This window comes from Lissotriton helveticus, chromosome 8, assembly GCF_964261635.1.
Source record: "Lissotriton helveticus chromosome 8, aLisHel1.1, whole genome shotgun sequence".
Lineage (NCBI taxonomy): Eukaryota > Metazoa > Chordata > Amphibia > Caudata > Salamandridae > Lissotriton > Lissotriton helveticus.
In genome coordinates, this window is record NC_136069.1 from 1,120,320,679 (window position 1) to 1,120,609,036 (window position 288,358).

General features: G+C 46.2%; 1 protein-coding gene across 1 annotated transcript; it reads left to right on the forward strand.

The window, feature by feature from the left end:
* Positions 1-31,709: 31,709 nt before the first annotated feature.
* TGFBRAP1 (transforming growth factor beta receptor associated protein 1) lies at positions 31,710-231,854 on the forward strand. Its single transcript, XM_078657996.1, has 11 exons — positions 31,710-32,745; positions 71,818-72,012; positions 74,991-75,145; positions 80,086-80,168; positions 85,389-85,730; positions 95,173-95,230; positions 111,226-111,369; positions 140,421-140,567; positions 162,526-162,685; positions 202,827-203,260; positions 229,579-231,854. The coding sequence occupies exons 1-11, from the start codon at positions 32,022-32,024 to the stop codon at positions 229,750-229,752; spliced, it is 2,616 nt and encodes an 871-aa protein (XP_078514122.1). The 5' UTR covers positions 31,710-32,021; the 3' UTR covers positions 229,753-231,854.
* Positions 231,855-288,358: the final 56,504 nt, after the last annotated feature.

Genomic DNA, 288,358 nt, shown 5'->3' on the forward strand with positions numbered 1-288,358 from the left:
GGTCCGAGAGACTGCAGAGCCCAGCAGCGCCCACTCACCTGACTGCGGTGACTTCGCCCGGTGCCATCCTGGTGCCCACTTAATCACTGGCTAGTGATTCAAGAACTTGGTCCCCTCTGCTTTCAGGTTTTCTTCTTCCTTGATCCAGGCTTGGATCCATCGAACTTTTCTTCACTGGTCGCCTGCCAGCAACTTCTTCCTTCCAGGCTCCTGGTCCGGCAACGAGATCCCCGACGTCTTTTCAGACCTATGCAGCTGCAGCCCCTGGGCTAGGTAACTTCGGCACTTCGGTGTCCCAGCATAGCCTCACTATCCTAGGGTCAGGATCCACTGTCGTTTTCTTCCTACCAGGTCGGGTTCGCCCGTGAACACTAACTTTGCCTTTACTAGCCTCCATAGACTTTGTCCCGCATCCCGCGTGAGAGTGCACACTCTGCACCCGAGTCCCCTGGGTCTCCTAGTAGTAATCTAACGATTCCCTAGTCCAGTCCTAGCGATTCCAAAGCCTATTAGAACTCTTACTTACCTGCTAGTAATTCGCATTCCACTTTTAAAGTATATGGTTTTTCGTGCCCCTCGGGCATTTGTGTATAACGTGCTAACTTAAGTATTTTCGTAAGAGTTTTGTTGTGTGCCTAGCACCCTGTCCTCATAAAGAGTACAGGGTTGTTGTGATTCTAATAAATACACTGTTTATTTTCATAACACTTGTGTGGTGTCCTTTCACTGGGTGTTCAAGGGGTAATGTGATGGTAAAACAGCTGGCTTAACACGCCCTCTAGAGTCTTAGCCTTAGACTGCTCGTATCCATGCTACTAGGATAGCTGGTCTATAAGGTTGACTTACAACCAATCATCAATAAGGGTTGTTTGGACTGATATATAGTGATCACTAGAATAGTGAGCACTGCACATCAGGCCAACTTCTCACACCGGTCCTAGGATGCTAGTTTCCAGTCCAGGGAGGACCTGGCCTGGCAGTTCGGGCTGGACTGTTCCCATTAGGCGCAGGGTCAAGACTGATTTGCATATGGCTGGGTCCAAACTGGAATGGCATGGTGAGCAAAACGATGGATTTAGGCCCAGATCTCTGTACTGGGGTAAATGTATGACATCGTTCTGCATTCTGGCCATCAATTGTTCTTTTTGCATTTGAATACCCGTTTAGTGACTAAACGTATGTGGTTCGACCAAAGTTACACCACAGCCCAAAACAACAGATAGCTAAACCACAGTCCCCAAAGGAAGAAGAGTTAAAGCATTGATCACCCCAAGGCAACAGATAACAAAGGCAGCTCTTTCCACCGCAAACCACACAACTCTAGACTACAGCACAACTCTATTAATGGCAGACCTTTAGTGGTTTAGATAGCCCTGCAGCAAGATACTTCAGAATGTAGGAAATCCTTCTTCCACAGAATTAAAAAAACACATCTTAAAACAGCCCCTGTAAACCATGCATTGCATTCTTTCTCTTTTCCTTCAGGGATGGAGATAGACAAGATCACCTCTTCAGATGCAACCAAACATGGCTGACAATGATGAGAGGGGAGGGGATTTAGAGTTGTACAGTTTTCGGCTAAGTCTTGAGTCCTCATTGACAGCAAACAGGCGATAATTCAGGAGGGGCTCTAAATTATTTGTTCTGTCAGTGGAGTCCATACTGAATTTGCTCAGAATCTACACTGAGGATATCAATGCCAACCTTGGGATTAATTATGGATGTGGGGCAACAGGTTTAAACATAGGAGGATGTCAGAGTAAAGATTACAAAATGAAACTCCACACTTAACCAGCCAAAATGCAGATACCTCAACTAGCCACATTAGCAACGTCACTCATGTGGCAAGCCAGATTGAGGCCACTCATAACAAATTAGTAGGCCATGGACAATTGCTGGAGGAAGTCTATCTATGAATCTTTTGCATCAAAAAGGGTGCTAGAGATGTCAGCAGTGCCATGACATTTGTAGTGCTCTCAAGTCAGGCTTTTCAAGACTGGGAAGGATAATGGTTTTGAAAGATTCAGGAATTTTTAAACATAAGTTCGGAGCTCACATGCCTCTCTCTCCTTTCGGATGCACCCAAAGCTCATAAAATGGACAATATCATTACATCTTCACACTTTTACACTCAGAATTGTTGGACCCTGCCGCCCATCTGAATTGACCAGTTAATAACGGCATCCATACTGATGTAAAAACTCCACTGTTTTAGGGGTAATAGCTGGTAGATTTACTTACTCCTCAATGGCAGCAACTGCTTATGTGGAATTGCTCATTGCTTCGTCCAAACTATATTTACATGATTTTGGAGGAGGTGGCGTGAGAGGGTTAGAATCGGGCAGACCTGACAGAAAAGCTTGAACCCCAATCTAAACCATCGAAGTCAGGACACACACAAAATCTGATATTATATAGCAATTGTTTTTGTTGTGATGACCAAATATAAATCATATGAAATAGTGTTCAGACAATACTGGATAACTCAGCAAATATGAATATGCTCAAGTGCTGAACAATATTTATCACAAATCCCCAGTCCCTATTTGCCTGTCGCCATCATGTTATTATGCAGTTTATTGTCAAGCAATGAAATAGCTCTGCAGCATCTGTTGCAGATCAGAGGGTCTTTAGTTAAGTGTCCTAACGGACAGCATGCTCGGTAGAATCTGGTTTCTCAATCTACCCCTCCCTAACCAGGGAGGGGTACATTTGGCCTGAATTTGTCACTGTTCCCAGCGGGGCAGGCAACGTGTGGGACACTCTTCTATTTCGGTCTCTGTGGTCCCTACCTATTCTGAGGCTCGCTCCAGTTCTCGGCTCTCCTTGTTGCACGGGTCGTCAGCCTGATGCCCTTGTGGGGCTGTGCCTGTGCACGCAAACAGTAGACATTCTACTGCCCTCCCTTGGTGCCGTGACTACGTCCCCCCTCCGACCCCACCTAATGGAACTCTGCTCTCATGGTTTTTGGGTCCTGACCCGGGTGCATCTTGCCATTTTGAGATGGTTTCCATCGATGCCCACGACCCGGGTCCGCCATTTTGTGGATTTTTGTCTTTTCCTTTGGTCCATTGGATTCCATCCAGCCGACCTTCAGTCATTTCTCTTTTGCTGGACTGCCTTATCTCTTTCTCCCCCTCAGGTCCACCTCTCTCCTCTCACCAATCTCAGCCTCTGACTCTTCTCCCCCACCTACCGCACTCTACCCCTTTTGATTTTTTTTTATTTCCCGTTAACTCTGTAAATATGTGATATATACTTGTCCAGCCTAATCGCTTAGTAAAATGTAATCCTGCGCTCTAACACCTTCGGGTAATGTTCGCGCTACATAAAATCGCATTAAATAAAAAATAAATTTAAAAAACTTTTCTCCACAACAGCCAATGGAGATGATAGGGGCACTCACAGTTACCCTTGTTGCAACACTTAGCTGAAAACAATGATTTCATTTGAAGCACTAGTATATGTTACAATCAGAACCTTTTTAGTGCAAAAAAAATAGAACTTTAGTAGGCCATCTTAAAGGAAACATTTTCTGTGTAGCTCCAGTCCCTATTAACGCAGCAACAAGATAGAAAAGTTTCCTTCCGCGGGAGCAGCAATGAACAGAAGGCAGATGGGAGTACAGCACACAGAAAACAAATTAGTCCAACATGCTTTCCACAAATGAAGCAAGAGAGGCACGTGCCTTTTAAGCTGCATGTTCTAGCCTAATGCAAACATATGCTAAGTGAACACACTCAATGTACAATTAAGAATACGACTAATATAAAATAACATTCTCAAACATGTACAGGAGACAGCTAAATGCCACAATACCTCATTTTCCTGCTCCAGTTTTACGAAAATCACTACTGAGAAAAGGTAACACATGAGTAATTTTATTGACACCTGGCAGGCATGTGGTGATACAGTGTGCTTGCAGAACCCACATGAACGAGGTCTTTCATGGTGCTCGTAACTGGTAATGCGCTGAAATTCATTGTGTTCAAGCTACGCAGGCTCCACTATCTGCAGTGCAAAAACAAGTCAAACGAAGGCAGGTTAAGAGCTACCTAACCTAACATTAGCTCCTTTGGCAGCAATGGAAAATGAATATACCATGTGTTCAGTTTTCACTTATTTATATTTTTATATAGATTGTTGCAAGCTCTGTATATGATATTGCTATAAACACTGCTTCTAGCACAGTAAGCTGCAGTTCAGCAACTGGGTTGGTGGGTGATTTCCCACAAGGGAGGTTGGGGAGTAAGTCTATACATTAAGTGAAAGACCACACCGTGATCAACTCCAAAATGTACTTTATTTCTCTTCAGCTTCACCCACGACATGGAGCGACTCCATGGTCTGAAGGTCGAACCACGACTGCCTTTGCCTTTCGAACCTTTCCACCAGCGTTCGCCCCATGCGCAAGTACACAGTCAAGTCACAACACAATATGACAACCTAGAACGAAAGAACCTTAACATTCCCATACTACATCACCTCCCTCCTTTTATAAAATGAACGAAACACTCTGAACAAGGGAACAAAGACCATAACACCTCATGTGAAAACCTTAGCATAGCATGCGAAAACATTAGCATAGTAGGCATCCCCCCCCCCAAACCTGGAGGGGGACACTTAATATCTAACAAAGTCATTGAACCTAATGGGAGCTTTTCTGACTCGGTGACTAGACCCCTCCCTCATGGCGTTAGCCCCTAATTCAGACCCACTGGTCTCTGGATCAGTCACATGAGGTAACCCTTCCAAACCACTGTCCATCACCCTTCGGCTCCTCACCTCAGATTGCAGCCATGTGTCCAGTCCTGATCTTCCATCCTGTCCTTCCTCTGTGAAATAATTTTAGCCTGATCTGGTGTCACCTTTACCAGCTGCCTCTTGTTCCACCAACCTTTACCTATCACAAACGCTGCCCCTTTGCTGGCCTTATTAATCTGGGAGGGAGCCGAAAACACAGAGTCCCCTTTTCTTACCCTGAGGGGTTTCTTAATTAACATCCAATCTCCTGAAGCAACTTCCCTGGTTACCTAATAACATTTTTTGTCAAATTTATTTTTCAGTTACAACTGTTTCGCCACCACTCTAGCTGCCACCCATCCGTCCTTTACTTACATATCTGTTTTCTCTGTCTTCACTTGCCCCAGCCAAGATGATCCCATCCTCGTCACCAAATGCAGTAAGTGAAAGACCACACCGCGATCAAATCCAAAATGTACTTTATTTCTCTTCAGCTTCACCCCCGACATGGAGCGACTCCCTGGTCTGAAGGTTGAACCACAACTGCCTTTGCCATTCAAACCTTCCGCTCAGCGTTCGCCCCATGCACAAGTACACAGCTCAAGTCACAACACAATGTGACAAAACCTAGAACTAACGTAAGAACCTTAGCATTCCTATACTACAGTCTTTAAGGCAGGGATAGGGGTGGTCAGATGTATGATGGAAGTACAGACAAAAACAAACAAAAATAAGCATTTGCAATGCAATAGGGCTTGTGTTAGTTAAATGCAGAGCTATTGGTTTTGCAAATGGAAATGTAATACTGCTGGCAAACTTTTTAAAACTTTTTTTATTAACTTTTGTAGTAATGTTACAAAAGTAAAGAAATAGGAAAAAACGTTTGTCCGCTGTATTACTTTTACATTTGCAAAGCCAGTAGCTCTGCATTTAGCTAATGTGAGACCTATTGCATTGCAAATGTTTGCATAGTGAGTCAGGCACCAGTACTGAATGTCTAGGTGCAGTACCACAAGCTACTCCTAGAGGTCCACAGTGAGCCAGGCACCAGCACTGCATGTTTCGGTGCACTACCACAAGGTGCTCCTAGAGGTCCCTAGTGAGCCAGGCACTAGCGCTGTATGTTTCGGTAGATAGCCAAGAGAAAGTAAAGCAAGACGGGAAAATATAAGGGATAATAGACATGCACCTTTTTAGTAGCTGTACCTGACTAAAACTGGCCTTTTCTATCAGCTGCAGGAGTGGTGTGTCAGTCATTTACTAAATGTTAAAGGTTATATTGTAGCCGAGCGTGGCCCAGCGACATGGCCGACATGAGGTGAGTCTCGGAGGCAGCCAAGGACGCAGGCTCAAGTTGGGTGGCCGCCCGGAACCTTGGAACCAGCGGACCAGCCCACCAGCCCAAAGAGTGAGCTGCGCCTGAGACAGCTGAAGAAGAATGTCAGGTTTCAGGAAGGAAGGAGGCATGGAGGTGACTGACACTGAGTGGGACCCTACCCACCCGTATTCCTGCCCAGGCCTGTACCTGAGGACTTGTTCAGTGGATGGCGGCAAATCTATTGTGTGGCACCCTGAGGCACATGAGTGGAGACACTCAGCAGCGGTCCTCCTAGTCGCTGGCAGCCTCCACAGGTGGAGTGGGGCCTGCTCCGCATCGTTTGAACACCATGGGGACCTGAGAGAGCCAAACAGCAAACGGGCATTGACGAGGGACCCGGTGGGCCCCGGGGCCTGAGAAACAACACCGGAGGCAGCCGCCACCCCCGCCTCCCCGGTGTACAGCCAAGGGATATCATAGCCAAAGTATTAAATAATTGAGACAGTATCCTGCGAGTAGCAAGGAAAAGGCAGGACCTTAGCTACAAAAGTAACAATATCACCATATACCCGGACCACATCAAATAGGTACAGGAACAACGTAAAACCTTTCAGGGAGTCAAGCGAAAGCTGCGAGACTTACAACTGCAGTACATGCTACTGTATCTGGCCAAACTAAAGGTAGTGGAACAAGGCAAAGCCCATTTCTTTGAGACACTGGAGGAGGTTTGGGGATGGCTGGAGATCCGGGGAGATGCACTCCCTCCCAGCGGACAGCATGGCCAGAGACGGAATTGGGGCACCTGCCCCAGAAAAGGGAAACAGCTAATCAAACAATCGACAGTGAACCTGGGCGTGGCCCCGCAGGATGAAAAGAGAGTCACCTTGGGTGAGGATGGCACTATGCACTTAGGAACAGTGGAAGCGGGGGGTCCGGTGTCACCTGATGCATCAGTGATGCTGGAACTACCAGATATGCTTAGCCTGTTGGCAGATATTGTCCTGGAGAGCCTGATGAATGCAGCCCCCTCAGTGGACGTTATCCTAGGGGCGTCCTGTATGGAGACTCAAGACTGCTGGTTATCTTTCATAATCCTACTGAGTGAATGTACAAGACTTTGACCTAGGATGCAGCGAGTGTGTGTAAGTGAACAGGTTATATGTGAGCCGAAGGGTCATGTTGTGGTGTTGGATGGGGTGGCGACTGTGGAGGATGACCACTGTTTGTGATACATGCACACCTGTGATTGCACTGCATTTGCTCCTTGGTGGGCTTTTGCTGGTTATGTTGATGGGCGGGCTTGGTCTAGAGGTTTATTGCACTGAGGAGTTCATTAGCCCCTGGTGGGCTGCTAGGGAAGCTGTGCACATCCTGGCACGAGCATGAGGTGGGCATTGACTATTGCACAGGTGCACGTTATTTGTCTGTGGTAGTGGTAAGGGTTATTTCATTACAGAATTATTTGCTGGTTAGTTATGAAGGAATGCAGAAATTGTTGACAGCAGGTGGTGAGCAGAGGTATGAGCGACATTTGAACTCCACAACACATTGGCATGGCGACAGAGGTTAGGTTTCTAAGCTGGAATGTAAGGGGCTTAGGCACATGCACTAAACACTACAGAGTGCTCTCATTTCTTAAACAGCATCTGTAGCCTGCCTACAGGAAACACACCTAAAAGACACGGGTGCCGCCAGGCTGGCGAAGAAGTAGCGGAGTCAGATATTCCACTCCTCCTATTCAATATACACTGTAGGCACGCTGATGTGGGTGGCTCCTGGAATGCCGGTCACCCTGACATATGGAGGCAGACGTGAACGGACGCTATTTGTTGTTAGAGGGACCCTAGACATTTGTGGCATCACTATATTAAACGTGTACTCCCCAAATGCAGATGAGCCTGCATTCTACTAGTCCATACAGGATCTGATAGCCCTAGAACTTGACACGCCTCTCCTGTGGATGGGGGACTTTAACTGCATTTGGACCCTGACCTGGACAGACACCCACCTAGACAGGGCACTAAACCACAGATGACAAAAAGGCTTCGGGAGGTGATGTGGGACATGGGAATACTGGACGCATGGTGAAAGGCGCACCCGACCCGAAGCTTTACACATGCAATTCGCCCATGCACAACACACATAGCACACTGGACAGGGTATTGGTGGCGGGGATGTCCACCTTCCCAGAGGCTGAAGTGACGCAGTTGGCCCGATTCTTGTCTGATTTTGCCACGCTTAGCTACGTGGTGAAATTGAATCCCCTTGTACAGGGGCCTAGAATGTGGAGAATGCCTTCAGACATTCTAGAGGACCCAGTAGGGAGGAAGACCCTGTCCCAGACATTGACTGAGTATATGACTTAATTGGGAGAGGACGTCCAGTAGAGCCAGGGAATGGGAGGCGATGAAGACTGTGCTGCGGGGTGTCTGTATGAGACTGATGTGTGGGGTCCACCGGCAATTGCAATGAGACCCCAGGGAGGAGGAAAAAGTCCTAACCGTGGTTCAGGAGGAAGACCAGGCAAACCAGTCGGCTGACGACCGTGAGCAGGCGGTGCGCAAACGTATCAGCGACATATAGGACAGGCTGGATAAGTACACACTCCACCAGTACCGACAACGACTACATAGGGAGGGGGGAAAACCTGGGTGCCTCCTGGGCTGAATTCTACAGAGGGAACAGGCCCGCCCCGACGACCAGCTTGCTCACTGCGGTAGGTGAAGTGGCACACAACAGGGCAGACATATTGGGAGTGTTCCAGCAGCACTTACAGAAAGTGTATACCGCAGACCCAGCAGTCCAAGTGCACGGCTACATACCGTTCCTCAGGGTTTGGCTCTTCGCGCCTCCCACCGTTGGGGCTGAAGGAACTGGATGCCCAATTGTCATTGGAGGAAATCCTAGTGGAGCTGCTGGGCTCCCTGAAGTCAAAGCCCTGCTGGAGACGGATTCCCGTCTGAATTCTTCCAAGCGTACTCGGCTGCGATGGCACAGGTCCTCTTACAGGTCTACAAGGAGGCATTTGAATGGGGAGTATTACCCTCCACTTTGAGGGAGGTCAAGATATGCAATCTGTTAAAAACTGGGGGAGACAGGCTGGCCCCGGCTTCCTATCAATTCAGAAGTTAAAATACTATGTATTTTGTTAGCAACATGTTTGGTCACGCACATGTCCCACCTGATTCATGAGGGCCAATGCGGGTTTATACCCAGTTGCAATACTGGCATGAACCTACGGCAGTTGACACATGTCATGCGCCAAGACGCCCATGGGCATTCGCTGCGCTTTACAAATCCATAAATCAAATCAAATCAAATAAGGTGGCTCTGGTGTCGATAGACCTCAAAAAAGCCTTCAACACCATCGATTGAGGATACCTACAGGAAGTGTGAGGGTGGTGGGATTTGGGCCACAGTTTCGTCACTGGGTCAAACCATCATTTCCCAGGTTACTTTAAAGGAAAGGTGCGCAATCGCGACACTCGCGCTTTAGTTGTAAACATTGTAAGCTTAAAGCGCAGGTGCCGCGATTGCTTCAAAAGTAAAGAAATAGAAGAAAACCCTTTTTTTCCTCTATTTCTTTACTTTTAAAGCAATTGCGGCAGGTGTGCTTTAGCTTAAGCTGTTTAAAGCTAAAGCGTGGGTGCCGAGATAGTAGCAAAAGTAAAGAAATAGAAAAAAAAATGAAATGTTATTCCTATTTCTTTACTTGTGAAGCAATCGTGGCACCCACGGTTTAGCTAAAGATGTTTGAAGTAAAACGCGGGCGCCGCCATTGTAAAAAAAAAGTTAATACATTTTCTAAAAAGCCATGCAGCAATAGCAAGGAAACAAGAGAAAAGCGCGGCCGCCATTGTTTCAGTTCGGGCATGCAGCATTTTTTTTAAAAATGCATTGTGGGGAGCGTGCCCTGCCTGAAAGCCCTTTAAGAAAAGAGTGCTCCGAGGCTGTAATTAAAACATACCAAATAACAACACATGTAACAGGGGGTGTCCGGAGGTCACAAGAAGAGAAAAGGCAGTACTAAGGAGGGACTACTAAGCCTATTGACCAATAAAAAGCCACCATTTACAAATGCCAGTGACAGGAACCAATTAAAAGTAGGCAGACTTTCATGCTCATAACCTTAACACCTTGAATGCTACAGCAATTCACTCTTGGTGCAGAACTCCCTTAAATCCCATTGTTCATGACGAGCTCAGCTCGTCATGAGCACACAAGCAGTGTACTGCATGACGAGAGCTCGTCATGAGCATGGAAGGGGTTAATACAGCATGTCTCGAAGAGACAGCGCAAGCGCTTCCTCAGCAAGACATAAAAAGTTAGAGCATTTGAAAAAAATGAGAGAGCAAATTAGTTTAACCTGGTCAGTCAACAGGATCAGTTTTAAGGTTAGCATTATGGAAAGTAAGAGGCTAAACGCTCACTTTAAACAGAAAGTTGTTGTTTTAATCTGATATGATATGTTTATAGGAACAAGCTTCCAGAAATGGTGCTCACGTGTGAAAGGTGATCCAGGACACATGTGGGTAATTAATCTTGTGACAGATCACCAAAAGGATACCATCTGGTAGAAATGTCAAACTGTATATGAGGTGAGGGTTTTTCAGTACCAACAGAATGAATTGTAGAAATCGATCCTTTTGTAGGCATTGGAAACGTTAATGTAATACTGAATGCTGGGAGGGCTATTCATGTATTTGTAATTTCATAAACTGCTCATCATCTCCTTAATTACTTCAAAGTGCTGTCACCAGCAGAAAGACCTCACTGTCCAGGCTTACGAGGACATATGAGCAGAGTTCATAATGCATAACACAAAGTAATGTTGGAAATTTTAGGTCTGTGTCATGTTGTCCCTTTAAATATTCTTTTAGAATTGTTTTTCTTTAACGTTCTGTAATGTTGTAGGATTCCTTTCCTAGCTTATGTGAGGACAGTTGCTGGGGAAGAAGTCCTGTGTAGGCTGTGTCCTACCTTGCTCCTGTGCTTTCTACCAATAAACTTATTTTATACCTAATCTGCTTGGATTCAACTTTACAATCTTGGCGACGATCTTTTAGAAGCCCCAGGAAACCCTCGAACCCTGATTCATTTTTATTCTTTTTACTGGTAATATTATTCAAAAGAAGAAGAATTCTGCAATAATTTTTTTTTTTGATTCCTAGTAGGAAGAATTCTCGTTTTCAATTTGGATCTGAGATCGTTCTTCTTTTGAACCTTTATGTGAGTAAAGCTTTTGAATCTATTGATTGCCGGATTTCTTCTCACCTCTCTCCTTTGCGCATTTAATTTTTTTAGCCTTCTGTGCTATCTATGCTTGCTTGCCTTTCAGCACAAAGTCGGATTGGAAAATATGACTATTTGAATTGGAAATCCTTATGGTAGCGCTTTCATTTGCAGATGCATCTTTTAAAATACTGGGAGCGGTTACCTTAAGCGCGAGTGCATTCCTCTTGTGCATTCTTCACGGGTGTACTGACTCCTGGTTTCCTTGATGATGCTAGCACGTTTCGTACGCAACGCGCGGCGTAACGCGATGACGTAAGACGCTTGGCCTCCATTTTGTGATTTCCATGGCAACACTATCGAGTGAGGATTGCAGAAGATTTGGCTTATTTCTCTTCGTGTAAATCATCCGGTAAACTTGTTTTTCCACAGTGTTTTGACATATTCTTTTCATTTATGGTCTTCAATATTTTCAGGAACAAGTAAGCCTTCGATATTTTGATGATCAAGTAAGGCTTCCTTTTTGTTATTGTGGTATTTTCAACAGTAATCCCCTGTTTTACAAGTCATCTACATCTTCAATTCTGAATTTTAACAGTTTGGATTTGACGTTGTGCTTCTTATTTCAACATGGCTACTCAAAATGTCACTATTCAATCACCACAAGCCTTTTGGCCTTCTGGAGTTGAGCCATGCATGAAGTGGCTTCAATGGAAAGCTTATTTCTTAAAATTTATTGATACCATTGACGAAGAAGGAAAATTGAAACCTGAGAGAAAGAAAAAAGTATTTTTGCATTCTCTAGGTGCTGGTGGCTTAAAAGTTTATGATGAAATGACGAAAAGTGTTGGAGGTGGAGATTCAAATGTATTTAATGATATTTAAAAAGATTTTGACAATCACTTTTCTCCTAAGGTTTGTATAGGTATTACCAGGTAAAAAAAAATTCGCAGGAAACAGCACTCTGGTGAAACTATTGATGTGTATGTTGCTGAACTTAAAAAAATTCATAACAGGGGGTGGTGATGGACAGAGTATCTGAATTAAGCAGAACACTCCTACCCAGTCAAAAGATCAGGGCTTGATCCATCACCGTTTTTTAGCTCACTGCACCATCCCAGCTCAGAACCTGGCTATATGCAAATTAGTCTAACCCTGGCCCAGTGCATCATGGGAACAGGGCAGATCAAACTACCAAGCCAATTATTTACCGGAAAGGAAACAAGCTTCCGGGGACCGGTTTCTGGCATTGCAGCCGTCTTCGGCCCGGCTTGCTTGAATCCTGATGGTGCAGTGAGCAAGGGACTCATGTCTGAGCATACCCTTCCACACTTGTGGTGGCCAAAACGATTCATAACAGGGGGTGGTGATTGACAGAGTATCTGAATTAAGCAGAACACTCCTACCCAGTCAAAAGATCAGGGCTTGATCCATCACCGTTTTTTTAGCTCACTGCACCATCCCAGCTCAGAACCTGGCTATATGCAAATTAGTCTGACCCTGGCCCAGTGCATCATGGGAACAGGGCAGATCAAACTACCAAGCCAATTCTTTACCGGAAAGGAAACAAGCTTCCGGGAACCGGTTTCTGGCATGGCAGCCGTCTTCGGTCCGGCTTGCTTGAATCCTGATGGTGCAGTGAGCAAGGGACTCATGTCTGAGCATACCCTTCCACACTTGTGGTGGCCAAAACGATTCATAACAGGGGGTGGTGATGGACAGAGTATCTGAATTAAGCAGAACACTCATACCCAGTCAAAAGATCAGGGTTTGATCCATCACCGTTTTTTAGCTCACTGCACCATCCCAGCTCAGAATGTGGCTATATGCAAATTAGTCTGACCCTGGCCCAGTGCATCATGGGAACAGGGCAGATCAAACTACCAAGCCAATTCTTTACCGGAAAGGAAACAAGCTTCCGGGGACCGGTTTCTGGCATTGCAGCTGTCTTCGGCCCGGCTTGCTTGAATCCTGATGGTGCAGTGAGCAAGGGACTCATGTCTGAGCATACCCTTCCACACTTGTGGTGGCCAAAACGATTCATAACAGGGGGTGGTGATGGACAGAGTATCTGAATTAAGCAGAACACTCCTACCCAGTCAAAAGATCGGGGCTTGATCCATCACCGTTGTTTTAGCTCACTGCACCATCCCAGCTCAGAACCTGGCTATATGCAAATTAGTCTGACCCTGGCCCAGTGCATCATGGGAACAGGGCAGATCAAACTACCAAGCCAATTATTTACCGGAAAGGAAACAAGCTTCCGGGGACCGGTTTCTGGCATTGCAGCCGTCTTCGGCCCGGCTTGCTTGAATCCTGATGGTGCAGTGAGCAAGGGACTCATGTCTGAGTATACCCTTCCACACTTGTGGTGGCCAAAACGATTCATAACAGGGGGTGGTGATGGACAGAGTATCTGAATTAAGCAGAACACTCCTACCCAGTCAAAAGATCAGGGCTTGATCCATCACCGTTTTTTAGCTCACTGCACCATCCCAGCTCAAAACCTGGCTATATGCAAATTAGTCTGACCCTGGCCCAGTGCATCATGGGAACAGGGCAGATCAAACTACCAAGCCAATTCTTTACCGGAAAGGAAACAAGCTTCCGGGGACCGGTTTCTGGCATTGCAGCCGTCTTCGGTCCGGCTTGCTTGAATCCTGATGGTGCAGTGAGCAAGGGACTCATCTCTGAGCATACCCTTCCACACTTGTGGTGGCCAAAACGATTCATAACAGGGGGTGGTGATGGACAGAGTATCTGAATTAAGCAGAACACTCCTACCCAGTCAAAAGATCAGGGCTTGATCCATCACCGTTTTTTAGCTCACTGCACCATCCCAGCTTAGAACCTGGCTATATGCAAATTAGTCTGACCCTGGCCCAGTGCATCATGGGAACAGGGCAGATCAAACTACCAAGCCAATTCTTTACCGGAAAGGAAACAAGCTTCCGGGGAACGGTTTCTGGCATTGCAGCCGTCTTCGGCCCGGCTTGCTTGAATCCTGATGGTGCAGTGAGCAAGGGACTCATGTCTGAGCATACCCTTCCACACTTGTGGTGGCCAAAACGATTCATAACAGGGGGTGGTGATGGACAGAGTATCTGAATTAAGCAGAACACTCCTACCCAGTCAAAAGATCAGGGCTTGATCCATCACCGTTTTTTAGCTCACTGCACCATCCCAGCTCAGAACCTGGCTATATGCAAATTAGTCTGACCCTGGCCCAGTGCATCATGGGAACAGGGCAGATCAAACTACCAAGCCAATTCTTTACCGGAAAGGAAACAAGCTAACGGGGAGAATTGGCTTGGTAGTTTGGTCTGCCCTGTTCCCATGATGCACTGGGCCAGGGTCAGACTAATTTGCATGTAGCTGGGTTCTGAGCTGGGATGGTGCAGTGAGCTAAAAAACGGTGATGGATCAAGCCCTGATCTTTTGACTGGGTAGGAGTGTTCTGCTTAATTCAGATACTCTGTCCATCACCACCCCCTTTATGAATCGAACTTAAAAAAATGGCAGAGGACTGTAAGTTTGACCATCTTCAGGAACAGTTTATAAGAGACCAGGTGGTTATGCATGCTTCTGACCCATCGATCCAAGACAGACTTTGGATCAATGGTGATTCCGATCTTAAGGATGTCTTAGCCATCGTCAGGAAAGCTGAACTCTCTGGTCGCAGTGCCATAGTGTCTTCTGCCATAGACATCATGGAACACGACTTGGTCATGTTGCAACATGGTCAGTCACAACTACGTTCTATCATGCTATTAGGCTGGATGTTACAAAACCTTCGTTCAGGCTATGTGCCTTGGCGTTTAATCAATACTACGTCACTGTTTTCAGAATTCAATCGCACTGATAAACAGATCAAATTGCCACAAAGGGGAGCAGACTACACGGTGCTGAGCATTGAAAAACTGGAAAGATTACCATTCACAGAGGCAGAAAAACCAGCTACTGAATGGATAATACATGGAACAATCACTCTGCCTGTTACAATTTTCCATTTTCAGTATTGCCTAAAACACATACCAGCAGGCAGATTTGAAAGGTTGGGTAAAGAATTCATCAAGACATCCTGGGATTTACCATACACGCACAGATGTTGGAGTGGGGGACATGAAGTGTTTCTTAGAGGTTCAAACTGTGAAAACGCACTAAGCAGTTCTCTCCTTTGTCAGGGTATTAACTTACAAAGGCCTGTGATTTGTTTGAATATCTTTTATTGATTTTCACTGTTGATTCACAATACATATCATGATGTTAAACAGGGGAATTCAACCTAACATCCTGTAATCGTGCAAAGTTGTTTAGGAAAAAGCAATAAATTGCCACAGGACATCGTTCATGTATCACTTCACATAAAGCAAGAACATTCTCAAGGGCGCTGCCTTTGCAAAGAGTAATCACATATCCCAAGATTGATAGGTGCATTTTGACTAAGTAGAGTGTTTTGAGGGCTGGGAAAATGCAGTAAAGCTCAGGGCGTAACCTGAACAATTAGAGAAGGTTCATGTGGTAGAAATGATTTTAGAGAGTGTGCAGCTGCATGGTCATATTAGTTGCACTTCTTGGGTTTCGTGGATATATGACAAAGGGGTATGATTTCCTAGCCGTGTATCTCCTACTGCCAATATTGGAAAACGGATACCGGACGTAACTTCCCAGGCAGTGTCGTTGATGGATGCTTATATGTGTAAAGCAGGGTTCGGATAGTACGATATTCAAAGCATCTTAACAACTAGAACAACGTTAAAAGAAATGTTAAAATACTAAAATATAATATCAAAAGAAGGGAGAAGGAAAAACAAAATAGGTGTGCAAGGATTTCGTCTATTTGGTGTTATAAATGTGTGTCTTCGGTTCTGGGGAAAGGCCAGTACGGGAGCCGGAAGGTCAGAAAGCCTGTTACAATCGGGATCCCCAGAAAGGGAAAAGTTAAGTCTTTGTGTTAAAAGTGCGTCAGGTTCGTGGTCTCGTGGGGGTAGAGTTCTCAATGAGTGGGTCATCAGCGCAGTTACATGGCGCTGCTGAGATGTGCTGTATACAGGTACCAGGTATAAAGCAATCGTGTAGGAGTACAGCCCCCCTATCTCGCCTGCTGTCTTGGTAGGGCTAGAGAAGGCTATACCCAATCAGCTCCTCTACTGAGACACGCCCGATGGAAAGACTTCAGGGTGTCATCCCAGCTTTGTGCAATGGGGTACTTTCGCAGTCCCTCAGTTTCTTCTCTATGAAGGTTATGCTCTACGCCCTTGCCCAATTATCGAAAGAGCTGTGCCAATGTATTGCCTGCGGGGGTTCACTGCGTTTCCAATGTTTGGAGATTAGTCTCTTCGCTGTGATAAGCCCATGGTCCCAGAATCTAGAAGGGACTTTATTGAGTTTCGTTCTCTTGTACAGGCCCAGTATGCATGTCTCCCATGTGTGTCGCAGTTCTTCTCCTGCACCCTCCGTCAGTATATCCGTCACAGAGTGCCAGTACGTCTGTAGTGTGGGACATGACCACAACATATGGAGGAAATCTGCACCTATAAGTGAGCATCTCGGGCACGCTGACGTTGTGACTTCGAAATACCTATTGATTTTGTCAGGTGACAGGTATGCACGATGTATTATGTAGAATTGGATAAGTTTGAATCGGGAGTTGCGCGGGATGTTGGTGGCGCCGGCCAGCACCGCGGCCCATTCCTTATCCGTCCATGCCCTTCCCCTGTCTTCTGCCCATTTGTCTCGCAGGGTTTGGGTGGAGCACTGCGTGTGGGTCAGGAGAGCTTGCACCAGCCAGTGAACCACGTGAGAGCCAGGTCCCATGACATGTAGGTATTGTACTAGTGAGTGTGTTGGCAGTTCCGCCGAAAGGTCCCACCAGCGCCGCGAAAACATGCGCAAAAGTGTTGCGTGTAGGAGAAACTGCCCGGCTGGAAGGCCCGTGTCTGCTGCTAGTGTCTCGAATGGAACCAAAGCACCTTCAGTATATAGGTTTCCCACTGTGTCTACTCCGGCCTGTGTCCAGCGTTCTAGTGCTGCTTCTGTTACTACGCCTCCGTCCCTGGGTGTGCCCAGCAGCGGAAGCACTGTGGCATACGGTGTCACAGCACAAGTGAGCTTTAGGCTTCAAATATAGCATTTGCGAGCTACTGCCAGATGTAATTGTTTCGGGTAAGAAACTTAGGTCAGAGGGTGAAACAGTGTGTGAATTTGTGTGTGGGTCCAGACCGTGGCGTCCGTGGCGGTATCACACAAGTTCTTCCCGCTTAGCCATCCGGCTACCCATTGCAGCTGCGCCGCTAGGTAGTACAGCTCCTGATTGGGGATTGCTAGGCCTCCAGCGTCAGGGGGTGCGTAGAGCTTCTTCAGCGCCACGCGCGGTCTCCCTGTGTTCCATATTAGGCCTCTGATTGAGGTTTCCAGCTCTCGAAATATACGAGTAGGGACATACACCGGGATGTTAGCGTAATAGTATAATAGTCTAGGTAAAGCGATCATCTTCGTCAGCGTGACTCGAGCAGGCACATCTAGGGGGAGGGTCTTCCAGAAGGACATCTGTGCTCGCAAGGAGGATATAGCACGTACTAGGTTGCCTTCTAACACATCTGGTAGGGTTCTATAGATATAGATTCCGAGATAGCGGAATGTGGTGGGGTACCAAGTGTGTCTCTCGTTATTAATGCGGATCTCATATTCCTGTGTATCCGCGCTGAAGGAGTACACTCCAGATTTGGCCCAGTTGACCTTCAGTCCCGACATAGCTTCAAAGGCACGAAAGGTATCAGACAGGGCCAACGGCAAGTGGGTCAGGTCCCTGACATATAAAAGTAAGTTGTCAGCGTATAAAGATACCGTATGTAGTACATCCGCTAGGGGAATCCCCCACTCTATGCCTTGTGCTCTCAGTAGTGCCGCTAGGGGTTCCATCACCAGCGAGAAGAGTAGCGGGTACAAAGGGCATCCCTGCCTGGTGCCCCTCTTAACACGAATGGCATCTGATAGCAATTTACCGGAGCGTACTCGCACTGTGGGTTTCTGATATAGCAAGCCCACCATTTGAATATAATCATCTCCGAGGTCATATTTTCGCAGCACTTCTACAAGGTAGGGCCACTCCACAGAGTCGAAAGCCTTTTCTAGATCGAGCACCAAGCACCCGGACCGGGACCACCGCTGCGTGGCATAGCTTTGCACTTTGAACAAGCGCCGTATATTGTGGGAGGTGTTCCGAGTGGGTACAAAACCATTTTGGTCGCAGTGTACAAGAGTGGGGACCAAGGGGGCCAGTCGCTGAGCCAGTGTAGAAGCTAGTATCTTGTAATCAGTATTGAGAAGGGCCAGTTACACAGGCCTGTGATGGTTCCTCCAACAATTTATCCTACCACCTGCCAGGTTCACCAGCTGCAGTGATTGATAACATTTTTGGACAACTTTCGAATGGGAGTTACCTCATGTTGAACGATCACAGCTGCTGTGGCATGTTGCCAGGTATACCATATCTAGTAACTGTGTCATCCAGGGTCACTTGCTGTATGCAAGTATTGTTTCCAAAAACCAAGATAGTCAGGGAGTCGCCTCTACGGCCTTCACTGAACATCTCTTCTATACAAATTGATACTCTACGCAGAATGAAAGCCATTCTTTTGCAAAAAACTGTGCCACTGACCCTGGCCAAAGAAACCTATGATCTACAAATTGCAAGGACTTCTGCCGAGATACATGCCCTTTTGAATACAAACTGCCCTATACATTTCTCAGAAATGTTAAGTCGTATCTTAAACATGTCTGATACGAGCGGTCTTGTAAATGTATTTAAGACCGTATTTTCCGGACTGTTATCACCTTTTCAAGCAGTCCTCGGAATCCTTCCAAAGATTGTGCACTCTGTGTTTGGCGGACTGCCCCTTCTTTTGGGACTCGTTGCAGGGATACTATTTTTGCTCCTACTGCTACGATATGGCAAGCCAAATCACCAGCGACACCTAGTTCTCCATGGAGACAACCCTACTGGCGATGAAGTGTTGTAAGCGCATTGTCTAAATTTTGGGACTACCTCGTCTACGAGAATTAAATACCACATGTTTTCTGTCATTCAGACCAATTTGGCCAGATTGCAACTTACCTGTTGTACGCTGCCTGCTATGCGGAGAAGAATGCATGCCAGACACCTGTCTGACTCTCCCATCAGTCATGCCAACGGATGTTGATACTTTGCTGGACCCCGTAACGGCCCATGCTCTGTGTTGTCCCCAGCGGCTACCAATTCTTATGACGGCATTCATTGAGATCTCACAAACGCAAATTGCAACAGCTGAGGTATGAGAGGAAACATTAGGCATGCAGGTACCATCCGATTCAAACGTTGCTGATGCGACCAATGCTGAAGGCGATAGTTCACATCTATGTGCGGTTAGTCTTCTAAATTAGGTAATCCAACTTTCACCTACAATGGTAGATTTGATGTTTTCTCCAAGCCCTAACACTGACTTTTGAGTTTGGCACACAGTGTTCTGAGAGACTTTGAATTTGACCTTCATTTTTCAAAACAAGTAACTAACTTTGGAACTTTTTCCTATGATTAATTTTTTTTCCAAATTTGTATTTTTTCATTTTTTGGCACTAGTAATCTGCTTATAGTAGAACTATTCATAGAGAACAAGAATTCTTTGAATACTTGGAGAGACAATATATGACCTTGTCCACATACAAACAGTTTTATGTAATCTAACATGAAATGGTTTCGGCACCTTTTTCTTCTGTATTAACAAGCCATTTCATAAATGTATATTTTCATGATTCATTCAGTTAGCATTTAAAAATGTCAACATGTGCTTAGAATGAATACTTACTTTAATGTGTACAACACCAATGCATTCTTATGCTCACAACTAGTTTGATACATTATTTACAATCTGTTTGAAATATGCTTTTAGCACTTCGTGTATAGATACATTTTAGATATTTTATCATGTTTAGAATATAGTAATGTCGGACATACGAAAGTGGAGTGGGTGTTGTGTATCGATTTAGATTCCGTATGAATTTCCCGATTCATGCCCTTATATAGGTATATTTCACATTGCCCTCATATAGGCAGAGAAATCCAGTCTTTATTAATGCATAGTCCATGCTACCCAAATACAGGCATGGCTACTTCCATCCATTCATCTACGTCACAACGAGTTCTTGAAAAACCAGACTCTTAAGCCATTAAGGACTTCCCCTTGCCTGGATATTGATTTCTCCAAGAATGCATTTATTATGCATGAACATCTATTCCTTAGGGGTTCATTTATGACGTTCATATGCCCGACTTTTACGTCAATACTGGCATTCCTAAACACCTTCAAGGTATAACTATACCTTCACTTGCGATGGCAAAGCACAACTTTGCCTACTTGCACGACGCAGCTCGCAACAGCAAGTATCAAAAGAAGCCAACTCCCCAGCTGACGCACTGACAAGACGCTGTCATCCTCCTGCCGAGAATCCAGCTCCAGTGTTTCTGACTCCCCTTGCGGGGTGTTGGGAAATCGAGTCCCGGGAAGGAGATACCAAGGTCTCTCATTCTATAGGTATGGAGCTGATTAGAACATAGAGGAACCTTTGGAAATTCTTGGCAAAACTAAACCTTTGCTAAAGCAGCACCTACTTCTTCCCTAGTACTAGACTTAGGTTAGGAACACTGGGGTAGGCTTATTTTAGAAGCACCAGTTGAGTATTTTAGCCTGTGTTATTTATGTATGTATTTTTATATATGCCATAGCAACAGACAATGCTATTACTTATTATTTTACATTACTAATTACGCTGTACGCATTATACTTCTAATTCTGTCCAACGATTGTAGGAGTTCATATCTCTTGCATGAGAAAGAACACTGTTCAATAAACCTCTTTTTATTGAAACGCCCGTCTCTCTATTTCTATGCAACTCTGTAGAAACGAAGCATGCACGATTGACTGAGTGAAACAGTTATCTATTGTTTCCACGACTCTGAAGATATTGTTCCGACTCTAAGGGAAACAAAGTTGTCATGTTTATGCGGTTATCAGAGACTAATCCCTTCTTGTTTATTCGAGAAACTTTCTAGTGACCTCTGAGTTAGCTGGCACACACAATTAAGTTTAATACACTTGATAGAGACCTACTGACCTCAGTCCTATGTCAAATATATAGTGTATGTTATTCCAATGCACAGAGCATATTAGGGATATAGGAACTACACTACAAGTTGGCAGAGGTAGGTACCTTTGACCAAATAAGGACCCTTGTGTCTAGTCAGGGTAAGGGGCTACACTTCTAAAATAACCCCTGCTCACCCCCTTGGTAGCTTCGCATGAGCAGGCTTGCTTATCTCAGAGGCAGTGTGTAAAGAATTTGTGAACACATACAGTAACCCAGTGACAACACTACAGATGGACACCACACAAGTTGTTGTATAAAAATAAGTATTTTTATATAGACTTAACACAAGACCACAAATGACAAAAATCCACAATACTGTACCTAAAAAATGGTAGAAATAGCTTAGTTCTCTTTAGATAGTAAATGCGACACTTTGAGTTAAATGTACCTTTGGATGTGTAACGCTATATAGCGAAAGTGTTGCAGGGAAGGTGATGCATCGGTTCCTTACATGCAAGAACAGTGATGCGTTGGTTCCCTACTGCTGCGCAGGGGACGGTGATGCGCCGGTTTCTTACTGCGCTTCTGTGGCGATGCGATGAAGATCCGGTGCAATGAAACAAAAATGGTGTCTTCTTGATGTGACACGATGAGTGCACGCCTGACGGCGACTCACCAATTTTTTTGAGCCGCGACAGGCCCTGCGACGCACTTCTCCGGTGATGCGACAGCGAAACTCTTTTCTGGTGATGCGAGGCGCTTCGACGAGGCAACAGCTGCAGCGGCGACGCCCGCCTTCAGTGATGCGACGACAACGGCTGCGACGCGCTTCTCCGATGATGTGACAGCGTATGCTGCGACGGCGACACTCTTCTCTGGCGATGCGAGGCGCTTCTGCGAGGTGAAGCGACAGCGGTGACACCCTTTTTCGGTGATGCGACGACAGCGGCGGCGACAAGCTTCTTCTTCGTGGGTCACGCTTCCAGCTCCTTACGACACGCAGTCCCTCAAAAGGCTCAACACAACAGCAGGCACTTCAAAAGAACTCTTGGGGAGCTGGTGGGTGAAGTCTGTTGTCCCTGAGACTTCAGCAGGAGGCAAGCTCTATCTCAAGCCCTTGGAGATCCTTTACAAGTTGAATTGAAAGTAGCACAAAGTCCTTTCTCCTTTCTAAGGCAGTCAGGCAACCACTGCAGGCCAATCCCCCAAACAGCACTCAGCTTAGGGATAGTCTCCTCTTCAGTTTCTCTGGTTCCTCACCTTAGCAAAGGTTCTTCTTGTTTCCAAAAATGTATCCAAAGTTCTGGGGTTTGGGTCCCCTCTTTTATACTAATTTTCCCTGTGTCCTCTGAAGGCAGAGAGGCCTTTGCCTAGTCCAAACCAGTTCTGGTCAGTCCTTGAGCACTTTGTTGACAAGACTCCTTCTTTCCTTTCACAGTGTAGGCCAGGGACATCAGACACACCACAGGAGGTGGAGCCAACATTGTGGAGGGAAGGCACAGCCCTATTCTGGTCCCAGGTGCAACTCCTCCCACCCATCTTTTTTTTTTTTAGAGAGTTTCATATAGCGCGAACTTGAACCGAATCAGTTATCAGAGCGCTTTACATAGCACCAGTTACGTTACATGAGGACACACTTTTTTATTTTTATTTTTTATTTTTTTAGGCACGGGGAGATTAAGTGATTGCCCAGAATCACAGAGGGTTTTTTGGCGTTGTTACAGAGACTCGAACCAAGTTCCCCAGGTCCGAGGTCGAGCGCCTTAGCCGTTAGGCCAACCCCTCTCCCCATCTACATGCAGATCTCTTTATTAAGCCCTGTGCTGACTCACCCTGTCTCCGGGAATCCCCCAGCTCCAGTCACTCAAACTCCAGACAATAAATACACAACCTAGCAGAGGCAGGCTTGGATAGTTAGGCAAGAAAATACCTTCTTTCTAAAAGTGGTATTTTCAAACACACAATGTTAAAACCAACTTCACTAAAAGATGTATTTTATCATTCTGAGTTCAGGCATACTAAACTCGAATGTCTACCTAGTTCTCTGAGTCAGTTAGGATTATAAGATGTAATAATCAAACTGCCCCTTCTGGCCCATGGGGAACAGGTAGCCTTGCAATAGTGAAAAAACAAAAATGGCTTTAATTCACTTTTAGGACATGCCACACACACCAGGGCATGGCCTACCTTTTACCTACAATGCACCCTGTCCTTGGGCCTACCATAGGGGTGACTAATATGCAGAAAAGGGAAGGTTTAGGGACTGGCAAGGGGTGCACTTGCCCAGTCAGCATGGCAGTACCTAACTGCACACAGGCTCTGCAACGGCAGACCTGAGACACACTTTTACAGGCTGCTTCTGTGGGTGGCACAACCAGTGCTGCAAGCCCACCAGCAGCATTTGGTTTACAAGCCCTAGGCACACTCAGTGCACTGTACTAGGGTCTGACAAGTAAACCAAACCAGCCAATCATGGAATCACTAATCCATACATCAATTTACCATAGGGAGCACTTGCACTGTGGCACTGAATAGCAGTGGCACAGTGCCCACAGCATCTATAACCAGCAAAAACACGAGGCAACAGCAAAAAAATGAAAGGGAGACCCACACCAACAGTGCCAGGTCTAACATTACCCCTATCCATGTTTTATTAAATCATAGAGTTTTATTGGTTAGGAGGTAATTTTAGATCATACTTTTTGTTGACACAGATCCCATACAGTCTTTTCAATCAGGGAGACTGCCTCCTGGTGGGGGAGGAAAAAAAAAAGACCCGAAGACGATACTATTGGTTATTAGTAGATCAATGGCGATCTAAAATATACCGTTGACCGAACATAGGTGGTGAGGGTCCCAAAGAATTTTTAATGAGATCCTCTGATTAATTCTGGTCTCAATTGTTTTTGATATTTTTGGCAAAATTCTTGGTAGCCGAGCGGGAAATTAACATTCCTCGTCTCTCTCGTCCTTCTTTTGATATGTATAGTTAGTCAAACCTCCTCCATCTGATTACATTGCACCTTCTTCATCTGAAATAAGTGTTCCCGTAACAGAATCCTCGAGTGCACAAGCCTCTGATGTACCAGTCTTCAGCAACAATGTGTCTGGCAAAGGTGGTACTCAAGCACAAAACCAATTTAAACCTGTGGAAGTCATTCTAGGAGATATGCTTTAACGCTCTTGAAATCCAAAGCCTATGTTTCGGACTGACTAGTTTCTTCTATAGGGTTGGAAGATGTTCCTAGAACTATGCAATTCTGATAATTCATTATCTCCTTATTATAACACTCCAATACGACCCACTTCCCTTTTCACCCTGTTTGGGAGTGCATGTCCCCAGCACACATGGGGATGACCACTTTTTTATGACAGTTGGTTTGACAGATGATTCATTCTTTGTGAAGTATTACTGAATTAACAAGGGTTTCCACTCACCTGGGCCTCATTTACGAAATACTACATATACCTTTGGAAACTATTGAGTCAAACCCCGTGTGCAAAGTGCATTGAAAAAATGTATGGGAACTGTGGTACTGAGCACAAAGGGGGAGTGGTGAGTGAGCTTGGGGGTGTGCTGAAAAGTGTGGCTATAAAAAACCAAAATATTCTGTAACTTTTTTGGGTCTTTCACCTTCAGTTAACTACATATAAAATAAGGCAATAAAGAAATGCAAGTTAAGTTAATCAGTGGGAAATGCACTATTGTATATTATGAAACCTCGATTAGCTAATGTACTACAGAGTTCTGCGCCTGTAACCGGAGAGCCACAGACTGAACCCTGGTTGGTGCCGTGGAGAATAGTGACTTGCTACGGTCATTCTTTTAAACTTGCATTACACACAGTATAAGATAGGCTGCTAGAAAATGTGCAATGAGGTTTAAGATTAAAAAAAGTGCTTCCAAAATATAGATGTTAGTAATACCCACACTGTACATAGTACAATTTAATATATCCTTTAAAAGCACACACTTCACAATTCAGCTGGTAATGAACTCCCTTGCAATACCACTCAAAGAGAATAAATGCCTCATCAGGAAGCTACAAGTGATGTCATCAATTAAAGTCAAAACTGGCTTCCAATCACACTTAACGTTTACAGATTAACCTGTTGTGCATGTTTACATTTCGTCCGGGCAGCACAGCACCCTGGCAATAAGGTTTTGTAGAAAAGAAAGTTGTATTAATATAACACTCTTGAGAACAAGTGAAGGTTTCTTTGTATTTTCTTTATTCCAAGTAAAGCCTTCAGATATCATCCCAGCCACCACCTTACGGCAGCTCCACCTCTGTCTCTCTAGTCAAATCATCACATTCTATCTACAACACGAAGGCGGCAGGAGCATTAGGTTCCCTGACAAAATGCAATTCCAAATCAGCAAATACCACCGTTTTTTTCAGATGTCTGCCCCTCCCTTGGTTGCACAGCACTGGAAACTCCCTAATTTACATTTCATCTGAGACATTTCAACTCTCGGAATTAACCGTCCAGTCCCCCACTTTAACTCCCCATCGGATCCCATCCAGAATCGAATGTAGTATGTTACATCACCATGGTCTACACGGGCCGTCACAAACAGTCAGCGCCAGATCCATCAAAAAATCACTCTTGACTTCACTTAATCTACGAACCACACACACTGCCAACTGCATAGCAACATTTGCGCCGAAGCCTGTTTCTTGTCTTCTCCTGTCAGATACCTTCTGACAGTGGTGAGTTTTTGGATACCGAGGCAATAGCCTCATTACTCCATATTCGTTTGGAATTTTGTAGTCGCTGTTTAGGTTGTCTTATTGGTGTGTGACGCTTTGTCACAGTTGAGGTTGCATCACATGGTCAGCTCAGTGATGGGCCGCGGGTAGCGGTCAGTAGTGTTTGCAGAATTGTCAGCATGTTTCCTTCGAGAGTCTCGTCTTTGTCCGTGTAGATCCTTCTGTTAGTGTTGAGGTTTGGGTGCCTGCCGCGGCTAATGCCAGCCGGCAGTGAGCGGGTTTTAGGTGCTTGCCGAGGCTGTTATGCCATCAGGGCAGCGGTGAGTTTTGCGTATCTGCCGGCGTTTGCCTTCAGGCAGTAATGAGTTTTTGGATGCTGCGTTGCTGTTTCAGCTTCGCAAGGTTAGCGCTTCAATGGGACGCGGATAGCGGTCAAATGGGTTTGTAGCGATATCTGCAAGTTTCCGGATCAGTGGGTTTTCTTTTTGATCCAGTCCTTTGTAGAATGTCCTGTTGAGTTTGAGGAGATGGTCGTCCAGCATCTCGATGCCTAGGTCTCTGTGGAGGTCTGCTGTTCGTGTGAACATGGGAGCACCTGCTGCAATCCGTAAGGCCTTGCTCTGAAGTATTTGTAGGTCCTTCCGCAGCTGTGGGCGGCAGCCACTCCAAACTGGTGAAGCGTATGTCATAGTTGGTCGAATTATTGCGGTGATTACTCGCACCTTGCTCTGCATGGGCATCGACTTAGACTTCAGGAGTGGGTATAATGCAGCCAGTTTGGATGCTGCTTTCTGGCAGGTCTTCTCTATGTGGTTTCTCCAGCTGAGTTTAGAGTCCAGAGTCACCCCCAGGTAGGAGCTGCTGTTTTCCCATTTGACCTCATCCCCATTGAGGAGGATCTGTGGGTGTTTCCTGTTCAGCTTCCTGGTAAATAAGGTTGCTGTGGTTTTGCTTGTGTTCAGGGTGATCTGCCAGTCGCTGTACCATTCGGAGAGTCTGCAAAGCGATGCCTCCAGGTTCTTCGCCACTTCTTTGTCACTGAAGGATTGGGAGATGACTGCAACATCATCCGCGTAAAGGGCAAGATCAGTCTTCTTTAGGTCAGTGGGTATGTCGTTTGTGAATATGTTGAAGAGGAATGGTCCTAGGATTGACCCCTGAGGCACTCCAGCTAGAATTGGGCGCGGTGATGAACATTCTTCTCGCACCGCCACGTGAAAGGTCCGTTCTGTCAGGTAGCTGGTCAGCAACTTGACCAGGTAGCTGGGAAACTTGAGCTTGATAAGTTTGTAGAGCAGGCCCTCATGCCATACTCGGTCAAATGCTTTGGCTACATCCAGAAAGACTACTCCAGTAGACTTGTTGATGTTGAATCCGTGGCTGATGATGTCCACCACTCTGAGGAGTTGGTGATTTGTTGAGTGGTCTTTCCGGAACCCAAACTGTTCTTTGGCAAGTAGGTTGTTGCTTGTCGCGAAGTCAACGAGACGGGCAAGGATAACTTTTTCGAAGAGTTTTGATAGGCCAGATAGCAGACTTATGGGGCGGTAGTTTGCAGGGTCTCGCAGTGGTTTCCCAGCCTTGGGGAATACGACGACTCTTGCTTCTTTCCAGGCGTTTGGGAAATACTGGTGCTGCATGCACGCGTTAAATATCTCAGCAAGGTGATCCACTGCGTTATCTGGGAGCATCTTGATGGCTTGGTTGACTATTCCGTCCTTCCCTGGTGCCTTGCCGTTTTTCAGTGTTTTTGCCAGGGCCAGTAATTCGCCCATTGAGCATTCCTCAATGTGTGCAGTTTCTGTTTCCGGTGGGTGCTCCTGGTGATGCATGGCGACCTCTTGCTCAACTTCTGTTGCCAGTTTGCTTGCCTGGTTGGGCCTGAAGGATTCCTCCAGCGTGTCAGCGAAGACCTCAGCCTTATCCCTGTTGCTGCATGCCAGGTGAGTCTTCCCTTGGATCGGTGGGTTTGGTTCCTTCTTCCCAGTCAGGCGTCGGGTCATTCTCCAGAGAGAGTTGTCTGAGTCCTTTAGGTTAGCTGTAGCTGCTTCCCATTTTTCACCTCTGTGCTGGCTTATTTGTATCTTCAGCTGCCTTGTCAGCTCATTATACTTCTTCAGCAGGTCGGGGGTGCGGTTCCTCTGCCACTCTCTGCGGGCTCTGTTCTTTTCAGCTATTGACTGCTTGATGCCCTTTGGGAGATCGTAGATAGAGCATCGTTGGAGTTTCTGCTCTGGAGTGCTGCGCGCAATAGCTGTGTGGATTGAGGCTGTGAGGTGGTGGACTGCCTGGTCAATGTCTTCAATGCTGCGTAGGGGACCAGGGACCAGTGTCTCCTCCAGGCATCTCTTGTATAGGCACCAGTCCGCCTTCTTGAAGTTGTGCCTGGTGCCCTGTTGCTGGTCTTCAAGTACGTCTCCAACTGTGATCAACACTGGGTTGTGGTCGGATGTCAGCGCTGTTAGGGTTTCAAGCTCCATAGACTGGGAGAGATTCTTCATGACCACAATGTCCAGAACATCCGGTTTGTGCAGTGCAGATCCTGGATAGTGTGTTGGTTGAGTTGGGCCGGCCACTACGAAGTCCTCCTTCTTTGAGTGGGCAAGTAGGGCGTGTCCTTTGCTGTTTCCCGTCCGAGAGTTCCAGCATTTGTGCTTAGCATTGAGGTCACCTCCAATTAGTGTTGGGATGCTGGGGTCCAATAAAGCATCCAGGTCCTTTGGGGCTAGCTTGCCTGGGGGTGAGTAGGCAGCAATCAGCCGCAGCGGGCCTGCAGATGTCTGGATCTGTATGCCAGTTGCTTCAATGCTCCCGACTGGTGGTAGGGAGATCTCGTGGTGCTTCACTTTTGTGCTGACTATCACCGCTGTTCCTCCGCCCTTGGCTCCGGTGGTGCGATCTGTGCGGTATACCCTGTGGTTTGCTATGTTGAGCTTCTGGCTTCCTTGGAGGTGGGTCTCGGAAATAAGCGCTATATCCATGTCCATGGTTTCCATCAGGTGCAGGAGTTCTGCAGTTTTCTTCTGAATGCCATTAGCATTCCACATCACGAAGAGAGAGTTTCTTTTAGATTTTGCTGCCATTGCTGGTGTTTTCTTCGCCCTGGAAAAGTCCGGCGATAAGGTTCGCCACCATTGTCACCATTGGGTGGATGTTCAGGTCTGCGACTGTTTTTGCAATCTTCGCGATGAGTTCTTGCCAGTTGATGGCTGAGCCTAACTCACAGGATGGTGCTGGGGTGGTCGCTGATGCTGGGGCGGTAGGTGATGCTGGGGCGGTAGGTGGCGCTGGGCTGTCCTGCTTGGGTTTAGTTGTGTCTGCGTATGATCTTCCATCCACACGCGCGCTGCTATGGCTGTTGGTTGGATTTCCATTTGGGATCCTGTGTGCCATTGCGGGTCTGTGAGTATTCCTTGGCCCCTGACCCGTCGTTGTCGAGTGTGGGGAAGTCGTTTGTGGTTGTGGGGGTTGGCGCTGGCCTTCCTTCTTTGCCTTCTGGAGGTAGGGGCAGCCGCGGTAGCTTGCTGGATGTGGTCCTGCGCAGTTGGCGCATTTTGCTGGTTCGGTTTCCCGGTTCCTAGTGCATTGGTTGGAGGTGTGCTCTCCTCCACAGCGTACGCACTTTGGCTTCTGCTTGCAGAAGGCAGAGGTGTGCCCCAAGCGCTGGCAGTTGTAACACATGATTGGTCCTCGTTTCCCTCTAGGTGCTTCTGTGGTGATGACGCAGCCGCAGAGACGTGTGACTCCCGAGAGGTCAGCTGGCTTCCCATCGTGGCTCGCTGACAGGGTCACAACGAAGAGGGGAAATTTCTTGTTCTTATCCGCTGGAGAGGTAATCTGCGCAATATTTTTGACTGGAAGGCCTAGGTCAGATAAATCCCCAGAGATGTGTTCAAGCGATGCGTTTGTTGGGAGCCCCCGTATTACAAAGCGCTGGGCTTTTGCAGTGGTCATTGGGAAGGTGTAATACTCCATTTTCTGGGCGGTAAATATGTCGGTCAAGCACCTGTAGTCCTCTGGGGTGGTGAGCATGATCTTGGCATGGTCCTGCCTGGGCTTGATTGTGTAGGGGGAGGCGCAGTATTCATCCAGTATCCCCACCAGGGCCTTGTGGGTGGTTAGGTTCTTCAGGATGATGGGTGGGATCCTTAGTCGCTTGGTGGGGGCTGGAGAGGTCTCAGGTTCAGTAGCATTGGGGTCTTGCAGGGGGGCGTCCCTGTCCTGGATGTTTCCGAGAGCCATATAACGGTTTGAGGTTGGAACTGCGCTTTCTGCAGGGGGAGGGCGGGCAAGCTTTGATGCTTTCTCTGGTGATGTTGGGCACGAGTCACGTCCCCTCTTCGCTTTAATCTGCCATTGCCCGTCATCTTCGGTGGCAGAGCTGGGTTGAGCCATGTCGGCCTCCATGATCAATTGGTGCAGTTGGATGGGGGAGGTAAGGCGTGGCCCTTCTCCTTCCCCTCTTTGGCGCGCAGCCTGGCCCCGGTCAAGCCAGGGAGACGCAGGCCCAGCGCCTTAGAGGAGCGGGAGGGAGGGCAGAGCGGGCTGGGCCGAGTATCGATGAGCGAGATAAATCAAGTAAAGCGCGGCTAACTAGGCTGTATTCGGAGTGTTAAAATCAGTCAAGCAGTGAAAATTTTAAGCAGGCAAGCAGAGCGCAGGCGAGCAAATTGGAATCTGAAAAGTAAAATCAAATCAATCTGGCAGTGGAATGATTCTACAAGCAGAGCGCAGCAATTACAATTACAAGGCGCAAACTGTAATTATTATCACGTTTTGGAAATGGATTGAACACAGTGCAGCAATGCAAAATTGCAATCAGAGCGCAGCAATTACAAAGTAAGGAAATTAGTCAGTCAGGCAGGGCTCAGCAAGTCAAATTGCAATCAGTAGCAGCAGAAGTAACAAGCAACAAGCAGAGCGAGGAAAAACGAAATTCAGTGTAAAGCTGTTAAAGTAATGAAAAAGGCCAGATCTACCACAAAGGATAGAAAATGGCGCCTACTGCGTTTCTGGAATCAGCTGATGCAGTCGTCCGTGGTCGGCTCGGCAAATCCACTGGTCAGATCAAGTCCTCTGGGGGCCGTCTCGATCCAGGAAGCAAATGGCGGCAAATGGCGGCCGGGGCGCAGCTCCGACGTCCGAGCACCCACGAGAGGCTAGCTGGGTAGGGGCAACCACTTCTCCGTCCCCTCCTTAGTGCGCAGCCTGGCCCCGGACAAGCCAGGGAGCGCAGGCCCAGCCCCTTGGAGGAGTGGGGAGAGAGCGTGGAGCGAGGAGCGAGGGGAGGGGGAGAGCCCTAATCAGGGGCTGCCATCAGCGTTGACGATCGTCACAGAACTCGGGTCATCAGGTCAAAGAGCGATCGTGATCTCAAATGTCTTTGCGCCGAAGCAGGGGACCTCGCACTTTTATTTACACACAGCAGAGGCATATGCCAAATCCACAGCCTATCGGCATTTAGGAATCTGTGAAACGCAGCAGGATTGGTTGAGTTGACGACAATGCTCCATTCCTAGGTCTTCTTACATATTACAAGTCCCGCCTACTTCCAAAGTGCCCGTCGAATATGTTCAATCGTGGGACTGGCTGTCACGCGACCCGGAAGTACTGGAATCACGGGCAAATGTGTTCCGTAAAAGATCAATAACGGGCTTGGGGCGGATTTTACGGACGGTTGGTGTAAGTGGAGGAGCAGTAGTGACTCTAGTTAAGATGGCTTTGGATTCTTCATTATTATTTTATGTTTCAGTGGCATGACATTTTAATGAAGACTGTACGCTTTCAGTTTTCGAGGCGTATGTTTGTGTGCCTGCAGGACAGGCACGCCCGTGCCTCCTTGATTACATTTTCTCCCTTTTTCACTTCAGTGCATCAGAGGAGAGGCCACGATGAGTGTCAAAGCCTTTCAGCTGGCGTGTCTCGTAGAGCGGGAGCTCCTGGCGGCGCCAGTTGTCTCGGGTGATAAGTCCCGGCAGCAGCAGCAGCTACGCATCGAAAGCCTCGAGTGCTGCGGACATGACTTGTATCTGGGTTCAAGTGATGGCTGCATCCGTCGCTTCCTGCTGGAGGAGAAGAGCCATCCAGCCACGGGGCTGACAACTTTTACTGGCTCCCGGCAATTGCAGCAGACCCTACTGGGCCCAAGAAAGCCAGTTACAGAACTCCGTGCCGCTTCAGCTTTGCACCGGCTTCTAGTTTTGTGTGATAATGTCATCAGTCTTGCTGACATGAGTAGTCTGGAGCTAGTGGCTGCTGCCGGGGCCCGAATCAAGGGTGCCGCTGCATTCACCCTCAATGAAAACCCTGCAAGCGGCGGAGATCCTTTCTGTGTAGAGCTGTGCCTCATCTCTGCCAAGCGCCGTGCCATTCAGATATTCCTGGTTTATGAGGATCACGTTCAGATGGTCAAGGAAGTCACGACTCCCGAGCAGCCCTGCTCCCTTGCGGTGGATGGACACTTTTTGTGCTTGGCCCTCACCACTCAATACATCATTATGAATTACAACACTGGTTCATCACAGGATCTCTTCCCTTACAACAGCGAGGAGAAGCGGCCTATAGTGAAGCGTATAAGTAGGCAGGAGTTCCTGCTGGCCGGTCCTGGTGGATTAGGTGAGGCTCTCTAAGATTGTTGAATTACAGTTCATTAATTGCTTTAAGCACTAGGCGAAACCATACAAATGGTTCTTAAAATCTAATATGGTAATAACATTTTACTGGTAGAGTGCAGTAGGAAAGACTGTTTTTACATTTGTACATGATGGCTGACAACCCATTTAAAATGAAATAAAAAATATATTAAAACAGACCCCATAAACAATCTCTCTTCATCTGTTGCCTCATGGTAGAATAATGTATAAGAAATGTGAATCGTGAGTATTTTAATAACTTGATTTCAAAGTTTTAGTCATGTCTAAAGGCGACTTAATATGCTCAGCTAGTGATTAATCTTTAGCAAAGCTTAGTGTCTCATTTCTGTCGTTTTAACTTGCCTCTGCTATTACTGAAGACACTATACTTGTACCTATCAGTCCATCACCACGCCAAATGAACCAGTCTGGTCGGGTAGACCATTTCCCATCGAAAGAACATAGCAGACAATCCTTGCTTTGTTGAAACCATGTTAGAACTCACTAGTGAGGTGTACTTTGAGTGTCAGCAATTCGAGAAAGGAGCGCTCATATGTACTGCGCTTGCCCTCTCTACTTGGGGGTCTCAAGAAGACTTAGAAATTGTAGCTCAAGATTACATTTTTCATGCATTGTATTTTAAACTTGCTTTCATCGTTTTTTTTAGGGCGAGGGTGATGTATTTGTCTTTACAAAGATTTAAAAAGCACTTTGTAGTTTTATTTTTAAAAGTATATGTTAATTGAGGTCAGGAATCCAGTCTTCAGACGGGTTCCCCACAATGCCTTGGTGTGATTTCGGATGGTTGGAAATTTAATTGAAGCAAAAAAAAAATATTTATTCATTGCTTCATAATGTTTGTTCAATCTCAGTTAAGATGATGCGGAATCTGTGTACACGTGATTTGTCTAGAGGACGTTCAATGAAAAATAAAGTATTATTGTCCATAAGCTGCATCTTAATTCACACAAAGCGGAACTCAGTGGTTTAATTAGTGACTTAGTATGTCAAGTGCCAGAGAGGAGTTGATTATAAACCCGTTGTCTATGTCCAAATTACTGAGTCATCTCAAATGGTTAAGCATATTAACAGGAGTATGTCTTCCTTATAAATTAGGCATTTAATGCAGGTAGCCTCGTGTCCTGAATTCCAAAGCACAGGGCCGGTCCTAGTATTTTTGGGGAATGTGCTAGACCCCTCTAATTTACGTAAGTGACACCTTCAGGGCTCCGGAAGCTGCTTTGTGCAGACTCCTCCTGGGCCGCAGCTCCCCTCTCTGCCGCCTACAAGCACCTCTTTCACAGCTCATATCGGGCTGAAGGTGAGAGAATAGTTTGGGGGCTGAGAGTTAAAACAGTGCAGACTGTAAAGTGCTGACAAGGGGTGTCCCGCAGTGTCTCTCAATGGGCAGCCAGGCAGGAGCCCTAATTGCAGGACACACCTGCAATTAGGTCTCGTTGCAACTGGCACAAGATGACGTGTCCCCTTCCCCTAGGCCTCCCTACACCATCCCTGAGAGGCCCAGGGAGGAGCCCCCTCCTGTAAGCCCAATTGCAGACACCTTTCTTCAATGGGATCGGCAGGGGCACAATAGGTTTGGTGATGTGTTGCACTGTGCAGGGGGCCCATGCTGGTGGGCTGAGAGCGAGGCCCTGGGCAGCTGCCCATGCCTATCGCCGGCCCTGCCAAAGCATGCGATGTACCGCTCTCAAACTGAGCTGTTCAGGCCTCAGAATTTTTTTACAAGACCTGAAGACTTAGAAAGTTGAATACTCTACTCAACCTAACTCTAATATCCATAACCCATAAGCCTATCTTAAATTATGTGATCCTAGGCAGATATTTTTTCACTGAGTCGTCTTTTTCTTCATTATCACATACAAGAGCACCTTCCCATATGTTAGGCATGTTTGCTGTACAAAAAACTCTTGTTTGAGTAGGTCAAACATTTGCTCCATGTATTGTAACATATTTTGCCCACACCTGACTTGCCTCTTAGTTCCCTTATAGCATTGTCTTCAGGGCAGGGCCAGGAATGTTCCTCCGTTCTTAATTCGAAACGCTCACTTTTAATACATTAATTACTAAAGCATGATGTGGTCAGAGAAAGAAAAGTAAACACAGTTCATTAGAATGAAATAAGCAGCAATTTGTTAGATTTCTAAGCTGACATTTGACCTCTGTCTTTAAACAGAGCAAATGTGAAAAGATACAAACAAGATTTAATGCCATCTTTATTGCTCATTCGCTTTCTGTATGAGCAGAACACCTGTTCTTTTGCCAGCTCGACCTCTCCCGCCATACTGGGCCAGTAGGCCCCATGAATAGCTCACCCTGAAGAAAATCTAACTCGCCATAGTGAGTGGGCGAGTAGATTTCACGAGGCCTAACTATTCCTTTGATGCTTTTAGTATTATCATTATCTATAGAAATTATACATTTCTAGGCAAGTCCACATGGAAACCTTGTGCCTGTTAATTGTTTGAGTTCCCATTCTTTTAGCATTTCCTCCATTCATGTGTTTCTCATTTGCCCCTTTAAAAATGGTGTGGAGTCTCACTTGTAAACCACACCTGATTTGCGCTGTCATTTCTCCAGTTAAAATCTAATTTTCTCCATGTACAAACAATGAACATTTTTACGGTTTGCTGTTTCATACTATAAGCTTCTTTTTAGGTCGAGCCTAGCGCAGCGCACATGTGCTGCTCTATGCTAGGCTTCTTGTGAGGGCTCAAAACTTCTCTGTGTGGGTCGTACTCCTCCCACACATCTGATAGGCCTTTGCATGTGTCTTTCAATAATGAAAGCACGCAAATGGCCAAAGGAGTGTGCATGTCCCACCTCTATTTCAAATGTTCACTCCCACAGCGTTTAGCTCTCGGGAGCGAGCAGCGGCGCTCAGGCTGGCAGCTGCATTCCTCTCTTGTCTGGATCAGGTTACTAATTAGCAGCCTGCCTCCATATTTGCACCCCTCCCACTCTTCTTTATTTGTTCTTGACTGACTGACTCACTCTGTCAATCAATCAATGACTGACTGACTCTCACTCTCTCTCTGACTGACTCTCACTCTCTCTCTGACTGATTGACTCTCACTGACTGACTCTCTCACTGACTGACTCTCTCACTGACTGACTCTCTCACTGACTGACTCTCTCACTGACTGACTCTCTCACTGACTGACTCTCTCACTGACTGACTCTCTCACTGACTGACTCTCTCACTGACTGACCCTCTCACTGACTCTCTCACTGACTGACTCTCTCACTGACTGACTCTCTCACTGACTGACTCTCTCACTGACTGACTCTCTCACTGACTGACTCTCTCACTGACTGACTCTCTCACTGACTGACTCTCTCACTGTCTGACCCTCTCACTGACTGACCCTCTCACTGACTGACCCTCTCACTGACTGACCCTCTCACTGACTGACCCTCTCACTGACTGACCCTCTCACTGACTGACCCTCTCACTGACTGACCCTCTCACTGACTGACCCTCTCACTGACTGACCCTCTCACTGACTGACCCTCTCACTGACTGACCCTCTCACTGACTGACCCTCTCACTGACTGACCCTCTCACTGTCTGACTCTCTCACTGACTGACTCTCACTGACTGACTCTTCCACTCTCACTGACTGACTGACTGCCTCGCTCACTGACGGACTGACTCGCTCACTGACGGACTGACTCGCTCACTGACGGACTGATTCGCTCACTGACGGACTGATTCGCTCACTGACTGACTGATTCGCTCACTGACTGACTGACTCGCTCACTGACTGACTGACTCGCTCACTGACTTGCTCACTGACTGACTCGCTCACTGACTGACTCGCTCACTGACTCGCTCACTGACTCGCTCACTGACTCGCTCACTGACTGACTCGCTCACTGACTGACTCGCTCACTGACTGACTCGCTCACTGACTGACTCGCTCACTGACTGACTGACTCGCTCACTGACTCTCTCTCACTGACTGACTCTTTCGCTCTCTCTCACTGACTTTCTCATTGACTGACTGACTCACTGACTCTCACTGACGGACCGACTGACTCTTACTCTCACTGTCTAACCAACTAACTGACTCTCTCAATCTGTCTCTCACTGACTGACTGAGTCTTTCACTCATTGTCTGACGGACTGACTCTCTGACTGACGGACTGACTCTCTGACTGACGGACTGACTCTCTGACTGACGGACTGACTCTCTGACTGACGGACTGACTCTCTGACTGACGGACTGACTCTCTGACTGACGGACTGACTCTCTGACTGACGGACTGACTCTCTGACTGACGGACTGACTCTCTGACTGACGGACTGACTCTCTGACTGACGGACTGACTCTCTGACTGACGGACTGACTCTCTGACTGACTGACTGACTCTCTGACTGACTGACTCTCTGACTGACTGACTCTCTGACTGACTGACTGACTCTCTGACTGACTGACTGACTCTCTGACTGACTGACTGACTCTCTGACTCTCTGACTGACTGACTGACTCTCTGACTGACTGACTGACTCTCTGACTGACTGACTGACTCTCTGACTGACTGACTGACTCTCTGACTGACTGACTCTCTGACTGACTGACTGACTGACTCTCTGACTGACTGACTGACTCTCTGACTGACTGACTGACTCTCTGACTCTCTGACTGACTGACTGACTCTCTGACTGACTGACTGACTCTGACTGACTGACTGACTCTCTGACTGACTGACTGACTCTCTGACTGACTCAATCTCTGACTGACTCTCATTCTATGACTGACTGACTCTCTCACTCCCTGACTCTCTCACTCTGACTGACACTCACTCACTCTCTGACTGACTCTCTCTCACTCTGACTGACTCTCTCTCACTCTGACTGACTCTCTCACTCTGACTGACACTCACTCACTCTCTGACTGACTCTCTCTCTCACTCTCTGACTGACTCTCTCACTCTCTGACTGACTCTCTCACTCCCTGACTGACTCTCTCACGCTGACTGACTCTCTCACGCTGACTGACTCTCTCACGCTGACTGACTCTCTCACGCTGACTGACTCTCTCACGCTGACTGACTCTCTCACGCTGACTGACTCTCTCACGCTGACTGACTCTCTCACGCTGACTGACTCTCTCACGCTGACTGGCTCTCTCACGCTGACTGGCTCTCTCACGCTGACTGGCTCTCTCACTCTCTGACTGGCTCTCTCACTCTCTGACTGGCTCTCTCACTCTCTGACTGGCTCTCTCACTCTCTGACTGGCTCTCTCACTCTCTGACTGGCTCTCTCACTCTCTGACTGGCTCTCTCACTCTCTGACTGGCTCTCTCACTCTCTGACTGGCTCTCTCACTCTCTGACTGGCTCTCTCACTCTCTGACTGTCTCTCTCACTCTCTGACTGACTCTCTCACTCTCTGACTGACTCTCTCACTCTCTGACTGACTCTCTCACTCTCTGACTGACTCTCTCACTCTCTGACTGACTCTCTCACTCTCTGACTGACTCTCTCACTCTCTGACTGACTCTCTCTCACTCTCTGACTGACTCTCTCTCACTCTCTGACTGACTCTCTCTCACTCTCTGACTGACTCTCTCTCACTCTCTGACTGACTCTCTCACTCTCTGACTGACTCTCTCTCACTCTCTGACTGACTCTCTCTCACTCTCTGACTGACTCTCTCTCACTCTCTGACTGACTCTCTCTCACTCTCTGACTGACTCTCTCTCACTCTCTGACTGACTCTCTCTCACTCTCTGACTGACTCTCTCTCACTCTCTGACTGACTCTCTCTCACTCTCTGACTGACTCTCTCTCACTCTCTGACTCTCTCTCACTCTCTGACTGACTCTCTCTCACTCTCTGACTGACTCTCTCTCACTCTCTGACTGACTCTCTCTCTCTCTGACTGACTCTCTCACTCTCTGACTGACTCTCTCTCACTCTCTGACTGACTCTCTCTCACTCTCTGACTGACTCTCTCTCACTCTCTGACCGACTCTCTCTCACTCTGACCGACTCTCTCACTCTGACCGACTCTCTCACTCTGACCGACTCTCTCACTCTGACCGACTCTCTCACTCTGACCGACTCTCTCACTCTGACCGACTCTCTCACTCTGACCGACTCTCTCACTCTGACCGACTCTCTCACTCTGACCGACTCTCTCACTCTGACCGACTCTCTCACTCTGACCGACTCTCTCACTCTGACCGACTCTCTCACTCTGACCGACTCTCTCACTCTCTGACTGACTCTCTCTCACTCTCTGACTGACTCTCTCTCACTCTCTGACTGACTCTCTCTCACTCTCTGACTGACTCTCTCTCACTCTCTGACTGACTCTCTCTCACTCTCTGACTGACTCTCTCTCTCTCTGACTGACTCTCTCTCTGACTGACTCTCTCACTCTCTGACTGACTCTCTCTCACTCTCTGACTGACTCTCTCTCACTCTCTGACTGACTCTCTCTCACTCTCTGACTGACTCTCTCTCACTCTCTGACTGACTCTCTCTCACTCTCTGACTGACTCTCTCTCACTCTCTGACTGACTCTCTCTCACTCTCTGACTGACTCTCTCACTCTCTGACTGACTCTCTCTCACTCTCTGACTGACTCTCTCTCACTCTCTGACTGACTCTCTCTCACTCTCTGACTGTCTCTCTCTCACTCTCTGACTGACTCTCTCTCACTCTCTGACTGACTCTCTCTCACTCTCTGACTGACTCTCTCTCACTCTCTGACTCTCTCTCTCTCTGACTGACTCTCTCTCACTCTCTGACTGACTCTCTCTCACTCTCTGACTGACTCTCTCTCACTCTCTCCGACTCTCTCATTGACCGACTGACTCTCTCTCTCTCTCTCTCTCTCACTCTCTGACTGACTCTCTCACTCTGACTGACTCTCTCACTCTCTGACCCACTCTCTCACTCTCTGACCCACTCTCTCACTCTCTGACCCACTCTCTCACTCTCTGACCCACTCTCTCACTCTCTGACCCACTCTCTCACTCTCTGACCCACTCTCTGACCCACTCTCTCACTCTCTGACCCACTCTCTCACTCTTCGACCCACTCTCTCACTCTCTCCGACTCTCTCATTGACCGACTGACTCTCTCTCTCACTAACTGACTCTCTCACACTCACTGACTGACTCTCACTGACTGACACTCTCTCACTGACTGACACTCTCTCACTGACTGACACTCTCTCACTGACTGACTCTCTCACTGACTCACTCTCTCACTGACTGACTCTCTCACTGACTGACTCTCTCACTGACTGACTCTCTCACTGACTGACTCTCTCACTGACTGACTCTCTCACTGACTGACTCTCTCACTGACTGACTCTCTCACTGACTGACTCTCTCACTGACTGACTCTCTCACTGACTGACTCTCTCACTGACTGACTCTCTCACTGACTGACTCTCTCACTGACTGACTCTCTCACTGACTGACTCTCACTGACTGACTCTCTCTCTCACTGACTGACTCTCTCTCTCACTGACTGACTCTCTCTCTCACTGACTGACTCTCTCACTGACTGACTCTCTCACTGACTGACTCTCTCTCACTCTCTGACTGACTCTCTCTCACTCACTGACTGACTCTCTCTCACTCTCTGACTGTCTCTCTCTCACTCTCTGACTGACTCTCTCTCACTCTCTGACTGACTCTCTCTCACTCTCTGACTGACTCTCTCTCACTCTCTGACTCTCTCTCACTCTCTGACTCTCTCTCACTCTCTGACTGACTCTCTCTCACTCTCTGACTGACTCTCTCTCACTCTCTCCGACTCTCTCATTGACCGACTGACTCTCTCTCTCTCTCTCTCTCTCACTCTCTGACTGACTCTCTCACTCTGACTGAGTGACCCACTCTCTCACTCTCTGACCCACTCTCTCACTCTCTGACCCACTCTCTCACTCTCTGACCCACTCTCTCACTCTCTGACCCACTCTCTCACTCTCTGACCCACTCTCTCACTCTCTGACCCACTCTCTCACTCTCTGACCCACTCTCTCACTCTCTGACCCACTCTCTCACTCTTCGACCCACTCTCTCACTCTCTCCGACTCTCTCATTGACCGACTGACTCTCTCTCTCTCACTAACTGACTCTCTCACACTCACTGACTGACTCTCACTGACTGACACTCTCTCACTGACTGACACTCTCTCACTGACTGACACTCTCTCACTGACTGACACTCTCTCACTGACTCACTCTCTCACTGACTCACTCTCTCACTGACTCACTCTCTCACTGACTGACTCTCTCACTGACTGACTCTCTCACTGACTGACTCTCTCACTGACTGACTCTCTCACTGACTGACTCTCTCACTGACTGACTCTCTCACTGACTCTCTCACTGACTCTCTCACTGACTCTCTCACTGACTGACTCTCTCACTGACTGACTCTCTCACTGACTGACTCTCTCACTGACTGACTCTCTCACTGACTGACTCTCTCACTGACTGACTCTCTCACTGACTGACTCTCTCACTGACTGACTGACTCTCTCACTGACTGACTCTCTCTCTCACTGACTGACTCTCTCACTGACTGACTCTCTCTCTCACTGACTGACTCTCTCTCTCACTGACTGACTCTCTCTCTCACTGACTGACTCTCTCTCTCACTGACTGACTCTCTCTCTCACTGACTGACTCTCTCTCTCACTGACTGACTCTCTCACTGACTGACTCTCTCACTGACTGACTCTCTCACTGACTGACTCTCTCACTGACTGACTCTCTCACTGACTGACTCTCTCACTGACTGACTCTCTCACTGACTGACTCTCTCACTGACTGACTCTCTCACTGACTGACTCTCTCACTGACTGACTCTCTCACTGACTGACTCTCTCACTGACTGACTCTCTCACTGACTGACTCTCTCACTGACTGACTCTCTGTAGGAAGGTTGATCCCTGACTATGGTTGCTCCCAACTTTTTGCCTGGTGTTTTGCTGGTTTTCTGACTTAGTTGACCTGAGGCCCTGCTATTCAGGACCTCAGGCCCACTGCTCTCTCTGTAAAATGGATTCCATGTACCTTAGGTACATATCTAAATTGGATACTGAGTCACCTTATCAGTCCCTGTACAGTGTACCTTAGGTACCCAGGGCATAGGTGTACCCAGGGCCTACCAGGGGCTGCAGCATGTATTATGCCACCCCTGGCTGGCCATCCAAATCTGACACAACTGGCTGCTTGACAGCTGGGGCAAGGTGGTGTAATCACCCTTTGCTTTAGATATAGTATACCTATATCTAACCCTAAAAATGGACACACAGATCTCCTATCAGTCACTCCTATGGCAGGCCTTAACAATCCTGAAGGCAGAGTGCTTGGAATCGTGTGAGATGGTGCTCTGGCATGAGCTGAGCCTGTCTGCGGCTTTCGGGACCCATCCCTTAGCCGTTTCCATGATATCGCATACCATATACTCTTAAGTGCATTATAATCCTCGCGGTTATGTGCCAACTCTGGTATCGCTTTATCAAAACATGTCGAGTAAGGTGTCATACGAATTGGAATACTAACCCCTCGCCAATTCTGGCGACGGGGTTAGCATTCCACCCTTCTAGAGGGACACGACATGTATGTAACCCCTAACCCCGGTTAAAGTCAGACAGAGCCTTAGCATCCACAAAATGGATGCTGCCACCGAGACACAAGTCTGCCCTCCTGCTGCTGGGAGTCCTCCCAGAGCAGGAGATAAGGACAAAGGGTTTCCTGCCGGGGGCGGTGCCAGCACCGTCCCAGACAGGGTTTTGTGTATTGTAGGTAGGCAGGGCTTTTGAGGAAGGTGACTGCAAGTGGCACCCCGGTGCTCACTGTGCATAGGCCGGCTGAAACCAGTTCCAGGGGCACTCCAGCCCCTGGCCTGGGAAAAGCCCGCCAAGGAAGTGGGTGTAACCACCCCCCTCCTAGTCCCACCCATAGGGCAGGACTTAGTCGCGTGCCAGCCCCTTTTTACAGGATAAAGGTAGAGACTGGCCCCCTTCCAAATCAGATCATCTTTGAATCCTGAAACTACTTTCTGCGAAAGGAACTCAAGACTTCTTCCTAAGATTTCTCCCTTGTGACTAAGGAGTAGTCACCCTGCATCCGCAGGCACCATCTAAGAACACTGCGGTCTGCTGCAAGTCCTTCCTCCGGAATCTGACTGCCCAGCTCGACGAGAACCGGCTTCCCTGGCACCTCTGACCTCTACCCACCTCTACAGCCCAGCTGAGAACCGTGGGTGCGACGAGACCTTAAGGGACCGGCCATCTGCAAGACTGCACGACTTCTTTCCAGCAAGCCCGCCGAGTGAATTCCTGGTGAGTGCTTTGGGGTCCGAGAAACCCCCACCCTGAGCAGCTCCAGCACCGAAGAGCAGCCCCCCAGCATTTCCACGATCTGCGTGGGGCCCTTCTGCTTTTTGCTGCTCACCGCGTTGTTTGGCTACTAGCCCGCTGGCTTGTGGCCTTCCTGACGACGCCCGACGACATTTCCGCTGCTGGTCTGGTTGCTCCAGACTGGCCCTTGCTTCCCTCCATCGGAGAAGTACCCTGGACCCTCCTGGTCCCCTCAAGACGCCATTTTAGGTCCACCGCGTGGGCCTTGCATTTGCCAAGACTTGTTGCCCAATCCTGGGTCCAGCGACGTCGACAGCAAGAACCTTCGTGGGACAGCTCGCACCTCCATCCTGGTCGCCGACAACGCCTCCTGGTCCGAGAGACTGCAGAGCCCAGCAGCGCCCACTCACCTGACTGCGGTGACTTCGCCCGGTGCCATCCTGGTGCCCACTTAATCACTGGCTAGTGATTCAAGAACTTGGTCCCCTCTGCTTTCAGGTTTTCTTCTTCCTTGATCCAGGCTTGGATCCATCGAACTTTTCTTCACTGGTCGCCTGCCAGCAACTTCTTCCTTCCAGGCTCCTGGTCCGGCAACGAGATCCCCGACGTCTTTTCAGACCTATGCAGCTGCAGCCCCTGGGCTAGGTAACTTCGGCACTTCGGTGTCCCAGCATAGCCTCACTATCCTAGGGTCAGGATCCACTGTCGTTTTCTTCCTACCAGGTCGGGTTCGCCCGTGAACACTAACTTTGCCTTTACTAGCCTCCATAGACTTTGTCCCGCATCCCGCGTGAGAGTGCACACTCTGCACCCGAGTCCCCTGGGTCTCCTAGTAGTAATCTAACGATTCCCTAGTCCAGTCCTAGCGATTCCAAAGCCTATTAGAACTGTTACTTACCTGCTAGTAATTCGCATTCCACTTTTAAAGTATATGGTTTTTCGTGCCCCTCGGGCATTTGTGTATAACGTGCTAACTTAAGTATTTTCGTAAGAGTTTTGTTGTGTGCCTAGCACCCTGTCCTCATAAAGAGTACAGGGTTGTTGTGATTCTAATAAATACACTGTTTATTTTCATAACACTTGTGTGGTGTCCTTTCACTGGGTGTTCAAGGGGTAATGTGATGGTAAAACAGCTGGCTTAACACGCCCTCTAGAGTCTTAGCCTTAGACTGCTCGTATCCATGCTACTAGGATAGCTGGTCTATAAGGTTGACTTACAACCAATCATCAATAAGGGTTGTTTGGACTGATATATAGTGATCACTAGAATAGTGAGCACTGCACATCAGGCCAACTTCTCACATTGGTGAGCAGCGGTTGGGATTTGAGCTTGCTGTTGTTTTACCACACATGCCCTAAGAATATCTTGTGAAAGATCACATAAGTACTAAAGGTACATATAACTTAGCTTAGAATACTCTGAGTTCTACTGAACCAGCTGTTGTAGCTCCTAGGGCCTAGCACACCCTAAACTACAACTCTAGCAAGGGATCAGTAGGCAAACATATAGTGTAGGTAAGTGCACCACTTACACCTCACTAGAAAAGCATGTCTACCCAGGGAGAATCTACTGAGACTCCCCTGGTCAGTGTTGACCCTCCACAGGTCACTTCAAGATATGCAGCTCTCAGCTTTCAGGAGATGAGACAAATCTGTGTCTCCAGGAAACTGAAGCAGGGGTCTAACCCCACCACTCCCTTTCTGATAGGTCTCTTAGAGACATATGATGCCAGAAAGCTTTCTCAGTTACATGAGAATATGCCAGCCTTAGAGGGAACCTCTGGGGATCCAGATCTCCCCAACACTGATTCAGCAGTTGAGGAGGAGGATCAGGAGGTACTCTCTGGGGATGAGGTAGACAAAGGTCTTGAGGTAGTCAGAAGGCTAACTAGGACCAACTTAGACTTACTTGGGCTAGGATCTGGGGGCCCCCCAGTACTAACCCGAAGTGGGCCTAACCTTGGAGTTAGGAGAGATAGATCTCTTTCTAGGGACTCCAATAGATCTCTGCACTCTAATGCCTCTTCTCAGGGGAGAAGGAATCCTCCACAGAGGAGATTTACTTCCCCTCAGAGAAAGGAGCATGAAGCTAGGATGAGACAAGCTGAACTGAGGATTGAAAGGGAAGAAATTGCCCTGGCCAAAGAGAAGCTTGCCCTGGCAAGAGAGCAGCAGATGAGTGGGCTAGCTCCCACTGGTGGCAGCAATCTCCCAAGAGATAAAGAGAAGGGTTTAGATACTAAACACCTGACTAAAATAGTGCCCCCCTTTAAGCAAGGGGATGATATCCAGAAATGGATGGCTGCTCTGGAGAGGGCCTGCACTGTGCAGGGCATTCCCCAGAGTCAGTGGGCAGCTATACTGTGGCTCTCCTTTGATGGTAAAGGTAGAGATAAGCTCCTCACTACAAGAGTGGAGGATGCTAATGATTACCAGGTCCTGAAAAATGCACTGGTTGATGGGTTTGGTTTAACCACTGAGCAGTACAGGTTGCTGTTCAGAGACACCCAGAAAACTCAGTCTCAGGACTGGTCTGACTTTGTTGATTGTGCCACTAAGGCTTTGGAAGGCTGGCTACTGGGTAGTAAGGTTACTGATTTCAAAGGATTGTATAATCTAATTATGAGAGAGCAAGTCTTAAATAATTGTCAGAACCAGTTATTACACCAGCACCTGGTAGACTCTGATCTGACCTCTCCACAAGAATTGGGTAAGAGGGCAGACAAATGGGTCAGAACCAGGATTAGGCCCAAGAACCAAGGTGGTGACCAGAAGAAGGAATCAACCAAGCCTCAAGAGAAGGGTGGGAATAAATCTACAGATCAAACCACATCAGGGCCCCAAAAATCCTCTGAGGGGGGTGGGTCCCAGAATCCTTCCAACAACCAGAAGAAACCTTATTGTTATCCCTGTAAACAGGTGGGTCATTTAAAAACTGACAGCAGTCGCCCCAAGAATAACAATAAGGAAAACATACCCCCAAGTAACATTCCCAAACCTCCTGTTACTACTAGTAGTAATCCCCCAGGTGGTGGGAGTGCCCCCAAGAATTTGGGTGCATTTACTTTGGGAGTTCCTGGGGACTCTGGCCTAACCAGGTCCCCAAACTTAGATACTCTTGTCTGTGAGACTGGCATGGGGTTTGCCAACTTCACAACTTGTCCCAACACTTTGGGCAAGTACAGACAGGAGCCCCTCATCAATGGTATAAAAGTTGAGGCCTATAGAGATACAGGGGCTAGCATCACTATGGTGACTGAGAGTCTAGTCCCCTCCAGGCAACTTTTACCTGGTGCCACATACCAGGTGACCAATATTGATGGAGTACAGAGAGATCATCCCATGGCAGTGGTCAATCTCAGCTGGGGAGGTGTCACTGGCCACAAGAGAGTGGCAGTGTCACCAAACTTGCCTGTAGATTGCCTACTGGGGAATGATTTAGAGCTCTCAGCCTGGGCTGGAGTAGAGCAAGAAACCCATTCTAGAATGGTAAACATCCATGGTAAGGTTAGTGGGGCAGTGGTAGCCACAGCCCCAGTCCAAGATATCCTCCCTGAACAGGTCAGGAGGGTTGTGCCAGTCACAACCCAATCTCAGACAACTTCCTTCCCAGAACAGGTTGTCAAGGCTGTAATGGTAACAGCCCACACCCAAACTGAGCCCCCTCCTGAAAAGGTTGGGAGAGTTGTGATGGCCACAGCTCAAACTCAGACAGATGACAGTGTTGTGAAGCCTGAAACTATGGATCACTCCACTCAGACAGAGAGTATTGAGGAGGAAGGGAAATCTCCCTCCCACCAGACTTTAGGAAAGGATCAGCCTCCTCAGGGAACTGATCTGACCCCTTGTGAAGAAACTGCCACAGAGGTAGTCAGGCCTAGCCTGGCAGAACCCCTGATGTCAGTGGACCCTTCCAAGGTGTTACCCAGTCTGGAGCAGGTAACCTGCCCCTCTCTACCCTGCCTCAGTCAGCCCAGGGCTGTAGAGGTCAGGGAGGCCAGTGTTGGACCCCAAGGGGCCCCCTGTCCAAAAGAATTTCCCAATCAGCAGATTAAGGGCACTGAAGCTAGTAGACCTAGCCAAGTGAAAATAAGACACACTCCTGAGGGATCCCCCTTAAAATTAGTTAGGGACCTCCCACAGATGGACACTGTTGGGCACAGCCAAACTTGGGACCTGAGGGCCCCAGACCTGAACTGTCCCTCCAGTAAGCCAAACAGAGGGACCCAACCTCCAGCTGTAGGTAGCCAGAGGTTGACCCTGAGAGCCCAAAACAACTCAGTCTTGGAAAGGAAGGCCTCTATGGTGGATGATGATTGGAGGAAGCTGAGCCCAAAGTTAGTGGAGCCTCACTTCAGTACTCCATTTCAGCACCAGCCTTTTTCTGTGACAAAACACACCACAGGTAGAGATTCCCTATGGTGGAGACCCTCAGACACCCTTAGGGTGAGGGGTTGCTTAGTGGACCATGACATAGGGGGTAACCATGCCAGTGCTGGCACTTCCTTAAATGGCCACTTAGGCAATATAGGCTTACCTGGACAAGGATAGCCTTATCTCCTTTCGTTTGGGGGGGGGGTTATGTAGGAAGGTTGATCCCTGACTATGGTTGCCCCCAACTTTTTGCCTGGTGTTTTGCTGGTTTTCTGACTTAGTTGACCTGAGGCCCTGCTATTCAGGACCTCAGGCCCACTGCTCTCTCTGTAAAATGGATTCCATGTACCTTAGGTACATATCTAAATTGGATACTGAGTCACCTTATCAGTCCCTGTACAGTGTACCTTAGGTACCCAGGGCATAGGTGTACCCAGGGCCTACCAGGGGCTGCAGCATGTATTATGCCACCCCTGGCTGGCCATCCAAATCTGACACAACTGGCTGCTTGACAGCTGGGGCAAGGTGGTGTAATCACCCTTTGCTTTAGATATAGTATACCTATATCTAACCCTAAAAATGGACACACAGATCTCCTATCAGTCACTCCTATGGCAGGCCTTAACAATCCTGAAGGCAGAGTGCTTGGAATCGTGTGAGATGGTGCTCTGGCATGAGCTGAGCCTGTCTGCGGCTTTCGGGACCCATCCCTTAGCCGTTTCCATGATATCGCATACCATATACTCTTAAGTGCATTATAATCCTCGCGGTTATGTGCCAACTCTGGTATCGCTTTATCAAAACATGTCGAGTAAGGTGTCATACGAATTGGAATACTAACCCCTCGCCAATTCTGGCGACGGGGTTAGCATTCCACCCTTCTAGAGGGACACGACATGTATGTAACCCCTAACCCCGGTTAAAGTCAGACAGAGCCTTAGCATCCACAAAATGGATGCTGCCACCGAGACACAAGTCTGCCCTCCTGCTGCTGGGAGTCCTCCCAGAGCAGGAGATAAGGACAAAGGGTTTCCTGCCGGGGGCGGTGCCAGCACCGTCCCAGACAGGGTTTTGTGTATTGTAGGTAGGCAGGGCTTTTGAGGAAGGTGACTGCAAGTGGCACCCCGGTGCTCACTGTGCATAGGCCGGCTGAAACCAGTTCCAGGGGCACTCCAGCCCCTGGCCTGGGAAAAGCCCGCCAAGGAAGTGGGTGTAACCACCCCCCTCCTAGTCCCACCCATAGGGCAGGACTTAGTCGCGTGCCAGCCCCTTTTTACAGGATAAAGGTAGAGACTGGCCCCCTTCCAAATCAGATCATCTTTGAATCCTGAAACTACTTTCTGCGAAAGGAACTCAAGACTTCTTCCTAAGATTTCTCCCTTGTGACTAAGGAGTAGTCACCCTGCATCCGCAGGCACCATCTAAGAACACTGCGGTCTGCTGCAAGTCCTTCCTCCGGAATCTGACTGCCCAGCTCGACGAGAACCGGCTTCCCTGGCACCTCTGACCTCTACCCACCTCTACAGCCCAGCTGAGAACCGTGGGTGCGACGAGACCTTAAGGGACCGGCCATCTGCAAGACTGCACGACTTCTTTCCAGCAAGCCCGCCGAGTGAATTCCTGGTGAGTGCTTTGGGGTCCGAGAAACCCCCACCCTGAGCAGCTCCAGCACCGAAGAGCAGCCCCCCAGCATTTCCACGATCTGCGTGGGGCCCTTCTGCTTTTTGCTGCTCACCGCGTTGTTTGGCTACTAGCCCGCTGGCTTGTGGCCTTCCTGACGACGCCCGACGACATTTCCGCTGCTGGTCTGGTTGCTCCAGACTGGCCCTTGCTTCCCTCCATCGGAGAAGTACCCTGGACCCTCCTGGTCCCCTCAAGACGCCATTTTAGGTCCACCGCGTGGGCCTTGCATTTGCCAAGACTTGTTGCCCAATCCTGGGTCCAGCGACGTCGACAGCAAGAACCTTCGTGGGACAGCTCGCACCTCCATCCTGGTCGCCGACAACGCCTCCTGGTCCGAGAGACTGCAGAGCCCAGCAGCGCCCACTCACCTGACTGCGGTGACTTCGCCCGGTGCCATCCTGGTGCCCACTTAATCACTGGCTAGTGATTCAAGAACTTGGTCCCCTCTGCTTTCAGGTTTTCTTCTTCCTTGATCCAGGCTTGGATCCATCGAACTTTTCTTCACTGGTCGCCTGCCAGCAACTTCTTCCTTCCAGGCTCCTGGTCCGGCAACGAGATCCCCGACGTCTTTTCAGACCTATGCAGCTGCAGCCCCTGGGCTAGGTAACTTCGGCACTTCGGTGTCCCAGCATAGCCTCACTATCCTAGGGTCAGGATCCACTGTCGTTTTCTTCCTACCAGGTCGGGTTCGCCCGTGAACACTAACTTTGCCTTTACTAGCCTCCATAGACTTTGTCCCGCATCCCGCGTGAGAGTGCACACTCTGCACCCGAGTCCCCTGGGTCTCCTAGTAGTAATCTAACGATTCCCTAGTCCAGTCCTAGCGATTCCAAAGCCTATTAGAACTGTTACTTACCTGCTAGTAATTCGCATTCCACTTTTAAAGTATATGGTTTTTCGTGCCCCTCGGGCATTTGTGTATAACGTGCTAACTTAAGTATTTTCGTAAGAGTTTTGTTGTGTGCCTAGCACCCTGTCCTCATAAAGAGTACAGGGTTGTTGTGATTCTAATAAATACACTGTTTATTTTCATAACACTTGTGTGGTGTCCTTTCACTGGGTGTTCAAGGGGTAATGTGATGGTAAAACAGCTGGCTTAACACGCCCTCTAGAGTCTTAGCCTTAGACTGCTCGTATCCATGCTACTAGGATAGCTGGTCTATAAGGTTGACTTACAACCAATCATCAATAAGGGTTGTTTGGACTGATATATAGTGATCACTAGAATAGTGAGCACTGCACATCAGGCCAACTTCTCACACTCTCTCACTGACTGACTCTCTCACTGACTGACTCTCTCACTGACTGACTCTCTCACTGACTGACTCTCTCACTGACTGACTCTCTCACTGACTGACTCTCTCACTGACTGACTCTCTCACTGACTGACTCTCTCACTGACTGACTCTCTCACTGACTGACTCTCTCACTGACTGACTCTCTCACTGACTCTCTCACTGACTCTCTCACTGACTCTCTCACTGACTCTCTCACTGACTCTCTCACTGACTCACTGACTGACTCTCTCTCTCTCTCACTGACTGACTGACTCTCTCACTGATTGACTCTCTCACTGACTGACTTTCTCACTGACTGACTCTCTCAATTACTGACTGACTCTCAATTACTGACTGACTCTCTCTCACTGACTGACTCTCTCTCACTGACTGACTCTCTCTCACTGACTGACTCTCTCTCACTGACTGACTCTCTCTCACTGACTGACTCTCTCACTGACTGACTCTCTCTCACTGACTGACTCTCTCTCACTGACTGACTCTCTCTCACTGACTCTCTCTTACTGACTGACTCTCTCTCACTGACTGACTCTCTCTCACTGACTGACTCTGACTCTCTCTCACTGACTGACTCTCTCTCACTGACTGACTCTCTCTCACTGACTGACTCTCTCTCACTGACTGACTCTCTCTCACTGACTGACTCTCTCTCACTGACTGACTCTCACTCTCTCTCACTGACTGACTCTCACTCTCTCTCACTGACTGACTCACTCTCTCTCACTGACTGACTCACTCTCTCTCACTGACTGACTCACTCTCTCTCACTGACTGACTCACTCTCTCTCACTGACTGACTCACTCTCTCTCACTGACTGACTCTCTCACGCTGACTGACTCTCTCACGCTGACTGACTCTCTCACGCTGACTGACTCTCTCACGCTGACTGGCTCTCTCACGCTGACTGGCTCTCTCACGCTGACTGGCTCTCTCACGCTGACTGGCTCTCTCACTCTCTGACTGGCTCTCTCACTCTCTGACTGGCTCTCTCACTCTCTGACTGGCTCTCTCACTCTCTGACTGGCTCTCTCACTCTCTGACTGACTCTCTCACTCTCTGACTGACTCTCTCACTCTCTGACTGACTCTCTCACTCTCTGACTGACTCTCTCACTCTCTGACTGACTCTCTCACTCTCTGACTGACTCTCTCACTCTCTGACTCTCTCTCACTCTCTGACTCTCTCTCACTCTCTGACTGACTCTCTCTCACTCTCTGACTGACTCTCTCTCACTCTCTGACTGACTCTCTCACTCTCTGACTGACTCTCTCTCACTCTCTGACTGACTCTCTCTCACTCTCTGACTGACTCTCTCTCACTCTCTGACTGACTCTCTCTCACTCTCTCTCACTCTCTCTCACTCTCTCTCACTCTCTGACTGACTCTCTCTCACTCTCTGACTGACTCTCTCTCACTCTCTGACTGACTCTCTCTCACTCTCTGACTGACTCTCTCTCACTCTCTGACTGACTCTCTCTCACTCTCTGACTGACTCTCTCTCACTCTCTGACTGACTCTCTCTCTCTCTGACTGACTCTCTCTCTCTCTGACTGACTCTCTCTCACTCTCTGACTGACTCTCTCTCACTCTGACTGACTCTCTCTCACTCTCTGACCGACTCTCTCTCACTCTGACCGACTCTCTCTCACTCTGACCGACTCTCTCACTCTGACCGACTCTCTCACTCTGACCGACTCTCTCACTCTGACCGACTCTCTCACTCTGACCGACTCTCTCACTCTGACCGACTCTCTCACTCTGACCGACTCTCTCACTCTGACCGACTCTCTCACTCTGACCGACTCTCTCTCACTCTCTGACTGACTCTCTCTCACTCTCTGACTGACTCTCTCTCACTCTCTGACTGACTCTCTCTCACTCTCTGACTGACTCTCTCTCACTCTCTGACTGACTCTCTCTCACTCTCTGACTGACTCTCTCTCACTCTCTGACTGACTCTCTCTCACTCTCTGACTGACTCTCTCACTCTCTGACTGACTCTCTCACTCTCTGACTGACTCTCTCTCACTCTCTGACTGACTCTCTCTCACTCTGACTGACTCTCTCTCACTCTCTGACTGACTCTCTCTCACTCTCTGACTGACTCTCTCCCACTCTCTGACTGACTCTCTCTCTCTCTGACTGACTCTCTCACTCTCTGACTGACTCTCTCTCACTCTCTGACTGACTCTCACTCTCTGACTGACTCTCTCTCACTCTCTGACTGACTCTCTCTCACTCTCTGACTGACTCTCTCTCACTCTCTGACTGACTCTCTCTCACTCTCTGACTCTCTCTCACTCTCTGACTCTCTCTCACTCTCTGACCGACTCTCTCTCACTCTCTGACTGACTCTCTCTCTCTCTGACTGACTCTCTCTCTCTCTGACTGACTCTCTCTCACTCTCTGACTGACTCTCTCTCACTCTCTGACTGACTCTCTCTCACTCTCTCCGACTCTCTCATTGACCGACTGACACTCTCTCTCTCTCTCTCTCTCTCACTCTCTGACTGACTCTCTCACTCTGACTGACTCTCTCACTCTCTGACCCACTCTCTCACTCTCTGACCCACTCTCTCACTCTCTGACCCACTCTCTCACTCTCTGACCCACTCTCTCACTCTCTGACCCACTCTCTCACTCTCTGACCCACTCTCTCACTCTTCGACCCACTCTCTCACTCTCTCCGACTCTCTCATTGACCGACTGACTCTCTCTCTCACTAACTGACTCTCTCACACTCACTGACTGACTCTCACTGACTGACACTCTCTCACTGACTGACACTCTCTCACTGACTGACACTCTCTCACTGACTGACACTCTCTCACTGACTCACTCTCTCACTGACTCACTCTCTCACTGACTCACTCTCTCACTGACTCACTCTCTCACTGACTGACTCTCTCACTGACTGACTCTCACTGACTGACTCTCTCACTGACTGACTCTCTCACTGACTGACTCTCTCACTGACTGACTCTCTCACTGACTGACTCTCTCACTGACTGACTCTCTCTCTCACTGACTGACTCTCTCTCTCACTGACTGACTCTCTCTCTCACTGACTGACTCTCTCTCTCACTGACTGACTCTCTCTCACTGACTGACTCTCTCTCTCACTGACTGACTCTCTCTCTGACTGACTCTCTCTCTGACTGACTCTCTCACTGACTGACTCTCTCACTGACTGACTCTCTCACTGACTGACTCTCTCACTGACTCTCTCACTGACTCTCTCACTGATTGACTCTCTCACTGACTGACTTTCTCACTGACTGACTCTCTCAATTACTGACTGACTCTCTCAATTACTGACTGACTCTCTCTCACTGACTGACTCTCTCTCACTGACTGACTCTCTCTCACTGACTGACTCTCTCTCACTGACTGACTCTCTCTCACTGACTGACTCTCTCTCACTGACTGACTCTCTCTCACTGACTGACTCTCTCTCACTGACTGACTCTCTCTCACTGACTGACTCTCTCACTGACTGACTCTCTCACTGACTGACTCTCTCTCACTGACTGACTCTCTCTCACTGACTGACTGACTCACTCTCTCTCACTGACTGACTCACTCTCTCTCACTGACTGACTCACTCTCTCTCACTGACTGACTCACTCTCTCTCACTGACTGACTCACTCTCACTGACTGACTGACTCACTCTCTCTCACTGACTGACTCACTCTCTCTCACTGACTGACTCACTCTCTCTCACTGACTGACTCACTCTCTCTCACTGACTGACTCACTCTCTCTCACTGACTGACTCTCACTCTCTCTCTCACTGACTGACTCTCACTCTCTCTCTCACTGACTGACTCTCACTCTCTCTCACTGACTTACTCTCACTCTCTCTCACTGACTGACTCACTCTCTCTCACTGACTGACTCACTCTCTCTCACTGACTGACTCACTCTCTCTCACTGACTGACTCTCACTCTCTCTCACTGACTGACTCTCACTCTCTCTCTCACTGACTGACTCTCACTCTCTCTCTCACTGACTGACTCTCACTCTCTCTCTCTCACTGACTGACTCTCACTCTCTCTCTCACTGACTGACTCTCACTCTCTCTCTCTCACTGACTAATTGACTGACTGACTCTCTCACTGACTGACTGACTCTCTCACTGACTGACTCTCTCACTCACTGACTCTTTCTCTGACTGACTCATTCACTCTCTCTCACTTACTGACTCTCTCTCTCTGACTGACTCTCTCTCTCTCTCTCTGACTGACTGACTGACTCTCTCAATCTCTCTCACTGACTTTCACTCTCTCACTGACTGACTCTCACTGACTGATTCACTGACTGACTCTCACTCTATCTCACTGACAGACTAACTGACTGACTCTCTCGCTCTCTCTCTCACTAATTGACTGACTTACTCTCTCACTGACTGACTCTCTCACTGACTGTTATACAGGTACTATTTCCCAACCTTCACCCTCCTGTTATTTATGCCCCCCATAACAAAAAAAAACCATAACAAGCAACCATTCGTACAGGCAGATAGAGTTTACCAGCATTGAAACAACAAAAAACCCTCTAGATATTATTTATTGTTAATATTTTTTTAATATGGTATTTCAGTTGTACATAATGCTTTTTTGGTCATATATAAGGTAACAAATGCTTCTGACACTTCTTTATTATAACTTTTCAGCATGCTGCAGACTTCTGTACAGCACAGCTTAAAGGCAAAGTCAATATCTCTGGCTAAACACTTATAAGGTCCCAAAGGCGAGACTTATTGGCTATGCCAATGCTTGTTATATATGTGGAAGAAGTATAAATAATGGATATTGCCTGGGCAACTGTACAAACGTGATTGTGTCCCTGCAGCTTTTTCTGTGTAACTAATGAATTTGCCTTGCTCATCACTTTAATGCATATGGCTGCGTAATTTTTTACAAAAATAGTTTGTATCTTAAACAGATCAAAGATATTCAAGTTACTATTCACAGGGTGCAATGCAAGATACTTTTCAGAAATTAACTGGTCATCTTAAGCTGTCTATTGCAGTAATGAATATTTTAAAGAGATGACAGAGTTGCCTAGAGTATGTACATCTCTTTAATGTTATTGATTGGGGAAGTGAATTTGTCTGCAGCACGAAATATACACTTTTAATAGTAAAATGTAGTTCAAAGAGAGTGGCTGGAATGGTTCCTTCTTTTTCCAGATTTTTTTGTTACACTATTAACACATTCATACCAACATTATAGACATTGTTCTAAAAGCTCTAGTTATTTCAAGAGGGCATTAAGGCTTCACAACTGCAAATATATTGCATCTCTTTTACATGGCCTGTATTATGAATTATAAATACATCCTAGTAAGACACATCCCTAATAAGTGTAAAATGGACCACTGTTCTATAGAGCTGTTTTTAATGGAGATAGTAGTCCAGTATTCTGCTCTTCATTGAGGCATTATATAGCAAGTGCAGCTACATAAATTGCTCGTAAACTGATTCATAATTCCGGTGGCCCTAGGTATAGCTATTCATATTTAACTTAATGATACATATTAGACCAAACTTTTGAATGATTAGTGTCTACAGTGTAACCTGAGTTGCAGATAAATGGATATCTGCAACTGGTTTATTTATCCCAACAAATAAACCACAACCACAGGGAGAACTTTCTGAGACCTCAAAGGCTGCCTTTCATCCAAAATTTCCAATTCAGCTATTTTTGCTTGAAATGTTTTTCTTCCCTAATTTGTCTTTTTATTTGTACTGTTACCCACTTCCCTGTCTAGAGGTACCAATGAAGGCACACCAACCCACTACAGTGACTGTGAACACTTCTCCAACCTCCTCACAGTGCATTAATATTTCAAGAGACGGTGTACCGGGGTGTGGGCGGTATTTAATCTTCGTTTTCCAAATGCAACTAGAGCTTTAACCGCATGCGCGCTAGCGGGTTTCCCGCTGTGCGCTGCGATTTTGAAAATCGCGCGTTACGTGACTAAGCCAGCTCGTCATGCGCGTAGCGCAGGTAACGTCCATGATGAGCTGGCTTTGTCATGCGCGCTGAAGGGGTTAAAGAGAAGCAAGGCTTACAGCGGGTGGGTTCTCCCTGTGTAATGGAGGTGCTCCTACATTTCAAAACCACTGAACATCTCTCATAAGGGATCCCAGACAGTACTGTGTTCTCCAGCCTACTGAGTTAAGTTAGCACAGCCGTATACAAAATAACTTCAAAGTATCAAAACGTACCAAGATTGTTATTTCGACTACCTGCACAGTCATCTAAACAAGCATTTGCTGTGCAATAGGTCACGCATTTACGCAAGACCTATTGCATTGCAAATGGTAGTCATCACGGACAACGGGGGCGGAAGGCATGGACAGCGGGAGGGTTGCCCCCTTTAAGACATGGACAACGTGAGTGAGGGAGGGGGGAGAAGGCACGGACAACGGGAGGGAGGGGGAGTGTAAAGAAGGCAGTAGGAGAACCTCATTAAAGAAAATAGTGCTCACAGTCTAAATAACATGTACCATGTAACACTCGAAGTAAAGGGGCCAGTCGCCATGGGAGGTGAACAATTAAGAGGAGGCGGTACTAGGGAAGGACTAACAAGCCTATTGATGAATCGGAAGCCAGCATTTAGGACCGACAATGACACAAGCCAGTGGCAAACCTGGGCGGAGAGTGGGCTGGGCTTCTATTCGCTACTTGTCTACAATAGGTCTCGCAGAGCAGTGCATGCGCGCTGACTCCGGCTTGACCTAAAAAACAAAAGTTCATAATCTTCACCAGAAAGACACACATCTGTTTTAAATTTCACTGGGTACTCAAAAACACTTGTACATGCCACTATACTTTTGACACCTAACTGACGCTTGGCAATTGCACAGCAATCGGTCTGTCATTAGATGAAGCACCCAAGGAGACATGCAATTCTTCTTTCATCTTCCTGTTGTGTCTCTGAAAAAAGTTTGGGGGAAACTTGACTGTTCGAAGTTTGAATAGCAGCACTGCTCAATTTCTAAGTAAATACTGTTAGCAGACATCAGCTGGTAGCCACATTTGTGACTGCAATTATGTGGCTTTCGCAAGCCTGTGAAAACGTGATAGCTCTGGTAAATCTAATGCCACTAAACGTGTTTGTGAAGGAAGCTTGGACTAGTAATAGAAACATGTAAAAGTATCAGAGGTAGTCTGAGGTAGATGTTCAGTGCAGTTGGGCTCTGGGCAGCAGTGGAACTGCTCTATCATTCACATCAAAATATTTTAGAAAAGGTTGTAGGTGCACAAATAACTTTTTAGTATTTCCTTCCTGCCACAGTCTAGTCCCAGAGTCCCAATATGAAGGCCACATAGTTAAGAATACAAATCAATTTTGAAAGTTACAGCCAGTCGTAATAGGATCCCGTTGACCGAAATAGTACCAGAAATACATCAGTCTGGTTGATATATAATTATAAAGTACATTTATTAATGAATTTAAGCAGAACACATACTCCTGTGAAGACGATATATAGCAGCATGTTGAGCACCCTTCTGGAGTCTGCGCCAACAGCTTTCTTATCCTCCATTGAAGAGATGGTGTATCCGGTAGTTGTGAACTGTTGTTCAAATCATTGTGACCAGGCAGGTACTTCACACGTGGCGGAAGCCCAGGCACCTGGGACTGCATTTTAATATCCCTGCGGCCTAGGTGTTGCTCTGTACATTTGTGTGAAGCTGGGAATTATAGTCAATATTCTGTGTGCCCAGATGTTTGTCATATGGATGTGTGCGAGCGTGGCAAGGCAGCATCCACATCAGCTGTTGCCCATGCCCCATTGCCATATTATTATATTATTTATGCTTCTAGCGCGATTGATTTGCAGCGCTATCCAAACAGAAAAGAGGAGTAAGTGAACGCTTAATATAGCTACTCCTTGATAAACAAAACTTTTAATGAGCATTAAAATGTTAGCGACACTTACTCGGGGACCGATTGATTTAAAGCTATATTTAGTTAAACGGCATTATTGCTGAGCTGCCCTCGCCGTGCTTCTGAAAGAGAAACAGAACGCGATTAATGCCCTTGTTTATTTCCTACTTTCCCATGGTCTATTACGGAACAGTTCGATAAAAAGCGAGCAGTTTACTTACTGAAAGTTGTTTCTTGTAATCCAACAAGGAATCGGCCCGCAGTAAAATGGCATGAAAATGGTTACCAGTGTTTAATTAATCTATATCCTGTCAAAGCAGGAAATATGTTAATATGTTAACCCTCCTTACCGGTGAATTATGGGAATTGTAGTTTTTGTACTTGAACTGACAATGTGGCATCAGTTTGGTCAAGTATGTTTCAGCAACCATTTTGTTTTTAACAATATATTTCTTAACAGCGGACCCAGCGCAGAGATAAATGCAGTTATGTCATCTCATTTAGACCATCTACAACGCGAATATATTTCATAATGAGATGTCTCTTTTTGTCGCAGAAATCGCTCTTGTAAGTTGCCCTAAACAATAGGCTGATTCTGTAAGAGCAAAAGTAGCATGGAAATGTAAGTTACATCGCAGGAAAATGTATTATTGTGATCGCGGAAGCAAAAGCGTTACTAATATAAAAAAGGCACACTTCTAAATTAAAACAATCGAATCCGTCACGGGCCATTGCTACGAAACGAGGCGGGGAGCACGTGTGGTGGCAGCTTACCAAGGACTGCACATACGTTCTTCGCTCTATTTACAGTCGACTTTAAATATTTATCACGTGTGGTGGCAGCTTACCAAGGACTGCACATACGCTCTTCGCTCTATATATAGACGACTTCAAATATTAATATTCAACTATACACTACTCTTCATGCAACCTATGTTATCGACCTAACGGCTCGTGACGTTTGTTTACATCTCTATTTCCGAATTCGGAATCTTGATATTAGCATCTCTACTATTTCATTGGCCAGCTTTTTTGTCCACGTTATGGTGTTACATCAAGACTTACCAATATTTTTGCCCTGACGAAGCTCTCATGGTTGGGAGCGAAACGCGTTGGCTGTCCTAAATATGAAAAAATAAATAGAAAATACATTTTTTGATACTACGTGGTCCTGTTTTACTTCATACTTGGTGCTGCCTCCACTCTTCTCTAAACACTTCTAAATTAAAACAATGCGCCAAGATGCGATGAAGTGGAAGCGCTATGAAAATGGAAGCAGACATATAACACCTAGTAAATGCAAAATAACCTCAAAAAAAGTGGTAGATACAAGCAAGGCGTCTTTTAGTCCGCTTTCATTCTATTCTACATTAAAAAAAGCAATCACACAGATGGGAAAACGCACAGCATGAGGTTTACTAACCAAAACACTTTGCTTGTAGAAGATAATGGAGTGCGCACAGTGGATGGCGTTATAGATAACATTAACAGATGGACCTCCCATACAGCAAACAAATTGATGGGGGGATGTCTGTAGCCTGTGGTTGAATGTACACTGGCATATGTAAACGAGCTGTCACATCTAATATTGTAAAATAACAAAAAATGCCTAAACAGGCTTTATAGCGGCTGTGCTTTATTATTTTTAGGTGTCACCATGCGTAAAGCGAAGCATAAATGCAGATAACAAACGCCAAAAATGCTTCCTGGAAAAGCGCGAGCAAGGTGGACAGGCCCTAATGAACAGGGCGGACATCAAGAAACGCTGAGAATGCTTAATGAAAAGCCCGAGCAACGCTTGCAAAATATGCAGGCAGGGTGGGCAGGGCCTAATGCCGACAGGGCGGACACCAAGCCCTCTTCCAGGGAAGTCGGACAGAGAAGACACAACAATAGTTCTCGCCGAGGCGAAGCAGCGCATGCACTGCAACGCAGGCGAGACCTAAAAAGTGGTCCTGCTTGTGGGGCAACTTCATATTGTTGGTGTTTAACTGAGGTTACACTGGTTCTTTATGAGTTTTTTTGTGGCTTGCTTTGGATGCTACCATCAACTGAACATGCCCATGCTGCAGGTTACCACTGCTGTTCCATGTTAGGTACATTACCTAAGCAGAGCAGATCCGGTGTGTTGTTGTGCAGTAGGTCCCATATCTCCATGGTATGTTTACTGAGCAGTGTTGAGGAACATGCATGCAGGTGTGGAGTGCTGTTTGGGTGATGTTTGGTCTATGTGAGCGGTGGCTGGTTTGTGGGAGTGTGAGCGAGTGGGTTGCTGGGAGCTGTTTGTTCCGAAGTGGTGGGGCTGCTGTGCGGGAGAGTTTGAGAACGTGAAGGAAGTGCATGTGAACACTACTTTCATGTTGCGTGGTAGCAAAGAGGCAAGCAGTGGCTGGGATTAAGAGCATGGAGCAGCTCGGCAGGGTATCTGTAGGTTGGGGGTGAAGTAGGGTTCCTGGCACTGGACGTGGTTCATGCGCGGTCGCCATTTAGTAGGTACTGGGAGGAAGGAGGCACGCAGGGTACTGTGATGTCACTGCCTCTGCAAATTGAGTGTGGGAAATTCAGTGATGTCACTTTCCGTGCAGATGGGCAATGGGAAAAGAAGTCACTTGCCTGGCTTCCTGGCTTTTAAAGAAGGTTTTTGTCGGAAACCCAGTAATGTCACTTCATTTGTAGATAGATAATGGGGAACCCAGTGATGCCACTTCGTGTGCAGATGGGTATTTGGAAATGTGATTTAAGCACAATCATTTTTATGTACAGTAAAGTTGGATACCTTTTAATGGATTGGAATGTTATCCGACAATGGGATACTACTGATCTTTAGTCATAATCTGGCTCTGTGAATGCATTTTTCAAGTCTCTAGTGCCAATATTACCGCATTCATTTAATTTACCACGATTTGGATATTGAATAAAATAGAATTTGTGACCCACACTTTTAATTTCTTTAAGCTTGTATTACTTTCATAAACTCGCAGTAATCCGCAAAACGAAACTATTGGAGACCTCTCAGAATTCGTTTCTGAAGAATCTGCTAGAAGTGACGGTTTTTGTAAATAGTAGAAGAAACTAATGTATTGCTTTGATATAAAACCACGTATTCTAACGCATACAACATAAACATATAGTAAAATGTAACTATCTAATTATGTGGTGCTGCAGCGTTTTCTGCAAAATTGGAGATTAAGCACACATAACACATGATTCTGAAGCTGCTACATGATCACAGATTTAATCAAAAATAATAATTCTAGCGCAAACAAATAAAAAGCTACTAAAAGTGTCAGGAGTGGTGTCATACAGTGGCAGTCCCGTTGCAAAGTTTAACGTGTCACCTTTCAGTCCTAATTGCCTTATTCAAGTCAAAAACTGGTACTAAAGAAGCGAAGTGTCTTCCCACGGAGTGCTAATATGTGATTTAATTCCAAAACAGCAAAATAATACCGGCTGTGGTGCTTTAGTGGCATATTTTAGTCCACCCTGCTTCATAATTTGGTCCTTCATTGCTGCATAATTCCAGTGGCCCTCTTGATGACAGACATTTACCTTCTGCTTTAACAGTTGAGATTCGACAAGTGAAAACATGGTTGGTGACATCAAGACTGGTAAAAGACTAGGTCAGTCCCGGAAAGACCTCAACATTTGCATTGTTCAGTGCAGTTAATTTACTCCTTGAGATACTGTTTGGAAGATGTTTTAATGCTTTTAGCCATCCCACAATTTAAAGAAATGTATATTAATGGAACATACAGATTATATTAAAACACAAATTATGTGTACATTTAATCCAGCAAATAAAGCAATGTCGTACAGTAGTCAGATGGTGATGGAGCGATAAGAGTAACAAATTTATCCTCATTGCCCTCCAAATTATTGTAGGCAAAAGCCAAGGTATTGCCAGTAGTTTTAGATCCCTTCTGAAAATCATGTGTGTTGACAGGTATAAAACACTTTCCAAATGATCGTTCCTTTAATTTCTCGTTCAGGCTGTGAGCAAATTGTTTAGGTTGGTCATTTAAAAGAGGTATCAAGAATATCTCTCATGCTTTTGTCAGTCTCTGTTAGAACTGGGGTAAAACTTCAAAAATCCAACATACAAAAAACTCAGTAGAATGTCTTTAAAAAGGTTGCTGCAAAAATAAACTTGTAGATGATGAAACTTTTCTCACAAAGTACCTGGGATGCGTAACGCAAAACAAACAAAAGGGTCGCAGAGAAGGCGATGCGTCGATTCTTCCTGTGCTCCGGTTCCGATGCGACAAGATGGCACCTTGATGCGATGCAAGAAAATGGCTTCTTTACTGCGATGCGACAACGTAGAGGCAATGCGTGCACGCCAGACGGCCGTGCGGCGAACTCAGTGATTTTCTGAGCCGCGACTGGCCCAGCGACACGCTTCTCCGGTTATGCGACGGCAACTTCTGTGCGGCAGCGCGCTTCTCAGGTGATGCAATGGCGAACAGCGGCAGCAGCGACACGCTTCCTCGATGATGAGACCACGGCTGCTGTGGCGGCGTCACGCTTCGCCCTCCCAGCTCGCTTCAGCAAGAAGGCCATACACAGTTACAGGCCCTCCTGGCAGTCTGGAACTCCCAGCAAGGAAGTTCACGGAAGCTGGGGGTGAAGTCCTTTTGTGCCTGGGACTTCAGAAACCGGAGGCCAGCTCTTCTCAGGCCCTTGGAGACTTTTCTTCAGAGGGACACAGTATACAGCAAAGTCCTTCTTCAAGCAGGGGACACAGCACACAGCCAAGCCCTTTAGTTCTCTCCTCAGTAAAAACACAAACTGCAGGCCAACCCCAGGCACACAGCAAGGGCAGTACTTCTCAGTTTCTTCAGCTGATCTTCTTTGGCAGGGATTCCTCTTGATCACAAAGTAGTCTTGGAAACGTTTATATCTCTGTTTCCGCAACAGAAAGCCAGCTCTTCTCAGGCCCTTGGAGACTTTCCTTTCAGGACAAAGCACACAGCACAGTCCTTTCTTCAAGCAGGGGACACAGCAAAGTCATTTTCCCTTTGGCAGAAATAGCAACTGCAGGCCAACCCCAGACACACAGCAAGGGCAGTACTTCTCCTTCAGCTCTTCAGCTTTTCTCCTCAGCAAAGGTTCCTCCTTGATTCTAAAAGTAGTCTAACTTTCAGGGATTTCAGCTCTCATATTTATACCCAAAAAGTCTTTGCACTCTAAGTGTGAGGGGTCCTGGACCCAGTCCAAACCAGTTCTGGGTGCACTCTGCCAGTGCACAACTTCTTCCTGTGTCAGTGTGGGCCATGGTCATCAGACTCGCCACAGGAGGTGGGCCAGCATTGTGGCAGGCAGGCACAGCCCTATTCAGGCCTAGGTGCTACTCCTCCCACCACTCTACATACAGATAGGTTTATTCAGCCTAGTGCTGACTCACCCAGACTCCCGTAGCCACCCCAGCCCCTGTCACTTTCGTACCAGACCGTCAATCCACAAACAGGCAGAAGCACACAGAAAGGTTGAACAAGAAAATAGCCACTTTCTAAAAGTGCTATTTTCAAACACTGAATGTAAAAACCATCCTTCCTAAAAGATGTGTTTTTAAATTCTGAGTTCAGGGGTACCACATTTCAATAGATTTCAATGTTTTATCTTGCTTCTATGGGAAGATATGCTGGTAAACATGTTACACAGCATTCCCCATTCTGTCCTATGGGCAAGATAGCCTTTCAATAGTAAAAAAAGAAATTGGCAGTGTTTCACTATCAGGCCATGTTACCCACACTAGACATTGTCCTACCTTTTACATACAATGCACCCTGCCCAGGGTTGTACCTTGGGCCTACCATAGGGATGTCCTAGATGTAAGAAAAGGGAAGGGTAAGGCCTGGCAAGTGGGTACACTGGCCAAGCCGACATGGCAGTTGACAAACTGCGCACAGGCACTACGGTGGCAGACCGGACACATATTTTCAGCGCTACTCATGTGGGTGGCACAATCAGTGCTGCAAGCCCACTAGTAGCATTTGAATTACCAGCCCTGGCACACTCAGTGCACTTTACTAGGGACCTACTGGTAAAACAAATAAGCCAATCATTGATAGCCAATCACAATATCAATTTACAGGGAGAGCATATGCACTTTAGCACTGATCAGTTGTGGTAAAAGTGCCCAGGGTCCTATAGCCAACAACCACAGGTCAGGAAAAACAAAGGAGGAATAAGCACAACGTTTGGGGATAATCCTGCAAAAATGGCCATTTCCAACAGTCTCTTTTTAAAAAGTAAGCAGCATTAGTTACCCTTACAGTGGAGCAGAATTTCACACAATCCTTTTTATTTAATCAAGTAAATGATTTAAAAGAGAACCCTGAAAATTGGGGTCGGAGTTTGATAGATCATTCAGGATATCATTCCCACCGCAGGCAATCTCTGCCATATACTCCAGTATTCATATTTCGTAGAAAAACATCACAGACACAGGACTGTTATGCAACATAAATAATGATAGTAAACCTAAATCTGTGCTATACGAAAAATGTGGTCACATAAAAAGTAATACAACATAACAAACAAATGGTAATATACAGGTAGCAAAAAATCACTTAATACAGTGTCCATTTAGAACTCTTTTAGTTTGTTCAAACATATCCTAATTTCTTAGATATCTAAGGTATTGGTAGAGAACACCTATTCGTAGCGTCCATGTTTCGACTCTCAACTACGCGTGTTCGTAAATGACATCACAACAAGTCTTTGTCGGGACTAGTAAAAATGAATACAGTCTCGTCATAGAAAGAACATCATGTTGCTTGATGCTAAGCATGAAGATTAAGCTGAAAAGTTTCCCTCCACGTAGTGAAGAGGTGGACAAAGGATCAAGCATATGCAGAGTCAAGGAGGGACCTAAAAAGGAACCTTTCAAACAGAAATCGAACAAGTTAAGATTGATTGACTATATATGTCAAATATGCAAGGTGCTCTAACTGTAGGCCCCAATTAAGGTTTGCTGTTTAGCTGAAACCTAGGAGATCCTGGAAGGATTCTCTGATCTGTTTCTGCAAGAACACATCTGTCGTTGGCACGTCCTAGTTAATCCAGACCAAAATAACCTAGTTCAAAAGAAATTGTACGTTCCCCTACAGAACCAGTCTCTGCACAGTTGGTGGCGTAGTGATCCCAAGGGCAGTGTTTAGGTGTGAATAGTAGGAACATTAGCTGAAATGTTTTGTTAATATTGTCAGATGCTGCTGGTGTCAATTCTTGAATTAAGAAAAATTAGATTACTCCTGTGCACCAGATTTATGGTTGCAATGTTGTCCCAGGTTTGGGTTTGTAACAGAGACAACTTATGTAAGGTGATGGACTAAGGTGGGGGTATCCAAGGTGAGTGTGTTGTTTGCAGATACACCTCTCTCCATATTCAGTAATCCTAGGCAACAACATTCATTTTTGCTTGGTAATTTGTAACAATTGGTTCTCATTTCTAGGCAGTTTGCCACTATTGTTTTGCAGTGAGATAACAGAATCCCTAACCCATGATGTGCCAAGAAAATAGTTGCATCATTTTTAGGTCTCGCACCTGGCGACGCAGCGCGAAGCGCTGTCGCCAGCGAGATCTATTGTTGCTGACTTGCCTCGAAAGCGGGACAGGAGATGGGCACGACCAGGCGATTGGAGCTTGTGCACACGCACATACAGACATGCGCTGTGTACATCTCCTGTCCCCCTTCCGTCCACGCAAGCCAGCTGCATGCAGTCACTGCACCAACAAACACATGCACCAGCCGCCCCAGTCAGTGCACCCATACTCGTCTCCCTCAACAACAAAAACACACGCACGCACCAGCCGCCCCAGCCAGTGCACTCGTACTCCTCTCCCTCAACAACAAACACACACACACACACGCACCAGACGCCCCCATCCAATGCACGCGTACTCTTCTCACTCAACGCGCGCATGGCGTGCTTTCGCTTTCCCTCCCTCCCTCGCTCCCTTCGGCGTTTCAGCCCACGCTCCGCCCTCTCTGTCTTCTCTCCTACCGGCCCTGCAGCGCTGGTACTGGTAGAATGATGCCCAAGATGCCTGTGCTGTGGACTAAAGCATCTCCTACAAAGGATCTATGTTACACGCATGATCAACACTTCACATCCTGGTAGGTCTACTTAACCTTTCATCTTCCCTAGGCCGATAAAATTAGTATTAGTTTGGATATTGTGCAAACAAACATCTGCTTCAGTCCCAGGATGCTCTAAGGGGAAAACATTTCACGAATACACGTTATGCTACACGTCGTAAACTTCACCCAAAGGCTTCAACTCTCCAAAGTCAAAAAAGTGGTCACTGTAACATAACAAAGCTAATACCATTTACCGGACAGTATCCGTTAGGAATTATTGAGGACTTCGGCATATATAGAGGTTGGTCAACGAGTACTAAGTTGTTACAGTGCAATGTGTAACGGTCGAGTAGCCACTAAGACAGAACCCCAGACCTTTATCCCGGATGGGTTACTACACAATGTATCACTTCTCGGGCCAGAGAGTATAAAATAAAGGGGCAGAAGTCGCTCGAGGCTTTTCCGCCCATGCCAGCTAATAGTGTGTCTCCTCCCTGTCATTTCTTGCCTGGCCTATACTGTGTTCCCTTATCACCCTAGCACACTGGCAACGAGCATGGGGTCAATCAGCGCCCACACGCAGCGGCAGCCACCCCGTCGGACAACCAGTACCGGAGGTGTGAATGCCTAAACCCAGCGTCATCGCATTGGCGGCGAGCGTGAGCGGCGGAGGCCGTAATCAAGACAACAAGGTGAGAGCCCCAGCGCCGCCACTATCACCAGACAGCGGCGCCTCACGAGTGTATCCTGCAGTCTCAGCGCCTCACCTGGTCAGGTGTCACCGCAAGCCCCACACGCTGCGACGGCAGCTCGGTCCCTGAAGGCCTGGTCAAGGGCAGGCAGCTCAAGAGGGAGGGAGGGAGTGCGTGCATGCCCTGCAACTAGAATTATCTCTGTGCACATGGACTACAAGCCGGTTATTACCTAAACGATTGTGAGGCCCAATCAACACTCCAGCTGCCCAGGGCACAGCGCAGGGTGCACCCAGAGACGCGCAGAAGAGGGAAAAACCAAGCATTTGCAATGCAATAGGTCTCGCAGTTACACAAGTTTAAGTTATTGGCATTGTAAATAACAATGCCTTTTATATAGGTTTTTAAAAAGAAAATAAAAGGCATTGTTATTTGCAATGTCAGTAGCTTAAACTCGTTTGTAGTATCCACCATATGTAAAAAGCTGCACTAAAACCACACAGTAGACTTAAATAGGGAACCGACAGACTAAAAATAGTTCATCTTGGGCACCCCCACCAAACTCTCTAGGATTCTAAGATTCAAACTGATACAATTCAGTATGATGTATCAAACTTTTTCAACACCTCAACGCAGACCCCATATTTACCAATGATTCCAGACACTTGCCAGAGATGCCGTACTACTGACACAGACTTTTATCCTACACTATGAACATTTCTCTCCAGGAAATTGTACTGGCTACCAGTCACAAACTAGTTCTATAACTTAATGACAGACCCTCAATTTACAAACTCAAAACTTCTTTGCTTAGTCTCATACCTGGACCCAAAAAATGAAAATACGAATGTAACTATATTTGACATTATTGCTAAAAAAAATTTTGTACTCGCCTCTCTCCTTATGGAGGCGAGAGCCACTGAAATTGGTGGAAGCAGAGAATATGGATACTTTCAAACAGCTGACACGCGGAGGTGAGAGTGCATTGTTGATAATTGTGATCCTTGTAGCCTTAGCTATGTGGTGCAGTAGCCTGAACTGCCAACTCAGGAGCTGGGGACCAGTGTTTGAGTCTACGCGACCGCAACATCCTGTGATTCTGGCCAAATCAAGTAGTCTCCCCATGCCCATGGACTGCTCCTGGATAACCTCACGGGTGATAAGCTGCGTTATACAAATCTACAAACGTTAACTTGGCTGTGAAAATGATATGCCCCAGTAGAGCTAAGAATGACCCCACCCCCCGTTAGTGCCCACAACCAGTCACTGAACAGATATGCTTTGAATTAACATTTTGACACATTTGTAGCTCTATAATGTAGGTACGTTATGGCCTCAGAGCTCCAAATTACTATTTATAGTTTTTTGATCCATGTATGTTGGAAATTGCTGTTAAAGGAGAAGAGGGAGAAGTTTTTATATTATTGTATATTCGTTATATATATATGCCACTCACCGTGCGAAAAATGCATGCGTGCACTCCTCTTTATTTCAGTGCATCGAGCCAAATACAGAGCACCCAACGCGTTTCGGCGAAGCCGCCTTGCTCCCGTGAGCAAGGCGGCTTCGCCGGAACACGTTGGGTGCTCTTTGTTTGGCTCGATGCACTGAAATAAACTTCTTTGGATCAAATCGTTGGAGTCCAGTGTTATTTCAAGAGAGGAGTGCACGCATGCATTTTTCGCACGGTGATTGGCATAGTAAACCGGGCTGCCTCTGACCGGAAGGTGCGCCGTGGCGTGAAGTGTCCCGGCTTTCTCGGAGGATGAGGAACGATTTTAGATATATATTCTATATTTCTGCAAAGCCTTGAAATATATTTAGCTGTAAAATTCATTGAAAGATAAAACCAATAAAAAACTGTTAAAACCATATACAAGCTTGATGGACCTTTACGGTGGCAGACCCTAGTGTTCTAGCTTCTAAGCACGTTCTTTCGTAGTCCTCGTTCAGGCCTATGGCACAGGCGCAGATCCGTATTTTTTTACAATGAGTGTTTTGTCCTTGTTAATGCTGGGTATGTTGCTATATTGTGAAAATAGAGTCTTAAGATTTACACTTATTACAGTTAAAGTAATTGAAATTGAGCCCTTGCAGAGTAGGGGGGAGACATATTGCATTTGTCCTTTTGAACAACGATTTCCACTGTAAACAGTATACGTGAGTATGTCATAGAATGATGAGCTACTTGAATAATGCATATCTGCAAGCGAAACTGTTGACAACCTATAAGACTGAACAATATGATTGTTTTTTGTCGAAGTGTGAAATATGCACAACATGTAATTAACCTGTTTAAAACCTGTAAAAACATTTTTTTAAACAGTAAGAAATCATGGTTGAAGCAGCTTACAAGTTCGTGAAGATGGGCAAAAAGGTTTTAAAAATGCACACCACCCAAATAAAAACAAACTTTCCTGGCAGAGTGTCCTGCACCTCACCACCGATAGAACTGGGCTTCCTTCTTCCAAGCACTACTCAAATTTCACTCCTGGGACAGCTTGTTTCTTATCGCTTCCTCGTTGGCCCCAGTGTTTATTGGAATGTTTGTACCGCCAAAGCTTCAGTTCTATTTAGTAATAAATCAGGGGTATGTAGAAACTCTGACAGTGAATGAATTCGGATGGGAACGACGATGCGCCTGTGACATTGTTTACTGAAACGAAGCCTGCCTTTTCAGTGGAGGTTCTTGCACAATGAGAGCACTCCTGGAGCCCAGACAGTGAAAATATTCCTCTTGCTCCCAATGCCCAGAACTTAACTTCTGCTCTTTTAGTCCATTCCCCTTACCAGTTATCACTTGATAAGGCATTTCCTATTTTGTTCGCTTTTCCTCTTCCACCCACTGAATATTATCAACATGGCCTTTGCATGGTTTACTTCCTGTGTTAGAAACAGGATACTAGTCATGATTTACGCTTGTCCATAAATAACATTAGGATGTGTTCCCACTGTTTTCTCACTTTGAAGAAATATACAGAGTTTAAGAATGCAAAGGTGGATTATTTATGACTGACCAAAACACAATTTATTTTTCTGTTGCATCCAAGGAATGTCCTATGGCTTATACTTTTTCCTGCTGAAAAAAGCGAAGAATATTTTACCTTAGTTGGTTAGGTCACACCATTGCAAGCATATATTATCTGATATTTGTTTTGTTTTCATGTAGGAGCGGTTATACAATTTGTCTCAGGACAGATATACAAATTACTTTCTATGCACATAGATGGGAACCTTGAGTATCCCACAAATAGGCAGGGTTATCATGCCCTAAAAGTCACCATTATTTCATGTATGATATATTTTTGATTGGCTCTTTTTAACTCCCTTCACTAGAATTAACTCCAGGCTCTGTTTTATTTTATAACAGGCAATCAGTACACTAAGTGTATCCACATCCAAGTGTTTGTCTGGAATAATACGCTCATGTTGTGATACTTTGCTCCCCTGTTGAGATGGAAAAGTCCTACTCATGGTAATGAACGTGCACCCCTGCCCTGAGTGCTCACTGTACTGATGTCTGGATCCCTAATTTTGATTTTTGTTGTCATAGGCAAACACAGATCATGCATGTGCAATTTTGTAGGCCTGTCTCATGTATTGCAGTCTTGTTTGACCAGGAGGCGCGCCTAAAGTGCTACCCTCATAGTGCTGTAAGGTTACTGCCTTTGCCAGGAGTTAAATAGCACAATAGCGATAGAGGCAGCATGGCGTGTAGTGAACAGCTCCTTTATAACCTGTGGAGAAACAAGGAGAGAGCAAGGGAAGGAAAGGGGGTATGTCCTGATCCCTAATGTAATGCTGGACTTAAACAATATGGACGAACCCACTATGCATATGCATTACAATTACTAGGTGTGGTAAGTACATGGACCCATTAGGTGTACTTAAGACCCCTCACACACCAACCTAGTTGTTGTCATGCTTCATCATTGGGGTCCCAACCGGGTGGCTGAGTGGCCCCCGGTTGTGCTACGACGCCTGGTTACAGCGGAGCTGGTGTGGTGCAAATATGTGATGTGATGTGAATTAATTATATTAAAAATATGTCTGAGAATCCTTGCCTATAGACTTTATTATTGGTAAGCAAACAGATGCCTAAATAAAAGACTTTTATTAACCAAGTTTTATTAGGTTTCATCAATAGTAAACAACTAGCAGACTTAATGTATTCATTAATCCCGTCTGTATATGTTATGCATTACCCATAACTGTTGCAAGAAAGATAAAAAAAAAAGCTATGCAATCCCACCGTAGTGCCGCTCCCCCCCCCCCACACTATTCGTGCCCCTGTGCCATTCTAGCTGTAGAGAAGCGTTTGGTGAAAGGCTCCATTTGTGGATAGGCCTATGTAACCTCCTGGGCCAGTGGGGCCTCAATCCGCCGTCTGCCTCATTGACCCTCGTATGTGGGGAGCTAGTCCTCAACCGGTCAAGCTGCCCATAGGGAGTGTCGACGCTTCTGTAAGTGGGGGGTCTGGACTCTTCATACATTCTACCATTGTTTTCCAGGCCCTGGCTAAATCTGGAGATCCACGACCACTACAAAAGCCTAAATACATGATATTAATTGCAGTGATGTGTTGAAGGCTAGAGGGTACAGATAAATACTTGTTTTCCATCTGAAAGTTCTCATCTTTTTTTGCTTCTCTGCAGGTATGTTTGCAACAGTAGCAGGGATTTCCCAGCGTGCTCCCGTTCGTTGGTCAGAGAATGTTATTGGTGCTGCAGTCTGCTTTCCATATGTGGTAGCGCTAGATGAAGAATTTATTACTGTGCATAGTATGCTGGACCAGCAGAAGAAACAGACCATCCCATTCAAAGAAGGCCGCATCCTACAGGAATTTGAAGGTACCAACCTTATATTTTCTACATTTCTGGTAATTGTGGTTGAAAAGACTACTGCAGTCACAGGTGGCTGAGCCCTGTGCTCATTGCAAAAAGGTTCCAGGGTGAACGAAAAGTGTTGTAATTCATGTCCAAAAGAATCGATGCCTCGGAGCAAGACAGTAACCATTTGCAAAGCATTCATAATGAAAGAATTGTGGAAGTAATTCTTATGACCAGAAACATGATATTTAAGGATGTGTGGTGATGGAGAATTCATTGCCAAGTTGTGAAGAATTTTAAGTCTATTTTGTAAATGGTAAAATGAAACCTACGCCTCAGAATACAATGTCCTGTTGGCTACAAAGCCCCAGCTGCTAGAACATGGGTGTCTTTCGTGACATTGGCTACAATGCGCCAGTGCGCATCAATGAATAAATGGAAAAAAAATAAAAAATAAATACTTTTTTAGTTATTAAACAGCAACATTGCTTTGTGAGCAGAATGAGATGAGACTCCTTTTCCCAACCCCCTCTACAGTTCTTCAGTATAAGTTGCTTTCTCTGAGAACGTGGCCCCCCAAAGCCCTGCAGTTACTTCTCATTGTGGCATCTAATCTTTTATGGCTTCCTCTTTTGTTTTCCTCAGAAGCCTGTTTGAAGGTCAGGGACACATGTAAGTAAATCTACGTTGTTTTAGTGTGGGATTAAAATATCCATTAATAATAAGTGGAGTGATACTGAGGAGATTTCTTTGTGTGTACATTTTATTAGCATTTAAAATATAAAAAGCATATTACATCAGAATACCATTTTGCAAAAAAGAAACTTCCCCTAACCTCTCATCCCAACACTCTGTTCAAATTAATCAGTTCACATTGGTACACATAGTAATAGCTCGAAGCCATCACAGACCTCTAGACAAGTAACTTATCCCCCCCTCCCACCCGTCACAAAGCTCACGGGGGGCAGGACAGCAGGGGGCTCCAGAAGCTCAACACGCTTTAAATGGAGTGATACTGGCAGAGTTGATTTGTTGTGCTTGTTGCAAATTAGTAACGAACGGAGGTCATCTTGGTGTAGATAAACACTTGTTCTTGACGAGCGTGATACTGGTATTTGATGAGGGACGAGTTCTACTCGTCTCTTAATTGTTGCTATGCAGTTGAAAGGAAATCACATTTGAGTAGCGGCATTTCACACTATGGCAACACAATATTTCCTAAAAAGACTCTCCGACCATAATGAATGGCTCCTAAAGCTTTATTTGTGCAAGGGATTTAAGCATTGGGTAGAGATGAAACAGGAGATCGAGGTAATCCGGCTAATTGCACCCGTCTGTTTTTTTTTTATTTAAGGAAGCCATTGGTAATAGTTGTGTTTTAGCAATTATCATATTTGATATATAGTTTAGGGACCCATGCATTTTGAAAAGTGGGGAATTCCTTCCAGGTTTTCTAGAAAATCAGCTTTCAACAAATGATACCATCCTCCTAAGTAAAGAATTACAACACCAAACGTAACTGTGAAATACTGGTAAGTGGAATAGTTGTTGAAATGAACTGATAGTTATCCGGTACCAGACGATGTGGTGTACACACCCTCCAGCATATTATTGTAAATGACTGCTGTTTATTTGCTGAAAACAAAAAATAAATGTTAAAAAAAACCTGTGAAATACTGGTGTGGAAAGTAAAGTTTTACTAGCCAAATTGTTAGCCCACTGTTTTATAGCCTTCTTCAGAAAGCCTCCTCATCTGCATAAATTGTGGGCTACATCATACAAGCTTACTGTTTGAAACAATGACTAAGTTAGTGGTCATCTCTCGGGGTATTTACCCTGTGATGAAAATGTCATATTTTGCCCCATATCTCTGAACCGGAGGCTTGGGCTCTGATTATGACCTTAGCGGTTGGACCGCTAGGCTGCAGCATCGGTAGTTGGGAGAACTCTGCCAAGGCGGCGGCAGCAGCAAACTGACTGCCGCATTTGGAGTTTACCACCAAGCTTGCGGTGTGCTGGTGGCAGTCTTGGGGCAGTGGCATGCTTTCGCTCACAGACAGAGACTGAAGTCAATGCCGCCGCAGTGCCTGCACTGTTGTGCACACACTGTTGCCATCCATCATATCTTCATGGCACATAGTGGGCGCACGACAGTGCAGGCATAGGGGAACACAACATGTGCCCCCAGACACAATGCCCAATGGGCTAAAACGCCTGGGGGCCCTTTTTGGACCCCTTCTCTACCTTTCAATCTCCCTTTACATGGCGGGGTCCCTGCCATGAAAAGGTAGCCGGAAAGGCAGATAGTAATCAGCACGGCGGTGCCATGGCTCACCGTTTTCTCCACCGCAATGCTCGTAATCGGGCGGTTGGACCCCAAAGGATGTGCCGGTCGGACCACCACCAGTCTTGTGACCGCCGTACTTGTAATCAGGGTATTACGATTATTCCTTAAATCATTAGCAATGCATTATCTTTGCAACCAAGACATTTTGTCTCCAATGTGGATAATGTTTCATTCTCTTTCACGGACTGAAATGCATTTGCTAAGGATATTGGTGTAGCCTCTGATGTGTAGTCTGCTTTTCACAGTGCCGATCTCATTTGAGACGGTGCAGTTCATGTTTTTTGTTAATTGTTAGTGATTGTTAGTCATTTGTATGGCATAACAGTACCTTCAGTGGTCCTGGTGCAACTTCCCAAACTATTCAGGAATTGCCGTGTCAGACCTTATGCTGCGAAAGTTTGTGGAGATGTTCTGTCATGCACAGCAGCAGTTCTGATGGTTGATAGAATCTGTGGTCTGGAGCACAGAGCACACATTGTTTTGTGAAATTCAGGGACCATACGATGGTAAATACTGAAGGCTGTTATTTGAAAAACATTAACTAGGTTTACTTTAAAGTAGCTTTTAAAAACTGTATCTCCATTTTATGCATGTTATAGTAAAAGTTTGGGGCAGTTTTGTAAAATGTGATCCTTTGTCTCACTGACTGCAGGAAGGTTGATAGCTACCACCAACAATGGGGTGTATGTTTTGACACCAATCCCTTTGGAAAACCAGATTCAGGACCTTCTTGCTGGCCGCCGGGTGGAAGAAGCTCTGGTTTTAGCTAAGGGTGCACGCAGGAACATTCCAAAAGAAAAATTTCAGGTCTGTGCTATCCAATTTTTTTTTCTTTTTATAAACCATTAATCTTGAATTACATTTTCATTGTGAATACAGCAATATATTAAGTATATTATATACATTAAGACTTGGACCAGTTAATTCTCCTTCATAGTCTTATCTAGTGAGACAGCAAAACCAACATCCATATTGAAATCAACTTTTATTGGACTGCTGCTCTTCACTTTCGAGTTCATCTCATATTTTTTCCAGTCCTGTTTACCTTCTCTGGGTACAGATCCAAGGGCAAGCATATGTACTGTTTCCTGTATTTGTGGGTGTATTGAAACTATTTTGACCAGTCTATACTTTGTAAACAAGCTTGAATGTGAGCGGATGTTTACTCTTTATCTTTTTTCTTGGGAGCAATGTTGCTATCCCAAAACCTGCAAGTTCTCTTTTCGCTGTTACAGCACCAGCACATTGAAGGTTTTTCAGTATAAATAGTTTTGCGTTCGTAGGCTTCCCCTAGTATATCAAAGACTGCATATAGTATAATTGTGGACTTCGTAATTCCTTAAGTGCTGCCAACGTCTATTAAAAAAAATGGAGCAGGTAATAGGTGTAATCATGTCATTAAATGTAACTGCAAATCTCTCTCCTGCCTATCGTGTTCTCTTCTTAGCTGAAGCATCCTTTTGGCCCAATGATTAACTTTGTTATGGTATTGAATATTGATAAGTGGTAGGTAGCTTTTGGAGGAAGTATTTGTGTCCGTTTTCTGTTTTCCTACACTTCCTACTTTTCCATTGACTACTGGCAGTGATATGGAGCTCTCCTTGTACTGCAAATATTTGAAAATAAACTGCGCTCCCATTCCCCAATTGGATTCTCCCTTCCAAAGGAGAGACTTCTTGTAACTTATGCTCATTCAGTGCTGAATGCCTAAGCTGCACTGATATACAAAAGTCCATCGTTGCTTCTTTATAGCCCTTAGACTGACTTATATCCACCTCTTTCAAATAGATTTTCCTAGCACCGCTGTAACTTGCCAGTTTTAAATGCCATATTCTCGAAGCCAAATGGAAAAACCTAATATTTTGTTTTGTAAGAATATTACTAAGTTTGGAGCAAATATTGACTTTGAGATTCTTAAAATGACCACGAGTACTCAAGCAAGTCTAGAAAAGTCTACATAGCATTAAGTGGTCTGCCTGAGCCATTTTTGTTTTCCTGCTGCCCATTCTCTCATTTCAGTGCTTCAATAACCTACTTAAGTGTGTTGCGTTGAAAAAGTTCTGATGTCGATCTACAGTGTTGTTTTTGTGTGCTCTATCTTCATAGGCAAATAGTTAAATTGAATTGTAATTCAGGTATGTGACTGTAGTGTACAACAAATTACGTTTGCCTTATGTAGGTGTTTCTGGGCACATAGTGTGGCTTCTGATCATGTCCTACTGGGCCTCTAGACACACCTTGCACTAAGTCACCAGGACCCCAGAACCCTCTTTTGATAGTTGTTTTTAATGTGTTTTTCCCCTGAGCTCATTTTCTGGTTCTTGAAGTTAGTGTGGTTATTAAAATTTATATTTATTTAGGTTAGTGGTATTTCCACCCTTCAGGATTGCCTGTGATCCCCACTGAGGTTTGAGGTGTGTCCACTCTATTGCCCCCATAGCTTCCTGCTCTTTACTTGCATAACACAGGCTTGAGCATTAATTTTTAATTACTGACAACATGCAATGCAGATTGGAGCAAAGAATCCAGTCTGTGATTACAGCAGCAAGCTTGAGAGGGTAAACTGCTGTCTTGGACAATCAGATTTGTTTTTTTAATTTCAAATCTGTTCTTGAACTGAAGTTGTTGAACTGAACAATTGTTAAATACATAAAATAATCCTTTGCCGTCCACTTTACACCAAGCCACAACAAGCAAAACATGCCATTGTATCTGCTCACTGAGACAGAAGAGACTGATGATTCGAGAGATTACAGACAGCAGATAATCCAGATAATACCCCGATGTTTTACCTTTTGAAGAAAGACCCTCCGCGAGAGCGACAGATTAGTGGATTTTTGATTGTCAAGCTTTATCATCTTTCCTAATCCAGGCAGAGGCGTAACTATGAAGCAGCAGTGTTCCTATACACCAAATACTGTAATCGTGAATGAGACACGAAAAAAGCTCCAGACCTTCATTCCGAGACTGGGGTGAAACACGGGTTGGCTGTCTTGCTGTTCGCTCTGTAAAGAAACAAGCACCAAAGAAAATAAAAATAAACCAAAACAATCCTTCAGATGGAAAAACTTCTCTTTAGTTTCACTGAATACTCTTTGGTAATATGGTGTGCCAATGAGATTTTGGCAGTTTTGAGATTAATGAAGTAAAATAGCCTTAAAGTGTTTGGTCAAATAACCCGCAATTAGAAAAGAAACTAAACAAAATGATTTAAGGCGATTAGCACTCTACAACCTATATAATAGTAACCCTGAGGAGTAGTAGGTCCCACCATCATCCAGAGTGCAACTGACACCACAGGACTCGATTGGATAAATAAAAAGCATTGGCAAAGCCAAAGAGGACTCTCCTATGCGAGAGGTTTCAGCTTTACCAATGTGTTTTAGCCTTTTTGTACACTATTGTGGCTATTCTGTACAGCTAAAAGGAGAGTAGAGTGGTGTAGTGTCGTAGAGTGACATAGCATAGTCACGTGGAGTGGCATGGAATAGCGCAGAGTGGCTTGGAGTACATTGTTGTGTTGTGATGTAGAGTGTAATAGAGCGGATTGTCGTAGAGTGGATTAGAGTCATGGAGTGTCATACAGTGGCATGGCATAGAGGGTCCTGTTGTGGAGTGGAGTGGTGTAGAGTGTTGTAAAGTGGCGTGGAGTGGCATAGAGTTGTACAGTGTTTTAAACTGGAGTAGAGTGTTGTGGAGGAAAGTGTTATTGTGTGGAGTCAAGTGGGTCATGTGATATGTGCCGGTCTGTCAGGCTTGCATGTAGTGGACCCATGGTGGCAGCAGGATTTAATGCATTTGATGTTTATGAACTTGACATTTATGGAGCCCTTTCACTGTCGAAATAATGGCAAGTGAGTGGCAAGTATCTTTTCTCAATATGGTGTCCTTTACTATATGCAACTCATTAGCTTCTGGCAACAGCCAACTAAGGCTGTCTGTGTGCAGATGCGAAAAAGGGCTATTCTGAGTAAAGTTCTACCTTCTTGCCAACATTGGTGTAATAGTTCATTACTTTGTGCTGCAGGTGAGAGCAAGAATTTCTGTCGGGCTTAACGAGTGAAATTCTGCTTTAGATCATCTCAAAAAACGTTGTTTCCTACCTTATAGAACCATATGCATGAATTCTGAAATGAAAAATGTAAGCTTTCACACATGGCCTGCCTTCCACATTTTATGCATATCCATCAAATAAGACTCAAGTTATTTGGAAATCAAAAAATTCAGTTTTCTAATCCTGATATAACGTAACACTGCTAACTGGGTCCCCATAACCTATTCTGTAATAGGCTGTGATCCCATCACCATTTACTCCAGCGCATGCTGAGCACAGCCAACACCAACACCCAGTCAACGTTGGGCACATGGCCTGGCCTTGCACTCATTACACTTCCTCACAACCTGTGGGGCATGGCCATGAGCTGGAGCCTTTTAACATCTTTTTGCCTAGAAAACAGGACCTCCCTACACAGAATCGCTTGATGTACAAAATGTTGTAATCTGCAGTAGTAATTATAAGGTAAAGGTTTATTTCCTAATGACTTTTCAAATACATTCACATCAAGAATGAATTGAATGGACTGACACTGAAAAAGGAGATTGCAAGCATTCCCGAAGAATTCTTCTGTTTGAAGTCTGCCTCAAGCCTTTTTCATTTTATCAAGACAAGCGTTTAGCATATCTTAAATAATACTACCCTATCCTACATTATCTAAGGATATTTGTGTCATCCACCCCCCTCATGTACACTTAGTGGAAAAGTGTAGGTATTAAGATTTAGCTTCCAAGAAACCTTTAACCTGAGCTTTGCTAGTGGGTATGATTATTTGTCTTCCTTGCATCCACCCAGGTGCTGTCAGGCTGCATAAGGGTACCAGACTGTCGGAGACAGACGCACAACCCACAGACACCCTATTTTCTTTCATGTACAACAGCTTGTTGAATATTTGTATGACTTCCCGGTTATTTTACAGTCAAATGTACAAGACCATCACCAGTTAACTACCCTCCCCTTTACCTGAACATTTTATTTGCAAGCAGACAGCAGTTTGCAGACTCACCATTAAAGGTAAATGTCACTCCATCACACCATGTTGGAGGAATAACCTACAAGAGTGCAGTATGGCAAAATATAGAAAAAACGATTACCTACTTCTCTGAAGCTAGCAAAGGTTGGTGATCACGCTTTTGCTGGACATGTTCTCCGTAAACGTTGTTTACAACGCGGTGTTTACACTGCACGACCTTTACCACGCTGCCATTACAACGCAAGTCATTACTACGACTTGCGCTGGATGGCGCTGTTGGTTAAGGAATATTGTAATTTTCTATTCCAACACCTTCCCTGCTGTTACGTGTGCTGGAGTTGGAATAGAAAATTATAATAATCCTTAATCCGCGCCCTCCAACGCAAGTCGTTGTAACGACTTGCGTTGTAAAAACTGCGTTGTCAAGTACCGAGATCATTTTGATCGCGTTGTACTGACATACATCCCATGTTCTCTTGCACTTCATCACCATTTGTAAAATACTTTATTTATACAGACCCTAATTTAATCAATTTACGGCTAACTCGGCCAGAATGTACAACATTCAGTTATATAATGGAGTTTCATGACCTAAAGTGCTAATTTTCCCAAAACTCTTTTCATGATCTTTTATAGAACACATTTTTTACCCTGCACAGTTTATTACTATTTAAGTTAATTTGGCGGATATTAATTTGTACATTTGTTTTTACCCTCTAGGTTATGTACAGACGGATCCTACAACAGGCAGGATTCATACAATTTGCACAGCTTCAGTTTTCAGAAGCAAAAGAACTTTTCAGGTAATAGCTTGTCTTAATTTGAAGACTGTATTCAAATTATGTCTGCTGGAATTGAATTGCTCTATGAGGATGTTATTTTATTAGTAAGGTAATGCCACTATTTAAATACTCTAGGTATAAATAGCTAGTAAGAATAAAAATGCATATAATGTCCTATGTTGATACGAAGAGCAGACCAGAGGCATTTCTCTTTGGAATAGTTTTAAAGTGATTTGGCATTTTGTTCTTCCTGATTTCTAAATATTCTATTGTGAATATTAAGTGCAGAATATAAAGTAAGTTTCTTTAAAAAGCAGCTCTGAACATCTGCCCCTAATTTCTGTCCTGGTCAGTGAGTCCTCAAAATGCCTAGGCGTATCGAAGAGACATTAACATCCTTTAAACCTGAAGACATCACAGTAATGACCCCTCAGTACACTCTTAGCTCTCCACAGGCCTACTTTTTGCTGAAAAAGGAAAGTTAATCTCACGGAGTGAAAAATCCACAAAGTAAATGTGGATGAGAGCGATCTGCTTTCTTTTTCTGACTCTATCTTAGTGACCCATGGGTAGTAGGGGCAGTGCCAGGGGTGCATTAAGTGGAAGGGATGCTGCTGTCATCAAGGTCCTACAAAAGCAGAATAAAAAAAATCCAATTTCAAGATTGAATTTTCCCAGTGCAATCTATGAACTGCCATTGCATGTATGAGATACCCAGTTTTCACATTTTCTTTGTTCCAAAAGCTCTTTGAATATTCTATATATGTAAGAAAGTTATGTGACGCTGTTTAGCTTCCTAAATGCATGGACTGATTTAGCTCAGTTTAGCTCATACAAAAATTAAAATCTTTCATGGCTGCACAGTGTGCTTTCAAATGGATTTGAGGTTCTACCTGAACAGAACCTGTTCCCTCACATCATTGTTGTCATCAGTAATGTATCCTACGTTAGGAACCATAATGAGAATGCTTATATTTAAGATAGTTATTTGAATTGATTGTGAGCATTATAATAAACTGTTGTTGCACGTTTCACTGTTCCAAACATTCAAATACTTCCCTTGCATTGCATGCTAAAGCCAGCATTAAGGCAACTGTGACCACTTTTGTTGTCCTGATAGGGCACTACCAGCTTCTGGATATATCGTGGAACCAACCCAACTTTGTCTTTGTGCATGTAGCACAATGCTTTGAATTAGATGCACTTTGTGATCGTAAGCCAGTGGAACCCATTACAAAGATGCGAAACGGAGGCGTATTTTGGCAGCCGAAACAGAAGTCTGGTGGCTGAATTCTAGACAAGCTGTAATCGTCAAATTGAAGCCTTGTCAATACCCAAGTCAAACACTGTCATAACCTAGCCTAGATAGAATGAGGGTTTGAATCGGAGTCCTTTGAGCTGGTAGGAGAAGTATCCAGATAATCTTTCTCAAACACTTGAGCACCGCAAAAGAGGTGGAGGTAACCTTGGCCACCCGAGGCTTCATAGACCAATTATCATCCAGCAACAATCTCAGATTTGGACTTTGGATGCTAGATTGGGTAATGCCCCTAAGGGTGCTGGCCAATGCTGAGGATCTTAAAGAGAGAGATTCTTACCCAGGACCATGACCTCCCTCTTTTCACTGTTGTGCTTGAGCAGGTTATTATTTATCCATAAGGAGATGCGGCTCAAGCCCTGGTTGAGAGTGCTGGAACCAGAGTTCTGTGCAGATGGCAAAGAAAAGATAACCTTTTCGTCATCTTATAGGAAAATAAGGTTAAGCCACAGGTTTTCTACTACATCAGCTATAGGGCAGACGTAGATGTTAAACGACATAGGACTTAAAACAGAGCCCTGATGTAACCCGAAGTGAGAGCCCTTGACGGCGAGCTCTCATTGGCTGAGAAAATTTGAAACATCCACTCTTTAAGGAATGATGTGAACCTGTTCAGTGCTGTTTTGTCAAGGCCTAACATTCTCAGTCTTTCAGCTAAAATAGAGTTGGACACAGCAATGAAGAGCGCGCTAAGATCAATTAAAATAAGTGCGGCCAATTCCCCCTAATCTAGACATCATCTAAGTTTTTTTTTTTTTTTTAAGTAGCAGTCCCATAGCATGCTTCCAGATCTGGCGCACCCTTCCCTCTAACAGAGAGTATTTAAGAAGGTCCATCACCACCTGCAAATGTTTTGGGTCAAAGAGGCCAAACTTGTTTGGGGAAAGAGGATCTAGTGACAAACCTGATTTAATCGAATACAAGATGGCCAAAAAGGCCGGAGTCCAATAGGGGCCATAACTCTATTTTGGATGTTGAACCAGAAGTAAATAAGATATCCTCTGCTACTTGAAAGACATACAAGATGTCATTACATGCAGCAGAATCATTAGATTGAGTGTTACTCTTCTTTTCCTTCGAAAAATGAAGATGAATAGAGTCCACTTTTTTTGGGGATTCTACTCACCGATAACATCAGATTTTACTAGTATGCTGTTGACACTCTATAAATTAACTCTATTTGAAAGTTTCCTCTGCTCCAGACACTGCTTTCATTTCAACCCGGACCTGGGCTACTGCACCAACCTAAATCTAACCCCAAAACAAGACTGAGTTGTAGCTTCTAGCCAAGAACAACAAGCAATAACTAGTCCACACCCAGCTCAATGGCGTGATCCTTATACCTGAACTTTCACCCTTTCACCCTTTTCCAAGTTACACAGATTTGCTCTGGACATCACAGCGTCAAGAAAAACCAGACCGCCTGGTTCCTCCCAGAAAGTGACTTTAACTCCGTACTGCACACTGCTGCCTTTTGGTTTGGTTTGTGCTACATCAATAACACATACGTACATACATACAAACAGGGATCCATAATGCTACAGTCTGAAGGTGGAATATTGGGCGGCGCACACACTGCTTCACCCACACAATACCTGTGCCACTCCAACTCTGCGTCATCCTGCAGACAATAGGCAAGAAATCTGCATTGTTAAATGATTTTATTTAAATCTGTGCTTCTTGCATCTCCTTATGATTCAGTGTGGGATTTAATGAAAAATGCACTCAGAGGCATCTTGGAGATGCTCCCCGTCCTGGCTGAGTGGCTGTTCGCCAGCTGCCACCACCAGACCTGTTTCGGGACCCCCTGGGTCGAAAGTCTGCCACTCTTTGGGTCCTGAAACCAAGCACATCCTGGGGCGAGGTGCCAAGCCCCCTCCCTCAGGATGGGCTGGGTCCACGAAGGGGAAGCTTCAAATGCCTGCCTCTTTTGTGAGCTACCCCAGCCATTTGCTACTCCCAGCAACTGGTCCCCACCGGTTCTGACCCCCACTTTGGGTGGGAGAATCGGCAGGAAAACCAAGTTAGGAGGAGAGGTATGCCCGCCTTTGCCAACCCCCCCCCCCCTTCAGGTGGGGAAACGAGGTGAAGCACAACTCTCAGTCCCCACCATCTTGAAGATAGGGGGACTCAGCCAACCAGAGTGAGGCTTACGCCCCCTCCCACTGGAGGGTGGCATAATAGGTGGTGTACCTACCCCAAGGAAGGGACCCATTGGTCCCAACCTGTAACACCCCTATATTTAGTATTTAGGGGCAACCCTGAACCTTGCCTCCTCAGACAAGAAAAATCCAGAAGAAGAGGAGGACACCAACTCACTTGGCCCCAGCCCTACTGCCTGGCCCGACCTCGACCTTCTCCAGCGAAATCCCGGTGTGTCCTGCAGCCAGCAGCCCCCAAGAACCCAGAGGACCTGCCCTGCCTTCCCCTACCAGACTCAGTAGCACCGGATTTGGTCACCAGCAGACTCTGGCTCCGGCCAAATCCGCAAGTCTGCACCACTCTTCGAGTGGGCCAACACCATGGTCTCCCCGGTGAAATGCTAGAGGCTAGATGGCCTCTAGCATTTCATTTTAAGCATCTTGCACAGCATGTAAGAAAGGCATTTGGGGTGTTGCAAGAAGTAAGGGCCCCACCCATTCAAATAGTGATGAACATTAAAGGGTTCTCTAAAGGCCAACTTTATTACTCATTTCAATATTATTAATTTCTTTCCTTATAAGATATAAGGTTTCTCACCAGCATCTGGCTCTATATCAGTACATGGAAAAACATGATAGACTTTCCGTTGCATCTGACTGCTTGCCTTAATAATTGAAGCAGTGCTTAGCATGTTTACCTACAAAATTAAACAACCTAAAGGCAAGCTTGAATAATGCAACCAGATTGAAAAAGTAAATGGGAAACCATTTTTGGGTGTAAGACTAACATCCACTGGTGCTATTTCCAAATGTATTTTTCAGTCCTTCCCTTAGCATGAGTGGAAATCATAAGACACTTCTCTGACAGTGCAAAGCTCCGCAAGTTCCTGCTAATGTCGTCAGTCTGACTTTTACTCCACCTTTTAGTCTTGTGCTATCATTTGCAGGGCTTCTTAGCAACTGGCCTTTTGAGCACAGATTTCCCAAGGTTATATTTGCACAGCTCATTAATAATTGCTTAGTTTTCACACTGTATACATTATTGAATCAAAAAGATTATTTGTATTTGGAAAACATAGGTGGCAGTTCTTCTCAGTAATTCAATAATAGTTTCTGCGCTGAGTTCTTTATAATCCAGTTTGGGACTTCATTCGGTATTTCAAAACTTTGGAACCTGCGCCAAGCTATTTTGTACTGTTTGTATGGTTTGTCTTCTAAGTTAAATTATGATGCCAAAACTTGTATTTGTTATGTTTTGAATGTGCTCACTGTTTTTCTATTGCTTTACATTTTCAATCTAATGGCTTGTTGACGCCTGACAGGCCTGACACCAAAAATGTCTACATTTGCTCTAAACCTTTGATATGCTTTAATGTTCCAGGCTTAAAATCCACTAGATGCCATTACTAGAATTGAGTTATGTTTATAGTTCAACCACAGCAAATGTTAAGTGCAAAGGACCTGCTTGCAAATATTCAATCAGCATGTTGAATCAAATGGCAAACACACAGATTTAACTAGTACACTTCTTACTATCTATTTATTGAGGTAATAAGCTGTTTTAAGCTGTTTTCAGTCTTGGAAAAAAACGTTGTTTCTATTTTGTATACATTTCACATATATTCTAGAGTATATTGTTACAACAACTAGCCTTGAGAATCAGTTGTTGCCATTTTAAATAGCAACATAGTATAGAAACAGTTGTATGTCATTAGTGCTTTTTTGTGCCTATGTATACTTTTTCTTTTTTTTACTTCATTTAGTTTGACACTGTAATTGCAGAAGCAGTCGTCTCGATGTCCGTGAGCTGATCTCTCTATACCCCTTCCTATTGCCCACATCTTCAACGTTTGCTCGCTGTCACCCTCCGCTTCATGAGTACGCCGACTTGAATCAGCTGACTCAAGGGGACCAGGACAAGATTACCAAGTGTAAACGGTTTCTAATGAGCTACTTGAATGAGATCCGGAGTACGGAAGTGGCTAATGGCTATAAGGAAGATGTAGATACGGCCTTGCTGAAACTGTACGCCGAAGCAAACCATGAAAGTCTGCTGGATCTCCTGGTTTCTGAGAATTCCTGCCTCTTACCCGACTGTGCTGCATGGCTTGAAACACACAAAAAGTGAGTCATTTTCTTTTCATTAAGCCCTAATTAATATCATTGTGCATTTCCACAAAGAACAGCATCTACAATTATACCAGTTTTTAAAACATAACATATTCAAACAGTAATAATCTGCAGTTCCATCATTATTCTTAAGCTCTCATTCAACATGAGGTCTATTGTAGTGGTACATACAGTTGCCTTATTCCAGAATCATAAGATAATCTGACTTAGTGCCAAGGTGTAGGATCAACTGCTGGACAACAAGGAGTTGATTATTTTAATAGAGGCTACGCAAACCTATGCTTTGTCAGTCATGATGCTCATGCACATTAAAGAAGGTGCATAATATGCATACATATTTAGATGAAAAACAGATTTGTGTTTTGAAAAGAGCGAGGACATTTTTTATTTGCATACTCGTACGGAAAGCGCTCTTAGTGTATATGAGGCGGGTGCATGTAGTTACAAGAACATAGTTTTCTGTTATAGGAAATCTGAATATTGAGTTAATGGACTTTGATGTTTTGATGAGAACTGTGACTGAGCTCTCGCAGTGCTCCACTACTATGACCTAAATAGTTAAGTAGGTTTTAGTAATGAATCCTAGACTCACCTTAGGTAGCTTGGTAAAGCAACATGGGTTTCCTCATGTAGGAATTGGACTGTAGTGGTAATAAAACAGTAATGCAGCCATGATGCAAGTATAAAAAGTCCAAAACGTAGTCAGTTAAAAGATATCATTTGGATAACACCTGACCAGGCACACAATAGGAGATATATGGATATATTATGTGTGAGGGCTGTTAATAAAGTATCTGAAGTAGTCTACAATAACAATAGCCAAAAATAGTCCAAGTAAAATTAGGGTTCAAGATAATTTGAACAACAGTTCCTAGTGAGCCTGCTAGAAGATCAGGAAATTAAAATAGTCGGTTTGAAAGTGTCCATTTGCTTATCAGAGAAACTGAGCACAAGATTTCATGACATAGTAATTGACACTCTGGCTCTAACCGACTCAAATCTGATGAAGCTGTAGCGAGACATGGACTAACAATGAGACTAGCGACGAGTGTGGGTGTTTAAAGCAGGTTTGGTTGAGAAAGCAGGTTGTTTATTTATTGTGGGCATTAGTGATGCTGTGCGAAAGTCTTCCACTAGATCCAGGTACCTCCTGCGTCTGTGACTTTAGTGCAGGTTTGGGAAGCTTGACTTGGCACGAATACCAGCTTGACATAGGAGGGTCTTTGCGGCTTGGGGATTCAGATTTTTATGGCTAAGTTGTGAGATATTCTGTGCAAGCAGCAATGTTTTGGGATTGTTCGATTCAACAGAGACCCATTTAGCTGTCTTTCTGGATACAGTGCTTCACATGGGCAAGGTTTCTGTTGTCCCCTCAGCAATCATTCGTATGGGTTCCAGTATCCTTGAGGGATCCCAAGTCATGAAAACTAGAGCCAGCCATCAGTTCTGTTCTTGACTACTGCAGGCATATCTTAGAGATGAGCTCTTGATACAATACTTGCCAGTACTCTGGTAGTGCAGTCAACTATTCTGTGAAGGCAAGCTATTCTTGCTTGGGTCTAGACCAGTTCTGACTTTTATGGGATAAACCACTTTAGTGTTATCGGTAATCTCCCACTCAGTCCTAATACAGCTGCACTCTTTCTCCACTGCAATATCAAAGAGTGATGAAGAGTGATGTACTTCATCTTCTATCAATGTGCTTTGTGGCAGGAAATCCCTCCCAGATTTCGATGGGCCTAAAAGCCAAGAAATGAAACTTTGTTTCAGATGTACAGAGTAGAGATTGTGTTTGCCTCAAACCATGACCCCTCCCACTTAAGCCCCCTGAGCTAAGGAGGAAACCCACTTTTCTCAGTCAACATTTTGCCTCAGTTTCCATATAAAAAGGGCACCAGAAAGTCACTTTAGATTGTACTGTGAAAGAAGAAGCATATTGCTATACCTTTTCATTTACTAATGTATTCCTGACGAACCCCAGAACAGTCCCGCATAACCATCCTGTATTTTCTGTGAGAGCCCTTTGAAGTGACAAATTGTGAGACGCAGTTATAAAGTGTAAATCAGGGATGATTCCTGAAAGAAATGTATATGTCCGGCTGTAGCCGAGCATATACAGAATATGCCATATCTATTATCTGTTGTAGGAGTAAAGTATCACCGAAATCTAAAATTATCATTGGCCATTTTTGCCCAGGTTACCCATAGGCTGCAGGCTTCATTTTGATAGGATGTCTAACTGAAAGTAAAAACTAAATTTTGCCTTGCATTTTAAGTATCACTGGATATGTCCGTGAAGCATAGGCTGCAACAGTCTGAACGGCATTCTATTCTTTAAGAATCAGTTTGGTTAGTCTGCCTTTCATTACTACTTCCTATACCTGTAGTCTGGGCTGCTGTACAATGAACACGCACACAGAAAACAGACTTAACAGGATTGCCTCTTATGGTAACATAGGCAAAAAACAGCTTGTAAACCTTTGTAGAAGAGCTAAATCAGTGGCTAACAACCACAGTTGGGGTAAAAAAAACTGTCATTACAGCTAAATGACAAGCAACTTTCTAAAAAGATGGATTTCCTCAAAGTCAGCCTGTTAAAATTTAACATGACACACCTCTTTGCCTTTTCCTTTCTTTATGCAGTCTGAAATCTTATGCAGGACGAACCATCCTCCAATCATTGTCTTTTTCTGCCTTGTCAAGTGTGCTCACCTGCTTCTTTCACACACGTCTTCCATCCTCTATACAAACAGACAGCATTTCAAGAGATTCTTCTTGAGCCAATTTTAGTTTCCCAAAGCTGAACTATCTCTGCGAACTGGGTCTAAGGCTTTTACAGTGACTTTCTGTGACTTTCCTTTTGCTGTGGAAGAACAGACTGTTTCAGTCACTGTCTCCTTCGGTTTTCCCTTCTGCAAAGCTTATATAATTTGTTGCCAGGAAGGAGAAGAGGCCCCCAATGCTTAACATAAGTTGACCGATGTTTTACAGACCCATCTTGCCTTACAAAGTGTTCTTTCCTGACCGTTCATTCCAAAAACAATGGGGACAGCACCTTCGGTAATGCCCGTTTGTCTAGTGTTCGAACACACTCCCCCCAAGTTTCAAAATCCTCCTAGAATCCGCACATGCTTTTAGATGCTTACATGCTCAATAATAACAGTTTCAGCACAGAGTTGCCCTTTAAGTTTATATTTGTCAAAGCTTCCTCTTATGAAGGGCTGTCTGGGCGTAATCAGACCAGATGCTAGCCAAAAGAGCTGTGGAGTGCATTTGGACACTAATTCTAAGTGACTGTTCCGTGGTACCCTCTGGGACTACCAGAGTTTTCCTCCGTGTGCAAGTTGGGATTATATATTTTTGGAACACTTTCTAATATGCTGGTCGTTCTATAGCCTTTAGATGTCTATACTAAAGTTACCAAGACTCCACTCACCTTCCATCCCCTCCTACCAAATCTCACCCTCATACCAGAGGTAGTGTGGCATCTGCTTTAGGCACATTTCATCTGATCTGAATACATTTAGCAAGATCTCAAAGTCTGTGTCTGAGCTGTGTTAGCTCTGCATTGGTGATCCCCAAACTCTGCACCTGCCACCAGTACCAGACATCCACACCCTGCTACTCCTGGGGTACATGTGATCTGTGGCAAGATGAGAGGTGCCCTCTTTACATCCATAAATGCTAATATGGAATCTTGCTATGCACTATGAGACATTCTCAGAACTAAGGGTTTATTGGTTACTTATAGGACTCTGGGTCCTTTCTAAGAGTCCTTGATAGTACTCAGTTTGGCTGGTTTGGTGCCTCCCTTTCATGGGCTGTGTAATCTTTGGATCTTCACCTTCAACAATCCTTGGGTTCTTGTGACAGGAAGTAATCGGTTGCCTGTTCTAATAATATTTCAATGTCTCTGTTGCAGACCCATGTGGTGTCTAAACCAAATAAATCCCCTAGACCGCAACACTGTTTGGAGTGCTCAGTGCCATTCTCCCAGATGCCTTGTTCAAGTGAGTCAAATGCTCTTTGACAGCTGAGATGATTGGCACATTGGCTATATTCATGACTTCAAATCATTGATGGATTTCTTTTAAGAATTTCATTCGCCAAGTGATTCAAAATTAGACAATCGCCTCTTTTGTTCTGGTACGTCGTACATCCCTAACCAAAGCTGACCAGTTTAGTTATGGCCCTTTGACCCCACAGACGTACTTGCTGCTGATAAAACTGATCCGCATTGTGCCTTCTCGTCCCTCGTTGTCTGATGCCATCAGGGAAACCTGACGTAGGCTATGATGGATAGTGGAATGACCATGATTTCTAAGGTAGTCTTTTGCTGGGGTTCATTGCGGGTGATGTGATGTTGTGCGGACTCATTAAGGTACAGTCTATGGACCTTTAAGTTCTTCAGAGCTTACGTCTTTTAACTGGAAGCAATTTCATAGTACAACTACACCTAAACTTATGTTGTGACATAATTTATAGTTCTAATGCTCTTGCAAGAGAGATTTCTTCATCTTTTTGTAAACAAAGTAAAGCGCATTAGGCCTTTGCTAGTTTACATATCTGATAGAGACTACTAGCCACAGATTCCTTCACGTAAACTTGTGCCCAGGCGTGAGACTGGATCCAGAAACTTTTTGACACAGCATCCCTGTGCCATGGTGGGCGGGGCGACACCATGTGACTCTGCCCACGCGTCGTCCGCGTACGTGACGTCAGCGAGGTCACATAAGCCTCACCCCAGCGCACCTACGTGAGTTTTTTTCCTTTTCCGCGTGCAATGTGGATTCGGTCTTTGCTCGGGCCTGTTTTGGGCCCTTTTTTTTCCCCATCATCGTGTCTATTTTTAGTGGAACAGTCTTGGAATGCCTTCGGGCTTCAAGACTTGCACGTTGTGTGGACGTCTTATGTCTGCGACGGACCCTCACCTCATTTGTATGTGGTGTTTAGGGAAAGATCACGGCACCACTGATTGTGAGGCGTGCCAACAGTTGAAGCCGAAATCACGCCGGGAGCGCTGGATGAAACTACTCTCAGCGCGTCTCTCAAGGTCGGCTTCGTCCCCTCGATCAGCCTCGGCAGACGGCTTCAGAAATGGCTGTTGTTGTCATCCTTGCCCTTTTCCGAGTGTTGCAGTTTGTCCCCGGGTGCTGGTGTTTGGCCTGCCGGGGGCGTGGGCTCTCCGTGAGTGATGCAGCCCCGCGTGTTGTCCTTGCCCGGTCCGCAGGTCTGGTCCCCTGTGGCTCCCTCTGTCTTGTCCTGGCTGGTGGTGTCCTTTCGCAGACCCTCCTTCCCCATGGGTATTGCTAGGGTATCTATTCTACGTGAAGGAATCTGCAGCTAGTAGCCTCTATCAGATGTACGAGTTACTTACTTTCGGTAACGATGTATCTGGTAGAGACGATTCGAGCTGCAGATTCCTTCACGGCCCGCCCTTCCTCCCCGTTCTGCGAGGACCCTTGAGTTGGTCTTGGCACTTGCCTCCCGGTTGGGGGCTGTGTCTCCTGTGAGCGCATTCTTTCGCTCTTGACGGGTTGCTCCGTCTTGTTGCTGTTCGTTCCTCCTCTTTGGTTCTCTGGAGGATGGGGTTATAGTGCTCCCGTGCCCGCTACTCTGGCTGCTCCAGGGTTTGGGGGTGGATTTGCCTTCAATCTCTGCCCTCCCCTCCCCTCTTGCTGCTAGGGTCCTAGCCCCTCTGCTGCCCTCTGTGTTGGGGTCATCTTGCCAAGCCTGGCCCTTGTTCCTTGGGGGATGGTTGCCCTCTGTGCTGGTTTGGAGTGTTGTAGTTCCTGTCGGTCTTGGGGCTGGCTCTGGTGGCTCTGCATTGAGGCGCGGAAGAGCTCTCCGAAGAAAACTGACGTAGGTGTGCCGGGGTGGGGCTTATGTGACCTCGCTGACGTCACGTACGCGGACGACGCCTGGGCGGAGCCGCGTGCAGGGATGCTGAGGCAAAAGTTTCTGGATCCCGTCTCACGCCTGGAAATATTTCTACGTAAAGGAACCTGCGGCTAGAATCGTCTCTACCAGATACATTGTTACCGAAGGTAAGTAACTTGTACTTTTGTGCACTTCTGCCACTTCCTGCCAAAATTAAACCTTGCCTCACCAGTTTAAAAGCGTAATGACCAATGCTACTGTCTAATGTTTTGAATCATGATGTATTTTGTGATCATGCTTCTATGTTTCTACTATTGTGTGCGAGTAATGCGTGGCTTGGTAGCCCGTCCCTGTACCATCATTTTTGTTTAATAAAAAGAGAATAAAAAATTTAAAAAAAGAGTAATGCCATGGGGCACACAAAACCAGCCTCCTTCTTCCCTCCCATACTTAGCTATTTCTAGACTAGGTTCAGAACAGAGAAGGATGGATGGTGAGCTGCTTTTGGTGCTGAATTGGCAACCCTGAGAGTCACAGTTAATTGATAGTTTGTTTCTCTTACTCTTATGACTGGCCATCAGTCTGAAATCCGTGGGAGCAGATTGCTAAAAAATACAGAGCTGACTGCTTATGCCAGACTACACTGCTTGCAAATTAGCTTCTTTTGACTTGCTGACCAGGTTAATCCTTTGCTCTCGAGCTGGCATCCAGAGAATTGTTTGCATGTGTGGAGGTGTATGGCATCTTGCTGTTTCTAGGTACTTCAACTGTGTATACCGATCCCCGTTAAAGCTGCAACACATCATTTTAGTTGTGTTTCCATGTAAATGAGAAGCTACTACCTGTGACGAACTGCTGATTTGGTGGCAGGCCTAAGACTGATTTGAATATAGCTTACCAGAATCCATGGAGATATGAGATTTTATGTCCAGGAACACCTTTCCTTTTACTGGATTTCTTATTTGTACCTGCCAAGACTGAATAGTGTGAAGACATTGGAGTATTAGTGGTCACTTGGACTATGGTGGATCTTTATGTAGTTATTAGTTGGATAGTTCAATTTTCCTAAGTAAGATGTCGTGTCCAAATAATTGCGTAGTTAAGTTGCCAGAGAACGTACTGTAACCAAGCGTCTTATATCCGTTCTGACTCTTGGATGGAAGGAACCGCCAATGAAGTGGCACAGTCAAGGTCTGTAGCACCCTTGCTGTGCAGGACAGCTATGCACCTGACTCTTGCTGGTCTGTCTTCATTACCTTAGGTGCATGCTCTTTCTTTGAACTTCTGATTCAAAGTATGTATAATGTACAATTTGTTGTTGCATTTTCATGTCTTGTGGGTCATATCTAAGAAGTCTCTCATCATGTTTAAGTAGAGATAGGTGCTAAGAAGAAAGCAAGTACAATCTCCAGAGAAAAAAGTGAAGCAGGGCATCTAAAGGACAGAAAAAAGCACCTCTCCAAACCAGAACTTAAGGAAAGCAAAAATGGAATCAAGCAAATAAAAAGAAAATCATTTGACCGAATTGAACTGCAAGGAGTGCTGGACATGAGAGACAGGCTCATCAAGTGCTATAGTTTACTGCACTCAGTGGATACTCATTTTATATAGTGGTGTCCACAAATGCCTTCCTGTGCTGACTCGAAAGTGCCTTTCTGCAATGTTGTTATGAGATTGAGCAACGTCCTATAATGGGATTTCTATTTCTGGATGGTTTTGAATGCAGATAGTTCATCCACCACTCATTGTTGACTGTCCATCATGCTGTTTGCTCTTTTGAAGGTTGCCATAAGAGTTTGTTCCCCTAGCTCTGTAGATCACTGTTGCCACCTTCCAAATATAAGGGTGCCCATTTTCTGACCATTCTAATTTTTATTGTGGCAACACAAAAGGACAAATACATCATAGAGTTAAATAAGGGGTTTTGTTGCTGCTTTGTGGGGAATCTGGAGATTAGGGTGCAGCATTCAGGTAGCACATGTTTTGTTCTTGCCTGGTCACACTTACCACTGCCACATCCCTCTTGGCCAAGGAGCACTGGGGATGATGTGGACAAAGGCTTCGAAAAAAAGAGGAAACACACACTACAAGAGACAAATGGGTTTTTATGTACAGAGCACCAGATCAACAGGGGACATACCTTCAAAACCGACACAGTGCTTTTATCACATTGTTTTTATTACCAACAAACATAATCACATAGTGGAGATAGTCTCAACACTTGTGGTTGACGCAATAGAATTTTTATCTGATGGAGGCTGGACAGTAGCATGATGTTCTACACATAGTTTCATGCCTCACGACCATGTAGATTAGAAATGTGAGCAACGACTCGCTGGTGGGGAAGTGGCGCTTACTCACAAACAATGTAGAGTAATATCTGCTGTATTGTGCCCATCACGTGCATCTATTTCTAATTAATTATGCAAAAGTAAAAAACATTACTGAGCTGTAACCGTTTTGCTGCTTAAATAGTTGGAGATTCATATGCAGCTCTCTAAACATCCCTGACAAGTTTGACTAAGTGCTCTCAAACAGGGCTGCTGGAAATATTAACAAATACATTGCATAAAACCATTTGCAGTTATCCATATTAACTTTTCTTTCTCATCTTATTGCTATTTGTCCATGTTTATCATGGCGGTTGAAGAAAATAAGTGGCAGTTAGTATATTTCTAGCTTTATTTTAATGATAAATGTATATTCACATTTCATTGTTTATAGGACTTTGGAGCAGCAGGTGGCAGTGTACCATAAATGTACATAATCACTTGAACATATTGTGGTTGTAGTGCTAGCACAGGTGAACAACTGCAGCTACTACTATAGCTTTAAAACACCATTTCATTCTTTGCTTTTACATCTGTGCTTTCAATATGCACAGCTGTTGTTATGGTCGTCATGATCCTAAGTGTAGGGAGACATTGAAATGGGAACTAATTTCTGTATTTCTATGATTACAGAAATTAATGCAGAGGCGGGAATCGTATTTTTTCCTGTCCGTTTATGTAAAAATCACTTAAAATACTAAACCGGGACCATAAATAAAGACTGGCACCTTGTATGATATTTTTGTTTTATATAGCGTGAACTAGACCCGAAGGTATCTTAGCGCTTTACATGAGAACCAGTTGCGTTACAGACGGACACATTCATTTTTTTTAGGTTAGGCACGGGAAGATTAAGTGATTTGCCCAGGATCACAGTATGTTGAGCATCCCATCCGAAACTTGAACCTGGTTCCCCAGCTTTGAGGTCGACCGATCTAGCTATTAGGCCGCATGAACTTTCCCACTCAGACAAGGCATAGGTGTTTTACTTTGTAGGCGATTAAGAGTGCTGACATAGGTCTTGACAGGCATGTTTCTTAATGCCGTTGTCCTAGAGAATGTTTTTTATTTGCTTCTTATTGCTGATATAAGCTGTTCCAATTATATCCACTCCTGATCCTCTCTTGAAATATGCTGTTTGCAGCTGAAAATGTTGCGATTGCTTTTCAAATTAAACTTTTGACTGTACTTATTGTATGCCTTATTTTTTCCTTGCTGTCATTTAGATATTATGCACTTGGACTGCTGTATCGATACAATAGTCAGGATGCTGCTGCACTCCAGGTTAGTTTATTGTTTTTAAATGGAAAATCTACTTACTTGTGCATAGAAATAGATGATAATATATTAGGGTTAAACTAAAAATAGTCTAAAACAGAGACCACCTCCACCCCGTAAATAAACAATTGATGCTAAGGCATTGCTGCTTAGGAATGACTTTTGTAAAAAATTTTAACCGGGGTAACTTGTCATTGCATAATTTGCGGAGGTTTGTTATGAAGAAAGAAAAAAAAACAGCACAGCCTTTTTTTCCCCTACATTACTCCTTGATCGTGTGGGCGCTCGCCAACCATTTGGATTGTGTTCCGTTTTTAATTTTTTTATCCATTACTTGAATAAGCAGTGATGGATCTAATCAAGATTACTGTCTCTTGAAGCATAAGCGATTTGTAATTGTCTTATAGCCAGGAACCTAAAATCACATTGGTTCACCTACAGGTGTTAAACAGGCAGAGACTGACTGCAAGAAAAGTCCTTCACAAACGTCTTGCTATATGGTCCCTAATGTTAAAGACTTCCTTGAAGGCATTAAACAGGGTTTTTCACCATTAAGGAGGCTGCCGCCTCCTTGCAAAGACATTGTGGACCTTTCAAAACTAACATGTTCCCCTTTTAAACCTATTCATAGGGCCATCTTGCAGCATACATAGTCGAAGCATACTATTAGCCATCAGATCTTCAAGCAGGTTTAGGTTTATCAGAATCCTCTCACTCGACTTGAAAGGTCTTTACACACTCTTTATTTAATGAGCGGTGTATATGTTTTATATTAATAAGACAAAAGGCCTCCATAGGTCTAATTATCTTGTAAACTATGGACCCATTTGGTATAGGTTTATCTATCTCAAAGTAGTCCATTTCCAGATGGATTGTCTCTTCTAGAGCACTCTAGAAAGCAAATAGATCTTTAGTAGGGCCAAGACCCACTCTACTAAGAGTAAAGCTGCAACCACTGCTTTGTTGAGAAATATCCCCATAGCAGAGATTTGTAAGATGGTTATGCGGCTTTTGGCACACACATTCACAAGACAATCTTGCCTGAATTCAGATTCCAGAACAGAGGCCTAGGTTAGGCAAGCGTCTGTGAGGAATCCCTTCGGTTAGAGCTGAATATTTCTCCTTTCTTGCACAGCTTAAGGTTTGGGATGAGCTTGCTACATTTTTCTTTCTCCTCTGATAATTGTAAGCACTGAAAAGGTGCTTCCTGGGTTCCTACGTCTCCTTTAGTGGAGCCTCCATTGAAATCATAAGTAGCACTCCTTTCTCCTGGTGGGAGAATAGAAGCCATGATTTGAATAAAATACAGGATCCTTATTCTCTGATTAAAAAAACAGAAGAAGTTGTCAGTGACTTAGCATAATGGGATACTGGTGGATTGCTGTTTCTCAGAGGAGTACTCTGTTTTCCAGGCTCTTAGTGTATCTAGCCCTCTTTTATTCTCACTTTTCTTTAAAAAAAATCATAACAGATTTTCCTGTCATTTTTTTTTAGTGACTTTTCAAAACTACAATTGGACACTTGGAAGAAAAATTGGCCAACCTAGATTCAGATAGAACCTAGATTTTAAAAAGAAAAATTGGCTTTTGTGGAGCAAAGTATGCATTTTTATTTTGTAAAGTGCTCAGAGATCCCGGAAAAAGATGGGAAAGTTCAGTGTCATGAACCTATTCAGGCATCCAGCTGTACTTGGTGCTTGTACGTATGTATGACTTCAAATACCTGTGTGCGTATGCAACATTTAGCATTGTGTGCATCCATAAACAAGCCATATCTATTGGCATTCCCAGTGCTTTTTTAAGCATGTCAATCTGTGGAAAATGCATTGCTGGAGTAGAAAGGTTTAGATACCTGCTGCAGTAGCTATCAAGTTGTACGTCGTCCACAGATACCTCATTCTTGGAGAAATAATCAATGTGTGTTGAAAAATTAATGCAGTTTGTGCTTTGGTTAGGGTTACGATTCTCAGCACTACAAATTAGTATTCTTAATGCTAAGAGCCCAAATTGTTCAGAGTTGCACCATTCTCAAGCATTGGATCTTTCATAGATTCACATGCCTGGCGTGGAAGTGGGAGTCTTTCAATAACTCTGAAATAGCAGCTGACAGCTGTAAAGGCTATATGCAGTACCCACGTTATTAGCACATCCACCTCATTTTAGAAAGACGAGATGAAAGTACTCTGTGACTCACCCTTTCCAGAGGAGTTCATACCTCCAGATTTGTACCACACTTCATATGGAAAGGAGTTCCTGAGGTTTGCTGTACTTCAAGAACAGACTTATTGACTTATGGCATTTTTTGGGGGTTTTAGGTATCATCCTAAGACTATTGGAGGTCATTGTGCCAGCTCCCCTTGCTGCAGTCTAGCAGGTCTCCTGGACACTGCTACTGTGTACCACTGCTGCTCTCTCCCCTCCTCCCCTCTGCCGCTCCTAACCCTTTGCACTCAGCTCAGCATGGTTTTGTATTTGTGACAGTACAGCAGTGTAGACTGCATAGTCGTAGCCGTACATGCCATAGTTAGACTTTCCTTTATAGTTCGCAAACGTAGTAGGATTAACTGTTTCATTTCTTGTATATTTTGGCCATTTATTTTAGAATTGCTTTTTTCTTTTTCTGTTTAGTCTAAGCTGTGTGTGTTTATAATAGCCTTAGTATTGTTGCCCTTTGTTCTCTTTTGTTTGTGTAGCGAGCCGGCCCGCCTCACCCCTGGTGTTTCCTGCTGTATTCTCTTCTTGCCACCCAGGCCTGCCCCTTCCTAGGACCTACTTAATGGAGGACGCCGCATGGCTATGCTGCCGGCTCGCCAAAGGCAAGTCCATCTGCAACTGGACTGTGCTAGGTGCTAGAAACCCTAGCCCTACTGCCATCCACAGATACTCTGCTGCAGAGCTCCGAAACTGGACAGCACATGCCACAAAAACAACTTACGCTTCACATCCCCTTGTTCAACGGTAGGACCTTTCACCTGCAACGGCTGTTGGTTTACATGCAACTCAGGACCTCCCACTCACATGGAAAGCATCGCTACACTGACCACAGCCACTCTGGAACTGCTCCAGTGCTTCCTGCTCAATGCCAGCTCCCTCTGCAAGCATGCCACTGGAATCTTTGACACCTTCACCACCCTCACCCCGAAGTGATCTTCATCACAGAATCCTGGCTCAACCCTTCCTCCACCCCTGACATCGGCACCGCAACGCCAAATGGCTAAAAGATGATCCACAGAGACCACACCAACAACCATACTGGAGGCATCGCCATCATCCACAATGAAACATTTTGTTGCGTCACAACAGAAGACCACATCACACCCATCTTGGAACAACTCCACTTCCAACTCCAAACCCACAGCTTAACGACTATAAGATGCACCCTCATCTACAGACTCCGCCCCCCCCCCAGGACCACCCCCATCTTCTGTGACACTATCATCAAATTCATCGCACCTTTAGCGATTGACTTCAAGCACTGCATCTTCTAGGAGAACCTCAAATTCCACCTCGACGACCCAAGAAGACGTTAACACTACCAACCTTCTGAAAAGAATGAGCAACATCGGCCTCAGCTAACTGGTCACCAACCCCACCCACAACGCTGGACACACGATAGACCATATCTTCATCACCAGTGACAGAATCAAGTACAGCCATGTTACAGAACTCGCATGGACCGACCACGCCATCGTCCACTTCCCCATCATAAGACCCCCCCACATTTCACCACCAGGCCCCCCCAGCTGGTGCACTAGCAGAGATCACACAGACCGAGCACCTTCAAATCAGCCCTCAACATATACCACCAACGCCTCCAGGAAACCAAAAGAGACGCCCTGGCAGACTGCATCGAGGCAAGTGCCAACCATAGCAAAGACCTCTTCAGCATAGTCAGAGAATTCTCCTGGCTGTTAGCCACCGAGAACATGAACTCCCATTCCCAGAAACTCTGCGACACCCTAGCATGGTGCTTCCACAACAAGATAACCATCAGTTACAGCAACTTCGAACACCAATCCATCGACCTCCACAAATTCCTCACACCAACTAATGCAACCCACAACCACCTGCTCACTGCATGGACACAGCTCCCCACCCAGAACACCACAGCCATCTTGAACTTCATCCACTCTGAACACCACAGACTCCTGCCTCCACCACTGTTTCAACCTCGTAAGCGAGGTAATCCACAGCGAACTCACCTCCTTTCTCATTGCATCCATCACCACAGCCTCCTTACCCAACGGATGGAAACACTGAGGTCAAACCCCTCCTCAAGAAACCCTCCGTAGACCCCAGCAAGCTCCAAGACTACCTCTCAATCTCGCTGCTCCCCTTTCCCACCATAGTTCTTGAGAAGGCCATCAATCGTCAGCACACTGGAAGAACATACCTGCTGGACTCCTCTCAGTCCGGTTTCCACACCAACCATCGGCCCGAACCTTCCCTGATCGCTGCCACTGACTACATCAGAACCCTCCTTGAGGTGAAACCAGTGGCCTTGGTCCTCCACGACCTCTCGGCTGTGTGTTCGACACCGTATGCAACCACACCCTCATAATGTAATGTAATGTAATGTGTATACTTGTAAAGCGCACTGTTGCCAGCCGGCGTCCTGGTGCTGTATACCGCTGGGGAACCCGTCCTGGCTTTCCCTGTGGGATGGTCCCTGCTGGGAATCCCCAAGGTGGAGCCAGGCATCCCCAGCGTTGATGGGGCCGATGTGGAGATTAGGCAAGGTAATGCCCAGAGTTGCCGAGTGGAACCCCTGGTTAGAGTAGGCACCGAGGCGAGAATTATAGAGTCCGCTGACCCTGGTCCACGACCCTGCCTCGTCGGGAATCGAACCCTGGTCCCGGGCCGACTTCTGCTTCCGGGTCTGCCGCCTCTAACCAGTGAGCCACACCACTCCACTACATCAGTAGACTCCACCACATCTTGATGCAGGGACACACCCTCAAATGTTTAGCTTCCTTCCTCACTGGACATACCCAGACAATCCTTCTACCTCACTTCACCTTGGTACCCAAGAGTATCAGATGCAGCATCTCTTAAAGCTCATCACTCAGGCCTACCTTTGTAGCAGGGTTTCTGTTCTCCCACAGAACTGTGCACAGAGGATTGGAACCTCAGCGAATTAGGGTGACCCAAAACTCACCTTAGTACCCAACAAACCCCTTACCGAGCTAGCTACAGTGTCTCATTGGTCATAACCAACTCCCAATGTTTAGACAAACCAGAACATGAACTCACCAACCTCAGGTTACGTGGAACACATGAGCACTCTTTCGTTATACAATCATTTCAAACCAGAACATGGAGTAAAGAAGAACACGTGAGCATTTGAAATGTTTATTTACTAATGCCGTCTTCTCAGGCGCAGTATCTTAGATAATACAAGTAAACATATTATCAACAACAAAGCTACAAGCATAGTTACTAGTCCATAGAAAGCGAACGGTGACAGCATGTTACCATGCTGTAAATTAATAAGGGTTAACAACACTTATTTCTCACCCTCCCTAACTCGCATATTATATTAATAGCTAAGAAGGTCTCTTTGGGTTGAATTAGGGCGGGCCCATACCTCAGTGTCCTAGAATGAAGGGATCACATCAGCATACACCAGCTCTCTCTGCATGCGAACAGCATCAAGTGTGTTATGTGTGTCTCAAGCAAAGCAATATAAAAACCCGCCTCAAGCCCAAAGTTGGCAGAAGCTGCACTTATGTTATGTCTATGAAGGCGCGAAGATCAGACCTCATAACAATTCTGTATCGTGTTGTTCCTGAAGCTTCAGCACTCTCTGTACAGACACAGTTTATTAAGCAAAGCTGATATCAGAGTAATAACATATTATTCTCATGTAAACCACAACGAACTACTAGGTTGAAAGCTAAATCAACAATTACGTGTCGTGTGCAGAAGCACCAAAAGGAAAAATTGTGTTTAAACATTTAATGAGCCTATGCTAACTTAACACATTATAAAGATATACAGTAGCTATATGACACCTTGTTCAACACATACATGACGCCACTAGCTGACATCGTCAGAACACAGAGCCTCAACATCATACACCACACTCACGACACCCAGCTCATCATGTCGCTCTCAGAAGACACCCATCCACCATTAAAACCAGCTTCCAAAATAGTAACTAGTGTAAATAATGACAACCCAGTATCATATCGATATATGGATGACCTATATTAATGATTTATATGGCTCTCTGGTCTTACCACTTCTTTTGCCCGATTTTCCATCTGATGCCATTAAAAATCATTGCTTCTCTCGGGAAACAATCCTATCTACAATTTCATTCTGAAGTGAAGTAGAGTAGAGCTGCATGTCCAGATAACGTTCCTGCCATTCTCATTAAATCAAACAGGGAATGGTGGGAAAATGTTTTTTGCATTTGTTTCATTGGATTCCTAAATCTGGATTATTCCCTGATACTTGGAAGAGCTCTGTAGTTAAGCCAGTATTGAAGAAAGGTTATGGAAGCTTGCTTTCGTGTTACAGATTAGTCGGTCTGCTGGATATTTCTGTAAAGGTTTTTTCAAATAATTTATTATCTCACTTGGAAGAATGGGTGTTGGAAAATAACCTTCAGCCAATCGAACAGGGAGGTTTCTGAGCTGGAGCGGTAGCATTCCACCAATGATCATTGCTTTGCCCTTTGGTCTATTATGAAGAAATCTTTAGCAGCGAATCAGTATAATGATCAGCCTATGCCAAGGTTGTGTACTTGAACTTTCTTCTTTTTAATCTTTATGCATAACATTTCCTAGGAGTTTTAAAAGCCACCCAGTCCTTCTCTCCGAAGATGGGGACCCATTATCTCCTTAATGCTGATGATTTAGTTTTATTGGATTATACAGCGATAGGCCTGCAGAGGAAACTTAACTCTAATGTAGGGAGCATTTTCTAAAAATAAATTTAGAAAAGACCAAGATAATGATCTTTGGGCGAAAGGTAACTAAGCCTAAATGGTTTTTGGATGAAAAGCAAATGGAGGTGATCAATACATATAAATACCTAGAATTGTTGTTTCAAGATAACCTGAAATGGGTTGACCACATCAAAATAATAAGTGCAGGAGCCCTATTACAAACAGGGTGGTCAGTCAAATTTAACCACACATACTGGGGAATTTCACTAGCCACTCTTTTTTAAAACATTTTAAAAAAATTTTTATTTGACTCTTCTCATATGACCTCCGTAGCTATAGCACCCAATCAATCTGTACCACCACCCATGTGTATAGCTTGGTGGTTCCACTCTCAGCTGATGTTCTTTACAGGGGATACCCATAACATGCAACTTGAGCTGACCAGAGGTTTTAATCATTGGGTCATCGTCCTGTCCCTAAACTCTCCCAGATGCCATATCATCCAAAAAATTCAAAACAGTCCCTTATATGGCTTTCTCTATAGACATTTACTCTTTGATCTAACGTTCTGAAATATCTAACAGACTTCCACCAAGCATTCCAAGTGGGAAATATTGTCTGGTGCCACATTTTACAGATCTCCCTCCTGGCCAATAATATTAAATAAAAAACTGTTTTTATTGGGGCCCTATCTGATCTGCTATTCCCCCAAGTGCAGGAACATAACGAATATTATGAGAGATAAGCTTACCTCCACTATGCTGCCCAAGGCTCTGGAGATAGTCTTACCCACATTTATCCAATATTCTTGTATCTTAGGGCAGGAAAAAAATAGGTGGACATCGTCTGCATTCTGCTGACCACAGCAGTAACATCCTACAGTTCTTCAATTGATAGGCCCAACAGTACAGCTGGAAATCTGGCAGCCCCCCCCGCTTTGCTGGAGTTTACATCTAAGTTTTTTCCAGGATAGCCGAATTGCTTTTCTTGCCCAGATAAAAGAAGATATCTTACCATGGATTTTAGGAATGTCAGATTTTCCAAATTCTGAGGGGATGTTATTAAAAAGATAAGTGAGTTCTGGCAGGACGGACATCTTAATCAGATTAACTCGCCCATAGAGAGACAATGGAATACTTTGCCATCTTTTTAGTAGGACATCAACCTCCTTTGAAACTCTATCTAGATTGATTTTAGGGATTTGGGCAGGATCCTGAGTTATTATAACTCCTAAGTATCTAAGTTCTTTGGCAAAGTTCCCCTCCCGATCCTTGATGTTCCAGGCCATAATCTCGGTTTTCTCATTATTTATTTTATAGCCTGATAGAGTTCCAAACATTTGGGCTTCAGCTACAAGTTCTGGAAGTGTAAAGTTAACATTAGATGATAAAAGGTTCAGGTCATCCGCGTACAGTGCTACCTTTCGTACAAACCCATTTATTTCAAAAGGGACAATGTTCTGGTTTAATCTTATACTCTGAACTAGTGGTTCTATGTATAAATTAAATATAACGGGGGATAGAGGGCAACCTTGCCTGGTACCTCGTCCTATCTTAACTACAGGGGGGAGATTACCATTAACCAGGATTTGGGCCCGGGGGGACTTGTATATGTTTGTAAACACCTCCCTGAATCTGTCAGCAAAACCAAAAATCTTCAGGACCCTATCCAAAAAATGCCAGTTCACCCGGTCAAAGGCCTTGGCCGCATCGACGGTGATGATTGAGAGAGGGCGATCCTGTGATGAAGCCAGGTCGATTGACCCAATTAGAGTATGTACCAAGTCCGACATCTGTCGGCCTGGCAGGAAACCCTTTTGATCCGTGTGGATTAGTGACCCTGCAATTTTACTAAGCCGCCTGTTCAAGATCCCGGCGAATACTTTATAGTCGACGTTTAGTAAAGAGATTGAGCGGTAAGACTGACAAAGCGTTGGATTCTTCCCTGGCTTTAAAAGCAAGGCAATAACTGCATCACTCCAAGAGTCAGGCAGGGGAGACGTACCATCTAAGATGCCATTGTACAATTTCATCCAGACCGGGACTATTTCCTCCCTCAAAATTGTATAAACCTCAATCGGGATAGCATCGGGCACGCTGCTTTTCCTTTCTTTGCAGCATCTAAAATCGTTAGAATCTCAGATCCCGTTATTTCTGATGTGAGGCTTTTCTGGCTATCCTCGGCTAATGTGGGGAGATGTTTCTCTTTAAGCCACCCATCAATATATTCTTCTGCCACCTGGAGATCTTCTTGGTAGAGTTCCTGGAAGAATTGTACAAAGGCTTGTTCTATACTGCTCTTGTCCTCTACCACTTGAGAGCCAACTTTAATCTTGGTAATATAGTTATTAGATCTATCAACCCTGCTCTTCATTGCGAGGAGTTTACCACAATTCTCCCCCTGCTCAAAGTCACTAATTTTACTTGCCTCCCATTTTTGGCACATAATCTCATTAGACCTGATTCTAATTTTCTGTTGCAGCTCTTCCACTCTCATAATTAAATTTGTATTATCTACCCCAGAAGGACCGCTCGTCTTTAACTCTGACTCCGCCCCCGCTATCTGGGCTTCTAAGTCAGCTAGTTCTTTCCTCTCGGCCCTAACCCAACCCACAACCGCTCCATTTAGTATCCCTCTCAACCAGGCCTTAAAGGAATTCGAGACCACATGCACACTGGCTGAGCCCAGATTCTCCTGGAAAAAGCTAGCAGTTTCTAACTTTAGGAAGCCAAGGGTTAAAGATTGCAGAAGAAATCTTCTGTTTAAAGTCCACCTCCTCAAGGATGATTCTGGGGGAAGTTCTAGTTTCAAGAGTATGGCTCCATGATCAGATAAATGTATGGGCAGGTATTCTATTGCACATATTTTATCAAGATCGGGATGCTCCATAAACATATAATCTATTCTTGAAAAATGAGCATTCTTCTTGCTGTAAAAGAAATATTCCCTTCTCTCACCCATTTTTTTCGCCATACATCAAAACGATGAAGATTCTTCAGCATAGCAAGGAGATACGTTTTCACATGCTGGACTGCTATCTGAGTTCTGGGGGAGGACCTATCTAATTTATTATTTAACAGAACATTAAAATCTCCACCCAAGATCAGAGCTGAATCAAAGTCTGCTAATGCAAAACAGAGGTTATTCAAGGGAGTAGTATCATCCTCATTAGGTCCATAATAACTAACTAGAGTGTATTTTGTCTCCAGACACTTGATTTCCACTATAACCCAACGCCCTCCGTCATCAACTTGAGACCTAATTACCTCTACCCCAGAGTTTATTTTGATTATCACTGCAACCCCTTTCGAAGAGTATTGCTGGTCTGTTCCTATAATCTTATCCACCCATCTCAATTTTCCAAATAGTGCCTTACATTCTGACTGTAAAAGGTGAGTCTCCTGTACCATTATGATACTAGCTGAGCTATTTTTTAGGTATTGAAGAATCAAGTGCTGTCTTCCTTTCACCCTCAGTCCGTTTACATTCCAGCTTAGTAAGTCAAGATGTTGCTTACCTTCCCCCGTAGGGCTGTCCTCCATCATTGTCTTGTCTCCACCCACCACTATAACTGCTTAAGCTACTCGAGTCTATTATGTCACATAAGATTGTTATTACACTTTTTTTCTTTTTCTCCCAATGCTCCCCACCAGCAAACGTGAAAACCATTACCCCCCCCCCCCCACCAACCCCACAACCCCCCGCCCCCCCCCCCCCCTGAATACCTATTGGCAATATAATATTGCCTATTTGGGTCGGGATGTTCCTTCTGGAGCAGATAGGGGAACATGGCGGCCAGCTAGTAAGCAGGTCGTGGATCGGCTCCCCCCCGGTCTCATGAGGATTCTTTTGCTGTGAACTGTCTGCGCTTGTATCCCCGGGAATATGTCCCTAAGAAACTGCTGAGGAGCCTCTTTTCCGCAGGGCGGTTACCTTCTGTTTCCCCGAGCCTTGCACCATCGTGGGATCCTGCCCGCTCGCTCCGTTGTGCTCGGGGAGCCTTTCGGGTGGGCTGGAGGTTCAAAGGAGCATTTTCCGCTTTGCCGCCTCCCACCGTTTCTTCACGGGGGGGGGACTGCGGCTGGTTCCCCCCCCTTGGTTTCGATTGCCTTCTGCCTCTCTGCAGCGACCGATCAGGCAGTTCGGGCAGTGTTCCCTGGAGTTGTGGAGGGCGGGGGGGGGGGCGTCTCAACCGCTGAATACGCCACGGCTGTGGAGTTGTGTGAATAGCAGGGGAGTTAGCAGTTTGGAAAAGGAGTGAGGCCGTCGAGGCGAGGAGGGGGCTGCAGCACTGGACTTGGCTGCTGTTCGCTGCTCCACTGTCTCTGTCTGCCACATCAACATTAACATTAATGTTTTTACTTTGTTCAGCCAAGCACACTGTAGGAGCTAGAGAGAAAAAAAAATAGTAAATAAATAAAAGGGGGGTGTAATTGCACCGAATACTTTTTTGCCCTGAGCCTCCCTGAATATCCCTGAGTGTTTGCTGACTTACACTCTCCGTTTTCTAGGACAGCAGGGGCACTTGCTGTACATCGAAGTGCCTGGCTTCAGTGTGACTGGCAGACTAGTCATAGTTGTAGTCCTAGTCCCTGCTAATCTTCAATATCGAGCCAAAGCTGGGGGGCTCTTATTATTTACAGGGGTACCTTAATGAGGATAGAGATATTCTGGGAGCAGAACATTTAGTCCAGTATCAGTGTAATGTTACACACCCTGTAACACTAACCAAAGGAACTGAGATTAAAGAGACAAGGTATGAAAGCGCCCTCTGCCCTATGGAGTTAGTGGCACAGCCATCAGGCCAGCCTGAAAATAGAGGAGGCCTGCCCAATTCAAATAAATCAGAGGTGCCTCTTGGTAAAAGATACAAACTGAGATCACGCACCCTTCTAAGTGGGGGGCCTCCTCCTGAACAGCACAATCATCCCGGTCAGGCGTTAGCTACTCCAGCAGTAACAGCAGTAAGTCTTAGGCAAAAGAAGGCGGGTAACAAAGTAGGGAAATCCACTCCTGTTAAGAGTAGGAAGAAAAAAAAACAGCAGTTAACGTGACTCCTTCTCTTCGGTCATATTTTATGACTAATACCCAGGCTGCCGGGAGCCTTGCCACTCAGGTAGTAACAGATTCAGTGATGGCCTCAGCGCCAGTCGAGAATCAGGATTTACTGGCTTCAATTCCTGTTTCCAATGGATATGCTCCGTTAAGCGAGACCCCTATGAAATCTTTGGCTTCTGAGACAGAAGGTGGCAGTCAGATTGAAGTAGATGAGCCAGGTGATTCATCCCTGACCTCAGTAGCACTAAGTCAGGATTCGCTACATGGGATGCTAAGACAGTTATCTATTGAGATTGGAGTACGTTTTTCTACTTCTGAATCACACCAAAAGAAGATACAAGACATTTGCACCAGCCTAGAGGAAAATTTAACTGCATTGACGCATAGGATGGAGACACTTGAGAGCAAAGTAGAGGATCTGGGCCTAGAGGTTTAAGATAACTCCAGTGAGGTGCGGAGACTGAAGGAGAAAGAGCGGGATTTAACAGAGAGATTGGAGAGGTTAGAAAATATTTCGAGGAGGATTAATATCAGGATCCTAGATCTAAAAGAAGGCCGAGAGGGGGGACAATTTAAAGGCCTAGGTCCTTGATCTTTTAGTTAAAGCCTTTCCTCAAATCGCATCAGCCAGCATCTGGGAGTCTTAAAATTCAGAGAATCCATAGGGATCCTTTTAAGCTGAATCCTGCCCGGAAAAAGCCCAGGAAAGTACTAATCTATATCCAATCCTATTTGCTAAAGGAGCAACTATTGGGGGCTACCCTTAAACTTATATCCATCCAGGTTCAGGACGCCACCTTTAGGATTCGGTCTGATATTTCCCGGGTCACAGACGATAGAAGGTGGGAACTGGGCAAGAGAATGGATGCTTTGAGGGATTTGGGAGCCCAAGTACAGCTGCGGTTCCCTGCTTTTTTAAAAGTTGTATGGGCTAACAAAATGTGCAATTTCAGATCCCCAGAGCAAGTGGATAGCTTTCTGGCACAGACAAATCCTAGTTAATTTAATTTATGTTTAAAGGGGGTCTCTCCCGTCACAAGACACTAGTTTAAATATGTTTTTTTGGTTTTTTTTTTTTCACTAGCCACTCTTACGAAAATTCTGGATTTGCTTTGTATGCAGAAAAGATTTTTTAGTGTGCAAAGTTGTGAATATTTGGGAGGCATGTTCAGAGTATAGTGTTAACACATATATTTGGCTTGCCTAATAGTACCATGGTTCAAAGTATACAACTAAAATGTTATCCTGCTTCTTGATACATCATGGCAGGCCCATGTCTTCCAGTGAAGAGGCATCACTAATGTCAAAATTATGTAGGGAAGAGAATCTCATAAGTGAAAAAGGAAATGGACCACAGGCCTTATCAAAAGTCAACGAAATGAAAACTATTCTTAGTAATTTTGGTACAATATGCTCATGAGTTCCATTTCCCAATAAATTCACTCTGAGAGAATCCTCCTTTACTGCTTCACAAACATTGGATATGGAATATCTTTCTGAGACAGACCCTCAATAGTGGTTACATTCAACATTTTTGGTTAGGCAGAGGTATCCCTCCCACCTGACAGGTCTTCCAAATCCCCAAAAGCACTCAGCTTTACTTAGAATGCAGCTTGGCTGCAATCCCAATTTTTCTGGATTTAAATGGTATATTGGTGTAAGGAATAATAATGGAATATGTAAATGTTTAAAAAAATTAAATGTTCTATCTGCCATGTTCTTATTGATTGTCCTTATTTATTTTCTCGTAGAAAGTTTTTAAAGCTAGTTATTTTAAAATATCAGATGTGATTACAGCCCGAGGCAATTACTTTTCTAGAGATTGTGTTTTTTGATGTTACCATCGGTATTGAAAATGTTTTAATGTTTATTAAAATCAAGGGTTGCCTTTTAATGATATTATGTTAGGATGATGGTTTATGTGATTGTTATATGTCTTTAATTATGTTGATATTTATGTTTTATGGACATGTCTTAAACTTAATTCTACTACTACTATTGAGAAATCTTACACCTGAGAGGTCGTAACTGCTCAATTATTGTATTGTTTTTTCAATTGTGCCTGTGTTTTTTGTGTCGCTGCATGTCGGATTCAGCAGTCTGAGCGACAGTGTAATTTCTGTTTTGATGTAGTGTGTTTTTCTCTCCTTTGAAGTGTTGGAACTAGTACCAGTATTTGCTTACATGGTTCTCACTAAGTCTGTCATGAACCTTCTGGCTTATATTGTAAACAGTCTACATGGTATTTCCTCTGTTTGATTTCTGTATGAGTGATTGTGACACTACTGGGAAGTGTGTTGGTAGTAATAGTTGACTGCAAATGAGATCAGTCTTGGCTTCTGGTCACACAAGGCTTCCTCGTGTGATCGGACGACAGCAGGTTGTCATGGAAGCAACTGCAGCCTCAGCAATGTAGACATTACAAATGCTTTTAATGGTTTCATTTCCATTTTACCTGACATTGATAATTTCCAAAGACTTTGGGTATTAGTATTAAAAATGTGCAAGATATGGAGCTTTTAGATTTCTCTTGTTTATCATTGTGTGAAGTTGCTTCCAGTTCAACTGTGCACTCTGGTATCCAGCTTCCGAACAGAATAAATCAACTAGTAGCAACTAACCCACGCCTTCCGTTTACCCTAAAATCTGCAAAAGAGTTCAAATTCAAAAAGCGTTTTTACATGTTTTTCCTTTTTTTGTGTGCAGTATTTCGCTTGAGGCTCTGACACAAGTTTAGAATTTACTTTAACATAAAATGGTTTGTATCGAAGTTTCATTTCTGTAATGCATCTTCCTTTGAAAAAAGGATAAGGTAATCCCCACAGCTCATTATGATCCATTCATCACTGGATTGGTGCTCTGCGTCAGCCCACATCCTACTGAACAAAATAAAGATGTGTGAGAATTTTATGATCGTGCCTAACATAAAAAAAAAACTGCGAGCATGTCATATTTCCCACTAACATAAATTTAAGGATATGGGTGGACCACCTTTTCAGAAAAGGTGAACAGGCATGTTTGTAGGTAGCTTGTGTATTTCAATGTCTTTGCTGCTATTAAGTATTGCGCTGTAGCGCTTGGATGCCGTTGGACATAAGGTTGCGGAACAAATACTATTTATATAAAATACCTACTCCTTTACAAAAAAGAAGAATGGCTTGACAGTTTACAAAAGGCTTCTTCTGGTTATTACCTGACCTTATCATGAAAGGTGAAATTCTAATAGAGTGGATGCTTTCAGACTGTTCAGAAATATATTGACTTTCAGAGTTTTTCTTGACTGCTGTAAGGTATTGTACAAAAAGGGTCAATTTATGTTTGTGATAATTTCGTTCTGCTTCAACAAATCAGTGTTATATCACATTTCTGCACAGCTCAGTACCTGTTTCATGGCAGTGGTTGTCGGCCCCAGGTTTGTATGAACCGCCTATGCCACAGAATAGAATTTCAGTAGTTCCATTTTTCATAGGCCCAAAACGGGAGACGGAGCTCCAGTAGATTATTATATAAGAGGACTGCATAAAGTCAGCCATTCAACACAAATATCTGATAGGTGAAAATTGTATTTTAGCATCATGTAGAGGATGAGGGAGAGGATGTAGCCTTACAGCTAGATCGGTCGACCTCGAAGCTGGGGAACGGGATTCGAGTCTCAGCAACGACGCTCAACATCCATTGATTCTGGGCAAATCACTTAATCTCCCCGTGCCTAACAAAAATGAACGTGTACTTCTCTAACGAAACTGGTGCTCATGTAAAGTGCTCTGATATCCGATTTGGGCCTAGTTCGCGCTATATAAAACTCTTTAAAAAAAAAAAAAAAAATGATTAGATAGTTTGCTATGCTAGATATTTGAATGTACAGTTTATCCTTTTCTGCTGCCAGTGTATTTGTAGTGACGTGAAATGAAAACACAGTATTTGTTGCATCGCAGCACAGATTTGTAAAACCAAGTTGCTCAGTTCCAACAGTCCCTAATCAACAGCTTTGTACAAGAATTTACCTAAGATCTTGGTTAGTCTGACTTCTGTGTTTTTTTTTCTTACAGCTGTGGGTGAAAATAGTGAATGGAGACCTTCAAGATCCAACCCGGACTGACCTCTTTGAGTACATAGTGGATTTCCTCACTTTTTGCACAGACCATGATTTGGTGTGGAAGTATTCTGAATGGGTTTTACAGAAAAGTGAGCAGGTTTGTGGCGGAAGGACGAATGACTATTTTTCTGATGCAAATTTAGATCATTCTGCTATATTCTGAACACATTCACAACTACTGACATTACTATTTTGCAAGATGGCTACACAAAACCTGTGAATTTATTAATAAAACAGTTGCATGCATAGCCTTTCAACCGGATACCTCCCTCAATTTTCCCACTCTAAATGACCTTTGCAGGTCTGATGATGCCCATGGGTACAGGACCTATCAGCACTGTTGCTCAATCAATCAATCAGAGCATTTATATAGCGCACTACTCACCCGGAGGGTCTCAAGGCGCTTGGGGAGGGGGGGTCCACTACTGCTCGAACAGCCAGTTCTTGAGCTGCTTCCTGAAGGCGAGGTGGTCTTGGGTCAGACGGAGGTGGGTCGGGAGGGAGTTCCAGGTCTTGGCGGCCAGGTAGGAGAAGGACCTTCCTCCTGTGGTGGCTCTTCGGATGCGGGGGACGGCGGCGAGGGCGTGGTTGGTCGATCGGAGCTGGCGTGTGGGAGTGTACAAGTTGAGGCGCGGCTGTTGAGGTATCTTGGGCCTTGGTTGTGTAGGGCTTTGTGTGCGTGGGTGAGGAGACGGAAGGTGATTCTTTTGTTGACCGGGAGCCAGTGCAGGTCTCTCAGGTGTCCGGAGATGTGGCTGTGCCGGGGGATGTCGAGGATGAGTCTTGCTGAGGCGTTCTGGATCCGCTGGAGTCTCCTCTGGAGTTTGGCGGTGGTTCCGGCATAGAGGGAGTCGCCGTAGTCCAGTCGGCTGGTGACGAGGGCCTGGGTGACCGTCTTCCTGGTCTCGGTGGGGATCCACCGGAAGATCTTACGTAGCATGCGCAGGATGTTGAAGCACGACGAGGAGACGGCGTTGACTTGTCTGGTCATGGAGAGGGAGGAGTCCAGGATGAAGCCCAGGTTGCGTGCGTGGTCTGTGGGTTTGGGTGCGCTGCCCAGGGCGGTGGGCCACCAGGAGTCGTCCCAGGCGGAGGGTGATGAGCCCAGGATGAGGACTTTCGTCTTGTCTGAGTTTAGTTTCAGGCGGCTGTTCATCATCCACTCGGCTACGTCTGTCATCCCTTCGTGTAGGTTGGCTCTGGCGGTGGCGGGGTCGTTGGTGAGAAGAGGATCAGCTGGGTGTCGTCGGTGTAAGATATGATGTTGAGGTTGTGTTGGCGTGCGATGGCCGCGAGGGGGCTCATGTAGACGTTGAAGAGGGTGGGGCTGAGCGAGGAGCCTTGAGGGACGCCGCAGATGACTTTGGTGGCTTCTGATCTGAACGGGGGAGGCGGACTCTCTGTGTCCTTCCGGCGAGGAAGGAGATGATCCATTCTAGTGCCTTTCCTTGGATTCCCACGTTGCTGAGGCGTTGCACTAGGGTGCGGTGGCAGACGGTGTCGAATGCCGCGGAGAGGTCCAGGAGGATGAGAGCCGCAGTTTCCCCGTTGTCGAGCAGGGCTCGGATGTCATCGGTGGCTGCGATGAGGCCGGTCTCGGTGCTGTGGTTGGCCCGGAAGCCGGACTGCGAGAGGTCGACGGATCCGTTCGTCTCGAGGAAGGCGGCCAGCTGCTTGTTGACGGTCTTCTCGATGACTTTGGCCGGGAACGGGAGGAGCTAGATGGGTCGGTAGTTTTTGAGTCCGGGGGGTCCGCTGATGGTTTCTTCAGTAGAGCGCTGAGTTCGGCGTGCTTCCAGCTCTCTGGGAAGGTAGCGGTGTCGAAGGAGGTGTTGATGATGTCCCGCAGGTGGGGTGCGATGACAGCGTCGACCTTGTTGAAGACGTGGTGAGGGCAGGGGTCGGTTGGGGATCCGGAGTGGATGGAGTTCATCGTGCGGATGGTGTCTTCGGGGGTGGTCGGGGTCCAGGCGCGGAGGATGGTGGTGGGGGTCGTTGATGTGGTCGTAGGGTGCGTCGGTTGTGTGCTGAAGCTGTTGTGTATGTCTGCGATCTTGTTGTGGAAGTAGGAGGCGAGGCAGAGGTCTTGTGATGGGGTGATGTCGTTGTTTCCGGCGTTGGGATTGGAGAGCTCTTTGACGATGTTGAAGAGTTCCTTGCTGTTGTGTACGTTGTTGTCCAGCCGCTCCTTGAATGCGGTTTTCTTGGTGGTATGGATCAGTTGGTGTTTTCGGGTTGCGAGCTTGAGGGTGGTCATGTTGTCTGGTGTAGGGTCTCTGCGCCAGGCTCGCTAGAGGGCACGGCAGTTCTTCTTGGAGCTCTTGAGTTCGTCGTTGAACCAAGGTGCTTTCTTACTGCCGGGTCTGCTGGGCGGGGTCCTCAATGGGGCGAGGTCGTCTGCGCAGTTGCTGATCCATTTCGCGAGGTTGTTGGCGGCCTGGCTGGGGTTCGCAGAGCTGGCGGGGGGGTCTTGGCTCAGGGCTGCGGCTAGCTGATCGGCTGTGATCTTGCTCCAGTTTCTGCGTGCGCCCTGTTGCTGGTGGATCGTGTTCTTTTTGAAGCTGAAGTGGACGCAGCTGTGGTCCGTCCAGTGGAGTCCAGTGGCGTGGCTGAAGGCGATGTGCTAGCTGGATGAGAAGATGGGGTCGAGTGTGTGTCCGGCGTAGTGGGTGGGGGAGGTCACCAGCTGCTTGAGACCGAGGTTGTCAAGGTTGTCCAGCAGGGTGGCGGTGTTGCGGTCGTTGTTGTTTTCCAGGTGAAAGTTGAGGTCCCCGAGGAGGATGTAGTCAGCGGAGGTGAGAGCTTGCGGGCTGATGAAGTCAGCGAAGTCTTCGCTGAATTGTGTGCGTGGTCCCGGGGGTCTGTAGATGAGGGTGCCTCTGAGGGTGGTCTTGGGGTCGGTGTGGATCTGGAAGTGCAGGTGTTCGGCGGCAGTGAGGGTGTCGTCGGAGTTGGTCGTGAGGCGGATGGTGTTCTTGTGGACGATGGCGATGCCTCCTCCAGTCTGGTTGACGCGGTCCCTTCGGGTGATCTTGTATCCGTCCGGGATGGCGATGGCGATGGCGATGTCGGGCGCTGAGGAGGCGTTCATCCAGGTTTCCGTGAGGAAGGCGACGTCTGGGGCTGTGGTGTCGATCAGGTTCCAGAGTTGGACGGCGTGTCTGTGGACGGAGCGAGTGTTGAGCAGGATGCACTTCAGGTGGTTGCTGCTGGTGCTTGGTTTGGCTGGTGCAGTGCAGGTCCGGATGCAGGAGAACTTGCAGGAGTGGCAGCTGAAGGGGCCGTGAGTGCGTCGCGCGGTGGCTCGGTAGCATCCGGGGATCCGGCCGGCGTTGAGTGCGATGAGTTCGGATGCGTCGTAGGTCCGGCGGTCTGGGTGGGCTCTGCGGGGGCCAGGGGGTCTGGCGCTGGGCGCGGTCCAGGCGCGGACGGGCGCAGACGGGCTTACCTTTTGCGCGCCTTCGGCGCGCCCGCTGCGCGTCAACGCTGCGCGTACGCCCGGTCGCCATATATGGCGAAGTGGGAGGGAGGGAGGAGCTGGGAGGGTACAGAAGAAAAAGGGGGCGTGGCCGCGAGCACGGCGGCGGGGAGCGGGCGGGGGGCACAGGGGCACAAGGTGGAACAAAACAACACGGATGTTACAAAGTACAAGAGCAGAAGCCCAAGGGGAGAAAACAACAGTAAATACAGGGGTGGAAAACTAAGTGTTAGCACGAGGGGAGAAGAGAAACAGTCAATGCAGTCAATGCGATCCCGCTAGGGCAGCGGGGGGCGGGGTCGTGGCGGCAGGCTCAGCGAGGCTGAGTGCAGCAGCGGGATGGAGGGGCACACGCTGCAGCTGGTGGCCGTGCGGTGCGGGGGTGTCCTGGGAGCAGGTCACTATAACCTGCATGTTTCTAAGTAAACCTGTTTAGATATATTATCTCAGCTGGGGTCAGTGGAACAGGAAAGTTGCTGAGAAGAGACCTAAATGGCACTATCTTAAGCTGACTACATTTCTCCAAATCTTGTTTGATGGCTTTTTGGGCTGAAGAATCATTAGAGCTGGTCAGACCATGAGTTTATTATGCACATGTCTTGCAGCATTCACATGATTACAGGAAGCATTCACTGATACAGTAGTAGAAATAGTTATCTTGGCTTACCATCCCAACAGTACAGGCTAGCTATTTCCATTCTCTCTTTGATTCCATCTTCAGTTTGGTACTTCTGTCCTTTGTAAGATGGTTTCCCAAGTTGTCATCCCTGTCTCTTCTTACTCTGCACATGCTACTCTGTGTGGGAGTAGACATGAGCATTACAGTATAAAGCCTGCAGATGCATAGCCCCCCCCCCACCAATCTTTTCCATTTCCAGAGTATGCATGCTTTTTAAGGGTTTTTTGTGGCCTAAAACATTTGCTCCTTTTGGTTGGCTTTTTTGCTCACCTTCCTAAGCTCCCTTTGGTGCCCCAGAAAGGTCTCTGTCTCCTGCAAAACGTTGTGTGCTTGCTGTGACCCTCCTCACAGCTGCTATCTATGCTCCGTCTCACTGCATGCCCTTTGCACTTGCAGCTGTTGCAACTCACCTTTATGCAGAACTTTATTCAACTAGAAGTCTACTGTCTCAAAAAAGGTGGATTAGAAGTTTTTGACATGTTGCCGGTCATCTGTATTTAATGATATGCTGACACTTAACTGGGCGAGCACTGTTAGTCGTAAGGTGCCAGTTTCAGCCACACTTTTTGCCTTCCAGAGAGGCCAGACGAGCCAAAAATCAGAAATACTTTTGATGTGCTAAATAGCCCTAATATCTGGGTATTCTCTTTGGTATGGTTCATGCTCCTGTGGTCCAGCCTTAAGGTGTCTGAACTGTGTTAGCTTCCTACTGGTGCCTGACAGCCTAAACCTAGATCACCCACATCCTAGCTGGTGGTGTCGAAGAGATCAAAATTATCCTCTGTCCTTCCAGTTTCAGAGATTCACTTTTTATGTATTATTTATTGAAGTTATCATAACAATACAATGCATATTTTGTATCAAAACAACTGATAGTGATAGTGCAGAGAAAAACACTGTCTACAATATATTACTTGACACAGATCGTATTTTGCCTTTGCTATAGAGTAAACATGCCAGAGAAATATTTGAGAAAACTGCCAACCTAGAGTTTGAGGAAAGGGGGAGGCCACCAGCTCCCTATCACATTCATACGATCCCACACCTAATACATTGTATGGTACTATGTGCTGACCTCTGAAAACAGATAGATCCAATCACTATTTTTCCGAGTGGTGGTGCACTTTATCTCATCCTGCCTAGTTGTAGTCATTAGACGTGTGTAGTGGAGTCCAAAAATCTTTGGGTCTATTGGCCTGAGGAATCATCAAATAATAGGCCACCAATTGCTCACTGCAGAACATTAGGTTAGCTAACCATGTTTTGCTCTTGGAAGGAAGACTCCTACTCCCACACCATGCCAATCTTCCTAAAGCCAGCAGTAATGAGATGGAAGTAAAGCATCTGGAAAATGGTGTTGTGGTACAACTGTTTAAACAGCCAGGTTTTCAAGGCCTTTCTGAAAAAGGGATAGTCAGATGCATATCTTAAAATGGAGGGTAGAGAGTTTCACAGCTTGGGTGAGGTTTATGTATCTATGACTATCATATAGGAGAGTTGCTCCCATACCTGTTAGTAGAAGGACTATCCCATACATGGTGGAGAAAACCGGCTTCTGACACTTATGGCCAGACTATGAGTTTGGCGGTGTGGGAGTTACCACCCCGCTCCCACACCACCAAACAGGGCCGCCGTCCGCCAACCAGATTACGAGTATTCTCGTGGTGAGGCGAGCGGCGTGGCGGTGCAGTTTATTGGCTCATATGTGAGTCTTAAACTGCACCGCGAGGGATCGCCAGTACATTTTCCTGCACTGCATGGACTCTGCATTCCATGCTGTGCAGGAATGGGTTGCATGCCACAGGGGGGCACAATATTTGCCCCCCTGCATGCACCCACCGTCCACAGGGTCAAGAGAAGGCCCCCATTCTTTCCTCACCACCAGCAGTTTAATGGAGTAAGAACCTCCAGGAGACCTCTGGCAGCGATGAAAGTCATAATGTGTGGTGGTTCCACAAGGCACTACCAAGCATTTACAGCCATCGGACCGTGGCACCACTGGCAGGTGTGGTGGTCCGACCGCCCAAGTTGTAATCCAGTGGTCGGACCGCCAGTGCAGTGGTGGTCGGATCACCTCTGCTGCGCCACGGTGAGACCGCCAAACTCATAATTAGGCCCTTGGTCTCTTTTTCATTTGGATTCTTCCACTAAGCTGTGGCTCTTCACTTCTAGAGGAGTACTGTAAGATTGATGTACAATTTTAAAATGTGTTAGTCTTAGCCGAGCATTTAGAGCTAGCATCCCTGCTTGAGCACCGAAGTAGAACAATTCGTTATCTGAAATTGTGCAGTGGAGGATATTTTCTTAGTAAAATATGGCCTTGGGTATCCTAATGGGAGCATCTGATTACATACCGTTATAAAGATTGGTGGCAATGTGCTTGTTAGCGGAGATAATGTGTTTACCACTGAAAGTGCCTTGTATGCTACCAGTTCCTGGGAGAGGCAGTGTTATGCTGACTTGCAGAGTGCCCGAAGGTGCAGCTAGAGTAGATTATCCAAGATTGAGTAATTACTCCAGTTTACTTTGTGTGAATGCTCAGGGAAGTTCTCATCGGAAAATATGTAATCAGTTTTCAATTATTCTATTCCCCCAACAATGCAGCTTGCGGCTACTGCCACCTCCCTAGGTAGTTGTTGAAAAAGGGGGCTGATTGAATAACTGTTTAGCAGCATAAAGAACAGGGTGTGATATCCTTTTTCCATGTTTGTCCCAAGCAGTTTGTGTACATGAAGTTGTATCAAGGAAAGCATAGCTACAGAGTAGGGTTTGGTTTTTTATGGGTAGTGGGTCTGCTATATCTTTTGGAATTACCATTTGGGCCATAAATGGAGGTTGCGGCCAGTAACCTGAGTGCAGTTATAATACACTAGAAAGTCTTGCACAGCCGGGTCGCCTTGTTCGTAAGGTAGTATGAATTCCCATTTTAGCTGGAAATGTTTACCTGGCCAAACAAGAGTGATCATATTTTATCACAGGCACCTAATAAATGCTGGTTCAAGGGAATTGGGGAAGTTGGAAAACAACAATTTCCACAGAATGACAATTTTCATTGGGGTTTATCCTCCTGCTAGGGAGAGAAAACCTGTTCCATTTCTTGATCTTTTCAGTGATATTTGACATTGTCAACCCATTGTTTTCTGATCAGACCATAGCCCTAACCCCACACCTAAGTACTTGACTGAAATCTAGCAACCGGGTAGGGGAAAGTCCTGTGTTCAGATAAGTATTAATAGTCAATGGTAATATCATAGACTTGTTCCAATTGATAGTTAACCTGTAAGCCTTTTAAATAATGTGAATTCCCTGATAACTGGGCTTAGTTTCGTGGATGGGCTGCTTCAATATAGTGTGATGTCTTCAGCTTCTACAGAGATTACTAAGTTGCTATAGGTAAAGTTTAGTCCAGAAATCACTTGATGCTGTCTGATCGCGCAAGCTAGAGTTTCAAATGCCGTAGCGAATACCATTTGACAGCCGAGGGTAGCCCAAGTGGGTGACCCTTTTTATGGGAATGGAGAGAAAGCAGTTAAGATAAATTCTGATTGTGGGCCGAGTGTAAAGCAGTTTAATCTAGCTCGGCGAAACTCGTGAGCAATCCTGTCACCATCCTCGATGATACTACACAGAGAAATTCCCACGCAAGGAAATGAAAAGCCTTAGTGGCATCTTAAAAGACCGCCGCGACTTCCAAGTTTAGCTATTTCAACTGACTTCAAGCTATCCTGGCTGAAGATGGCTCAACTGTTGTTTTTGCATTTGTCACCCCGAGTGGGATGGGTATGCTCAGACGTGAGTCCCATGCTCTCCACACCACTGGAGTCAAGCTATCCTGGCTAAAGACGGCTGATAGCCAGAAACCGGTCCTAGGATGCTTGATTCCGGTCCAGGAAAGACATGGCTTGGCAGTTCGGGCTGGGCTGTTCCCATGAGGCACAGGGTCAAGGCTGATTTGCATATGGCCATGTCTGGACTGGGGTGGTGTGGAGTCCAAAAAAACGATGGATTTAGGCCCCGATCTCTGTACTGGGGTGAATGTATGACATTGTTCTGCTTTCTGTCAATCAACTGTTGTTTTTGCATTAGAGCAAATAGACAGCACAGGTTATCAGATGTTAATTCTCCCAGAAGGAGCACTGCTTGATCGTCCAAGATCAGTTCCTGTAATAGTTGACGTAGTCTGTTGGTCAATACTTTTGTCAGGAACTTAGTGTCAGTTTTAATGAAAGAGGACTATGAGGTCCACTTTTCTGGGGCTTTGCCAGTTTTTAAAAGTGTGTGAAGCATCTCTCTGAGCGAAGGGGGGAGGGTGCGGGGGGGAGGAAGGAAGCCGAAGTCAAGTGTCTCCTCCTATAGCTGCAATAATCCAGGGGCTATTAATTAAGAGTAAGCTTTATAGATGTCAAAACCAAGTCTGTCACTACCTGGAGCTTTGAATATTTTCAGGCTGGATATTACAGTTTTGATTTCTCCTAGTGTTATGGGTTGTGCAAGAAACTGTTTATAAGCACAACACAGCCAAGCTAAGGCAATACTATGAAACAGTTTCTTTTTTTTTTTTTGTTCAAAAACCTTTATGCGAGCAAGCAAAGTAAAATACAAGAATGGGCCTACAACCTCACGGGCTGGCCGCTAATAGTAAGGCAGAATGAAAGAAGCAGAAAATCACTTCCGAGGTCAGGCGAAAATCAGTCACCAAGCATTACTCCAAGCATAGTACAGAGCATCTTAAATTTCTGTTTTATACATGAAAACAACGAACACTAAAAAAGGCGAATGCACAGCAATCAAGGTCAGCCCAAAGAGCGGAGGGGACGGTACAAAGTCAGGGGGGGGGGAGCAGCGGGGAGAACCGGAAAATCACAGAGCAGTATGAAAAGGGGTCGGGAACGCCAGCCTAGGGAGATAGGGTAACATCAGTAGTGCCAACCACGGGAGGGGTACAGATATCCCCACGATATTCATTCCACTGGCCCCAAATCCTCGTCCACGCCCTGGGTCTGCCCCTGGCCACATATACGGTCTTCTCACGAAACATGGACCAGTCCATGTTATCCTCCCATTTCGAGACCTCAGGGGGTCTTGACGCGCCCCAGAGTTGCGCAATGTCCCGTTTCGCAATCATGTATCCCAAGGTAGCCCACCTGGTCTGGGCCACAGAGTAGTCGGTGGGTTCCCACACATTCAACAGACAGCGTCGTGGCTCCGGCCGCAAGGCAACACCCGTCACAGCAGTCATCACCGCAAGCACATCAGTCCAGTAGGCCGCAACCACCGGGCACTCCCAAAGAATATGTAAAAAAGTAGCACTCGACCCACAACCACGCTTACATAACCCATCCGGGGAAAAGCCCATTGTCACCAGACGCGGACCAGTGACATATACCCGATGAAGGATTTTAAGTTGAACCAAACGGAGACGGGCAGGGATGGCTACCTCTTTCGGAGAGGAGAGCGCCGATTGCCAGTCCTCGTCGTCCAATTCCAACCCATCGCCGACCCAAACCTCCCGCAGTCGGACCAATAAGTCCGCTCGAGTATTGATTAGTTTCTTATAGATCAGGGAAATGGTGCTATCAGGCAGGTGGCCATCAAGGACACGATCCTCGAGGGGGGAAGACTCGGGCAGGGTCTCATCAGGAGTCAGGACCGAGGCGAGGGCGTGTCGGACCTGTAGATAGCGAAAAAATTCTCTACCATTCAAACTGTATTCCGCCTGAAGGGCCTGGAATGACTTCACACTACCTGTCGAACAGACATCACCCACCTTACATATCCCAATCATATCCCAGCGGTCAAAGCCCTTAGTAGACCAGAGACACCCCAGACGTTCAGAGGCATAAAGCGGCGTCGCCAGTGTCATTCGATCCTCCCATCCCAAACTCACATTCGCGGCTCGCCACACGGTGACTGCAATCCTGGACGGGCCCACAAGATGGCGCCCGGCCGATCTAGAATAAAGCGCTCTATTAAAGTCCCCACCCGGCAGCTGGAGTCTATCCATCTCAAAGGCAGGATTACGATCCGGTGAAAACATCACGTGATTAATGGCAGACAACTGGGAAGCCCAATAATATCTCTTGATGTCGGGGAGCGCCATGCCCCCGTCATACCAAGGGATGGTGAGTTTTGCGAGGGCAATACGTGGACGCCCGTCCCATATCAACTGTATTTGAAGACTCTCAATCTCCTGGAAATAAGTCTTGGGGATGTCGTCATAAGAATTCTGGAGTGCATAAAGGAACCGCGGCAAGGACATCATTTTAAACAGAGCCGCCCTGCCCAGAGGGGACAAAGGGAGCTTGCGCCAACGGGCCACGTCCAGTCGCAATCTAAGCAACGGAGGGAGGAGATTCCGCTCAAATCGGAGTGAGGAGTCCAACGTAATGAAGATCCCTAAATACTGGAAGCCAGACTGGACCACCTGAATAGGAAGTCTGCTCGGCAATGGGGGCAAAACACCCGAAAGCACATATACGCAGGACTTGGCCCAATTAATAACGAGGCCTGAGTTGGCACCGAAGGAAGTAAGAACATCAAATAAAACTGTCAGAGATTTACACGGAGAGGTGAGGTATAAGAGAATGTCATCCGCGTAAAGGGAGACGCGGTCCTCAAAGTCCGGCGACCAACGGATCCCTTTAAGCGAGGGCTCCCATCGAAGCCATGCAGCCAACGGTTCCAAGGCAAGTGCAAAAAGCAACGGAGACAAGGGGCAACCTTGACGGGTTCCCCTGCCAAGACCGAACGGGGCCGAAACTCTACCGTTCACCACCACTTGTGCTAAAGGTTCAGTATACAATAACTTCACCCAACCGATAAACTCAGGCCCGAAACCGAATTTCTCAAGAGCCGCCCAAAGATAAGGCCATTCCACAGTGTCAAAAGCCATCGAGGCATCTAACGATGCCAAAATGGCCGGCTCCGTCAAAAGCCCCGCCCTCGCAATCGCACCGTGGAGACGACGTAGGTTGAGAGCCGTGTTGCGATGCGGGATAAATCCGGATTGATCCGGATGGACCAAGTCAGTAATGACCGTCAAGAGACGGGTCGCAAGGAGCTTAGCCAATACCTTGGGCTCAACATTCAGCAGGGATATGGGTCTATAAGATGAACAAAGGTCCCGCGGTTTACCCTCCTTGGGGATGACAACTATAGTGGCCAGACGCTGATCATAAGGGAGAATACCCCGTTCCCGGGACTCCAGAAACATGGCACGAAGATAGGGCGCCACTCTGTCGGGACGTAGCTTGTACAGTTCAATTGGCAACCCGTTCAGGCCCAACGCTTTGCCCGAACGGAGTGAACGGACGGCCGTAGCTATCTCATCAATAGTAAAGGGGGACTCCAACGCTACACGATCCAAATCGGAAACACAGGGCAGAGCTATATCGCGCAACAGAAGGCTAGAGTCAGCCACATCCCTCACAGACACAGGGGTATAAACCACACGAAAATATTCAGCGAAACATTCAACAATTCCAATCGGGTCCGTCACACTCGCACCACACGATGACTGAATCACGGGCACCACACGATTAGCTCTCTCCTTCTTATCCAACCATGCCAGTAACTTACCCGCTTTGTCCCCCACATCATACAAACGACCCTGTTGCTCTCGAAACATCAGTTTAGCAGCATCCGTGACCATAGACTTATAGGCAAATTGTTTCAGACCCAGGGCGTGGAGTTTCGCAGATGTGACACCCGATTCCAAAGCAGCATCCAGAGCAGAAATTTCTCCCTCCAGGTCCACCACCTCCCGATTCCTCGCCTTCTTAGCTTCAACAATAAGGGAGAGGGCCTGCCCACGAATCACCGTCTTAAAGGCCTCCCACAGGGATACCGCAGAGGAGACCGACCCCTCGTTATCCAAAAAATATGCGTCTAAGGACTTAATCAAAAGGCTGCGGGTCTCGGGGGAGGTAAGGTACCATGGGTTGATGGGAGCCACCCGGCCCACCGCCTCCACTCCAATCTCAAAACGGAGCCAGAGCGGAGAGTGGTCAGAAATGCCCCTGGGGAGGTGTACAATCTCACGCACCGCTGGCGACTGAGCCGCAGGCATCAGGAAATAATCCAGTCTAGACAGACTCCCATGGGCCCCAGAGTGGAAAGTGTATTGAAGTTGAGTAGGATGCATAAGCCTCCAGCAATCCACCAAACCAAATGTGTCCAAAAACCCACCCAACCACTGATGGGCCACAGGAGTATCCCTAGGGGGGTGACGATCGTATAGACCAGAGAAAACAGAATTAAAATCACCAGCCATAAAGAGAGTACTATCAGGGAGGTCCAACAACACACGGCCCAAATCGGAAAAGGTAGAAGTCTGTAGGCCGGGGGGCACGTAAACAGTAAATAAGGAGAGGGCACGACCCTCATAGCGACCTACAAGGACAGCATATCGCCCCCGATCATCCAGAATCACATCATCAATAGCCAGGGGGAGGGAAGCCCGGACAAGGATGCCCACACCCCTAGAACCCGAGGTAAACCCTGAATGTGCAGCGAGGCGATAGCCCCACCTATTCATCGCATGACAAACATTGCCCACCAAATGAGTCTCCTGCAGGAAAACAATATCTGGAGATAAACGTCGTATACATTTCAACACCACACTCCGCTTGATACGATCCCCCAGACCGTTAACGTTCCACGAAACAAATCTCAACCCGCTACCCCCCTTCCCACCCAGCAACGCCAACACCCCCCACCAATGAGCATGACACAATAAACATCATCAAATACAGGATAGAGTCGCCTTGAGAACAGAACACACAAACAACGAACTTCCCAACCGCCCACCCCCCAACAAACAAGAAAACACCCCCCACCCTGCACCCCTGCAAAAAGCTAGAAAGCCACCCAACCTGCAGTGTGCCTGTCGCCCAAGAACCCCTATTCTACACAAAGACCCCGGAGGAGGAAAGGCTTCGTCCCACCCGCCACCCCGAGCGAGACCAACAACGAGGAGAAACACACATAACAAATCACTTAGACAGTAGAGGAACGTAGGCATATAATCCTGGAAAGAGTTACGCAAAACAAGGTCCCAGGCTCAGACGAATCGTTTAGCTCTCGACACCACCCTCAGCACCGCCCGGGTGGGCAGCGGACTCAGTCTCAGGAGATCGAACAGGCAGAGAGTCCAGCCAGTCATTCACAGCATCCGGCCGATCAAAGAAAAAAGTTCGGTCATTGTACTCAACCCGCAGCCTGGTCGGAAAAAGCATAGCGTAGCGCAGCCCCATGTCCCTAAGACGCTTCTTGGCACCACGAAATCCCATCCGCTGCTTCTGGACCTGTTGGGAAAAGTCCGGATAAAAGTTCACTGTGGCATTCTCAAAGGCCACCGGGCCCTTCACACGTGATGCTTGCAGGATAGCGTCCCGATCCCTATAGTGGAAAAGTTTTGCAACAATAGGCCTCGGCGGGGCACCCGGCTTACCCTGGCCCCCCGGAACACGATGTGCACGCTCCACTACGAAAAATTTACTCAGTCCAGATGGAGAGAGGTGGTTTTGGATCAGGTCCTCAACTAGGAGATCAACCGAGTGGGATTCTGGATTCTCCGGAACACCAACTACGTGAACATTACAGCGACGTGCCCTGTTCTCAAAGTCTTCCAAGCGCCGGGTCATGAAATCGTTCACCCTACGGAGATTGCCAATCTCCGTCTGTATCTCCGAGACGTCTTCCGTGAGGCTGGATGATTTGAGGTCCAATGATTTCACCTTCTCATTGGTTTTTGAGAGATCGGCTCGAATTAAGTTCACATCAATGGCCACGGTGTCAATTTTGTGGGCCAGGGTTTCGTATTGTTGGCCTATCGTCTCCCTCATGCCAGAAATGGCGCCCATGATGTCCTGCAGGGAAGGCTCCGTTGACGTGTCCACGATGTGGTCAGACGCGCTGGGACCGGGCAGGGCAGCTCCGGGGGACCCCTTCGAGTGGGTATAACGGTCCATGACGTTAGATTGGACCGGACCCCCGCGCAGAGGCGTCTTCGTCTTCCGTGTCTCCCGGTCCCCTCTGCCCGCCATCTCACAAGGAGATTCACCAGGTCCAACGGACCGGTCACCAGAAAGTGAGGCCTCGGGACCAAGGGGCCGCAACAAGGGTGTCACCGGGGTAGAGCCAGCCAAGTAGGAGAATAGGCCAGGCAAAGGTCAGACCGCCGTCTCGTGCCCCGGACCCAGCCCCGGCCAGACTCTCTCGCTGTTGTCTCGGTCTGAGGCAGAATCGAAACCGAAACTTAAGAGGGGGACCCTCAAGTCCAATCCCCCTACCGTTGTTGTTCAACTCCAAGACGGCCACTGAGCCTCACCCAGTCCCGGGCGCACCGCAAGGGCGGAGCTCAAAAGTTCGAAGCACCGTAACTCCGGCACCCGGTGTCAAAGTAAAATTCCAAAAGGTCCAGGTAGATCAGCCCAACGTCCTCTACACAAATCCTCGTAAAAAATCAGGATTAGTTCAGGATATTACGCCGGGAGTGGCGGGGGTCCGGGGAGCGCTGTGCTCACGCGGCCATCTCGGATGCCCGCCAAGCTCCTCCCCTATGAAACAGTTTCAAGTGTGTGGGCAGTGAGGGGGATTCACGCAAAGTATATTAATTGGTAGAGTAAGTAATACACCTGTAAAGTAAGTGCTTAGGCTCGTGTACCTGTTCTCCCCTTTCTCCCTTTATTTGCACAAAGGTGTTTGTGGACCAGGGAAGGGAGTACCAGTGCTGTAAGAGTTCTGTCTGTCCTCTCTCCTTCTCTGTCGACCCTTGCATATTTTCCCAGATGTTTTAACTTCTGGTCTGCCAACTCCCTAAATTCCGTTGGCTTAGTTTTCATATCTTCTAAGGTTTGAGTTTTTCCCTTTTTTATATTGTTAGTTCCTAAGGAGCGTATCGAACACTCAGAACCAGCACGCCCACCAGCCCAAAGGCCACACATCAGCAGCCCAGTCTCCAGTTGCAGGAAGAATCCTTGATAGGTCACTGAAGGCTGCCAAATACGCCCGACTCCAGTCTTGCGTCACCTGTGCCAAGTCCCTCCAGGGCGCACAGGTCCCCCAGTCCTGTAGGAGCAGCCATGATGCTGTTGGATTATTAAAACTTTATAAAACTAATGAAACCTTTAAAAAATAAAGGGTGTGTATTAGATCAGTATTTGGGTAATACGTTTAATACCCGAGTTTTATATAAATATATATAGCCGCTCACACACCCATACAACCACTCACACACCCCTTCACTCACCCACACAACCACTTGCATACACATTTACACATCCATACAATCACTCACACTCACTCACTAACACGCCCACTCACTCACCTATATGATCACTTACACACACAGTCATTCACCAAGAGTCATTCACACAGCAACTGTCTCGCATACAGCCACTCACACAGCCCACCCACCCATCTATACATCCACTCACACAGCCCACCCACACAGCCCACCCACATAGCCCACCCACATAGCCCACCCACATAGCCCACCCACATAGCAACCCACACAGCAACCCACACAGCCACCCACACAGCCACCCACACAGCCACCCACACAGCCACCCACACAGCCACCCACAGAGCCACCCACACAGCCACCCACACAGCCACCCACACAGCCACCCACACAGCCACCCACACAGCCACCCACACAGCCACCCACACAGCCACCCACACAGCCACTCACACAGCCACCCACACAGCCACTCACACAGCCCACCCATACAGCCACTCACACAGCCCACCCATACAGCCACTCACACAGCCCACCCATACAGCCACTCACACAGCCCACCCATACAGCCACTCACACAGCCCACCCATACAGCCACTCACACAGCCCACCCATACAGCCACTCACAGCCCACCCATACAGCCACTCACACAGGCCATCCACCCATACAGCCACTCACACAGCCCACCCACCCACACAGCCACTCACACAGCCCACCCATACAGCCACTCACACAGCCCCCCCACCCATCCACTCACACAGCCAACCCACCCACCCATACAGCCACTGACACAAATACAGCCACTGACACAGCCTACCCACCCACCCAGCCCACTCACACAGCCCACCCACCCATACAGCCACTCACACAGCCCACCCTCCCATACAGCCACTCACACAGCACACCCACCGACACACCAACTCACATACACCTAAAACCCACACACCAACTCACACACACCTAAAACCCATACACCAACTCACACACACACCCAAAACCCATACACCAACTCACACACCCATACAGCCATTCACACAGCCCACCCATACAGCCACACACAACCCACCCATACAGCCATTCACACAGAATACAGCCACTCACACAGCCCCTCACCCACCCATACAGCCAATCACACACCCACCCACTCATCAATACAGCCTCTCATACAGCCACTCACCCATACAGCTACTCACCCATACAGCTACTCGCACACCTTATTCACCCAAACAGCCACTCGCACACCCATACAGCCACTCAGATAGCCACTTTCACTCGAATACAGTCAGTCCCACAGCCACTCAAATGACATATGGTAGATATAGTATCACTCAGTAGTACAGAAAGAATAGTACTTTAACTTGTACAGTATCTTAGTGTTTATATCTTTAAGTCTCAGAAATGTTTACGACACACATTCACTGGATGATGTCATTTGAAATGTTATTGGTTATGTCACTGACCATGTCATGAGTAATATGTGAGGTCTTAAGCAGTGAATTGCGGGGACGTAAGTTATAGTCCGCTCAGTTAACTATAACTGCTGAATTTCTATGGTTTTCTGCGGGTACAATCTGAGTCTAACTATAATTCTACTCCAATCCTCTGTACGTCACACTAATCTACTCTGTACCACTGCACTCTACACCACTATATCCCATTACACTCTGCCACTCTACACAACTGCTCTCTACCCTGCACCACTCCACTCTTCGCCACTTCACTCTACTCTGAAACAATCTACGCCACTCTGCGCCACTCCACTCTATGCGACTGGACTCTACGCCACTCTGCTCTTACCCTAAGCATTCTACACAACTGCACTCTGTCACTGCACTCTATGCCACTGCACTCTACTCTTCATCGCTGTATTCAACTCCATTGCTCTCTACGCCACTCTAAACCACTTCACTCTGACACACTCTTTTTCAGTGGCAAAGATTTAAGAAATGGAATTGATTCAAAGTGGAAAGTTGGTTATCAATGGAGATATCTTGTGGAAGAATATCATTGGTGTTATACCTGGCACCACACCATTAAGACAAGCCTGCAAGAACCTACCTATCTTTTTCTTTCTGTGTTTTTGATCTAACAAGTGACTTTGTGTTTACATTTCTGATAGAGAATTTTAGCTTCGATTCCTCACCTTTTGAATATTCACCAGGCATAAGACTGGATCCAGAAACAGTTCAACAGTACCTCTGCTTCAACACTGTTCCATTCTTGACAAGATGTGTGGAGACTATGTGGGCACCACTTCTGCATTTTGGTGTCCGTTCCTTTCTCTCTGCGTCTGGAGCTCTCTCTCTCTGGTCCCTGAACAGTAACCTCAATATTTTGTCCTAAATATTCTCAGTGTGCTACTGATGTCACCCCCAAAAAACGAAACTTTTGAAGCCCTGTAGGGGTGGTCGCAAACGAATGTCTGTGGCAGATCTCCATCGGGGGTGGCTGAGGTGGAGTCACAACTCCAATGTCTGCAGTGACTACATGTCAAAACCCTAGGGTCAGCTGTGACCGCAAAGCGAAGCTTTACATTGCCAAAAAAAAGTAGATTCTGTGACAAGACTGGTATAGTCGCAATACAAGTCTTGTGTTCGTTCCCAGATCTGTTTCAGCTACATAAGTAGTCAAAGTGGCTCCAGAAGCCGGTCTTAATCAAGATTTAAATCCTCCTCTAAGTCAAAAAGGAAACATAAAAAATCAGAGGGGGACTCTGCACTCTCTTGCATTTGCCCCACCGTATGGGGAGCAGCCACATGGATCTCAGTCTCACTCTCGCAGTAGCTTGACACCAGAGCTGATTCTACAACTCCTTTGTGTAGCCATTCTCCGGCTCTTCTGGTTCTTGCCGACTCCGTCTAGCATGCCTTTTGACCCCAAGGAGCTGAGGCGCCTTCCGTTGGCGGGTTTACCCTCCGCTCCAGTTGCACTCTCCGAGCCTGTCACAACACCCTTTAGTAACCGTCTCCTGCGCCACAGTCCATGCCGGCCACTCGGACTTAGATACAGAATCGATTGATTCAGGATGAGGAGATACCCTAGTACTCTCTGACTAAGAGTCTGCGCTGGTCCGACCTCCACCGAAGCTGTGCCCAACAGTATTCAGGCTCCTCCTTCCCCACTTGCTCTTCCACCTCCACAAGGGAGACCACACCACCTACAATCCTTTTTCGGCACAGACTCGGAAAATGCTTATGACATGGGTGATGAATTCGGCTGAATAGAACAACAAGCGAACCCTGCCAGGGTCAGTTTAAAGGTCCCACAGGGGGATCCTTGCATTTAAACAGGGGTGACAAAGAATAACATATCAGAGCGAACACAGATCGACATACACCTTTCAAGGAAAAATATATATATTTTATTAATCATTAATAGGGCTGGATTGATAGTAAAAAATTCAAAATAGGAGCTAGGGAAAACATAAAATGCCAGTTCATTTAGAATCTGAGATAAATTGTGCTATACAATATTTACAATGACATATATCTATACAAGTCCCACACATTCCCACAGTCATCCACTACAAGTATTCTCACTCACAAACCCAATCAATACACTATTTTACACATTCACACACAGACAATTATAAAGATGCATAACATCCTGCCGAGCAGATTTAACAATGGCTGCTAGGACTGAGATGGTGATATGGAGGCAACATAGGGTAACAAAGATGGTACAACATAGGTTACAAAGGTGCCATCCATATGGGTCACGCCAACGCGCGTTTCGATGCGAGGCCTATTTAGGCTGCACCTTCATCAGGGCGAGGAGGACCATGGGGAGCAGGGACATGTACACTGTGAATGAAGAAAAATGTATTTAATTTTTTTTTTAAAAAGACAACACTCTTATATGCAGTGATGATAGGGTATTCTTCAACATGCTGTTTTTACATGCTCAAGACAATTTCACATCAAGCTTCTGATTTCAGGATAACATTTTATACACAATAGGCGATAAAAAACAGTAGGGAGCTTTTTGGGCATATGGAGTTGGATAGGATAGTTCCAGGTGTATGTCAACGCTCTGGTATGTGGGTGTCACTCGGAGCAGATATGGGCTCCTCTAGGGGGGTGAGTTCACAGGGGCTCAGGCAAACCTTCATTCATACATCAAATTATTCTAAGGGGATAGATCACTATGGGCCAAAGGCCGTTGGTTCTCAGTCCCTGTAGGTGGACTGGGAGGTGGTTAGATTACTGGATCAGAGGAATGAATGATGAGGGGCCGAATCCGACTACTTAAGGGTTACATCAGGTACTTACCAATTTCACACACACTGTGTGGCGGTTATGTGGACGAATCACCTCTGGGTGGAATGACAGGTTCAACTTGAGGAGAAAGCACTGTACAGGTTCGAAGTGCGGCCTTCGGAGGGTTTTTTTTCCCCTTTTTTTTTTCTTCTTTTTTCCTTTTTTTGGTTCCCCCGGGTAGTGGTTTCAGTTTCCAAGGGGCCCGCGAGATGGGAAATTCTGGGCATGATAAGAGAAAGGGGAACAGATCAGGTAAGGTACACCCCGGAGCGTGGGCGGGATAGAAGGGGTGGGGTAGGGTCAAATCTATGGGTTCCGCTCATTCAAACTGATTAGTAGGTTTTAGGTATAGTACACATAGGTACCTGAATTGGGGAGGGGGGAGTCGGATATTTCACGGGCATGCAAGTTCCTTGGTTGTACAGCCGTTCCATTAAGGATATAGAATTTGGGAGAACATCAGAGGGTCGCTCCAGTTCAAGGTGTCATCCCCTGCAGAACACATAATTTGGGTATTTAGCAATACATATTAATGCGGCTGAGGCAGGGGAAAAGCGACACCGACCATGCAGATTTTCTCACAATTGAGTGGTAACAAGTGCGTTCACTGGTAGGGTCCATATATCAGCGAGAGATAAATAGGCAGTAAACAGTGCATTACATAGCTGCTGAAGGAACTCACAGAATTAACGAGTCCAGGTCAGCGTCTTCGAATGAAGGGGCTCAGGTAGAGTCTTTGTAGATAGGGTGGAAATGCTATGAACTGCTGTGTTATGGTCTCCTTCAGGGTGGAGCAGCGAGGTGCACCCTGTATAAAGGACACATGGGTTAGGATTCCTCACAGAGGGAAGCATTTAGCCTAAAGGGAGAGGGATAAAGAGTGGTCTCTTACCTAGAATTGAGGGGGCAGGGGCTCTCAGGACCATCCGTTCCCTCCTGGCAGGGGATACGGGTCGGCGGCGGGAGCGGTCCTGTCGGATGAAATACAAAGAGCGGGTCAGCGAGGTTCAATGGGGGGTATCGGCCTCCTTTCCAAAATCGTCACGCCGTAAGGCAGGCGATCTAAATACCTGATTGGGGAGCGGAAGCACAGACCGCGGAGCGGCGTCCTCTTCAGTGGATACGAAGGCGGAGAGGGTCTCTGGATCACGGGGATTTTATAAGGCTGAATATTCCTAATGGATATCAGGTGTCAGTCCGTGCAAGGAAAGTGCAGACGGACTGAGGCTCTTAGAGGTATAGAACGGCGGCCATGATGGAGCAGGGAAAGGGATCGAAGGAGAGCTCAATTTTAAAGGGACCAAGCGGAAAACCACGGCGGCCATTTCGGAGTGGCTAATCTTTACGTAATGTGGAAAATAGGAGAGTAAACGGCAGAGGTTCTAGTATAGCTGGTGGGAAGTGAACAGCTATGGATGGTAGAGATGTCAACACCTGGGTGGGCCTTATAGTGGAGCAGAATGCCGGGGGCATTCCTCATAGAGACCTAGAGGAGTTAGGTCCCCAGAGGGAATGGGGGGCAGCAGTTCCAGTACGGTCGATAGTGCAGAGGACATGGTATATAGTATATAGGTACGCATGGGGGCCTTATAATAGGGCATTGTACCAAGGGCATTCCTCATTGTGGCCTTTGGCAACTGAGTTAAACATAAATATCCAAAATACCTCCCTTTTTCTGCGGAGGTTGGTGGAATCAACTCCAGGTTGGGCCATGATTTTCTCAAGTATAAACCATCGGAGGTCTTTTTCATTATGGTTTTTATCCAGCCAATGGGAGACCCAGGGGGCAGATGTTTTTTTTGTTTCGGATATTTGATTTGTGCTCTCCAATCCTAAGACGGCATTCCCGTCCCGTTTCTCCAATATATGGGAGATTGCACGGGCAGAGTATCATGTAGACAACATTGGCCGTCCTGCAGTTGGTCATTTTTTTATTTCTGGCCACCGAGATGGTTCGCTCAGTGGTGCTCACTGATTCGCCTACTACTGCATGCGGGCACGCATGGCATGTGCCACATCTATGGTTGCCAAAGATGGGTCCTGGATCGGTAATGGCTTTTTGGTTACTGGTTATTATTTCCATTACTTTGCCCCTGACAAGGTGGTTTTTTAAGTTTCTGTTTCTCCTGAAAGCGAAGATCGGTCGCTTGAGTGGAGTTTGATCTTTTTCCAGATTTAGTAAATGCCAGCTAGAGTTGATGACCTGCCGTATTTTGTGATTCATATTGCTGTGATGAGTCACATACACAAGTTGTTCTGATGAATCCGGTTCCTTGGGGTCAAACATCACATCTCGGTTGGCATATCTTGCTCTTTTAAATGACTCCTTAATAAGTTTTCTCGGGTAGCCACGATGTATAAGTTTCTCCTTTAGGATGTCAGATTGATATAGGTAATCTCTCACATCCGTGCAGTTCCTTCTGATGCGGAGAAACTGACTGTACGGGATGCTGTCTTTTTGGTTCATGGGGTGGAAGCTGGAGTATTGTAGGAGGGTGTTTCTGGCTGTGGGCTTGGTGTATAACGATACCTTTAATAGGTCGTCCTGATGTTCCACCCATAAGTCCAGAAATTCGATCCTCTGAGCGCTGTGATGGCAGGTGAAACGTAGGTTAGGGTCAGCGGCATTGAGCCAAGCGATGAATTCTTCTAGGGATGAATCGTCCCCCTTCCAGATTAGGAAGATATCATCGATAAATCGACGCCAGCTTCGGACATTCTCATGGAAGGGCGCGATTTCGTTGAATATGTTGATGCGTTCAAATTCTCCCATGTAGAGGCAGGCAATGCTGGGTGCACAACTGGCCCCCATGCTGACCCCATTGATCTGTTTGAACAGGGAGTTATTGAATTCAAAGTAATTCTCCTGTAAAACTAGTTCAAGACATTGTAGTATGAATTCCGAGTTGGTTATGTCTGATTTGGCACTCAAGATGTTTTCTATGGTGTCATATGCTCCTCTTTGGGGGATATTAGAGTAGAGTGATTCGACATCGAGAGTTACAAGTAACTCTCGATTGGAGAAATACGGAGTTCCTTCCACAAGGCTGATGAAGTGTCCGGTATCTTTGACGTAGGACTCGAGCTCAATAACCAGGGGTTGGAGGAATCTGTCAATATATTTTGACAGACGCTCAGTGGCCGACCCAATGGTGGAGACTATGGGTCGTAGGGGGGGGTCCTCACAGTTCTTATGTGTTTTGGGGACCCCATATATGATCGGTATCCTGGTGTTGGTGGGTGTGAGGAATTCTGTCTCCGATTCACAGATCCAATTCAAATCCACAGCCTTCGTCACCCTGCCGAGAATTTCTCGTTTCAGTGCAGGTTCGGGATTTTTGGAAACTTTTTGGTAATGCCCAGAGGAGGAGAGGAGGTCATTCATTTTGTTAATGTAGTTGGATGTTTCAAACATAACGTGATGAATTCGCTCAGCCCTGTCAAAACAACAATTGGTATGATGCCTTGAAGGAGGCTTGTTTTCTCGATACCTCCCCTGAAAAAGATCATTTACTCCCACCCAATGGTCCAGCCACTGAGGAATATGCTGCCTATGCCATGAGAATGCGCACGTCCTGAAGTCCTTGAAATCCAGCTACCCACCTTGGAGGTCAAGACTAATGTGCTGACCGAAGTTCTCCAGAGGGAGCAGACATCTTCTGAGACCCTTTTACCATTTAATGAGGCACTAATGGATATCCTATTGGGAGCTTGATACAAACCTTGCTCTCCCCCTGGTGGCCCTGTGTTCCTTTTCCATCACCGTTTCTCTGAATGTGTGGCATTGTAGGCGTCTACTTTTCTGACTACTACCCCTGGAAAGTATATTCCTTTACCAGCATGGCACTCCAATCAGTGAATGCCAGCTGTCACCTGGGATGCTATTCCGATGCCCTTTAGGACTCTATGGCTTAAGTCTTTTTTGGCGTCCCTGAAGATCTCCAGCATGTCCTTCCCCAGGCCATTCAAGATGGTTCTGATGCGGCCAAGTTAACACTTTATTGTGGCTCAGTCCTGATTGGGCGAGCCATTGGCGCCAGTGTCGCCATTCACCGCCATGCGTGGCGGCGATCAACCAGGTTCTCTAGCAATGTCTGTCTGGTCCTGCCTTATGGACATTCCCTTTAACAGGACTCGCGTGCTTGGAGACCAGGATGATTCCACTTTAGAACAATGGTTCCGAAATCAGTACCAACCTTAACCTCTCCTTTTGCTGATTTGGTAGAGCTGTCCTTTACTGCCAGCATGTCCAACCTCATCAAGGAACCCAGCAGTTTTGCCAGTGAGGCCGTGGTGCCTACCATCCCCCTGGCCAAGGGCAGCGGGCAACTAAGTTCCCTGCTCCACCCCCTTGTAGCTCCACCTGCTAAACCACTTTAGCATGCTCTAAAGGGAGCATAACCACCTTGTTGGAAGCAGGATCGGATGATTCTTCCCAGTTTTGCAAGCTAGAATATCAAAGGGGTGGATCCTGTAAATTGTTCACAAGGGATATAGCTTACCCTTCCTCTCTTCTCCAAGGCACCATAAACCACATCGAGCCTCCATCCCCCACCCACCCCAGCATCTGATGGAGAGACCCCTTAGTCCTGTTTTAGACCTGCGCTATATCAATGCGTTCCTCTCGAAGGACACATTTAAGATGCTCACCCTGGCACAGGTCTTGAGCCTGCTGACTGGATGGTGGCGTTGGACCTGCAGGATACCTATTTCCATATACTCTTTCTGCCGGCTCATCGACGCTACCTGCGGTTCGTGGTAAGTCAGGAACCTTTTCAGCTCACTGTGCTCCCCTTTGATCTCAACAGCGCCCCTCAGTTGTTCAAGAAAGCGATGGTGGGGACTCATTTTGCGTTCAGGGGTGCCAGTCTTCCCAACTTGCTGTTGAAGGCATCCTTGCCTAAACAGTTGTCTGCCACCTCCCAGACTACTGCAAACCTCCCGTAATCTTTGGGGTTCACTGTCAGCGTACCGAAGTCACAACTGACTCCTTCTAAGACTCTCTACTTTAGCAGAGCCATTCTGGACATGGTTCGATTTTGTGCCTTTCTTTCGGGAAAGAGAGTCTCTGACATTCTAGCTATGATATAGATCTTTCAGCCTCTGTCCTGGATTTTAATGAGGTCGACTCTGAGACTGCTGGGGCTGATGGCCTCTTGCATCCTGCTGGTCGAGCATGCCATGTGGCATATGCAGGCTCTGCAGTCTCAAGGGGCCAAACTTGAAGGGGACCTCTCTGACCATATTCAGATTTTGGAGGCGACTGCGAAAGATCCGCAGTGGTGGTTAATATACAGTGATTGGATCTGCGGCAGACCCCTCTCACTGTCCTAGCCAGTGTTAGCAGTGGTGACCGATGCATCGCTTCTGGGTTGAAGCAGCCATCTATGCTCTCCCAGAGATGGAAGTCAGAAGCCTCTGGATACCGGTGGACTCCTAGCTCCATATCAACCATATGGAGCTGAGGGTCAAATGCTTGGCATTGAAAGCCTTCCTTTCATCCATCAGGGTGAAGCTTGTAGAGTTGATCATGGACAACACCACTGCCATGTGGTATTTCAAGAAACCGAGCAGGGTGGGGTCATGGACCCTAGGCCTGGAGGTTCTGTACCACTGGAAATTGCTGGATTGCCAAAAATATTCCTGGTGGTGAACCACCTGGCATGCTCTTTGAATACCAGGGTGGTTGACCTCGGCCTTTGACACATAGCGAATCACAAGCAGCAGTTGCATCCAGAGGTGGCACATGGTCTCCGCTGAGATTGGAAGAAGCTGAGATTGGGAGAACCTTGGCTTAATTTATTTTCCACATCCGAAAGCGCTCAATGTCAGCATTTTTAGAGCTTCCAAGTTTTCTCTCTCTCTCTCTCTCTCTCTCTCTCTCTCTCGCTCTCTCGCTCGCTCTTTCTCTCTCTCTCTCTCTTTTTCTCTCTCGCTCGCTCGCTCGCTCTCTTTCTCTCACGCTCTCTCTTTCTCTCTTTCTCTCGCTCTCTCGCTCTCTCGCTCTCTCTTTTTCTCTCTTTCTCTCTTTCTCTTTCTCTCTTTCTCTCTTTCTCTCTTTCTCTCTTTCTCTCTCTCTTCTCCCCCCCCCCCTCATTCCTCCTTAAGTGGAACGTCGGGCTTCTGTATGCTGATACTACTCTTGCCCCAAGTTCTCAAGAAGATTAGGACAGGCTGGACCCAGGTCATCCTAGTGGCTCTGGATTGGGCGTGGAGAGGAAGTTATCTAGAACTCATGTATTGGAGCATCTGTACTCCAATCTGGTAGTCCCTCTGAGAGGATAGGCTGTCGCCGCAGAAAAGCCCGTTTCTGCTCCCAGGCCTTCACAATCTCAACCTTCATGCTTGCTCTATCTTGGCAGCCAGACGTCCCTCAACAAACTGTATACGCCTGTCTTTGGGACAGATTTGTGGCTTGGTGACACTCCGGGTAGATACATCCCTACCAGGCAATTATATTTGATGTTTTGTTATTTGTTTGGCCCTGGCCCAGTACAGCTATGCTCTGGGCACTGTTAAATGGTACCTTTCTGCTTGTTTAACTTTCTTGCGATTGCTGGATCAGCCTTCGTTGTTTGGCTCCATATGTTATGAATTTTTGAAAATGGTTACAGCATCTGTTGTGTCCCTTCCCCCTTTGTCCTGCCATAGTGGGTCCTTCGCTTGGTCCTTGTGGTCCTGATGGGTACTTCCTTCAAGCTGTTTTGCAGCTCCTCAGAGCGGCATCTCACGCTCAAGACAATGTTCCTCGTCAACATTATACCAGCACGGTGGGTGAGTGAACTTCATGTTCGGTGTCACCTTCTTCCCAGACAAACTGGTTCTGCGCACATGAGCATTCTTCTTACCAAAAGTTGTGATGCTGTTCCACATTGGTCAAACCATATCCTGCTGGTGTCCTATGCTATGCCTCTAAGGAGGAGACAATTAATCGCTTGAACCCCAAGAGAGCACTGACCTTTTATAATGATTCTACCAAAGAACACCGTGTGAACGATCAGCTCTTTGTGGGGTTCTCTGGAACGAAAAAGAAGGGAAACCATCTCATACGGGTCCATGCTCGCATTATGATCTGCCACACACTGGCTAAAAAGCAGCTTCTGGAAGAACTGGGTGCTCATTCTACAAGATCCAAACCTGCTACAAGCAGAGACCCTGTCCTAGCCATTTGCCAGGTGGCTACATGGGCGTCCCTCAATTCCTTCACAAAGCACTGATGTATGGATAGTTGGGTCCCACGAGAATGGCATTTTGCCTTCTCAGTTTTGCTTAACTTAGTGGTTTGAGTTGATTCACAGACCCACCTCCAAATAAGTACTGATTTGATATCTATTCAAAAGATGAGGAATCTGCGGCTAGAAGTCTCTATCAGAAGAACAAGTTATTTACCTTCGGTAATGCTATTCCTGGTAGAGGCTCTATCTAGCTGCAGATTCCTCACCGACCCTCATGTCCTTTCTGTTCTGTGACTGAATTTTATACTTTAATAGGATCCCAAGTTCAGGAATCTGCATTAGCACACCAATTTATTTTTGGGGCTCTGCTTCTGGGGTCGCGGACACTCTTGAAAGCATCTGACGTCAGTGCGCAGGAGTGGTGCCTATATAGGCTCCACACTTCATTTCTGGAGCAGAACAATGTTACTGGGGAGGCTCATGGCGCCACCCACCAGTGCACAGAGGTACTACTGACAAGTTTCTAGATCCAGTCTGACACCTGGGAAATAGTTAAACGGTGAGGGATCTATAGCTCAATATTTGTCTCTACTGGAAAGAGACTTATGGAATACAAGTGATTTGTTCTTTAAGATAATAATCGAGCCAGAAATTAGGAATAAAATATTGACATCATCTGACCAGGGTGATGGTAAACTCCATTTTTTAGTATTATATTTTTCCCAAGATAAGGGTTTGAAGTGTATTTCAAGTAGTGGCTATTGGATCTAAAAATTGTTCTATATCAAGCTGCCCCATAGAATCCTACTTATTCTGAGCACTTCAGCCTATGGATATCCAAATGCCGAATTAAATGTTCAAGAAAATGTGTAGTAATAGACCTTCCAAGTGTTTTTGTCAGCTGTTCTTGAAGGCTGGTGACAAAATTGCTTCCAGGCATAGATCACACTTTAATTCATTATATAAAATGGACCATAAAAAGTCAGTCTTGATTGTTGTATATCAAAAGTTAGTGGGGGAAATGTCAGACATGACGAAAGATAGTTTTGATGGCCTTCTGCACCTATATTCCCCAGTCTACAGGCCCACCTAGGTTTAGCATTTGAAAGATACTTTGTTTGCTGTGGCTCATAATACCTTTGCACGCATGCTATTCAGTGTGATTACACTTATGAGACACTGTTTACCAGGTCATCTGGACTTTCCTTTTCTGAGTGAATGAGCTTTATCCCCTTTGGTATAGTAATCCTGCCATGAATATCCATAGAAGCAGATTAGTTCTGAGAACACATTCTACGTTTTTAGAATTTCAGGGAAATCCTTACATATTTATTCTGAGCTGTTTATTTTCTGCCTCTTTTACCCGTTGTTAAGAGGGTAATCTCAATAGGACTATTGGAAGGGCTCTAGTATTAACCCTTTCAGTGCGTCGGATGGCCCCGGCCGCCCAACGTCACAGTGAACGTGTTCGGAGGAAAGCCGGGGGCCATCCGAACCACGCCCATCCTTTATTTCACTTGCACCGCGGTGAAATTCGCTCCGCGGTCAACGGGTTAAAAAAGGATAATCATATGCAAGGGTTTTTTTTAGCCTGTTGAAGTTTGGAATCTTCCATGAACTCCATTGTTTGGTGATTTCTCTTACATGGTTCAGTAGATCACACCACTTGTATTACTGTAGCTTACTGATAAGATAGTAAAGTAGCATTGTGTACAGATCATTGATGCGTCAATTGAAAGCAGTGCCCCGAATCTGTGCACAATGAGGTAAAGGGAGAAAAAGTAAAATGCATGTTACTCTGAAAAAATTATTGATAGGCGCTCCCTTTGGGCGCTAGTAACATGTTGGCATCTAAATTCACCGCTGGATTTTTTACTTTTGATGATAGAGGAATTTGTTGGTTAAAAAGCAGACATTGGGGAGTCTGCATGATGGCCTTTTTAATACTGGTAGTTTAAAGATGGAGTAATGCCCTGTAGATTTTTATTTTCCAGTTCTTATGCCTCATTGCAGTTGAATTTTTCATCCTCGTTTTGTTTGTAGTTAATTTTTAGATCTGGTGTGTGCCACAGGTAAAAAATCATTGGTTTGTCACAATATGTATTTTTCCTACTTCATTCATCAGATATTATGTCCATTTTCACAAAATACCAGCTTTATTAAATCAATCGGGTAAATCGGAACAGGTATGTAGTAGTTTAGACGCAGAGGGTCTGTTATATCTGTGATTACTACTATGATTGACATGAATTAATTGATTTCTAGTTACTTATTGTTTGTAAAATGTGATGTGTAATTTTTCTTTCTATTTTAGATTGGTGTCCAGATTTTCACTAGAAGACCTTGCGATGAACAGCAGAAAAATGGCTTTTGTCCTGATGATGTAATCAAATGTCTTAGGAAATACCCTAGAGCAATTCTGAAATATCTTGAACATTTAGTTCTTGACAGAAGGTTGCAGGTAAGTAATTCCAACATGGGGATTAAGTACACAATAAACTGGCATGCCATGGAAAAGTGAACAATACTGTTAAATCTTAAAATTAAGCTAGGCTATTTTCAAGACATACTAAGGGGAATTGTTTTTATTCAATGAAGTAATCTGTGAATATATATAATATAATATTTATTTATCCTACTGGCAGTCGCCAGTAGGTAGTCCTAGTTAGGACCATGTTTCCATAGGAAAAGCGATTTTTGACATGCCTATATCTTTGCCACAGTTTGATGAATCTTCATGAAATTTACCCCGAAATAAGTGCCCCAGTGGCTCTTGTTTTGCCTGGAAAGTTTCTTGACAATCTGTCAAGCGTGGGCTGAGAAAAAGGGGTGTCGAAAATGTTTTTCCAACTTTCATTTCCATAGAGATTTTTAGGCACGACTACTGCCCGAACCGCTGGACGGAATTAAACCAAATTTGTCAGAAAGGTATTGATAGGGTCCGGAATGAACCCTATTTGAGAAATTGGTAAAAAAATATATATATATTGGGACATGCACAGATCCTCTGAAGATCCGACAGTCCCTGTTCTGAAATGTAATTGGTTGTGTTAATAAGGACAAGGGAACCCAATTGTGTTGGTCAGGGACCTTGAGTATTGGTAAGTTACAAACACAGTTGTCCCTGACAGGGAGAAAACATAGGAAGGGAATGAATATAGACTCTGAATCAGTACTAATATTAAAGCTGTCCCGCCAGACAGGGTTATTTTAATGATGCTTTCAGTTCGAGACACAAAGTAAAGTGGGATACAGTCCTGCATCTAATGCAAAACATGCAACATAAACAAAAACTCAGGCAGGAAGACAAGCTTGTGAACTATACAGAAGATACAATAATCCAAAATGAACAATGACACTGTTAAATTTAAATAGCAAATTGGATAGTGTTTGTGGTGTACTATTAGTCGACGACGGTTCGATCCCGTAAAAACATACTGGGATCATCATCAGGACATTGTATTACATGCCTGAGAAAGATTTTCCTTGTGCAAAGCACATAAGTAAGCGGTCCCTGATGCAGCAGGGTCTCCGGGATGGCAGAACCTGCCATATTGATGTAAAGACAATCCGTGCGTGAATACGCGAGGATTAATGTTAATAAATTATAAAAGCAGGTACGCAGTGGCGGTTCCGAAATGGGAGCAAGCCGCGCTGGATCGCAGTGTGGAGTCCGACCAGGGAGACTGCAGCGCTAGGAGAGTGGCGTTACAATGACCGTCTTCGTATTAGCAAGGGGACAAGGAGGAAATAATCTGGACGGCAATGGCGGGTCCAGAGTTGAGAAAGCTGGCCCAATGACCTGGGTGATCAGAGTTGAGCGCACAGACTCAATCAGTCACTGCGGTCCTGCTTTTATAATTTATTATCATTAATCCTTGTGTATTCACTCACGGATTGTCTTACATCAATAGGACCAGTTCGGTCATCCCGGAGAACGCGCCGCATCAGGGACCGCTTACTTATGTGCTTTGCACACGGCATTCAACCACTTTGAAAAGGAGCATCCTGGCGCACTACTGGTCGGTGAGGGTCATTAGAGGCCAAGAACCCCTATTGCTGTCGCAAGTAAGTCCCCCACAGTGGTATTGCTGAGACCTCCTCGGAGGCCCGCCCCCTTTATCAAACACTCTGCGAAGGTGCCTCCTGGTGCACTCGTGGTTGGGGGATTAAGTCTAGGGGTGATTGCGCCGTTAAACTCTGCTCTGCCGGCGGTTGGGGGAGTTTTTGCCAAACTCTGTGTCCCATGATGAATGGCAAAATTCAGCAAACTCTGCTGGCGGAGCGTAGTTTTCCTGCCAACCCCTATCAGAGACTCGCACACCCACTCACAGACCATGCAGATTCTCATACACCCACTTACAGCCCCACTCCTACTCTCTCACACCCACTTACAAAAATACTCATACACCCACTGAGTCACTCATGCACTCACTAATACACTTGGTGTCAAATATTAGTGGTTACAGTTAGGAAATACTTTTTTTTTAAAAACCTTAGAAATCCACTTAAAAAAAACAAAGGTTACTTACTGGGACGTTATAGTTAGGAAATAGAATTTTTTAAAACAATGAAATTCACTGAAAAAAACTAAGGTTACAGGAAGATTATGGTTAGGAAGTAGAATAAAAAAAAGCTGTGTAATTCACTGAAAAAACAAAGGTTACAGCGGACATTATAGTTGGGCTTCAATTTCACTCGTTGAAAACGAGAGAGAGAGAGAAACACACACACACACTCATATAGAGCCTGATCATACAACCACTCACCCAGCCACACACTCACCCATACAGCTACTGACACGCCCGATTATTAACCTATGCAGCTACTCGCACACACTCTCCCATACAGCTTCTCAACAGAGCCACTTACTCACCCATACAACCACTCACACAACCACAAACATACCTATTCACACATCCATACACCCGCTCACACAGGCACTACCTCACGTATACAGTCACTGTCATAGCCACTCGTTTAACCACCCATACAGTCACTGACACACCTAACAAGACAGCCACTAAGTGACCTCACGCAGCTACTCAGTCACCCACTTACACACACCCATTCACACCAGTACAGTCACTCGGACAACCACTCACAGATGCACACAGTCACAGAGGCCAGTCCCTTCATATACACTACTATACACACCTGTTATCCAGGACAGAGGAATGAAAGGAGAGGACAGTCCCTTCCCAATCCCAACTATGCACACCGGTCGTCCAGGAGAGGGTTCGGAGCAGAGAGGCTAGTCCCTCCACGCATCCTCCTATGCACACCTGTCATCCGAGTGAGAGGTCTCAGCGGACAAACCAGTGTGAAAGGAGAGGCCTGTCCCTCCCCACACCCCACTACGCATACCGTCATCTCAGTGAAGGGGTCTGAAATGAGCGGGCGGTCCTTCCCAACACCAAACTGAACTACACACATCAGAGTAAGAACGGTCTGAAAGGAGAGACCAGTCCCTCCCCACACCTGATCACGCACACCTGCCATCTGAAAGAGGGGTTTGAAAGGAGAACCCAGTCCCTCCCCACACCCTACTATGCACACCAGACATCTGAGCAGGGCGTCTGAAAGGAGAGACCAGTCCTGCCTCCTCTCGATAATCTGAGAGAGGTGTCTGAAAGGAGAGGCCAGTTCCTCCCCACACCAAACTATGCACATCCGTCATCTGAGAGGTGTCTGAAAGGAGAGGCCAGTCCCTCCCCACACCCTTCCACGCTCATCTGGTATCTGAGATGGGTGCTGAAAGGAGAGCCCAGTCCCTCCCCACACCATACTATGCACATTCGTCATCTGAGAAAGATTATTTATTTATTTATTCGAATTTATATTGCACATCAGCTACCCAGAGAAGGGTTTCCTGGCGCAGACAGAAAAGCCATGACAAAGCAACGCCTGGGCATCTTATTTGTCGAAAAGCCATGTTTTAAGCAGCTTACGGAAATTGGAGTAGCTTGTTTCATTTCTGAGCGAGATTGGGAGGGAATTCCAATAAGATGCCCTAAATATGTGAAGGACTTTCCTCCCATCCGTGCCAGTTTGTATTTAGGGACCACAAAACTGCCTTGGGAGGCTGACCTTTTAAATTTCACACGATTTTCAATGTCCAGCCAATGTAGTTTACATCGGTATGCTGAGATGGATTCTCTTTTTGGGACTTTGCATGGCAGTCTGACTGCAGCATTTTGGGCCATCTGTAGTCTGTGGATTATATGTTTGTTTGACCCTTCATAAAGGACATTTACATATTCAAGCCGGGAAATGATTAAGGCATTGACTACAGTTTTTCTTGTTGTTTCTGGTAACATCCAGCAGATTTTTCTCAGCCATTTGATGATGGAAAAACATGTGGCCGCGGATTTTACTGATTGGGCGTGCATACTCAAGGTGTCATCAAGGAGTACGCCTAGATTTCGCACTTGTGATGAAGGGATAGGGAGAGTGCTCATTTTGTCTGGCCAGTGTTGTAGACTCCAACGATCTTTCTGCTTTCCTAGTATTAGTACCTCTGTTTTTTCTCCATTTAATTTTAGGAAGTTAGATTGCATCCAGGCTGCTGTGTTAGTCAGTCCTGTCTTGAGTGTGGAGGTATCATTGGGGTTTTTAGCAGATAGTGAAAACATGATTTGTGAGTCATCTGCGTAGGAGTAGATTGACAGCTCGGATTTTTCAGCCAGCTCCGCTAAAGGCTTTACATAGAGATTGAACAGTAGCGGTCTTAAAATGGATCCTTGTGGTACACCATGTGCAAAAGAGTATGTTTTGGAACAAGCGGTTCAAGGCATGTGGGCTACTGAATTCATATCTGTGCATAGATCGCCGCCTAATGTTGGGTCCGGATGATTGCACCTTGTTGTCCTGGAAGAGTCTTCGAAGTATCACGAGATAGGGGACTCCTCCCCTGGACCATAGTGCGCATGGGCATCTTCTCCATCTTCAGATTGTTTTTTTTCGCCATTGGGTTCGGATGTTATTCCTATACTCCAACTTCGGAATCAAAACTAAATTTTTCTAGAGGCCAAAAGGCCTTCGACTTTGACTTCGGTAATGTTCTCGCTCGGTACTTCTTGACTCGATCAAGCTTTCTATCTCCACTCAGTCGTCGACGCGGGCAGTTGGGCCTTTTCGACGCCACGTGGGCCTGCTGTCGATGGAAAGGAGCCCGTTCAAAAGGTGCCCACAATGCCACTCCAAGTTCCCGCATACTGACAGACACACAGTATGGAACAAGTGCCTATTACCAGACCACAAGGAAGAAACCTGCCCAGCCTGTGCCCAATTCCGTTCGAAGAAAACTATCCGGATTCGACGGGCCGCTAGGCAAGAGATGCAGCGACAGGCACCGGAACCAGACAACATCTTCGAGGATGAACAAGAACTTCCAGAAGGGGAAGATTCGGATCTAGAGATCGTCACCGTCGAGGGCCACTCGGACTCCGATGACGAAATCCCACCGGGGCAAATCGTGAGTACATTGCCCCCGACACCAATTACCCCGTTACAGAAGGCTCCGATCGAGGCATCGCCTAAAGGCCTTAGCCAAGATCCAAAACATCATTCAGCAGCCCCGCCGTCCGGCTCGGCTTCGAAAACAAAGATTAAGTCTTCAGAGACCCCAGGTCCAAGTAACGTTATCCCAAAGAAGGTTCTAGACCCCAAAAAGGTCGTCGACCCGAAGGGCGTCGAACCGAAGAAGGCCGTACAGCCTAAGGGCGTCGACCCGAAGAAGGCCTTCGAGCCAAAAAGCGCAGAACCAAAGAAGGCCGTCGAGCCAAAGAAGGCCGCCGAACCAAAGGGCACCAATCCGAAGAAGGCCATCGACATAAAGAAGGCCGCTGCGCCAAAAGTCGTCGCACCGAAGAAGGTCGTCGACACAGAGGGCGTTGTACCGAAACCTGTGGCCCAGCCGAAGAAGGTTATCGAGCCAAACAAAGGCACCGACCCAAAGACAAGTGCTCCTAAAAAACCGGTCGATCTGAGAGAAATCGTCGATTCGACAAAAGACAGTCAGCCCAAAAAACCTGTCGAGCACAGAAAGCGCATCGAACCTAAAGATCCGGTCGATCCGCAATCAATCGTCGACCCGGACAAAGAAACCGAGCCGAGGAAGAGCAATAAGGCACCGAAAGTCGTCGAACCAAAAAAGGTTGTCGACCCAAAGGCAACGGTCGATCCAAAAAAGACTGAGCCAAAAAAGTCAAAGACACAGTCACGGACAGTGGAAGAACTCTTCCATTCAGAGCCATCAGAGGATCAGGCAAAAATATATATCAACCCTGAGACTGGTAAAGTCACAATCCTACACAGGAAAAAGAGGCATTTGGACACGGACTCTCATTCCCCCATTCCTCTAAAGAAAAAGGACTTTGGGACTTCTCTCTCTAGACCCTTCATTCCTTTCTATCCCACTATGCCTACTACGCCTTTTGCTCCTTACTCTCCTACGCACTCTGGGGACAATGAGGGCGACACAGGGGAAGATCCTCAATATGATTTTAACTATCCAGTGGATCCTAACCCTCAAAATGAACCATGGGTAGAGCCAACTGATCCATATGACACTCATCCCATCCCTGACACCTCCTCATACCCAACAAAGCCGTCACCTACTGACGACACCATTGTCTTCAACCAGCTAATAGATAGAGCAGTGCAGTACCACAACGTAGACATGCACAATGAACCTATAGAAGATTTTTTATTTGACACATTCCCTACTTCTGAGAAAAATGTCAAAACACTTCCTATGTTGAAAGGGGTGCTAAAACACGCGCCAGATATATTTAAAGATACAGCCAGGGCATGTGTAATCAATCCCAGGATTGAGAAGAAATATAGGGCGGCCCCCACAGACCCTACTTATATCAGAGGTCAGTTGCCATTAGATTCACTAGTAGTGGCTAATGCACGCAAACGGGCCAACTCACAGACAACAGGAGAAGCTCCACCTCCTGATAAGGAGTCCAAAATACTAGAGGCCTAGGGTAAAAGAGTAGCATCACAGACCTCCAATTCATGGAGAATTGCAAATACACAAACTCTACTAGCTCGTTACGACAGAGCACACTATGACCAGCTTGAAAGTTTGATGCAACACCTGCCTGAGCCTTTCAAAGCACAAGCTAACGACCTCATACAGGAGGGGAAATTTATTACAAACGCCTCCATTAAATGTGTGCTTGACGCAGCTGACACTGCAGCCAGGTCCATTAACACTAATGTCTTATTACGAAGACATGCATGGCTACGCATTTCTGGCTTTAAGAACAAGGTGCAATCCACCATTCTTTTTTTTTTTTTTTTTTTTTTTGTTCAAAAACCTTTATTTGAGCAAGCATAGAAAAATACAAGAATGGGCCTACAACCTCACGGGCTGGCCGCTAATAATAAGGCACAAGGCATGAATTAGAAATATACACCCGTGGTCAGGCACAAATCAAGTACCAAGCATTACTCCCAACATATCACAGAGCATATTGAATTTTTATTTTATACAAAAAGAAAAACAAACACTAAAAAGGCGAATGCACGGTAATCAAGGTCAGCTCAAAGAACGGAGGGGATGGTCTACAATCAGGAGAACACACCAAGAGCCCTGAAGCTCTAACAAGGTCGGGGGGGGGGGGAGCAGCGGGGAGAATCGGAAAGTCACAAAACAGTATGAAAAGGTTCCGGGAACGCCCGCCTAGGGAGATAGGACAACATCAGTAGTGCCTACAAGGGGAGGGGTACAGATATCCCCACGGTATTCATTCCACTGGCCCCAAATCTTCGTCCACGCCCTGGGTCTGCCCCTGGCCACATATACAGTCTTCTCACGAAACATGGACCAGTCCATGTTGTCCTCCCATTTCGAGACCTCAGGGGGCCTGGATGCGCCCCAGAGTTGCGCAATATCCCGTTTCGCAATCATGTAACCCAGGGTAGCCCATCTGGTCTGGGCCACAGAGTAGTCAGTGGGTTCCCACACATTCAACAGACATCGTCGCGGCTCCGGCCGCAGGGCAACACCAGTCACAGCAGTCATCGCATCAAGTACAGCAGTCCAGTAAGCCGCCACAACCGGGCACTCCCAAAGAATGTGTAAAAAGGTAGCACTCGACCCACAACCACGCTTACATAACCCATCCAAGGAAAAGCCCATGATCACCAGACGCGGACCAGTGACATACACTCGATGAAGGATTTTAAGCTGAACCAAACGGAGACGGGCAGGAATGGCTACCTCTTTGGGAGAAGAGATTGCCGATTGCCAATCCTCGTCGTCCAGTTCCAACCCATCGCCGACCCAAACCTCCCGAAGTCGGACCAACAAGTCCGCACGATTATTGATCAGCTTCTTATAGATCAGGGAAATAGTGCTATCAGGCAGGTGCCCGTCAAGGACACGATCCTCGAGGGGGGAAGACTCAGGCAGGGCCTCATCAGGAGTCAAAACTGAGGTGAGGGCGTGTCGGATCTGCAAATAACGAAAAAATTCCCTACCATTCAAACCAAATTCCGCCTGGAGGGCCTGGAACGACTTCACACTGCCTTTCGAACATACATCACCCACCTTACATATCCCAATCATATCCCAGCGGTCGAAGCCCTTAGTAGACCAGAGACACCCCAAACGTTCCGAGGCATAAAGCGGCGTCGCCAGTGTCATTCGATCCTCCCATCCCAAACTCACATTAGCGGCTCGCCACACATTTACTGCAATCCTGGACGGGCCCACAAGATGGCGCCCGGCTGATCGAGAATAAAGCACTCTATTAAAGTCCCCACCCGGCAGCTGTAGTCTATCCATCTCGAATGCAGGATTTCGACCCGGTGAAAACATCACGTGATTAATAGCAGACAACTGAGAAGCCCAATAATATCGCTTGATATCGGGGAGCGCCATGCCCCCGTCGTACCAAGGGATGGTGAGTTTCGCGAGGGCAATACGTGGACGCCCGTCCCAAATCAATTGCCTTTGAAGACTCTCGATCTCTCGGAAATAGGTCTTGGGGATAGCGTCATAGGAGTTCTGGAGCGCGTAGAGGAACCGCGGCAAGGACATCATTTTAAACAGAGCCGCCCTACCCAAAGGAGACAAAGGAAGCTTACGCCAACGGGCCACGTCCAGTCGCAATCTAAGCAACGGGGGGAGGAGATTACGCTCAAATCGGAGCGAGGAGTCCAACGTAATAAAAATCCCTAAATATTTGAAGCCAGACTGGACCACCTGGATAGGAAGTCTGTTCGGTAATGGGGGTAAAACACCCGAAAGAACATACACGCAGGACTTGGCCCAGTTAATAACGAGGCCCGAGTTGGCACCAAAGGAAGTGAGAACGTCAAATAAAACAGTCAGAGATTTACGCGGGGAGGTGAGATATAAGAGAATGTCGTCCGCGTAAAGCGAAACGCGGTCCTCAAAGTCCGGAGACCAGCGAATCCCCTTGAGCGAAGGCTCCCACCGAAGCCAAGCAGCCAATGGTTCCAAGGCGAGTGCAAAAAGCAACGGAGACAAGGGGCAGCCCTGACGGGTACCCCTACCAAGGGCGAAAGGGGCCGAAACTCTACCATTTACCACTACTTGTGCCAGAGGTTCCGCATATAATAACTTGATCCAACCAATAAACTCAGGCCCGAAACCAAATTTCTCAAGAGCCGCCCAAAGATAAGGCCACTCCACAGTGTCAAAAGCCATTGAGGCATCCAGCGATGCCAAAATGGCCGGCTCCGTCAGAAGCCCCGCCCTCGCAATCGCACCGTGGAGACGACGAAGGTTAAGAGCCGTGTTGCGATGCGGGATAAATCCGGATTGATCCGGATGGACCAGGCCACTAATGACCGTCAGGAGGCGGGACGCCAGGAGTTTCGCCAATACCTTGGGTTCAACATTTAGTAGGGATATGGGCCTATAGGATGAACAAAGGTCCCGCGGTTTACCATCCTTGGGGATGACAACTATCGTGGCCAATCGCTGATCATATGGGAGAATACCCCGTTCCCGGGACTCCAGAAACATGGCGCGAAGATACGGCGCCACTCTGTCGGGACCCAACTTGTACAGTTCAATCGGCAACCCGTTCGGGCCCAATGCTTTGCCCGAACGGAGTGAACGGATGGCAGTAGCTATCTCATCAACAGTAAAGGGGGAATCCAACGCTACACGATCTAAATCGGAGACACTGGGCAGAGCTATATCACGCAATAGAAGGCGAGAGTCAGCCACATCTCTCACAGACACAGGGGTATACACCACACGGAAATACTCAGCAAAACAGTCAACAATTCCAATCGGGTCCGTCACACTCTCACCACTCGAAGACTGAATCACGGGCACCACACGATTAGCTCTCTCCTTCTTATCCAGCCATGCCAGCAATTTACCCGCTTTGTCACCCACATCATACAAACAACCCTGTTGCTCCCGAAACATCACTTTAGCAGCATCCGTGACCATAGATTTGTAGGCAAATTGCTTCAGACCCAGGGCGTGGAGTTTCGCAGACGTGACACCAGACTCCAAAGCATCCTCCAACGCAGAAATCTCTCCCTCAAGGTCCACCACCTCCCTATTCCTCGCCCTCTTAGCTTCAGCAATAAGGGAGAGGGCCTGTCCACGAATCACCGTCTTAAAGGCCTCCCATAGGGACACAGCTGAGGAAACCGATCCCTCGTTATCCAGAAAATACGCGTCCAAAGACCGAAGCAAAAGGCTGCGGGTCTCGGGGGGAGGTAAGGTACCACGGATTGATAGGAGCCACCCGGCCCACTGCCTCCACTCCAACCTCAAAACGAAGCCAGAGCGGAGAGTGGTCAGAAATACGCCTGGGTAGGTGTACAATCTCACGCACCGCTGGTGACTGAGCCGCAGGCATCAGGAAATAATCTAGCCTAGACAGACTCCCATGGGCCCCAGAATGAAAGGTGTATTGAAGCTGAGTAGGATGCAAGAGCCTCCAGCAATCCACCAAGCCAAAGGTATCCAAAAATCCACCCAACCACTGTTGGGCCGCAGGAGTATCTCTAGGGGGGTGGCGATCGTGGAGACCGGAGAACACCGAATTAAAATCACCAGCCAAAAAGATCAGGGAGGTCCAACAAGACACGGCCCAAATCGGAAAAGGTAGAAGTCTGCAAGCCGGGGGGCACGTAAACAGTAAATAAGGAGAGGGCACGACCCTCATAGCGGCCCACAAGGACAGCATATCGCCCCCGATCATCCTGAATCACATCATCAATAGCTAGGGGGAGGGAAGCCCGAACAAGGATACCCACACCCCTAGAACCCGAGGTGAACCCCGAATGTGCTACGAGGCGATAGCCCCACCTATTCATAGCATGACAAACATTGCCTACCAAATGAGTCTCCTGCAGGAAAACAATATCAGGAGATAAACGTCGTATACATTTCAACACCACACTTCGTTTGATACGATCTCCCAGACCGTTAACGTTCCACGAAACAAATCTCAACCCGCTACCCCCCATCCCACCCAACAAAGCCAAAACCCCCCACCAATGAGCACGACACAAGAAACATCTTCAAATACTGGATAAAATCGCCTTGAAAACAGAACACACAAACAACAAACTTCCCAACCACCCACCCCCCAAATGACAAAAAAACACCCCCCACCCTGCACCCCTGCATAAAGCTAAAAAGCCACCCCAACCTGCAGTGTGCCTGTCGCCCAAGAACCCCTATTCTACACAAAGACCCTGGAGGAGGAAAGGCTCCGTCCCACCCGCCACCCCGATCAAGACCAATAACGAGAAAAAGAACATACATCAAATCAAATAAGCAGTAGAGGAACAGAGGCATACACTCCTGGAAAAGTTATTCAAAACAAGGCACCAGGCAAAGACGAAATGTTCAGCTCTCTACACCACCTTCAGCACCGCCCGGGTGGGCATCGGACTCAGTCTCAGGAGGTCGGCTAGGCAAGGCGTCCAGCCAGTCACTCACAGCATCCGGCCGATCAAAGAAGAAAGTTCGGTCATTATACTCAACCCGCAGCCTGGTCGGAAAAAGCATAGCGTAGCGCATCCCCATGTCCCTAAGACGCTTCTTAGCACCACGAAATCCCATCCGCTGCTTCTGGACCTGTTGGGAAAAGTCCGGATAAAAGTTCACCGTGGCGTTCTCAAAGGCCACCGGGCCCTTCACCCGTGACGCCTGCAGGATAGCGTCCCGATCTCTATAGTGGAAAAGCTTTGCAACAATAGGTCTCGGCGGGGCACCCGGCTTACCCTGGCCCCCCGGAACACGATGTGCACGCTCCACTGTGAAAAATTTACTAAGGCCAGACGGAGAAAGGTGGTTTTGGATCAGGTCTTCAACCAGGAGATCAACCGAGTGGGGTTCTGGGTTCTCCGGCACACCAACCACGCGAACATTACAGCGACGTGCCCTGTTTTCAAAATCTTCCAAGCGCCGGGTCATGAAATCGTTCACCCTACGGAGATTGCCAATCTCCGTCTGTATCTCAGAGACGTCCGCCGTAAGGCTGGATGACTTGATGTCCAACGACTTCACCTTTTCGTTCGTTTTGGAGAGATCGGCTCGAATTAGGTTCACATCGATAGCCACGGTGTCAATTTTGTGGGCCAAGGTTTCATACTGTTGGCCTATTGACTCCCTCATGCCAGAAATGGCGCCCATGATGTCCTGCAAGGAAGGCTCCGTCGACGCATCCACGACGTGGTCAGACGCACTGGGACCGGGCAGGGCAGCTCCGGGGGACCCCTTAGAGTGGGTATAACGGTCCATAACGTTAGATTGGACCGGACCCCCGCGCAGAGGTGTCTTCGTCTTCCGCGTCTCCCGGTCCCCTCTGCCCGCCATTTTGGAGATGCGTCACAAGGAGATTCACCAGGGTCAGCGGACCGGGTACCAGAAATGGAGGCCTCGGGACCAAAGGACCGCAACAAGGGTATCACTAGGATAGAAGCAGTCAAATAGGAGAATGGGCCAGCCAAAGGCCCGACAGCCGACTCGTGCTCTGGAGCCAGCTCTGGCCCGATCCTCTCGCCGATGTCCCAGTCAGAGTCAGAATCGAAACCGAAACTTAAGAAGGGGACCCACAAGTCCAATCCCCCTGCCGTTGTTGTTCAACTCCAAGACGGCCACCGAACCTCACCCAGACCCGGGCGCACCTCAAGGGCGGAGCTCAAAAGTTCAATTCACCATAACTCAGGCACCCGGTGTCAAAAAAATTTCTGAAAGGTCCAGGTAGATCAGCCCAACGTCCTCTATACCAATCCTCGCGAAAAATCAGGATTTATGCAGGATATTATGCCGGGAGCGGCGGGGGTCCGGGGAGCGCTGTGCTCACGCGGCCATCTCGGATGCCCGCCAAGCTCCTCCTCCAATCCACCATTCTTAACCAACCAATCAAGACTTCCTTTTCGGCCCTGCAGTCGACACCATTTTAGACAAAATGAAAAATGATACAGAAACCGCAAAATCAATGGGTGCATTGCAGTTTCAACAACACAGGGGTTCCTTTCGACGCTCCTCATACAGAGCAGCTACACGAGGCAATACTTCACAAACCTCATCTACATACAAAAGCAACACACAAGGTTCCTTTAACAAGAACTCCAACAGAGGAGGTTATAGGGGCAACAATAATAAGGGAAGAGCACGTGGAGGCAATAACACCAGAGCCTCCACTGCCGCAAAACAGTGACTTCATCACACTACCTCCAGACCATCTAACACCGGTCGGAGGCAGGATCCAACAATTCCTACCTGTCTGGAACTCAATTACCACAGACAGGTGGGTGAGACAAATTACCCAGTATGGTTATTGCCTAGAACTCACTTCTACTCTACCAAACATACCACCCAGACACCGCCCTATGTCCAAAGAACACATCACCCTGCTACAACAAGAGGTGAAATGCATGCTGGAAAAGGGGGCCATAGAGCCAGTCCCTTTCCAACACCAAGGGACAGGAGTATACTCACTATACTTCCTTATTCCCAAGAAGGACGGTTCACTCAGACCAATATTGGACCTCAGACCCCTAAATCAATTCATACTGTCGGAGCACTTCCATATGATCACACTACAGCAAGTGCTCCCACTGCTCCAGCAAGGAGACTTCCTAGCAACATTAGACCTCAAGGATACGTTTTTTCACATACCCATCCATCCAGCTCACAGAAAATATCTCAGGTTCACAATAGAAGGTCAACACTACCAATTCGGGGTAACCACGGCTCCAAGAGTGTTTACAAAATGCTTAGCGACAGTAGCTGCACATCTCAGGAGGCAACACATCCACGTGTTCCCATACCTAGACAATTGGCTAATACAAGCAAAATCGTACAAACAGTGTGCAAGAGACACGTCTCAAACACTTCAGCTGCTACACAACCTAGGTTTTTCGATAAACTACCCAAAATCGCATCTACAACCATCCCACACACAATATCTGGGAGCTACTATAGATACCTCAGTGGCAAAGGCATATCCAAACTCAGTGAGGATAGCCAGCATGCTACCACAAATTTCTACCACAACACTCTTTGCCAGCTCGAGTCTTCATGCATCTCATAGGCATGATGGCGTCCTGCATATTCATTGTCCCCCATGCCCGACTTCAAATGCGTCCATTGCAAGAATGCCTAGCACAACAGTGGAACCAAGCTCAAGGACAACTAAAAGACCTAGTGTTGGTAGACAGTTGCGCTTACAACTCTCTGCAGTGGTGGAACCCACAAAACCTTTCCAAGGGGCGACTGTTCCAAGAGCAAGTTCCACAACTAGTACTAACAACGGACGCATCACTGACAGGTTGGGGAGCCCACCTACTTCAATACACAGTACAAGGGCTCTGGACAGTCAAACAAAAGAAACTGCATATCAACCAACTAGAGTTGCTAGCAATATTCCTAGCTCTAAAAGCATTCCAAAAATACCTGTACAGCAAGACTGTGTTGATCCTGATGGACAACATGACAGCCATGTACTATATCCAGAAACAGGGAGGAACACACTCCCCACAGCTGTCCCACTTGGCACAGAGCATATGGAAGGGGGCAATTCCAAAAGACATCTTTCTCCTGGCAGAACACCTCCCAGGGAAAAACGATCAAATAGCGGATCTGCTCAGCAGACACAGCCAACAACTACACTAATGGGATATTCACCCCCAAGTTCTCCAGCCATTCTTCGAACAGTGGGGGCACCCAGAGATAGACCTGTTTGCCACAAACAAAAACTCAAAATGCCGGTACTTTGCAGCTAGGTTCCCACATCCGTTGTCACAGGGCAATGCGATATGGATTAACTGGTCAGGCAGATTTGCGTACGCTTTTCCCCCAGCACCACTGATTCCGCTGGTGGCACGCAAACTGCGGCAACAGTCACTCACACTGATCCTAGTTGCTCCCACATGGGCGAGACAGCCATGGTACACAACGTTCCTGGAACTTTCAGTAGTTCCTCATCAAAGGCTGCGCCTCGCACCCCATCTTCTAACTCAGAACCATGGAGAAATCAGACACCCAGATCCCAATCAGATGAACCTAGCGATCTGGCTCCTGAAGTCTCCTGATTGCATGAACATCATCAAGGAGGCAAGACGACCAACTACTAGAGCATGCTATGCAGCTAAATGCAAAAGATTTGTTATTTACTGCAATAATAACCAAATCAACCTATTAGATGCTTCCATTCAGAACATTAAAGGTTACCTACTGCATCTTCAAAGATGCAACCTAGCACACTCTTCAATAAGACTACACCTTGCTGCTATAGCACCATACCTTCAAAACAGGCAACATCTTTCACTGTTTAAAGTACCAGCAATCAAGGCTTTTATGGAAGGTCTTAAAAGGGTAATTCCTCCAAGGCACCCACCTTCCCAATTCTGGAACCTAAATATAGTACTTACCAGACTTATGGGACCTCCTTTCGAACCTCTACACTCATGCGAATTGCAATTTCTAACATGGAAGGTGGCATTCTTGATTGCCATTACCTCACTCAGGCGAGTTAGCGAGCTACAAGCACTAACAATTCAAGAACCTTTCATGCTGATACATGCTAACAGGGTAGTTCTTAGAACAAACCCTAAGTTTATGCCAAAGGTCGTATCCACTTTCCATATTAATCAATCAATAGAACTGCCAGTGTTCTTCCAAAATCCACAGTCAGTAGCGGAAAGAGCCCTACACACACTGGATGTAAAGAGAGCTCTGCTTTATTATGTAGACAGAACGAAATCATTTAGAAAAACAAAGCAATTATTTGTTGCTTTTTCACCACAACATAAAGGGAATCCCATATCAAAGTCAGGAATAGCCAGTTGGATAGTTAAATGCATTCAAATATGTTATCAAAAGGCTAAACACACTTTAACTGTACCCCCAAGAGCACACTCTATGCGAAAAATGGTGGCATCCATGGCTTTCCTAGGAAATATTCCTCTTGAAGACATATGTAGAGCAGCCACATGTTCTACCATACACACTTTCACAAAACACTACTGTGTAGACGTGCAAGCAAAGCAGCAAGCTGCTGTAGGCCAGGCTGTCCTCAAAACTCTCTTTCAAACTGCTGCAGCTCGCACAGGTAGCCACCGCTAGAGGAGATACTGCTATACAGTCTATGCCCAGATATGAATTCAGCAGCCCACATGCCTCGAACGGAATATGCTACTTACCAGTATGCATCTGTTCTTGGCATGTAGGGCTGCTGACATTCATATTGCCCGCCCTCCTCCCCTGTGCCTGTTGCAGCTCCAACATTATCTTTTGCATGGCCATCTCTTACTTTACTATCTCCATCTCTGCCACAATGGCGAAAAACAATCTGAAGATGGAGAAGATGCCCATGTGCACTATGGTGCAGGGGAGGAGTCACCTATCTCGTGATACTTCGAAGACTCTTCCAGGACAACAAGGTGCAATCATCCAGACCCAACACTAGCCGGCGATCTATGCACAGATATGAATGTCAGCAGCCCTACATGCCAAGAACAGATGCATACTGGTAAGTAGCATATTCCTTTTGGGAAAAAACTTGAAAGGTTCTATTTGAAAGGAAAGCCTGAATCCATTTGAGAGCTGTTCCGCCTATTTCGCTCAGTGTGTTTATGAGCACAGTGTGTGATATGGTGTCAAATGCGGCGCTCAAATCTAGCACAACGAGCTCCACCGTTTTTACTTTGTCCTAAATTCTGACGGATTGCTTCCGTGACACCTAAGAGAGTGGTTTCAGTCGAGAAGCCAGCTCTGAAGCCTGACTGTGAAGGGTGGAGTAAGTGATGTGTTACATATTGCGTCAGATGTATATAAATGTGTTTTTCTAGTATTTTTTATAGAATCGGAAGCGATGATATGGGACGATAGTTTTTGGTTTCAGTATGGTCTGCATTAGGCTTTTTTAATAATGGGTGAATCATGGCGTGTTTCCATGTGGGGGAAATCACTGACTCTGTAATCGATGCGTTTAAAAGGTGGGTTAAAACTGATAGCGCGGAGTAATTAAGTTGCCTGAGAATATTGGCTGGAAGTGGGTCTTTCGGGGATCCTGATTTAATGGATTTTAGAAGTGCATCCATATTTTCCGTTGTAAGGTGGGGCCAGTCAATTAGGGAGCAGTTAACACCGTTTTGACTGTGTTGTTGCATAGAGGGCGGAGGAGGCGCCACTAACATAGGTGTATTAAAGCTCACTGAGATATCATGTACATTATCTTGTGAGACAATCTCTTGGTATATTCCTTCAACTTTATTTATGAAGAAGGCTGCTAATTCCTTGCATTTGGTTTGAGTCAATATCGGCGGTTTGGCTAAGGCGTCCGAGCCAGCGAGTTTTTTTACTGTGTTAAACAGTGTTTTTGCACTAATTGGATTGTCCTGGAGGCAGTTCGTGGAGTAGACGCTAATCTGCTACTTTGGATCTGGAATCACGGCCTATTAAAGCCTTTTTTGTCTCTCCACTCAATGGAAATAGGTTTTAAGTGCTAACTGGTTTGTGACATGGAAAATGCGATTCCTTATTGAAGTTGGCGACTTAACACTGTGACATTAAGCACAGTTGAATACAGGCTACACTGTGCAAATACACGCTATTAAATAGGCAAACTGTTCTTGTGGGTCTACATTTTGACCCTGCAGAAGCACCTGCTTAACTTATTGGGGTGATTCGCATGGATTATTAGAAATTTCACTATGTTTCGAAGAATAGTATATCCAACTTCCAGGATGCATGAATAGGATCTTGAAATCTCTTTATTAAATCATTGGTTACCACCTAAACCTTGATACTAGACCATGAGTAATAGCCAAGTTACAACATTCCGTCTTTTGGAATTGATAAAGCCTTGAGAAAGTCACATGACGTGACGAAACACGTGTCGGCTGTTGTCTTTTGTGGACCAAGAAGAAGAGGACTCAAAGACTATTAACATTCATCTTTTCACATTTTGTTGTCCTCTGTTAGTCTTTGTTTATGAATTTTATTCCTAAAACACATGTTCGTGCAAAATGATAACGATTTGTACTTTGCTTGATATTAAAACTTTTTGTGAGAACCAAAAACTGTGGATTGCCAGTGATATTCGATTCAGTATATTTAATTTCTTCAGTTGAACAAATTTAGACACATAAAGTTACTTTTGAGTGCCGGGATATTTGTCTATTAAAAAGTGTTTTTGCACAGTTTGATGCCTTTGAGATGGTTAAATTCACAAATGTGGCACAAGCTTGTTTACATTGTGATATTCGCTCAGAGCAATTTTATAGGCCTGTTTGGAAGATTGGGCATAGTATCTCCTCCACTTTCTTTCAAGGATCTTGCAGCTAGTTTTATTATTTTTAGAGATTCATTATAACATGGCTCCGGTGGGCGATGGATGTTTCTTATATGCTTTATAGTGGTGAGGCAGATGTCAATGGCTTCTGAAAGCCAGTTTTGCACTGTAGCGGCGAGGGGACCTACTTTTTGCTCTAAAGATGGTTTTGGGCATCAAGGTATTCATTTAATTTATCAGTGTCTAACTTTTTCCAGTTTCTCTGTGCTTCCCATGTTCCTTTTGCGTTACTTGAGGTCCTCTTATCAGATGGGGTGGTCAATGTGAAGTTTATCTGATAATGGTCTAACCAGCTTGTAGGCAGAGCTGGGGTGCAGGTGATTGTATTTAGATTAGAGAAAATGGGGTCTAAAAGATGTCCGGCTCTACGGGTTGGACCGGAATTGAGAATCTCTAGATTTAGGGAAGCCATGTCAGAAATATGTCTGGCACTGTTTTTGCAGGTAGAGTCTTCCAGATGTAGATTGATGTCTCCTAATACTGTGAAATTAGCTGTATCAGTGGCAAAAGATGAAATAGTTTCCATAAAAGTGGGAATCCAATTAGTAAGGTGTTCTGGGGGTCGATATACTAGCACTCCCGAGTAAGTAAATTTGGGGGAGAGAGTAAATTTGAATAGTGCAGCTTCACATGCAGGAATGGGTAGCTGCTCCAGAGTCCAGCTAAAGTTTTTTTAAAATATTACCGCAATTCCACCCCCCATTCTTTTTGTTCTATCCACTCTTGCTATAGCAAAATTGGAAGGTAAGGCTACTACTATGTCTGGGCCTGAGCTCTCATGGAAATAGCTTTGTGTTTGGGGAGCGAGCAGCAGTTTATGCTTATCATACTGTATGATTTAGATTGGGGGGTTATTTGCTTTCCAGCATGCCGTGCATTTACGTCATGATTAGGGGTAAAGTGAAATCCGCAGTGCATGCAGATTGTGGGATCCGTGATAGTAAGAGCTCTAGCGCAATTGGGCGTTTGAAAATTATTTAGGGCCTTCAGAAAGTTGGAGTTATAATTGTAATACCCTGTCTTACTTGCCTGTTTTTGCGTCGGTAGATTGGTTGTTTTGTTTGCCGTAGAGCCAGGGGTCCTGGCCAGGCACTCCCCACATCGTACAGGCCAGGCCTGCAGCCAACCCCTCCTCCCTGTGCACAGCGGGGGTTGTATTTACATATGGTAATTAAGTGTTAGTTTAGGTAAAGAAAAAATCTAGAAATTCATTGAATAAAACAAAGGTTAAAGTAACGTTATAGCTGGGTGAATCTGTCAGTGACAACATTAACGTTCTGGAATAAAGAAAATCAAACCAGAGAAATTCACAAGTTCTAGTTAGCAGCACTAACTATAATTGTAGGCCCCGCCATGCACTGCTAATGACCTCACATGTGGCATCACTCACGACCTGTTCTATGACATAATTTATGACATCACTGGTGACATCTCAGATGACCTTCTTTTGTACACATTGCTCTATAAACGGGCATACCATTAGAGATATGAAAGTAAGTGCAAAATAGCAAAGAAGAATATGAAGCACCTTTACTGCTATCAAACCTACAACTACCATAAATAAGCAAGATTGTGTTATTTGCAACATTAACCATATACCATACACTTCATGGGTAGCCGGGTTCATGTTGACTATTAACCACTTATGAAAGGGTAACCTATCCTGCACACAGCGTGCAATCTGTATACTGTTAAGGGACAACCAAGTTCCTCCAAATACTCAAGCCTTGTAACATAACCAATGCCCTACTACCGTATAGTCTTCACCTGTATCAAACCTCTGGCAGTCACCAAACCTACATTAAGAAATTAAATGGATACGAGTAGAAAAGTGGATACTGTTAAGATTGTTTACTCTGTGGAGAGAGTTTATTCTGTACCACACTGTTTGCAGACCATGAAACTCTTGTGAAATACACCACAGAGTATTAAAAAGTATCTACTAACAACTGTGCACACTCTATGCAAAACGTGTCCAAGGAGTGAATGTTCACTTAAAATAACCACGGTCTGAAGGTTCTAAAGATCATAAAAAACCTGGTATTTGTAGAGCGCTAACTAATCACCCATAAGGGTCTCGAGGCGCTGGGGTTCGTTAGGGAGATTAAGTAGCTATTGCCCAGAGTCACATGATCCTGGGCTGATCTGCCGCCGGGGCCGGGGTTCGAACCGTGAGCCCCGCGCTCCGAAGTCAGCCGCCCTGATCATAGAGTGATGAACATTTCACAGATAGCCCATCTTCTGAAGCAACACAAACACTGGTACATATGTTAGTACCTGGTGCACACAGTCTTCTATGTTAAGTAGAAATTGTCCTGCTGTGACGATTCTGTCCAGTAACTTAAGACTGCTTTCAATAATTAGTATGTATTACATGGAATCTTTGCACTGCTAGAAACATTTTCACCAGTGCCAAAAACTTGTGCGAAACATGAACACAAGTCAACTGTCACCTGTACACAGAGTTGGTCTTCAATACAAAGATTTATAACGAGGTGCATTAGGAGCAAATGTGTCTTGTAAACAGTTAGACCCATTAGCTGGACCCAGGCTGTACAAAATTAGGTAGACCAGCAATATGTTACTTACCCGCCACAATGTAAACTATAAAACAAAGTAGCACACTCATTGGATGATGTTATCAGTGAGGTCATGAGTGATGTTATAAATGATGTGAGAACGTCATGAGTGATGTCATATGGAGTCATAAGCAGTGCATGGCGGGGACACAAGTTCAAGTTAGCACTGCTAACTATAACTGGGGAATTTTGTTTTGTTCATAATAATGTTGTCACCGACAAATTCACCTAACTATAACGTTACTTTAACCTTTGGTTTTTTTCAGTGAATTTCTAAAGTAAAAAAAACAACAAAAAAACCATCTTTTATCAAACCTAACAATATTACTTTAACCTTCGTTTGTTTCAGTGAAAGGTGACATTGAAACAAATAGTGCATTGTCATTTTTGTTAAAGACTTGGGAATACAAACTTTTAGGTGGTTGTACGTGGTTATAGTATTCGGTAAAAAGCTGTCAATTGTGGCTTTGTGTATCGAAGTGGTGTTATTACCCTTCAGTAACAGAGGCAAGGGAAGTACCACATGGGAATAGTAGCACAAGCTTTCCTAACACAAAACGGCTACTACAAAGGCAGCAACCGTACAGACTAATATCTTTCTTTTAACAACTTTGAGATAATTCAAAATGAGACCCATTTTATACTGTGCATCTGGTTTTGTGGGTAAGCTTTTGGGGATCTGTCGTGACTCTAATGATGTGCGAGTGGCTAATTAGATGAATGAATTATCAATGCAGTGGATGGATTGTTATCAGTAGTTGAGTGTGTCATGGATGTAAATGGATGCTCTGTGTTGGTAAATAGATAATGGATGAATTGTGCCAGGTGGGTGTTTGTGGAGGTACTCTTCACCTCTCCGATCTTTCATGGGTACCCACAACTCACCTTGCCGCCTCCTGGCGCTATTCTGTTTTACAGACCCCAAAGCCCTTCACACTGTGAGTGAATTAAGGTGTCATTTACAATTTGTGTAATATTTCAGCTTATGTCTTGCTCTTTCCTTTGATATTTACAGAGAGAGACATACCATACCCGTCTAGCTGTTATGTACTTGGAGGAAGTCCAACGGTTAAAATCCTTGGCGCTGGAGAATTGTGAAGAATTGGTTGAATGTCAAACTAAACTTCGTAGTTTACTTCAACAGTCTGATCTCTACAGGGTTCACCTTCTGTTAGGTATGAGTTACATTTTTTTTTTACTTTTATGTACATTTAGACAAAACTGTTTTTAATGTAGGTTTGGGGGTTGCAATCTTGAACTATTTTGTTAGACTCTAAAGGGGATTCTCCAACACTGAATCTTTCATAGATTTACATGCTTGAATATTCCCAATTGTTAAGCTAGGAATCGAATTGTTGTACATGTTAACAAAGCAATGTCCCTCCCTTATACTCAAATTACATTGAAAACACACATTGACTACATGTAGTTCATTCACCTCATCATGTGACCTGTACTCTGGCCAGTGAAGTGAAAGGACTCCAAGTTCCAAATCCCCATGCTAAGCTACTCCAATTTAGCTGCAGGAATCCTCTTTTATATACAGATGATGTGCATTATTGTGCCCTCTAGTGGTTAAATCCAGAAGTTTAAAAAAAGTTACAAAGCTTTAGTTGGTGTTGACCATAAACTCACAGTACCCCAAAACATGCCCGCCATTCTTTTTTTTCTGGGATTATAACAGAGATCTCTCCAAAGAAGTTGCAAAGGTTTCCGTCAAGAATCAACAAATACTACAGTGAAGATGATGATTAGCTATTGAGGATATTAGGTTTTTGGGTTAGGGTCGTTGACTAGGTCGGAGTATGTATTTACTCAAAGTTTTATAGCATAAGTAGTCTATTCAAGTTCTTCTATAACTACAACAGTAGGTTTGCTCCCGCCTGCTATGTATGTTTTATTTTCCTGGAGCCCATATGTCTGAAGTCTGTTAAGCTTGCTCTTTGTTCATTTCAAAGACACTAATAATAGAGACATGGCTATATTGCCCTACTGGATTAAGATGTATTCGCCAGGAGAATCAATGCTGTCCAGACAAGTCAAGTCATAAGCTTTTATTCTATTTGAAAAATACAAATCATACAAGCGAAACAGCTAAAAACAGTTCATTGCATATGTAGTGACAATTCTAAAAATGACTCGAAATATGTACAAAAATAACACATACCGAAACCTATTAACATACGCTGGACAACAGTAAAAATATGAAGCATGGCTAAAAGACTTATAAAAAGAAGAACATATAGGTACAGACAGGAATAAATATATTTATCGCACAAGTGCTTTTCCTGGCAGCTGTACATTAAAACTAAGGATTTAATATGGCTCGGGCAGGCACGGGAAAAATAATTAAATAAGTAAGTGTAAAAAGGACCAGACATTTATATACAGTGGGCATAATACAACATGAACAAAGACATTAGTGTACAGACAGGAATATATAAAATTATAGTAGCACTATGCTCTTCCTGGCAGCTGTACATTTCAAGATAAAAGTAGCAACAGAAAAACAAATATCCACATTCTCTAGAGAAGATAATAGTACTAGAGCACTCTTTGTAGATCTGATGTTATGTTTTAAAAAGATGGGTTTAAGGTACTTTACCCTTAAAAAATGATAAAATTTACAAAAGAGTAGAAAATGACAACAGCTCTGACGTGAAGTATTATCGCACGGACAAGGCGTTTCTGATCTAATTTTCTGGTTTGGAAAAGCAACAAGGTGGTGTACAATACCCAATCTAACTCGGGTTAACACGAATTGATGGGAAGGACGGGACACAGTCGCAAGATAGGTTTGAAGTCCCGGAGGTAAGTTCAATTCCTTATAGAACCTCACGGTGGCTAACTTTCCGTACACCTTATCTCGCTCATTCTTTTTGAAGTTGATAAATGTACGTTTAATTTCCTTTTTAGGGATTGCTACTGCCAGATCAGGGTCTAAAAGAACATCAATTTCAAATAAGGTTTTATACCAGAAATGAATGTATTTCAACCAATGAATTCGTGATGAGTAATCCAGACCTATACAATCAAGAATAATTTCTTGAGTGAATCGTGTCTCAGGCTTAGCCCAAATAGAACGCCACAATAAGAGTGGCCGAACGGCTGCTAAGTCAGAGATGTACACGATCCCTACCTCATCATGAATTAGTTGTACACAAGCAGAAGGGGGGGCACATAACAGTCTCTTTAAAAACTTGTTTTCATCTTTTTGGAGCGAAGGGCCTTCGGTGTGACCCCATACGCCCGCCCCGTACAATGCTGAAGAAACACAGCGGATGTTATATATATTGATCATGTCTGGAATACTTCTAGAACCGAGCTTGGATGCAAAACGGAATATGCTGTTAGTAGTCCGCAGCATCTTCAATCTGATGTTATCAAACTCGGAAGACCATGACCCGTCATAATTGTATGGGATTCCCAAATAACAAAAAGATTTAACATGTGTCATTTTATTGCAATCCAAATAAAAGTTATGCTTAGGTCTGTTTACAGCCTGCCCGCACGACATTACATAAGTCTTGGATTTATTCACCCGGAGCCTCCTGTTTTGGATGAACAGCAGGAAACTGTCGATTAATCGCTGTAACCCAAGCTGAGTGCGGGATAGGAGAACAGCGTCATCCGCATATAATAAGATTGGGACAGGTTTACCTCCTATCAGGGGGGCATCTGCTGGAACATCGGCCAATTTACGATCAATACAATTAATAAAAAGGGAAAATAAAAGAGGAGCCAATACGCACCCTTGGCGAATGCCCCTTGAGACTTTGAGAAACGGAGTACATTCGCCCAGGGTACCGTAACGGACCTTGCAGGAAAGTTTCTCGTAAAGCCTGGCCAAAAAATAAATAATTTCCTTCGGTGCCCCTGACTCTAACAAAACCTCCCAAAGAATAGCGTGATCAACTAAATCAAACGCACTGCTCAGGTCAGCAAAACATAAAAAAAGTTGCCTTTTTTAACTACGGTATATTTATTCAAAATAAGGTCCAAATTTACACATTGCGCCAGAGTGCCCATGCCTTTCCTAAAGCCATATTGCACCTTTGTTAAAATATTCGAATCTGTTGCCCAGGTTTCAAGCCTTTTGAGCAGGATTCTGCTCATGACCTTTACCGAGGCGTCCAGCAAAGATATAGGACGGTAATTAGAAGCCTCAGATTTGCTGCCTTTTTTAAATAAAGGAACAATAACTGATTGACCCCAAGAAGGGGGGATGTTACCTTCCGCTGCGCAGTTAAAGGTCCTTACCAGAATAGGAGCCCACAGGTTTGGTTCTGCTTTTAGTTAATCGATGGGGACCCTATCCTGGCCCGTGGCTTTCCCCCCCTTGCTGTTAGAGAGTCCTTCAAGGCCCTCCTCCAAGGTTATACCCAGGGGAAGAGGTGTCCAAGAAGAGGCCTCAGTAACTGATACAACTAAGGGTGTCCCATCTGGATTAAAAATACTAGTAAAATGAATGATCCATTCATTACATGCAACATGAGAGGTTAATACTGGGATACCATCTGTGTTTAAGAAAGGGCTATTGATTGTTTCCCAGTAAAGTTTACAATTTTTGGTCTCCGCTGCTTCCTTTAGTTTATCCCAGGCTTCACTTTGTAAAACCTTTTTCCTATTAAGAATTGCCGTTTTGTAGGTAAACCTTAGTTGCTTTATTCCGTTGTTGTCACGGGGTTTGGCACGTAATGCCTTCTTCAGTTGCTGTAAGGCGATTGTACATGGTTTGTCAAACCATCCACACTTTATAGCTCTATTGGAGGGGGATGACTTGGTAAAAATACCTTCAATAGTGGTATTAATTTTTATAAAATGTGACAATTGGAGATCAGGGTTAATAACATTTTTTAAACAATAACTGATTTCCGATTTACAGCTAATTATAACCTCCCTCTGTTTGGCCATGGAATTTATTCCAGACCATCTAATCCTCATACCATTAGGTCTGATGGGGACTAAATCAGTAGAACACGTTTCACCAATCGCTGGAGTAGCACCTCGGCCCGGGAGGGTAATGCAGATACTGTTGTGGTCACTTAAACTTTCCTCTCTGATACTCAAGTTAATAAAGTCTCCTGTACTGGAGAACAAAATATGGTCTATAAAAGACCCGGCATCCCTCCCTGTAAAGGTGGGACAAGTAACACTCAAACTGTTTTTATTACAGCTTAGCAGATGTAAATCAAATTTAATTAGCAGTTTGTTTAAGGTTGAGCCATAGTGGCAATGTGGGAAGTGAAGAGAATCCTCACTCTCACCCACACTCCCCCAGTGATCAACCATCTCCATTCCGAAACCACATGGATTCCCTTTAGATAGATGGCATGGCTGGAGATTAAAATCCCCAGCCCATAGAACATCTGCCTTTCTGTTGGAGAGGGCCAGAACCCTTGTAATTTCCTTTTCCAAGGGGAATAAAATGTTCCCTCTGGAGGCATCAAAGATGTTATTGTAAAAGTTTATCAGAACCAGATCATTACCCTTACTGCATTCAACCCTCACTACCTGACTATGAATTCCCACAATCGTGCTGCTTCTAACCACATAATTATGTAGATTATTGGACAGAAGCAACAAGAGGCCCCCCTTAGCCCTGCCTGAGCTCGATTTAGTGGCTTTAAGGCAGTGGGAAGAGTAACCTTCTATATCTATTTGCTCTTGGCACCAAGTTTCCTGGAGGAGGATTATGTCAAATCCTTCCCCAATAAACTTGGGCCAGAAGGGAGTGTCTAACTTCGCTGCAATACCGGCAATATTCCAAGAAATAAGGGTAAGGCCGGTAGACTCGGTGGAATCATGAGCAGCTTGCTCCAACTGGATGACTCGGGGAACTGTTAGATTAGCCTCCCTGGTGCTCTCACCTATAATAGTACTAGGGACATCAAGGGACACACATGCCTCTATACTGGAGCATAAAACACCTTTACATGATTGCCTATCCGCAAGACTGCAGATAGGGGATGTGATGTTACTCGAGTTAATTTTAGGGATGGGGAATTCCATAAGACTGCCTTTCTGTACATAATAGTCCTCCCGTGTGACCGTTTGTTCAGCAGGGGGTGTATAACCCAAAGAGGGTACTGCTAAGTCGCCTTCATGGAGAAGGTGCATACATGCAGCAGACCCAGACTGGCTGATGGCGGGCCTACTTGATGATGGATGGACAGAAAGTCAGTCAACCATCTCGAGGCACTCAAATCTATTGTTAGTATGGATACCCTGCCACCCGTCCCCCATTCGATGGCCATTGTTGGGGTACCAGGGGCGGGGGACCCATTCCCTACTCCTACTCTTTTGGGTCATCCAGGGACCTCCATAGTTCCATACTTGTTCTGATGGTAGAACCCAATTCGGGGGTGGTATTGGGAGGTGGTAATTATATACGGGGGGTAGAAAAAGGAGAGACGATGGGTATTGATTCCCCCTTTCTTCTCTAGATCTGGCCACGAGCAAATGTAATTCACTGTGGAAACGTCTTCACAAGTAATAATGACGCAATCCCCCTGGATAGTCTTGGGACTCTCCCCCACCCAAGGTACTCTACGAACAGATGATATTCTGCTAGTGTTTGAAGGCTGTAATGGCCTATTAATACTAAGCCATTGAAGAATTTTATTCCGGAGGGACCAGGGTGGTTCATGTATGTATGTATGTATGTATAGGCATTTATATAGCGCACTACTTACCCGTAGGGTCCCAAGGCGCTTCGACCGCTGCGAAACCCTTCCTGGCTTCCCTGAGAGATGGTCCCTTAATGGGTATCTCCAGGGTGAGACCAGGCATCCCCGGCGGTCTGGTGGGGCCGTTAGTGAAGATGAGGCAAGCTAATGCCCAGAGTTGCCGAGTGTGAACGCTGATCAGAGTGGGCACCGAGGCGAGAGAATTATCGAGTCCGCTGACCCTGGTCCAGAAACCTGCCGCGCCGGGAATCGAACCCTGGTCCCGGGCCGTCCTCTGCTCTCGGGTCTGCCGCCTCTAACCAGTGAGCCACACTACTTCACATCAGTTCCTACTGTTAATTCCGGAACTCCCGTTAAAATTACCGTGAATGGGGAGACCTCAGGTGACAGGTGGACCGGGCGTTTGAATCTAGGCCCCCTTTTGCCCTCTAAAGGATTAGATTTTTGTGGCACCAATGGTTTGATTTGGGATGGCTGCAAAGACCCCTTGGGCTCAATCGGTTTGGCAATTGTGGATGGAACTATAGGAGGAGGAAGAGAAGGTTTATGCTGATTAGATGAAGGTAACTTGGATGTGGAATTAACTGGTGTCATAGAATCTGCACAATTATTTACAACTTGTGGAAGAGGGGTTAGAAGCTTTTTAGATGATGCCTGTACTGTGGACACAACCGGTGGTCTAACTGGGTTAGCTGGCGTAATCCCATGTCTGTCCACTACCAAGGCCCCCCCAGAGTCAACCGTTCCCGCCCTAGACTGATTGGGTAATTTGGCAAGGAGTGTAGCAAGTTGCTTTTCAATTACCATGATACTCCGTTCCAGGGGTTGTAGATGGTATTTTAATAATTCCCTGAATTTATCAAAAAGTTGTGGAGTATCACAATCAATCAGAATAGGGCCACCCTCTTGTACTTTGTCCATTGAAGGACGTTGTAAGGTGGATAGGTCACTTAGTACACAAATATTACTGACGGGGGCTTTATTAAATGATGGTACAGAAGACCCTTTATTGTTGTTAATATTATGATGATGTTTAGAATTGTTGTTTCCCCTATTATGAACATCTGGCTGTTTCAAAACAGCGCCTTCTCTAACCCCCTTGAGCTGAGATTCTTGTACAAGGTCATCAGACAGAATCTGCTCAAGGTCTGGGGTATTCTCAAGGTTCCCAGTCGATTCCGATTCTAATGACAGATTGGTAGTTGATAAGTCAACAGCACTTGGGATGGAATGAACTTGGGCTGTTGTACCAGGCTGTAATAGAACTGGGATCGGAGAGGCTGTTGGGAGTGGGGTTAAGGCCATTGCTATGAGGCCCATTGACGATCTCCGGGCGGTCGCAAGGTCCTGTGACACCCTGCGTTCTAGCAGGGAAATGTTATGATTAATGGCCTCATTAGTTTTTGTAATGAACAAGTCAATCGGGCCTGTAATCGAAGCAGTTTGTAGGGCGATTTTCCTTCTGGAGTCCCTGGTCATGATTGTAATAGTTTAAGGTCTGATTCCCAAGTAAGCAAAAATATACGAGCAGTACCTTTTAGATTTGAAGGCAGCGTCTAGTATGTAGCAGCTAAGGGGGGTGGCCCAGCCCAGCCTGGATCTGTCTGGAACGGGCTGAAACTGGCCCGCCCTCGGCCCGGGCTTCGCCCCGTGCTCCGTCCCGCGCGCGTCGCGGAGAGGAGCCAGTCACTAATAACCGGTAAGACGGTGGGCGTGGCCGCCGGGGGAAGAGGCACCAGCTGCGCTAGTTTTGGGATTGCTGGGCCTCGCAGTCCCCCGGACGGAGTAGTTCCAATGATATCCCCCTTGAGCCTCAACCCACAGCGCTCTCAGCTGGGAGCGGTGTGTGCTTCTGCCGACTGCAGAGAGCGCTCCCACCAGCGAGTGCGGGCGTGTGGGGAGGCGAGCTGGTCCGCTGGACACAGGGGAGAATTCAGCAACAGATCCTCAGGTTAGAATTAGCAAAGCAAAGTGAGCGGCACCCGCGAAGCGGGTGTCGCGAAAGGTAAAGGCTGGAAGTGGAGGGCGTGGCTGCCGGGGGAAGAGGCACCAGCTGCGCTAGTTTTGGGATTGCTGGGCCTCGCAGTCCCCCGGACGGAGTAGTTCCAATGATATCCCCCTCGAGCCTCAACCCACAGCGCTCTCAGCTGGGAGCGGTGTGTGCTTCTGCCGACTGCAGAGAGCGCTCCCACCAGCGAGTGCGGGCGTGTGGGGAGGCGAGCTGGTCCGCTGGACACAGGGGAGAATTCAGCAACAGATCCTCAGGTTAGAATTAGCAAGTGTCCAGACATAAGAGACTATCTCCAAACATGAAGGCAATGGGATTGACTTCATAGGAAAAATAAATATGTTGAAGCAAAAGAAGAACATCAAACAAATTCTGATTTTGATGAAATTGGCGCTTATTCAGCCAAGACACAAGGATCACTCCATGAAACTAATTTAGAGACTCTGTAATACTACACAAATCCACTGTGCCTCAAACAAAAGGATTTTCAGAGGTACATGAAAGATCCCAAACTTTCAAATAAGACTACCGATATGTTTTTATTTAAGAAACAATTGAGTAAGTAGAAACATTCAACATGGATAACTTCAGTTGAAGGAAAGCATAACATAATCCATCCAAATGCAGCTAAACAAAGAATCATCTGCAATGAAAAGCCAAAGGTATTGCATCGAGTCCTTGCAGACACTGGAGATCAGATGGGGCAAGACGAGACCTCGACTTTGAATGAAAGAGAGGACATTTCAAGGGTGTCGATTTCAAAGAGTGTGTCCGAAAAAGATGAACCAGAGACAGCAACACTTACTACCCCAGAAGATAGAAAACAAGCTCAGAGGTCGTCGACCGTCAAAGATAAGCAACATAAATAGAAACATTCTGTCTCAGAAGACAAACAATTATAAGATTGTCTTTAAAAGACTGAAGTCTGAGATGGAGAGGCACTATAAGTCTAACGTTAAAGTCAACTTCAAAGGAGAAAAATAAAATAAAACTCAACCTAAAAATAGAACAGTTACCCTAAAAGGAAAAAAATCAGGGAGACCATACCACAACAAAACCGGTGGACATAACTAGACCCAGGGAAGATTAAGAAAAGCTAAAACATAGAGATAAATTGGACCTACTTCTATAGATAAAATTGAAATACAACCAGAGGACAAATTGCATAGGATATTCAGGATGGAGAAGAGGCCATTTGCGATGAAATTGAGACAGGTTCTTTCATGGAAAATTTTGAGTCCCAACCTAGTAAACCATCCCCACCAGATAACATCAATATGCATCAAGGTGTACATAAAAGAGCAGCATATGCCTTTGTGGTCCTAATGGAAGTGGAACAGGAAGAGTCATGTTTTTGTGTCAAATCTTAAAGAAAAATTGGTACTTGCCAATCATGCAAGCAGTTTTATAGCAAGGATGGGAAGTATTCAAAAACCTGCTACTTTTAGAGCAAGGATCCCCAAAATCTAAAAGAAAAGCGAACCATAATGCAGGACCTCCCCCTATACAGTACACCAAATGCGGAACCAGACTCTTATTGTCGGCGAAGCCAGGAAAAGTGCCCAGTCCACAAGCATACATGGCCAACCACCAGTTGGAGAAAATAAAAGGTTCGAGGCAGTGGGTAGAAGAAAGGACTCATCAGCAGGCATACAAAAGATCATAGCAAACTCAAATGCCCTGCTTAATAGATGTATGCCATGGTAAGACATTGGCGATGTACTTCAGCACTTTCAAGAACAATACCAAAAGAGAAGACCGAATAGTTGCATTTTTGTGCTTAAAACGGTCCATAGACAGTGGTTAATGGGAACAGATTTCAGAAGGCATTGCTTGTTAAGAATTTCATGTTTTAGAAATGTTTTTGGTCCAGTAGCAGATCAAGATCTGGAACAAATGAAAAATATCTATGATACTGCAAAGGCAATCGAGGCGGGTGGGTGGTTGGGGAGGGAGTGCATGCAGGTGAGGTTTTCCTTTTGTAGGGATCACCTGTTGGTGAGATGTGGACTGGGTGGATTCCCCTTCATGCTGGGCAACAAACACAGATTATGCCTAATAGTTAACAGGATAGTCACAATGGCAGTACACAATTGATTTGTTGCAGAGGAAAAACAAGAGGTGGAAACAGTAGGGTTCCCCTTCCAACAAATGTATTTTTAGTGGTGCCCCAGTACATGTAGCACTAATAGGATGCCGAATCAGGGACTACGTACACGACCGTCCACCTGAACAGACAAATGGATATGAAACATTTAAAAATTCTGATATTACATAGAATTTCTTTTTTTTTTTATCTAATGAATATTTCAAATAAACAAAAATGCAAAAACGGACAGTTAAAAGTAGTAGAGCAAGATGTAAAAATACTATGAATGAAAGATGCATTAGAAAAGGTACTACTCCGTTAAAGGTGGATTTGACTTTGAAACCAATATTTGGTCTAGGTTTTGTAAACCTGTTCATCAAGACAAACATTTCAAATGACAGCTTCACTAAATCTTACCACAATTGGAAAAGAACAACTACTTGGCCTTGATAGACCTGAAAGATGTTTACTTTCATACTCGAATATATACAAATGCATCCTGCTAACTGGTAATAGCTAATTGTTGTGATAATGGGTTCTCAATACCAATTTATGGATCTACTAATTGGTTTAAAGTCTCCACCAAGGATCTTTCCAGAGACACTGGCGGTGGTGGCAGCACATCTCAGGAGAGGAGGATTTTTTTTGTACCCTTACCTGTAGGACTGGCTGGTCCAGGCGAGTTACTTCCAGCAATATTAATTACCAGAACCTTCAGATGGTAGTGGACTTTACTGATTATGGGTTCACAGTGAGCGTGAAAAAATTATCACCAGTTTTTCAGAGGCAGAATAATTATCTGGGGACAACAATTGACACAGATGTGACAAAAGTGAATTATTATTTGGGGTGGGCCATCCATCTCAAAGAATGTAAATGTAAATGAGCTTGTAAAGCACACTGCTACCCGTCCGTAGGTTTCCTGGCGCTGTATAACTCTGGGGAACCCGGCCTGGCTTTCCCTGTGGGATGGTCCCTGCTGGGAGTCCCCAAGGTGGAGCCAGGCATCCCCGGAATTGATGGGGCCGTTGTGGAGATTAGGCAAGCTAATGCCCAGAGTTGCCGAGTGGAACCCCTGATTAGAGTAAGCACTGAAGCGAGAATTATCCAGTCCGCTGAATTGAACCCTGGTCCCGGGCCGTCTTCTGCTCCCGGGTCTGCCGCCTCTAACCAGTGAGCCACACTACTCCTAACTTGTTAGGTTGACCCCTAAAGTCACAAAATTAACCCAAGCTCAATCTCCTTTTAGCCATGGCTCAGAGGACATAAACTTATGTTAGGACAGTGTGTAAAGTATTTATGCAGTACCAAAACATTAATGAAGTCAAAACACCAAACAATAAAACTCCCAAACCAAAATAGAAAAATAGAATATAATTCAGTGAACAAAATGACACAAAAAAGACAAAAACCCATAAGGAGAACCATATATATGCTTTTTAAAGTTTTAAATAAAAATAACATCAAGAAGTACTAAGCCCAATGGTAATAAATGGAAGTCGTAGGCCAGGACCTATGACCAATTTCAGGCCGCCAGTGATGAAGTGCAGGTTGGATATACACCGTTGTTCTGCTCTGGGAGTAGTATAGACAACTCTTTAAAATCAAGCACTTGCTGGGCATTTGCTGCCAGGCTAATACAAAGTAGACTCCTAGAGCTTCAGGCAGAGAAAAGGTAATTTCTAAAAGTTACTTTTCCTGAACTTATTTATTAAAAAGCTAACTGCACCAATCAATTGTACTTTAATGAATACGAAAATTAGTCTTGAAACAAATGTTGTCCATTTCCTGTCAAAAGGTACAGGTCAAAGTACAGATTTATAAACTTTTATATTCTGTAGGATTCAATGACACATCTGTCAGTGGAAATAGTTACGGGGTCTAGTCACTGGAGGAGCATGCAAATTTTAATTTCACACATGCTTAGCTTTTAAATATCAGGCACCTTACTGTGTGGGTGACTAGGTGTACTTGGGTTGACTTTTTAATATTTAAAAGCAGGGTTTCCCGCCTGTCAAAAAGGGTTATTTTGACGGATTTGACATGTATTTAGGCTGTTGCAGTTCGGCTACATATAGTAGGCCTGAAACCATGTTTTATAGGCCAAACCTGTGGTTAGCCCCATAGGTGCTACATATCACAGGTGGGAGTGGTCTTCCAAGGCCTGGGTGTATTTCCTACACTATATACTTGGGACTTCTAGGTAAGTTAAATATGTCAGTCGGGTTACCCATGTGTAAACCGGAGGCACTTCTCCACAACAGTGGAGAAAAGTGCCCAGGGTTAAAGTAAAAAACCAACAATGGAGTCCAAAAAAGGCAGAAGACCTGCGGTTACAATATAGAAAAGGCAGGTTTTCTACAGTTGGTATATCCCATTTAGATGAGTGTTGTACCTCACAAACACATTTCCTTAGGCCTCTGAGGCTGTCTGTCCAAGTGGACTCCAGGTGTGGGCATTAAGCCTTCAGAAAAGGTAATCCAAACTCATACTTTGGATGTTTTGCCATTGTCTCCTCAGCCTTCCACCTCCAAAATGGCTTTGCTCCTCTTAGACAAAGCTCTTCCTCTACAAAACACTCCAAGACCTCTTATGAATCCTCGATAACTGCACCGTCTGTGCCTGCAGCCGTGCATGCCTTGTTGATGACAAAAATACCTCTGTCAAAGGCGCAAACCTCATCCAGTCCCACTGAGGAGCTCATCGACGACAGACGTATTTTTTGAGGGTGACAACTTCTTCCTTTTTCTTTTAGTTTATAATACTTTATTTTGGTCAATAATACAGTATACTTTTGTAGGCCCACAAAGACACAGCACCACAAATTCATTAAAATCAAATAAAAACATGTAATATTGTATTAAAATTGTTTAAAAAGAAAACCATCATATTGTCACGATAATTCAAGAATTTTCATTCTGTCTAAATGAATATGGTCGTCATCTGAAGAGCAAATCGAAGCCTACACTTCAGCAATACATATAAAGTGGATGCCACAGCAAGAAGTAGGTGTCAACATCTGACCTTGGAAATATCTACGTTACAGTGTAGCCAACCCGATTCCAGGGCAACTACTGTTTGGGCCTATTCTCTATCCGTAAGGACAGGAGAAGAGGTTATTTTGCTCCATATTGGCGAGATGCTCTCAAGGAACTTGGCAATTGAGCAGACAGTTGGGTTGGGTCTGCCTAACGTATTCTCAGGACTATCCTAAGGGAATAGGGAAACTATCCAATGCTTGCACTGATTATGTTAATATGGGCAGAAAAACAATAGGTTATAGTCTGTTTCATCGTCTTTTCTGTATGCTCCCCAAAATACCCTTCCATTTGGTGTGAGTGAAGCAAGGGGAAGGGCACCCAGCCTAAATCTAATTTAAAAAAAAAAGCTTTTGTAAAGGGTGGGTCAATCACATCCATAGAAGCCTCCGCATTCTGTTAAGTACCCCAAACCTTGCTGGTTAATCGGCTTCAACTCCTCATGCTCCCAATAAAGGGACTTCAGCTTTTTGGCAGCGGATAATACAATGGTGGTTGGGTCCAGACAATACTCTTAACAGACTCAATAAATAAAGGGTCTGCTTCACCAATTTCAGCCAAGATAACGTCACCCCACCCTTTTGTCTATCCAGAATATCTCTAAGGTGCGCCCTATAATGTGACCATACACGTAGCCAGTGGTTTATGTAGCACTAAGGGTGAAATGGACTGAAAACCTAGATCTTGTTTAAAAACCAGGGGTACTTTGGAGGAATTGAGGCCGCCCTCAAAGATTACTTGAATCTATGTAATCATAGCCTCAAAGTTCAGCACCATAGGCTGCGGCAACTACTGCTTTGGCTCTCCAAACTTCTAAGAGTGGAGAGACAGGATGAGAAGAGATCTTGTTTGCTAATCTCAAAATAGTTTCCTCCCTATGATTCACTAAGCGTGTACTTTTTGTGACTTGACTGACCCATGTGTTGGAACTGGATAGGTAAATTCCTAGATAATGAAAGTTGAGAAGTCTCTCCAGCTCCACTTCCACTCGTGATAACACCCCTCTGAATCCCCTATGTGGATGGATTGACATGAACTTTGTTTTATTTGTATTGATTGGCAAACTGTGACTGGGAAAGAATAGTTTGAACCTAAGAAAGGGGGTCTCTATGCCCTAACAGGGTGTCCTCTATGAACAATAAGACTGGTATTTTGGTACCCCCAAGTACAGGGAAATCATTATTGCAGTCCATAAGGTAGTCAACACAATTGTTGATAAAAATAAGAAACCGCATTGTGGCAAGGACGCAACCTTGCCTCACTCCCTTATTTAATCCAAAGCAATCTTTAGTTTCCCCATTTGTACCCCAAGCCAATTTGAGCAAAACGATTGCAATGAAGTCGAATTAAAATGTCTAGGAGAGACTTGGGGAGCCCAAGGTTTCGAAGAATACACCAATGTTTTTCTCTGGGGACCATATTGAATGCTGCTTTTAGGTCAACAAAAGCGACCTAGAGACTACCTTTGATGACATCTACCTCTTTCCACCTGCTCAGTTGGAACCTAAAGACCTGATCATGTGTCCTTGTTTTATGATGAAATCTTGCCTGAAACTGAGACAGGCTCTCATCATTGATCCAAGCTAGTAAGCACTCTAAAATAAGCTTACAAAATATGTTTTGGCTAGAGTCGATGAGGGTTATTGGCCGATAGTTTGCTGGGTCAGATTTGAGACCTTTCTTGAAAAATAGGAATAATCTCTGCCCTTTTCCTGGAATCAGGGATTTCAGCACCTGCCCTAAGGGTATTTGCTAGATGATTAAAGTAAGGAGCCTATATGGCAGGCTCTGAAATAGAGGCCCACCGGGATTCTGTTGAACCCAGGGCCCTACCAGCCTTCCGAGAGCAAATGGCTAGTTTAATTTCTGCCATAGTGAATAAATCACCAGCATCAGATGAATGACCGAACTCGATGTTTCAAATGGCACAGTTCCTATCATGGCTGGATCCGAAGGGTGAGAGGCCAGGGGAGACATGAATTAACTGTAAAGAGATTGGAAATGGTTAATCCACTCATGCAAAAGGATGTTAGTCTTGCCTCATTTTGGTCGTCTTGGATCAGTGGGATATAATATGCCAGAAAACAGCCTGGTTCCTAGAACGTGTGGCGGTCAGGATGTCATTCCAATTAGCGATGTCCCTAACTATTTTCACATTCTTTTGGGTAGAATTATGAAGTGCCCTGTCTGACTTGATATTTAGTAAAAAAAAAAATGGAGTTTCATTTCCTCGAGCCGCTTAGCATGAACATCCAAACATTTTCGAGGTGAAAGTTCGAACTCTGCTAAGGTGAGCAAGATGGGAACCATATCAAGTTGAGCATAAACCCCTTCATTGGTCACCAAGCTCTCCCACCTGACCTTTCTCTGATTATTACTAATAGTCAGGTCTCTGGGCAAACACTGGTTCTCATCTAGGCTGACTGGGCTTCCCTGAAGGGTGTGGAGTTGGCAAAATTGACCACTCTCATACTGGGGTAGAATTTCCATGTCGATAAAATATTCATAAGACGGGAGAGCAAGAAGGATATAATCAATATGACTCCGGTATGAGTTCCTCCTAGAATTGGGACGCCTCTTTGCATCAGACTTAGTTCTGCTATTTGTGACTCTCAGATGGCAACACATGCTAAGGTCTAACAGCTAGAATGGTACATTTGAAATGGTTGTTAGACAAGGGCCCACAAGTTGTGGTATACCCCAAAATCGGTCTTCCTCTCCAGCTATCTCTCTTAGTAATGCTGGAGGTTCGAAACCCACATTAAAATCCCCACCTATGATCATGGCAGCCTCCTCTATGATCTCAGAAATAGTATCTCTCAAAAGATTTAAAACAAGGAACTCTACAGTCTTCGAAACACTCCTACCAAAAACATTAAAGAAGAGTTATTTTACTTTATCCCAAGAAATTACTTCAAATCCAAGTATGTTGGGGAATCGATGGATGGCGGTCTTACTTGGCAGCCCAGGAAGCCCTTAAACCATATAGCGAGGTCACCCCAAGATCTACCATCTTTTTACGTAAGGGCTGGAATGAAAGAGGTTCTGAAGCCTGGTCTATGGGGTTGTGAAATTCCCCAAGTTTCTTGGAACACAGAGGCCAGCAAAATTCCAGGAGGCCAGAATAAGATTATTAATGGAACTAGATGGTGGGGTGATGGGGCCTGGGGGGGTCTCAAGATGGACTAGAGGCTCACTAGGGAGGCATGGAGAGTTTTCAGTGTTATCCGATGGTTCTACCATACTGGTGGGGTGAAGCTGAACAGAATGATTCGGTTGAGAAGTTGTGTTAAGGCTAAAGTCCATAGAATACCCTTGTGATGGACAGGATATGAAACCCTGCCTAATACACTTGGAGGTATTCCCTGCAGACTCCAATCAATCAATGTGGATAGCAGTGAGGATGAGTAAGATTGCTTCTTCCTCTGCTGGGCAGATACTCTAGATTTAAACTGGATCGAAGAATTATAAGGAGTGAAGGTCCAAGCTTGTAGGGACAGCAGACCCTTTTCAATAGAAGGTTGAGTCAATTGCAGTTTGATGTAATCTAAATTATTGTCTGGGGATGACAGATGAATGGCCCTAGTGATGTCAGAGTGGGTGACACTGTTGCACTTAACGTCCCTGATCCAATGGATCGCTTTTTTGGTTAAAGAGGCCTCATCGTCCCTGTAATGTGAGTGGAGTTTGGGATTTCCAAAATGTAAATAGTCAAAAAGTAAGGGAAGGTTTCTTGATTGGTGTTACTCAATAGATGTTTAGGAATGGTTGTATGAAAAATTCAGTTTCTGGGATGGGACTAAAGAGTTAAGCAGATTATAGAAAAAGACTGTAATGGGCGCCTCAAACTACCCTCTTTGTTGAATCTGGGATGGGTTGGCTGATGGTCCGTGCAAGCCCTGTGGGGGATTTTGATGCCTAGGTGTGAATAGAAAAAATTGAAGTTGCCGGTTCACAACCCTGGGGCGATGTGAAGCAACTGATGGAGCCTCTTTATCCGATCAGATATCGGACACAATAGGTGGGGGATCAGGATGCAATGATAACGTCCCCCCTCATAAAAGGGGTGCTCATACTCTTCTATTTGATCTACGAGCTAATGCACAGATGACTGTGATTCCGTCAGCAATTGTACTTTCCTCCTTAGGTCCATTATTTTTTACCTCAGGAAATGAACAACGTACTAAAGTTCTTTAATCTGTGTACTGGTCTCCTCTAAATCTACCAGCTGAGTGGTAATGGCTGGGAGCTTACGAGAACCATTGGGGGGTCTGAGCACTGGAGGCTAAGGGAGAAAAGCGATTAAGAACATACAGTTGTGAGTTCTAGCGGAAGTGATAAGTTAGGTAAGAGACTCGGATGCACATTAGTTTGAGAACACCCACCCACTCTTTATCTTTTGGGCATGTGTTTGGATGTAACATGGCTTTTGGTTTACCAACCCTTTTGTTGGATAGGGGAGCTACTTGAGATTTCTTTAATTTAGCACTGGATTTACTTGAGGCATCGGGATGGAAAATGAGCTCCACTTCCTCAATTAGATTCTCTTGCAAGGTGGAATTCCAAGAGCAACAACCTAGGGCTCATTTGTCAGTGGGTTCCCCTGTAATATGTTTGCCAATAGGTTCATTAGGGAGTTTTTCAGTACATTTTCTTTTCCCCATACCAGCTAAGAAAAAGATTCACAGTCTCAGCAACTATAACAAAGTGTGCCCAAAAGCGCTTTTTACAAATATGTTTAAGAAACAACCTATAAAAAACTGCTCGCAGTATTAAAAACTCAATCCAAAAGAGAGACAAAGGTAAAACTGAGAAAAGAATATTTGCTACCCTTTCAATTTTCACAACCAGTGACAATCCAGCATCAGAACACTTGTACGAAATAGTATAGCAGAGCAAAAAACGGATCTAGTGTAATGGTAAGAGAAAAAAAAAGAGTAGGAGGCACCTCAATCAAACACCTTGCGAAAGCATGGTGGGGATTACAGTACACTGTCAAAGGAACAATACAAGTCTTATTCCACACCGAGCAACAGGCCAAAAGAGTGCAACAGCTATCTTTGTTGATTTCTGGGGCACAGTGGACCGGTAAAAATCCCCTTGTGTGCATTCTCAATTGGCTCAGATGAAGGTGGCCCGCGTACAAACAACTGGGTCCAGCAGTGCCTGCTGTTTAGAGTGTGCCAGAACACAGGGCCTAATTCGGTAGGCTCTACAGGCAGCCAAGGGGTTGCAAGAAGTCAAGAAAAAGTCTTACCCTGGGCGAAGATAGTCCGGCCACAAAATCAAGGGGCGGGTAGCCTTACCCTGGTTCTTCCTGGTGCTGATGCACACAGGACAGGCCGCTTTGCAAAGGTGCTTTTAGCTCTGAAGACGAGGTCACGTCCGCTTGATTTGATCACCAGGCTGCAGCGGTGCCTCCTAGCACGTGAACTGTTGGTGGATGAAGTCCCCAGTCACTGGCTTTGTCCAGAGGGGCTGAAAATCCCAAAACTGCTCAGCAAAGTCCCCTGTGAAGTGGGTTGGCAGGAGTGCGTTTTCGCTGAAATTGAGGCCCCCACCCTCTTGATCACCAGACTGCAGCCGCACCTCTTGGCACGTGTACTGTTAGGGGATGGAGTCCCCAGGCACTGGCGAGGTCCAGAGGGGCTGATAACCCTAACATCGCTCAGCAGTGTTTCAGTGAAGCGGGATGGCAGGGGAGCTTTTACCTCTGAAGTGGAGGCCCCGCCCGCTTGATCACAGGGCTGCAGCCGCACCTCCTCACATGTGTACTATTGGGGAATGCAGTCCCCAGGCACTGGTGAGGTCTTGAGAGGCTGATAACCCTAAACCTGCTCATCAGTGCATCCACTTCTTTGATTTTAACAATATCAACCAAGGCTACACTCTCTAAGGTATCATTGTTGATGCTACTTTTATCAACTGCTGTTTTTCATATGATTCCTCCATTAGTTTGCGTGAGCGATAGGTTTAAGCTTGGCAAACTGTCTCTCGAAAAGAATCGCATCACTAGTACTTCTGCAGATTCTGTATGACCCTCACTCGGATGCAGAAGGTAGTAACATGAGCAGACCGGGCAGCGATCATGAAGTGTCTGTCTTGGAGTTTGAAGGCACTCATGATGGCAATGAATTTGATCATCAGGCTACCGGATCCTCATGCCGAGATATCCGTCTAGCCCCGCTTGACCATGAAGATGAATGAGGACTCAATGAGCATCCTTTAGGCTATGGGGTCTTCTGCCTTTGATCAGGCTTGTCTGCTCCAGGTTTCCGCAGATTTTCTTGAATGCTTGAAGTACATTAAGAATACTTTGGTGATTGTCTCCTACACCCGACTACTATGCATAGCCAGCAGCTTTACATCATTCATCAAAATGGGGAGAGGAGTTGGCCTAACGGCTGGGCGGTCGACCTCTAATCTGAGGATCCGGGTTTGAGTCTCTGCAATGACTCTGAACATCCTGTGATTCTGGGCAAATCACTTCATCTCTCCGTGCCGAAAAAAATGAATACCCTCATGTAACGCAACTGGTGCTATGTAAAGCGCATACCCTATAACCTTCAGGTCAAGTTCGCGCTATATAAAACTCTGTAAAATAAAAAAATAAATAATAATAAAGCAACCTCTGCCATTTCCACAGCCACCTCCTCAAGTAAGAACACCAGACCACTAGGATCCTCTGCCGACACCCTTGCTTCCACCTGACAATGTTCAGCAGGAGGTATCTGCCCATTAACCACCAGCTGCAGGTCTACTACTTGCTGTGGAAGAAGCTGAGGTTGAAAAGTACAATAACTCTGATGTTTCCGATCACGATCAAGATGAGGTTGGTCAGGATGATGTTGCTCATGGAAAGCATTCTACATAATAAGACAGTATCTAAATGTGAGACCTTCAAATATGTTGGCTCCGATAATTGGCAACCGGATCGGTTTGGCACCACCAAGGATGGTTGAAAAGCACATCCTTCTTCCCTGAGATGCAATCTAAAATATTGGACATGTTGTTTGATAGCCCAGTAGCGGCATACATGTGGTGGATAGGATTAAGGGTGTTTACCTACCTAGATAACTGTCTTATCAAAATATCCGTCCCCCTAACTTGTGAGCTAGGTGGAAAACACAACTATTGTTATATTAAGGATGCTCGCCCTCGCTATAATAAGAAAAAATTTAGGCTAACATGGCCTCAACCAATCATATTCCTGTGCTCGTGCATATGCACAACTACTTGCAAAGCCTATCCAGTACAGGGAATAAAAAGCAAAATAATATCTTTGGTCCAACTTTGAGGCAACAGACCCAATTCTCATTGGTCAAGTGAAAGACCATGCAAGGGATAATGTTCTCATATATCCCCCTGCTCCCTATAAATGCATCCCCTCCAAGACGCATTGGATTTCCAATAGAAGTCAGTGACTGGTCATTTGGACGACGTTGTTTTATTGCTGTCCAAAGTCAAACAGACCCTGACATGGTGGCCAGATTTGCTCAGATTTGCAGCTATACATATACTCTGCTCAGTTTTATCATGGGTTCATTCCTATGCTGCTGAGGAGCTTATTTTCAGTGCCTTTTCAGAAGTATCCATTTGGCCAGCAGTTTCAGTTTAAGTTTATTGACTAAGACCTCTGCTGAGAGCCACAAATGACATATAATGAGACATAATAGCACATAAATGTGTCTATTTTAAAAGTCGAAGTTTTTAATGTTTCCCACTGTGTACACAATGAATCAGGGCAATAGCCTTGGCCTTTTGCACATCTAAACAAGCTGTGCCAGCACTGTGGGGTAGGGAGGTGGCCCTGGACTGTGATATGTGGTTGCATCACCTATGAACCCTAATTGGGATGGAAAGAATTTCAGCAATGCTTGAGGCGAGGGAAATAACTTGCAAGAAAACTTGGGCACCATGCCTTGCTTTCCTTAAGCGAGAGTATAGGAAACTTTGTGCTTGCGAGTACTCCGGCTTACGACCATATCCACAAACTACTAAAGATGTGGCAGACACCCTGCGTGGCAATGGGTATGTGAAATAACCATGAGGCATTGGGTTGGACTCGTTCTGAAATTGAAGTGTGGGCGGCTTAGATGAGTATGAGCAATGTAGGTGAGTTCCCCAGGAAGAGGGTGGTGACACCAAGTTTGAAAGCGGAGTTGTTTTCCTCAGTTTATTCCTATTTTTAATTTCTTACATCACGACCACCGGCCTTTGAATGTAGGTGCTTCATTTTGTAATTCAATAAACCTATTTAAACCGTAAAAAATTTAAGAATGAGTAAAATAATGTAAAACACAATATAACAAAAACTATTCGAGCAGGGATAGTATTAAAGCAATCAAAGCGTCAAAATCTGTAGTATTTAAAGTTTTATATTAAAAGTTTAAATAAAGGGAGCTTATAGTGACTGCAAGGTATTGTGATCGACTGACATAAAATATACATGCTTTAAATCTTGGAACCCTCTTTTATACATGTCACAAAGAATAATCTTATCTTTCAACATGGGCCAATGGCTCTTCTATTCTTTCAGCGGTAGTATGCCTAACTGAAGAGCTAAAATGACCTGCCCTAACTCCGTGGTCTAATGTGAAAGAGAGGTACTGTTAAGGGCACATAAAAACATTGTTATCTGGGGGAGAGGAAAATAGCTTTAATATCTTACAGTATTGTCCTCCGTAAAGTTAAACGTATGGGTTGCATTTTTATAACAAGTGCTTTAGTTGTCCAGTGTCTGTGTTTGTAGATATTCTATCTTAGTTTAATTTTTCAAAAACAAACCTGAGGTTTCTGATGAAAGTAAAATTATCTTTGCATGCTGCAGATATTTCTTGTTTTAGCAAATCTGAGTGTCTCTGAAGCATGCAACAAACTATAATCTCAATATACAATATTAGCCATAGCAAAAGCAGCAGAGCTGGTTGGCGCTAATTCCACTCATTTGTTTGGCAGAAAAGACCATCATCACATCTATGCCTTGATGTGTACACAAATTCTATTCTTTAATCTATACATATTTATTTCAAGAACTTCACTAAAGATTGTGAGGCATTTCAGATCAATGAATAATGTGGATTGTAGTGATGTTTCACTTAGAGGTGGTTTATTTCATACTGGTGGGGTAAGCGTAGCTGTAAGGTTGTATTCCATTTTGACCATCTCTGGAACTACTCTACTGAGAGTTGTCCTAGAGCCTGACGCAAAGTATCTTTACAGTAGGTAAATATATACCCGTCAACCTCCTGACTTTAAATTTGTGGGTCATATGAGGTCTTTAAGAGGATAATCCCAATATGGTGGATATAAAATTGTCCACAGGGCGCTCGACCTCGGACCTGGGGATCTGGGTTCGAGTCTCGGTAACGACGCCAAAACCTCCTGTGATTCTGGGCAAATCACTTAATCTCCCCGTGCCTAAAATGAAAGTGTGTCCTCATGTAACGTAACTGGATAACTGGAAAATATGTAAAGCGCTTCTATATTTGATTTAGGCGCCTTGACGCCCATCGGGCTAAGTTTGCGCAAGACAAGAACCGTTTCATTCATTCATACCTGATTCGGTTCGGGTCTAGTTCGCGCTATATAAAACTCTGCCCAAAAAAAAAGTCCACACACCCTGTAGGATGATGTCACAGTGATTGTATGATGTCATTAGTGATGCCATTTAATACCATAATGTCATGAGTGATGTAATCTTTGAGAGAATAAGCAGTGCATTCTGTAAGCTATAATTGGTGGATTTCAGAGGTTTTTTTTTTGTAACGCCTATTTTTAGCATCTACTTACAAAGTCACTTTAACCTTTATTTTTTTCAGTATTTTATAGATAGACGGAGTTGTTTTATATCTTTCCCTTTACAGGGGTATTTTGTATCTTTTGGGTATTTATCTAGGGCTTGTAAACACCTCAACAGCACAAAAAAGAGGGCAGTGTCCCCAAGGGCTCAGAGCTCACCACAGATGTCACTGTTTATAGCTAGCTAGCTAACCATCTTGGTGCTGGTCTTCTGCTCAAGGCAAAGAGGTGAGGAAGGAAATTAATAAAAAATATATATATGTATTGGTACAGAGATGGGTGTACTTTCCAGCATTTATTAGCATTGTCTCGGGTGCAGTGGATCCCCCCAACCCCCAAAATCCACCGCAGTTCTTTGGTGATGGGCGCAGCTGATGTTTATGGACATCTGATTTCTTTTGGAGGTTAATTCTTTAGCGACCCGCCTCCATCCCCTGGTGAGGGATAGCACAGACTTGCTCTCTTTTTTTTGCAAAGCATGACTTCTTGGGCTGACCTGGGGGCTACACTGGCAGTGTTAGCAGCAGCACAGTAGGCAGGCAGCATTTCAGCAGAGCAAAAGTTGTAGTCTCGAGGAGGAGGACGAGCGCAGAATATCCGCATCATGCTCTGGGAGTACACAGGCCATGACCTAGATGAAGTTCAATGATCTACATGATAGCTACACCTTATGTTCCCAATGCTAACCAGCTGGGTAGATGGCCAATTCCTGTAGGTGTGTCCATAACATTCTTAAAAATTCAAAGACCCAAGCCCAAGGTTGGGGTTGGTGGAGCCTCTGCCTGCATGCATGCATGCAAACTCTTTAGGAGCTCCATTTGCAGATGCAGTTTATGTATCCTCCAGACAGACCAAAGCCAATCAGCAAATGGGTTTGTCCTACGCAACACTCATCCTTCATTATGTGAGCACCATTCTTAATAAAATAAATGTTTGCAATCAGTTATGTGATGGATAACTCTAAGAATGTGCACGGGTAATGCTTGTAAATAGTTTTATTTTACATCTCTTTTACTAATGTTCACCAGGGTTGCGCCATCAATGACAGCCAATAATATTTACAAAAATACAATATTTATTTAAAAAATAGAAAACATAGGGGTCCTTTGGTCGAACCCTCTGGATTTCAGATTAATTTGGGAGACCAGTAGGAAGCATCCCTGGGTGCACCGAGGTACCTCAAAGAATATGCATCATGGTTCTGCTAAGCAAAGCTCAGTTTGAGTGTGTCACAGAAGAGCAGTCATTTGAGATTGTCACACGACCAATAGGAGGGGTCTCGCACCTAAGAGTTCACCAAAATGGCCACATTAAGGAGCTTTTGCATGGTGTGCAGTTGATCCCTACAGATTGGAGCCTGCCAGACTATTGTCAAAATTGAAAAATATAGGAGAGTGGTACAGCTGCTCTTTTTGTCCTGAATAGCCACATTTCTAGGGCTCATTTGCCAAAGGTGAACAAGAGTCCTTGGGGATTCTCTGACACACTAGCAGGTCTCTGGGAAATCCACTTGCGGCTGTTGTACCCACTGTCCAGATTTAGAACAATCAAATGCTGCTCTGTTTCTGATTGTTGGGGATTCTTCCAGTGGATCTTTAATACCAATCTACCATTGTGGAACAGCAGTGGAATGGGAGGGGCTTAATTTGCGTGGTGAACACATCCACACATATTTGGCCTATCCATCTCACTGTAATGACTGGCAGGATGTCCTCTGGTGTGAGATTCAGTCTGGCACAGTGGTTCTTTGCATAGTTGGATGACCGTCTCCTCCTGGAGATTGCTTCACTTATCATTGAACATGAGCTGTCATCCTTGTTTTATGAGTGTATTGGTGTTTAGAAATTTATATTCGGTGCTATAGCAGTGAAAAGGCTTTTTTTCTTTTTTTTTAAATTAAAGAATGCAGAAAGGCGCTTTTCACTCTGATGGATACTTCTAATCCAGTGGCCTCCAACCTTTTCAGTAGTGAGATCTACTTCTGATCAATGCCTGACCAATGCCTAGTTATTATATAAGGGTGGATAATGGCTGAGCAAGTCAAACACTGACCCCTTCAAAACCCAGGCCTGTTGAAATTACCACAATTATGAATGGAATAAAAGCTGTATCCTGTGGGGCCCCTAGAAGCGGTTTAATCCTTTTACTGTGGTGTTTAAATAACCGTTAAGAGGGGAGTGTCACATTTTGTCATGAAATGGATCACACTATGCGAGATACAGACCAAAAGACTTCCATTATCTTGCTTATTGCCCTTATGTCTATTGTTTTGCTTTCCAGAGGGTTAGACACTGGCTTTCCATTAAAGATTCAAGATTTAGAATAACATTTACTTATGAAATAGTACAAAGATTATTGGCAAGCCCTGCCCTTGAGATTTAGGTGCTCTGAATCTAGGATAAAATACCTAAGCGTGCATGCACACACCGCATACACCACATACAATGCACACACACACACACACACACACACACCACACACACCTATTCTTTTAAAAAATACATTTCATCCTTAGCTAGATCTATTAGCAATATGTACATGCAGTCTTCATAGGGAGATACTATTAAACCTATTTTGTCAGCCATACTCCCGTCCATCGGTGTACATTTAAGGCAAAAATGAAACACTAAATATTGGTCAAAAAAGTTGCTTCCGGAATTAAAGCACTCGTGAACAAAGTAAGGAGTGAAGGCTAGAGAGGGGACCATGAAAGAAAGACTAAAGAGAAAAGAGAGAAAGTAAGTAATGAGAGAATGAAGAAAAGGTAATGAGACAGGAAGAAAGGAGAGAAGGAACAAAGATGAAAGAAGAACAGATAGAAAAGAAATGAGGACTGAAGACCGGAAGAAAATTAAGTAATGACTGAAGATAAAGAATAAACCGGAGACAGAGATCATGAAATAGAGAGGAGTAGGAGAGAAAGTAAGATAAGAGTAAACGCAGAAGAGAAGAACAAAGGGAGAAAGGAACAAAGGAGAGCAGAAATGAATGAGAAACATAGAAATAAACTTGGAAATGAGAGGGCACAAAGAAAAGTAGAAAAGAGAGCAAGACAAGAGGAGAACAGAGAGCAAGAAAAGAGGAGAAAAGACCGAAAAGAAATAAGGGGGGGCGGAGAAGCAGACAAACAGTATGAAGGAAAAGAAGAAAGGAGGGACATCCAGAAAAAGAGATTGAAACAAAGAGAAAGATAAAGAGAAGAAAAGCCAAAGATGATAAGAAAAGATGAAAAGAAAGATGAGGAGAAAGAGAGAAATGAAAGGTGAAGAGAAAGAAAAAGGAGAAGAAAAATGAAGTGAAAGAAAAAAGGAAAGCAAGATGAAGACAAAGAATAATAAAGTATTTTCAACCCTCTAATATTTTACATTGAGATTAATGAAATAATAATTCATGGAGGTAATATTTTTGAGGGTTAAAGTTTTCAAATAGTGTGCTCCAATAGGTGTCATTTTCTTATCGTCCGTTTTTTTTTCCAGAGAGCAGCATTATTTATATAAGTGTGGTGCCTGCGGCTTCTGTCACCTTTCCCCACACCATAGGACAAGTGCAGCGAGTTTAAAATTGAAGCATCTGCAGCAAGGCAGCTTCAATCATCCAGATCCAAGGGTGAGGCAGCGAGCTTATCCAATACAGGCTGCAAGCTACTAGTAGATCACGGTCGGCCTGTTGGAGACTGCTATTCTAATCACAGAGACTTCATCTTAAAAATATCCCTGGGCACCAGACTGGATCTGGAAATTTTCTCAGCAATGCTACTGTATGCTGATAGGTGGCACCATGTGGTTCTGTGTGGCTCCATGGTGACGAACAGAAGCTGCATATAAGTGCCACCCTTGTGCTCCAGCGCCAATTCTTTTATTTCCATGTTGTTAGACACAGATCCGGAACTCCTACCTCAACTTTGTTTTTCAAAGACTTTAAAAGAAAATTATGTTCCATCAGTGTGCCACGAGTGAAGTCTCCACCCGAATACAACAAGATTCAAGCTGTGCCTTGACTGCAGGAATTAGATGTTGGTCCCTGACCAAACAAAGTTCTGTTCCAATTTAGTGTTCCAGTAAGTCGAAAATGCGAAATAAGTGCAAAAGGACCAAGGACTGTACCCCATCTCCCTACTCAAAATTGGGCGAGAAAGCACAAGGGCTTACCTGTGGGAGACACAATATGACATTTCCTTCCTGGCTGGAGAGCAATCATCTTTGACAGATGGGTATTATGAATTACTCAACAAAACCCTGAATGTCATTTCCTCCCTGCCCCATTTCCACCCACCCCATTTCAAAACACCTCCTACACAGACTTCAGACCATCCAGAACACCGATGCAAGACTCGTACTCGATCTTTCAAGTCGCACCCACATCACACTGCACCTCAGGAAGCTTCGCTTGCTCCCCATTCACAAGCACAGCCAATTCAAACTTCTTACCCATACTTACAAAGCCCTACACAACACCGGACTAGATTACCCGGTTGCCAACCCACCAGACACCTACGCTCTGCCTCATTCTTACTGGTACACATTCTCTGCATCCACAAAAGCAAGATTTGAGATCGTTCATCCTCCTAAATCACACCCAAGAAATGGAACGACCTCCCTCAAAACATTGGATCCTCCTTCTCACTTCTTGATTTCCGCAAGATTACGTATAAGCTCCTTGGGGACCACAAACCTACACACCTGCCCAAGTGCATGGATACCCTCTCAGGTGATGTGTGCTACACAGCATAACCCCACATCAAAGAAATATTTTGCTATCTTGCTGCAAGAAGTCGTCCTTCTGGTGATCAAAGTTCCCATTGAGCATGTGTCGGTTTCAGGGCGAGGTGAATGGTGCCATTTGTGCTACTTTCTCATACCAAAGGAGGACAGAGAGGCCTTGGGTCTATACTGGACATCCGTCTACTGATACCCTTTCTGCGGCAAGACAAAGTCTGACACAGATTCCTTTTGCTCTGTACTCAGAAGACTGGATTGTGTCCCTGGTTTTGCAGGATTCATATTTTCATATACACGTCCTTAAGTCCCACAGATGTTACTTGCAGTTCATGGTGGGGTTGTAATACTTTCAGTATACTGTGATCCTAATCAGCCTTAACTCAGTCCTTGGGTATTTATAAAAGTGTGGTCACTGCTCACCTTGGAGGACGAGGATACATATGTTACTCCAGTATTGGAACTTTCATAGATTCACATGCCTGAATCATTTCCCGTCGTCGAGACTCAAGTCTCCGGTATATAAAAAAGCACTGCTTAGTAGTATAGCAAACTGAAAAGAGGCCTAGGCCCATTTCCCTTTTGCAACCCATAGCCTTTGTTATGTAAAAAAGGCCTAAACTTTTCCCTGAACCAATCAGAGCTCCTCACCCTCTAGAACACTCCTGAGAGAACCTTCTGCCCCTCAGATTTTTCTACCGCACGTTGTGCTAGGGAGTCTCCTTTGAGCTCTGCTCAAACTCTTTACTTCTACAGTATTTTGACTTGGATTTGAGGTTTTTTACATCAACCATGTCTGAGAAAGAGAAAAAAGAATTATTTAGAGCTTGTTCAACCTGCTCCAAGAAGAGGCTTTATACAGATGACCCTCACAAGGACTGCATCTACTGTCTCTACCCAGACCATAAGGCAGCAGATTGTAAGGTATGTCGTACCTTTTCAAATAAGACCTTGAGAGATCGTGAGGGAAGGCTTCTGATCTGGCTTCAGAAAGTCAAAGCCAGGAAGGAAATCCTCTCAAGTGAGAGTGAGGAGGAATCTGTGGCGTCTAAGAGATCTCAGAAGAGAAGTAGATCTCCTCAGACACATTCCTCAGGGGAAAGACCTGAGAAGGTCCCAAAAAAGACCACTCCAGGGTCTTCAGGGCGCAGTCCCTCAAAATCCCCTTCAGTCTCATCTAAGGGGAAGAAGGGATCTGCTAGTGAGGTGAAAGGAACAAAATCCACTTCAGATCCACCACAGTCACCTCAGAAGATCAAGATTACCATCAAACGATCTTCTTCTGCGCCTTCTGAGGGGAAATCAACTCCGTCGACGGGACCGTCGACTAAAAAGGGGCCATCGACGACGACGAAAACACCTCCGTCGTCGACGAAGAAGGAGAAGGCTGGTGAGAAGACAGCGTCGACGATTTCAGGCGTCAACGACCGTGTCTACGGCAGCGTCGACGAGGACGACGACGTCGACGAGGACAGCGTCGACGGTCAGTACAACGTCGACGGTAGCGTCGACGACAATGACTTGGTCGACGACGGCGATGGGAATCTCGTCGACGGGCTCGTCGACGAGGGAAAAAACACCAGAAAAAAGGTTGGTGCCTTGGAAAAAACCTGTAACACCTGAGGTTACATCTCCAAGCAAGGTCTCCCCATTGCTACTGTCTCACTTACTGGAGGAGGAAGATTCGGAGGAGGATGAAGAGTATGGTATTGCCAGTAGCCCTTCACAATTACAGGTCAAGTGCCAAGAATACGATTCTGAGGAAGAATATGGGGTTTATCAAGAACAACCCCAGGAACAACATCGATATCGACAGCAGCAACGAGAGGAGATGACCAGTGTACCATCCTCTTTGTTGAAGAATCTCCAAGGAATGTTGGAGGATTATAGGAAGAGATACCCAGCGACTCCAGTCGCTCAACAGGCTATAGAGGCTACTCCACGTCCACGATCGGTTCCAGGAACTCCGATTCGGAGGAGAGAGATTGTGCAGGAACCTACTGTTAGGTCCCCACCACCGACAACACACCACGATACCTCGGATGAGGATCAGGAGGATGGTGAGATTGCGGACACAAGTGCATAATGGCATGATTATATTGCCCCATCACCTGCAACTCCTCCGCAGAGGCCAGTGGACTCGCCACCGGAGGACATTGGTGGATTTCATAATCTGATGGAGAGAGCCACTGAGAGGTTTGCACTGACCATGACCGAGGAGAAAACGGAATGTTTTCTATAGGACTTTAAGGACTCGTATCGGAGATCTGTACGATCTCTACCTATAGTGTCTCATATCTGGAAAGAAGGATTGAAGGTCATGGAGACGCCAGCGACGGTAATACCGGTTCTGGCCAGACTAGATAAAAAGTATAAAGCACCGGTCGATGCTCCATCGTGCCTTTTGGGTCATCCCAAACCGGATTCTGTTATCACGCAGGCGGCACAACAGAAATCCAGGAACCCATCTGCTCCGATTGCAACACCTCCAGACAAAGAGGGCAGAAGGTTGGATAACGCAGGGAAGCGTTTTTCGTTAATGTCTGCTCTACTGGTAAGAGCCGCAAATGCCCTGGCGATATTGGGGAGGTATGACAGGCAGATGTGGTGCGACCTGTCTCCATACGTTAACCTGGTGCCAGATCCAGAGAAGCAGGAGGTGAAGAAAAGTCTTATGGAAGGTGAGAGGACTTCGGCCGAAGTCATAGACTGCGCTATGGATATAGCGACCACGGCATTTAGATCCCTTGGAGGAGCTGCGGTCCTCCGCAGGCAAGGTTTGCTGCGAGCAACAGCATTTAGGCCGGAGGTTCAAAACAAAATCCTGGACCTTCCCTACAATGGAGAAGAATTATTTGGAAAACATATAGATGATATGCTGGAAAGTATCAAGAAGGATACTGATACTGCAAAGGCTCTGGGAACACTGCAGTACAGGAAAACCCCTTTTCGTGGCTCCAGGGGGAGAGGGCAATCCTCGTATAGGAGAGGATACCAACAAGGGAGATATTCATCTTCTTATCAGTCCTCATCGCAGCCATACCGTCAACAATATAACCAGCGTCCGTCAGGAGGATACACAAAATCGACTCCAAGAGGACGTGGTGGCCGAGGAAAGGACAACACCCGTCGCCAATGACGACCTTCATCTTCCGGCTCTGTCAGATGCTCCCCTGGGTGGAAAGATTGCTCACTATCTTCACAATTGGCGGACAATTACAACGGACCAATGGGTCCTCAATATAGTTCAATTCGGTCACACCCTAGAATTTCTTCAGACGCCCCCTTGTACGCCACTGATGCACCAAAGAGCCAATCATCTGCATCAACTCCGGCAGGAGATTCGGGCAATGCTCCGAAAGGGAGCAATAGAACCGGTACCGAAATCCCAGGAAAATAAGGGGTTTTACTCCCGTTTTTTTCTTATCAAGAAAAACAAGCTCCAGTGGCGCCCCATTCTGGATCTCAGATCCTTAAACACCTATCTCAAGAAACAATCTTTCAGGATGGTATCCCTACAGGACATCCTTCCGTTATTAAACCCAGGAGATCATATGACCACATTGGACCTACAGGACGCGTTTTTCCACGTGCCCATACATCCTGCACACAGGCAGTACCTTCGGTTCTGGGTAGCCGGAAGCCATTACCAATTCAGGGTGCTGCCATTCGGCTTGAAGTCAGCGCCAAGAGTGTTCACGAAATGCCTGGCTCCAGTGGCGGCTGTGTTGAGAAAGCAAAGACATCAAATATTTCCGTACCTCGACGACTGGTTAGTCAAGGCACCATCAAAGACACAGGCCAGAGCGTCGACGCAAGCTTGCATGGACTTATTCGTCAATTTAGGATTGACTCTCAACGAGGGAAAGTCAAACCTCCACCCAGCAAGAGGTATCACATTTCTGGGGGCAATATTGGACACGGAATGCAACAAAGCGTTTCCCTCCGAGGAAAGACAGCTGAGGATGGTGTCCCTCTTCCAAGACTTGGGAAAAAGAAAGTCTCTTTCAGTCCGCAGGTACAAATCCTTGCTGTCCTCTTGTATTCCACTGGTACCTTGCTGCAGGCTAAGGATGAGACCATGGCAAGAACAGATCGATCTCCAATGGCGTCAGTCGGAGAGATCCTTCGACGATACAATAAATGTGACACCAGTCATGCTGCAGGCAGCAAAGTGGTGGACCCAAAAGGCAAATGTATCTCAAGGACTTACGCTTCTAGCAAGAGCAGCTCCGCTAGTGGTAACGACGGATGCGTCGTTAGAAGGATGGGGAGGTTTCCTTCAGGACTTTCAGGTCAGCGGCCGTTGGAAGGCAGAGGAGCAACAATTACATATAAATCTGCTGGAACTCAGGGCGATCCGCTTGGCATTACTGTCTTTTCTGCCAAGGATAAAAGGTGCGCCGGTGTTGATAAGAACAGACAACACTACGGCAATGCATTATGTAAACAAGCAAGGGGGAACAAGATCTCTCTCCCTGTCTCAGGAAGCCCAGGAGATATGGGAATGGGATATTTAGCAGGGAATATCATTGACAGCAGAACACCTCCCGGGGGATCAAAACATCAAGGCGGATACTCTCAGCAGGCTAAAATCGTCCTGCCACGAATGGGAGCTGGACCAGGACATCCTGGACAACGTCTTTCGGAGATGGGGAACACCGATAGTGGACCTCTTCGCTACAAAGGAAAACAGAAAATGCCGGTACTTCGCAAGCTGGCTTGGGGGAATGCGTTTTCCATGGCATGGTCAGGCATCTTTGCCTACGGTTTTCCTCCAATTCCTCTTCTCCCTCGCGTACTGGTGAAGATCAAGAAAGAGCTGTGCAGGCTGATCCTAGTAGCCCCGTGGTGGCCCAGACAACACTGGTTCACGGAACTGCTGCTACTGTCGGAGGATCGTCCAATTCGGTTGCGCCTGATTCCATCGCTTCTGACAATGTCCAAGGGGCAGGTGCACCATCCGGACCCGAAATCCTTGCGATTAGCAGCCTTTCTCCTGAACACTGTGAGTTTAGCCATCTGAACATCTCACATGAATGTAGGGAGATCCTGTCCAAGGCCAGAGCGGAGAGTACCAACAAAACCTACAGAATGAAATGGAAGAGGTTTTGTCTGTGGTGTAAGAGGCATGATGTTCACCCTCTTACTGCTGCACCTCATTAAATTATACCTTACATTCTGCTGTTGGCAAAGTCAGGATTAGCACACGCCTCCATTAAGGTGCATGGCTGCGTTATCCCGCTACAGGAGATCATCGTGAGGCCCATGTTTATGGTCCTCAAGGATTATCCAACAATTCACGAAAGGAATATTCAGAGTCTTTCCACCAGGAAAGCCTCCACCACCTTTATGAACCGATACACAGGGCAGACCTGAAGTTCTTGTCCTGGAAAGTGGCTCTTCTCATCGCATTGACTTCGGCGAGAAGAGTAGGTGAACTACAAGCGCTCACGAATCAGGAGCCTTTCTTGCAATTTCAAGAGGATAAGATGATTCTCAGGACAAACCCGAAGTTCATTCCGAAGGTGCCAACTGACTTTCATTTGAACGAACCATTGGTGCCGAAGCGTTTCTTTCCTCATCCATCAACAGCGACAGAAAGAGTATTACACTTGCTGGACGTTCAGAGATGTATAAAATTTTACTTGAAAGAAACTAAGGCGTTTCGCAAGTCTTCCCAGTTATTCGTCGCCTTCAGCGCACCCAGGAAAGGTTTCCCGCTGTCAAAGAGGGGAATTGCCAGATGGATTTCCAGTGCAATTGTCTACTGTCATCAAGCTGCTGGAAAGCCTTTGAATGCAAGAGTCCGTGCCCATTCCACGAGGGCAGTGGCCACATCCACTGCATTGTTTGGAGGAGTGACAATCCAGGATATCTGCAGAGCAGCAACCTGGGCATCTACGCACACCTTCACCAGGCACTACTGCTTGGAGGCAGCCGCAGAATCGGATGCGGCGGTGGGAGAGGCGGTACTGCGGAATATCATCCAGTAACGGTGAGCCTTTCTTGCATCCCTCCATCCATAATTTCTTTTGTTTACAAAGTCACATTTTATATAAGTATGTATATGAGATTATGCTTCATTTTCTAATGGTATTGCATGATTATGTAATGTATCAGGAAAATGTGCTCTGTTTTTTCACTGCTCGCTATTCTGATTCAGGCATGTGAATCTATGAAAGTTCCAATACTGGAGTAAGAAAACAAGTTACTTACCTGTAACTTTAGTTCTCCAGTATTGGAATCTTTCATAGATTCACATGCACCCAACCTCCTCCCCTGAGAGGCTCACCTCGGATTTAGCACAAGAAGTGTGTTATATGCACAAGTGCGCGAAAAATTTGAGGGGCAGAAGGTTCTCTAAGGAGTGTTCTAGAGGGTGAGGAGCACTGATTGGTTCAGGGAAAAGTTTGGGCCTTTTTTACATAACAAAGGCTATGGGTTGCAAAAGGGAAATGGGCCTAGGCCTCTTTTCAGTTTGCTATACTACTAAGCACTGCTTTTTTATATACCGGAGACTCCCGTATCGACGACGGGAAATGATTCAGGCATGTGAATCTATGAAAGATTCCAATACTGGAGAACTAAAGTTACAGGTAAGTAACTTGTTTTCTTCCTGTGCCTAGAAGACAAGTTGCTCAAGGCTAGCTCATCGCAGTCCTCCATAGACTACTTCGGGACTCCTGTCATCTTTGGGGTTTTCATGTCAAAAAGCTAAAGTCCCCCCTGTGTGTCATGGAGAGGATTGCCTTCATAAGAGCTGTAATGGACACACTGGTGTTCAGTACCTTCCCATCTGCGCAATGAGTCCAGACCATTCAGTATACAATCACGATGTGACCGGCTCAATTCCGCGTTTTGGTGAGGACGGCTCTGAGGCTTCTTGGACACCTAGCATCCCTTGCATCGTGCATCCTCATCGTCTCAAACACAAGATGGCATGTGTGGGCCCTGAAGTGGAACCTCCGGTTTCAATGGGACCAGAATGCGGGCTGCTTCCCTGACTCCATCCAAATCTCAGAGGAGACCGCTCTATATTTTCTGTGGTGGCAGAAAAATGCCAACTTGTGGCAGGCTGATTTCCCTTCCCCACCCAGACATCATAGTTGTGATAAACGTGTCACTGCTGTGGTGAGGAGGCCACCTAATAGAGGTGAAGATCAGAGCCTGTGACCTCCGGCAGAGGGCCTCAAGGTTTTGTAGCTTCAAGTGCCCTGTCTGCTCCTGAAAGCCTTTCTTTGCTTCATCAAGGGGAGGTTGGTGCTGGTCCTCACTTACATCACAACTGACTTGTGGTACTGCAACAAGCAGGGCGGGGTATATTCCTGGTCGTATGACCGGAAGCCCTGTGCCAATGGAAGTGAATATACCAACAGAACATCTTTTTAGTAGCCCATCATTTGAGCAGAGGTAGGCTGGAAATGAAGAGTGGCTTCTCCATCATCCAAAGGTGGTAAGGAGGGCTTTCGACCATGGTTAGATCTGTTCACTACAGGCGAGAACATGCAGTGTCAATTGTACTGCGCACTGAAGTTTTCTTAAGGAAAGTCAATAGCAAATGCATTCTAACTACAGTCAATCAATCGATAGCCTTTGTAAGGTGCAGTACTATCACCCCTAGGGGTACCTGGACAATGAGAATGCTGTTTCTCTGTAGAAAAGCCGAGTCTTGAGTCTCTTCCTGCAGTCCGTTAGGGAAGGTGATGTTCGCAGGTGGAGGAGCAGGTTGTTCCAGATCTTGGTGGCGATGTAGGAGAAGGAATTGCCACCGCTACAGATGCGGGGGTGTGGCAGAGGACAAGTTAGGAGGAACACAGGTGTCTGGAGGATTGATGGAATTTCTGTTGTTGGTTGATAAAGGATGGTCCTTGAACGTATAGGGTCTTGTGAATGTGCGTGAGGATCTTGAAAGGGCATCTCTGCTGGATGGGGAGTCAGTGGAGGTTTCTGAGGTGGGGGTGATGTGTGACCATTTCCGAAGATCCAGGATGAGTTTGGATGCTGCTTTTTTGTATGGTCTGGAGTCTCCCTGAGGAGCTGGTTGGAGATGCCAGTGTAGAGAGCGTTGCTGTATTTGAGGCGGCTGGTGATGAGGGCCTGAGTGACAATCTTTCTGGTTTTAATTGATATCCATCTGAAGATTCTGCGGAGCATGTAAAGAGTGTGAAAGCAGTAGAAGGCGATTGAGTTGACTTGCAGTTTCATTGTCATTGGATGTCGAGGATGATCCCTAGGTTGCGTGCGCGATCTGTTGGTGACAAAGCTGGTCCAAGTTCAGACAGCCATCAGCTGTGGTGCCAGGTGGAGGTGTTGTTCCCGAAGATCAGTACTTTTGTCTTGGCTGAGTTCAGTTTGAGGCAGTTGTCTCTCATCCAGTTGGTTATGTTGGTCTTGGGATTCGAGAAGTTGGTTTTGGCGTTGGTGGGGTCCTCAGTGAGCGAGGGTATGAGTGTTGTCAATGTAGGAGATTATTTTGAGGCCGTAGGATCTGACGACATCTGCAAGGGGCGTCATGCAGGTGTTGAATAAGGTGGAGCTAAGTGATGATCCTTTGGGTATACTGCAAAGGATGTTCTTGGGTGCAGAGGTGATCGCAGGCAGCCAGATATTCTGTGTGCGTCCTGTAAGGAAGGAGGCAATCCACTTAAGGGCGACTTGAATGCCGACGTTGTGGAGTCTGTTGATGAGGGTTTTGTGGGAGACTGTTGAACAACGAAGAGAGGCGGAGAAGGATCAGGGCCACAGTTTTTCTGCGGTTGAGGAGAGTCCTAATGTCTTCCTTGGCAGCAATCAGCGCTGTCTCAGTGCTGTGGTTTGCACGGAATCCTGATTGTGAGGTGTCCAGTAGGTGGTTTTGTTCCAGGAGTTCGGGTTGTTGGTTGATGGCTTTCTTGAGTATTTTGGCCGGTAGGGAAGATGGGAGATTGTTGAAAATGTTTTAGATAGCTGGGGTCGGTGGAGGGTTTCTTTAGGAGGTGTCTCACTTCTGCGTGTTTCCATCTGCTTAGGAAGGTTGCTGTGGTGATGGAGGTGTTGAGGATTCTGGTAAGTTCAAAGCTGAATGGGCTTGTTCCAAGGTTGAAGAAGTGGTGAGAGCAGGGGGTCGGTGGGTGCCCTGAAGTGGACTGAAGACATGAGGTCTGTGGTGGTCTGGGTGGTGAGAGGAGACCGGATGGTGATAGTTGGTCTTCGCTGGTTACATTGAGGTCGTTGAGATTGAGGGTGGTGGGTTGGAGGGCAAAATTGTTGTAGATAGTGGTAATCTTGCTGTGGAAATGGTCGGAGAGGGTGTCACAGAGTTCTTGGGAGTGGTGGATGATGCTCACAGTGGCTGTTAGGTTGGAGAATTCCTCGATATTTTCAATAGTTCTTTAGTGTGGTTGGCTGCTGTGTCAATCCAGGCGGCGATGGCTGCTTTCCTTGCCTTCTTTGGTGTGCCGGTGGTAGATGCTTAGGGCTGTTTTGTGAACGGCTCTGTTGTCTGAATTTTTTGAGACGCGCCAAAAAGCTTCTGCAGTTGGTAGCAGTTGTGCTTGGAGGTCAGGGATGTACCAGCTGGCATGTTTTGAGGTTTTGTTGGTGTTGGCTTTTGTTGGTTTCAGTGAGACGACTCTGTCGGCCCAGTTTGTGATCTAGGCGGGAAAGTCCTGGACGGCCTGGTTAAGGTCTGCTGCATGTTGGGTGGTGGTGAGGGTCTGTGTCCACTGGGTTCCAGTGACCTTTCTCCAGCTGCGGTGGCGACGCTTGGTGATGGCATACTGGGTGTCGGAGATGGTGAAGTTTACAATTACGTGGTCAGTCCTGGTGAGTTCTGTGGTGTGCTTAATTTGATTCTGTTGCTGGAGGTGAAGATGGTGATGAGAGTGTGTCCGCCCTTGTGGGTGGGTTCGGTGACCAGTTGGGTGAGGCAAGTGTTCTTCAGGTTCTCCAGGAGGGCGATGGAGTTTGCGTCGTCTGGGTTGTCGATGTGGGAGTTGAGGTTGCCGAGTAGGACGTAGTGGTGGGAGTTGATGGCTGGGGGGGGGGGGCGATGAGGTTGGCGATGGCATTGCAGAAAGATGGTTAGGGTTCAGGGGATCTGTAGGCGAGGGTGCCTCTTATCATGATCTTCACATCTGTCTGTAGTTGGATTTTGATGTGTTCCATGATAGGCATGGGGTCGTTGTTGGTGATGGTGCATCTGATGGTTTCCTTGAAGTTGATGGCAATGCCCCCTCCTCTGTTTTTGTTTGGTACAGTCTTAGTGTCTTATCTTGTAGCCCTTGGTGTCTTATCTTGTAGGAGTGGCGATGGCGGGGTTCGAGGAGGGGTTGAGCCACATTTCTATGATGAAGGTGACATCAGTAGAGAAGGTGGTGATGGTGTCCCAGATTTCCGTGGCTCGCTTGCTGAGGGAGCGGGTGTTAAGCAGAATGCTTTGGAGTGGTTTCAGGTTGTTCATGATCCTCTGGGCAGGAGTGGCGCTGTGTCCTTCATAGGTTTTGCTGCAGGAGAAGTGGCAATGTTGGCAGATGAAGAGTCCTTGGTTGATCAAGGTGAGGGGATGAATCCGCTGTCGTTTCGGTGTCTGGGGTCCATATCCAGGAATTCCTTGGCTGTGTATCGGCGGGTGGCGGGAGATCCAGGGGTCCTGGCACTGGGCACGGTCCAGGCATGACCAGGCGCAGACAGGTTTGCCTTTGGCACCGGCAGCGCAGCTGCATAGTGGCCTCCATTTGTGCTCCTGGGATGTGGGAGAGTCTAGCAGGGAGGTCGGAGGGAAGGGATTGGGAAACTGCAGAAATAATGGCAGTAGCAGGAGAGTGACGGGGCTGGTCCCAACCAGCAACCCTAACCAAACCCACTAAAAATAATTCTAATTCTCTCGAGCCCCCCCCCCCCCCCCGCCCCACAAATGTTAACCCAGAGCACCAAAAATGAAAAAAGGAATAAAATCAGACTAGATGGTGTGTCGGCCTGGGGACATCTGTGGCAGCAGTCACCTGGGACCGAACTGGCGTCCACTAGGCAGTGGGCGAGGAACTGACTCATTAGAATGAGCGGCAGGAGTCCAGGAGAGTGTTGCACTGACCAGGAGGTCTGAGGCTGCTAGAATGACACATGGTTCTCCCTCCTGCACACATTCAGCCACTGCCTCTCTTGCCTCAAGTTCTAAGGACAATCAGGATAGACCAGGTTCAATTAATCACAGTATACCCAGAGTGCATCTGGAGAGGATGGTACCCAGACCTCATGAGCATTTGTCCTCCGATCCATCTACCACGTCAGGAGGACCTCCTGTCTCAGCAACAGGAGAGGGTCCTGCTCCTGATTCTCCATGACCTAATCCCCATTCGTGCGACTGAGTAGCAACAGTTAAATCTGTTCAGTCTGTCGGCCACAGTAGTCAGTTATCCTTGCAGCACAATGTCCTTTGAGAAATTCCATCTATACTGGGTGATGGGAAACATTGGGTGCTAGTCATACCTACTATCTGCAGGCCAGACTCTAGGATGTGTTTGTTTTTCCGTTGAGTCACCAAGCCTGCAGTGGGCTCAGTTAAGGGTTACTTGTTGGCCCTTTCAGTCTTTTTGATTAGTTGATCAACTATCTTTATTTAACTCACCTTTTGTGATGCATTTTATCAAAGGTTTGACTTGCGTGTTTCCTCCAAAGCCATTTATCATGCTGCAATGGGTCTTACAGTTAACATTTCTTTTGTGGACACCTTTTGAGCTTTTATATTACCGCACAAGGGACCATTGTGCGGATAACCAGCTCTTTGTAGGATTTTCTTGAGCAAAGAAAGAAAAGGAGGTGAGAAAATGAACACATTAAGATGGTTAATCCTCTGCATTAAAATCGGCCACAAGCTTGCCAAGAAGCAGCGGCTTGAAATCCTGTGGGGTCATTCCACCAGGGGAGCTGGTTCTGCATATTTGCCAGGCCGTGAAGTGGGTTTTGGTGCACTCGTTCAGAAACAACCAGGCCTGATGGGAGGGCCATATAGCCACCTTGGTCCTGCAAGACTTTCTGTTCGGAGTCCACTCACCAGACCCTCCACCTTCATGATTCACTTCAGTGGTCAGTGATATCTATTCTTATGTTAAGGAATCTACAGTTAGAAGTATCTGTCAAAGAACAAGTTACCTACCTTTGCTAACTCTTTCTGGTGGATACTCTTTCTAACCGCTGATTCCTCTGTGCCCTCGCAATTTGTAGAGTGGACTCCTGGACATCGTGAATGTTAAGTTTTGACACACTTTCAACTTCAGTTTTTTTGTGGTGCTCTGCATCTGGAAGAAGCAGAAGGAGCAAGATTAATAAATTGATGTCGGTGTTCAAGGGTGACATTTATTTGTGACTCCTACAGAGCTGAACAAAGTCACTGGAGCAACCTTGCGGACATCTATCTGCGTTTGGGAGCATTGCTGGGAACATTGTTTCCGATCCAGTCTGGTGCCTTGGGATATTCTTAAGTTGAGGAATTTGCAGCTAGGCAGCGTATCCACCAGAAAGAATGTAACCGCAGGTAAATAACTTGTTCTGTACTACCAAAGTCTTCAATGAAGAGGCAGGGTTATGCCCTTTGATTTTGTGAAGTTTATTCTATGCTAACCCATTAATTGACTTCATGTTGGTGTATTTCCAAATAGGTTTACATTGTCGATTGTCTTAATTTATTGTGCAATTTCAACAGCCTAGTATTAGGAACCTTATTTGGCAGATGCCTTCATTTAGATATGTTTATTTTTAATAAAAATGTTAACATCTTATGTAGTCATGCACAACAACAGGATGAAATGGATTTTGAACTAACTCTAAATCCCTGCTGACTCTTATCTGCGATCTTTTATGGACATTATCCAAATTGTTTTCTACCCATTGCACTTGGCCATAAGAAACACATTTTGGTGTTTAGATCAACTTTAGGAAAACTTCGTACACATTTGTGATTTGTCAGAACACTAATATGATCGTCTTTGTTTAACAGATAAAATAAAGAATACTGATCTTCATCTGGAAAGTGCAATACTATACGGGAAGCTGGAAGAACATGACAAAGCTCTGAACATACTTGTCCACCAGTTGAAAGACTTCCCTGCTGCTGAAGACTATTGTCTGTGGAACTCTGTGAGTAAAGATGCACCCTACCGGCAGAGACTCTTCCATCTCTTACTCACTATCTACTTGAATCCAGACTCCTCTGATGGTACACTCCAGGTGGCTGGTGTGGACCTTTTAAACAAACATGCCCCTGAGTTCAACACAGCTCAGGTTTTGAGACAATTGCCCGAAACCTGGTCAGTGCAGCTCCTTGCTCCGTTTTTGGCTGGGTCCATGAGAGAAAGCCTTCATAATCAAACAATGGCTCAGCTTGCTGTGGGATTGGCAAAATCTGAAAACCTTATATACAAACACGAGAGGGTGAGTGCACTAAGTTATTTTGTATATTCTGTTTAACATAGCAATATCGCATGCCTTTCGCCCAGGATTCAAATTCCTGGACTCCATGCTACTTATATATGTCAACAGAGAATGTTTAACTTAATCAGCAGTCGTGGCAGCCTTTTAGCTACATAAGTGTTTTTTTAAGCCATTTTCTTGAATGGACCTTGACCATGTGTTTTGTGTTGTGCAGTTCTGCTACATGATTTTGTAAGTAAAATTAAACACTCTTTAAAAAAGGAAAAATGTCATTCTTTCCGAGATATCCTAAATTCACACTAAAGTATAAATCTGTGTGCAAACTGCACTGTGCCTTTATTGGACACTATAAGGAGTAATGTATTATGTACCCAGTCAGTGATAACTATACTTTTCACGGTCCATAAGAAATGCTGTTTTTGGTTTGCTTGTAACTTTCACTCCACTTAAAATTGGCTTGAAATTTAGCAGTAAAATTTACTAATCTGGCTAATTTTCTGTGTTTTAGTTAGGTATAGATAAGTCTAAGAAGGAAAATTAATGGTAGGGCCAAAAAGAAGCAATTCCTATTCAAGGTCCTGTATGAATGTTGTGTTTTCTGCTACAGCAAAAAGTGTGCAATTGTTTTTAGGTCGAAGCCTAGCGTAAGCGCTGGCGAGATCTTATGATCTGAGGAGCTTCCTCTTGCAGGGTTTAAGCCCCACCCCTCTTTCCCATTGGCCAGCGTCACCGTTTATGCTAAACGGTGGCCGGCCATTGGGAATGAGCATTTTGTTTTCTCTGTTTGAGCCGTCCCACTTGGACGGGCACACTTGACTTACTGCCGTCGCAAAAAGATTCTTATCTTTATGGGGCCATGTGTTTCAAGCACATGGCCCCATAAAGATACGCTCTGCCTACTCACTCTGTCTGTTAACATACAGATACGCGTTCATATTCATAGCAGGCAAGTCAGACCCACACAATCTTCCCTGCTGCAGACTCCCTCGGCCTCCATCTCTGCCTTACACTCAAGCTTCAAAGTGAATGCCCTGGAGAAAGCTCCCCTTCTCCGGGGTCTGCGACTCTCCCTTGCGCAAGAGCCCATCGTTGGCAGAAACCTATTTGCATCATCCCCTTACTTCTGAATTGTGCTTTACTCCCGTCGGCTGTCGCCCAGTGCTTCTGAAGCCAAGAGTGCACCTTGCAGCCCACCCTGACCCCACCCCCTCCCGGCCCCCTCACTCACCGGTGTCTAGCGTCGTGAAGTTCACGAAGCGGTATTCGCAGGACGCGTCGTTTTTTGTTTCCACCTAAGGCCTCTTCTTGGTGGATTAGATTTTTCCTGGGCGGGGGCCTCCTGCTTGGGGGGCTTGTTCAGCCGGCAGCCCATCTCAACAGCTTGAGCCTGGTGAAAAGAGAAGGAATGTCACACACTGGATGCGAGCCCCAGATATGGCGCCAAGCGTCGAGCTTCGCGGCACACGGACGAGGCGCGAGAGATGAACATAATATAGTAAAGAGCTCTGGCTGCAAATAAAATACATATGTTCGAGGCATATTATCTGCAGATTGCACACTGTGCATAGATCGCCGCCTAGTTTTGGGCCCGGATGTTTGCAGTTTGTTGTTGTCCTGAAAAGTTCTTTGGAAGTCACGAGATAGGTGACTCCTCCTTTGGACCACATTGCGCATGGGCATCGGCTCCATCCTCAGATTGTTTTTATCCGTCATCGGGCTCGGATGTGTTTCCTGCGCTCTGGTTTGGAACCGAATTTCCTTCGACGCCCAATCCTCACCAGTTCACGGGAATTGTTTCGATCGCGCTCCACATCGACGCGATTCTTCACCACTTCGAAGTCTTCGATTCCGGTCGTTGACGAAGGCCTTCAGGCCTATCTAGGCCTTACTTTCTGGCTCATGGAAAGGACGCCATTCAAGAAGTGTCCTTGATGTGGGTCGAAGTTTCCCCACACCGACCTACATGAGGTGTGCAACATTTGCCTCTCACCGGAGCACAAGGCCAAAGACTGTATCGCTTGTGCCTCATTCCGCTCCAAGAAAACGATTCGGGACTGACGAGCTCGAAGAACAATGGCGCGCTCGTCAGCTTCGATCCCCGACGACATCTTTGAAGAAGGCATAGACGTGCCAGAACACCAGCACGCCGAAGAGAGTACCAGCTGTTTAGATGCCGAAAACACCGACGTCGAGGACATCACTCCAGCTCAACGGGTCGTAAGTAAGACAGTCGACCCCAACCCTTCCTCGACACCCTCAAAAAAGGCTTCGGTCACACCCTCACCTTCGGGCCCGGGTGCACACCGAGAGACTGCTTCCTACACCCCGCCTTCGGGCCCGGAAAAGAAGCCTACTAAGCCTTCAGGCGGCTCGGGCTCGAGCCAGCCTATTCCCGGTGCCGATCCTATACCGACACCGAAGAAGAAGCCATCTTCCTCAACCATGCCGACAGTTCCTCCGACACCTAAGCACACGGTGCCGAAGACTGGCAGCGGCTCATCGATGCCGAAACCGTACTCGGAGCCGAGAAAAAAAAAAAACACCTCACCCAGAACAGAAAAAACAGGTTCCGGTAAAAGACATTTCAAAAGGGCACACTTCTAAAGCAAAAGACCCAAGACCAGCTACCGACTCGGTGCTGAAAAAACCTACGGAGCCGAAAACTTCGACGCCGAAGGATCTCCCCTACTCAGAACTGTTCACACCAGATTCTAATCAGAAAACTCTTGTAAAGGATCCTAAGACTGGTCAATTGACTCTTAGCTCCAAGAAAAGACCACTTGAGGCACCAGCACCACCCCCTCCTCCAAAGAAGAGACATTGCAACCTCTCCATTAAGGGTCCCCTCTCCACCATCTCCCCATACTGTTCCCCCTTCTACACCTCCTCTACCACATCATTCACCTACACCATCCACTAATCCAGACGATGATGTAGACACAGACTCTGATGACACAGGTGAGGGTGCACATGACCCAGCAGGGACCATTAGTCCCCCTTAGTCGCCTAATCCTTGGGATGATTACAACACCCCTGATGTGCCTTACGTCCCACAAGACGACGTATACCCTTCCAGACCTTCCCCACCAGGAGACACTATAGGTTTTAATCTACTAGTCCAAAGAGCTGCCCAGTATCACAGGGTGGACTTACACACTGATGCGGTGGAGGAAGATTTCCTATTAGACACTTTTGATAACACACAAAGGCCTACTGCCATTTTGCCAATGCTTAAAGGTGTCATCAAGCACACAACAGAGGTTTTTTAAGGATGCTCTCAGGGCTAGGGTCCTCAACCCCCGCATTGAGAAAAAATATAAAGCTGCCCCTACAGATCCAGTTTACATTAAAGGTCCAGCACCATTAGATTCCTTAGTAGTGTCTAATGCACGTAAATGTGCTAATTCTCAGACAACAGGTGAGGCCTCACCACCAGACAAAGAATCTCAGCTTCTTGACGCCTCCGGTAAACGAACAGCGTCACAATCAGCTAACATCTGGCGCATTGCAAACACCCAAGCGTTGCTGGCAAGATATGACAGAGCACATTATGATGAACTAGAGTCCATAATGCAGCATCTACCAAGCAAATACAAGAATAGGGCCAATGAACTTATACAGGAAGGTAAAAATATTACTAATACTTCCATTCATTGTGCCCTAGATGCTGCAGACACCGCCTCAAGGGCAATCAATACCAGCACCCTTCTATGTAGACATGCCTGGCTACGTATTTCAGGTTTTAAACCGGAGGTACAAAACTCCATCCTTAATCAGCCATTTGATGAGACACATTTATTTGGCCCAAATGTTGACGTATCTTTAGAAAAAATGAAAAAAGACACTGATACAGCAAAATCTACGGGAGCCTTGCAGCAGCAAGCTCCCAGACGTTCTTTTAGTCGCTCATCATACAGAGGCAACACAAGAAGCTACTCCTCGGAAAGTCCCTCCACTTCTTACAAAACACCTAGCCAATCCACAATCACTAAGGGCTACCTGAGAGGGGGTTACAGGGGTAACAATAACAAAGGCAGAGGCAAGACTAACAACTCCCGCTCTGCCTCCACCCCTACCCAATGACTTTCCTCCCCTTCCCCCCCAACATTCCACTACTGTGGGGGGGAAGACTGCAACAATTCCTTCCTGCCTGGACCAACATCACATCAGACAGGTGGGTGCGACAAATTATTCAGTCAGGTTACTGTCTAGAACTAACATCTACCCTCCCAAACATACCACCCAAACAGCGTCCAATATCAAAAGAACATCTATTACTGTTAAAGCAAGAAGTAGTATCTCTGCTGCCTATTCTGGACCTCAGAACGCTAAACATATACATACAGTCAGACCATTTTCACATGGTCACACTCCAACAAGTCCTTCCGCTGCTGTTACAAAACGACTTCCTTGCTGCTCTAGATCTCAAGGACGCATACTTTCACATTCCCATTCACGAGGCTCACAGGAAGTATCTCAGATTTGTAATAGACGGGCAGCACTATCAATTCAAAGTACTCCCATTCGGAGTCACAACAGCACCAAGAGTATTCACCAAGTGCTTAGCAGTAGTAGCAGCGCATTTACGAAGACAGCACATCCATGTCTTCCCGTACCTCGACGACTGGCTCATAAAAGCCAGCTCATACAACCAATGCGTGGAACACACTCATGCCACAATCCAACTGCTCCACAACTTGGGGTTCACAATAAATCACACCAAGTCTCATCTACAACCATCCAAAGTACAACAGTACCTTGGTGCCGCAATAAACACCTCAACAGTGCTAGCTTATCCCACTCCAGCAAGGATAGCCAGCATGCAAACTCTTCTGACAAAGTTTCAGCAACAACACTCCCTTCCAGCATGAGTGTTCATGCAACTCATAGGGATGATGGCCTCTTGCATTTTCATAGTGCCCCATGCAAGACTTCAAACGCGTCCTCTACAAGAGTGTTTATCAGTTCAATGGAACCAGGCTCAAGGTCAATTAACACACCTAGTGTTGGTAGACGGTCTGACTCATCGCTCTCTGCAGTGGTGAAACACCAAAAACCTTTCCAAGGGACGACCGTTCCTAGAGCCAGTTCCTCAGATAATCTTGACTGCGGATGCATCGCTCTCCGGCTGGGGAACACACCATGCAAGGCAAGTGGACACCACAACAAAAGTTACTCCACATCAATCATCTGGAGTTACTAGCAATATTCCTAGCACTAAAAGCTTTCCAAAAGCAAGTATCAAACAAAGCTGTGTTAGTCCGCACGGACAACATGAGAGCCACGTATTACATACAGAAGCAGGGAGGTACACACTCCCTGCAACTCTCTCAACTAGCACAGGAAATATGGCGGTGTGCTATACCTCAAAACATATTCCTTCTAGCCCAGCATGTTCCGGGAGTACAAAATACCATAGCGGATCTGTTAAGTCGACAAACACAACAGACCCACGAGTGGGAACTTCATATGCAAGTTCTTCAACCATTCTTTCGCCAGTGGGGACACGCACGAAAAAGCCAAATGCCCCAGCTTTGCCGCCAGATATCCACACCCACTGTCCAAAGGCAATGCAATATGGATGAACTGGTCAAACACATTTGCGTACGCTTTTCCACCTCTACCACTCATGCAGCTAGTAGTACGCAAAGTACAGCAGCATTCTCTGACCCTCATCCTAGTTGCTCCAAGTGGGCCAGACAGCCGTGGTACACAACACTGCTACAACTGTCTGTAGTAACACACCAAAAATTGCACCTGTCTCCACACCTCTTAACACAGAACCGTGGAGAAATCAGACACCCGGACCCACCTCAGCTCAATCTTGCGATCTGGCTCCTGAAATCCTAGAATTTGGATATCTGAACCTTCCTCCAAACTGCATGAATGTCATAAAAGAAGCTAGACGTCCTACCTCTAGGGCATGTTATGCAGCCAAGTGGAAACGCTTTGTAATATATTGTCATAACAACAATATTAATCCTCTAGACATGTCTATTCAACACATCATAGGATACTTACTGCATCTCCAAAGATATAACTTAGCCTACATGTCTATTAGACTACATCTTGCTGCAATAGTAGCATATCTACAAAACAGACAACATCTATCTCTGTTCAGAGCGCCTGCTATTACGGCTTTTATAAAACTACTTTTTCCAACATAGTCAACATTGAATTTCACCATTAAATGGAATAGTGAATATCTATTTGTAGGAAGCTGGCTGTTTTTGTTGTATATCAAGAATCTGATATACTGTGTAAAGAGTCCAGGGGTTCCTTATGAGTGGACAGGCCGGGGCGTGCTATGTAATCCCAAAGTGGTCTATTAAAGAGTAGTGTCGTTGATTAGCCTTAGGCTTAACACAGAGGAGTACAAGACATTTGCAAATACACACAATGATCAATAAATGACAGACACGACTGAAGAAGGAGATCCACACCAATATAAAAAAAATAGAAAATATCTTTATATATGTTTAGACATCAGAAAAAAATCGTTCATGTAAGTACGTTTTTAAATCTAAATTCTTTTCACTTTAAAAAGTGGAAAGTACAGTGACTTACAAGACCAATCTCCAGGAGTTAATGTGAGTGCAGCGCCAACAGAACACCACCAGCGGCACGAGAGCAGCCGAGTGCAGGGTGCAAACAGCGTCGGGAGCCCAATAGGTTTCTTTGGAGCTCAGTCACTGCAGAAAGAGTCTACAGGTTCTGGCTGGAAGGCCAGTCTTGGTGAACCATCTGGGGGGGTTCAAGACTTGTGATGCTCGGGGATGTAGGGACATCTGAGCTCTTCTTCTCCACGTCCCGGGATGACGGATGCAGATTAATCTTTAGGCATTGGATTTTCTTACCGTTAATGGTCACAGTTGAGGCAGCCTGCATGCAGAGGCTGCAGGTGACATCTGGTAGTCCACGAGAGGCTTGAAAGTATGGTGGACTCAAGCTCTGGAGGGCCGGGGACCTTGTTGACCCTGGTAGCCCTCTTCAATTCGGGCCGGAGGCGACGGGTGCAACAGTGGTTTCAGGTCCCTGCTTTTGGCTGTACCGGTACCTCAGAGCCTTTAATTCTGAGTTCTTGCAGGGTGCAGAACATGCCCACTGTTCGCTGGAGGTATTTATCGAAGGCAGGCAATCCTCCCAGGTTTCTGGAGTCAACACCTGCAGGACAAGTCGACTTTGGCACAGTTTTCGACTAAGGATGCAGACAGGCCTGCAGGTCAGCTGCTTCTTCTCTTCTCTTTGCTTTTGCGGCTCTTTGGTGTCCTCTTTCTTCTTAGGTCATTAGGATCTGTCTCTCTGTTGCTAGGGGCTCCCCTAAATACTGAATTTAGGTGCATTATAGTAGTATAGGATAGTAGCCAATGGGCCACTGACCCTTGGGTCACTACGCCACCATATGATTACTTCCTGTGGTGAATGGGCTTTTGTTCTGGGCCTCCTGAGAGCAAAGGCTCTCACCCTAGAAGGTCAGAACAGTGTCTCCAGTGTCTCAGGTGGCAGGCTAGCAGAAACCAGTCCGCAAGCACACCAGAGGCTGGTAGGTTTTCAGGGGGCACCTCTAAGGTAAATCCAACACTGGCATCAGTGTGGGGTTACTAATACGAGATGTTTAATATCAAACAACCCTAGTTTCAATGAAGCCATCATATATGCTCGTGCTCTCGCGCTCTTTCGCTCGCTCTCTCTCTTCATCTCCCCTCTCGCTCTCTCTCTTCCCCTCTCCGCTCTCGCTCTTCCCTTCTCCGCTCTCTTCCCCTCTCCTCTCTCTCTCTTCCCCTCTCCTCTCTTTCTCTCTCTTCCCCTCTCATCTCTCTCTCTTCCCCACTCATCTCTCTCTCTCTTCCCCTCTCCTCTCTCTCCCCCTCTCCTCTCTCTTCCCCTCCTTCTCTCTCTCTTCCCCTCCTTCTCTCTCTCTCCCCCCTCTCTCTCTTCCCCTCCCCCTCTCTCTTCCCCTTCCCTCTCTCTCTCTTCCCGTTCCCACTCTCCCACTCTCTCTCTTCCCCTCCCTCTCCCTCCCCTCTCTCTTCCCCTCTTCATCTTTGGGGTTCCCCTTCAGTGGAGCGGTTATAGGCACGGTTTGGTTCATGCCTTTCTTCTTGATAAGAGAATCCATAACATTCAGGCTATGATCCTGATATTTCAGCTTCAGTCCTGGATTTCAGTGAGGTTGGCTCTGAGGCTGCTAGGACTGATGGCCCCCTGCATCCTGCACTTCAAACATGCTAGGTGGCATATGTGGGCTGTGCAGTGGGATCTGAAGTCCAAGTGGGCCCATTAAGGGCACCTCTCCGACCATGTCCAGATTTCATAGGAGACTGCAAAAGATATGCTGTGGTGTTTGCTGGACCTAAATTTGTTCAGCGGCAAACCACTCTCCCTTCCCCGCCCAGAGCTGACCGTGATGACCGATTCATATTTCTGAGTTTGCTGGACGCCTGGATGAGATGGAGATCAAAGGCCTTCACTCTCCGGTGGAGTCCCGGCTCCACGTCAGCCTTCTAGAGCGGAGGGCCACCTGGTTGGAGTTGAAAGCCTTTCTGCCATCCATCAAAGGAAGGCTGGTACAGATGCTCACGGACAACACCACTGTCCTGTGATAAAGCAGCAAATGGGGGTCAGGTGCCAGGAGGCCTTGCGCCTCAGTAAATGGCTGGACCACCAAGGAATTGTCCCGGTGGTAAACCACCTGGCAGGATCTTTTAATGCCAGGGGTGACTAGCTCACCTGTCAACACCTAATGGATCATGAATTGCAGTTAAACCCGGTGGTGCATGGTCTCTGCCGTCTCAGGGGAGACTCTCAGCTTGATCTGTTGTCCACCGCTGAGAAAGTGCCTGGTCAGCGCTTCTGCATGTTGGAGTTTCCAACGGGTCTCTCTTTACGAGGCGTTCCACCTCCAGTGGATCTTGGCACTCCTGTATGCCTTTACACGGTTACCACTCCTGCCCAGGTTCTCAAGCAGACCAGGGCTAACCAGGACCATGTCATTCTAGCGGCTCCAGATTGGGCATATACAGTATGGTATCCACAACTCCTGGGCTTGTGGATATGTCCTCTCATCAGGCTGCCCCATGGTAGGACCTGCTGTCTCAGCAACAGGATAGGGTTCTGCACCCGGGCTTTCTTACTCTCCAAATTCATGCTTGGGGATTGAGCAGCAACAGATGAACACCTGCGACCTTCATCCAAAATTAGTTGGTCATTTTGGCAACAAAGTGTCCCTCGACACAAACTGTATATGCCTGTTGTTGGGTTAGATTGTGGCTTGGTGCTGCACACGCCAGACTGACCTCCTCCAGAATCACTGACATAATATCGGAACCAATAATATCGTGACCAAAAATATCAATTACAAAAATATCATCTTCCAATACTTACAATAGTAAGTACAAAAGTATCAAAACAAAATATCAGTTTACACTAATATCGTTAAGACATACAAAATATCATCTTTTTAATATATAGTTGTAGGAAGCTGGCTCTGTATATACTATACCAAAATGAGGTATAGTGTGCACAGAGTCCAGTGGAAGCCCAAAGGTAGGCAGAGGTAAAAGTAGATCGCATCTTACTCTCTTTTTGTGGTAGTGTGGGCGAGCAGTAAGGCTTTATCAGAGGGTAGTGTTGAGCATTAGTTGTACGCTCTCAAACAGCAAATGATTGCACACACTCAAACTGAACTCAGACCAATTTGTTTTGTATGAAAATATTAAGTTATTTTATTTCTAGAACCAAGCCAAAATTGGCACAGGTAAGTGAAATAAATGCTTTGCAAAATATTATGCTGCGTTTACAAGTGAATGCAAGTTCAAGTGCAGTTGTTTGAAATACAGGTAAGTCAAGGTATTGAAATTACTGTACAGATTACTTTTTAGATTACTTTTTAAGTTACTTTTTTCTACTCACTGTGATATGACTAGATATCACACTGGGACATTTCCTAGAGAAAAGGTAAGTAAAATCAGTTTTACACAATTGTAATTTTTCATGTTTCCATACAAATCAACTCCACACTTAAAACATTTTTCAGAGGAAAACAGTCAGAAGAAATGAAGTTTTCGGTTAACAGGGAAGTACTCGGTCTTTGAGGTTGAGTTTCTACTGTTAAAACAAGGGTTCTCCCAGGGCCGAGGATGCACTCTTGTTATACCCTCAGCTGCACTAGGGCGGCGGGTGCAGAGTGCTAAGGCCCAATGTTATCCAATGGGGGATAGATGGCCTCCGGTTGGTGGCTGCTTATGAGCAGGCCACACAGTTGTGGGAGCCAAGCTCCTGGTGTTAGGCCCAGGGCAAAGGAGGAGCGGAGTTGGCATCCATAGTACACCCGCAGCGACGCAGGAGCAGCCGGGTGCAGGGGGCTGTTTTGGCGTCTGGTGCTCCATATTGGTTTCAATGGGGATTCTCCGGTTTCGACAAAGACTGCAGGCTCGGGGGACAAAGATCTTCTGGAGGTGACCACCAATTGGAGAGGTAATTTGGGATGCCTGGGGATGCTGGGACACCGTCAGTTGGGCCACCCAAGGTTGTGGGGCTTCGGGTGCAGGGGTGTCTTTAGACGTTGTGTTTGTCTTACCAGCTCTGGTGACGGTCGGGGGGAGTCTCAATGAAAGAGGCTGCAGGATTCGCTGGGAGATTCGAGGCAGGTCGGAGATAACCAGATCTCGGGTCTGGATCGCCAGAGAGACCTCCTCATGGTGTTGGGCCACTCTAACTCGGGCCATGGGTGACAGGTGCAGAGTGGTTCTTGAGGTTGCTGGCTGCAGAACACACCGGAGTTTCGCTTCTGCAGGTTCGAGGTGGGGACAGGCCGGTAGGGCTGGGGCCAAGTCAGTGGGCGTCCTCCTTTTCTTAGCTTCGGGACGCTGTTTGGTCCTTCTTCTTCTTTTCTTTGTGGTTGTTTCTTGTCTGAGAGGCAAGGTTCATGAGAGCCCCTAAATACTAGATTATGGGGCCCTACAGGTACCAATGGGTCCCTTCCTTCGGGTGGGTACACCCCCTATTATGCCACTCTCCAGTGGGAGGGTGGCACAGTTGATTCAACCCAAATTCTGTTCAGTTTCTTTGTTTTCTAACCGCCTTATATTTGCACAAGAACCTCAGAACTGTTATCAGTTCTGAGGTTCTTGTGCAAATATATGGTGGTTAGAAAACAAAGAAACTGAACAGAATTTGGGTTGAATCAACTGTTTTTACAGATTTACCTATCATTGCTTTCAGTTTGGCCTCATGCGGCACGCGTTCGAGAGGGATTAATGTTGCTCTCATACCCCTGACGAAGGGACATTTAGATCCCGAAATGCACTCGGAACACCTCGAGAGAGATACCTATTGTATAGTTTGTAAATCGTTGATTTTAATGTTTAATATTGTAATTGGAATTTAAGTTTTGTTTTTACATCAAAATGGTACACTAGCGGAAAGGAATCCGCAAAACAAAAGTCAATAATTGTTTTTATTGTTTATTAACATGTACAAACGATCTAAAGTTGAATTGGTGTAACTTTGAAAAAATACAATAATTTTAACACTAACAGCAGTACGGAAGGGGTCAAGTGCATGGTTACACTTGCAAGCAATCAATAGTATGACACAGGGATGTGTGCCATGACGACTCTTCACTTTGTTCTGCACCAAAACACGCAGCCTGGAAAGGCAGTGTGTGTGTGTAAACGTACAGGGCTTGTAAGGGTGGCACAATAAGTGCTGCAGCCCTTAGATGCCTTCCCTAGTCACAGTGCCCTTGGTACCAGGGGCTTACCTGTGGCCAGAAGGTGCCAATTGGGTTTTGTTTTTAATTTAAGGAAAGAACATAGACCCTGGGTACCTATTTGGCATGAGCCATGGCACGCTCAGTCTAAGTACATTAGCAGTTCATCAAAAAGTGCGGGCAACCATGCAAAAAGAGGGCACTTTCTTATAATAGGTTAAAATAGTAAATCATAAATATTTTAATATGGCCTCAAAATAATGTAATTAAATAAATGTAACATATTAAATACTATAAAAATATATTCTTATATAAACACATGCACAGGTGTATGTACATTTATATATACATATAAATTAACTGTTATTAAAAACATATTTTACATTATATTACATTTAAAAAATGTAAGTGTACTGTTATATGTATATATGTTTTTAAATTATTAAAATTGATTTGTTAAAATGTTAACAAATCAATTACAAAACAGAATTACCAACTTAATAAAATCGGAAACAATGAAAATGCAGGAAAAACATCTTATAAAAAATAATAAAATAATAGATACAAAATAATTAAAATGTAAAAAAATAAACAGATAAAAGTAATAGATATAATTAAACAATATTAAGAAAAGTCTAACAATAATGGATGTACTATTGCCACTCCACCCTCTGCAACCTTAGGGAAAGCGTTGGACTTTGGAGGGGTAAGATTTACTATTCCCACTCCAGTATGTGCAACAGTAGCAAAAACATTGGACTTTGGAGGGCTTACATTTACTTTTCGAACTCCAGTCTATGCAACAGTGGGGAAAACGTTGGACTCTGGAGTGGTAAAATGTACTCTTTCTACTCCAGAGTGTGTGAAAGTAGGGAAAGCACTGGATTTCGGAGGGGTTATATTTACAATTTCGTCTCCAGTCTATGCAACAGTATTGAAAGCACTGCACTTTAAACACATCTAAATGACCCTATTAATTTGAAACAAATATAAATAGGAAAATTATATGAAAGAGACTATTAGTTATAGATTTCTTACCTTAGAAATTACCCCCAGGTGTCAGACTGGATCCGGAGACATTTCTTCTTAGCAGTACACCTGCGTGTTGGTAGGTGGCCTCGGTCGGCGTCGTGGAGGCTGGGATGACATCGTGGTGTCTACTTAGACGCCGCCCCACGCGCTGATGTCCGTTCTTTTTCCACGCCAGCCAGCGCAGATCCGGAGAGAGCATGCCTCTTAGTCACTTTTTGACAAACCCTTTTTCGACTTTTGTTTACATCTTTTTGAGTCTTCGACTCCTGGTGCATGAGGGATGTCCAGCCGTTGGCCCAGTTTCAAGCCCTATGACTCCTGTCACAAGTTGATGTCGGTAACCGATCCACACCTCGTGTGTCTCTGGTGCCTGGAGTGCGACCACGACCCAAAGTCGTGCTCCGACTGCAGGGCCCTTAACCCGAAGGCTTTGCGGGAGCGGTCGCAACAGCTTTTGGAGGCCCGGTAGTCCGCTCCGCGCTGTTCAAGGGGAGGGTCGTGGAGCCACCACCATTCGTCCTCGAAGTCTTCACACTCCTTGGGTAAGTCAAAGCACAAGAAGAAGGCGAAGAAGCATCGTGGCTCTTCGCCTTCTACCCATCCGTCAGCCGTCGCTACACAGGACTCGGACACACTCCAGCTCCTTCCTTGGAGCCCGCTGGGACGGCTCCATGCTTCCCTCCCTTTCCCAGAGCCGGAGCCTCCCCTCCCAGCTTTGTGCATTTTACGAAGGGTGGCACAGCATCTTTGGGCAGCCCCACTCCGCAGGCGTGCCTTCAGGCCCTACGGACTCGGCTGGGAGCCTTTGATGCCAGCGGTTCCGGCATTCGCGCTGCAGGACCCCCAAGGATCCAGGCCTGGCGCTGGATCGGCCCCGGTCTACCTCACAGTACCTTCCCCGGCGCTGATTTCAGTGATGACGCCCCAGACGTCAGTTGCTCTCCCCCAACCGGTGTCGACCCAAGCCTCACCCCGACTTGGATACAATGCCGGACCAACATTGGTACCGGCGCCCAAGCGTACTTTTGTACCATTGTTCATCCCTGGTGGTCCCTACCGCCCTTAGTGGCAGCCAGAGGAGGGTGAGGAGGACTGGCAGGGGTCTGTTGACTCTCTTGCAGACCAACTGGAGGAGCCGGACCGGCGAGAGGAGTTGGGTGATGCCAGTGTTCTGGATATCTCCCCAGACCTTGGTATGCTTTCTCCCCCTACCATGGCTATGGAGGAGTGAGCTTCCTATGCTGTGGTGTTGCTTAGGGCGGCTGAGGCCTTGGGCCTTGAGCTGCCTACGGTGGCAGTCAGGACTAACCTTACTGAAGTGCTTCAGCCGGCAGCAGCCTCTTCGGAGCCCCTGCTGCCTTTTAATGAGGCCCTCACTTACATCCTTCTGGGCACTTGGTCCAAGCACAGCACCGGGGCTCCTGTGGACAAGATGATTGCCAGACGCCACCACCCGACCCGGGTGACCCACTTTTCCTATCCCAACACCCCACCCCTGAGAGCTTGGTGGTCCAAGCCTCATTCTCAAAGGCGCATTTCCCACTGCTCCCCCTGATAGGGAATCCAAGACGCTGGGCCATCTTGAGAGGAAGATGTATTCTTCCGCCAGCTTAGGCCTGCAGTTGGTGAACACTGCATGTCTCTTGGGCCGTTATACACACACGGTGTTGGATACGGTTGCGCAAGTGATGCCACAGTGCCCGGAGGAGGCCCGGGCCGTGCTCACCCGCACTGTTGCTGAGGGTCGGGACGCAGCTTAGTTCACCATCCGGTGAGGCATTGATTCTGCCAACTCTCTGATTAGGACAGTTTCCACGTCGGTAGCCTTGAGGCGCTGCGCCTGGCTGAGAACGTCTGGCATCTCTGGGGAGGTCCAATCCACAGTTTTGGACATGCCCCTTGATGGTCATCACCTCTTTGGTAACAGGGTGTACGATGCGCTGAGCGTTTCAAGGACTCTAGGGCTATGGCCTGATGCTTAGGCCTTGCAGCAACTTCTCGCCCCACGCAGTCTGCCTTTCGCTCCTTTCGTGGCTACAGAATGGGTGACCCGCTACATTCCACCCAATCTAGCCACAGGGCCACGCACGCTACCCAGCTTCTGCGTGGCCGCCTATGTGGGACCCAGCGACGCAGTTCTGGGGACCAGTGGGCATGCCTGTCCACCCATACCTCCCCTACAGCAGCCTCCTAGTCCGACCTTCTTGGGCCACCAGAGGCGGCAGGATTCGCCATCACCTCCCCCACTGGCAAAGATTCACGTCGGACAGGTGGGTTTTGCAGATAGTCCGAAGGGACTACTCCCTCCCCTTCCAGACTACCCCACCCTCTATGCCACCAACGCTCCATCGCATGCCAAAGGATCATTTGTCCCTGCTCTCGACGACTGGCTGTTGAAGGCGGGCTCGCCCCAGGCTGTCGTCTCCCACCTCCAGACTACGGCGGACCTCCTGCATTCGCTGGGGTTCACTGTCAACATGCCGAAGTTGAACCTGATTCCCTCTCAGAAGCTCCTTTTTAGCGGAGGAGTTTTGGATACAGCACAGTTTCTGGCATTTCCTCCCGAGCAGCGAGTCAGGAATATCCAGTCTATGATACCAATGCTTCAGCCTCTCTCCCGGATTTCGGTGAGAATGACCCTGAGGCTACTGGGCCTCATGGCCTCCTGCATCCTGTTGATGGATCATGCCAGATGGCATATGCAGGCTTTGCATTGGAACCTGTATTTTCAGTGGGCGCAGCATCAGGGAAACCTTTCCGATGTCATCCTGATCTTGGAGTAGACTGCAAGTACCCTTCAGTGGTGTCTCACAAACCAGAACTGAGTCGCCCGCATATCCCTCTCCCTTCCCCAACCAGAGTTCACAATAGTGACTGATGCGTCACTCCTGGGATGGGGTGGCCACATGGGAGAGGTGGATTTCAGAGGACTGTGGCCTCCGGTGGAGTCCAGTCTCCACATCAACCTTCTGGAGATCCAGGCGATTCGTCTTGCAATGAACACATTCCTTCCCTCTGTCAAAGGAAGAGTAGTGCAGGTGTTCACAAACAACATCACCGCCATGTGGTACTGCAACAAACCGAGTGGGATGGGGTCGTGTACCCTATGTCAAGAGGCTCTTCGCCTTTGGACATGGCTGGAACATCAGGGCATATCCCTGGTGGTTCAACACCTGCCAGGTTCCCTGAATGCCAGGGCGGACAAACTCCTCTGCCGTTGCATGATGGATCACGATTGGCGTCTTCACTCGGCTCGGAGGTGGTGCATGATGGTCTCTTTCAGCAGTGGGCAGAGCCTTGGTTAGATCTATTCGCCACCGACGAGAACATGCAATATTAGCAGTTCTGCGCGTTGGAGTTTCCAAAGCGGCATTTGCTTGGCGATGCCTTTCGTCGCGAGTGGAACTGCGGCCTCCTGTATGCCTTTCCGCCTGTACCACTTCTAACCAGAGTGCTGAAGAAGATCAAGTGCGACCGGGCCCAAGTAATTCTTGTGGTTACGGACTGGGCACGAAGAGTCTGGTACCCCAAGCTCTTGAACATGACCATCGATCCTCCGATCAGACTGCCTCTTCGGGAGGATCGTCTGTCGCAGCAGGAGGGAACGGTCCTCCACCCGAACCTGTCCAGCCACCACCTTCTTGCTTTCGACCTTCCTCCCGAAGTCTGCAATGTCGTCTTGGCAGGCAGGCGTCCCTCCACTAAATCGGTATACGCCTGTAGGTGGAACAAATTTGTGGCATGGTTCACAGCAAAGGCTATGGATCCCCTGTCTGCCTCTCTTTCAGAGGTTCTCCTCTTCATTCTAGAGCCTAGAGAATTACTGTATCTTAATGACGCTTTTTTCAATATTTAGATAGCCATTAAAGTGGCATTGAATTCACAGTCTGGAGAGTGCGAGATCCTGTGTGATCCTTTAATAAGATTTTATTTCTGTGGGATTCAATTATTACATCCTGAAGAAGGGTTTGGCCCCAAAAAACTGTGCCCACCGAAACGCGTCGATGCACTTTTTGGAGTTTAAGTACTTTGAGTCCATGGGATAACAACTCTGACTATAAAAGCTATCTGGATGTCAGAGTGTGATTACATGTGTGACTACTGTATTTACCTCATGACAATAGGATCTATTCATTCCTTAATTTCTGTTTCCCACCTGTATAATTGGTTTTGTAATGTGATTTTATTCTGTACAAACTGTGTAGTTTTTAATTGTGTTTTGATTACAAGAAAGGATATGCTTTTTAACAATTCAATTGAATAAACTGTTTAATTTTAATACATTTTTCCTTTTTGCTCCTTCTTGAATGAGTTACTGTGTCTGGAAAGTTTATATGGTATAGAGTTTTACCCAGAAGGGAATTTCTTTCTGACATTTGTCTTTTTGGTACCCTACCCTTTTGGGATCGGGGTCCCTCTCTTTTATTAGAGGAACCATGACTGCCAGGCCAAAAACTATGCGGATTGACAGGCAAGGGATTAAAAAAATTAAGTAACTTTAGTAAAGAGCCTTAAACAGCAGTAGATTTGCCTAACCTTGATACTAAAATGTGCACAGTTTCTTATAAGTACGTATTTTATCTTCTGAGTGGGCATATATATTTAAAACATGTCAGGTGTTCAGGCACGAGTGTACATTAACTGGTTACATAAATGCAGAAATATACACATTTCAGCTTAATTTGTTCAATAAACCTAAAGTAAATATGGTAAAATTAGCAAAAACAAATTATGGATAAATACAGACAGAAATTACAAAAATATAAATACCATAAAACTGGGAGCCCTAGCCATAACTAATGTCTCTTACAGAGACATCATTACCGAAGGTAAGTAACTTGTTCGTTAATTATCAAATAAATTTGTATCTAAAAATAAAAAAATATAAATATTTACATGATTATTAAACAAATAAATAATTACCAATACATATTTATTAATGTATTACCTTCCCACACTGTACCCCACAAACCTAGCAGCCCACGCTTAAAATATAACTGAAATAAGTATAACACAATTACCATAATGAATAATCAATTCAATAATTATTAATACATTACTAATTAATTATTACTTTAATAACTTCACATCCTATGACCCTGCAAACCCAGCAGTGCACATCTAATATTTAACTTACAAAATATAATGAATACACAATTTACATAATTAATAATCCATTAAATAATAAATGAATAATTGTTAATTATTACTTAACTTCCCACCTTATATCTCTACATACCCAGCAACCAGCACCTACGATAAAACTAAAATATATAATTATGACAATATACATAATTAATAATCAACTAAATAATTAATACATTAAAAATTAAATGTTCATTATACTTAATTTTCCCACACTATACCCCTACAAACTGACCAATTCAATACGACATTATAAATTACTAGTAACAATAATGACATGAAAAATTATAAATCACTTAAAATGACAAACTATTTCAAAAATATTAACGACACTCAATAAAACATAACATTTATATATTAACTAAAATATTTAGATAATTAAAAAAATATATTTTTGACAACTATATTATTGAAAACGATATTAACAGACATTCTTGAAAACTATATTACTTACCCAAAAATCTATATTCTTGACCATGATATTTCTGCGTCACAATATTTTTGTATTGCGCTATTTTATTTCCGTGATTTCTGCAACTCGATATTTTGTCTGCATGCCCACCTCCAGACCAATTTATCTGGCTCTCTGTTATTTGTTCTTTCTCCTACCTTGCAAGGCCAAACTTTTGGCACAGTTAAAAGTCATCTTTCATCCCTTTTGACCTTCTTACATTTAGCCGGATTAGCCCTCGCTGTTCAAGTTGTCAGTTGTGATGAGATTTCTGAAAGGGTTTCAACATATGCCCCCTCCTCTCTCTCTTTGGCATGCCCCAATGGGATCTCAATCTGATCTTGACATATCTGATGTGCACTCCGTTCGTGTCACTTCACAGCTGTCCTTGGCAGCTCCTTACCATTAAGACTGTGATCCTCTTTGCCCTCACTCCAGCACGGCACGAATGAGCTTCAGGCTCTTTCAATTGACCATACTATACCTTCTTCCCAGACAAACTGGGAAACGCAGGACAAAGTCGGGCATCACAATTTGAAGATCCATTCGTGTTTGTCAGTGGTTTTGAAAGGGCATATGGGAAGTGATTCATTTTAGGGGGTCTACACCTAATTTGGCATTTCGATGTTAACATGATAACTTGTGTTGACAGGGTGAGGAGCAATCAGTAAAAGGTCTTTATCTTTAAGTTTTGATTCCTGATTTTTATAATCCGTCGAACTGCATCCAGTTAATTATTTTTGGGCGTATGCAGAATTCATACTTGCCCTGAAGAAGCGACAACTTAATTAATAGGTCACGAAACACATGTTGGCTTAGCAGGACTTGAAGGGAACCTTGCATCATCCAAAGTAGCACAGTTTTTTCATTAGGGGTTCCCTTCCACCTTTTTTGTCCATTGAAATGGTTGGAGATATGTTTCCATCTTGTTGCGGTTTAACTGTAGCAGATGAAAGGTTAATGGTGGGCATTTAACTCTAGCCTTTTCTTTTTTTTCTTCAAACATATGGCATTTATTGGCTGCAAAGGAATTTCTAAATAGGATACGCTCCTATTTACAATAATAAGACACACACATATTCTTAGTTTGAAGATATGAAGAACGGATTGGATTAGTGTTTTGCTTGGTCCTGTTCCTGCTTCCCATTGCTATTTGCCATTTGTTGGCGAAGCTTTCGATTAAGTCAGACTAGTGTGTTATAGGAGATGAACTGGCACATTTTACATTGTTGACTGTTGCATTCTGAATATTTCTTTAAGTTATTGCAAGGACTGCTTTTCTTCTGGCAGGCATGTTTGTGAATGGCTCACATGCAGTGTTCTCATGTGTTTTTCACTTTGAGGGGCGGGGGCGTGTCTCTACATGTTGCCACTGAATGGGATCACAGTGATTTACACATGATATTGCCATATGTTCAAAACCTTGTTTCAGCACTTATAGGTTCAAGTTTAATTTTAGAAATTAAAGTTGAACTTAACGATACAGGAGCTGTATAATGAGCATGCTCTGCACCAGTGCACAATCTCGGAAGGTATCCATGCACCCATTTTTGCTTTCTGCATCACTAGCTCAGTGAATGTACAAGTTTGCACATCTCGGGCATACCGAGCAGTTAATGTCTTCCTTACAGGCTGCAAATTTAGTAACAGCTGCTATAGGAAGCTGGCTCTGTATATACTATACCAAAGTAAGGTATAGTGTGCACAGAGTCCAGTGGATCCCCAAAGGCTTACAGAGGTTAAAGTAGATAATACCTTAATCTCTATTTGTGGTAGTGTGGGTGAGCAGTAAGGCTTTATCAGAGGGTAGTGTTAAGCATTTATTGTACACACTCAGGCAAGAAATGATGTCACACACTCATACTGAACTCAGACCAATTGTTTGTATCAAAAATGTTTCTTTGTAGTGTTTTATTTATAGAACCAAGCAGGACTTGGTACAGGTAAATATGATTGTGTTTTTCAAGACAGATTGTTCAAAAGCAAGCTGGATGAATAATGCCTTTTCTTACAGGAATGTAATGTGCAAATACCGTTACTTTTGTATTACTTTCAGGATTACTTTTTCTACTCCGTGTGATATGCCTAGATATCACACTGGGACCTTTCCTGGATAAAAGGCAAGTGGAGCAGTTTCTTAGGTTTCCATAAAAAACACCCTCAACGCTTAGAGGTTTTTAATAGGAAAACAGTCAATACAGTCCTATGGGGAAAATAGGGTTAACATTTTGCAGGTAAGTAAACAGTCTTGGGGGGGTTTCTGGGGTTAGAACAAGGGTTCCCCCAGGGTCAAGGATGCACTCCAAAAGCACCCTCAGCAGCACTAGGGCGGTTGGGTGCAGAGTGCTAAGGCCCAGTATTCGCCTATGGGGATAGGGGGGCCATTGGATGGTGGCTACTTACGAGCAGGCCAGAAGGTTGAGGGAGCAAAGCTCCTAGAGGTGAGCTTAGGGCAAAGGGAGATCCAAGATGGCGCACAAGGTGCACCCACAGTGGCACAGGGGTGGCCAGATGTAGGGTGCTGGATCGATGTCGGGAGCACTGTTCGTTTCAATGGGGAAGCTCCAGTCAGAACAAACACTACAGGCTCAGGCATGAAGATCTTCTGGAGGCGACCCTGGGGGGGAGAGGTACGTTGGGATGTTAAGGGATGCCAGGACACTGTTGGTTGGGCCACCGAAGGACGTGGGTCTTCGGGTGCAGGGGTGTCTTTTGCCATCTGGTTTTTCTTACCGGCTCCGGTTGCGGTCAGGCGGATCCTCCAGATAGGGACTGCAGGCATCGTCAGGAGACTTGAGGTAGGTCAGGGATCACAAGATCCCTGGTCAGGATCGTCGGGGAGACCTCCTTGTGGTGTTGGGCAACTCTAACATGGGCAGTGAGCGTCGGGTGCAGAGTGGTGCAGACTCGCGGATTTGGCTGGAGCCGGAGTCTGTTTCTTGAGCAAGTCCGGTGCTCATGGGAGACAACGTCTTTTTAGGGAAGACACAGCAAGTCCTCTGGGTCCTGGGGGCTGCTGGCTGCAGGACAAGCCGGGATTCTGCTGGGGCAGGCCATGGTGGGGCCAGGCTGGTAGGGCTGGGGCCAATGCAGTTGTTGTCCTCCTTCTTCCTTCAGCACCTTCTTCTTCTTGCTTGTCTGAGGAGGCAAGGTTTGGGGTTGCTCCTAAATATAGTGGCGTTTCAGGTAGATACAGGGTGGGACCAATGGGTCCCTTCCCTGGGGTGGGTTCACCTCCCCTCTTATGCCACCCTCCAGTGGGAGGGAGCATAAGCCTCACTTTGGTTGGCTGGGTCTCCTCATCTTCAAGATGGCGGGGACTGAGAGTTGTGCCTTGCCTCCCCCACCTGAGGGGTAGGGTTGCCAAAGGTGGGCACAACCCTTATCCTATCTTGGTTTTCCCGTTGATTCTTCTGCCCAAAGTGGGGGTCAGAACCGGTGGGGGCCAGTTGCTGGGAGCAGCAAATGGGTGGGTCAGCTCACAAAGGCGGCAAGCCTTTAAATCTTCCCCTTCGTGGACCCTGCCTATCCTGCGGGAGAAGGCTTGCCACATCTGCCCAGGTTGTGCTTTGTTTCAGGACCCCGAGAGCAGGAGGGTCTCGACCAAGGGTTCCAGAAACATGTCTGGGGTGGCAGCCAGTAGTAGCCAGTCAGGCAGGACACTAGATTTATTTCAGTGGGCATCTCTAAGAGGCCCTCTGAGTTCATTTGGCATTACATCCCACACTTGCATCAGTGTGGGTTGAATGTTCTGGGAAGTTTGATATCAAAGTTCCCAGATGTCAGTAAAGCCATTATGGTGCTGAGGACATCGTAATGACAAACTTCCAGACCATGTACTCTTTATGGCTTTACTGCACTTACAATGTCTAAGAATGGACTTAGACACTGTAGGGGTACAGGACAGGGCTCATGCACCTGTACCCTCGTCAGTGGTATAGTGCACCCAGCTAGAGGGTTGGCTTACCTATGCCATAGGCAATGGGTTGTAGGCATGGCACAGAGAGAGAGAGATTGTGAGAGAGAAAGTGAGAGAGAGAGAAAAAGTGAGATTGTGAGGTAGAGAGAGAGAGTGTGAGAGAGATTGTAAGAGAGAGATATTAAGAGATTGTGAGAGTGAGATTGAGAGAGAGATTGTGAGAGCGATTTAGAACCTCGGAGCCTCTACCTGTGCCACAATATGTGCTGCAGTCCTCTGATGCCTTCCCTGGTCACAGTGCCTTTTACATGTGGCCAGAGATTTGCTATTTGGGTCTGCAACAGAGCCGTTTTAGGAAAAAAAACATAGGCCATGGGCACCTGGTTGGCAGGAACACAGGTCACACTTAGTCAAAGAGCATCAACATCAGTCAAAAAGTGGGGGGAAAACCATGCAAAAAAGGGTCCTCTCCTACAGCTACATGTGGACCCATTCTAAACATATTGATGTGCATTTTCAGAGCTTTGGGATGTAAATCTAAGAACAGAGTGTTGGGTGTCGCACATTATCAGAGTACATTGATATTGTGAGGTATTTGCCAAAAAAATCTTTGTTGCCACAAACTCGATCACTGACCTTTCATAGAGAAAAGCTCCAGTTTACTCGTAGTGAATGAGAATGACATTATGGCAGTGATGCTTACCCTTGACTGAGAGCCGACTCAGATCCCAGGTGCAAGTCTGCTGCCAGACACACAGCAGCATGCAGAGAAAGGCTGGCTGACCCCCTCAAACTGGCAGAGACAAGTATGCAAGTAAAGATCTGGGGGCAAGGGAATTAAGGTCTTGGTCATAAAGATACACTGGGTGGTTTGCCATGCCCCTAAGTTGGGGTTACAGTGAACATTCATCATGGGCAAGTGCTTAAGAATAAGGACTGCACTTAAAATACATTGATGCCAGAGAATGCTGAAGCACAACAACTGCAGTATTTTGCCGTTTCCATTGAAAAACAATATTCACTTTGGTGGGGCTTTATTGGTTCTATTCAGTTTTGACTGGAAACCATACATACAATTCTAACGTTAATCCTAGCTCTGTTGTGTGCTCTGCACTTGTATCAGTTTGCAGTGCTCACAGGAACATGCAGTGTTGCCAGTACAAATTGTGTCATTTTCTATTAATTTGTTTGTGTACATCTGTAGAAAAAGTAATGTTGGGTGGCTTAAAACTCTAGTCTTGTGTGATAAGTCTGTACAAAACTATCATAAAGCTAAATACGATCTCTTGAGTTTGTTAACGGAAAGTTCCATGTAGATTGGTTCACAGGTAGAAACATATAGGGGGGAGAGGGGTCCCACAAGTTTTAATTTGGTTTGCATTTAAGATTGAAAAACCAGAAGGCCAAGAAAGTTGCCTGAAGCCCACACCATGCAATTGGTAATAATTTGGGGCTGTACTCTGTGATCAATGGTGGTAGAAAGTCTAAGCACATGTTCCGACTAAAGGCCATACCTTGTGCCCAGTGGGCTCAGGAAGCTTGAGGACTGGGCGCTGGGTGTCAGTGAAAGCTGTACTCTACTTCTAAGTAAATTTGACATGGCCAAATGCTTTGGCCATCAGGTTTTGGAGTCCGATGCGCTAGGTGCTGGGCCTAACAAATGGCAGGGACTTGCATCCTGTGGATATAGGTACCAACTCCTATCATAACAAACACCCAGAAATGCAGAAAATCTTTGATCTGCATTGTGACATCTCATCGATTATCATTTGAATGATCTTCCGCTGTCTGCTTGCAAACAGAGCACTGTTTATAGATCTGTTGTTCATGCATCATAACACAGTGTGAGGAAATCATTTGTCTATAGTATGAATGACAGCCCCCTGGATTTGTCTATCAAGAGTGGAATTTGTTTTGTAAGTTTCTGCCTAAACAATTATGCTCCCACAATGATCCTTCCAGAAGGAGATCCTCAAAGAAAAAAGCTACGTGAACACAGTCGACATCATCCATCACAATACTGCTGACGGCATCAGATTCAACATAACAACATGCTGTCATAGGCATCAAGACACAGACAAGTCTCTTCACAGCATGAGACTCCTTTGACCTCAAAAGGTTTGGAGTTGAAAACCAGATCGATGGTGAAGTATCATTGGTGATCCTTATCATTGGACATACAAAGACCGTCGAAAAATGCTCATCGTCGACAATACTTGCGACTTCATCAGACTGTTGCCAGTGTAATTACTTTCAATGTCTGGGACATGTCAAGAGTCATCATATGTCACAGTGGGTTCCCATCATTCTATAATCCACACACCATCATGTTCCTCATCAATAGTGCGCTTTTCACTTTCTTCAACTCACTCATCTATTGGGGCACCAATAGCATGCATTTGTCTATCTCCAACCTCATCAAGAAGGAGATTACCATTTATAAGGTGGCCAAAATTGTGAGACCACCGATAGTGCCGAGCTGTCATCCTTTATCTTTTATTCCTATAGCACCAGTTATTCTGTTTTATGGTTCTCTTCAAGAAAGGCTTCAGCCTTTAAATTTGTCTGCATTAAAAATGGTGTCAAAGCCATACTCTATTTTCCCACTGTGTCCAATGCCACCTAGATGTTCACCTGAAGAATGAGTTCATAGAACTCCATCGAGATCACGTCTCCATTCACAAACACTGATATTATCCACTCTTCATACACACCTACATATCCACCAGCATCTCCAGCTCATGCTTCCCCGGTGAATGGCATCAGTACAATCCTGGATGTCCTAGCAAGAGGTGCATCAAAACTGAATATTCCACTGGAAACCTCCAAACTAGCAGTGTCAGTCACCTTAGATATGATGCTCTGGATTGTATTACTGCTGGTTGCCATTGTCATTCCATCCTGTTTCTCTTCCATCGTATGTTGGCAACGCTCATTTTACCAAAAATCCCGCCCTCTTTCTTAGAGACTTAAATAATTCCCCTACCCACTTTTTGCCTTCATCCACGAGAGTCCCCAAAGACGACCCAATCTAATGGGGAGGGAGACTCCCGGGCCCACCACTCACTCATTGCAACCCTTGACTGGAGGGCCTATCCTTAAACTATCTTGACTCACATAAGGAGAGTTCATTGTGTTTTGAGCAGATGAAAGAACACCCATCGACCTCCATAATCTACCCTTTCCTCATTTAAAAGGAAGGTAACATACATTAAGATCTTTTAATGGTTCCTTTGTCACTAAATACCTGCTATGAGAGCTAAATGTATATAATTATAATGTTTTCTTCACTGTTGTCTTCCTCTCTGTGTTTATCTCCACAGGACAGTCAAACCACTAGTAGGCAAAAACTGATTACATACAATGACACCAGTTCACCTGATCAGTCAATGAGAACGCCAGAAACCCAATATGGCTCAACAGTACACAGTAGATACAGTCCACTGCACCGCCGTATATATAATTTCAAGCCAGGCCATACACTTGGGTAATATCACTTCCTCAGCATATCTGTATCCAATTATAACGCTACTTCCACCTACATCAATACATATTAGACACAGTTTCTGGTACCCTCACAATCACAACGCAGCTCCAGGTCATGCATTGCTGAGCATTTGCTACCTGACTGGGCGATTCATGTTAAATTAGTTTCATACCTTAACCATTGTATAACCATAACTTACCCTGCATCATCATAGTGTAGGGTCATGTTTAGCACAACCGCTGCACCTAATAATGGATGATCAAACTAAAAAAGATTAATTAGACGATGATGTATGAAACCTGCAGACTATGTTGGTCATCTAAAACGTAGCATTCTAATCGGGATGGCTTTCTTCCGTTATGTGAAGTGTATAAGAAATATTTGGATTGTTTGGAGGAAGATGTGTTTTTGAAGACAAGTAACTGTAGTAAAGTATTTGTTTTCAAGTGTAGAGTTCATATCTCAGTTACCCTTTGAGTAATTTGGATGCACTCTTTAACAGGGCTTTTGGAATCTGTAACTAACGTTTGTGTTTGTTTTTTATGTTTGTTTGATTTTTTTTTTTTTGCAGGTGAAGATGAGAGGTCGTCCTATTGTTATTTCTGACAAGCAGTTATGTCAGATTTGCCAAAGTCCCTTCAGTGAGCCAACGTTTGTCCGACACCCGAATGGCATCATTGTTCACACTCATTGTGCTGCTAGCAGACGCATGAATCCCAACATGGCTCATGGTAGCCGGACTTGAAAGAGAATGTTCTGCAAGGCAGTAACGGTAAAATTCCTTGAAATCCAACAAGCAGGAACAAAGCACCCGCTACCACGTCGAATGTGAAGAAACTAAGATTGGTGATAATGTGTTTTTTTTAAGCTAGGCACTTGATTGCTGATGCATTTGTTAAATACCAGGGAAACAAAAACTTGGAAAAACTTTATTTTGAAAGACACGTCTGCGTGCATTCAAAAGGGAACGCTTTGACTTTATTCCTTGGGAAACGCTTGAGCACTCTACATTCCCGATGCGGGTGATGCGGTTGGATGGACAGCTTGAACGTGTTGCCTTTTTTAAACAAAATGTTGGCATTGCACTGATCATATTTTGTGTATAATGTGAAACTGAACCCTCCCTCCTTCTGCCCATCCACAGTGAGCATAAAAACAATACCTTTCCCCTATGACCTAGTTTACATGTATTGCATCACCGTAGTTGTGATGAGCTTAGGATGGTGCAATTTGTCAGGAGACGTACGGCTGCACCAATTCTACTTCCACCTTCAGTTTTGTCTTATATCCAAGGAAAACCTAATCATGGACTAGTTTGGTTATTTTCTCATTCTTGATTATGGAGTGTCTGTCAGATTTTAGACTCCGGCCTATTTCCCCATTTAGAAAAATGTATTTATATATATGTGCTCCTTCACAGTTTGCTAACAAATGTCTCTGTGAGAGCAGTTTAACCTCTACCGCGCTAGCGGGTTTTCCCGCTGTGCGCTGAAATTTGAAAATCGCGTGTAACGTGACAAAGCCAGCTCGTCATGCGCGTAGCGCAGGTAACGCCCATGACGAGCTGGCTTTGTCATCAGCGCTGAAGGGGTTAAGCTCTTACTGAACTCTTTGCTAGTAAACTGCCGTAAAAGCTGGGTTGTTGCCTGTGCAGTAGAAACTCTTGCTCCTTTGATGCCGTGTTCGCAGCACTCAGTGTTTCTTTAATTAACCCAGTCGTTGCCTTTACTCGGAGAATAGCATTTCTTTTCTACATTAAATTGAGTGGGGGGGACATAGCAAGGATCCCCTAGGAATCTTCTGGCACTGTTGTTTCAAAGATACAGATGCACATTCATCTCAGAGTGTCATGCATTACCCAATTACAGTACTTTAAAACAAAGCTGGGATAGAAAAGGTAAATTGCCTATTTTTTTTGACAGCGTGCAATTTGCTATTAGACATCGTAGTGCCATGGTTTTGCTTGACTTGTATTTCCCTGCATTGCGAACCTGGCTTGTTTCAACAGTAAATCACCTTAAAAAAGGTAACCACCCTTCCTAATCAACTGTAAGAAAATTATTTTTTTGTTGCCTGTAATATGTGTTTGTTTTGTCAACAAGAAAACTGAGTCCTCTACCTGTGCATGGCTTGCAGGGTAAATGCTAACCGGAGTATTTAAGGGTCGATGTCTACTTGCCTATTTAAGTGCATGGAAAAGCAAACAAGTTGGGCTTCCTTAATTCGGTCTGGTCTACATAATCTGGCATAAATGCTCCTGCAGTTACCAAATATTTTGACCGTTAATTGAGAGTTGCTATGTGTTACTTCGAAGGGAGGTAAATTTATAGAACAGCAGGAGGAAATCTCAGTTCTAAAAGTGGAATTTTCACCATCCTTTTGTGTGCTATTCAATGGCAGTGCAGTTTATGTCTTGCGTATCTTTCTCAGTAAATACGCATCCTGCAAAAGATTGTTATACTACATGTTATTATTTATTGAGAGATTTCACATAAAACTGGTCTTTACACTCCACGGTATGTTCACTGTTCAACAATCCCAAACCTTGAATGCATGAACATTCACCTTTGAATGTGGTGCTGTCAACCCTTCTGAAGGCAAAGTGAAAGAAAAAGTTTTTTAAAAAGGGACATTGTTACATGGAGTATTAAAGGTAGCTTCATACGGTTTTTAGACATTCATCTTATCAATTCTCCAAAATGCGGCAATTGTGTTATACTCTGCTTTTTGGTGGTCTGGGAGTTAGTCGAAAGTTGCCAATGGATGCCACTGATTGTAGATTGTCGAGGACCTTACTTTTATGTTAACTCTGTTGAGGTCATACAATATATTGCACTTATAACCCCTCTTAATGTGTATGTTCTGTCTTATATATGTATGCTGTTAACTTGTAATATGATATGCCTTCCCTGGTGCAGGTTTTCAAAATTAGCCTGATGCAGCTGAAGATTCTGAATACTTTCTGGGTAATACCTGCATTTTGTCAGCTTAATTATATACTTTTTAGAGTTTAATTGGCTTGATTGTGTTGTGGTCGCAAACGAGTTTAACTATCTACCACTGCTTCTCCATGATAAGGATGTTTTCAGTGATTTGCAAGATATGGAGAGTTATTGAGCAGCAGTGTTCAGTTGTGGTTGTAGTCCTGTCCTCGTCAGTCCTGTGTCTCTGGCCACACGATATTTTGGAAATCTGGTAAGACCTGTGCCTAACTGTTTATTTTCTTCATGGCACATTATTTGTGAACTCTGTGAAAAAACATGGTAACTATTAGAAGATGAGTTATAGCTGTTAGACACGTGGAAATTAAGTTATATTGATCCAATGAATCATTGAAGGGCTTTCTTAAAATATTGCTTTCAATTAACTCCATGCAAGTCACTACAGGTATATTCTTGTATTTTGCTTGTAAATCACTAAAGTCGTCTGCCTTAATATAAAATCCAGCATACTGATCCAAAGAGTAGTCAAGGTTTATGCACTTACACACAGGGTCCTTTTTTCATCATAGCCCGTATAAGGAAATGTAGGGTAAAGATCGATTTCAGTCAAACTGTCAACTTGAATGATAAATCATTTTTTTTTACTTGTAACATTTTTTACTGCCATTCTTATCATAATCATTGTACAAACTTAGTTTGTCTTTATGTCAAGCTCACTTTATTTTGAACGGTGACACGAACAAGCTAGCATACACTGCTTAATGGTTCAGATACTTTTTACCATTTATAGTGGACTAATGTGAATATGTATTTTCTGTATTTCTGGAATATTTTACTCTTATTCAGTATTAGTGTCCCTACATAACATAGATGGCAAAAACCTGAAATTCCACTGAATTTAAGACGGAGTAAAAAGTTGAAAAATGATGCAGTGATTAACTTATTAATTATGTGGCACCTATCTCATACATGAATACAGCAGCATGTCACTGAATCAATTTCTTGAAATAACCAAATGTTTATAAATACATGCATATGTATGTATATACATATATATGTATGTGTATATATATGTATATATATATATATATATATACATATATATATATATATATATGTGTGTGTGTACACACACACAAATGTACTAACACACATATATGTATATATGTATGTATATATATATATATATATATATATATATATATATATAGCTAGAGAGAGATAATATGCATCATTAAGGTTAATGAAGGTGTTCATTACATCATTAAAGCAACAAAAACAAACTGCCCACACAGCATGTTGAAGTACTTGTATTCACCAGCTGATCGTATTTTCCTTTGTATTTAAACCTAGGAGTAACGGTCGTTTAGCACTAAATGATGTGTATAAAATCGGAAGCCAAATATTTGGTGAGAAGCAGACGCAAATTATACATTCAATAGACCCCAAGAGATAAGTTCATGTTAAAACTATGTGCCGAAACTATATTGCAAATTTCGCAAATAAAAATAAGGTTTTAAATGATTATCTAAAACTAACATGAACCAAAACAGATTGAATGAAGCGTAATAAATTGTTTAGGATCGGAATAGAAGCCTCAATCTTACTTAATCCGCAAGTCAAAATTAATTCTCAGATGCATGTTTCAAGCTCAGGGGATTTGTAATGGAAGTCCTCAGAAGTTGTTGATGAAAGGTTACCTTTAAACACATATTCAATGATAACTAGAATGAGGAGGGGGAAAGTAGCATTACTCACGTGATGATTCTTATACTCTTGAGTACTGCTACCGTCTCACCCTCTTCGACCAGCGCAGTGGAACATTGCTCAGAAGGGCACTCCAACAGTTTTTTTTTTAATTTATTTTTGACCGTTTTATATAGCGCGAACTTGACCCAAATCCGATCTCAGTGCGCTTTACATAGCACCAGTTGCATTACAAGAGGGCACATTCATTTTTTTAGACACAGGAAGATTAAGTGATTTGCCCAGAATCACAGGATGTCCAGCGTCATTGCCGAAACTCGAACCCACTTCCCCAGATTCGAGGTCTACCGCCCTAGTTGTTAGGCCAACTCCTCTCTTTAGCAGGAATAAAGTTCAAATACATTCTTAAGCGCTGACTCATGCACAATCCTGCCTAGACAAACTATAAATAGATGGAGAATGGGACTGGCTGGAGACCAAACTATGAAACAGCAGTCAATCAATGGGTGTATTTATATTTGAAAATATGAAATCAGAAGACCGTGCATCATGTTGAGAGATGCATAAGTACTGAAAGCATTAGGCAGAGTCTCTATGGATGTATAGTGTATCGATTTCTGAGGTTCCCCTGAAAATGTACGGTTGCAGCCATGGCCACAGCTGCATGGTTCTAAATGCTGCCTTCTGGTGGTATGCCCAAAAAAGTGAGAAACTGCCGAATATTGGTGCGAAATTAGAAGGAAAGTGAGGATTCGGAGTCCCGCTTGTTCTCGTCAAAAACAGTGACATGGTAGTAATCCTGTTTTATTAATACAAATATTTTTCCTAGGCCACAGAGAACCTGTCTAAAATCAGGTTACAATTGCAAGGAATTAGGTAGCTACCTCAAGATATATTTGACAGACAATACAATTAAAGTATAAAAAGAATTATTTATTATTTTGTTAAAAAACAGGAAACAAAACATGAAGAAATATACACAAATGATTAAAAGAAGAGGGACAATATAAAAGATTATAACTTTGTCCACTTACAACATAATTTATACAGCTTATTTTTGGTAAAAAGACATATAATCATACATAACTAAAAAGTTGTTTTAAAAAAGAACAAAGATATTCAACAATGTCAATGTAAATGGTGACAATCTCAACGCGCGTTTCGGCTAAGAATCGCCTTCTTCAGGAGAGCACCAAGATGTTAAGTACATCAAAAACACAAAATAATACAATTACAATACATGAGGTAGCGGCTGATGGTGCAAGAGGGAATTAGACTTCCGACCAAATTATAAGTGATCATACCCTAAACCAATCATGATGCCAAACTTATTTGTATAAATGTCTCATACAGATAGTTTAAAAGCCAGTGGAGAAACATTTAGTGTGTCCAAGGATGGATATGATGAAAGGTGAATTAATAAAACAAGGGAAGAGAAGACAATTAGCTGTGCAAAAGTCAAGAAAAAAGTATCACCCAAAAGATACAAGGAGCCCAGAAAGATGGAGTCTTACCTGTACAGCCACAGGGCTGTTTATATATTTGACAATTCTTGAAGATCAGAATAAAGGTTATCTATGGATACTAAAAAGAGAGGAAATATAAAGCGACATGAACGTCCTGATTTAATTGAGGACTAGCTTGTTTATTAACATCACTGCCAGAGATGAAAGATGGCTTCTAGCTAGATTGTATAGATACCTGATTCTAACAAGATGAATTGCAAGAAGATACAAATATGTAGATATTTCTGTTACACGTAAAGAACTGAGCCGCAAGGAACGATGAATCTGCAAGAACGATTTAATAGAAAAATATATAAGATCCCATTCTGTACACTAAGAAATAACCTAAAGGCATACCTATGTTAAATGAACAACAAAGTATGTACCTGATAAAAAAGGTAAAAGAGACAAGAAGAAAATCACTGTTTCTTTACAACGAGGGACAAGAATTGCTCGCACGTTTGTAGATGATCTGCCTGGAATAGATAACAAGTATAAATTAAACTAGGCTCATCCTAGTAAATTGTGGCGCATTTACTTGTTGTCATAAATAGAATACCCGAATCCAAAGGTGTCACAGTACTTCAAAGATATGAGAAACTTGGCACCTATGCAATAATGTATATATGGATAGTAATGGCCATATATCTGTATAGATCTGCAAGAAACAATAATAAAATGTCAGGTGCTATTCAAATTTACAAACACCTACAAAAAGTTGCAGTGAAAAACCACTAAAATAAATATGAACTCTTGCGTGTATAGCATGTCTAGTTACCTTTAGATCATACTATGAGCCCGTATTTGTTGGGAATGATGTGGGCTTATGTAGAAGGCAAAGGAGCATGGATCATCCGGATATGATGATCTAAAAAATAAAATGAACATTACACAGTAATGCATGTAAGTCAAAGTGACTCCAGGTTGAAACAAAGAACTACACAAATGTATGTTGAAATGAGCTAATCTGCCTGACCTGAAAATACGGTATTAGATTAACTACTCCAATAGCCTCCATGTCAGATAGCTTAGAGAGAACTGCAAAAATTGGCCCTTCTAGAGAGGGACCTACAAAAATATAGGAGATATTTTGTAGCCTAAACCAAACTAAAAATATATTAAAAAGAGAGATACCATTTATGAAAAAACGGGGTACTAAATTGACAAATAGGGTGACCTCCGATTCCGGTTGTTTAAAAAGGAGGTCTGCAAATTGTAGTGCATATGGGAGGCTCCTACATAATGTAGAGTGTCATGTAGCCTCAAGGTATTACACCACATAGAAAAAAGATAATGTAATTCAAACCGTGAAACTGGACCGTAATACGTTAATCTAGCGGGTCTCTAGAGGTCCGACATACTAATAGGTAATATACCTGTTTTATGTCATGATGGTGACAAAAATAGAATGTGAGAACTCTTCTGACATCTAGGTTGTAGAGAATCGTCTATGTCGGAGATATATTCACAAACAAATCTTGTTAGATCATCTTGGAATCTTTAATTACCTGGTACCCAGAACATCTTAGAAATGTGCAATTCAGTGTGCAGCTTAATTGTTTGATAAGAAAAATGGATATTAGGCATAAAGAATTTCACTCTTCCCCATCTAAAGAAATTCAATTCAACTGGTGGTAAGAAAATATTGTGATAAGTACAGTTGATATCAGATGAGCAATCAAGTTAATTCCTAAATGGCTAAAAAATAGAACGATCTACAAAAGCTTTTTTTGATTTTTACAAAATACTGACAAGTGAATGATTAAAGTAAATGTCATGTTACATAAGAGGGTATGTAGGATAATGAAAAAATATGAATGATGTACACCGTACTATTGAAAATATATTGGTACCGTTAGGGTGATATATAGGTAAAATAAGTTTGTATTTCTTTGATGATGGAGCAGTCTATTTATATGAAAATATTACACACATTTTTTAATGAGCCCATGCCATATTTGCAGAGGTTATTCTTCGCATTATTGCTGGTTCTTCTGATGAACCACATTCCGAAGAGCTTCTTTGCCACCTACACATGTGGGAGGTTTATTCTTGCAAAGCATTGGGTGTTTATTAAATGGTCACACAGGGGGCTAGCTGGAGTAGGAAGAAATTGCTCTTCAGTTACTGTGCCCTTTGTAGTTAAAGACTAACCAGCACAAATAAAAGATTGTACTTCAGAGTCAGGAAAACCCTTTTCAACATATATTTTATTTTTGAGGGGCACAGGTCTTCTCCAGACCAAAGGTTTTCAAAGTTGTTTTGGATGTGTGGACTCAAAACCCAAGAAAATGTTACCTGTAGCCCAAAGGCCCAATAGTAGCAGAGCCTCACTTAAGACTCTGGCTACAGGGACAAAGAATTTCGATGAAAACTGCACCAGGACTAGGACCGTACCTCAGGGAGTTACTGCGGGCTGTACACAACATTACTTATGGCTCTGAACCAGGTACTGTCCATCTTCACACTGATGACCTTCTTGCTTTGGGTTCGACCTCGAAAAAGAGCCTTGGTTCTGTGACGAGGAATGGCCTCATAACTAGTCCTGTGCTGGGTTTGCGGAGTTCTGCAAAGTGACAAAAAACCTCTGCAGGATTCCGCAAGTGGCAGAGTGCAATTCGAACTGCCATTCGCACTGATCTTCCTGCTGCTCGAATAGAAATTCTACCCAATCGGTTGGCGAGCGGTGGAAAAAACTCTGTTGCACTATGCAGAGCAGAGTTTTCTAAACTCTGCGAGCTCCGTGGAGCGCAGAGTGTAGAAAACTCCGCAAATGGAGCAGAGTTCACTGCTCAGGCCTACTCATAACTGCCATGCCTTGGTTGCAGAACCTCAATCAAGGAAAGATTTGGCTCCATGTACTGCAGGCAAGACTGTTCGGTGCAGAAAGGCACCTATAATGCCAGAGGACCCTCAAAGTTGAGGTTCTGAGCCATGAAGACTAGGGGCAACCGACCTGACTCCAACAGACGCCTACGCGCCTTGTATAAACATTCCTCGTTCCCGCCCTAATGACGCACATAAGTGGTTTACTCCACACTTGAAGTCCTTAAAATTGGAAGTACGCCAAAAAGAGAAGAAGTGGAGAATTGGCTACTCCACACAAGAAAAAGCCGATTACTGCAAGGCCCGTAAAGACTATCAAAAACTTGTCCTAAAACAAAAAACTGATTATTTCTCTGAAAAAATATTGAACTCTCGTAATACATCGAAAGATCTGTTCAATATTGTGAATGAGCTTAGTAGTAGTGATAGAACCTCTCTATCGGTCACTCCAACCCAGGATCTTTGCAATTCACTGAACTCTTTTTTTTTTTTTTAATAAAATTTGCACCATAAAAGAGAGTATCTTTAATGCTATACTTCCCCCTCTTTTGGATGATACCTACTATAATCCTCACACGCTAGAGGCCTTTCCCCTTATTGATAGCAAGATTTTGTCCAATCTTTTTGCAAGGGTTAAATCGGGTTCACCTGATGATACCTGCCCCCCGCATATCCTGAGAGAGGTGGGGACAGCCATTCCTGAAGGGGTGCTTCCTCTGCTAAATGGATCACTCCTACAGGGTAAAGTTCCCAATAGCCTTAAGAAGGCCCTGCTTATCCCCCTGATTAAGAAAGCTGGTGCAGATCCGCTTGATCCGTTAAATTACAGGCCTATTTCACTGCTGCCTTATAGTTCTAAGCTACTGGAAGTCCACGTCTGTGCAAACGTGTCTAATTTCATAGAACAAACAGAATATCTTCAACCCAATCAGGCTGGCTTCCGTTTGTGTCACTCAACGGAGGCTGTCATATTGGCGGTACAAAATACTTTGAGGCGGAATGCGGATAAAGGAATCCACCAGGCCCTGGTACTACTCGACCTTTCGGCAGCATTCGACACGGTTGACTATACCATCCTGGTCAACCGTGTCGAACAAGCTGGCCTTAGGGGGCCTGTGTTGAGTTGGATCCGTTCCTTTGTCACAGGCCGCACTCAATCAGTAAGATTGGGCCCTTTTACAGCCCCTACCATTTCCACCACTTGTGGAGTACCCCAGGGCTCATCTTTGTCACCTTTGCTTTTTAATTTGTACTTGCACCCACTACTGTACTCCCTAAGAAATGCCAAAGTTACCATCTTTAACTATGCGGACGATCTGCAACTCATCTTCCCTCTGAACACCAAGGACTCTGTGGAAGAATTTTATAACACCATGACACACATTCAGGGATGGATGAGTCATAATCATCTGAAACTTTAGGCAAGACTGAACTGGTCTTGCCTCGGCGGAGTGAACTAAGCTGGAGCCCATGCTTCTGGCCTTCTAGCATGGGGGCTCCACCTATGAGATCGTCCTCAGTTAAAAGCTTGGGAGTAATAATTAGTGAGGACCTCTCTTTGAAAAGACAGGTAGGCGCTGTAGTGTCGTCCAGTTTCTTTCAACTTAAAAAAATAAGGAAAATAGCTTGCTTTCTTACGCAGTCTGCTCTCATCCAGGTCATTATTGCCCTTGTCTTATCCCGACTGGACTTTTCTAATAGTCTCTATTTGGGGCTCCAAGCGGGAGAGCTAAAACGACTTCAGTTGGCCCAGAATCAAGCGGCCAGGCTTATTCTGGGACTCACAAAATGGCAATCTATTAGACCTGGTTTGAAACTACTACATTGGCTACCTGTTGCGCAGCGAATCGCATTCAAAACCGGGTGTATTATTTTTAAAACCCTACAAAACTCAGGCCCGAAGTTTATAAAAGAGCTGGTCTCTAGATATAATCCATCTTTAAATCTCCGCTCTGCTCAAAAATCTTTATTGATTGTCCCATCTTACAAAAGGAAGCGCCTTGGTGGCAGCTGTTTTGACCATCTTGCTGCCACCTTTTGGAACTCGCTTCCCTTACAATTGAAATTGAGCGGAGACCTTCTTAGCTTCAGACACTCTCTTAAAACCTGGCTGTTCTTGCAGGCCTACTGTTGAGCTGTATTTCACTTTTAACTGCTGTGTTGTGTTTCCTTTCTTTAGCGCCATGAAGCCCTCGGGCGTACGAGCGCTTAATAAATACATATTAACATAACATAACATAACTCCGACACAGAGGTAGACTCAGAAGCCAGGCAAAACCTCGATTCCAAGCACATTCCACAGAAGGAGCACAGTGAACATCCTTATACTAGAGAGATGACCTTGATACAGGTAAGATTGTTGATTGATCTCCTGCCGCCGTGCACCCGTCCCACAGAAAAGGAAAGCTCAGTATTGAGAAGACAATTTCTGAGGAACTTGGGACCTATCGTATCTTTAAGGTAGAGAGCGTATACACAAACCCCTCCATCCACAAATATACCCATCATGCTGAGTACATTTGTACTCTTGTTTTATGTATAGGTCTTTGTCAAATGCCTCTTTATATAGTTCAGTGACTCATAAAACAGCTTGAAGATGCTATATACAAGTCAAATCCTCTGGGCTGCTCGTCTTTGGAGCCATAATGTGTTAAGGCTTCTCTACTAACGCACTTCTGCCTGCCATGCACTTATAGTCAGAGAGGCAGCGCACCATAATGTACCTAGTCCTCATTGAGACACTTTCCAAAACTGGGCACACTACACAGTTCTTGCGTAGGCTCAAGAAAATGCTGAAGAGTTGCCAGAACTTTGTGTACCCAGTTAAAACTAGAGCAGTTGGAAAGTATATCTGGATGGGTTCCGAGATGGCTGCTTTTCAAATGACCCATGTGCCATGCTCTTCTCTTCTGGCCTATGTGGTCACACTGGGATGTCAAGTGCAGCTATGAACTCAGCAGTTGTGAAAAGCCGATGTTGGTGCCCGGTGCGAGATCCTGGAGATTTCAGTTCTGGTGGAAAGCTTAATGTGATTGGCTGAACTTCAGAGTTTAATGCCTATGGTGAATCGAGCCAGTCGTATGGTAAAAAGTGTCTTCTCAGGCCAGGTGGGACCCCTAAGTGTGATGTGGGGGTGACTAGCCATTTACCCTGGGAGCACTGCTTTGGCATACCTCTTGCCAAAGCAGAACCAGTGAAGAAACAGATCAGAAGCAAGTGGCCTACAATCCAAGAGAGAGAAGCATAAACCTCCCTTACAAGAGTGCTTGAATTCGAACTATGGCAGCGCTACAGAGCTTTTCCTCATGGACATTCCACTGCGCAACGGATTCCCCTGGGCAGTTGTCCTGTACGTCCTCTCACTGCTGAGCAAACAATTCCAAACAATAAAAGGAGCAAAGAGTACTTCTTTGGGACATAAGGCCTCAACGAAAGACCTCGAGGAAGATATATCTAACCCATTGGGTGTGCTTGGGTTATGTTGCAAGGCTAATGAGCTCTGATGCGATATGTAGCATCTTTACATATTATTTTGCAAAAGAGACTTTCAATATTAAGTCAGCCCTGCAAAGGGTAGAAAGGCAATTGGAGACCTTAGTAGGTAGAATCTTGGTGATAGAGCAAAAAGTGAAGAGTACTGCAAGGATGTGGTCTATTGAAAGAGCCGTGCAAAGCACTCTACCATGGTCGAGACACAAATCTTTGAGGATACAGTGACAAAGGCCCTTGTTAAATTGAAATAAAGGAATAAAGTGTTGGAAAACTTAAGAAGGAGCTCCCATATTAGAGTTCTGGGGATCCTGTTTGGGTGTGTGTGTGTGGGGGGGGGGTGCTGACTGCAGAGGTTCTAGAGAAACGAACTTCTTGGGAGTGATTGCTGAACTTCTAGGCAAAAAGCAGGTTGAGAACCATCATGCTGTAATGTAAGACTGATAGGCTCACCATTAGCACAAATAACTCAAAACATAGGTCCGGGCCACAGTAATGTCATTAGTCCGTTCAACGGAGTTGTGATGGAGAATTTTAAGGATGGCAGTGCAGGTGCTAAGGGGTCTGAAAGATTGCTGCTGTTCTATGAACTGGTGCCTGCGGAAACTAGCTGGGAAGAAAGTCCTCATGAGCGCTTCAATTGTGACGGAATGGGCAAACTGTATAAGTTGGTTACCAGAGCAAATGAGCACTGAGTGGAAGACTAGGAAATAAGTGTTTTCAGAAGTGGACTCTGCTAGGGCTATTCCACATTTACCTATCTCTGCTGATGGTCCCGGTACACACACTGGGAGATTTCTTGCAGATGTTGGAAGAGGGTGGGCGTTCAGCCATTTTACAATAGCAAAGGATGATAGAGTTTCCAGCATAAGATGCGGTGGTTTACTGATATATCTAGCTATGATATCCTTTTCTTTAGTCTCCACTTTCCCGAGTCTCTTTTTCAGAGCGCTGAGATATTTATATTTTTGAGGGTTTAACTGTGTGCGCTCCCATTTTTAGGTCTCGCTTAAGCCATCCCGTTAGGGATGCTTTGGCGAGATTAAAGTAAGGGCTTTCAAAAGTGCACCCAAAGTGTGGATCGGGTACAGTGCATGTGAGCACAACCACACGCATTGTGCACAGCTTCCATTTGCCACCAGACACTTCGTGCGCCGCGCTCCGCTGCCGCACGCATTCAGCTCACCAGTCTGCACACCCCCTCACCCCCCATTTGCTCGCTCGCCAATGTCCCTCCCACCCTTCCTGTGATCTCCGCCGCGAGTTCTCACAGGCTCCTCTCCTCCCCCTTCCTTTAATGGCCCTCCACCTCCCCCAGCACAGAGCGCGCATCACTTGTTGGAATGTATCAAACAGTAGACAGTAAAGTGGTTTGTAACTTATGGCCACAGTCTTACTGTCCTTTTGATCTCCTTGGAGAATACTTTCCCCCCTTAATAAGTACTTGCATTTCCTTTGAAAGGCACATATGGGTTGGCCTCTTATTTAGAGCATGCTAATGCTACTTTATCGAGACATCGATAAAGAACCAGCGCCGTCGATAAATTAAGCACGACCAATGCCACAGACTGTAAAACATCTTTCCCAATAATTATTGAAATCCCAGAAGACATTCCATTGCATTAAAACTAGAGCCATAAAAGAAAAATAACTCATTTAACGTCGATTCTGAATATGTTTAGCCCCCTCACCAAACGCATACCTCCTTCAGACCTTTGTTTGTTCATGCAGCGCTTTTCAGCAATTTCCGTCTGAAAGCGCTTACGTTTGAACAGTAAACCTGTTTATCCTGGCTTGTTACTGCAAACGCATTTTCGGTTCATCGTTTTGCCCCAAAGTGCGCCCAATACGGAACTAAAAGTCATCCTGATTGTAGGGTTTCCTGTGCAGCAAAGTTGCTGTGTAGTCCCAAGAGAACATTCCAAAGATTAAATATTTCCTTCATTTTTCTCAATCAAGGAAATGTTGGTATGAAAGCTTCCCCTTCACAAATGATTCTAAAATGGCCTCTGTATTGATCATGGTTGCTAACTGCAAACACGTGTGTAACATAATAGGTCGTAGGACTGACCCACGAGCTTGTAAACATTCCACCTTCAGTGTACAATCAAAGCTTGCTCGGGTGAGCCTTTCTTACCAGATAACATTCATGACCCACATTAGTATGCTCTATATTTCCAAACAAATTGAATTGATCAATCAAGATTCACAAATAAGGAGCATGTACCTATTGATCAACTCCACTCAATTAATGATAAACACATGAATAAGGCAACCGCATCCATTTCCAAAAACAATACAATACTTTAATCTATTGTATCAATTTCAACCAAGAATGTAAAATTCAAAGCTTCAATTTGCAAATCAATACAAAAATATATACATTGCCCCGTATAGAACGTGCAGCATAGCAAAGGGTGTCAAGAAATGTGAAAGTGATTAAAGAAGAAAAGAAAAGAAAAATCAATTCCAATAATTTTAACGGACAGTATCAGGCCTGTAAATGCCGGACCTGCACAACCTAGCCACTTAAATTAATTAATCCACACTCTCTCTATTATTGACTTTAGACAGAATTATATGTCATTAATATCTGCACATAATCGTGGAGAGAGAAAATAATAGCGGTCCAGGTTTTTAATAAAATGTCGACGTTTCGACTCGTCTTGCGGTTAATTATGCCTGGGCCATGCGAGTCTTCTTCAGGACATACTGTAACGGGGCAAAACAGGGATCTTTATGATGACCCTGTAAAAAAGATAGACGACCGTAAATTGGAGCCATTGCCTAGCATATAAATTAGAGATATATACCCAAGAATTAACTTGCTTACCCTTCTCGGCAACAAGTGGTTATAATTCCCACAACGATTGGATCAATCAATTCAATCCTAAAAGATTCCTGTTGTACGTACTGGTATGATGGTTAACCAGAGTTCTGTAAAAACAATAAAGAGTCTATATAAGACTCTACAGCCCTAGACCATTTAGCTCATACCAACCAAGATTGAATGAACAAAAGTTACCTCTTCAATGGTCTAGAATTCTCGTATCATTGGTAGGTGTACACCTTAGTATTTCATGTTGTGTCCCCAGGAAGCTGTAATATTGTAAACAGCAGATGTAATACCTAACCGGCCATATCAACTGTAATGTAAAAATGCCTGTATGCATTAAGGGCTCACCGTGTAATAATTCAACACCACAATCCTGGGTTAATGCGAGACCTCTGTGGAGTACATTTTACGGGAAAGTCATCACGCTGTAAAACATAATAATGCTAAAACAGCCTATATGAGAATACCCAACACTGGACTGTTCCAATTCAGGAAACGAAATATCATTTAAACCCCATTACCTAATTTGATATGCAATTCTTCTTCCTTTAATGATCTTCTTTTTCAATTTTTTATATATCCACAAAAAGCGTTGGTGCCCAATACGACAGTTTTTCAATTACCAGGAGGCTGTAATGATATAACAGCAAAAATGATCCCCATGTAGCCATACATAAAATTCTAACTAGGGAAACAAAGCGCCTACATCAAGAGGACGCTTACCGTTATCAAAGTCGAAAGCCCGAATCTAAGTAGAACAGCGTCTGACAAGCCATCCGACTCGTATTAGTCCGGTCGCTTATCTACGCCGTCACTCACGATAGTGAACAGCGATGTAGGACTATGCATCTACTCTTAACAGCGTCTTGCCGAATGATAAGGCGCATGTTTACCAACTCAATCACAGTCACTAAGAACAACACAAACATCTCACTATGTTAGCATCCGGATTACAAGCCGTTGCTGATGACCAAATACAAATAAAGCCGCCGGTCAAAATAGGCAAGGACAGTCTTATTTTCATATCCCATAATAGACATCTATACATGATTAAATGTCCAAATGCCCACATAACTATTGATTATCCGTGGCTCGACCGTAAAATTACAAATAATTAAACCGGTAGAGAAATGCGTCGGCCATATTGGTTTGGGACGATATTCTGTGTGTGGCCATTTATGAACCAGATTGGTATCAAATCCCAGGGTAGCGCTGGGTGTACACAATTAAAAATACAACAGTTTAGCATCCATTATTTACATATATACATTTCACATACAAATATTCCACATATTTTACAATTATACATATTTAAATCCCATGTTGAGGTTTACCGAAATGTTTCATCATACAGTACCATCACACAGCTAGACATCGGTAAATTCAAAGAATTGCCACTTGTCTATTTATTTCCTCTAACTCATTGAGTCCCTTGTTAGCTGTGTCAAGAAGGTATATCCAACGACATTCCCTTCTGCTCAAAATGCTCTGGAGGTCGCCTCCTCTCTGGTTCACTACCACCTTTTCGATTATCCACCATTTAAGGCTATCAGGGCAAATGTGGTGAAGTGTTGCACTAGAGGTGCTCCTGCAGTTTTACAGCGTATACGGTTGACATGCTGGAGGATTCGACATTTTATTTTTTGGATAGTCTGTCCAATGTACATGAAGCCACAGGGGCATAAGATAGCATAAATTACCCCTGTGGTATTGCAATTGCTATGTACCTTAAGTGTGTGTACCTGGTTGTTATGGGAAAAGGTGGTACATTCGACAGTGAGTGGGCAGGCCTTACAGGACCCGCATTTAGTATGGCCCATTACTGGGGGCAAGCCCCATAATGTGGTCTGAGTGGCCATTGTCATCGTTGGAAGGAGAGATTTAATCAAGTAGTCCCTAATGTTTCTACCTTTTCGAAATGCATGAAGGGGTGCCTGTAATGCACCCACTTCCTCTTTCACCAAATGCCAATGTCGATTTATGGCTTTTTTGATTTGATTACTTTTGGTGTTAAAGGTTGTCACACACACAATCCTCTCTTCACTCGGTCCCTTTTCTTGCACATTCAATAGCTGTTCTCGGTGGTTGTGCCAGGCTCGTTTACGAGTCTTCTTAAGCGAGCCTCTCTCACTCAGTCTAGCAATCAGAAGAGATGATTCCTCAAAGAAATCCTCTTTCTTTGTACAGTTTCTGCGTACCCTCAGGAATTGCCCAAAGGGCAAGTTATCCCTGAGGTTACGTGGGTGGTGACTCGAGTATCTAAGGAGCTTTTTTACAGGGTCATCATAAAGATCCCTGTTTTGCCCCGTTACAGTATGTCCTGAAGAAGACTCGCATGGCCCAGGCATAATTAACCGCAAGGCCGCAAGACGAGTCGAAACGTCGACATTTTATTAAAAACCTGGACCGCTATTATTTTCTCTCTCTCTTTAATCACTTTCACATTTCTTGACACCCTTTGCTATGCTGCATGTTCTATACGGGGCAATGTATATATTTTTGTATTGATTTGCAAATTGAAGCTTTGAATTTTACATTCTTGGTTGAAATTGATACAGTAGATTAAAGTATTGTATTGTTTTTGGAAATGGATGCTGTTGCCTTATTCATGTGTTTATCATTAATTGAGTGGAGCTGATCAATAGGTACATGCTCCTTATTTGTGAATCTTGATTGATCAATTCAATTTGTTTGGAAATAAAGAGGTCTCGGACCATTGTTTAATATCGATGTAATACCCAGGTCCAGTACCTTTTGGGTTACCCCATTTCTTTAATGGCCACATTAGTATGCAGCAGGCATGGGAAAATTATAAACTCCTATTAATACTGTCATGGTAACTGACAAAAAATGGCCACGGTAAATGAAAAGCGGGGATCTTGTCCCTTTCTTCGGTCTGACATCTGTTGCTTAACTCACAGATTGTATTATATTCCAGGCTGCACACCATTTACGAGGGACATTTTGAGAGCGGCTTTACTTTATGAATGAACTCTGTTTTACCTCGCCAACCTCGTGTTTCACCGTACATCAGACTGGATCACACTCACATTACATCCGCAAAAACAGTTTTTCAATTGCCTGGAGTGTGTTTATTATTGTATAAAAATAATACTGAACGAAGTAAGCGGGCATTGCCTATAACATTCGACCATGAGAATGCCTGAATGCGAAGAGTCCTTTTCATTCAGACGCAAACTTTTCCTAAGCAAGTTGCCCTCCATAGGTGTCTTCTATACAAAGTACAAGAAGACTACAAATCAGGCGCACCTCCCTATCGAATCAGAAGCAGATAATTTTTCACAAGTGATACACTATTACATGCATGAACAGTATAAAACAATAAAGGCAAAGCCAATAGGTTTGACAGTGATTGTCAGCCTTTGGGCTTTGTCAATGCTTGTTAAAGCTTGTCAGCTAAACGTGAAAGGCACTTCCCCAGGCCACTTTCATTTAGTCCAGCGCGAGTTCCTTTCTGCACGCATCACCTCGAAGGTTCCTATATGCTTGCACCACTCTCAGTAGTTGTTTTTGTTTTTTAGCAAAATCCTGAAGTAGCTGGGGTCTGATCACGTGGGACAGATGCTTTCACTATGACTTAAGCCTCGTTTGTGACTGCTGTCCTGATTGTGATGCGCATTGCGTTTTTCTGAAAGCTTTGTCTCTGTGCAATAGTTGCCACAATTATGTAATCAGCCTTGTTTTGGCTCTGATGTGGTGGCGAGGCCTATTGCGATTTCTTTATAAGTTTTCTGGATTTAGCCAACACACCCTTAACATGTCTGACCCCGGTCTTTTATTTATTTTACTATGCCGCAGTGCGCGAATTAACGGAATTTCCCAAGCACTTTCATTTACAATACGTCCTTTTTCTTTTTGTTTTCTTTTAAGAGAGCGTGAGAAAGTAGGACACGACTGTTGTGCTTTATATATTTACCGTGCCCTGCGTTGCTTGGAGTATATACAACAGAAGAGCTTAAACGGACACACAACGGAGTTAAATTAAGATAGGGAGGGCATATTTTTACCAAGCTCTGTTGCGCCACGCAGACCACCATACCATGAGTCAGGGGCATAACGCAGGCCCCTGCTGCCACAAGTTACCTTCTCTCCCTGTCTTACAGCAGTGTGCACCACACAACCCAGTGTTTCCCCATATTTCCAAACTGGTGCCTCTAACCACCACCCACCATGTGCAAATCATTCTTGCCCTTCATCTGTGGCCGTCGCGCCCCACAGTGCCCGGCACCGCAACTCTATCTATCTATCGCCCTCACTCTATCTATCGCCCTCACTCTATTGCCCTCACTCTATGTATCTATCGCCCTCACTATCTATCTATCTATCTACATATCTATCGCCCTATCTATCTATCGCCCTCACTATCTATCTATCGCCCTCACTATCTATCTATCGCCCTCACTATCTATCGCCCTCTCTATCTATCTATCGCCCTCTCTATCTATCGCCCTCACTCTATCTGTCTATCGCCCTCACTCTATCTATCTATCGCCCTCACTCTATCGCCCTCACTCTATCGCCCTCACTCTATCGCCCTCACTCTATCGCCCTCACTCTATCGCCCTCACTCTATCGCCCTCACTCTATCGCCCTCACTCTATCGCCCTCACTCTATCGCCCTCACTCTATCGCCCTCACTCTATCGCCCTCACTCTATCGCCCTCACTCTATCGCCCTCACTCTATCGCCCTCACTCTATCGCCCTCACTCTATCGCCCTCACTCTATCGCCATCACTCTATCTATCGCCCTCACTCTATCGCCATCACTCTATCTATCGCCCTCACTCTATCTATCGCCCTCACTCTATCTATCGCCCTCACTCTATCTATCGCCCTCACTCTATCTATCGCCCTCACTCTATCTATCGCCCTCACTCTATCTATCGCCCTCACTCTATCTATCGCCCTCACTCTATCTATCGCCCTCACTCTATCTATCGCCATCACTCTATCTATCGCCATCACTCTATCTATCGCCATCACTCTATCTATCTCCCTCCATCACTCTATCTATCGCCATCACTCTATCTATCGCCCTCCATCACTCTATCTATCTCCCTCCATCACTCTATCTATCGCCCTCACTCTATCTATCTATCGCCATCACTCTATCTATCTATCGCCATCACTCTATCTATCTATCGCCATCACTCTATCTATCTATCGCCATCACTCTATCTATCTATCGCCATCACTCTATCTATCGCCATCACTCTATCTATCGCCATCACTCTATCTATCCATCGCCATCACTCTATCTATCTATCGCCATCACTCTATCGCCATCACTCTATCTATCGCCCTCACTCTATCTATCTGTCTATTGCCCTCACTCTATCTATCTGTCTATCTATTGCCCTCACTCTATCTATCTGTCTATCTATTTCCCTCACTCTATCTATCTGTCTATCTATTTCCCTCACTCTATCTCTCGCCCTCCCTCTATCTCCCTCCCTCTATTGCCCTCACTCTATTGCATCACCACAGCATCACTCAGAGGCACCACAGCATCACTCAGAGGCACAATAGCATCACTCAGGGGCACCACAGCATCACTCAGGGGCACCACAGCATCACTCGGGGGCACCACAGCATCACTCGGGGGCACCACAGCATCACTCGGGGGCACCACAGCATCACTCGGGGGCACCACAGCATCACTCGGGGGCACCACAGCATCACTCGGGGGCACCACAGCATCACTCGGGGGCACCACAGCATCACTCGGGGGCACCACAGCATCACTCGGGGGCACCACAGCATCACTCGGGGGCACCACAGCATCACTCGGGGGCACCACAGCATCACTCGGGGGCACCACAGCATCACTCGGGGGCACCACAGCATCACTCGGGGGCACCACAGCATCACTCGGGGGCACCACAGCATCACTCGGGGGCACCACAGCATCACTCAGGGGCACCACAGCATCACTCAGGGGCACCACAGCATCACTCAGCGCCACCACAGCATCAATCTGTGCAACCATTCAACAAGTGGTTCAAATATGTTCTCCTAATGTTTCAAGCTTTATTACAAATGTCACAAAAAGATGTTAATATTTCACTTCTGTTCTTGGATTTTCGTCACAATAAAATACACTGAACATAATCTTCACAAAAGTTATTTACAAAAGTTTAAGCTATTGCCATTATAAATTACAACAACTTTTATTAAAGTATTAATTATTTAAAACAAAAGCCATTGTTATTTGTAATATCAATACATCTAAGTCGCGTAAATACAACACATATTGCAGTACAAATGTTATAGGTGTCACATTTGCGAAAGTTAAAACTATTGGCATTGTAAATGACAAAGCTATTTGTTAGAACTGGGGGTCTCTAGTTGGCAGGGGTAGGTACCACTGTCCAAATAGGGACCCTTGCTTCTAGTCAGGGTAAGGAGGGAAACCCTCTGAGATAACCCCTGCTCACCCTCTAGGTAGCTTGGCACGAGCAGTCTAGGCTAACCAGAGGCAATGTGTAAAGTCTTTGTACCAACACTCACAGTAACACAGTGAAAACACCACAAACTGACTCCACAACAGTTTAGAAAAATAAAGGTATTTAATCTAAACTACACAAGACCAAAACGACAAAAATCCAACATACACAGTTCAAGAATATGGTTTCAAAAGAGTTCTTCAGGTTGCGATAAAATAATTCACAGTTGCGTGAAAAGTTCACAGTTGCGACACGTTTAGCTCACAGTACCTTTAGTTGTGACAAAGTTCTAAAAAGCATAAACTGGTGCGGTGGAAAACAAGCGATGCGTTGCTTCTGAGAGCCTGGGGAGGCGATGCGACAGCCCCGCTGCAGCAGCGGGCGTGTTGCGACAAATCCGGTCTGTATGGGGAGGAAGGCCACTTGTATGGATTCCGGTGCGGAGGTTCCGTAGGAAGTTTGTTCTCGCAAAGGCACGATGCGACGATCTTTGGAGTTGCGACGAACTCCGGGGCGACGATGCGCGGACCAGTGGTGATCTTCTCGCTCGCAGCTCCTCGAGGCAATTGCTTCTGTGACGACACTCGCAGTGACGTGATGCGGTCCGCAAGCAAGCGGTGCGGCGATCTCACCCAGCGACGACAGGCTCTGCGACGGCACTCGCAGCGATGTTAGATTTTCCCGCACCGGTCTGGTGCGTCCCGCACACGAAGGATTCAACGGCTCTGGCAGCGGCAACAGGCGCTGCGACGATCTCTGCCTTCGTAGCGGCGGGAATTTCCTCGCACTGTCGGGGATGCGCTCCGCAGCGAGTGATGCGATAACTTTTCAATTGCAAAAGTCTCTCAAGCTTAGTTTCAAGCTTCCCAGCACAGGTACAACTTCCAGAGGCCCCACAACTGGATCAAGCACTCTAGGAAGGACAGAACTCTCTCAGCAGAGTTCAGGGAAGCTTGGGGCGAAGTCCTTTTGTTCCTGGGACTTCAGAACAGGGAGCCAGCTCTTCTCAGGCCCTTGAAGATTCCTTCAAGACAGGGGACACAGCTCAACAGCAAAGTCCTTCCCCTCTCCTTGGCAGCAAAGCAACAGCAGGTCAGTCCAGCAGAGCAACAGCAGGACAGTCTTCCTTCTTCAGTTTCAGCTTTCTCCTTGGCTGAGGTTCCTTCTTGATTCCAGGATGATCTAATTTCCTGTTGTCAGGGGTCCTGTACTTATACCCCTAAAAGTCTTTGTTCTCTTTGTGCAAGTGGGCCCTGAGCCCGGTCTGACCCATTCTGGGTGTTGCTTGAGCACTTTGTTTGCCTGGCTTCTCCTTTCCTTTCAGGATGAGGGGCAGGGTCGTCAGCCGCCCAGCAGGAGGTGGAGCCAGCATTGTGGAAGGCAGGCACAGCCCTATTCAGGCCCACGTGCTAACTCCTCCCACCACTCAAGTTGCAAATGCAGTCATTCAGCCTAGGGCTGACTCAGCCAGCCTCCTGGGGGATCCCCAGCCCCTGTCACTCTCAAACCAGACAGTCAATACACAAACAGGCCAAGGCACACAGAAGGGTCAGACAACAGAACAGCAACGTTCTAAAAGTGCTGTTCTCAAACACTGGATTTAAAAACAACCTTTCCTAAAAGATGTGCTATTAAATTCCAAGTTCAGGGATACTGGACTCTTATGTCCTATCTTGTTCCTATGAGAAGAAATGCTGGTAGCCACTGTAGCCAGCATCCCCCATGTTAATCTATGGAGCAAGATAGCCTTACAATAGTGAAAAATGAAAATGGCTGCCATTCACTACCAGAGCATGTCACCTGCACCAGTACATGCTCTACCTTTTACATACACTGCACCCTGCCCAGGGGGGTACCTTGGGCCTTCCATAGGGGTGACCAATGTGCACAAAAATGGAAGGGTTAGGCCTGGTCAGTGGGGACACTGGCCAGGAGGACATGGCAGTTCACAGACTGCATGCAGGCACTGCGGTGGCAGGCCTGAGACACCATTTTAGGGCTACGCAGGTGGGTGGCACAATCAGTGCTGCAGGCCCACTAGTAGCATTTGTCATCACCAGCCCTGGCACACCCAGTGCACTTTACTAGGGACTTCATGGTAATACAAATATGCCAATCATGTATATCCAATTACAATACAATTTACACAGAGAGCATATGCAGTTTAGCACTGAACAGCAGTGGTAAGGTGCCCAGAGTCCTATTGCCAACAGCCAAAGGTCAGGAAATATAAGGGAGGAAGAAGCAAAATGTTTGGGGATGACCCTGCAAGAAGGGCCGGTTCCAACACAACCCCCTTCCAGCCTAAAGCCAGGGTAGACCAAACGATACCTCGATGGGATTCCCGCTTAAGGCGATAGAACACGTAAACTGGCCCAAACAGCAGGGCAGTCCTGTTCTACGCCATCCTAAACCCAGTTCGATCACTCTATCCATACTCTCAGGGTCCACCATGCCAATCCACGTGGAACCCTTCTCCTCACCCGTGGACACCACCTGTGCAGCACCTAACCGTAATTTACTCACAGGTGTGTCCCAACAGACAGAAAGCCAGCCACAGTGACCACCAACAGTGATCAGGGATGAGACCCAGGCCTCATGGTTCTCAGGGCTCTCAAACCTCTGTGGCGTCAGAGGGTGGGGGGCAGTAGTCCCAGGTGCTTGGCACCCTTTGTCCACTCCCTCTCTTGTCAAGTCAGGTCTAACATCCTGGCACTGACCCACCAGTCCCGGACCTGTATCCAGCGGCTGGACTGGGGGCCGGGGTGGGCTTCCACAAACCCGGTCCTCCTCTTCCTTGGGGCTCTGTACCCTCCCACCTGGAGCGGTACCCCCTTCTAGAATAGCCAGGGCACCTGTGGCAGGTGCCCCGCACAATTTATCCACCAGTTCAGGGGTACGATCCTGCAACTGGTATTCCAGGTCAGGGGGGATACCCTGGGCCTGGCCCTCAAACCTAGGCTCCCAAGCCTCCAGGTCAGACAGCACCTGAACCTGGCTTCCCCACCCAGGGGCCATCCCCTGCGGTGGAACGCTTGCCCGGCGTACCATGACTACACTCACAGATGTGCCCACACTGGTAGACAGTACCCACCTGGCCAATACAACGGTGTGACCCAGTCCACCGCCAGGGTGAGACTCCTGCCCCCCTTCCCGGGGCAACCCTATCCACCAGGACAACCAAGAGAACAACTCTCCTACCAGTTCAGGATCTTCCCCCAGCAACTGGTCTCCCAATCCAGAGACCAATACCTGCGGTTGGGCACTTGCCTGGCATGCCAAGATTTCTGGGGACTCACACAGTACCTCCTTTAGGGTGACACACAACTCATGTGTCCTGAGACAGTCTGCCTGGCGCAGATCTCCCGAACCCTGTCCACCTGACAGTGCGTGAAGATCCCCCAGGACAGAAGTGGTGTCACCATGGTCACTCCTGGGCGACTCAGCCCTTCTGACTGATCCCTGACCCACTGGTTCTCCCACTGGGGACTCCTTCCCCCTCTCACCTCTCAGTCTGGACTTCTGTACCCTCCCAAATGGAGTGGCACTGCCGGACTCCAGAACTGATGGAGGCCTGGTTACAGGCACTCCCCGTTCAACAGACACTAGGAGAGCCTGCTCAAATGGCCTACTAGCACCTTCTAGGCCCCCAACCTGGTGTTCCCTTAAGGAATCCTCCAGGCCCTGAGACTGGGTTTCAGGCACCGTGAGACACACCGTCCCACACTCACTCCTTCTCCACTGAGACCGGACATGAGCCCCTACACCCCTCCCATTACACAGGGATCTGACTGGGCTACACTGAACCTCTTCCACCTCACAGGTCTGGAAGATATCTGCGCCCCTCCTTTTGGGATCACTCCCCAATGCCTCTTCAGACCCTCTGGAACCCACCAAGAGGTCTGCCTCCAATGCAAGCTCCCTGAAATCAGAGAACTCACAATCCACCTGGTGTTGGCATAGCTCTGGAAAACAGGGACTTAAAATATGCTCTCCAACAAATATATCACCCCCCCCCCCACAGTTGTTAACCAAGCTACCCTTTGCCTCACCCTCCAGTGCCTCACACAAGTACCCCACACCACTCTCCTGAGACTGGCAAGACAGTATCTGACTGTCTCTGTCACACAACCCACACTCTTCTGGCTGGTCTTCACACACACACACACCAAGGATTCTACCATGGGGGAACCCCTCTCCCTGTACCTCTCATCTAGAGTCGGTAGAGTGTCCCTCCCACCACTAGGAATATGGTCCCCTGAGCCAGTCCCCCAATCTACTTCAGGAACCCTGCACTCCACTGGAACTACATCATAAACCTGAACCCCCTGGTGTATGTCGACCCCCTCCCTCAAGTCAGGCGCCACATCTCTGGGTGTTTGTACCTTTCTCTCAGCACTAGATATCATAACCATGCTGCTACCATCTGAGCTGGACTCAACCTCCAACTCAGCAAAGCTCACCTCTTGAGCTACCTATGTTTCTTCTTCAGCTGAGACCCTCATGGCCTCATGCCTCTTGAGCTCCAACTCAAGCTTCCTCATTCTTACTTCATGGGCCAAGGTCAATTTCAATTCCTCTAGCGCACGGGCATGTTTGCTCTCCTCCGCCGCCCTTTCCATTTGCTTCAACTCCATTTCACGCCTCAACATTTCTAACTTATGATCTCTAGCCCTTTGGTTTTCCTCCAACTCCTCTGGGGAAAAACCTTCAGCTGAATGGTTGCTGCCAGCCCTTGAGGCTGCTCTGGACACAGGCAGATCCTGTGGCCTGAAACCATCCCTCTGTGCATCCTCATCCACTTCTGCATCATCGGTCTCCCAGCCTTTTTGGTCTCCCACCAGGCCCTTAACGCCTCCTTCAGCTCCTCGTTCTTGGAGCAGTGCTTCATGGGGCATTCAACGTTCCTGCATAACTGCCTGAGTTGACCTACTTTGTAATCACTTAACATTTCAATATCAAACTCCAGTTCTGCAACATCACTTGCTGGTTTACCATTCTGAGACATGATGCTTGGATTCTTTCAGGGTTACAATAAAAAATAAGAAATGTAGTATGCGGTGGCGTAGTGGTCTGCACTCATTAGTGATGTACACCAATCACTGTGGGTCTAGTACAAATGCAAGTTAAAATTCCCACCGCTGACAAACAATGTTAGAACTGGGGGTCTCTAGTTGGCAGGGTACCACTGTCCAAATAGGGACCATTGCTTCTAGTCAGGGTAAGGAGGAAACCCTCTGAAATAACGCTACGAGGCCTCCGGGTAGTATGGCGCTATACAAATATTCTTTCATTTCATTCATTTCATTTCATAACCCCTGTCTCACCCTCTCGGTAGCTTGGCACGAGCAGTCTAGGCTAACCAGAGGCAATGTGTAAAGTATTTGTACCAACACTCACAGTAACACAGTGAAAACACCACAAACTGATTCCACAACAGTTTAGAAAAATAAAGGTATTTAATCTTAACTACACAAGACCAAAACGACAAAAATCCAACATACACAGTTCAAGAATATGGTTTCAAAAGAGTTCTTCAGGTTGCGATAAAATAATCCACAGTTGCGTGAAAAGTTCACAGTTGCGACACGTTTAGCTCACAGTACCTTTAGTTGCGACAAAGTTAAAAAAAAAGCAGAAACTGGTGCGGTGGAAAACAAGCGATGCGTTGCTCCTGAGAACCTGGGGAGGCGATGCGACAGCCCTGCTGCAGCAGCGGGCGTGTTGCGACGAATCCGGTCTGTATGGGGAGGAAGGCCACTTGTATGGATTCCGGTGCGGAGGTTCCGTAGGAAGTTTGTTCTCGCAAAGGCACGATGCGACGATCTCCGGGGCGACGATCCGCAGACCTGCGGTGATCTTCTCTCTCGCAGCTCCTCGACGCGATGGCTTCTGTGACGACACTCGCAGCGACGTGATGCGGTCCGCAAGCAAGCGGTGCGGCGATCTCACCCAGCGACGACAGGCTCTGCGACGGCACTCGCAGTGATGTTAGATTTTCCCGCACCTGTCTGTGCGTCCCGCAAACGGAGGATGCGACTGCTCTGGCAGCGGCAACAGGCGCTGAGACGATCTCGGCCTTCGTAGCGGCGGGAATTTCCTCGCACTGTCGGGGATGCACTCCGCAGCGAGCGATGCGATAACTTTCCAATTGCAAAAGTCTCTCAAGCTTAGTTTCAAGCTTCCCAGCACAGGTACAACTTCCATAGGCACCACAACTGGATCAAGCACTCTAGGAAGGACAGAAGTCTCTCAGCAGAGTTCAGGGAAGCTGGGGGTGAAGTCCTTTTGTTCCTGGGACTACAGAACAGGGAGCCAGCTCTTCTCAGGCCCTTGGAGATTCCTTCAAGACAGGGGACACAGCACAACAGCAAAGTCCTTCCCCTCTCCTTGGCAGCAAAGCAACCACAGGTCAGTCCAGCAGAGCAACAGCTGGACAGTCTTCCTTCTTCAGTTTCAGCTTTCTCCTTGGCAGAGGTTACTTCTTGATTCTAGGATGATCTAATTTTCTGTTGTCAGGGATCCTATACTTATACCCCTAAAAGTCTTTGTTCACTTTGTGCAAGTGGGCCCTGCGCCCGGTCTGAACCAGTTCTGGGTGTTGCTTGAGCACTTTGTTTGCCTGGCTTCTCCTTTCCTATCAGAGTGAGGGGCAGGGTCGTCAGCCGCTCAGCAGGAGGTGGAGCCAGCATTGTGGAAGGCAGGCACAGCCCTATTCAGGCCCACGTGCTAACTCCTCCCACCACTCAAGTTGCAAATGCAGTCATTCAGCCTAGGGCTGACTCAGCCAGCCTCCTGGGGGATCCCCAGCCCCTGTCACTTTCAAACCAGACAGTCAATACACAAACAGGCCAAGGCACACAGAAGGGTCAGACAAGAGAACAGCAACTTTCTAAAAGTGCTGTTCTCAAACACAGGATTTAAAAACAACTTTTCCTAAAAGATGTTAATAAATTCTGAGTTCAGGGATACTAGACTCTTATGTCCTATCTTGTTCCTATGAGAAAAAATGCTGGTAGCCACTGTAGCCAGCATCCCCCATGTTAATCTATAGAGCAAGATAGCCTTACAATAGTGAAAAACGAAAATGGCTGCCATTCACTACCAGAGCATGCCACCTGCACCAGTACATGCTCTACCTTTTAAATACACTGCACCCTGCCCAGGGGGGTACCTTGGGCCTTCCATAGGGGTGACCAATGTGCACAAAAAGAGAAGGGTTAGGCCTGGTCAGTGGGGACACTGGCCAGGAGGACATGGCAGTTCACAGACTGCATGCAGGCACTGCGGTGGCAGGCCTGAGATACCATTTTAGGGCTACTCAGGTGAGTGGCACAATCAGTGCTGCAGGCCCACTAGTAGCATTTGTCATCACCAGCCCTGGCACACCCAGTGCACTTTACTAGGGACTTCATGGTGATACAAATATGCCAATCATGTATATCCAATTACAATACAATTTACACAGAGAGCATATGCACCTTAGCACTGAACAGCAGTGGTAAGGTGCCCAGAGTCCTATTGCCAACAGCCACAGGTCAGGAAAAATAAGGGAGGAAGTAGCAAAAAGTTTGGGGATGACCCTGCAAGAAGGGCCAGTTCCAACACAACCCCCTTCCAGCCTAAAGCCTTGGTAGACCAAACGATACCTCGATGGGATTCCCTGCTTAAGGCGATAGAACACGGAAACTGTCCCAAACAGCAGGGCAGTCCTGTTCTACGCCGTCCTAAACCTAGTTGGATCACTCTATCCATACTCTCAGGGTCCACCATGCCAATCCACGTGGAACCCCTTCTCCTCACCCGTGGACACCACCTGTGCAGCACCTAACCGTAAATTACTCACAGGTGTGTCCCAACAGATAGAAAGCCAGCCACAGTGACCACCAACAGTGATCAGGGATGAGACCCAGGCCTCATGCTTCTCAGGGCTCTCAAACCTCTGTGGCGTCAGAGGGTGGAGGGCAGTAGCCCCAGGTGCTTGGCATCCTTTGTCCACTCCCTCTCTTGTCAGGTCAGGTCTAACATCCTGGCAAAGACCCACCAGTCCCGGACCTGTATCCAGCGGCTGGACTGGGGGCCGGGGTGGGCTTCCACACACCCGGTCCTCCTCTTCCTTGGGGCTCTGTACCCTCCCACCTGGAGCGGTACCCCCTTCTAGAATAGCCAGGGCACCTGTGGCAGGTGTCCCGCACAATTTATCCACCAGTTCAGGGGTACGATCCTGCAACTGGTATTCCAGGTCAGGGGGGGATACCCTGGGCCTGGCCCTCAAACCTAGGCTCCCAAGCCTCCAGGTCAGACAGCACCTGAACCTGGCTTCCCCACACAGGGGCCATCCCCTGCGGTGGAACACTTGCCCGGCGTACCAGGACTTCACTCACAGATGTGCCCACACTGGTAGACAGTCCCCACCTGGCCAATACAACGGTGTGGCCCAGTCCACCCCCAGGGTGAGACTCCTGCCCCCCTTCCCGGGCAACCCTATCCACCAGGACAACCAAGAGCACAACTCTCCTACCAGTTCAGGATCTCCCCCCAGCAACTGGTCTCACCACCCAGAGACCAATACCTGATTGGGCACTTGCCTGGCATGCCAGGATTTCTGGGGACTCACACAGTACCCCCTTTAGGGTGACACACAACTCATGTGTCCTGAGACAGTCTGCCTGGCGCAGATCTCCCGACCCCTGTCCACCTGACAGTGCGTGAAGATCCCCCAGGACAGAAGTGGTGTCACCATGGTCACTCCTGGGCGCCTCAGCCCTTCTGACTGGTCCCTGACCCACTGGTTCTCCCACTGGGGACTCCTTCCCCCTCTCACCTCTCAGTCTGGACTTCTGTACCCTCCCAAATGGAGTGGCACTGCCGGACTCCAGAACTGATGGAGGCCTGGTTACAGGCACTCCAGGTTCAACAGACACTAGGAGATCCTGCTCAAATGGCCTACTAGCACCTTCTAGGCCCCCAACCTGGTGTTCCCTTAACCGCATGCGTGCGGGCGGAATTCCGCTCGTACGCTGACTTTTTTAAAAGCGCACTTTACGTGACGAGCTGGGCTCGTCATGAGCGTGCGAGGAGGCTACCTCATGACGAGCCCAGCTCGTCATCAGCGTCGAAGGGGTTAAGGAACCCTCCAGGCCCTGAGACTGGGTTTCAGGCACCGTGAGACACACCGTCCCACACTCACTCCTTCTCCACTGAGACCGGACATGAGCCCCTACACCCCTCCCACTACACAGGGATCTGACTGGGCTACACTGAACCTCTTCCACGTCACAGGTCTGGAAGATATCTGCGCCCCTCCTTTTGGGATCACTCCCCAATGTCTCTTCAATCCCTCTGGAATCCACCAAGAGGTCTGCCTCCAATGCAAGCTCCCTGAAATCAGAGAACTCGCAATCCACCTGGTGTTGGCATAGCTCTGGAAAACAGGGACTTAAAATATGCTCTCCAACAAATGAATCACACCCCCCCCACAGTTGTTAACCAAGCTACCCTTTGCCTCACCATCCAGTGCCTCACACAAGTACCCCACACCACTTTCCTGAGACTGGCAAGACAGTATCTGACTGTCTCTGTCACACAACCCACACTCTTCTGGCTGGTCTTCACACACACACACACACACACACACACACACACACACCAAGGTTTCCACCATGGGGGAACCCCTCTCCCTGTACCTCTCATCTAGAGTCGGTAGAGTGTCCCTCCCACCACTAGGAATATGGTCCCCTGAGCCAGTCCCCCAATCTACTTCAGGAACCCTGCACTCCACTGGGACTACATCATAAACCTGAACCCCCTGGTGTATGTCGACCCCCTCCCTCAAGTCAGGCGCCACATCTCTGGGTGTTTGTACCTTTCTCTCAGCACTAGATATCATCACCATGCTGCCACCATCTGAGCTGGACTCAACCTCCAACTCAGCAAAGCTCACCTCTTGAGCTACCCATGTTTCTTCTTCAGCTGAGACCCTCATGGCCTCACGTCTCTTGAGCTCCAACTCAAGCTTCCTCATTCTTACTTCATGGGCCAAGGTCCATTTCAATTCCTCTAGGGCACGGGCATTTTTGCTCTCCTCTGCCGCCCTTTCCATTTGCTTCAACTCCATTTCACGCCTCAACATTTCTAACTTATGATCTCTAGCCCTTTGGTTTTCCTCCAACTCCTCTGGGGAAAAACTTTCAGCTGAATGGTTGCTGCCAGCCCTTGAAGCTGCTCTGGACACAGGCAGATCCTGTGGCCTGAAACCATCCCTCTGTGCATCCTCATCCACTTCTGCATCATCTGTCTCCCCAGCCTTTTTGGTCTCCCACCAGGCCCTTAACTCCTCCTGTAGCTCCTCCTTCTTGGAGCAGCGCTTCATGGGGCATCCAAAGTTCCTGCATAACTGCCTGAGTTGACCTACTTTGTAATCACTTAACATTTCATTATCAAACTCCAGTTCTGCAACATCACTTGCTGGTTTACCATTCTGATATTAAGAACAAGGGTCCTTAGCTTTTTTAGATAAAACACAAAAATGATGAAATATAGGCCATAATCGGGAACTATATTTTGTCACTGTCCAGCCGGACAGGACTTTTATTTTCAACAATGTAAGTCTTGTGATTCAAAAGATAACAAGGCACAGTCCTGTACCAAGAAAGAAAAGAACACAAAAAACAAAGAAGAATTCCAGAGTGTTGGAAACAGGCAAAAGAAAGAGCAAATGTTGGCCACTTTTCAATCAGTGTTACATTCAAAGTATGCCGAACAACTGCCAAAACACAACATGATTCAACACAATGGTTAGGTTGTGGAGGCAATCTACAAAGTCGACGTTTCGATCCCTAGTGCTCAATTAATTGGGACCATCATCAGGACTGACAGAATTACAGTATTTGCCTGTCAGAATAAAATATTTACAATTTAAATGACCGCCTGTAGAAATAAAAGGAGGAAAGAGGGCGAGAAGAAAAACGTTTTAGACAATAAACAATAAACAATTTCTGACATTTAAAAGAGTGTTCATTAGACCTGAAGGTTGGATCACCTGAGTTGACATAAGCATGTACTCGGATTCGACTTATTCGTGCTTAAACATGTGGTACATTCGTGGTTTTTTTTTTTAGGTATACCGACGTGATAGTGACTTGTGAAAAGTTTAATATACTTTTATAAAACATTGCCTGATTGAGAATGTTCTGGTCGTGCAGGTTTAAGCAGACGCGAGCAGTTATTTCGAAAAATATCTGTGTTTTACACATGCAGTGGGCGTCCGTCATGGGGCAATTATATGGGTTCCGGTGGGGCGAGCAGACCCTGAGTCGGCGATCGAGAGCGACCCTGTCAAAAGGAGGTGGAGGTGGATATGGGTCGTTCGCCTGAAATTAAAAAACAGGGCGGGATAGGGTGAATTGCTGCTTAAGGCGGGGCTGCCGTGTCGAGCCTGGGCTCAGAATGGGAATTACCTTGAAGGGCTCGTGAATATTCGCGTAAGGTCCGTGCTCCGCACCGGGTAGCTTGGGACTGCTTTAAAATTGTTTCCTTCCCTGTAATAAATGAACCGGGGTCAAGGGATTGTCCTACCTAAATATACAGGAAATCTCGCACTATGGGTTCGTGCTGTTCTTACCTTGAGGTGAGGTGTCCTCACTGTGCCTCGATCGGCATAGTGGTGGCGGGTGGAAGGCAATGTCCAGTGAACCGCTGGCTTCTCAGTGGGAGCCATTGCACTAAAGTAGGCGTGCAGGGCGTCAGGCGTGGAGACGGCGCGAATGGGCGCCATTTTGGGATGGGAGTGGTTGGCCAGAGCAGCGCGCCATGTTGCGTGGGTCAGTGCGCGGCACGGTAGTTAGGCAACCCTTTGCTATGAGGATGGGCAGAGAGATGAGTGGGTGCCATCTTGAATTGGGATTGCGTGAGCAGCTTTGGGTGCCATATTGAGGGGTCAGTACATGAAGTGACATTTGTGCAATTGATATCATTTACAGTGGTGAACAGGTGCGTCAATTATTGTGCAAGTGCCGATATTTTGGTGACTTTCTTAAAAACATATTTCATTGTATTCGACCAGTCAATAATTTATTAAAGGAACAGACAATTCATTTCCCATGTGGTTCCGCTTGTTCCTAAATTTGAAAAGGGGGATTCATTTATAAAGTCATTCAGAGGAGACTAGTCCAATCTTCTAGCCGGTTTAGGCCGTTACGAATGGTATCAAATTGAATCATTGTTCTTAATTCTTCCTTATTCAGTAGTTGGCCCAAATTACCACCTCTTGGAGGAAGTTTCACGACTTTAAGGATGGACCATTTGATGTCATTTTCAGTGTGTCCCACCGCACTGTAGTGGTCCACCAGGGGGGCATTTGCAGTCCTGCATCTAATGCGGCTCCTGTGTTGGCAGATTCTGGTCTTTATTTTCTGCGTCGTTTGTCCCACGTAGAGTTTGGGACAGGGGCATTCAATAACATAGATCACATTCGATGTGTTACAATTTGAAAAAGATCTTCTCTCGAACGTGATGTGCTGGTGAGTGAATTTTGTGCCCTCCACCGTGAAGTCGCAAACATTACAGCTTCCGCACTTAGCATGGCCTATAATGGGCGGCAAGCCCCAAGCTGTTTCAAGTGTGTTACTTTGTGTAGTGCCTGGAAGGGCTGCCCTCACTAAATGGTCTTTCAGATTTTTATTTTTCCGAAATGCAAAAAGGGGTTTGTCGATTTTGATGCTTCCCACATTTATAGTAGGCCAGTGCTTCAAGATCGATTTCCTGATTTTATTCGATATTGGAGAGAAGGTGGTCACACACGCTATTCTCTCTTTTTGGGTCTTTTCCTTGGGGGATAACAAGACTTCACGCGGGCAATACCATGCGCGTTTGGAAGCTTGTTTCACTACTCTTTTGTGGTAGCCTCTTTCCTTGAGTTTAATTGACAATACTTCTGCCTCTCTGAAGTAATCACTTTTCTCAGAGCAGTTGCGTCTGATCCTTAGAAATTGCGAATATGGCAATGAATCTCTGAGGGCCCTGGGATGATTGCTTTTATAGTTCAGAAGCGTGTTGCGCTATGTCGGTTTTCGGAATAGCTTTGTGAGAAGCTCACCATCTGCGTGGTAAATGGTGAGGTCTAAGAATGCTATTGATGACTTGTCATGGGTGAGGGAAAAGGTCAGGCCAAGGCAGTTGTTATTGAGCCAGTGGAGAAACTGTAGCAATGTTTCAGAAGTCTGAGTCCAGATCACAAAAATGTCGTCTATATAGCGACGCCAGAGTTTGATGCCAGGATGAAAAGGGTTGCCTGGCATCAGGATTGAACCGGTTTCTAACTGGTCCATAAACAGTATGGCCAGATTGGGGGCAAAAATAGCCCCCATGGATGTCCCCTTGATCTGCTGATAGTAGGTTTTGTCAAAGCAGGTTTACCATTCTGAGACATGATGCTTGGATTCTTTCAGGGTTACGATCAAAAATAGAACCAAAAATAAAAAATGTAGTATGCGGTGGCGTAGTGGTCTGCACTCATTAGTGATGTACACCAATCACTGTGGGTCTAGTACAAATACAAGTTAAAATCCCCACCGCTGACCAACAATGTTAGAACTGGGGGTCTCTAGTTGGCAGGGTACCACTGTCCAAATAGGGACCCTTGCTTCTAGTCAGGGTAAGGAGGAAACCCTCTGAGATAACCCCTGTCTCACCCTCTCGGTAGCTTATGCACGAGCAGTCTAGGCTAACCAGAGGCAATGTGTAAAGTATTTGTACCAACACTCACAGTAACACAATGAAAACACCACAAACTGATTCCACAACAGTTTAGATAATAAAGGTATTTAATCTAAACTACACAAGACCAAAACGACAAAAATTCAACATACACAGTTCAAGAATATGGTTTCAAAAGAGTTCTTCAGGTTGCGATAAAAGAATCCACAGTTGCGTGAAAAGTTCACAGTTGCGACACGTTTAGCTCACAGTACCTTTAGTTGCGACAAAGTTCCAAAAAGCAGAAACTGGTGCGGTGGAAAACAAGCGATGCGTTGCTCCTGAAGGCCTGGGGAGGCGATGCGACAGCCCCGCTGCAGCAGCGGGTGTGTTGCGTCGAATCCGGTCTGTATGGGGAGGAAGGCCACTTGTATGGATTCCGGTGCGGAGGTTCCGTAGGAAGTTTGTTCTCACAAAGGCACGATGCGACGATCTCTGGGGCCACGATGCGCGGACCAGCAGTGATCTTCTCTCTCGCAGCTCCTCGACGCGATGGCTTCTGTGACGACACGCGCAGCGACGTGATGCGGTCCGCAAGCAAGCGGTGCGGCGATCTCACCCAGCGACGACAGGCTCTGCGACGGCACTCGCAGCGATGTTAGATTTTCCCGCACCGGTCTGGTGTGTCCCGCAAACGAAGGATGCGACGGCTCTGGCAGCGGCACCAGATGCTGCGACGATCTCGGCCTTCGTAGCGGCGGGAATGTTCTCGCACTGTCGGGGTGCGCTCCGCAGCGAGCGATGCGATAACTTTTCAATTGCAAAAGTCTCTCAAGCTTAGTTTCAAGCTTCTCAGCACAGGTACAACTTCCAGAGGCCCCACAACTGGATCAAGCACATTAGGAAGGACAGAACTCTCTCAGCAGAGTTCAGGGAAGCTGGGGGTGAAGTCCTTTTGTTCCTGGGACTTCAGAACAGGGAGCCAGCTCTTCTCAGGCCCTTGGAGATTCCTTCAAGACAGGGGACACAGCACAAGAGCAAAGTCCTTCCCCTCTCCTTGGCAGCAAAGCAACAGCAGGTCAGTCCAGCAGAGCAACAGCTGGACAGTCTTCCATCTTCAGTTTAAGCTTTCTCCTTGGCAGAGGTTCCTTCTTCATTCTCGGATGATCTAATATTCTGTTGTCAGTGGTCTTGTACTTATATCCCTAAAAGTCTTTGTTCTCTTTGTGCAAGTGGGCCCTGAGCCCGGTCTGAACCAGTTCTGGGTGTTGCTTGAGCACATTGTTTGCCTGGCTTCTCCTTTCCTTTCAGAGTGAGGGGCAGGGTCGTCAGCCGTTCAGCAGGACGTGGAGCCAGCATTGTGGAAGGCAGGCACAGCCCTATTCAGGCCCAGGTGCTAACTCCTCCCACCACTCAAGTTGCAAATGCCGTCATTCAGCCTAGGGCTGACTCAGCCAGCCTCCTGGGGGATCCCCAGCCCCTGTCACTTTCAAACCAGACAGTCAATACACAAACAGGCCAAGGCACACAGAAGGGTCAGACAAGAGAACAGCAACTTTCTAAAAGTGCTGTTCTCAAACACAGGATTTAAAAACAACTTTTCCTAAAAGATGTTAATAAATTCTGAGTTCAGGGATACTAGACTCTTATGTCCTATCTTGTTCCTAGGAGAAGAAATGCTGGTAGCCACTGTAGCCAGCATCCCCCATGTTAATCTATGGAGCAAGATAGCCTTACAATAGTGAAAAACGAAAATGGCTGCCATTCACTACCAGAGTATGTCACCTGCACCAGTACATGCTCTACCTTTAAAATACACTGCACCCTGCCCAGGGGAGTACCTTGGGCCTTCCATAGGGGTGACCAATGTGCACAAAAAGGGAAGGGTTAGGCCTGGTCAGTGGGGACACTGACCAGGAGGACATGGCAGTTCACAGACCGCATGCAGGCACTGCGGTGGCAGGCCTGAGACACCATTTTAGGGCTACTCAGGTGGGTGGCACAATCAGTGCTGCAGGCCCACTAGTAGCATTTGTCATCACCAGCCCTGGCACACCCAGTGCACTTTACTAGGGACTTCATGGTGATACAAATAGGCCAATCATGTATACCCAATTACAATACAATTTACACAGAGAGCATATGCACTTTAGCACTGAACACCAGTGGTAAGGTGCCCAGAGTCCTATTGCCAACAGCCACAGGTCAGGAAAAATAAGGGAGGAAGAAGCAAAAAGTTTGGGGATGACCCTGCAAGAAGGGCCATTTCCAACACTATTAATTTCGCTATTTTCAAAACCAACACATAAATAAAAAAATTGTCATTTACAATACCATTAGCTCAAACTTTCCTAATGCGAGACCTATTGCATTGCAAATGCTTGTTTACCTGTGTGATTATTCTTGTGTTTTAATCTTTAGTCCGGTGCTGCTGGTCCAAGTTGCCTGTGGTTGCATTATAGTTTATTACTGTATTGCATGTTTCATCCCAACTACTTTTTTTCTTATTTGTTTTAAAGCCAGAGCTGTTTCTCCAAAAGCTGAGAAAATGTTTAAACCTACACCTCAAGACCTGTTCTTTTGTGGGCATGCACAACCTTATTTTTGTCATGTAAATGGCATCTAGAAGCTATTATGTACAAGTTAGGTGACTTACAAAGGATCACAAAATCAAAGACTGATGATCTGTGAATGAAGGATGCACTGTGATGGGTTATTGCCAGCCTAATATCCGTTTAACCAAGTATGATGGGCATCAATGGAAGTAGACAAAGCGATTGCTAAACCACCTGGAAGATGTGCTCAATGCCAACTTCCTGTGTACCCTCCAGGCAAGTAAATCCCAGTGTTCTTTTGAACCTCCTTGGTCTGCTGTTGGGTGGCAAGCATCTGATTAGACCACAGAAGAATTAGATGTTTCAGAAAATTAAAAAAGGTACTAACACTGCTACTGCCATTAGTGCCATGCTGCAGCAGAAAATTAATTTCCACAGTCAAAACCATGCGGTTCCTAAAACAACATTCATCTTATAGAAGCTTCTACCTGCAGATTCTTTATCTTAGAATGATCCCCATGCGTCAGACTGGAATCTGAAAATTCTTGAACTGTACCCCTGCACACCGGGAGTGGCGTCATTCGGCACTTCATTAGCCACGTCGAATGTGACATGCTCAGTGCCTATATAGGCGCCAACCCAGCACGCTGACATCAGTAATTTTCTTTCTGCTCAAGTGTGTGCAGAACTGGAAGAGTTCCCCAAGTCACTTTTTTACTGAGCTTTTTAAAACATTTTATCTCAAAGCTTTTTGAGAATCTTTTCTCCTGGTTCATGAGGAACGTCACCCAAGAAACCAACGTGTTTTAAATCCTGGGGTGCTTGTCCCAGGCAGATGTCTGTGACAGAATCACACTTGGATTGTTTGTGGTGCTTGGAGCAGGACCACTTCTCACAAAGCCTGCGTGGGCTGCCGCCCCATGAACCCAAAGGCTCTGAGGGAGCATTCCCTGAAGCTCCTCGCTGCCCGACATTAGACGATCCTGGGACTCTCTTGATCCCGGTCACCTGAAAGGTCCTGGGATCGCTCACGGAGCTCCTCCCCACACTTGGCGTGGCAGTCTAAATCATCGGTTCAGTCGCAGAACAGGTTAAAGAAGTCGAAGTGTTCTTTATCGTCTCCGTGCCTGTCTAAGTGTTTGGACGAGGCGCGGAACAACGCCCCCTTTCGACGGATTGCTTCTCTGCAGAGCATGTTCCTGGGTCTGCTCTGCACCTCCTAGAGTTTCACAGAGCTGTAGCGACCCCCCCACCTAACTCAAGAAGTTCTAAGAGGCCATGGGCCTCCTATGTGGCTGGCTAGACCCCTCTGGAGCGCCTTCAGGCTACCTGGGTTCAGGAAGGACTCCTTTTGGATTTCTGGCAGTGGGTTCACTCTTGCCACCAGTCTGGCCCCATGGATCCGAAGTTGCCGAGACCACGACCTTCTTCAGGGATATGTTGTCATTCCCAGCGCTGTCCCGGTACCATGCCCTCTGAGTCAGAGCTAGTGCTTTTTCTTTTCATAGGCTTGGAGAAGGAGACGATTTGGAAGGGTTTGAGGACCCTTATTCGTTCCATCACCCCCTATATAAGCCAGTGGTCTACTGGTATGAGGAACTGGTGAATGCCAGTGGTTGTGTACCTTACCAGACACTGGCTTGGAGGAGGGAGCCTCCTTTGCAATGGTGGGGCGGAGGGTGGCTAGGATTCTGGACCTTCAGTTACCCATGGTGATAGTCAAGACTAACGTCTTGATGGAGGTGCTTCAGATGGGAGTTACTCATTCTGAACCTCTCCTACTATTCAATGAAGTTTTTACTGATGTCCTACTTTGGATCTGTGCTAAGCCCTGCACAGGGTGATCCTGTGCATAGAACGATTGCCAGCACCTCTGGACTCCTATTTTCTCACCCAGCACCCAACCCCGAAGAGCTTGGTGGTCCAAGCCCCCCACCTCCAGGATCAACCCCTGGTGCTTTTCCTACCAGTCCACTGGATAGGGAATTCTAAAGGCTGGATACATTTGACAAGACGGATGTTCTCTTCCAGCAGCCAAGCACTACCGTCAGTGAATACTGCATACCGTTTGGGCCTATATACATACACTGTAGGATTCGGTTGCACAAGTGCTGCCTATGGTCTTGGAGGAGGCCAGACCATACTCATCCAAGCCATATAAGATGGATGAAATGCAGCAAAGTTCCCCATCAGATGTGGGCTAGGCACGACCGACTCACTAGGCAGAATAATTGCGTCATTGATGGCACTTTAGACTCTACACCTGGTTGAAAACCACTGGCTTTTCAGGGGATGTCCAAATGTTCCTCATGGACATGCCTTTTGATGGCTCACCTTTTCCAGGTCTTTGGATCTCTCCTTAGCTGCCCGCCAACCCCTATCACCCTTTCACACCTTCTGTGGCTGCAGGAGGGGCTACCAACCGATTTCTTCCCACCCAGCCACCAAGGACAGCAGACTTCCTATCCTTTTCATGGCTGCATGCGTGGTCACCACAAACGTGGGAACTCAAGTTAGATGTGGGCCAGTCCACCACCCTCAGCCTCTAAACCCCTGTAGTTTGCTCTTATGCCAGTACGGGCATCCAGTGGTGGGCAGGATCCGCAATCACCTGCCCCAGTGGCAGTCCATAATATTGGACAAGTGGGTTTCACAATTCGTCCAGAGGGGCTACTCCATCCCTTTTCTTGAAACCCTCCTACGCCACCCACTTACGACTGGCTTATGGTGAACCATCTAGCTTTGCTCCATCTGGAAGTGTTGGACCTTTCATCCAAAGGGGTCTTCAAGAGGGTGTCTGCATCAGAAGTAGGTTGTGGTTGCTATTGCTGCCTCATTCTGGTGTCCAAAAAGGACAGAGGCCTCTGTCCTATTCCAAACCTGCACATTCTCAACTTATTTTTGAAGACAGGGACATTCAAGATGCTTACCTTATCTCAAGCCCTATCTGCCCTCAATTATGGAGACTGGATGTTTACATTGGACTTGCAGGATGCATATATCCACATTCCAGTCTTGCCTTGCATAAAGGTTACCTGAAATTCATGGTGGGCCAAGAGTAGTTTTTGTTTGCTGTGCTTTCCTTTGGCCTTACCAGCACCCCTTGGATGTTCTCCAAAATGATGGTGATGGTTGCAGCACAAAGGCCAGGGGTTCCAATCTTTTCTGACATTGAGGAATGGCTGTAGAAGGCTGACTCGCCCCAGGCATTCATCTCCTACCTCCAAACTATGGCTAACCTCCTGCATTCAATGGGGTTCACTATAAATGTGCTGAAATTACATCTGACTCTCTTGCAGACTCCCTTTCATCAGAGCTGTTCTGCACACAGTGCAGAACAGCTCTAGCTTCCTGAGCAGCAAGTCCAGGATATTCAGGTTCTGATTCCGATGTTTCAGCCTCTACCCTGGATTTCGGTGAGACTGACTCTGAGGCTATAGGGCCTCAAAGCCTTATGTATCCTGCTAGTGACACTTACCCACTGGCATATGCAGGCTCTGCTGTGGCACCTGAAGTTCCAGTAGGCGCAGCATCAGGGAAATCTCTCCGACATGGTCCAGATCTTGGAGGGAACCGCACAAAATCTGCAGTGGTGGGGTAACAAACCTTGATTGGATCAGTGGCAGGCCCCTATCTCTTCCACAACCAGATCTAATTGTAGTGACAGATGCGTCACTCCTGGGATTGGGCGGTCATCTGGGAGTGGTGGAGATCAGGGCCCACTGGTATCTGGTGGAACCCAGATGCCACATCAACCTTCTGGACTCTGGACTATCCGGCTAACAATAAAAGCATTTTTGTCTTCCATCCAGGGAAGGCTAGTGCAAATGTTCACGGACAACACCACCGCCATGTGGTACTGCAACAAACCGGGTGGGTTTGGTTCATGGACCCTTGTCAAGAGGCCCTACCTCTCTGGACGTGGCTAGAATTTGAGCATTTCTCTGATGGTTAAACACCTAGTGGGATCTCTGGACACCTGTGTGGATGAACTTAGCCGCAGATGCCTAGCGGATCATGAATGGTATCTCCATCCGGAGATTGTGCATAGTCTCTTTTAGCAATGGGGAGAGCTTTGGTTAGATCTCTTCGCCACTGCCGAGAACGTGCAATGTCAGTAGTTTTGCACACTGGGGTTTCAAAGGTGGCTCTCCCTCAGAGACACTTTTCATCTCGAGTGAAGCTCAGGCCTCCTGTACACCTTTCTGCTCAAACCACTCCTGCCCAGAGTTCTCAAGAAAATCAGGAATGACTGGGCACAAGTCATCCTTGTGGCTCTGGCCTGGGCTCGGAGCGTTTGGTATCCCGAGCTGTTGAGTATGGCCATTAGTCCTCTGATCAGGCTGCCCCTTCAGGGGGATCTTTTGAAGCAGCTGCAGGGAATGGTTCTCCACCCGAACTTATCAACATTCCGCCATCTTGCGTGGAGATTTAGGGCCAACATTTGATAGCCTTTGAGCTGCCACCCAAGGTCTGTGATGCTGTTCTGGCAGCTAATCGTCCTCCAACAAAACGGTATATGCCTGCCGTTTGAGGCAAGTTGGTGGCATGGAGAGCAGAAAAGCAGGTCTACCCCTATTCTGCTCCTCTTTCTCAGGTTCTTCTCTTTCTTTCCCATGTCCAGCATGGCTCTGGGCTCCTTAAAGAGTTATCATTCTGCTATCTGAGACTTTTCTGCAGTTGCCTGACCAGCCATCCCTCTTCAAATCCCTTATTGTACATAGGTTTCTGAAAGGTTTGCAACATCTGTTTCCTCCTTCTCCCTTTATCATGTCTCATTGGGACCTTAATCTCGTCTCGACATTCTTGATGTGGACTACCTTTGAACCCTTGCACAATTGTCCTCTCAGGCTCCTTACCATCAAGATGGCCTCTCCGGTGGCAATAACATCTGCATGGAGGGTGAATGAGCTTCAGACTTTGTCATCCAAGCCTCCATTCCAGAACATCTACCCAAACAAGTTGGTTCTATGAGTTAGAGCTTCCTTTCTGCTGAAAGTCGTCCCTCCCTTTCATGTAGGCCAGTCCATCACTCCGTCTACTTTTAACACTCCATCACATCCCTCCAAGGAAGAGGAGCGGCTACACCAACTTGACCCAAAATGAGGGTAGTCGTTCTATCTTGACCACACAAAAGAGTTGTGGGTGGACGACCAACTGTGGGGTATGTCAGAGCGAAGAAGGGATGGGCTGTGCAGTAGTGGACCATATCCTAAAGGATTGTGCTCTGCATTAAAATCTGCTGTACATTGGCCAAGAAGCACTCCCTGAAGGCTTGCGTACTCATTCCATCAGAGCCAAGGCTGCGACCATTGTCTTAGAAAGCGGAATCCTGGACTTCTGCTAGTTAGCAACGTGGGCTTCCTTTCACAAAACACTACTTCCTGGACAGTCATGTCGGTTGGGATGGGCACGTTCATACCACCTCACCCATCCTCCGCAGTCTGCAAAGGAATTTCTAGGGATAGGGCTTTCCCCTTTCAGGGCCCTAGTTTTTCACACCAGTGGTCAGTGTTCTTCGTGAGTGAGTGTGGAGCAGATAGATGCCACCTGCCGGAACGCAGAGGTAATGCTTACGAAAATGTTCCCGATCCAGTCTGACCCCTGGAAATAATTCTACAGTAAGGAATCTGCAGCTAGATAGAATCTCTACCAGATAGGGTCCTACCGAAGGTATGTAACTTGTTCATAAAAAGAGACAATCCTCAAGACATTAAGAATGAACACATCCACATATGTATCTTGCAACACTTCTTTAATCAATTCATCTGTTTGTCATGCACGTACATGCATGAGAATTTCAGAAGCACAATCTCTTTTACCATGTATGCAAAATTGGTAACAAGGTCTTGAATGACAAGTAGTGTTTGAGAACGTGGGTGCAGTGGATCTGCATTTCTATTACTGAGAACCATTACCATGAATAGACCTAGATAGGCTTGAAGGATGCCAGTGATTTATCCGACCTCGTTGTTCATCTTAGATTGCACCTTCTAGCATCCAGTAGAACATTCACATGAATGAGACACATGCTGATGGCAATAGCACTCGCCGAATTTGGCAAATCTATTCACAAGGAGAGTAGTACTCACCTTCTGTGTCCTCGAACAAAGAAAAGGACTTGTGTCAGGGATGGGGCAGGGTCCAGGCTTCAAATTGGTTCTGTTCATGTGACTTCAGATATTGGTGCCAAATAAACCAGCTGTGCAAGTTCGAGTTGATTTGCAGTAATGAGTTGAGAACCAAATACTGATATGAGTGGAGGCTTGATTATACAGACTTGCTTAGAGATGTAACCTTGGTGAAGAGGTCAGTGTTTGACCACGTGCCAGCCAAGTTCTCATGTTGTCCTGCTTCCACAGGCCCCTCAAGCGCTCTCTGGCAGTAAGATCGCACCAGTAGTCGGTTTAGGGATTGTTCCTACTGAGGTGTGTGCTCACATGCCGGTAGTTTAGAATACCAATGAAGAAATATCGAGTGGCCGTGATAACGTGACTAAAATATTAAAACCCCAAATATCTTGTAGGTAAGTGCACAGAGGGTAGAATAGCTTTTCTGTTCTCAACACTACATCAAACTACTTCGAAGATATAAAGACCTATATGTTCAAGGTAAGTAGCCGTGGAGCTAGGTATTGAAAATCTATTCATACTTACCTGTCGATATTTTGGGCCTCAATATTCACGTCGCAATATTGGGACCTCTCAATAGTCCTGTGGTATTCCAGACCTACGCCTCATGACACGTGCTGCCTGAAAGGTAGCTGGAGTGTGGTTGCCTCAGACACGTTGGTTGCCTGCACTGCCTGGTCCAAATGAGTGGTGCTAAAAGGCACACCCTGTCTGCTTGATGGGACATTTACAATACCGACTGTTAGAGGCTGTGCCCACTAGTTGCTGCATGCATGCTGAGTTTTTCCCTGGAGTTCTTGGGTGTTTAGGCTAAAACTACTTGTGAACATTGCAAGGGCTTAGTGGCTCAGCAAGGGTGCGCCTAAGATGCTGATGCAGTCTAGTAGCACAGGCCCCATGGCAGCTCTCCGTTCACCTATTTATCCCTGTGACTGCTGCCATCACAGGCCATGGTGGTCTACTGGTGCAGGTGCTCATACTCTCATCCTCAGGAGAAGCACACTGCATGCTGCCCCACTCGTGAACAATAAAGTGTAAATAAGCTCAGCACATCATCTCTGAGCACCACAAGGCTTTCTACACACTGGTAAAAAAAGTCCCCAAAATTTTCCACTCACTGCATTTTAGTCACAAACCTGACTTGTGTTTGGTAGTGCTGTCAGCGTTTAATAGGCAGTTCAGTACAGTGCGTTCTGTCTTTCTTCAGGTAGTTGCCAGCATCTGTGTCTCACAACACAGAAGAAGAGATCCCAGCTCAAATAATACAATGCTGCCAATTGTCTAAATTGTGGAGGGAACTTTTGCGTCAAGCAATAATGGCTATGATTGCTATGCTCACCCTTGGCACTCCAAAGACCTGTCAGAAGCCCACATTTTCCAACTGGAGGCCTACCTCGCAAATTGCCTGGCTAAGACAGACAGTTGTGGAGTTAGAAGGGTGGGGGTCAGTATGAAAACTACCATCCAAAAAAGATACCAGATATGTTGGTAACCCTGCTTACCATGTCCAATAAATAGGAAGGCCTGTTCGGCTTGCAATAACGGCAATCATTTCACCGAAGTTTGCAGATCTCCTACTAGTGTTAAGACACTGCAGTAAATAGAAAAATTGTTAAGTGTCTACCTGCAGCAAATAAGCCTGAGAGGAGGGCTTAGTGGCTGATTCACCACAGATGACTGGTATGTACAATATATTCGGCACATTGTGTTTTTCTAGGATACATATGAAGATTTCAACTAGTGTTAACTCACCATCAATTGGACTCAAGTGGTCAGCCTTATTGACACGGGTGCTACTGAGTGAGTTATACCCTAGAAAAACTTCATGACTCAAACCGAACCCCAAAACTCACAAAAGCATATGCCTATGGCAAGCACTTTGTCACTGGACCTTGGATATTGCTACCATGGGGATCTCCTATGATGCACGCAAACCAAAGCAGCCCGGAGAAGTTAGGATCTGTGCTGACAAGGGGCAAATATGGCAATCAAACAAGACCAAAGTACTCCAATCATCAATGAAATACTTGCAGAGGTGAACGGAGCTAAAAGGTTCTCCATGATTGACCTAACATCAGGGAATAACCAACTACAACTGCCCAAGGCATTCACAATTACACAACATTCACCATAAACATTGAGCTCGGGAGGTACAAATGCCACAATCTCAGGATCTCAAATGCAGGAGAGGCATTCCAATTTTGCCTAAAAGGGGTACTCTTATGTCTGCAAAAATGTGTGTTTATTCCCCAGCATTGAGCAACATCATGACTGCCTCGGGCCCTGTGGGAAATAATAAGAGAAAGTGTGAATTTCTCAAGTCAGAAAGTGAATTGTTTGGATACGTCAGAAAGCATGGACTCTGATCCCAAGAGGGTAAGTGACCTAAAGACCGCCTCACTGCTCCGGAACTTCTCTGAGATATAAAGTTGTCTAGGCATGGTGAGTTACTGCGGCAACTTGGTTCAGAACTTAATATCATTGACAAAGCCACTGCTTGAATTATTGAAATCAGACACTGCATGGTTTGGGTCAGACATCTACATTCCAGGGGCGTGGCCACCGGCATGGCCGACTAAGTCGTGTCTCCCTGCAGCTCCGGCGAGCTGATCACGATCCAGCATACAAAGAAGTCCTAAGGTCCTGTTTCGGACACTAAGGGACTGCCTGAGGTCCCGCAGTACCTGGTGCGACAAAAATAGCGCGAGTTGCTGCGCTGAAACGGCAGGAAGAGGAGCGAGACATCGAGCTGACCTCAGAGTGCAGCGGTGCCGGCCCCAAGATGGCGGCGGCCTGGTGACGGAGCGGGGAAGACCGGAGCGGAGGCCACGGACGCCGGGGCCGGCTAGCAGAGGTGTGGGCGGAGAAGCTCTGGGCGTCGCAGGTGGCCGAACATCTCCCCGAGCTGGAGCGGAGGGCGACAGGGGCAGTGCTGACGATCCGCGGGACAGTTGGGCACCGAGGGGAGCTGGGGATGGCGCGTCCCTGACCCGGAGCTCAGGAGAGGTAGGCGAGAGTGGCGGAGCGGAGAGGCCCCCATATCTGCGCCCCTGGCCTGCCCTACAGCCCGAGACAGTAAGAGCGCCCCGGGGGAACGCGGACACTGGGAGCTGCCGACACTGGAGAGGGGCAATCCGGGAGCGGGGCCAGGCAAATGGACACCTTCGGCGGAGCTGCTTGGAAGTGGGGGCACATAGCGGCAGGGAGCGGTAGATGAGGAGTACGGCGGGGGCGGATCCGGAGCACAGCAGTATTGAGTGTGTGGCGCAGTGCGGCTTGGACATCGGTGCCGTCCGCCCCCCCCCCCCCCCCTCGGCCACACCACAACATCCGGGGCACCCATGTGGTACACTAAAGTACTTAGAGACGCTGGCATGGCTGGGGGCTGGGGAGTGGATGCCCCAAGGCGAATGGTGGCAAAGAGCGGGGACCCTCACCTGGCGGTGACATGCCTGCGGGATATAGTGAATAACAGGCACGGGAGGGCTATCCCGGGCTCAGAAACACAACGTTTGCACCCGAAATCGGAGCCAGGTGCCTGGCAGAGCAGTGGACCAGACCAGTCGGAGAGGCGTCATCGACGTGCGGCTTACCAGTGAGTGCGGCATGGGGGAAAAGGAGGCGACCGCCAGGGCCCCGCGGCAGGGGACCCTAGACCGATATGCAACGGCCCCACCCGCCACAGAGACTGAGTCCCAGGGGCCACGCTCAGACACGGCGCTACTGATGGGGGGGGGGGGGCATTCAAGCGTCGCGGGAGGATATACAGGCATCCTGGGCCACCCTGGATGCTAGGATTGGAGAGGTGGGCTCGAAGGTCACTCTGGTGAGGCAGGACTTCCTCAACTTGACCGAGAGAGTGACCACCGCGGAGACCAGATTGGGTGAGGCAGAAGATACCAACCACACCCTTAAAAAAGACGTGGCGGAGCTCCATGCCTCCCACAAGCACCTCCAGTGGAAGGTGGATGAGGCGGAAAATAGGGCCCGCCGCAATAATCTCCGCTTTGTGGGATTTCGTGAAGGAATTGAGGAGAACAACATGGCGGCGTTTCTACACGCATGGCTGCAAACGACCTTCCCGGCAGCGAACTTCTCTAACTGCTTTATCATAGAAAGAGCTCACCGGGCAATGCTGGCGAAGCCTCTGGTGGGGGCGAGACCGAGACCGGTCATTGCTCGCTTCCTGAATTTTGCGGATCGAGACGCAATACTGAGGGAAGCCAGAAAGCTCGGGGAAATTCGGCTGGAAAACGCGCAAATTATGATCTTTCCGGACTATAGTCAAGAAGTGCAAAAACCGAGGCGCTCCTTTGATCTGGTGAAAGCGAAGCTGAGAGACTTACATATCCAGTACATGCTGCTTTTCCCAGCAAAATTGAAAGTGATGTACAAGGAGAAGACGCACTTTTTTACCCACCCAGAGGATGCATGGCAGTGGTTGGAGGAACGCCCCCCGTGGCGGAGGACGGGAGACGCGAGATGGCGACAGAGGCGCCTGCCACGGAGGCACAGTGGGGCCAACCAAAGACCCAGAGAGAGAGAGGATAGCGGGGAAGTAGGAGACTGAAGACGACCCCATATCTCATACAAAATTCGATCCACCGGCTGCGGCAGGGCTCAGCTTTCCCTGGGTCAGGTGATCCAGCAGGCTCCAGATTTCGCTGCCTGGCGGGGAACACCCACTCAGAAGGGGAAGGGGAAGATGATACTGGAGGCAATTCAACCGGGGACGAGGACACTGGCTCGCCTTCTATGTACCCATTGGTGGCGGCGATCAATGAAGGAGTCGGCCAAGGTGGCCGGGGTCTCACAGGACTAGGTCCAGGACTCACACTCTTGAACATGGGGCTCAATGGACGGTGAAGATATTGGCTCAGCCGGACTGCACGCAGTTGACACACCCCCTACACCTATTGTTTTCTGTTTCTTGGGTGATTTGCCTTCCTGTTTGCAGCAGCAGCTGAAGGGAGCATTGTTAGCTCTCAGGATTCCTGTCCGGGAGCTGGGTTGCTAGGGGGTCAGAGGGGTGGGCGACAGACCTTCTCTGCCCGAAAGTCCTATACTTAGCCAACTGCGGAGATGGGGCTGGCGGGGGGGGAGGTGGGGCGGGCGGTGATGGGGATGGGTCTTGTTGTTCCATGTTTGGGGTTTGATGGGGGGAACGGAAAGTGTCTTTCAGTTGCTTGGTAGGAGGGGGAGTTGGGGGGAGGGGGGTTTGTTATAGCAGGTCACGATGATCATTCACACTCCCGTCCTGATGACCCCGCGCGCAGAACCTTTGAGATACACGCGCATCGATGCAGGACAAGCTGACATATCTCCCTGTAAGGGAGAGTCTGGCCCAAGACGGACTTAAGATGCTTACGTGGAATGTTAACGTCCTTGGTAGCAAGATTAAGCGGGGGTTAGTTCACAACTACATGAAGAGGTTAGGATCTGATGTCATACTGCTACAAGAAACACCTGCAGGGCACCAAATGCGCCTTTCTGGCTAGAGGACAGTACAGAGTTCTTGCACACGCAGTTTTCACTTTGGGCTCACGAGGGGGTAGCAATACTGAATAAAAAACACCCACCCTTTCAAATAGCACAGACTTGGATTGATCCGCAGGGGACATACGTGGCAGTGTGAGGACACTGGAGGAGGCGGGAATACACATTCATCTAGGTTTATGCACCACCCAAATTGCAGACAGGTACACTTCGAGGCATCACTGATATTCTCCTGAACACGTCAGACACGGTGCAGGTACTAGGGGGCGACTTTAACGATGTCATAGACCCAGCAAAAGATAGGACGGGAGACAGGGATAGGGTCTCGACCCCCACTTTGCTAGCAAGAATGATGACTGCACTGGGCTTGGTGGATGTGGCTCCATCCAGAGACTAGGGCGTACTCGTTTTTTTCCGGAGCACATAAGTATATTCCCGATTAGATTATATCTTCATGGCCAGAAAGGCGCTACATATCAATGACACGGCGGAGTACCAGGCGAGAGGCAGATCGGACCACTCACCCCTATTGGCTGTGGTGGGGGGGGACGGGAGGGGAGGCGCGCGACATGGCGCCTATCGGCATAGGACCTTCAAAACGCGGACATCCTGAGAGGTCTGCGGGCAGATGTGAAGGTGTACGTCAACTAAAATGAGGGCTCGGTCGCTTCCCGGGTGGTGTTTTGGGAAGCACTCAAGACGGTCCTGTGAGACAGGGCGCAGAATAGGCTGGCAGGGGAAAAGAGGAAAGGGCGGGAGGAGGTCCGATCTCTATTAGTCCAGATTCTGGCCTTGGAACAGGAGCACCAGATTACTAGGGATCTGGGGACACTCAGAAGACTCTCGGACGTACAGCGCCAATATAGACACTTGGTGACAGGGGAGGCTAAGGCCCAGGCCCTGGCGACCCTACATCGCCTGTACGACGTTTGAGATAAGTCGGGGAGGTTGCTGGCGTGGCTCAGTAGGAAAGAGAGAGATGCGAGATGGGTAGAGAAGATGAGAGATGGTCAGGGGGCCTGGATATAAGCAGACGAGCAGAGAGCGGGGACTTTTGCAGGGTATTACAGGGCCTTTTATGACGCCAGGGGCCTGGGGTCTCAGGAGGACGCGCTGCAATACATGGCCCATATCGAGCTCCCGGTCCTGGTGGAGGAGGACCAACGAGACCTCGAGGCTGAGATTACGATTACCGAAATTAAGGAAGCACTGGCGAGGCTCCGGGCAGGGAAGTCGCCCAGCCCTAATGGCTTCCCGGTGGATTTTTTTAAAAAGACGGCAGACCTACTGGCTCGTCACTTACTGGGGCTCTTTGTGGACGCCGAGGCGGAGGGAGTGTTGAGGCTGGACCTCCGTCAAGCCACAATCATCCCGATTTATATGCCGCCCGATGAATGCACGTCCTATCGACCCATTTCCCTTTTAAATGTGGAGGTGAAGCTCCTCGCAACGATACTAGCTCTCCGTCTAAGGAGGGTGATATTGGGTCTTGTGCACTTTGACCAAACGGGATTCCTCCCTGAGAGGGCGACTAGATACAATCTTAGGAAGACCCATAACTGGTTAATGGAGGTGAGCGCTAGAAGTGACCCACATTTGTTCCAATCCCTCGACGCCGAAAAGGCGTTTGACGCAGTCCACTGGCCCTTATTGGAGGGGGTTCTGGACCTATTTGGCTTCGGCCCAAATATAGGAAGAGGATACAACTGCTCTATACCGATCCCAGGGCAAGAGTTAGAGTCAATGGGGTGCTGTCGGAGGATTTCCCTATACGACGGGGTACCAGGCAGGGGCTCCCCCTATCCCCCTTGCTGTTCGCACTCTCCATAGAGATGATGGCATGCGCAGTCCGGCAGAATGAGGATATCAGGGGGTTCCGAATAGGACGGGAAGATACAGCGGAGGAAAAAATATCCCTCTATGCGGACGATGTCCTTTTGTACATCACGCACCCGGACACTACGATACCAGCACTGTTCTCGGAACTGGCCCGCTACGGGGCCCGAGCAGGCTACCAGATAAACTGGCATAAATCGATTCTTTACAACCCCCAGGGAGGGGAGGAGTGGCCCAATTTGCCGGAGAGGTTACAGACGACAGGGGAGGGTTTTGTGTATCTAGGGATATTTGTGACGAATGACAGTACCCTTTCCTACGACAGGAATATTAGGCGAATACTGACTAACTTTACAGAGGATGCAACGCAGTGGAAACTGCCCACCCTTACAATGCTGGGCCGGGCAGCGATGTTTAAGATGATATCGCTCCCGAGATTTCTGTACGCCTTCCAAAATGATTGTTTTTGTGCAGGAAGGGATACCTTCCCCCACAAAAACAATTCTTAGAGGCATTTTCCTCTTTCTATGTGTGCTACAGATTGCACCACACGTAGAAAGAGGAAATAATGAGGAAAAATAAAGATTTGTCCTTGTTACGCATCACTCAGGAAGGCATAGCATTTTGACGCATTCCAAGGTTTACAAGTTCTTGAAAATCTGGGAATGTGCCATATCCATAGGTAAATGCATGGGAACGCCCATGCTCTGCCCACGTAATGCCTCCCAAGTTGAAATCTAATGTAAAGCAGCGCAAGCAGCCCCCTTACATTACATTTCTATCTAAAGCCACTTAAGGCCATGCAAACCCGGCTTGCTTGGCTTTGTAAATATTACTGAAGCTTTTGCATTGTCCTTGCGTCACCTTGCGAGATGCAAGGACAACACAAAGTCTTCCTAAATATATGGACCTCATTGGGGGGCGTGGCTAGCAGCCGAGCATGCAAGACGTGAGCTGAACTAGCTCCGTCTAAAAACCCCCGTTTCTCGCTATTTGTCCTGATAAACTTGGTACCAGAACCTTATCCCTGAACGTACACGGCAAGGGGCATCTGCCGGTGGAGCGAGGAGGAATCTCCGGTCTTCGCGAGCTACCTAACGAAAGCTCCGCTCCGGAGCGGCTGTGAGGCCTGGAGGCAAAAGGACATCCCCAGCCCACAGCGGCGGAGACGGCGGACCGGAAGTGAGCCGGGGTCGGGGGAGGCGTGAGCCCGCGCGCCCCTCCACATACAGTAAGAGGGAGTTCCTGCCGGGACATAGTGGATGTTGTGATACGGGCCCCACGTACTTTAATCACCCACTCAGGGGCAACGATCGCGCTGTCACGTAGACAGACGTCGAGAGGCCACCAGCATCCGTGAAGCGGGGAAACTCGACGCCGGAGGCACGACAAGGAGGCGCGTGGGCCCCCGGGGGCCAGACGTCCAGCTCCCTGCCCACAACAAGGGAAACAGCGACCCGCCATACGATCCAACATAGGGCCCGGAGACCATAGAGGAAGCACGCCGGAGCGCCCGTTCAAGACACGCCCACGAACCGGGACGGCGGCCATTTGCCCCATGGTGGAGGAAGAACCTGCATAGCTGCTGGGCTTAGGAGACTAACGGAGTAACCTGGAGGGCGATTAGCAGAGCTGTACCCCCTTATAGAATACGCCCGCAAAGTCACCTGTTGGTCAGCACAGGCGGGGCCGGTGTGGACGGAACGCTTCTCGCCTCCCTCCCCCCCCCCCCCCCCCCCCCGCCTCTCTCCTCTTTTTTCCATTGATGTCTGCCGGTGATGCCTCTCCACACATCGAACAGCGGCACGCATTGGGCCCATACCGTGGAACAAACAGATCGGTAGGAGGAGCACCCTGCATACAGGCCAGTGTCAAACTTACCTAAAAGGATTAGAAAAACAGGACTCTGGTGGCCTTTTCAGAATCTAGCAGCGAGGGAGGTGCAGACCTTGTACTGACGTATGGCCAAGATTGGGGTGTTACGATTACAGCGCATCCCTTGAGGGAACTGGGGGCAACCCATAGGCGCTGTCACATTACCAACAGTAAGCACCCCAGGGAACATTAAGTGTGAACGCGAACGCCTTCCGGAGCAGCGGATGGCCTGCTGAAGTGCGCAGTGGAGCTGCCTTAATCCCGGACGAGCGCAGGAGTGCACACAGTCTGGGGCACTATCCAGAGGCATAGTGGGAATACGCGACACGGAGTCTATACATAGAGGGAGAAAACAAGTTGAACAATGGTGCGGAACAGGCTCCATCAGCCTGACCCAGTTTCGCACACTGTGGTGCACTCCTCTGGTTCGGAAGACCCCCTGGCCTCCTCAAATGAGGACGTAATCCCTCCGACAGGAATGAAGGCGCAGGACGCCAAGCTAGACCTTATTCTCACAGAAATCAGGGCCTCCAGAGAAGCCCTTGAAACAAGGATGGACACGATGTCAACGGGCCTCTCGGTGTTGAAAGATGACCCCAAGAAACTGTCGGAAAGAGTAGCTGAATACAAACTCGCCCTAGCTGATCTGATCCCTCAGCAGACTGAACACTCCACAAGGCTTGAGGAACTGGAGAGACAAATTAAAGGCTTGCGGGAGAGGGTGGACGATGCTGAAGGGCGCTCACGCCGCAACAATATACGCATTTTTGGCATGCCGGAACGCAGTGAGTGGGCAAACCCGACTAGATTCATGGAAGAGTGGCTGAGGACAATCATGAACCCTGAGGACCTCACCCAGATGTACAGTGTAGAGAGAGCCCACAGGGTACCCCCAAGACCGCCGAAACCAGGAGCCCCCCTGCGTCCACTAATAGCACGACTCTTACATTTCAAGGACCGGGATGCAATACTGAAAACTGCAAGAGAGAGAGCCCCAATAAAATATGAGAACAGAACGATCTCCATTTACCTGGATTTTACCCAAGCAGTACAGAAAGCCCGGGCATCCTTTTGGGAAGTAAAACGGACTTTAAGGGAACGTAACATGAAGTATTCACTCTTCTTCCCAACACGCCTCAAAATTATCCATGACCGCAAGACGACCGCGAATAACGACATGGACACGATCAGTCAAGCCAGCTCACACAGGGCAGCATCGGACACGGACGCTAGCATACAATTGTTCCCACGCATCACGGCTCAGCTGGCGGAGGACCTATGAACAATGGTGATGCAGATGCGGTTTGGTAAAGTAGCCACGCACCTACTTGACTGATTGGAGGGAGGGGAACGGTACCAAGTCACATATTGATAATGGGGTGTTATGCAGTTGAGACTTTTGGTAGATAACTGCTAGAAGACAGCGACTGGGCGCACCCCCCCAGGCGCAGGCACAATTGTGTTCTGTTTATACCCCAGTTGGGTACTCTGGTTTGGCCCTCCACAGTTTGAAGGGAGGGACCTTAAGGTTGGGGAGATTAGCACAAATATAGCACTTACACTGTACACAGGATGTCATGTATGTTGAGATTTAGGGTAATGGCTCACGAGAGAAATACTCTTCGTCATGTCGACTCCTAACAATTCTAAGATCTGCACCTGGAATGTGAGAGGCCTGGGCTCAGTGCACAAACGACATAGAGTTCTGGCACAATTGAACAGGCGTCAGGTATCCATAGCATACCTTCAGGAAACTCACTTGAATAGAGACGAGGGAACTAAACTGCTACGGAAATGGAGGGGCCAATTATATGCCACGGAATACTCAGCGTTCTCCCGAGGGGCGGCCATCTGGATTAGAAATACTGTCCCATTCAGAGTCTTAGAGCAAAAGGTAGACAAAGAAGGGCGATTTGTGTTCATACGAGGGATACTGGATGGCTTATGCATAGTCCTGGGATGTCTATACGCACCCAACTCGGAGCAATCGAAGTTTTTCAGGATATTAGTGGGGTGTTATCGGGATGGGTAGCACACGACTGGGTGGTGGAGGAGACTGTAATGCGGTACTAGATATTACACTTGATAGGTCACACCCCCCACTGCAGGCAACAGACAGTAGAAGGCAAGCTGAGGCGCTAGCGTCCTGGGCAGACGGCTGGGAACTTGTTGACACGTGGAGGATAATGAACATGGCTAATAGGGAATACACGTTCTATTCTCCACCTCACAAATTACACACTAGAATTGACCGTATATTCTGTTCTCGTCCGCTGACTGGGTCCTTCGCGTCGGTGATGCATATGGGTAAGACACTATCGACCATAATCCAGTGGAACTGACGATACAGTGGGGGAGGCTTCCTACCCCAATACCAACGTGGCGTCTATCGCCAGGTTTGCTGGAAGACTCGGTCTTTAGATCCGCTTAATTAGATGCCAGCACCAAGTACTTTGACGAAAATGAGAACACGGCCAGTTCCAGACAAATTGAATGGGACGCGTTTAAGGCGACTGTGCGCGGGGTAGCGATGGGCACGAAAGTGGGTGTCAAGCACATGGTGTTGGAGAAACTTAAGGCAGTGGAGGGTAGTCTGGCGATGCTTGAGAGCGAAGCTGCGGGCACGGATGACAACCTCACTCAACTCCAAGATGCGCATATTCAACATGCGGAACTGTTAGAGGAATTACGGGTGATAGATTACAGGGAATATACAAACAGACAACACACACAGGCCGATAGGGCGGGCCCTCTACTGGCGCGCTTAACACGCAACGCTCCAGAGAGCGCTCCTATAACGGAGGTGATAGACCAAAACGGGACGATAATACGAACTCAAATAGATATAAATACTACGTTCAGAACTTATTACACTGATCTATACAGCCCACACACCCCGCCTGGAACAGGACTTAAAATACTTCCTTTCAGACATACGCATTCCACAATTAACACCTACACAACGGACCGAGCTCTCGAAGCCCATAACATTGGCAGAAATCAGACAGGCCATTAAAGCGCTACCACGAAACAAAGCTCCTGGGTCGGATGGTCAACCGGCTGAATTTTACATGACGTATATTGACACTCTGGCCCCCAGATTACATACGCTTTACAAGGAAGCCCTGGAAGGTAATGCCCTGCCAGGAATGACGCTACAGGCACTGATAGCATCCCTGCTGAAGCCGGGTAGAGACGCCCTACAGCTGGAGAATTATAGGCCACTGTCCTTATTAAACACGGACTACAAAATCCTCAGTAAACTACTAGCGACCCGGCTCTCCCAATGCATCGCGGACATAATACACCCAGACCAGTGTGGATTTGTACCGGGTAGAAGCACCGCACTGAATCTAAGGAGACTGAGTCAGTTGATGACACAGGTTGGTAGGGATGGAGACACTGAGGGGTGTGTCTCCCTAGACCTCAGACAGGCCTTTGACTCCCTGAGATGGGATTACATGTTCGCAGTAATGAGCAAATTCGGCATACCGCCAGAATACATTGCATGGGTGAAATTACTATACCACAGGCCCACAGCACGTGTCCGAACCAATAAATGTATTTCTGGGCAGTTTGAAATAGCGAAGGGTACTCGGCAGGGCTGCCCACTATCGCCCTTGCTCTTTATAATCGCCTTAGAGCCCCTATTAATAAAGGTACGAACCATGGCAGTTAACACGGGGATAACCAGACTCAACCCCATCATGTCCTCTCCGCCTATGCGGATGACATATTATTGTTCCTAAAAGATATGATGAGCCCACTAACACCACTGCCTGCGATATTCAACGATTTCCGGGGTCTATTGGGCCTCACGATAAATGCAAACAAATCCTATGGATACTGTTTTCATAGGTCTCTAGAGGACTCGCACTTACAGTTTGTACCGTACAATTTCCAGGTAGCGCCCGAGACCTTCAAATACTTGGATATACAGATCTACAGACGGCCGCAGGATCTACTGGAGGGTAATCTAGGTAAAGCCCTTAGCACACTGAAGACGCAAGTTTGCTTCTGGAACACACTACCACTCTCAGTGGCGGGTAGAGTAACGATCTCAAAAATGGTGGTACTACCCGGACTGATATATTATTTCACAAACACCGATACTGATACCCATGCCCCTTTTAAAGCTCTAAACACGGCCTTAATGGAACTGGTATGGGGCTCGGGCAGGAGACGCATCAGCCTAGTAAAATTACAACTACCGACGGACAAGGGCGGTATGGGGGGGGAAACATCCTTTACAACGCAACTTTACAATGAATACCTTTACAACACATTGCGCTGGGGGGCGCTCTAGGATAGGGAATAGATTTAATTTACTATCCAACACCTTCCCTACTATCCACGGGGACTGGAGTTGGAATAGTAAATTAAACTATTCACTATCCAGCGCCCCAAAGCACTATGCGTTGTAAAGGTATTCGTTGTAAATACCGCGTTGTAAAGGCATGCGTGGTAAAAGCATGCGTTGTAATGTCATACATCCGTATGGGGGTGCCAGACCTGATTGCATATGGCTATGCGTGCCAGCTTCAGTGGCTGGCCTACTGGCTAGCGGGACACAACCTCCATGAACTGAATATGACTGAGGCCGACAGGAAAAGGGGAGATATACACCGCTTGCTGCTCCCACACGCTTAGATACCGGACTCCGCTCCACCTTTGCTCAGGCTAGCGATAAAACACTGGAAGGCGGCGGCCAAATACACTAATAAACATTCAACATACGCGCCCACAATCCCATTATTGGAATCCCCCTAGGGACTGGCACACTCACGGAGCACAGGCTGAGGCCATGGCACGATGCAGGAGTTATGCATGTAGGGGATTTTTTCTTGGAGGGAAGCCTTTTGACATACACAGACTTTACCAGGTTGCACCAGACCCCGAGGGCGTTGTTCCTCACACACGCGCAGCTAACACATTACATAACCACACACTGGGTACGAGACGGAGCGGAACCGGTTACGAACACGTTACTCACAATGCAATACCTAATGGGGACGGGTAGTCACCTGACGAAATGGCTGACTAGCGGTATCAGAACAGACAGAGCGGTGTCACTGCAGCCCCTCCGGACACGCTGGGAAGTGGACGCAGGCAGAGCCCTCAGGGACAAAGAATGGGAAAAGGTGCTGAAATACCCCACAAAAGTGGCGCGCAATCCAAAGTTCAGGTTTATCCAGTTAATGATAGTCCATAGGGCCTACCTAACCCCCCACAGACTGCATGCAATGTTCCCAGAGACAGCGGATAAATGCCCCAGATGTGGCATAGATGACACAGGCCTATTGCATATGTTCTGGGACTGCCCCAAGCTAGGGTATTACTGGGTAACGATCCATGAGATTCTAACGGTGGTAGCCCCGGGCTGTACTACTGTACGGCATCCTGGGATTGGGCCACAAAGAAAAGAAAAGGAGTGTTACTACTAGATTTGTGGACCTAGCTCTGCTGTTGCCAAAAGAGTGATAGCGATGAGATGGAAATCAGCCAGACCGCCAGACATTGAGAACTGGTACGGGGAGGTAATGAGGTGGGGGAAGGCAGAAGGAATGGAACTGCAAAGGGAGGAACGTAGGGGCCTCAGGAAAACGCACATATCATTGGATTGGAACTCGATACTAGCGGAGTTCGAACATGCGCCAAAACACACTTTGAGTGAGTGTCCATAGTAGAAACACGTACCGGGAGATCTATACCCGGGTTAAGTTTCCCATGACACATTTGTTTTGATCACGACGAAGCACCAATAGTACACTTGCAGGCCAGGATGAGGAACCTGCTATCATGATACGTAGCATACACAACAAAGGGGAGGAGCGATGACAGTTAAGACAATCACAATGATTTAAGGACATGAGACATTACCTGAAAGAGAACAAATTGTGTGATCTGTAAGTGCTAAGGGAGGTGAGGGGGGGGGGGGGTTCGAATAAGTGTTATTAAAGAGAAGGATAGAAGGTCAACAAGAAAATTGC

Excerpts from the sequence above, each read along its gene's own strand:
- TGFBRAP1 (XM_078657996.1), top strand. The coding sequence starts at position 32,022 with ATGAGTGTCAAAGCCTTTCAGCTGGCGTGTCTCGTAGAGCGGGAGCTC. Across the intron at positions 85,731-95,172 it reads TGGCTTGAAACACACAAAAA|ATATTATGCACTTGGACTGC; the intron begins GTGAGTCATTTT and ends GCTGTCATTTAG. Across the intron at positions 162,686-202,826 it reads CAGGGTTCACCTTCTGTTAG|ATAAAATAAAGAATACTGAT; the intron begins GTATGAGTTACA and ends TTTGTTTAACAG.